Below are 288,358 nucleotides of genomic sequence, written 5' to 3' on the forward strand. Positions count from 1 at the left end.
GTGATAGAATATTTTTTTAATTCATGTTCTAATCGCGATTTTTTTTATCAACCTTTCCATTTAAAATATTAAAAAAATGTTAATCAAGATGATAAAAAATTAACTACGTTTATCATATCATTATTTTGCTCAACAATTCTCAATCATTGTTATGGATTTGATCTGAAATTTATTCAAGAACTCTGTTTCAAGTTTTTTTTAACCTATTCTTATTTTTATGTATTCTATTTCTGTGTTTCTGATTCTTATATTGGAAGCTTAAAGTTTTTGTTTTATTATAAATTTTAATTCATATTCTTTTTCTGTTGCTCCGAAAATAATGAAATAAAATTTGTCAACAAGACTGCTTCAAATTTATTTTCCAGCAAAATTCTAGTTCAGTATAAAAAACATTATTTATATTAGTTCATTAATGACTTACCAGAAAAAGCTTCGATTTGAAACTCTGATTCTGATTTTTTTTTCATCGTATCATTAAAATTTGTTTTTATTTCGAGTTTATGTATGATCTTTAGTAAGAAAATAGTTTCTTATTTTTTTATTTTTTCTGCATTTTAGGTATTGTTATTATTTCTAGCTTAATTCAATTTTTGAAAACAGGTCAAATTGACACTCCTGACTAAAACCACTATATTTGTGTTGTTTCTCATTCGATTTTTTCAAAAGATATAGTTTTGGAAAACTCTTAACGAACCTCAAATATGTTTTATCAGACAATGTTCACCTACAACACTCCAGTTTTCCGTTATTCTAAGTCTAAGAAAAAAATTCCCGAAAAAACCTGCTTTGGAATAAGGTTGTAGTTCAGCTCAGGAATGTTGAAAAAAATTCACTTAGTGTCCAAGATAGCTGAAGTTAAAAGCTATTCGTTGTACATAAGTATATGATATTTTTTTAAAGGTTTTCAAGATCATGACCGCAAATAATTTAAAAAAGAGGTGTGAACCGTCAAAGTTGTTTAAAACACAATAGATGAATTTCGAAAAGAGGATTGAAAAATTAACGTTATTTGGCACATTTTCACATTTGTTGATTTTCAAAATACGGAACACAGAAATTTTGACGAATTTTCAACGGTAGCAAGGTTTCGCACTTATTGTACGTTTGCATTTTTTCAGATTTTTCAACACTAAAATTCAACTTTGCACTGGACTTTAAGTAAACAAACGCAAGATTTCTGATAAGGTAGTTTTTTTTTTGCTCAGCTTTTAAAGTGCGTCTATAAAAAAGTAACGAAGCAAAACTAAAGATTTCATTAAGGGTCGCAGAAGAATTTTTTTAATTTGGATGCATACGAATAAAATTATAAGTCGCACATACTTCCAATATTATTAAATTGACACTCAAGAGCGCATTAAGGTTAACATACATTTTTTTCAATAGTTGTGAACCGCTCAAGATCCGAAAAAAAAAGAATTTATAAAGCATTTCTTGTAAGGAATGAAATTTTTAAATTTTGTTGGTATAAACGAATAATGTCTTAACGCGTTCGTCGCCCAAAAAAAAACGGAGTGTAAAAGTAAAGCTAGCGTGCTCCAGATTTCCAACGCGTGGTGAAACTGAGCGACTATCTTGAGTAAGAGACGATGAACGTGTTAAAGTTAGTATTAAGAAGCTTGACAGAATGTTCTCAGATTGTACGGTTTTATCCGGGTTTGCCCGGATATTCAATACAAAATTTTAGAAAAGTCCGGTCCGGTTCAGTTGCGCGAAGTTCATTGAAAAAAGCCCTGATTTATTCACTTTCATTGCCAAATCAAACAAAAAAAAACGGTGTTGAATTTTATTTTTTGAGTTATGCGTCTATCGGAAAATTTGTTGTGCAAGTTTCATAGGAATCATCATGAAATGTTTTTTGGAAGCTTAATAGACGATTTCAAATCATCTGATGGGTTTGGATAAAAAATTTTTTTAACTTTTTTTTCTTGATTTTTGTTGAGTAATTTTTAGGTATTGATCATGTTTTCCCGGATATTGCCCTGATTTATGGTCAACAATTTTTAAATCAAATGCTCGAATTTTTCCAATTTTGGCAACCTTAGTATCAAATACAAATCATCGATAAATCACATGGCCAAGAAACACAGATTAAGCCAAATTGTATTTAAATGTTTTATTCCAGTTTATTATGGAATTTTTGGTGCATTGTATGACTGTTTTATTAGAATCATCATGAGAAATCCATGAATTCTAGATTGAACCGGGGCACAGTGGTTAAAAATGCAAAAAACGTGATTGTTGGTTATAACTTTTCAGTTTTACTTTTTATTTTCAAGGTGTAACAGAAAAATTAGCACTTTTAGAAATTGTAATGATTTTCTGATCATTTTCTCTTTTAAGTGTGATAAAATTTCTAAACAATTGACCAACCCACTTCGCAATGTTTGACAAACTTGTTCAAATAACAAGTTAATGAAGCTTTGTTATGAACGTCGGGCTATTGAAACATTCATCATATAAGTTATAGTGTAAAATACGAAATAAAAACTGTTTAAAATTATTTTTATATTACCACTTTTTTGTGGTAATTTTTATATTTCCGAAAAATTCTACAAAGTTTTTTACGAAACGAATATTTTGGTGAAACGGTATAAAGCCTTTAAAATGTAAGCTCTTAGAACTATATTGTGAAATTGCATTAAAAAAATGCTATTTCAGCCTCATTTTCACGAATAATCGGCAACTTTCGGCAGCTTGCACTGTATGCAAATTCACCATTAAGGCTTATAAAACACTGTTAAAATCGTTTGTAACTAAAATTCTCATGAAAAAAAACAAAAATGAAAGTTTTTTTATGAAAAATAATTCTGATGTCCTTATGACATTTCACTGATCGTAATTTATTTGGGATTGCAAGCGCTCAAAGTTTTGATTTTTTTCCCTTAAAAATCACCGAATAGGGACCAAAGGAAATTTGGAAACTTGAAATTTCAATTTTGATAGCAAATTACTCTAAAATGCATAGAAATTAACCATGCATGGTGTTGTTTAAAGAAAAATATTTTGAATCACACAACTAAAATCAGTTTTCCATATTTAATGTTCCATATTTTTAAAGACATTATTCCATTGTCCAGATTAAATTTTTACAATCTTATAATTTAAAATTAATTCTTTTTTCAGAGTTTCGTCTGCCCATTAGCGTGTTACTTTTAGGATTAATCCTGCTTGTCAACGGAGGTCCAACTGAAACTAGGAGGACTTTTAAAGCAAGATCAAGAGATTTGACAACAGTCGAACCGGAGGAACCAGCAGAGAGAATCGAATCTAATCAGAGCCTAGATACAGATACACCAAGTTCCCTTGAAGGTGATCAAAATCCAGTCCCTGCCGAAAAGTTGAGTCCCATAGTTAGTCCTACATCTGAAAATGATCAACCGATTATTCCTCAGAGAACCATCTCTAGATCTTCTAAGAAAGCTCAGAAGATTGTAGAAGATGTTGAAACTGAAAACAATCAGGACGAAGAAGAGGTAAGAGTGGATGATCGAAAACAAGTTTCAGATCTTGTTGAAGACGACACTGATCAGGAACCTGAAGTGAAAGTGTTGGAAAAAGTAGAGAACGAATCTTCTCAAAAAGAGGTTGAGGAAAAATCTGAAATCGATGTTAAAACTTCCAATCCAGAAGCACCTACGAAAAACAAGCCACGTTCAGGATTCGTTTCTTACAAGGAAAGAATTAATTTGGATAGTGAATCAGAGAGTGACGAGAAGGAGCCGGAAGATAATTCAGAAGGGAAGGATTTGAAAGCAGATATACGAGAGTCCGCAAGCAAACAGAACAATGATGATGAAACACATACAAATGATGAAGATAATCCGGAAATACCTTCTGAAGAAGTCGATGTTGTTTATATCAATTCTCAAAGGAATGTAAAAAAACCAAACAAACCTAAACTGTCCGATGATAATTCAGAAGAAAAATCTTTCGAAGAAGATGTTAAAGAAACAAATCCAGAAAATGATGATGATATTGTTGAAAAAGATTCTCCAGAAGATCGAAGTGACAAAACTCCCAAAGAACCCATCAACAAAAGCGCTGTCGAAGAACCAATTCAACCTGATGAAAAAGAAAATGATGCTGAACATGCATTATCAGTTACGAATGTCACTGAAAAATCGAATGAGGTGAAAAGAACGTCAAATATTGGGAAAGTAGCGGGGCGTGGTGAGCGCGTAGACTACGAGCAGTTGAAGGAAAAAATCACCGAACTTCTTCGGGATCTGGAACAGTATCGCGACCAACTAGAGTGATACAGCTGATGTTCTATTTCAATTATTGTATTTATTGTCTATAAATAATTTAAGCCAATCCATGTATAATAAATATAATTAAAATTGACCAGTTCCAAAAGAACAAACACGCGATCAAATAAAAATACTAATAGATGAAAGCAATAAATATTAGCAGCTTCTGTTGTTGTGTGTCGAACTTATGCATTAAAAATATGTTTTAAAAGGTGTTTTACTAAAAACTGATTCTGTTATTTTCCAAACTCTGCGTCAAAAAGCATCCTTTTAGTTCATAACTCATCTATAATTTTTCGCATACTTTGGAGGTATCGTTTTCATTATAGATGAGCAGCTCGCCGCCCTCAAAATTCCATTGTGCGGCCCGAGAAGTCTTTCTGAATTGATTTATTTTCTCGAAATTTGCATGCGTTAGATCTTTAGTTATCATGAAATACCATTCAATAAACCGGAAAAAGTTGATATGGCGATGACTTGTTTGAATATAAAATACACGTGTTTTTGTTTGGATTTGTGGACTTTTTTCCAGAAATATTAACATTCAATGTGTTTTTCAAAGGAATAAGTGCAGTTGTCAGGAACGAAATATTTGAAATTTTTCTAATTTGAAATAAAAATTTCCATTTTTCTTGAACGCTTTTACATTCAAAATCAAAAACTATGAAATGGTAAGTCGACAAAGGCCAATAATAAAAATCGGAAGAATATTGTTTAACACATGATGATTTTTTTATATTATTGTCAAAGATTAAGTTGTATAAAAAATTAACTCAGCACTCATTTTTTGAAAAATATTATTATTTTTCCAAATATGGGTTAAACGCTTATTTTTTTGGTAATTGAATTAAAACTTAGCATTAAAGCTGCCAAAAAAATATGTTCTTGACAAACCCATATTCAATTTGGTATTTGAACCAAACAATCTGTGAAAATTTTCTCTTATATAATACCATTTTTTTTTATTTTCACTAAATAAAAATTCATATTAATAACGAAAAGATACATTCTTAATCTATCAGAAGGACTAAAATGTAATATTTAAATTCTGTTTAAAAATGTTTGATAAAAAATTACAAGAAAGAAAAACTCGTTTTTGATAAAGTTTGCTTGCGAATCTGTGAAATTTTGTCATTCACAGGATTTTTGCAAATAAAAATATTTTTTCACCAATCGCATGAAAAAATCAGCGTGAGAGCAAAATTTACCTGTGGAAAGATTTTTTGTAAATACGTACAGAAAACCGAAATGTTGATCAGTGCATTTGAACCACAAAAATAAAAAAATACACATCTTGTTTATCAGTTCCTGCTGTGATATACATATCTCCAGAAGACTTATTAATGAAAGTAATCAGTAGCTACAGCCACGCGCCGTTTAATATAAAGAAAGATCTTTATGTGGCAACAAGTTTAATGTTTTTGTGCATCATAGAAGATCTAAAAAAATCAGTTTTCAGGGAAAAATAAGATGCAAATGATGTCTATGTTTGGAAGAAAGAATGTTTCCGAAGAACAAAAAGTTAATTGAAAAAATTAAATGTTTTCCAACAAACCTTGACTTTGATTTAATGACGTACACAATCTTTAACGCGTGATGTTTAAAAAAATGATTTTTTTTAAAGATTTGAAATGCATTACTTTGATCTTTAAAACATAATCGCTAAAAATTTGCATTTATTACGATAGAACTTTTTTTTACTAAGCGAATATTTTTTTATTATCTATATTTTGTTTTATTATTGCAGAAAAAATTGTGATACTCAAATATAAAAGTTAAAAATATAATCATATAAAGTCTTATTTTAAATTTTCATAAAATCATGGATGAGTGTTGGATCAGAACGAAAAAGAAACCTATTTACAGTGCCGGATTCAGGAAGGGGCAAATTTCCCAGGGTCCTCGACAGAAGAGACCTCCTGGGAAAAATAAAAATTAAAGTTTTTCTCAAAACAGTTTTTAAAACTAGGAAAAAAATCAAGGTTTTTTAATTTGAAACTAAGTCGAAGCTCTCCTCAAAATATGATTTTTTTTAAGAATTTATAAGCCCGGATAGTAGAGTAGGAAAACTTGTTTCCAAAAATAGCTAGTTTTTCGACAAACTTTTCGTATTTGACAGGTGTTATCAAGCTTAGCTAAGCTTAGCTAAACTTTTTGTATTTGACAAGCTTTGTGCTTTGTATTTTGTATCCCTTATATTTTTATTTTGCTCTGTTAACAACCCATCTATAAAGCAAACAAAATATTTAAATACTGTCAATCAAAACAAGAAAACAATTATCAAAAAATATTGATGAGCGCTTTAGATAAAATATAAAAGATTTCAGAACATTTATGAATTTCATTTTTTTTTTCAAATAAATGAGCTCAACTTTTTATTTATCTTTAATCGAAGGAGCAAAAATTTGCCTGTCAAATACTGAAGCTTTTGGTGTGGAAAATTGAATATCGAAAACTAAATCATCGAGAAGATTAAATTAAAAATCGATAAAAAATTTAGTTACGACTTTTGACCGTTCAAAACGGTTGAAATTGAAACAAAAAGCTTGATTCATATGATAACTTGAATTTCAAAGAGTTTATTGAAATGATTTTACAAGAAATCAAGCGATAACTATAAATATAAATTTCAGAATTTTCAGTTCTAAGCTTGCTCCAACAGACTGAGTCGTCTTGGAGTCATTTTTGAATTTCTCAAACCCCTGGGTCCTGAAAAGCTTCGTTTTGGTTCAAAATGTGTTTCTTATTTTTCTGGATTGATCCAAAAACTGACTGATGTAAAATTTCAGCATAATTATATCGATCTACATAAAGATGTAACATAAAAGCGTTCAAAGATCCCATTTGCAATTTTAACAATTTTTGTTATTTTTTAATGTTATTTCAATTTTACCACTTTCGTAATTTTTCTTATGATTGATGAATATTATCAGTTTTGTTATCTTTTTATTTTTACATCTTTGTAATTTTTGAAATATATTGTTATTTATGTCATACATAATTTTGGTTATTTCTTTCATTTTTGTCATTTCTGCTATTTTAATCATTTTTGTTATTTTATCGAATAAGTCGAATTATTCGATTTTGTCATTTTTGTCATTTTTGTCATTTTTGTCATTTTTGTCATTTTTGTCATTTTTGTCATTTTTGTCATTTTTGTCATTTTTGTCATTTTTGTCATTTTTGTCATTTTTGTCATTTTTGTCATTTTTGTCATTTTTTGTTATTTTTGTCATTTTTGTCATTTTTGTCATTTTTGTCATTATTGTCATTTTTGTCATTTTTGTCATTTTTGTCATTTTTGTCATTTTTGTCATTTTTGTCATTTTTGTCATTTTTGTCATTTTTGTCATTTTTGTCATTTTTGTCATTTTTGTCATTTTTGTCATTTTTGTCATTTTTGTCATTTTTGTCATTTTTGTCATTTTTGTCATTTTTGTCATTTTTGTCATTTTTGTCATTTTTGTCATTTTTGTCATTTTTGTCATTTTTGTCATTTTTGTCATTTTTGTCATTTTTGTCATTTTTGTCATTTTTGTCATTTTTGTCATTTTTGTCATTATTGTCATTTTTGTCATTTTTATCATGTTTGTCTTTTTTTTTGTCATTTTTGTATCTTAAATTGTTTGTTTTTTAATGATTTTTTTCTGACATCTACCAGAAAATGATTTAGGCAGAGATATATCTTTTTTGCAGATAATAAATTACGTAAGATTTGAATAAACTGCTGAAGATATAAATTAGAGCCTTCCTAAAACCATTCCCTCGGACCGCCGAAGACTTAATGCGACCCTGTCTTTTGTTTTCGGTTTTGAATCATCGAGGATTCATAATTTAAATTTCTGCTGATTTAGAAGTCGCTAAATGAGACTTAACATGTTTTTAGAGTAAGCCATATTTTTTTCAGGTGAATGCTATTTGAAGACAATGAAAAGTTAAAATTTTAGAAAAATCCAAACCACAAGCATCAAACAAGTTTTCTTAACAAAATGAAAATAAAAATTGTTTGAAATCATTAAATAAGAATTCACAAAAAAACCCTCGACGAGAAAATCTCAGGCTAATCCGCTATCATTCTTATTTGAAATTTATAAAAAAGTGGAGCTTATGTAGTGTTTAATACGAAATGAAATGATTATACTTTTCTCGAATATTTTTAAAAATAATTAAAATTTCTTTCTGAGAATTGTGACAGTTATCTTACCAGAGTTGATCGAAATAGGAGTAATAGAGAATAAAATTTTATTTTAAGTTTAAAATCACCCAACAGTGCTTTTACTTCAAAGCGTATGTTGTGATTTTTTTTAAATATGGAAAGTCATCGATCAAGACAACTTAAAATCAGTTTTCTCGAAATTCATTTTTATGCACTTATACCTTTTGGGCTTCGAAGACCTCAAATTCAATAAAAATGTTCTGAGTTGAAAAAAGTGTTGAGTGAAAAAAAATATCTGGAAAAAATTTGAAGATAAAAATAAGCATCAGAAGTTTTTATAAATAAATCATATTTTTTCATATGTGCTTACAATCAAAATTTATTTAGTTAAAAAGACACACATAAATGTACAGGACTGAACGTCTTCAACGACTTGAAGCATCGTTATGTCATTTTTTATACTTTCATATCACTTTCACTCTTCCGGTTTGGAACCGAAAGCTTGCTTCAATATTTCCAGAATTTGTTCCACCTCCGAAATCAGTCCGTCGAAGCGAGCTTGAATTTCGTTCAAAGTGTTAAGCTTATCTTCACTGTACAGGATCACTTCTTGCGGATCTTCCGGTTCGTCTTCTTTAACAGCTGGTTTCGGTGAATCGGAAGAGCTTGGATTCTTTCGAATAAAAGCCACTCTGGGACTGGGAGCTGGATCAGCGTCCTCCTCGGGAACTACTCCATCGATGGCTTCTTTCACATCGGAATCACCTTCGGGCTCTGGAACTTCTACTTCAGAAATCTCCTCTACAACTTCCGCTGGCTTCGACTCTGATTCCTCAACATTTACTGACTCCAGTTCTGAAGCTGGAGCTACTTCTGGTTCTGGTTCTAACTCTGGAACAGGTTCCGGTTCAATGTACTCTTCGATGGTAATAATCCGCGATTTGGTGGGCCGTGGTCCAGCATAGGCGGATGCCACCAAAACCAGAATGATCAAAAGCTGTCGCATTTTGCTCTAAATAAACCTCAAAATTTAATGAAAATCACTTGAACTATAAACAGTATAAATCGGGCCAACCTCTTCAAGAACGTTTGAATCGCAACCGTAAACAACAGAAACTAGGCCGTTTGCGTTGGTGATTTGCATTTATAAAGTGCTGGCAGAGAAGGATAGTTTAGAACAAAAATTTGGCAGCACTCGTTAAGAGTCACGTTCTGGAGATAAGGCGGTTTTTGTCGTTATAAAAGCGTCTCCTTCGAAATAAAATTCACTCTGTTGTCCAAAAAAAATTTCACTAGTGGACATTGAAAAGTGACCGATTCAACTCGTATTCATCTAAAAAATCTGATTGTAAACGAAATAAAAATTTTGTGGATACATTTGAGTATGCATAGAAATTCAATTAGAAAAAAAATTCTGATCGTTTTGATAAGCAAAATTTGAACTATTCTCCAATCGACAAGATAAATTGTAAGCTGTAAAAATTATTGCATGCTTGGAATAAGCGCCCCCAAATTATTCGAATCAGCGATTTTTCAAAAGTTGACTTTTCATAACAGCTTTTATTTGATTTTTCACATATTCTAATATAATCCTACTGTTGACAAAAAAGCAAACAGAGATAGTGAACGAAACAGATAGAAATTCAGATTTAAAATTCGTCAATTTAATTCTAATGCAGTTTTCAATCATAAAAAAGTTTTCCTCAAAATGAAAATCAGAATCAGATTCATCTTAAAAAATTCATTTTCATTTACATTTACAAGTAGCACTTATCATAAATTACTGATATAATGAATTCAGATTTAAACCTAAATCAACATAATTTTCTGATTGATTCGTCATTGAAGGCTCAGTAATAAAATTTACTATAGAATTTCAAGTTGGAATTAATATTCAAATTTCAGATTCAGATTCGGCTCTTTTATGAGTGAAAACTGGATAATAATATCAAGATGACTATTTTGTGGAAGAACTCAAACCGAAGGAGACCACAAATTTTTTTTGTGAATTCTGTTTGAAATTTCAGTTCAGTTTGTATACACGTGTATTACACAATCCAGCTGAAAATCAGAAATATTTCGTAAAATTTAAATTAGTTTTATAAGTGAAAAAAAATTATTTGTATTTAAAAAAATTATCCATCTGATTTTAATTATGGAATGCGGTTTCATCAAATAAAATTGCAAAAATAGTGACATGTAAATTCATCGTAAAATATCTTCGAGAAAAGAAAAGTTGGAGTTTTCTCATGATTTAAAAAAAATCATTAATGTTACAAATTTTATGCTGATATGAAATATTTTCGAAGAAAACGATTTTATCCTTAATTTTATGTTGTGATCATTGCTCGTTTCAATTCTCAACTTCACATTCAAAATGGTTTGACAAATAATTTTTCAAAATATTTTTTAGTAATTTCAGAAAACCTTGTAATAATGCATTGGATTATTGCATTTTTCTATTGTACCTAAGGCTTGGCCAAAGTCTCCTTGGAAGCCAATAGAGCAAAACTTTTGAATGAAAAAACGCAGTTTGAACCTTTTGTATTCTAATTGATGGCGACAAAATACGCAGAGCTTAAAATTTCAAACTACGCAATATGCGCTTTAAAATTTTGATCGTTTGACCTAGTTTAATTTTTTCGAATAATCTTTTTTTAACGATCATTTTATAGATTAGTTGAAAATTCATTTATCTTTAAAAAAGTACGAGAAATGTTTCGAAGAATCCACTTTAAAGCTAAATATTAATGCGCACATTACATTTTTCTATGAATTCCTCCAAAGAGGTAGTGTCTAGTGTTGGCATTCAAGCCAGGTTTGGCAGCTTCCTGGATTTCGAGAAAAATCCATTTATCCACAATTAAAGCGAAATCAAAATTCATGATTTTTTAGTCCAGTTACAAATTTTTTTGAGCTGTCTTCGTCGAATTGAACTTGTAATTATTTTTTTTGGAATTTATTTATTTATTTATTTCTGAAGTCTTTGACTATTGTCATACAGACTGATTGCTTAAGACTAGCTTATAATTAAATTACATAGCAATTAAGTTAGGTGACGTCACGGATTGCACATTTAAACTTAGATTTAGTAACATGATAGTCAAACAAGTGAGAAACAGCATTGAAAACTTCACAACATCGAAAGAGGGGGTGATTCTGTCCGAACACTGTCCTGCTTCTTGGCAGCCAAAACATGGTTTGATTACGCAGTGGCGTGCTGGAACGTATATGTTCAATCTCTGGAGCAATTGCGGGCAGTCAACGACATTAGTCAAGATGTCGTAGACGAAGGTGCGCTGTAGAAAAGTTCTTCTTTGGCTCAAAGACGTCATTGATAGCAAGGCACACCTCTCAGAATAGGGTGGTAACCGTACGGGATCTTGCCATGGCAATCGACGCAGTGCGTAGCGAAGGAATTTTTTCTGAATCCTTTCGAGCCTTTCGCTGTGGACAGAGTGGTAGGGTGCCCAGACTGGTACCGCGTATTCCAGAACACTGCGTACCAATGAGCAGAAAACTGTTTTCAGAGCATACGGGTCCTCAAAGCTGAGTGTATTCCGCCGCAGGAAGCCGAGCAAAGCAAAGGCTTTGGCTGCAGTAGTCGCGGTGTGTTGAACAAATGAGAGCTTTTGGTCAAACGTTATTCCGAGGTCTTTAATATAGGTTACTCTTTCGAGAGAGGTGGCACTCAAAGCGTAGTCGTAGACAACAGAGGCTCTGGTCCTAAAAAAGCTTATGCACTTACATTTTTTAGCGTTAACTTCCATACCGTGTAATCCACACCATACTAATAATCGATCGACGTCCTCCTGAAGCGCAACACAATCCAATATCGAATCAATGGTCCGGTAGATTTTAAGATCATCTGCGAATAGCAGTTTCGGCGACTGAAGGAATGTAGCCAGGTCGTTAATAAAAATCACGAAGATGAGCGGTCCAAGATGACTACCCTGCGGAACATCAGACGGCATGTCGAACAAGGAGGAGTGTATCCCACGAATGTTTATATAGCCTTGACGGTTCAGCAGATACGAGTACAGCCATTTGGTTGCCCACTCAGGAAATCCATATCGATCAAGTTTATCGATCAGCTCTTACGATTCTGTGAGGTACTTTGTCGAAGGCCTTGGCAAAATCTACGTAAATTGAATCCACTTGCAGTTTTTTACCTGTTGCAGAATGCAAATCGCTGGCATAGATCATTAGGTTTGTCAAGGTTGATCGTTTCTTGATAAACCCGTGCTGGACATCGGTGAGTATTGGAGTGGCTGCTGAATAGATTCTCTCGTATATCAGGACTTCTAGCACTTTGAAAAAGCAGCAAAGAATCGATATTGGCCTGTAATTCTCCACACGATGAGCATTTCCTGACTTATGGATCGGTGAAATTGATGCGATTTTCCAAGGAGTAGGAAAAGTACCTTCCGAGATCGATCGATTGAAAATCATGCACAGCGGTGTGACAAGCGAAGCAGCTATTTTTACAACAAGCGATGTTGGAATCCCATCAGGCCCAGATCCTTTCGAGGGATCAAGTGAATTTAGCACTTTTAGAACTTCTTGTTCACTGAAAACGGGTTGCGGTAGACTGATGTCGTAGCTAGGAAGTGTATCAAAGTATACATTATTACAATCAGGAGTGACTGGGCTATACACGCTGCTAAAAAAATCAGCAAACAAGTCAGCTGACTCTTTGATGCTTTCCGATGTTCGTCCTTGAAGCGTCACAGACGATGGGATACAGTTAGTAAGGCGGCGGCTATTGATGTATTTCCAGAATGTCGAAGGATCTTGTTTTACGTTGCGTTCGATGTTAGAAATATATTGGTTGAAGACAGCGTTGCGAAGAGTCGAATATTCAATCTCTAGCCTTGAGAGCATTGACTTGTTTTGGTCCGTTCGGTCACGAAGGTAGCGTTTGCGGGCCTTGCGAACTAAGTTGCGGCTTCTCCGTAAAGCAGAATTCCACCAAGGGAGCTTGTAAGGCTGGTGTCGGTGTAATCGTTTAGGCGGCGTGTGAATGCGTAAAGCGTCCCAGAGATGATCATAGAAGGTTGATACAGCAACATCGATGTTCAGACCCTCGAAAAGTATTTGCCAATTTGTGTCCAGTAACATTTCCATAACACGATCGATATCACAGCGCATAAAATCTAGATTTAGTCTATGCGGGCTAACGGGATCCGTAAGCTCATCAGAAAAATAGTCGAGCAGTAAAACAGTAGGATAATGATGTCGATCGGTATTTAAAATTGCGTTTGGAGGATGTAAAATATCAGCTAAATCGGGTCTATTCACAAACAGAAGGTCTAGTATTCTACCATTGGCGTTCGGAAGCGAACACATCTGAGACAACCCGCAGGCTATCGTCGATTCGATGACCGCAAGCTCCTGCTCGGTGGAGGCGTTCGCTGGTAAAAATCCGTCTGCATCCTCGTCGAAGGTCCAAAGCAAATTCGGTAGGTTGTAATCCCCAGCTACGACGATTATATCATTATTACTAACCATATTTATCAGGAATTCGAGAGCAGACATGTGAGACGCATACATGGCAGTTTCGCTGTTTGGCCTAAAATAGGCACAGCAGAAATAGACATTGCGACACCGATCTTTGATTCGCACAACAACTTGCTCTAGGTGGTCACAGCCTGGTATCGCCACCGAAGTTACGTCTATACCGTGTCGAACTGCAATTAACACACCTCCTCCGCGTCTTAAATGGCTTGTATTGGCATTTCTATCGTTACGGTAGATCTTATAGTTAGAGGCTAGTTCACTGTTGCCGATGTCGTTCTTTAGCCGAGTCTCTGTTATCATGATGACATCATAGTCACATGAAGACAGTGCTAACAAAAACTCATTGGTTTTGGTACGCATACCACCGGTGTTCTGGTAATACACCATTAGCTGGGCGTTTGAGTTCATTGTGGCGGAATGAGCGGGAACTGATGTGTTGAATGAAGCGGGAGTTGGCGTAGAAGGAGCAGCAGTGGCGGGTTGAGTTTCTAGGTACGGTAGATTATCGAAGTTGGTCGCCTCGCTCAAATTGGAGTCGCGAAAGGTGTCATTTGGTTCGGTTTGAATTCCAAACGGGGCTTCTTCGGGTTGGGAAAAAAACGTTCGGAGGTATTCTCTACAAATTGGCGAAAACGAATTCCAGCGGGCCAGGTTTCTGATGACAAAGCTTTCTCTTTCAGGTCGAGAGAAATTCCAACTTTGTAAGAGACAAATGACAAGGTGCTAACTTCTCTGCCCAGGGGAACCAGTTTTTTTAGTTGGACTTCATCGGTACCTAATTGTGAACGCACAAACCGCAGAATGTTTTCTTCAGGCGCATTAGGAGCAATACCAGAAAGATAAAGCCAGAAAGAGGGAGATGCCGTAAACAAATGGTTTTGAATCGTGATTTCGTTGTTAGCCGCACCGGTACCCACGGCGCACATTAAGTTTGGTTGACGTGCACTGATGTTCTCGATGACAAGTGGTTTATCACGACGACGTTTAAGATGAGCAGAAGTAGGTGCAGCGGATCCCATGGAAGAGCCAGCTCTTGGTTTGAGAGTAGGAGTGGCACAAACGTTTTTAGGAGGAGGGTTAGAGCGTAGTTCATTCCTGACTTCTTGTAGAATGCTCTCGCGGATCTCAGTTTTAAGTGAATCCTTCAAGGAGTCAATTAGAGCATTGTTTGCAACGTTGGTTGATATCAAAGCATTTGAAAAACGAGCTTTGGATATCATCAACTTGCAACTGTTGCACATCCATACAAGGTGTGTATTTTTGTGAAGATCCGCGCAAGAGTTTTCATGCAGACCCGAGCACTTGAGGCAAACAACAATCGAGCAAAAAACTCCACATTTGACAAATTCCCCATCAAAAGTACTAGCGCACTTTTCACATAAATTCGACATTGTGAAAACGTATATCCTGATAAAATGTTACTGAAGTTGACGTTCAGGTGGCGCTTCTGTGTAAGTTGTCAAATGGGCTTCAGCTGTCAGCCGACACTAAAATTTTTTTGAACCCGGGCTCCCGGTCTAAAATTTTGAGGTTACCTTGGATCCTCTAAGCTGGAGCGAGATGGAAAATGCTGCTGTTAACTTTTTGTAGCTCGGCAAATCATCAGCGGAGTAAGCAGGATGGAGCGTGTTTGTTTTGATTGGAGTATCGGGATCCGTAAATAAAAACAGCAGGAGCAGCAGTTGTTCTTTATTGGGCCGTATGCAATACAGGTTTTAAGGAATTGCACTTATCGGACTGTATTCGGTGGAGTTCCGGAACGGTAGTGGGTTTAGTTCGGCGATAAGGGTGGTAAGTATATTGGTGGAGCAGAGCGGTTTAGGCAGCGGAAGGCGGGGCGAGGTGGGAGAGCAATGGTGGACGGGCGCGCTCAATCAACCGTACTCGAGCCACTGTGCGATTATCAGATAATCCTACCTTTCCGTGCGAGTTGGAGCTGGACAATACCTGTGCGGGTGCGGGCGAAGTTGATTTGCCAATGCGAGCGGGAATCGGTATGGGTGCTTATGAATTTCAGCGAAATATTTGATGAATTTCGGAGCAGCTTAAACAGGTCAGTAAACAATGTAACAGAGTTGCCAGTTGTTAAATAAAAATAAATAAATAAATCTTATATTCTTAGTTCAATTGAATTTTACAAAAAAAAAAAAACTACTTGATTTATACATTTTGTACAGGGCCGGATTAAGCCTTCGGGTGGACCAGAGCAAATTTTTCTTGTAGGTTCCTATGATTCTATTGTTTCTTTCATGTGAAAATTGCGTAAATGGCAGTTTTTATTCTTATAGAGGGCGACAAAATATGCAGAGCTTAAAATTTCAAACTACGTAACATGTGCTTTGAAATTTTGATTATTTAACCTAGTTTTATATTTTCGAATAATCTTTTTTTTAACGATCATTTCATGGAATTATTGGAAATTCTTAAATCTTTAAAAAATTTCGAGATATGTTTTGAGGAATCCACTTTAAAGCTAAATATTAATGCGCAATTAAAACCTTATTTGTGATTTTTTTGTACACCCAGTATTGACATTAAAAAAATATTAGTTTTTTTTCATTAATTTTTAATTTTATCATTTTTTTTTATTCAATTCTCTTTGGATATTTTTTTTTTCATTCAAAAATTCACATTAAGAATTGTGATGACATATTTTTTTTTTCAAATTCAAGATAAAACCGTAGTTTTTGGCTTCTATTTCAAACTCGCCAAAGACTGCTCCGCGAATCTTCCTTGTCGGTATGTTCAGAGAGAATAAACCTTTATCTCATCTTAAATCATCTTAAATGAGTGTTTATAATAATTCATTTGCAGTGTGTTATGCATTTATCGGGACATGACAGTAAATAACCAAATATTTGACTTAAATATTCCCAGTTTTTCAACTCATTATCTTGGATACTGAACGCACCACAGACATCAGACTTTGAAATATTCATATGATGAAGGAAAAAAAAATTAAATCACAACATTTATAGGGAAAACATTTTTTCCTAAAATTTAAAGTACACCATATAAAAGCTAATATATATTTAAAGCTATCATTTAAACCATTCAAAAATTTTACATACCAAATTGATCTATGATAAAAATAAGTAAATAAATATTTTTTTTAAAGTCAAAAACTTTAGCCTTGTTAAAAAAAGCCTCGCATTTCCGCATACTCTTTTCACAATCAAGATCTAGTTCAAGGTTCTAAAATGAATACAATGAAAAAGATTCCAGGCACCCCAAACACCGTGTTTTGAGTTTTAACCAAATAAAGCTGAAAATATCGTGCAAATGGGTAATTTTTACCCATTTATTAGTATGAATTCAACAACGTTGATGTTGGTTAGTCAAAAAATGTTGCTTATGATTGATCAATCATTTCACACATTATTCTCTTGAGTTTCAAGAAATGTCTCGATGATAGTTATCATTTAATGATTAGTCCAAAACACGGCTTTCAAAAGAAATAAAAACTAGGGTCAAAAATAACACCAAGCATGCTACTTTATAAGTTGTACATAAACAATTTTTCAATGCATTTATTTTAAGTAAGTGAAAATAGTAATTTTCATAAAAAAAATTACAAAAGAGTCCAACATACCTAATCATACTTTTTGCCACCTCATTGTATGGAACTGCCCTATAATGCAAATGTAAATATAAATATGACTCAGCAAACGAAATCGCAGTTCAAGTTGCCGAGTGTGAACGAGGCTTAAATCGTCTAGCGTGCAAAAATTTCAAGTAAATACAAAATTCATTAACAGTTGAATTAACTTTACGAAGGATTAATCACCGTAACTTATATTTATACATCACCGTAACAATCACCGTAACTTATATTTATACAATCCCTTTTCACCGCTAGGCCGATAAAATCAATCTACAGTTGAATTAACATTAAAATAAATGGTGAATGAAATTCCAAAGTTTCTTGTTGAAACTGAATTGATTTCTACTCAGCTTCTGTTATTGACTTTGAAAGTATCGATAACAACAATTTTCAGCTGAGTAGAATTCTATACATCCAAAAAACAAAGCTGAAAAAGCTTTCAAGACTCTGTCCTTTGGATCTTTTGTGTACTTGAGTAAGTTTATTCTTAAATAAATTGAAGACTGGATTTTTTTTTCTCAATTAGGATAATGGGTTTGATTATAGATCTTTTACGGTTCTAGGAATAATATTTTTTTAAAAAGACTATCACACATTGATTATTGGATTTTTTTTTAAATATCTATTTTCACTAAGTTCGTATTCTTAGTTTCCAATTAATTGATTTCCATAAAATTTTTAAGTGATTTTAGGCATATTATGAGGCAATGTTATCCATTAGCCACATGTTTGTGGTCGGTGCTAAACCTCAGCCCAGATCAGTCCATAGGGTAAGATAGCACATTTTAAATCTTCTAATGCTTGAAAATTCAATTTTGCTTGTAAATATCCTTTATATTGAGTTTTATTCTGGTATCCGACTTTTTTTTCCAAAAATTGGAAAAATCATAAAAATTGAACAATAATCGTAGCCAATCTGAAACTGGATCGAGGAATGATTCAGAATCAACTTTTGTTTCTACTTTGAGTATGTTTTTTCGTTCTTCAAACCTCACATGTTTTTAACGCAATCGAGGGTAGTGCACTTGATTTGAATAGCAGAAACCTGAATCTGATGACACACTCTTAAAAAATTTTGCTGCCCTTTGTCATTTCAAAATTGAAATTGAAATGATCTTATTATATCAAAGGGGTTTATTTTTATTATCTGAAAAGTTGCACCGGGGGCTTTAGATCTTCTTCAAAATTGAAAATTGTGTTCATTTTTACGACTTTAAAAACACATGTTTTTTTACAGACTTCTAACATTCTTGTTTTTCGAGTTAGACTTGGTTAGATTTTTTTGCAAATAAAAAAAAACCATCTTACAAAGCTACATTACTCTGTTATTTTGCACCGAAAATCATAAAATAGCACATCAAAACGCATTGAAATTTTACCAACTTTTCAAGTTAAAAAAAATTAAGTAATGACTTTTAACATGAAAAATTGTAAATAAGCATTAAATGATGTCTAAAAGAACCGCCTTCATCACCGAATATTCTGCGAATTATACCATTGTATAGCCCTATTTATGTTGCAACTTTCATTCGAAGACATCAAAGTGGGCCAATACCTCATGAAAGAAATGATGACAATGAACTCGTTTTTTGCATCGAAAACAAACAATGGTCGAACAACTGCACTCACATAAAAAGGGAGCGCGCGCTTCTTAAAACATGGTAACAGAAGTATTTATCACTGACTTATGTTTCAAATGACAAAAAATACATGTGGTTTAAAGTCGTAAAAATAAACCCAATTTTCAAATTTGGGGAAGATCTGAAGACCCCCGGCGCAAACCCTTCAGATAATATAAAATTCCCCTAATGTTAAAGAAATATAACAAAAAAAATCATCACAATAAACTTTTAATATTCAAATTCAGAAATCCGAGATATTTAAAAGGAACCATGTTTACTAAGGTCTTTTTACGCGGTTTTATATTGCTCAGTTTTTTTAACACGGCTTCTTTTTACGTGGTTTTTTGCTATGGATATGATTCTTCTAGACGGCTCTCGCGAATCAATACGTTTTTTGAGCGAAAATATTTCAAGTCCTATACGTTAACGACGGAATTTATACCGCGTAATAAAAAACCTTAGTATTTTCAGATCGTGTGAAAAATCTATTAAAAATACTCCAGAATTACAATATTTTTATAACTAAAACACAATTATCCATACGTTTAATCGTACTGTGCATAAATTAAAAATATGCAACTCTGAAAGGGCCTGAACGATCAAACTATACCCAAAGATTATGAGGGGAAATGTGTCCATCCAATAAAATCCTTTTCCGCATGCTAATATAAATCATTTCGGTACTCTTCGAAGCACATAGGCGTTCTTCAAGCATATACTAAGCAAAAAAAAATCGCCACAACATAAAGACCGAAAAACGTGATCACCAAAACAAAACAAAAAACAGTAGCACACATCCGTCGAAAGAAGAAAAGAAAGCACATCCCTCACGGGATAAGAGAAGGAACACTGCCAAAAAATCTTCAAAATTAGCCATGTTGCAGCAACAAACAACATTCTCCTTTCCCCGTCAAGCAACAGCAGCGATATCAGTCGTGGAATCAAACAAGTTCAGCTACATAACAACATATAGAGAAAGGAGGAAAAAAGCGGAACATAAAAGAATAGAACATCCGAAAAACATCATCAGCGAAGAAAGGAAGAAGAGACAAGGTGGCACCACATCGCATCACCCGAGCAAGCCGTCGTCATCCGAAAACCATAACCAGATGACTCGGCACTGCTCCTATCATATAGGGAACCCTACTGTTGGTGGTTCCACCCGAGAGAACCATAAACCATATCACAAGCGAATGGAAGAAGAAGTAGAACGAGAACAACACCAGCTGAGCTAAAGCAGCAACAACAACAACAGCATCATCAACGAAACGCTAGCGTAACCAGCAGCAGAGTTGAATGACGTGCGACGCGTGCCTTCCACCGCCGCCAGAATCGACTTGTGTTCCTTTCTACCCGAGGAGGAGTTCCGTTCATGGTTTTATTTGCGTGCCTTCCTTCCTACTACCTTTTTGGCAGAGAGATTCCGTCAGTGTCCGAGAGAGAATCAAGAGAGAATGAAAAATCACTGAAGCATAAAGCATAAACCACCCTTCGGGTGGGCTATGCTGACGGGAACAACCAAAAGCAGGTCCTCCTAGCATAATGTTGCTCAATTGATGTAAGCTCAGCATAAAAGTCTCTTCAGCAACCTATTGACTGAGAGAGAGAGAGAGAGCTTAAGGACATTCGGAGAACATTTAATTTCGGGAAAAGAGACATATTGGCCGAACCTGGCCGAAGGTGGTTGTTGCGCTTTCGAAGGAGTTGTTCGGCTTCGGGCAGTATATCATTGATGTTGTGGAGGGGGAATTTTGGCAGTTTGTTGCTTGCTTCCCCTTTTAGTGGCGGTGGGCTATTCTGTAGGGTTCTGGGTTCGATATGAGGTTCTGCCGGCAGCAACACATTCTAGTGAGGTGGATGGGATAAAATACACCATCCTATCGGTTTGAAAATATTCTACGCGAAAATCATCGTTGAATGTTCCTTCGAACCGGATCGAGTACCCAGTCCATGTTCGAATTGAAGCAGAAAAATTAAATAGTTATTCCAACTGTTTTTATTCAACTATCATTTCTTCAACATCTGTTTAGCATTTTACCATTATTTTTACATTTATATTTTCTTTTTCTAAATAATTAAATAAAATTATGGTTAGGTATGAGGGTAATATGCTGTTTATTCTAAACAAATGGTGCAGCAGCTCCAGCCGTTTAACTTTTCGATTTTTTACTCTCATGTTTGAAACTTTTGGAACTAGTCTTGCATTACAGATCATTGCATAATACAATTTGAACCATTTACATTTGCTTTAACCGCCCGAGTCAGAAACCAGAATGGCCAAAGTTAGTGTGTTTGTCGGTTCAAGATGGTAATATGCGGTAATACAGTCCACTAAACAGTTTGCAATGTTTTAAAGAACGAGTGTGTTTTATTTAACCCAAGAAAGGTCTGATGCTATCGATCTATGTCATCAGAGGCGAACTTGAACAGATTTGTCTCAATGAAAAGTGTTTCGGAGAGATCTGTTCGTTTTTTGGATTTTACGGTGCCGTAAACTCAACCAACAGTGAATATATTAGATTCAACTGCAGTAGTATAATTGATTCAACTGTAAATATTACTATTGTATGCTCGATTTTAGGCATTCAACTATAAATATAATAGATTAAAGTACAAACTTTTCCAACTTGATGTATTTAAAAAAAAAACTTTTTTGAGTATGATTATTTAAGGTTTAATAAATTTTCAGTTTAATATAAAACAACAATTTACAGCAGTTTTTCTTCAATTGATAATTAAAATGTATTCTTTCAACAACCAATAAAATCAATGGTGAGGATGTTCAAGAAATCACCTTGAAGTAAAAGCATATTTCATTTGCTCACTTTTTACAACTAATATAATGAATCAAACTTAGTTTGATTATACTCACGTTAGATTTAATATCTGGTAATTATTTTAACTCAAATAACAAGGCATTGATGTTAAGAACACATTTGTGATCAATATTCATCAAAATAAAGTCGTTGGCGTTTTACCCCACAAGGGAATTTTGGAGAGCTCATTTTGATTCGATCTTGTTTGGGTTTTCAAAATAAAATTTTCGTTTTAAAAGAACAAATTGAATTTTTTAGGATGCTAACTTTCTACCGTAACACTCTTGTCTCTTGTTTCTCGTTTCTCGTTTCTCGTCTCTCGTCTCTCGTCTCTCGTCTCTCGTCTTTCGTCTTTCGTCTCTCGTCTCTCGTCTTTCGTCTCTCGTCTCTCGTCTCTCGTCTCTCGTCTCTCGTCTCTCGCCTTTCGTCTCTCATCTCTCGTCTCTCTGTGTGCCATTTTGTCTTGTTTATAATGATATTTATTGAAAAATGTTTTTTTCAAACATTTTTGATTTTCTTTTTTTCCATAGGAATTACCTATTATATCATTTAAAATTCCTTACTTTTGAAATTTAACATAGCGCATTGATTTTGAGATACTATTTCACACACATTCCACCTAAAATCTTGATTGGCAGAAAAGATGTTCATAATATGGTTAAAACTATAAATTTTACAAGATCACATCTCAATCATGCATAATCATCATTCATCAACAATCACGGTTGCTAGAAAAAGATAAAAACACTCGGAGAACTCACGGAATCGAAAAAAAAACTAAAAGCTTTGGTGTTCAAAATTTAACAGCATAATGATTTTATCAAAAATAGGTTTTATGCACGGTCTTCACAATTACAGGGTTTTTTTTTTGGAATTTCATAGGGTTTCTAAAATTGACTGGGTTATTTCCACGGTACGAATACTCATGTGAAAACTCCTTTAATCCCTTCAAGTAGTTTAAGTTGAAAAAAACTTGAATATTTGATCTCAAGCTATAAAACATGACAGAAAAGTGGACCTTAAAATTGCTTCCAAAATACGACTACTGCTCGAACCAACAAGAAAAATTTGCTCTTGGCAAATAGCAGTTTGAAAAGTGGGATACATAATACCCAAAAAGAAGGGGGAGGGGGGGGGGGGGGTAGAATCACATAGCTGTCCATATCTAAATAGCGTGTGAGACAAAAAGTGTGAAATACATTTTTCCCGCTACTAATGACTCAGGAGTTATTTCAAGTCTTCCAGAAGCAGTGTTACTTTTATGGTGATTATAAAGCTATCAGTTCATTTCATTTTGCGATTTCTAAGATTCGTTAATTCATAAAAAAAATCAGGGGAAAAAATGAATCGTTCCAATGGTTAAAAATCCCGGAATATATTCAATAAATCCATCAAGAATTAAAAATGTAAGTTAATTTTTTTTCTCGACTTTCTATCTATAAATGTACAAGTGTAATGGTTTACATTGAGCTTACCGGTTTTCCCGGTTTTATCATGGATTGCCCGGATATTTGATACAACATTTTGGAGAAATCTGGACCGGCCCGTTGCCCGGATTTTACTCGGATTTATTCACTTTATTCGCCAACACCAACCTAAAAAAAGAATCTGTGTTGTTATTTCTATTTAATTTATGCGTCAAATACGAAATTTTTTGGCAAGGATCATAAAAATTATCACTAAAGGTTTTTGAAAGCCTAAACTGCGGGGGTTCTGATAAAAAAATATTTTTTTTCAAGTTTTTTCCTTAATTTTTATTGAGGAATTCATGGGTTTCGATCAAAATTGCTCGGATATCACCAAGATTTTTGGAAACTTTAAATCATAAGGCCCCTATTCTGCCTAGTTTTTATACTAAATAGCTTGATTTTGTCCGGCCCGGATACATGTGGAAAAATTCTGGCAACCTTAGAATTAAAAGACCTCATCCGGTGAAATTTTGTTCAATGCAATGTTCGGAGAATCGCTCAAGAAAAGCTATCAGGATTCGTTTCAAGCTAGAATACTTTTGCCTCCGAGTGCTGTGATAGGCACGTGGTGAACGTATCCGTTGAATGTTTGTCGAACATCAACACTAACTAGATACATAAAAATATACCATGCCCCATCGGGGGCTAACGTTGCTTTTCGTCACGTGGCAAATCAACGGTGATCGACGTACTTGATGATACAATTTGAACGTCGTTCTCACAATCATTCGCTAACACCTGTACTTCAATCATTGTTGATAATGAAAGACGATCATGAATCTCTCAGAAGGAAAATCTGAAGAAATACCAGGACCACATGTTGAAAAAAGCCATAGCACATGCAGAACAGTTTATTGCGATTAGGGGAGGAGCGGGCTATATGCGCCTATTAAGCAGAACACTGATTTAATCAAATATCACATCGAATATGTGTACAAAAACTATATACACGTGTGCAGGCATCTGTTTTCTATACATTGGAGTAATTTTGATGTTAAAATTTTCATCTGTTTCCAAGAAAACGATTTTATTATAAGTGTTGTCTAAAATGCCGAACCTCAAACCGTGCAGGCTAAATGCGCCTATTTTTGTTTTGAACAAAATTCCTGTTTTTTGGGCAATTTTTCCGTATTATTTCATTGAAACTGCTAGAAAGTAATAATTTCCGTACAATAATGCTGAAGTTTTATAAAAATCTATGTATATTATAATTTTATGGAATAAAACAAAAGTTAGGGTTGCCATACTATGGAGGCAGTTCATCCATGAGAAAAACTTTATCAAATCTGTTTTTGGATCTTCAATTCTCTCTTAAGATGTTATTCGGAGCTCAGATTTGGAGGTTCAATGTTTAAAATGATGTATTTAATCTATTTAACCTGCTATTTCAGGGTGGAGGCATTTTACAAACATGATGGGGGCATACAAAAACACTCTACTATTCCACTATATAATCATTATTAAACCTCCACAAAAGCTGAAATATGTTAAATTTCTTAAGTTCATTTGAGTAAGAAACAAAAACCATCCTAGTTTTTGTTTTAAGCTTCTATACGTATAATTTTTAAAAGTCGAAATATTACATAAAAATGTATCAAAACCTTGTTTGATGTTTAAAAATTTTTTGAGTTTGTAAATTCATAAAATTCTTTCTTTCCTTATGTTCTAAGCGTATCACCCTCAAAATGCATTGGTCAGATAAGCTGTCTAGTCAGCCATTTCATCAAACAGCCGTAGGGTCATTTAACCCGATAGGCCCATTTTGGAAACCTTTCCCCTACTTAGCAATGATTTTGTTCTTCTACGCAAAGCGAAAAACTAAAAATCACATTGTAACCTTTACACATCTCTCAGAACTGATACATATCAGTTGTGATCCTAGAAGGTTAAAAACCATCAAGGAAGGCAATCACCATCGAGACGTTCGTTGCTGATAGTCTGCGTCCTTCTTTACCGCATCATGTTTTGCGGGAATGTTTCAAATAGGGGAAAAGTTCATATAACGCCCCATGTGGCCAATACGCGCCACCCTTGTTTTGAAGAATCTGAAACATTTTAAGCCTGCAAAATATTACCAATTTGTTCTAAATGCTGTGATCGGTCATGGCAAGTATGAATTTTTCCTTAAAATGCTCCTGTGTCGTGATAATTTCACAATTTAGGTTTTTCTTCATTTCGATCTAAATTTTAAAACACTTTCAATAAGGTGTCACCAAGCAGAGAAAAACGAATAAGACAATATTTTCTGACACATCGATAGAGGAGAATCTAAACTATGATTTAATGCAAAAAAATAATACCGAACTCGCTAAGGTATGCTTTTTATGGGTATGTTCTATCACGGCCTATGCGCTCGTTATAACGCGCCAGCCGTAGTAGGCTGAAAATAGCATTAATTTTTCAAAAACGCCAATTTTCATTGAAAATGAACAAAAAGTCTAAAACCTTATTTTAAGCGTTAATTCAGCCCAAAAAATCTACTTTTATTATTTTTTTAAATTTTGATTAGTCCATTTTGATTTTGTTTTCAGTCAAAGTGCCTGTAAGTATTGGTGTGTTTTCGGTCTTCGGCTGCTTTCGGGTGTGTTCGGCTGCTAGGCGCGTATTGAATACACAGCGGCGCGTATTTGCAACACAGTTTTGTTCTGTGGCTTTGAATAAGGTTTTTAAAAATCAAGTTTTTGAAGCAACTATAGCAATTTGAGTAGAAAAAAATCATAGGGATTTGTAGAAAACAATTTTCTTCAACGATTGCACTCATTTTTAACACAATTTGTACGTGGAATACATAGAAAATCAGCGATTCGCTTAGGTGGCGCATAACAGGGCATGTTCCCCTACAGCAGCGTCGTTGTCATGCATGATTGTTTATATGATTTGGGTGCAGAGGAAAAATTAACTGCTTCGATTTTTTGGCTCTGAATGCAGTAAAGCATGGCTGATGGAAAATGATTGATTTTCGGAACATTGGTTCAATGTTTATCTTTTTGCTACGGTCCTGTGAGCTAATACTCTGTAGTAGTGGATTTCGAATTATTTTTACACACCGTCCCCTTTTGCTGTTTTTTTTTCGAGTTCAAAGCCCCCTTGAGTGAATTAAATTAAAACACATAAAAAATACACACAAAAATACAGATTCAAGTAGGCTTTGACTCGCGCGAACGTTAAAAATTTGCGCTCTGTGGAATAGTTTTTTCATTTGAGGAAGAAAAAAGTTAAAATAAGGAAGAATCAGTACTTAATTCAATTGAAAATAACCACATAAGTGTACAAAATTGTGAAGAAAAACAAAGACGCCATAGAATGTGGGAAAAAACAAATAAGCTTCAGAAACTTCGATTTCAGTAGGTTCTGATATCAAAACAGCATCAGCCAAGCTCCTGCAAACTTAAAATGTATGGTTCCAAATCAGCGTGGAATGTGCTTTGTCGACGGAAACCTGTTTGGTGAGATCCAACCTTTTTTATGATTTTTGATTTTTGCATTGTATGATTTTAATTTGAAGTTATTGCATATCATGTGTTTGGTAGGGAACTTCACGTTTTATTTCTCCTTTTTTTCAGTATATTTTTCAATATTTACCATTTGGTTGGCCTGGCCATAGTTATTTCAACATTGAAATTAACAGAGGTTGCGTTGAAAAGAAAAATTAAGTACGCATGTCTTTCATTGTCCAGGATGCTTACATATTTTGACCATATTGGTAAAAGAAGATTATACTTATAACAAATTAGTTCAGTTTCCTTTGGAAACTAGAATGGAATATATTCTAACTGGTGCAAAGTTCCTTTGTTTCTTTTCATTTTTATCTGATGCACAACAAATATTGAATAGATTCGAAAATTTGTTTTGGTTTAATAAAACAAACTTTGCATTAATGTGTTCCTTACTAGAGTGTCCTACCCGGGATTTCCCGGTCGGGAATTCCCGGGAATTATAAAAATTCGGGAATTCCCGAATCCCGGGAAACGCTTAAAAATCCCGGGAATTCCTGAAGCCAATAAAAAGTGCTAAATTACTGAGAATTTACACGATCTAAGTTGGAAAAATGAATTAGATTGAGCAAGGAAAATGATTGTTCTACCTTGATGACTTAGTCTTAAATATTATTTTTTCTTAAATCTTGTTAATACATTGAATTTGATAAAACATGTTTTTCCGATCGAAAACTTAGTATACAATGTGAAAAGTGACAAAGAATCTAAAAAATCAAACATTTCCAATAATGAAACGCTACGGAAGAATCTGAATGCTCTATTTTGCAACATTTATCATTTAGAATCGAACTTTCGTTTCGGATACTGTTGATAGTAGCAAAATCATTAGCAAAGAAATTAAATGTTGTGAAACAAATGGATAGTTATCTGAAAATTTACGATATTTGATGAATAATCTGAAGTCTAGCTAATTAACTTCTATCGATAGTCTTTCTCGATCTTTCTCAATTATTTCAAATTTTTTCAGCTATAATAAGACCAGTTTGTCAGTTAAAGTACTTAGTTTTTGGGTCTTGGGTTTGCTTATTGAATTTTGAAGGCATTAAAAAAGTTTGAAAAGTTTTGCAATTTCACTACCTAAAATTCAAAAATACCATATCGTTAAGGATTCGTACGCAGTAGATGGTAAAGATCTTAATGCTGCAAGCTTCATTTTAAATTTTTCCCGGGATCCCGGCAATTCCCGGGAAAAGGATCGTCAGATTTCCCAATTCCCGGGAACGCTTAAATGGCCGGGAAATGGACACTCTATTCCTTACACTCTTCAAACGAAAACCTGGATGAATAAGAAACCTCCTTAAGCTAATATAGAAATTAAATCCCTTGGACCTTCGCTTAAACAGGTTGGACTGTATTACTTTCATTCTGAAACCTTAAAACCCATTAAAAGAAACCTTAAAACTGAATTTGAATCATCTTCGAAGTTAAACAGCATTCATAGGATTGAAACTTCAACATATATTCTAATTACTAATTTCCGGCAACTTAGCGGTAACTGAGTAGTTAAGAAGTTTGTCTTTGGCAAATGGCCTATTTAATTTTTTGGAATCGATTGAATTAAAGATAAAAAAAATCAGAACTTGAAATATAGTTCAAAAGGCTAAATAGTCAGAATTTTGTTATTTTTCCTTTTCAGAATTTCAATGACTGAATCCTAGATGACGTTTTGTTACAAAAATGCTTTTCAAATTTACCTATCCCAAATCGATTAAAGAAAAAGCCAAATAAACTAACAAAACTAGATAAAAATAGATGTGGACCGTAGAATAAACTGATGACAAAATCTGCTAGTGATTGAGGTACAAATACAAAACTTTCTTCGCAGCTCTGCAAAATTATAGATATCTGAGTCACTGGAGGGTTCAGTTATGTAATGTTATTTCATTGTTGTACATCGAACTAACTAACTGCCGAGAAAAAAAAATCTGACTTTCTGTGATTTAATCAAGACATTATGTGATGGTTTTCTGCGATGCAAAAAGCCTTAATTCGATTAAAAAATAATGACAAATTGGGTCTTTTTAACATTTCACTTGAGAAAAATCAATTAAGATAAACAATCTCATCATTATTTTTCAAAACAAAAAAAAAACCCACAGTTTAAGTTGACAAAAAAAGATAATTTTTTGAAAACGTGAAAAATTAAAAAAAAACTGTAAAATCTTTTAATATTTTTAAAATTCTGTGTCCTGTGACACAGATTTTGAGATGAAAATTTGCTGCAACTTTGGCTGACAGTTCAAATCTATGTTGTTTCGTAATTTGTGAAAATAGTAATTTTTATATGACCTTACCGCTCCCTAAGCCTTTTCAATGCCCCCGAAATTTAAAAGTTGAGCTTATCGCCCCTCTGGAAGCTTTCAACGCTCCTCAGGGAGCTTTAGAGAGCGGCTTGGAAACCAGTGCTTTATAGACTTAGCTACCCAAGTTACCATAAGCACTAAAACATAGCCCTTTATTAACACTATATTCCTATATATAACTCTGAATTAATGCTTGTATTGCACTATATGCGCATATAATGCAGATGTAATGCTTAAAAGCTGAAATAGCGGGCTGAATAAATGCTATCACAACATAGCCTTTAATTTATCTACAACACCAATCAACCTGCTTAATGAAGGGTTCTATGAAATGAGAAGTGATTATAATTGAATTACGAATTACCTTTGATGAATCTCGAACCGAGGATCCCGCAGCATCCTTTATCTTTTCTTGCGGCTTTACCATTTCGACCACTTTCGACCAAAAACCCGTACTTCAAGTACCGTTTGGATCACACCATTTTTTATTGCTTCTATGCATTAATAATGCTGATTTAAAACTAAAAAGCATTATGTTGATATAATGCCAACTAGCATTAGAAATGTTTATTTAATCCTGATTAAGGGTTATGGCTGAATGCTTATGGTTACTTGGATTTAGTGCTACAATCTTAATGCTTGTTAACTTTATATAGATGCTCTTTATGTGCTTATAGTGCTATCATTAGTGCTAATTTTTTATTGCTTCTATGCATGAAAAATGCTTATATAAAACCTAAAAGCATTATGGATGTAGATATAATGCTAACTTGCTTCAGAAATGTTGATTTAATGCTGATTAAGGGTTATGGCTTAATGCTTATGGTTACTTGGGTATTATCATAAAAAATTCTCTTTAAGTAAAAAGAATAAATTGAAGGACAGAAAATATGGCTATGACGGATAAATGAAAACAACCAAGAATTTAATAAAATGAATTTAGAGAGCTCAAATCATTTTTTCAAAAGATTTTGTACTCAATCGTAAAAGGTAATTTTCAATTGATGAGTAATGGGTATATACCTCCAAGTTTGTTGTTCTTATATTATTTTTCAAATTATACCAATTGCTCTAAAATAAAGCAAATAAATCGGCATCCTTGCCGGCCTCCCATCGAACAGGAGTTGCATCAACACGTTGTTAGAAGGCTTCCCTTCGCAACCCACTCGCTTAGAGGGGAAATCAGCAACGCGCCGCCAACAGATATCCTTTGAATGGAATCAAAGTTTTTTTTCCTATGTTGCTCATATCCTGTGTTGCTGTTCGGTTCGCCCATCGACGGGGAAGTTCGGCTTCGTGTGCCTCGGGTTTCGAATCGGTCGGTCGGTCGGTCGGTCGGGCCGAAACTTTTTAAAAGGGACCGCACCGCGCCCGACAGGACTCAAAAGCCTTTCACGGTTCCAACAGTGCGGTTCGTGTCGTGCTACACACACACACTTACTTACACACACCATTTTTTCTCTTGTCTGTCGTGTTTCACTCTCTTACTGTGTGTATCATCTCTCTGTATGTAATATTTTTTCTGGATTCGGTTATTTATTGTATCTACCCAGTATGAACTTTCGGAATCGATTTCCCTAACTATACTGTTGCTTGCTGCAAGTTGTTCCTCGTGTTGTTGCTGTCATCTTTCTCCTTTACAAACGTTTATTAACTTGTAACCGGGAAAAAAAACAACGGAACGGAAAATAGTTACGTATAGTGCAACTGTAAGCGGTTTGTTGTGTGTAAACATACTAGTCGAATCATCGGTTACAAAAAAAACGGAATCTGCAGCCTGTCAAATCTTATCCATCTCTAGTCGTGTTTAGTTCCGATACCGCCCTTTTAACTACCAAATTATAAGTTTTCATTCGCGAAAGTGTCGCAATTTTGTCGCGTGTGATTTTGTTGAAACCGAAAAAAAAGGATTGTGCAACTTTGGATTACGCCTCAACGCATGAATTCCAGAAGGATCCTCGCCTAGAAGTTCAGTTTCCGGTTCGATGTTCATCAACTACGAGACAGAAGTGACGGAACCCGGATCCGGGATCCGGGTCATGCAGCAAATGTGGTACCGTGGCTAAAGTCATCATAGTGTAAACTCTCTGTCAACTCTCGTGGTCCAACCAATGTTTCCATTTCCGGTGTTTTTTCGGTTCCATTTCCGGGATGAGTGAATGTATGTGCAAATGCTACCCCAAATGATATACCTACCTATATATGGATCTGTCTCAGTTCAGCGTTCAGTTTTTGGGGACCACGAGAAGAAGCTTTTGCTGGTATCTTAACGACTGCAACTTTTACTCGTAACAACTATTCTATACTGTACTGTGCGTGTGCTACTCTCTCAAACTCTTGGATACTGTACGTGTGCATCGCTAAAACTGGAAGGAGGATTGTGCTGCAAAACGATGGATTGCCCCCATTGAAGATTTCCCCCCTCGAAAGTCCCAGCTCTGGTACAAGTTCAGAAACGACCGGCCTCGACATCTCCCAGCGGGAGTTTACAGAGAAGAATAGGAAAAAAAAGTGCAAAGTTTTTTGGTATCTGTGTCACGTTCGGATATAAAATTTATTCCATCCAAAAAACCGGCGTACATCGGGTCAAGAATCTCTCGCCGTCCCAAAAAGAGCACAAAACCTCCCCCCGAAAAGCGAGAAAAACTATCGATTTTCACTTCCGCGGCCAGCTCAAACCCTCCAGGGCAACTTTCTCAAAGCAAAATCCTACCCTTTTCCTACCCCACAAAACTCCCTCGAAGCAGAAAACAAAATAAAATAGTCAGTGTCTGTGCTTTGCCAAGAGAAGAAAAACGTTACTTTTCGGTCAACATGCATTGACCTGCCTCGGTTCCGTTACCCTTAAACTAAAAAAAAATCTAACAAGAAAAAACCCAAAACACACACACGAAACAACCAAAGTACCTGACCTCTAACTCCTAACAACTCGAAACAAAATAACCCGCTAAACAAAATGCCCCGGTGTCTGATGGCCAAAAAGTGGAAGGCCTATCCGTGGCCGGATCGTGCCGAGGAACTCCAAAGTCCACCCCCGCGGAGTTCCTCCAGCAGCAACAGTGGATCCTCATCTCCGGGACTAGATCATCAACACCACCCGATCACACATCCCCAGGTGATCGTGGAAGTTGTTGAGGAAGATGAAGAAATCGACGTCGTAGGTGATAACACCGGCACCACAAGTGGTTCCGGTTCCGGCAGTAACGGAGGTGCTCCAGTGGCTGCAGCAGCCACCTGTTGGGGACCGTCCTCGCCGACTGCCGGTGCTACAGCACCCAGTCCGCCGCCACATTCGCCGGAAGCGGCCACTCGGGACAATAACGCCACAACCGGAACGACGACGCTTCCAGCGTCTTCGACGATTCTTTATAATGGTAAGTGTTTTGGGCGCCCCATAAGCTAGGGACAAAATGAAGGGTTCGGTGCTGACTGGAATATCAATTTCCTCCGGAAATTTTGACATGGGTTGAATCAGGTGCCAACCGTTTAGCCTATACTGGGGGATTGGGCTGTTGTAAATCTCGAAAAATGGAAGTGTTTGTAACAAGAAATACGTTAAAAATTATTATCATCAAACGTCCCGACATGCAAAAGCGAATTGGGTGCAACATTTGTTTTCCACAACACTTATTCAAGTTCTTTTTTAATGTAATGTAACAGTGTTATCATTTGATGATAACAAAATTTTGATGACAAAGTTTCTCACATAATGTGATAGTTTTTAAAGTTTTTGACTCTCATAGATGACGGATTGGCTTTGGATACCAACAAACTTAAAATTGTTTTGTTATCCTTTAGCAAAGTATTTTTCATACAGTCACTAATTTTTTTAAATAAATATTTTGATAATTCAGTTACCAGTTACCAGGCTAAAATGCACCAAAATGCACATAAAAAATTTACCTTTTAAATTTCGTTATCATATGCTGGAATATGATTGTTTTGCAACACACGTTTGTTTATTTCAAAATTTCATCCATCCAAACATTAATTTTTATAATTTCAGCAAGCAGATTTTTTTGAAGTATTTTTTTTCCCCTAAATGTATTCAGCACCCTTATGCTTTTTCTGTAAAAACCTTTTTGACAGAAAAAATGTAAAATTTAATTCGAACAAAACCCAAAATTACTGCAATCAGTGTTTATGCGTTATTACATCACAAATATATCAAAAACTACGAATTTTCAAATGTTTTCATTTGATTTTTCATTAACAACAAAGTTTATTCCAGTTTACTCCTTTTTCTTAGTATAGTAAAAATCGCATGTTTTTGTAAATTTAAAAATAACTGATGAAACCTATAGTTTTTCTGACTAAGTCAATTTGCTATCTCATTGACCTTAAAACTTTTGGTGTAAAAGCGGTATCATTATCTGTGAAAATTAAGCTTTAAGGAACCATTGGAGTTGAATCTTCAGATATGTATTGATGTTTTTTCCTTTGTTTGATTGCCGGAAATTTAGTATTGAAATGTAGCACAGAGATATTTTTGGGTTTGTTATAAGATAAGTCTGAAATCACTGCAAGATACAGAACTTATCCTGGATCAAAAACTTACCTTTAGCACCGAGTTTGTACACAGAAAGTGCACAAATGATCTTGTATAAATAGAACTTTCGAGATATTTGCATGTTGAACGTGAAAAAAAAATTCCAGTGAAAATTAGGGGAGAATGAGGATACTTGATCCCTGGGGATACTTGATTCCTTAGCTATATCTCGAATCTGGAATGTCTTACAAAGATCAAATGTTCTAGAAAAATGTGCCAATATGAGCAAAATAACAATGCTTGTAGTTTAAAAAATTTCAACAAAATAATTGTTTGAGTAATTGAACTTTGTTTGAAAAATTTCACTAAATGTAACTTGAAGATCTTTTTTCATCACTTTAAAATGTTCCTTACATGGGAAAATTATGAAAAAAATATATGTTTCAATGTATCAATCGTTCGAGCGTAAAATGAACTTCATAATGCCATATTTTCAAAGCAATGGAAAACTCTCAACTTTTTTCAGAAAAAGTTTTCTAAAATGTTGATTATGGGTGCAATTGATCCCCTAGAGTTGGGTACAAATGATCCCCCTTCCAAACGGCATATTCTTCTTCTGAATGGATCGTTATGATTGCTGATAACGAAATTACTAATATTTATCCAAAAACTAATATTTATCAAACAATTGTCTGAAGAAAAGAGCAAAAATAATTAATTTTCTCTTAATTATAAAAAATAGCGCCTTTAAGTATGCAATGTTTAAGCGTTGAGACAAAGTTATAGAATTTTCTTCTTATTCTGCTATAAATTGTGAAATGAGAACAAACATGACCAAAATAGTCAATTAACATTCTATCTTGGGGTTTTGTTTGATTTTTATACAAGGATTAGGGCTTCCTGAATAAAAGATCAAGTTTCCTTCAATAGGGGATCAAGTCTCCCCTAACTTCAGAAAAATCGTAATTTTTTTACTCCCACGAAAATGCTTCTAGTTCATCAACGGGTTCAAGTATCGTTCTAATTTTTGGAGCATAAAAACTTGAAGTTACAAGCTATCAGAAAATGTCTAAGACGGCGAGTGGCTAAATTTTCCCAAAAAGATATGGTGAAAATAAGAAAAGGGGATCAAGTTTCCCCACTTTCCCCTAATGATTTCTGGCATTGAATGCAGCTCTCGATTTCATTCTGTTATTTAACGTTCGAAATGAGTTATAATAAATTATGAAATGTTTATTTTGATAACAGTTATCGGAATAACATAAACATTTAAAAAAAATGAAATTGTTAAGTTATTTATTCGTTGATTGATTCTGCAGAAGATTTTTGAAATGATAGAAACCAAAAATCGTTTTCATTACCAAAATGCGCTCTCTATTCATTGGCATAAACTCAGTGAAATTAGTTTGTTAATTTTTAATTTGACATAAAAATTGTTAATTCTATGATTTTTTCTTAGTTTTAGATATTGAAAGATAATTTTCTGAACTTTTGATTGATGAACCAAAACTTTGTTTCAAAAATATAAAGAATTTTCCTCCTCTCTGAAATAATTATTTCATGTAATTTTTATCCTATTTTCAGGGAGTTAGAACGTTCGGAGTCCATTTTGATTTATTAGGAAATGTTTATTCTGATAATAAATGTCTAATGTTAGAAGCATAGTTAGTCAAAACGAAAGGAAGTTATCAGAATAACTTAAAAAATAAATAGGATAAATAATTTAAATTTTACGCGAAAGTCGCCAAGAAAAAAAAGGAAATATAAAAACCGCAAAGTTATATATTCGTTTATTTAATCTGCAGAAGACTTTTGAAGTTTTTAAAATTGAACTCATAAATAGTTTTCCTTATCAAAATGCGCTCTCTATTTATTGACATATAACTTTTTATAATTAAATTGCTTTTTTTGAAATCTTACATGAAATTTGTTTAATCATTGATATTTTCATAAGTTTTGATATTGGAAGATAATTTCCTATACTTTCGATTAACTTTTTTTCTACAACATGAATTATTTCCTTCCACTCTGAAATAATTATTTCATGAAATTTTGACCTTTCTTTCTGGGAGTTGAATACAGAGTTGGTCCTTTTTTTCAAATTATACTAAATTGCATCAGCAAAAAAAAAATGGAACGACAAAACTTCTTATCAAGCTTAACAATTGAAGCTTTTTCAATAAGCAACGATATAAATTTTTAATTCCGTTCCTAATATTTTCATAAAAATGCTCTATTTTCATTGAAAAACACTTTTTTCCTAATGAAATGGTTTATCATGCTTAGATCCAAAAGAACAAAATAAAACATTTGTATCTTATAAAACAAGAATAAATAAATTAATATTAAAAATATATCATCCATCGGATGAAATGTTTTTGAAAGTTATTTTGTCAATACCTTAGAAAATCGGATCAATAATTTGTTAATTCACAAACAGATTGAATTTTATTTCCTTCTATCAAAACATAATCGGATCAAAAATTTTCCTTTTGTAAATTTCTTCATCGTTATAAAAATCGAAACAAAAAAAAAGTTTTTTGAAGGTATTGAAGTTGAAAAAGGAAGCATGATGCCCCGGTTGACGATATTAATCATGTGTCGTTTCTCTTGAATTTGGTATAAATAATCTGAGATTTTCAATACTGTTGAAAAATTCTCCTATTTGTTTTGGATTGGATGATAATTTCTCTTAAAAAAGTAGTTATTAGATTTTCCAAGTTAACTAAACTTTGTATCTACGCTTACGAACTCATGAATCTAAAAAAAAAATGAAAAACAAGGAATTGGTGAAAATCTTCGCCACTAGTAAAGATGACATTTTTTGTATGCAGTTGACAAACTAATCATCTTAAATATTGTAACCTTCTTATTCGTATTCAAAATCATTTCGCTTGTAGCTCATCTTTTTTAATTAGAACTCATATGAGCCATATAAGGATTTGTAATCAAAATAATATGAATATTTTGTACAAAGGTTACCAAAAAATTTTTCAGCACGTATCCGGGCATGTTCATAAATAAACCTAGTAAAATCCAGGCATTTGATTAAAAAAAATCGGGCAATTTCTGGCCAATTAAGTCAAAACCCAGAAGATATTACACAAAACCTATGAAAAAATTTAGAAAAAAATTAATTTTCATCCAAACTGATCGACAGATTTTAAACCGTAGGTATTTTAGACTTTAAAAAAACCTTTCATGATTATTTTTAAAAAATTTGATCAAAAAATTAATTATAGGCAAAAATAACATCACAAATTTTTTTGATTTTTCAAATAAAGTGAATAATCCGAGCAAAAACCGGGCAACCGTCTGGCTGGATCAACTGTTCCCAAATTTTGTATTAAATATCTGGGCAAACCCGTTTCAAGCCGTGCAATCTGGTAAGCTTATTTTACATCCTTGTAACAAAAAGAGAAAATTTATTAGTTGTAACCTTCAAAAGTATTTTTCTTCACTCTCTACTAGGGATGTACCGAATGTTCTGCGCCGAATATCACCCAAAAATCGTTAAGCCGAATTTTCGGCTCATCAAAAAGTTGAGCTAGGCGTTCGATCAAATAGGCCAATTTGGCTGAATATTTATTTTTAAACTTCAGACAAAACAGATTTGTGATTTTTTTGTGATGTAGAACAAGGCCGTGTGAATCCCCCTCCCAAAAAGATTTTTCCAAGGTTATAAGCCCAAAGTGCCCAAGTGTTAACAAACATGTCAGAAAATTGGCTTGCCTCCGGCGGAATTGAAAATTACCCAATTAAGCATTCCAGACTGCACGATTTTACCCAGACTTGCCTGGACATTTAGTGAAAGTTTCAAAACAACTTGGCCCGGATGCCCGGTTTTTGTGTAAAACTGCCTGGATATTACCCGGATTTTTAATTTTTTATGCAAAACTAAGCAAGAAACTTAAATTAAGTGATGGCAAGTTTTGATTTTTGGTTTCACAAATGAAATTTTAAGAGTTATTAACACATTACGGATAGCCAAGAAATCTAAGCCGAAAAACATCCAAATTCAGAATACATTATCTCAAAGGTCACTGGAACAAATTTTTTCAAATTTAGTTTATTTGAGTTGTCGAACGTGTTGTGCTCAATTTAGTAGAAAAGAGTTGTATCATAAAATTTATATCATTTGAGTTATGCTTATAAGAGAAGCATACGAGTTTTCTCGCAAAATATTAACATCAAAATAATATAAAAAAAGAATTATGTAAAATAAACTGAAAGCTTAGCTGATGTGCTTCGACAAAAAAATGAAAATCCAAATGATTTTCTTGATTCTTTCTCATTACAATTTCAAATTGCTTCAGATTTGCTCGGATATCGCTTGGTTTTTGGATTGCAAAATTTGAAAGCAAATACGGGATACATAAGATTTTTCAATGGGCTTGTGATATAGCTCAGTTGGCAAGTCTGTTGTCTTCTGAGCCGATGTCCATGAGTTCGAGCCCAAGAGTAAACATCGAACACAGTTGTACCGGATAAGTTTTTCAATAACGATCCGCCAACTGCAACGTTGATATAAGTCGCGAATGCCATAAAGATGGTAAAACGACTATAATCGAAACAACAAAAAAATAAGATTTTTCAAAAAAAAATTTCCCGGTATAGTTCGACCCGGATAAGTGCAAAATAAAATTTCATTACGTTCACGACACTACATTACGTTCACAGATTGAACCTAGTTTTTGATTGTAAATATCAAACTGCAATTCCACAAACCTCTTGTCTTGAACCTCAAATCTTTACGATCAAAAAACTTTACTCGTCTTCAGAAAGTTTTTTTTTTTTGAGTGCAGCTTATCCTGTTCAGAAATTGAAATTTACCATTTTAATTTCAAAATTCAATCCTAAATCACTAATTCAACACATAAACAAGCTGCTAGTTATGTGACAGGAGTTTGCTACTCAAGATTCTCAACAGAATTAGCAAGTTCTGAACGTTTTCTAAGGAGGCCACTGGAGCTAAAAGGGTATAAGTGCATAAAAACTTATTTCGAGAAAACATGCTTTTAAACTGTTGTGATTAACCATTTTCCATGTATTTGAGAAGATATTGTATTTTTCTTTCGAATGTTTAAGTATTTAAATAAAATTTTGAAAATTAAAAAATTCATCAAATATAGTTTAAAATATGATTAATCGTTTGGCATTATTAACTCAAAAACGAGTATTTCGTCACCTATACCCCTTAAGCTCTGATGGTCTCAATTTTAAAACAAAGGCATTAAGAATCATATTCTCTTGAGTTTTAAATGAAATTTTTTTCTTAAAATTTTTTTTTTACATTTAAATTTAATTTTTTTCTAAAAAGTTTTTTTTTTCATTTTCATTTTTTTTTTATTATTTTCAATCAAAACAAAAATCAGGCAATCAAAATAAACAATTCGAATCTTATCATTCAAATAGAAAAAAAAATAATGCAATTTATTTCGTTAAAATAAAGTAGAAGAAGAAGTTGCTGCAAAATTTATTAATTTTGTGAACTCAAAAAAAAAAAAAAAAAAAAAATTTGAGCATCATTCTATGTAGCGATCAACATCGACGAATTTTCTGTATGATTTTGGTTTCCGTGGCATGTAGTTTTTAGCTTTTTTATGTGTTTATTTAAACATTTTTTTGGTTGATAAGGCCGGAACGAATTTATAATCCTTCTTTTGTCACATGAAGTTGGAACAAAGGAGGGGGTGGGTAGTAAAAAAATAATGCAAAAACTATTCGTTTTTTGCTCTTGAAATTGTTTAAATTTTCGATTTGTTTATCGAAATCTTCATAAAAAATCAAACTTTATTTATTTCCCCCCTTCAGATTTTTGGAAAATTTAAGTTCCGGCCTAATGATGTAGAAGAAATAAAATTTGAAAAAATAATTATTCAGATTACACGCTCTTCCCACTAATTTCTCATAATAGAGTTAAGCAAGGTTGCCGAAATAAATTCTGTGTTTTTGCGAAGAAATATTATGATTTCCTGTGATTTTAACTTTAAATTTGAAAACGGTTTTATATAAGGGAAATATCATTTATTTCATTTAAATGCTTTGAAAATTTGTGTTTTTTTTCATAATTTACATGAGAAAAATCAATCAACATTTCCAATCTTTTTATATTTTTCCAAGATAAAGGAAGAAATAAAAAAAAATTTAAAGAAAATATATTTTGATAGAAATGCGTACAAACAAAAAATCTGTGAAATCTGTGAAAATTTCCAAAATTCTGTGTTCTGTGATACAGAATATGTGATGAAAATTTACTCAAAATTCTGTGGAATCAAAGATTTTCTGTGGTGTCGGGAATCTTGGAGTTGAGTTTTTATAACAAAAATCCAAACAGTTTTAGTCATTTTTACCATATTGAAATCCACAATTCCCTTTAACGATTCTTACCTCAACACCTCTATTATGAAAGGATACTTTTTATAGTACCACTAAAGACTTCAGGAGTTTTTAAGCGACCCACCAATCAATGTGTTTCAGACCTAGCTTTAAATTTCTAATGCCACCTGCAAGAAGCCATCCAGCATAATTCACTCAAAGGCTACATTCATGTGAATTTCCAATGTACATAATGAATAAAGTCAATGAAATCTAAGTCGAAAAATAAAATAAAATAAATAAAATATAAGAGCAAACATTCGTGGCGATAAATCCAAACACAATAATGAAAAATTTATAAAATAACAAAGCAGGCCTGGAATACAGTTTCTCCTAGTAGCTTTTTCAAAATTTATTCAAAACATTCTTGTCGAGTCAGCTTCAACCCATAAGAACAACATTTATCTATGAAATCTTTCTCTAGTAATTATTAAACAAAATTTGAGCACACATTCCTGGAACCTCATCGAGCACATCTTAAACAGTTTTTTTTTTCTCAGCCTTCCTCGTTACATAACCCCAACCAGGGAAAATCAGTTAAAATGGAGATTATTGCCCACAACACCTTTAAAAAAATATCTTCACCTTCACTCAATTGAGAAACTTTATTCTCTACTTATAAAGACGTTTTCCCGTTGGTACGGATGCTAATTACAACACTTCGGACATAATTATCACACTTCACAACCGACTGTTCTTTCAAAGTCCATCATTATTCTTCAGTGGATCTTTGAATTAAATCAAAACCTGAATAAGATTGAGGTATTATCTACAAAATGTTGAAGGGTGGAAAAAACACGTGCGTTTCAAAATGGATCAACGCCTACTTCTCAAAAAATGTCAACTGTGAAGTAATATTTTTTTTTCTATGATAGGATTTGAAACTAAATGGTTTATTCATCCCCAATTCTGTGCAATAATCGTTTAAAAAATATTTATTCAGTTGATGAAGCTATGGGAGCAGCGTTGTCAGATTGCAAACCGCTCAAGTCCGTATGTTTGAAGAAAATCGAAAAATGTACTGATTTTGACAAAATGAAACTTGATGACCTTTTTTTTGGTCATCACGTAGACATTAAGTACATCCGCAGAATCCCGGTAATTTTTCGATAATCCGTAGAAAATCCGTAGGGAATGCTGAAATTCAGTAGATTTTGAGCATCGATCCGTAGCTCCGTAGAAATGCCTAAAATCCGTAGATCTACGGAGAAATCAACATCAATGGTAAAAAAATTGGACCGAAGGAGACATATTTTGTGAACTAAGGGTCAATCAATTTGATAAAAAAGTAATTTAAAATGAAGAATTAATGCAAATAGACCCTTCAACACGACGAATAGTTTGTTTGATAGATAGTACTGAATATTTTTAAAAATTATTTCATTTATGTGCTCCGGCTTTATCTTAAAAAAAGTTTGAAAAAAAGAATCCAAACCTAGTGAGAACCTTAAACAAAGTAAAGTGTACACATTTACAAACAATTCTGTATTCTTGTCTGTGCTAAAATCGTATTTTAGCCTGTTTAACGCTCTTTTTTAAGTTACAAACTTTCAAAAAACTTTTAAAACTTGATTCAACCAAATCAACAGTTTGAAACCGCTTTTCCAACAAGTTTTTCGTTCCAAGTCCCATCGAGCGGGGATCTAGCGTCCGGGTGCAAAAACAACCGCGCTCAGGGAAGCGTGACAACCGGGCTGCCGGCGATAGCTACGGAGCGCAAATCCTGCAATCCCGCCATCCGTCGGTAGTCCAATTGTTAGTCGAACCACGACCCAGGAAGACCAACCCTAATTCATTCCACCCAACCCACTTCATCCCCCCGACCCATTCTGTTCCTTCACCGATTCTACCATACAATTCATTCAGGTTCTGTGTTAGTCAAGCCTGGATTGAGAAGCGCGTGGGCGGAGGATTTGAGCCCAGGCAGAGCAGGACAGGACTGGAAAAAACACCCAGCGAGAAAGTCTGACAAGATAATTTATGCTATAAATAATTCCGCAATCGGTAAATCTTTTTTGTCCTACGTTGCCACCATTCTTCAATTTCTACTACTTCCCCAGTCAGGAGCCCTGAATTGTTGCTGGAAACAAGCTTTTTTCCCGTTCGGTTCTATTTTAACTTTTTTTTTTTGTGAGTTATTTGACTTCAACTGGTTGCTGATTTTGTTGTGCTGGTGAATGAATGGTGCGCTTTTCCATTGTCCGGTTGTACTTTTTTCCGTCCCTCGATTCCTCCCCCAAACGGGGGTGGATTTGTGATAACTCAACTTTTATTCTCGCTAGCTGACCTCCCATCCCGACCGTTTTTAATCTGCTGAAGTTAACATTCGATCGGATTCGAAACGGAAAAGAAGCTGGGGTTCCGTTATCCCCCGAAAAACCTATCGGGCGCCGGACCATATCCGATTTGCAATTTTGTGGAATGGCGGAACCGATCGGTAAAGTTTTTTGGAGATAAAGATTCTTTTTTTCGTTAATCTACTTGCAAAAACATCGAATTTTGTTCACCAAATCAGAAGTTTTGAATTAAAATTCCTAATTCTGGATTTTTTAAAGTTTTTTTTATTCAAGAAAAACAACAGATTCTAGCAGAAAAATTATTCTTTCCATAATTTTATAATAATCCCAAGGATAATCCTCGAAGAGGGAAACGAATCCATTTGGATAATAAACCAAACAGAAAAAACGAAAAACGTAAAAGTTTCACTGAGTCAGAAAGCGATTTTTCCCCACTTTCTCCTCAGAGGGGGATTAGATGGAATGCAACTTTCATCGGGTACAATTTAGATTTTTTTTACTCTATTCTCTTTCCGGAATAAAAAAAAACACCGAGAAAATCGTAGATGATGCAAGGCAGTCTAGCAGAGGCAGAAGTTAAGCAATTATTGTGTGCCATTTGCCGGAATCTCGTTTCGGAGATGGAAAACAAAACTCCGAAGCACAAGTCCTACCGGATGGCTGTTATAACATTGATTTCGGTTGTCAAACAGCATGTTTTCTCTCTGGCTGTTGGGGAAAGTTTTTCTTCCGAGCGGGGCTTTGGGGAATTCCGAATGGTAGCTGTGTTTAGATATGGATTGTTTTACGGGTTATTATGGAAAAAGGTGAAGGTTAAAGCGTTTTTAGGCTGCGGACATCTTTTGTAAATGTTTATAACTATACCTACAATAACATTAAAATATACCTTAACAGTTAAAATTACGACAAATGAGAATTTTCCAAATTGCAGATAAATAATTTTGATCTGGAAGTTTCAATAACAATTTTTTAGTATCTACACTGGCAGCCAAAGTTTGGGATCACCCCCTCAAAAACATGAAAAATTTCAATCAGCCATATCTCAGCCATCTTATGACATTTTGGAATTCTTTTGATCTCATTCAAGAGACCGTGAGCAAAACCTTCTTTTTACGTTTTTGACAAAATGTTTATATTGGGTTTTTTTTGACTTAAATTTACTTTAAAGTTGAGACATTTTCCAGAAACTTATATTGAGCTTCAAACCCGATCATGAAAATCATCTGAAAACGATCAACCTGTAGCTAAAGGTTTGATGATGTTAGTCTTCAAAAATATTTCAACTAAATATCCATTATGCAAGTTCAACTCATTAGCTTCCAAACCAGCTCAGCAGACAAACAATACGTTATTTTATAACAGAGATACGCGTGAAATAAAAATGCATGTTTTAGAAAACTGATTCCAAACTTTTGTCCGGCAGTGTAGAAACAAAGAATAGATTCAAAATAGAACAAATTAACTCCATTGACAATGTTTTATTCCAACGGTTGAACAAAAAAAGGGAATAAGAAAATGTTAATAGTAAGTTGGTTCAAGTGTTTTTAAAGATTTGTGTGTTTTAAAAGAATTATTTTTTTTAATTTGTAATTAGGCTGCGTGAAACAGCTTAGCGAATTCCGAGAGCTCACTTAGCTGTTTAACGCAGCCTTAATACAAATTTAGAATGATGTTCGAATGAATTTGCGAAAAATAAAAATTTGGTCCTATTGTATTTGTTGATTGAGATCCACGAAAAATGAAATATATTGTGAATGACTTACCTTCTCTCACAGTTTCGTTTAACTAAGATGTCTTTGAAATCTTGTTTCCGAATAATAGCAAACTTTTGATCAAACAGAATAGTTCGAAAAAATTCAATAATTCGTCAAAAAATAATTACCGAAAATGGTAGTAAAATCATCGAAAATACCAAATAAAAAAAAATATTACACTTTCAGATAGGTTGCTTGAAAACCAAGAAACGATCACTTGAAATTTAAAAAAGCCAGATACTGCATTCAAATGCCTTTTAAGTATTTAATGTTTGTTTTAAAGTTATTGAGAAGATTAGTTGGACAAAAAAATTCAAGCCCAAAAAATTTATCCATGGCCGTTTTTAAATTTGAAAAGAGAGAAAGAATTCGATCATATTCGACTTTTCGAGTTAAACTTCTCCAAATGCGAGTTAAGCTTTTGAAGGTAAAAATAGTTGAGTTGAGCACAATCCCTACATAACAACAAAATTTTGTACTCAATTAAACTTTCAGAAAAATAAAACAAAAAATTAAAATCATCAGCAAGAAAGTAAGAGAAAAAATATTTAAAAAATTCTGAAATTTTTAGTTCAAAATTACTAAAAAAATTATTTTATTCTGAGATAAATGTTGAAACAAAATCAGCTATCTCATTGATTGGCGAAAACAAAAAATCAAAAGTTTTTTCAAAACGTGCAGTTTCATTCTTCGAAGCTTTTGCTTTTTCAGGATGATCAATTTTCTTTGCATGAAACTTTTTCAGATTACCCATTCGTTGAAATCAATTATTTAAAAAAACATTTTCCTGCTAGTTTTGATTTCTATCTTGTTCAATTTTTTTCTTGTAATCTATCCAACAACTGTAATAGAGATACGATTCCGACGATAGAAGATGTTTATAGCGGCTTTTTGTTAATTTTGTTGATTTTTTTTTTCATTTGAAACTACAATGTCGAGTTGATGTGCATCTTTTACAATTGCAAATTTTTCGTTAACTAGCTGGCTCTTGACGAAAAACTCTGCAAAGAAGCAATCCTCTCATTAGAAGCAATCAGTTAGGAAAAGATACGACGGTTTAAAATGAAGAAAAATCAGTATTTTTACAAAAAAAAACTAAAATTTTGTCGTAAAACCCTACCTGGGGTAAATGAGGACGGCTTTATACAGACATGATACACATTTTTTCAATTTTCTCTTCCTCATCCAATACTATTAAGCTATATTTAGTGTAGAAAATTTAAAAAAAATCCTAACTGAATATATTCAGTTCTTTCAAATCTTCAATCATATTATTTTTGTCTTAAATAGTTTAGATTTGGTTTTTTTTTGTCGAGAACGGACAAAAATTTAAAAATGTTATTGAGTAAGCATACTAGCAATAAATGTAAAAACAATGTTGAATTTTGAAGCTGTTTTGAAAAAGTATGATTAAAACGGGCAAAAAAAAGCAATTCTGCACAAACGATGTGCGTAGAAGTACTTATTCCATAAATGGGTTTAAATTTCGAATGATGTGGAGTTTTCTGTGTTAAAAATAATAAAGGGATTTGAATAAATTTGTTTTCTAGAATATCTTCAAGAACTCCCACATGAATATCTACCATAATCTGGATTAAAAAGGCCAGAAAACGGAAATAAATAGGAAGCTGTCACTCGCTTCTCAATTCTAGAAAAGCAAGTTTCAAAGAAATTGCCGAAAGAAAATGCTTCGTAGACAATATACCAAAAATATTTTTAAAAAATTTAGCTTAATATAAAATGTCCTTCACAGAAACAATGCAAAAGTTGGTTTTATTTCTAAACAATCACAATTAAACATTGATCGAGCTAGTTCTTAAAAAAAATGTGAGAAAAAAATAGTGGAGGACAAGGGCGATTAAACTTCTACCGAATTTGTCACGAGTTGGCATTATAGTTTGCGATTTTTTTACTTTTTGTTACTTGAAATAGGACATTCCTGATCAAGGTTGCCGAAATCATAGAAAAATCTATAATTTCACAGAATTTTGAGCCAATTTTCGTCACAGAATACAGAATTTTAGGAATATTCACAGATTTCACAGAATTTTAAAATATTGGACGCATTTTGCCAAAATTCAATTTTTAATGTAAACAGAAATTTTTGGTAATTATCTTTGAGTTGGAAATATATGATAATTGATAAGTTGATTGATTTTTCTTAAGTAAAATTTAAAAAAGATGCTATCTGACATGATTTTTGAATAAAATTAAAAAAAAAAACATCAAAGAAAACCGTCACAGAATGTTTTGGTAAGATCACAGAAAGTCAGAATTTTTTATCGACAAAACACAGATTTTTTTTCCGGCAACCTTGTTCCTGATGACCCATTATGCATTTGATAAAAAAATATAAATATAAGTGTGAATGTGAAACCCAAATTGATTTTACGGCCTGAAGCGCTCGGCATTGTTTACATTGTTCATAATGAATTAAGAAACTTACTGTAAAAAAAATATTTAAAATTTTCATTCTGATTCTTTTTTGTTAACTGAGGAATCTGTTACTGCGTTTTCCCGACTTGTGATCTTATCACTTTACCACTTATAGCGTTTATTGGCTGAACCTAGAAATAGTAAATTTTATCAAGAAATAAAATTAACCAAAATGTCTCAAAATGCGACATATTAACCCCCCCCCATGAAAATTTTTCCCAAGTAAAATTTTCACCGAAGTATAGCAAAATGACTTGATATTTAATAAGTGTTAACAAGCAAGTCAAAAATTTTGCTCGCCTCCGGCGGAATTTTATCTTAAGTCACCCTTGGCTTCAGACATTTCATTCTACTTCACTTCATGACGTTCACGATTTGAAACTAATTTTTCATTGTAAATTTTGATTTGCAATTCAATTATCCTTTTGTATTGAAACTCTTAACTTGACATACAAAAACCCAAAACTTAGAATGGATTTTTAATGAGGAATTGAAACCAAACAAGAACAGAGTTCGAAACGAACCATTTTAACTTTAAAATTAATTTATCGAATACTAATTTTATACATCGTAAGTTGGAAACCATGCAACAGGCACAATGATCAACCGAATTAGCAAAAAAAACACACTAAAATTCAATACCCTTACCTTATTACTTAAATTTTGATTTAATAAAATCGTTTATGTGATTTAAAATGTTGGGCTGATAAGAAATATTCTTCAAGAAACCAATTTCAGTCTTAATTACATTTTGTATTTCTTGTTCTTGCTCAACATCAGATTTGAAAAGGTTTTGATAAATAACACAAGACCACAAAATCTACATTTTCCCAAGGTAAATGAATTTAAAAAAGTAATTTTGTCTAACTTGAGTGCCTTGAATCTAAATATGCAATCTTTCTATCAGTGATCAGCTGTTATGGAAATAACTTTTCAAAATAGGTTAAAATCTTTTAAGGAAGTTCTGGACTTATTTTTGACAAAACTTGAAAACAACAAAAAAACATTTTGAAATAAAAATGTTAAATGGTTAAACAATTTTCTTAAAACTTTAAGTAATTAAGAGTTCTATTTGTTTACTTTTCTCATTTAACGAGTTTTTACAGAAGTTTGAACCAATTTTTTAAAGCTTTATGCAGCAATGTCTAAAATACTTCTAATGATATCTTTCTACATTTTTAAAAACTTTCGAATTTTACTTTTTAAAATCATGCATCATCATCATCATCATCATCATCATCATCGTCTTCAAAATATTATTCCTTAATTGAATGAAGTATTATTAAAGATTTTTTTCTTAAATGTAGGTTTAATAGTTAATCAGTTATCAATGATTGATTTCACTTAAAACTGACACATTTTAAAACAAAATGTGATAGTTCAAATTTAACAAAAAATTCGAGTTCAGGGCGCTTAAATCTACCAAATTAATCATTTTAATATAAGCACCAAAATGCTTCTCCCTTGAGTTATCAATTAAATTTCTTAAATAAGTTTTATAATGATAAGATGTATTTATTGAAATAAAATTCTTTTTGAACTTATCTTTTTAATCTTAATATTTTGTTTCAATTTTCATATGAGTTTACCGAATTCCATAGTACAATTTTTTCCCAATTTTTAAATAAATTTACCGAATTTTAAAGTCAAGCTTATGAAATTTTTAAAAAGTTTGTCTATGTTTTTCAATTCTGAATTTTAGTATTTTAAAACATAAACCTTAATTTTTTTTTCTTTATAAAAAATCCACATTTCTAACCGTGATTAATTTTTATTCACATTCAAAATACATCAACTCTTGAGTTGAAAATGAAGAAAAGAAATGTAAATTAAGATGAGTAATAAACATCAATTATTATCATTTTCCTAACAGTCAATCATGGTTAATTTTTTTTTCCTGATCTGACATTTATTTATTGGACATTAATCGAATTAAGATTTATTTCTGAATCTGTGTTTTGGAAATATTTACATATTTCAAATTTGAAAACTAGACTGCTAAGAAATTATTTTGATGGCAATTTCAAGTTCAGAGTAAGGAACATCATTTTGAAAAAAATTTCAATGACTGAGCGAAAACATAATTGATTTAAAACTTTCATTGTGATTTGTTTTTAAAAGATTGAATCATTTCAAAACTAAAATTTATTATTTTTTGAGATCGTATAAAAATAATGAGTAAGGAAATGATGTTAGAAATCAATTTTCTTCTTTATTGTGTTATTTGGCATTGTTATTATTTTTAGTTGAATTTGAATTTCGAAAACCCCCTCCATGGACGAGTCCTTCGCACGGGCCTGACATTAGCGATAGATATTTGTCACTTTCTACTTCTCATATTCCCTAACCGGGAAAGTACTCATTTCTTAATGGGTACTTTGATATTTTTACCCAGAATATATGGCAAAAATGTTGTGTTACCACAAACCCAATTTGTGTAGTCTCGCTTAACCGTGTAATGATGTAAACATTTGTAACGCGTTTATCATCATCACCTGTTATCAGCAATCATTGATCTATTGTTCTCGATTGCGAAATGGACATAGCAAGAGAAACCAAAACAAACTATGTTTTGATTCTGCTCGTGGCAGCAAAAATCGTTTGCTGCTGTTCCAGATGCCGTTAGAAAACCGTAAATTTCAACAGAAACTAAACACACGTCAAGAGTGGCGTGGGATAATATTTCTGGTAACACTCCTGTAAAAAATATGGAAAGGAAAAACTTCTGTGTGGCTCGTCACGGTAAGAAAAGAAGCAGAAAATGGTAGAAAAAATTGTGGCAAAAGATTTCGAAAGTAATGTAAATAATTAAAAATCCAAAGATATGAATTCGTAGTTTCAGGTTTCAGTGAGTTTAGATTTCAGATTTCAGATTTCAGATTTCAGATTTCAGATTTAAGATTTCAGATTTCAGATTTCAGATTTCAGATTTCAGATTTCAGATTTCAGATTTCAGATTTCAGATTTCAGATTTCAGATTTCAGATTTCAGATTTCAGATTTCAGATTTCAGATTTCAGATTTCAGATTTCCGATTTCAGATTTCAGATTTCAGATTTCAGATTTCAGATTTCAGATTTCAGATTTCAGATTTCAGATTTCAGATTTCAGATTTCAGATTTCAGATTTCAGATTTCAGATTTCAGATTTCAGATTTCAGATTTCAGATTTCATATTTTAGATTTCAGATTTCAGATTTCAGATTTCAGATTTCAGATTTCAGATTTCAGATTTCAGATTTCAGATTTCAGATTTCAGATTTCAGATTTCAGATTTCAGATTTCAGATTTCAGATTTCAGATTTCAGATTTCAGATTTCAGATTTCAGATTTCAGATTTCAGATTTCAGATTTCAGATTTCAGATTTCAGATTTCAGATTTCAGAGACCTACAATGGTTGACAATCTACTCCGCTTGAAAACCGTAAATTTCAACAGAAACTAAAGACGCGTCAAAAGTGGCTTGGGATATTATTTCTGGTTACGGAACATCTCCTGTAAAAAAATACGGAAAGGAAAAGCTTCTATGTGGCTCGTCACGATTAGAAAAGAAATAGACCATGGGAGAAAAAATGGTGGCTACAGATTTCGAATTTAATGTAAAAAATTCAAAATCCTAAAATACGAATTTGTGGTTTCAGATTTCAGAAAAGGATTTCAAGTTCAGATTTCAGATTTCAGATTTCAGATTTCAGATTTCAGATTTCAGATTTCAGATTTCAGATTTCAGATTTCAGATTTCAGATTTCAGATTTCAGATTTCAGATTTCAGATTTCAGATTTCAGATTTCAGATTTCAGATTTCAGATTTCAGATTTCAGATTTCAGATTTCAGATTTCAGATTTCAGATTTCAGATTTCAGATTTCAGATTTCAGATTTCAGATTTCAGATTTCAGATTTCAGATTTCAGATTTCAGATTTCAGATTTCAGATTTCAGATTTCAGATTTCAGATTTCAGATTTCAGATTTCAGATTTCAGATTTCAGATTTCAGATTTCAGATTTCAGATTTCAGATTTCAGATTTCAGATTTCAGATTTCATATTTTAGATTTCAGATTTCAGATTTCAGATTTCAGATTTCAGATTTCAGATTTCAGATTTCAGATTTCAGATTTCAGATTTCAGATTTCAGATTTCAGATTTCAGATTTCAGATTTCAGATTTCAGATTTCAGATTTCAGATTTCAGATTTCAGATTTCAGATTTCAGATTTCAGATTTCAGATTTCAGATTTCAGATTTCAGATTTCAGATTTCAGATTTCAGATTTCAGATTTCAGATTTCAGATTTCAGATTTCAGATTTCAGATTTCAGATTTCAGATTTCAGATTTCAGATTTCAGAGTTCAGATTTCAGATTTCAGAGACCTACAATGGTTGACAATCTACTCCGCTTGAAAACCGTAAATTTCAACAGAAACTAAAGACGCGTCAAAAGTGGCTTGGGATATTATTTCTGGTTACGGAACATCTCCTGTAAAAAAATACGGAAAGGAAAAGCTTCTATGTGGCTCGTCACGATTAGAAACGAAATAGACCATGGGAGAAAAAATGGTGGCTACAGATTTCGAATTTAATGTAAAAAATTCAAAATCCTAAAATACGAATTTGTGGTTTCAGATTTCAGAAAAGGATTTCAAGTTCAGATTTCAGATTTCAGATTTCAGATTTCAGATTTCAGATTTCAGATTTCAGATTTCAGATTTTAGATTTCAGATTTCAGATTTCAGATTTCAGATTTCAGATTTCAGATTTCAGATTTCAGATTTCAGATTTCAGATTTCAGATTTCAGATTTCAGATTTCAGATTTCAGATTTCAGATTTCAGATTTCAGATTTCAGATTTCAGATTTCAGATTTCAGATTTCAGATTTCAGATTTCAGATTTCAGATTTCAGATTTCAGATTTCAGATTTCAGATTTCAGATTTCAGATTTCAGATTTCAGATTTCAGATTTCAGATTTCAGATTTCAGATTTCAGATTTCAGATTTCAGATTTCAGATTTCAGATTTCAGATTTCAGATTTCAGATTTCAGATTTCAGATTTCAGATTTCAGATTTCAGATTTCAGATTTCAGATTTCAGATTTCAGATTTCAGATTTCAGATTTCAGATTTCAGATTTCAGATTTCAAATTTCAGATTTCAGATTTCAGATTTCAGATTTCAGATTTCAGATTTCAGATTTCAGATTTCAGATTTCAGATTTCAGATTTCAGATTTCAGATTTCAGATTTCAGATTTCAGATTTCAGATTTCAGATTTCAGATTTCAGATTTCAGATTTCAGATTTCAGATTTCAGATTTCAGATTTCAGATTTCAGATTTCAGAGACCTACAATGGTTGACAATCTACTCCGCTTGCAGTAGTATTTTGAGCAAATTTATAAAAAAATTGAAGGATGTTTTTGGAAGCCGATTTTTTGTCTGTTGAAGAGTTTTGATGAATATTTTATCTTCATGATTTTTTGTTAAGTTCTTGGTTTTGAACCAAATTTGCCCGGATATAGCCCAGATTTTTAGTCGTCAATTTTGAAATCAACTGCCCGGGTTTTACCAGGTTTTGTCAATTTTTTCCTGATAAGTCCGGTCCGGATACGTGCTGAAAAATTTCTGGTAAACTTAATCTAATATCATTTTGATGTCATTTTATTTATTTTTTACTTCGAAGCCAGTTTTGAGTCATTTAAGAAACCAATTCTTGAATTTGGAATATTGAGCCCCCGTTTGTAACTTGTACTTGTAACTTGTAAAGTAACCAGAAGTCGATTCTTGTCAAAATATCTTTTCCAACCAGAAGTCAATTCTCGTCAAAATATTTTTTCCAACATCAAACATTATCACAACTCTTTACAAATCTTTAGGTCATTGGGCATTAAAAATACTCGATATTTCCAATTTCATGTACAATCAAAGATTGTAGATAGACTGTTTCAAAATCAAAAAGAAGTACTGTTATTTTTCAATTATCATATATTTTTTGTTATTATTCCACGTTCAACTATACAAGAAGAAAATTTAAAAAAATTACTTTAAATGATCGGAAAAGATTCGACAACGAGGGAGATGATGATCGAAGACAAATCCCTGCCATCCTAAGAACTTCGACACTCGACCAGTATAGCTTTCACACACCAAGTTGTCTCATGTCGTAGAAAGTTAACACATAAGAACCCCGAAAAGGTGCAAGATGTGAATTCAAGTCCTACTGGGAAACAAGACGGAAGTTTTAAACATTTATTTTCTTAATAGTTATTCTCGAAAATCTCAAATTACACTGATGTATTAATTTCTCCACAAACAATTTCGCCAACTGAATGTTCATCGAGTCGCATTTAAAAATGTATCAATAATTTTAATGTATTTTTTCAAATAACAAAAACAATCGCTATTTAAACTTTCTAATATGGGATTTTCTAATTGACCTGTTATATGGCGACCGTCAAACACCTTAATCAAATCGGGAAAATTGTATATAGGGTTAGTCGCCCTACTTTGGATTCTTTAAGCGGTGGTTTATATGAACCCATGTATTCCTCACACATGGATGGGTGTTTTGTGGTTTTTAGAAAACCCATTCATAGTTGATGGTCTTATCTGCAAGTTTCAATGAAAATTTTCATCCTTGGTTTTGCCGTTTTTGATAGATTTACAAAGATATGAATGATCAAAAATTCCTACTTTGAACCTACTGTTCCTGTGTTGGTACTAGACTTGTACCTTTTATTGGACCTTGATCTAAAATACCAGTAAAAGGTAAGATTTCTCGAAAAAATTTCAAAAATCTAATTAAATATTCAATTTTTGTAAAAAAAAAAAAAGAAATAATATTAAGGGTTTTTAACGATTAAAAATAAACCCATGAGTCCCTGTTATGAATATCTCAAACTTTTACCTCATAAGCACATTTCTCAGCAGCTTACCAGTACGAAGGTTTTTTGTGTTTACTTGTAGCTTATTTTCATAAAATTGACAAAAAATGTTGAAAATGCTCAATAAAGGTTCTCAATTTTGCCCTTATGAAAATGTAAACCATAATTGATTGGTTAGTATTGAAAATCTTGATGTTAGGTCTAAAAATAAAACATCATGGTCGAATGTGTCCCATATTTGGATCCTGCACCTATTTTCCGGATTTTTCCAAGATTTTCTATTATTTAAAAAAATTGATAGTATATTTTATATTAATCACAGCAATGGTAGTTTTCCTTTAAAATAAGCCTTGGCTTGTTAAATAGTGTAATTTATTCTTAATCTCTCTGATTTCTCTAAAGGCTTTTCATTAATTGAGCTGTCTGTTTTACCCCTAAAGAGAAAGTACTTATTACAAAACGTTAAAAATGTTTTAGAATAACTTTATATGGCAAAAATCCGTAGGTAGGATAAAGGACGAATAAAAGTTCATTATTTGCATAGGAATGTCTCGATTCTTTGCAAACGAAATGAATCATTTCCAATTTTCGACATTTTAGGACTAAAGTTGGCTCTAGGTCCAAAGTAGGAACATTTACCCTAAGTAACTTAGGGTTAGTTGCCCTTCTTTGGACCTATTAAGCGGTGGTTTTTAAATAATAATGTTTTTCTCCTGAATGGATGGGAGGTTTATATCTATCAGGAAATTTATTTATAGTTCATGATCTTATCCGCAAGTTTCAATAAAAATTTTCAACATAGGTTTCGCGTTATTGAAAGATTTGCAAAGATATAGTTGATCAAAATTTCCATCTTTGAACCTATTGTTCCTATTTTGATAGTGAACTGGTGCCTTTCATTGGACCTAGAACAAAAATTCCCATCAAAAGTATGATTTTCCGAAAATATATAACTACATTCATTAAAAATGCTATCTTCAATCAAATATTATCATACAAAAGTATTTATCGATTAAAACACATAAATTCCTGTTAAGAATATCTCAAACACTTTCACTACCCGTCAGCTCTATCAGCAGAACAAAAGCTGAAACTTTTTTCTGTTTACTTACTTGTAGTTTATTTGCGTAAAACTGACACAAATGTTAGAAATGTTCAACATAGGTTCTGAATTATGTCCCAATTAATAATTGGCACTTTTGTTGAATTGTTGGTAAAGAAACAAAGTTTTGGTGATGTCAGGTCTAAAAATGGAACATCAAACTCAAAAATCCCCTCTTTTTGGACCCATTGCAAATTTTCCCGGTTTTCCATTGATTTTCATTTATTTTAGGAGAAATAGGTAGTATGGTTCATATTCTTCACAGTGAAAGTTATTTCCCTTTTTTTTTGCTTTGACAGTAAGAAAACGTGATTTTTCCTTATTCATTCTAATCTCTCAAAACACGCCTCACTAATTGAGCTGTCTGATTTATCACTGATGAGGAGGCACATTTTTAAAACGTTGAAAATTCTATGAGAAAGATTTTTTTTTTGGCAATAAGCGGTATGATAGGATTCAGAAAGAATTAGAGTTCATTGTGTGCATAAGAGTATCTTTATCCTTTGCCAGCAAAATGAATTATTTACAATTTTCGGTATTTTAGGACTAAAGTAGGCTCTAGGTCCAAAGTAGGAGCACTCGCCCTATCTGGAAATGATTATCCCAAATTATAATAAAAATCAAACTTTTTATATTTTAATGGTTTTTTTTTTTTATTTTGTGAGTATTAGGTTTTTGGTGACACTTAAAACCTGGGACTCGAAAATTTGAATATGAATTTTCTTCGTCTGTTTCTTTTACTAATAATTTTTTTTTATGATTTACGTTAAAAATCAAAACAAAACGATCCATAGCAATATAAGCCAAAACTGTTTTGATTAGCCTCCCGGAACGATATATATCCTCATGACTAGAAAAGGAAAAAAAACCCATTCCTGATATGACAAGGCACGGCGCGACGCGACGTCGTTTCGACGTCAGTGACAGCACAGTTGACAGTTGAGGGTCGTCCATATGACAGATGGCTATATTGGATATTCCGCGCGGCGGCAGGAGCTCTGATATGACTATGATAGTCCTGGCTCGGCGTCGATGTTAGTAGAAGTGGAACTAGCAGAAGAAAGTGGAAGTAGATCGACAGCCACCTGCTAGTCTAGGCTAGGCGGAATTGGCTTGAAGTATTGCACGGTTCAATAATTGAACAAGAATCAGCAGCTCCTGGCTCTTGTAGCCTGCAGCGGGAAACGGAACTGAAGAATAGAAAAAAAAAATCTACCCCCCACATCCCCCTTCAGGCGATAACGACTACGCGTCACGGAGACGTCAAGAATGGGGACAACCGCCTGCCTGCGCCTGATGTCGCAAATTCTGTTTGCTAATCCGGCTAACGCTGGGGGTCCCTCGTCCTTCTCCAACTTCTTCCGTCGGCGTTTTACTGATATCGGGTGATCGATTTGACGGGACTGATTTCGAAGCACTTCCGAGGGACAGGACTTAGGGGGGAAACGAGAGGCCTCGATTGAATACAAACAGCGACAGCGGCAAAATGAATTCCGAATCCGAAATCAGAGTGAATCGAACTCATAAATAATTTCCGCCTTTCCTTCCGCTGCTGGCCGTGCGTCTCGGCGCCCTCGATGAATAATATATGGCGGAAGCGCTGAGCCGGATCCAGGCAGTCGAACGAGCGAATTGTTGCGCGCGGCCTCCGGTAATTGTGGGTGTGTTTGCGTATGTATGTATGTGTGTGTGGCAGTGCGGCCATGCGTATGCAACCGACGGGGGGGTATGTTTAATGTTTATGTATTGAACGTGGATTCGATTTGCATGAAGTTCGTTTACGCCATCCTGTTGATACGAAACGAGCCTAAAACGGTGGAAAGCGACTCTGCACGAGGTGACATTTGATAGAGAAATACTAGTATTTCGCCGAAAAAAAAACAATCGGCATTCGAACGAATGTCCACGCGTATTCCGGTAGGAGCCTCCGAGAGAGTCACCCACCGTGAAATAAAACGACGATGGCGACGCGCCGCTACCACTTGCTGATGGTGTCGGTCACGAGGCTACAGCTAGCCCGCAGCCAGCCATTTAACCAGCGAACCGGAAGTACTTGTGTAGAGAGCCATAATCGTTAATTATTGTTTTTGTTATCGCCTCGCGTCGCGTCGCGACGCAAACCCTTCTTCCTTCCACTTTCCAAAAACCACTTTCGATAGTTTAGAACTTTGAACCGGCTTACTAGGGCCCATTTCGGGGAAGGCGTTCAGCAAAAGCCGAAGGATTGTTTGCTCAACTACCTACCTTGCTACTTGTCACTGCTTTTTTTACTGGGCCGTTTTGCAGCGCGCCGTCCCCCATGCAAAATAGCGCATTCATAAATTATGATTCATTATTCAACTAACTACACCTGGGCGACATCCTACCCTACACCACCCTTTTGGACTAGAAACATGGGGTTGCATTTCGGGAAAAACAAATAATGATATTTTATATGACAGAAAATGCAAAAAATAAAAAAAAATTGTGATTTACAGTTTGACTTCCTGTAAACACTTTTTTTTCTTCCATCTCGACATTTGAACTCATATGTAAATCCTTCAGAATCAAAGTGAAAATTCGATCAATTTTAAGCTTATAACGCCCAACGGGCGGGGTTGAGGGTTAAACCCCCCTCATAGGGTCTCACAGTGTCAAGTAAAATATTCTTCTCCAAACTTCAAATTTTAAATTCTTTATCAAATTTTGATGAACGACTAGAGTCAGTCGAGAGTAACAATCTCGACACAGAACTAAATCCCATCTCAGATCCACAGTTCTACTACAGTTTTTCGAAAATGTTCTCATTTGTTGCTAGATATTCAAAGACTGTACACCAAGGTTTTTTTTACGCGGTTTTTTTACACGGTTTTTTACACGCTTTAAGGGAATTAACACGCTTTTTGAGAGAAAATAAATCCTTTTCAAAGGAAAACACTTAGAATCTTATTGAAATTGGGAAAATCTTAGTTCTGAGACTAAGAACATGAGACCAAGGTCCTGATACTTGAGACCACAGACCTGTGACATTAGACCTAAGACATTAGACCTAAGACATTAGATCTGTGACATAAGACTTGAGACCTGAGACCTGAGACTTTAGACAAGAGATATGAGGCTTGAGATGTGAGACATGAGATATGACACATAAGACATGAGACCTGAGGCATAAGACAAGAGCTATTAAACATGAGACCTGAGACCTGAGACATGAGACTTTAGACCTGAGACCTGAGACCAGAGACATGAGACCTGAGACCTGAGACCTGAGAACTGAGATCTGAGACCTTAGACCTGAGGCATAACGCATAAGACATGAGACCTGAGGCATGAAACAAGAGCCTTGAAACATGAGATCTGAGGCATGAGACTTTAGACCTGAGACCTGAGACAAGTTACTAGTGTTAGTGACGCGAAAAATAAGTTTAACTCCGATTTCAACTTGCGACCCCTCTAGTGAAAGGGTTTTAAGAAAAAAGTGACGCGGGTTCGCTAGTACAAGACTAGTGTTAGTACCGCGAGAAATTAGTTTAGCTCCGAATTCAACTTTTGACCGGTCAAGAGAAAGTTCACTTACAAGTTTGACTAGAGGGGTCGCATATTGAAATCTGAGCTAAACTAATTTCTCGCGGTACTAACACTAGTAGCTTGTCTCAGGTCTCAGGTCTAAAATCTCATGTCTCAGGTCACAGGTCTATCGTTTTATGTCTCAAGTCTCAGGTCTCATGTCTACTCTCAGGTCTCATGTCTCAGGTCTAATGTCCCACGTCTTAGGTCTCATGTCTCAGGACTCTGGACTCAGGTCTCAGGTGGCAGGTCTAAAGTCTCAACTCTCAGGTATCAGATCGCAGGTCTCAGGTCTCAGGTGTCATGTCGAAAGTCTCAGGTCTCAGGTCTCAAGTCCCATGCCTCAGGTCTAGATATCAGTTGTCTCAATTGTCAGGTCTCAAGTCTCAGGTACCAGTTCGCAGTCTAAGATCTCATGTCTCTAGAGTCAAGTCTCAGGTCTCAAGTCTCAAGTCTCCGATCTCAGGTATCAGGTCTCAGGTCTTAAGTCTCAAGTTACATGTCTTATCGTTTCAAGTTTCAGAGCTGCTGATTTTTAATGGTCTTTTTTACGCGGATTTCCGCACTTAGCACGGTTTTTTACACGGTTTTCGGGAATTAACACGGTTCTTTACACGGTTTTTTTACGCGGTACTTATATCAGTGTAAAAAACCTTACTGTACTTGAAAAACGCTTGCAAAGGTTTTTCACAAAAGACGTTGGTGCATGAATTTTGGTGCATGAATCAAAAATTTCGATAGGACTCACTAAGAATGAAAAATTACCCGGATTTTGCCCGAATATTTTCACTTTATTTGCTAAATCAAAGAAAATAAAAATTGCGTGATCACAATTCTATGTATTTTGCGTCCAAAACAATTTTTTGAGTAAATTTCATCCAAATAAACTGGCTGTGTTTCAATGAATTCAAAAAACTGTTTCGAGTTTTTGTCTTCTTGATTTCAATTGAACAATACCCAAATTTGACTAGATATTGTCTAGATTTTGGATTGTAAATTTTGAAACCGAATGCTCGGATTTTAAAAGGGATTAAAACGATATAGCCCGGATTTGCCTGCCCGGATAAGTGCGGAAGAATGTCTGGTAAGGTTAGGTTTAAATGATTTCCGATGTTCTGATTCCAATTTTTTTTTTAAAGAAAACTAAATTTATTGACTGTGATCGAATTTCGGAATCTTAACCCAGTTTATTATTCTTGATTTTAAGTTCGGTTGATCTTTGGAAAAAATCCTGATTCGAATCTTGGTTTTGCATTTGAAACTAAAATTAGGTTAATTTTTCATTCACGAGATTATCATTCCGGAATATTGGATGAAAACATTCAAAATAACAATCCATTTTTAAGATTTGGATATTAATTTTTACTCTTAAATCTAATGTTAAATTGAAGCCTAAAAAAGTTCCTTTATGGTGATGCACAATTGAAATATTAAAATTTATAATTTCTGGGGATTGAAACGGCTTCGTCAGTCAATTGTGGGAATAAAAACGGGGATAAAGTTATTTTTATTATTGTCAAATAATAATTATTGGACAAAAATGAAAAAAAAAATCGTTTTATTCCCACAATTGACTGACGAAGCCGTTTCAATCCCCAATATATAAAAATTATCTAGTTTAAAAAAATTATCGAGAATAAAATTTATATCATTTGGAATTCTTATTCAGATTCACGGGTTTAATAACAAATAAATAAAATTCATAAAGAAAATCAAAATTCATCATTCAAAAAAGAGATTTCATCTTGTTAAAGATTCTGTTTTAAAATGCCCTTTTTGATTAAAAATTATTGAAGGTATCGTTTGGAACTTGGATTCATGAATCGATGTCAAATGAGGAATTCAGAATTTTTATTCAAGTTCAAAATGCAGCATTAAGATTTGGAATTAAAATTCAAAATTACTCAAAAAAAATAAACACAAAACAGGTGGGATCCACTATTATAAAAAAAAAAAAGATTCATTTTCAAGATTGCGTTCCGTGAAAAATATAATTTTTTGTATATTTTTTTTACATGATTTTAAAAATGAAATAAATTATTGATGATGTTAAAATAATTCAGCCGAAAATATATTTTACTCTAAGGTTGCCAGATTATCCGATTTTATCCGAGTTTGCCAAATATTTAATACAAGATTTCATTTTAAAAAAGCCCAGATTTTGCCCTGATTTGTTCACATTATTTGCCAAATGAACCAATAAAAAATCTTACTGTGATGTTCAAAATTTTTTTTTATGCGTAAAAAACGAAATTTTTTAAAGTAAGTTCTACAAAACTAGTCATTAAAGGTTTTTTTGAAGCCTAAAATACGATTAAAAATCTGCGGAAAAATTTTGATGAACAAAATTTATTTTTAATTTTTTCATGATTTTTGTTGAGTAATTTCTGGGTTTTGACCAAATTTGCCTGGATTTTTGGTCGTCAATTTTGCCAGGATTTTTTATAAAATTGCCGAGATTTGCTCGGCTCGGCTACATGCTGAAAAAATTCTTTCAACCTTATTTTACTTGTTTATTGTTTAACATTATTTATATTGATGATTATTCAAAACCAAAGATTTAAACTTAAATCTGAATGCAGCGAGTTTACAACAGTTAAAAATCAATCTGATTTGAACCCCAAACCAATTTTTTTCTTTGATCCCTGTATATTTCATGCATTTTCGCAAAAGTATTTGTTTCAAGTGAAGCCTTCAAGATTCCTTATTTATTTTTTAAAGCTTTAAAAACACAGGAAACTTTTAGGACTTATTTTCAAAAGTAGTGATTTTCAATAAATAAATTTAAATACACTTAACACGAATAATGAGATACTCTAAGTATCACATACTTTTCAACTATCTTTTATGTATACATTTCAAATGTTTTAAGAAAAAAATTATCACCAAACTGCCCCCTCCATCCCTGAGGCAGTTATTCTTACGACCCTGTCCTAGAGTAAGATTGCAAGATTGCCAGGTTTTATCCGAGTTCTCCCGGATATTTTATACAAAAATTGAGATCAGTCCGGTCCAGTCTGGTTGCCTGGATTTCATTGAAAAAAGCCCGAAGGTACCTGGATTTATTTAGTTTAGCAGATCAAACAAGAAAAAAACAGATTGTGTTGAAAATTTGAAAGTAAGTTTTAAAATAAATAATCATGATAGGAAGCCAAACGAACAAATAAAAATCTGCAAATTAGTTTTGATGACGTTTTCTTTTCTTGATTTTTGTTGAGTAATTCCTGGGTTTGACCAAATTTGCTTAGAGATTGCACGGATTTTTTGTCAACGATTTTGAATTCAAGGGCTTGGATTTAGCCAATTTTATTATAATAAGAAAGCTGGAATTTGTCCGATCCGAATACATACTGGAAAAATCTAGCAACCTTATTGTAGAATCAGAGTCGTAGGAAGAAAAATCCTTTACTTTAATAGTTTTTCGTGTTTCATTTCATAGTTTTTTTTTCCAAAAATCTTTAAAAATATAAGCACGATTTTTATGAGGAATCCTTTAGTAATAAAATAGGAAACTTACTGCCATCGATGGTTGAAATCTTTGGATTTGCTTAAAAATCTTGTGAATTTGGCTTATTTGAAATAGATTTTTTTCAAAAACCCTTTAATTTCTTAACCAATTTAATTCGATACTCAAATCAAATAAGCTAAATCTTTCAAGCTTTTGAGATTTAATTGTTTGATTAATAAAATTTTCAAATGTAAAAGATTTCATTATTGTGATTCAAATCTTATTCTTGCAAATTCGAGACAAACTTATGATTTAAATTTATAAACTTAAATATTCCTTTTGATTCGTGTAGATGATTGTTTAAACAACATTCAGTTTTTTTTTAATTTAACAAAACTTGCAAAATAAACCTAAATTCTTCTTTATTTTTTCAACATAAAATCCTCGACGAAATAGTTCTATTGGTAATTTTAACACCTTCGGACCAAATACAAGGTTTTTTTTCATTATGAGCAGGCAAAAGCTCGCGGGAATGGAACTTCTTCTTCCATTTTCCAAATACTCTTCATCATTTTAATTTTTATTTAATTTTTATTATTCGATTTTACAATGTGTTATGCACATTTTTTCATAAAAACTAGAATTTTTCAAATCACTTAATTTTGGTGATGATGCGGAATTGAGAAGATAAAATATTTTTATCTGGTTTTATTTCTTACGCAAATCTGTTACAATCAAAAGCATAGCTCAAATGTGAGAAATTTATAAATGGAACGAAAATTCAACACACAAGTTTTGGTAATTCAGAGGTACTAAGTTTTTAGAATTTGATTCTGGTTTCCTGAGATAAAGAATGGTGTTTCAGTGTTTTTTGGCTTAAATTTTCCTGTTGTCTTCAATGTGTAAATTTGATTGAGACACTCATTTACAAGCTGAATCTGAATATGAATTCTGAATATGAATCCGAAACATGAAGTCTGAGCCTGTATTCAAAATTTCAATTTTGGGTATTTTTTCGAATTTCAAAACGATTTCTTAAATGTACAAAAAACTATTGCGGAATTATGATTCAAGATCAGAATTTAAAATATTAGCCAAGATTTTATATTTGTTTAAGCGATCAGTCGAGAATCTTTGATTTATATCTGACTCCATATTTCCAAATATCTATGTTCAATTCGTTTAGCGAATCAAAATTTTAAAATTGATTTCGAATAAGAAACCTGATTTTGAATGTTTCTATCTGAGTACATTTTGAAACTATGTTATCCTTGAATTCTTCACAAGAATTAAGTATAAGAACTTTTAATGGTTTCTTTTTTTTCTTACATCCATGAAAAATATTATCGAAATATTGAAAACCTAAGAACTTCCACCCCTTAGTTGATTTTTGAGGGTGAAAAACCAAAACTATGAGCGCTTTTAGAGAGATAAATCAAATCCATATGAGCTCAAATATTGCCCAGATCAATAATTCATAAGATCAGTTTGATCATTAATTTTTTTTTTTGGAATACATTGATTCCTTAAGGTATAGTTTATTCTTTTTGGTACAAGCTGAAATGAGAACTTTTCGCTTCATTATAAAAGATCAACTTTTAACCTCTTGTATCAATTTCAATTCCAAACTACATTGCAATTCATGATCATCACACTATCACAGAAGCCAACAAGTTGTTATGAAACAGTAATCTATTGGTGTTTTTAGATGTTTTTTTTGTATCCATACATCGGCCACTCTTTTGCTCCTTCTTTCCTTTTAAGGAAGTTAAGTTCTAAATACATGTTAACCCAACTGAACAACCGATTTCGATTCAACTCTATTCTCCAAAAAGATTGTTAAAAGCTCGGGTCCAAAACTTAACACCACTCAGCTCGATTCGGTTTGTATCACATTTTATACCACTAACAATTTCATCTCTCTCTAAAATGGAATAAACTTTGAAAATGTTTTGCGATGTCTGTCTCATCTAAAAATTCCTATGCTCTGCTTAAAGGCAAGACGTCAGACGCTCTTAAAATTCGAAGGAAATTATTTGAAATTGAAAACTATTCAAACCCATCGGAGGAAGATAACGTGTGGACGTGTCCCGAGTTGCATCCCAAAAAAATCGTCACGTAAGATTTCAAAATTCCTTCACAGCTTCTAAAATCATCCCCCCTTACCACCACCATTAGTAAACTGCACGATAGGAATGTTTTCAGAGATTTGGCTACCACAGCAACAACATCACGTAGGGCTACCCCAGATTCACGTTCTTCGATCATAACTGCCCCCGAAAACAGTAGTGGCTTGGACCGGATGGGAGCAAATGAATAAACAGCGGCATGGACAAAATCTCACCATAAAATCAGCAAACGGCGTGATAACGCGAAATTCCCATTTTGTTCTTCTACATGTCGTTTGGTTTTGGGTTTGGGCCCGGTTTTTTTCGACACTTTCCAATCCTTGGTGCTATTTGTTGACTGCTGCCTGGTGGCGATGGAATCAAATCGAAAAAGTCAATTTCTTCTAGGACCTTTTTTTCTGGAATTCCACTTTCATTTCCCACCCTCCCTGGGATTGACTTTCCTTTTTCGTTCGGTTTAGAGTTTGGCTCTCCCCCCATACACAGTAAAGATGATAGCTATGATGATGATGATGTCGATGGCGCATTCCACTAATGGACAACGGCTGCGGGGCTTCAAATTTCACCGTTTTTTTCTCACTCTCAGAATGGGGGGATGAATGAGTCGATCCCACAGCAGTCCAGCGTGAGTGGGGAGCGGATGAGTGGGTCATAAAATGTGAATATATGTGTAGTCAATTTGACGTTCACTGGGCTGGCTTCGAGGGTCCGGGGATGTGTGTGACCATCATCCAGATGACGCAGCATGGATGGACGTTTTTGTAATTGGATATCTCTATGCCATATTTGGAGTGCTTCCCCATTTAGTGGTTTTCCGAAGGTTTTTTGTTCTCTCCCTTTTAATTCTATGGTAGTTTTTGCCTTTCAGCTCAGGGAAGCTTTTATGGCCGTGTGGGACGTTGATTACAATTATCTAGCATATGTTTTCGTTCAGATTCCATCAACGGAATCAACCGATTAAAGCTTTTATGGCAAATCTGTTTCGAATCACATACCAATCCTTCATTAAAACGAAAGCGAAGCTACACCCGAAGAAATTAACAAAAATTAAAAAAAAAACCAAAACAAACTTCAACTCAATCATAACCGGGCTACAAATATTGAAACAGTACAGAACCTTCAACCTTACGCAATTTGGGGCAACCAGCCAGTTATGCAAAAGTGTGGTATAAAAAGTGCACAAACAAATACAAACAACCGATTCATATTTTAAGCTGGAAGGGGGTCTGTTTTCATTTGCACTAGCTCGAAAGTCTTCTGGCTGCCATCGTCATTAGCACACCATTTTTCGGAGCAAGGCAGCCCAGCAAGTAAACAAACCCAAAAGTAAACAAACAAACCGACCACTTTTGTATGGTGGTGGGCTTTCGTTTCGGTTTCTTTTGGTTGAATAGATGGCTCTCGAAAAATCAGCAACACACCATCAGCTGAGCAATCAAAGAAAATGAGAGATTTAATTTTGATTAAAAATTTTAATAATTTTTTTTTGAAAGTCCTATGTTCTATCTCAAACAACAATGTTGAAATTTTACTTAATATTCATGATAAGAATTTAAAAAAATATCTGTCCACATCCTAAACCACAAAATGCACCAATTCTAGGCCAGTTTGATTCACTTCCGCTCAGTTGAAGCGGCGACTGCAAACAAAATCAAACCACCGAACAAGCGATTAATATTTCATGACCCCTTAGAACAAATTGTCAATGGCTTGTCAAATCAGGTTCCCATTGTAACAAGCCCACGCTCTTCCTTCCTCACTTGATCCTACTCCTGGAAACAGCATAATCACCACCCACAATCCTTTTTCACCCTTTTTTCATGTTATTTAGTTGAGGCTAGAAATAGAAATAAAAAAAACTCCAGCCCCGGAGGTCAATCGGCAGCGACCGGGTATGCAAACAAAAGCCATCGCCTGAATGCACAATCAATTTGTCTCAATTGGGACTGCCGTGCTGGTCAATCGGACCCCCTCCCACCCCATTTACCCCTTACAAGTACAGCCACCCACCCATCAATAGTGGAAATCATGCGACCCAGCCCCGGAACCTATGAATGCCTGCGGCATCAATGATTCATGACCAGTAATCTACACCCCAAATCCCATTGCGCGGAGTAAATCAACTATTTAGCATTCATGTAGCTACCAACCTATTTCTATTGGTGGCGTAGTGCAACTGTAGATTTCTGACTATTTTCCGGATTTTACAACCAACAGGGTATTTAGTTTTCCATTTTGTGTATATTTTTCAGAGGTAGATATATAAGTAATTTTTTCTACAAGAAATGTGATGGTCAGCATTAATTTTGTACTGTGTACTCGTGTTCGCATTATTGTTATACCATTAAAAAAAATCAAAGTTTCTTATCAGAATTACTGGACCTACTTATAGAACAACTCTTACTCAAATCATAAGCGGAGTTACCAATCTGCCTGATCGGAGGCCCAGGATAACCTGATAACCCTCAGTTTTTTCCTGAACTTTGAAATAAGTTCTGATTTTGTAATTTTAACGGAAATTTAAGAAGAATGATGTACACAATAAAATGAAATATCTGTAAGTAGCTTAAAATAGAAAAAACACCTGATTGACTCAGTAATTCTCGTGCTAACGGCAAGTTTTGTGAATATCAGTTAGTAGAAAGCTCACTCGTGAACCAAAATAAATTTGTTTCACTCGACTGCTACTAAAGTTTTTTTCGCTCAGGCATTTCTGCCACTCACTGAGTATTCGGTCAGTGAATGCAGCTTAAGCATCCAATTATTGTCAACGAAAGTTGCTTATAATTTTAGTAGCCATTTGTTTTTGCCGTTTTTGCATATTGTGATTTGGGATTCGAAAAGAAAAAGCCACTTGAAAACCGCTAAGACTCTACAATTGATCAGAGAAGAAACGGGAGGTTATGGAAAATTTATATAAATTTGTTAAATATTGAATTTATGGCAATTGATAATGACAAAAATATTAAAAATGTGGTAAAAACAATTACGAAAATCTAAAAAATATGACAAATGTGGAAAAAAAATTAAAAAATTATGAAACAATATGACCAATATCTAAATAATATGGCAAAATCAGGCATAAATATCAAAAATGTGATCAAAAACTGACAAAATTTTGTAAAAATTTGAAAAATGTTGTGAAAATATGACAAGATTATGACAATAGTATGATAACAATCTGGAAAATAAGACGAAAATTTGGAAATAAAAAAACAACAATCTGATAAATATGACATATGACAAAATTATGGAATACAAATGGAAACTAAATTGACATAAATCAGACAAATTTGACAAATATGATAAAATACGACAAAATTATGATTAAAACATGACTTTTTATACGGTCATATTTTTATCATAATTTTGTCGAATTTTTATCATATTTGACAAAATCATAGCATAAGTATGACAAAAATTGACAAAACAATGACAAGACATGGCAAAAAAAATACAAATTAAAACCACAATCTCACTAATATGACAAAAATATGTCTAAATTATGATAAAAATTTGACAGAGATTAAACAAAAAAAATACGAGAAACCGTGTTAAAAAATTTAAAAAAAAGGCAAAAAAACAAATTTTAACCTAAGTCTGTCAAGGAAAACAAAATTGTAACAATAATTCACCATAAAATAACAAAACATGACAAATTGCCAAATCTATTGTCAATTTTATGTCATAATTTTTTCATGTTTACTCATTTTATCATCAATATTTTATCATAATAATATCACCATGATCGATACTTGAAGCTTTTTATATGTAGGATAGAAAAAACCCAGTTTAAGTTATTTGTTTAAACATGATTATTTCTGATTTTCAAATGCAAGCTTTTCTTTTTTTGGAAAATAATCAAACAATTCAAAATTGAATTCTTTATATGATTTTTTGAAAATGATTTCAGAAAATGATCTATTCTTTAAAACCAGATTTTTAACCTAACAACTGAATGTTTCATTTGTGCTTTGATTTTCAGTCTGAAATTCAAAATCAGAGTTTAACTTTTATGCTGTGTCAGAATCATTTAAAAAAACTGAAGTTGTATAGTTTTTTAGAAAAAAAATATTTTCAGACCATTTTTGATCCATAAAAATGTAGCAACTGGACTATAAGACTCTAAAGTATGTAAATTCTATGGAAATGAGTCTAGAACATAGTAGAAAATCTTTACTTTTTCAAACTCTATGGAAAAATAAAGTGAAAAAACTGACTTGCGAAAATAAAAAAAGATTTAATGATAATGAAAAATAGAAAAATAGAAACAGAAAGTAACAGAATAATATTTGATAAAATAATTTTTTTTATTTGAATAAGAAAAAAGTCATAAACACAATAAAAATTAAAAAGAATATGTAATAAAATTTAATAGTGAATATAAAAAAATGATGTTTAAAAATCTGAAAATTTGAATACATTTAACAAAAAATCGAGTTTAAATTAGCAAAAAATAAATGAAAAAAATTAGAAAAAAATGCATGAAAATTTACGAATTAGAAGAGAAAGTAAATAAAAAACAAAATAAAAAACCAGAATAAGTAGAAGAAAAACATATCTATATAAAAAATCTAAAAAATTATAAAACGTTTATAAAAGGGTTCAATTAAAAGCTATAGAAATTCATAAAAAATTTAAAAAAAATGTAATTGAAACATAAGAAAAATAGAGGATAATTGAAACGAGACAAAATGGAACCAAAGAATGAAAAATTAGCGAATTGTAAGTGAACTATAGACTTCTGCAAGCTTTGTATTAAAATTTCAAATTGATACATTTTTACACCTCCGTAACTATTTTTGGTTGATTTTTTTTGCCACAAATAACAAATTTTAAGAGATAGCAAAATTTGCCATTCACAAATCGTCAAAGAAGAACTGAATACCCGTAAGATAAAAAAAAATCTTGGAATTTTTAATTTTCTTGATTCTTGCAGTAAATTTCATGGAAACAAACCTCAAATATATCATAAACCCGTAGAAAAGATATTCGATGTTGTGCCAAAAAAATATTAAATTATATTATTTAAATTGTAGCATTTTAACCATAGCATGAAATTTAAAAATTCCATAAAGCATGTTTTTTTACCTCGACAAAAACATTTCCTAAAATTTTTGAAAGCTCTTGCCAGCAAAATCTACTATTTAAAAATTATTATTTATTATTTTTTTTATTTTGAAATGAGGCATAAAACTAAGGCAAGAATACAATAAATTAAGATTTAGAAATCAAATAAAATTTTAAATTTAAAATGATCGGGATACAACCAGACCAAACTAAACTTCCTAAACATGAATCGAGTTTAAGTTTACATCCCTACCAATTGATACCATTTCATAATATATCTCATTTAATCATTTTACCATCACATCTTATCATCTCTTATTAAGTCGTCGAGGATATACAAATCGATTAATGATTACACAATTACCTGAAAACTAAGTTTAAAAGCCATATGTTTGCACCCAGTTCACTCTGGTCAAACCAAAATGTTTAAAAAATTGCCAAGCCCTTTCATTCGACTGGGCAATTTGTGTTTAACGTAGGAGCCTACTTATAGGCGCTTCATGAGCAAAACCCAACAAGTATGGTTGATGCTTGAAAAACACTTTTCAAATGCGGAATATCTTTGTTTCTTACTTACCGGTTGCGTTCAGAACGATAATAAGCAATAAAATAAAGCATCTTTTATCGTTAATTGTTAAAAATACTAACATTCCCTTAAGTAAATTAGAAAACAAAATTTAAGGGATTCGATTCAATCTGGCTGAACGACATTTTAACAAATGCTAACAATCCGCAACATGAAGTTTTTAGCCACGGGAACCTTTTTCATCATTCAATTTATCAAATATTAGTTCTTGATGTGCCGAAGAACTGTTTAAAATCGAAAAAACCAGCACACATAAGATTACTTCGCACAAAATCAGTTTTCATGACCAAAACATGCTTTTCATCTTTACCTCCAAGGTGGCTCTCAGTTCACTTTGGTGCAACGCAATTTTGCCATTTCTATTGTCTGCGACATTGAAACTTTCTAATAACATCTGAAAAAATAGGAATAAATTTCTGATTTTCATTGGATAGGTTAAGGTTGCCAGAATTTTTTTCACTACCATCCGGGCCTAGCAATTCCGGGCATTTTTTCAAATAAACCTGGCAAAATCCGGGCATGGATTTCAATTTTGCAAAACCAAAAACCGGGCAAAATTTAGGTATGATTATATATAAAAGCAAAGAAAAAATGCAAACAAAATCGAAATTAATATTTTATTAATGTTATTGCAGACTTCCAACAATTTTTGGAACACTTAAATATTTAAAGGTTTATAAAAGTAAATCAGCGAAATAATTTGAAACAACCGTTGAAAATTTCCACACCAATAATCGATTTTGCTGAAACGTACTCAAAAACTTTGATTTTTTTTGGTTTCTTTGTGAAAATTGTTAAAAAATCCGGGCAATATCCGGACTTTTTTCACGATATCCGGGCAACCGGGCCGGACCGGACTTTCTCGAAATTTTGCATCAAATATCCGGGCAAACCCGGATAAAACCGGGCAATCTGGCAAGCTGAGGATAAGTAATTTATGTTCGGCATCCGCTGCAATTGATGACTCATTTTTTTTTTTCAAACTGATTGAATCCCGGTAAAATTTGCAAATTTTAGCGTTTGAATTGCAGCCTACGATTCCACATCCAGGGACATCTGATCGTTCTTGTCGCCTCTGCACCTGGAGGCATGCTTTAGCCATTTTTAAAATGATCATCAACTCAGAGCTTCTGCATAGAACTTCGTCCTCAAAATAAGATGAAGGAAAATGATCATATATTCTTCAGGAATCTAGCACCAGCAAATTTCACGGTTTTACCCAAACCTGCCGGATGTTTGATTTTGAATTTAGTTCTTGATCATAACAATGTTTCAAGTGTTTTTTTATCTAGATTTCAATAGAATAATTCCTGAGTTTTGCCCAATTTTTCAGATATTACCCGGATCTTGGAATGAAAATTTGGAAATCAAATGTTCTGATTTTTTTAAATGAAATATCCTAAATTTGCTCAGCCCAAATATTTTTGTGAAAATGTTTGGCATGTCCATCATAAGTTCAATTTGAAGATGATATAATTTCTCCATTGATTAACACATTGTTTTCCATCAAATACTCTGAACTGCATTTTTTTTTTAAATTAAAATCCTCTAAAGGAATGTTCAGATTCATCTACAGCTCAAAATTGAAGTCTCACACAGAGATTCAAATCGAGATCATCACGTAAAAGCTGCTGCCAAGAACTCTCTTTCAAGGAAATGAAAAAAAAAACTTATGGAAAATTCAAATTCAAAGAACTTGGCAGACAGATATTTGCTTCTACTCTGCTTGCCAACCACACCTTCTTTTCGTATTTCAAACCAAAGAGAAAAACTGTATATTCCCGGCAATTGTGCACTAAACGAAATCCCATTCTTGAGCAAATGTGTGTTCCACCACATGCGGAAGGATTTTCTGTAGCTCTTGCTCTCTGAATGAAGGCAGCCACCACCTGTTTGCTGAGAAAGATGGTAAAACCACCGAGTGAATATTTGTGTGTGCACTTTTTTTTCCTTTTGCCGATGTTTGCATGCCGATGGTGTTCCTCTTTTGCCGGAAGCTTCAATGTTTATGTGCTTTTTCTTCCCAAGGATTAAGGTAACGTTCACAGGATTGTAAATTTGTGGCGATTGTGTTTGATTCTTTCAACAGTAGAATTTCAAATAACTTCACATTGAAATTTTTAGGTTACGATCATCTAGAAATCAAGTGTAAGAATCAGTTCCCAATAACTGAATCCTGATCCGAAATTTGATTAAAATAACGACTCAAGCTAAAAATTAAAAAAAAAAAACGGACAGTCTTAGTTCAAGTTCAAAACAAACGGCAGCCTTCCGCCAGCTCATTTGGAAAATCTCGGCTCGAAAATCCCGAAAAGCGGAATTGACGAGCAGTTTACGGAGTTTTCCGATTTTTCAGATTTCACAAAGTAGCGCCTCGATGGCGGCTACTCAATTAGAAAAAAAAGGGAACGGGGCAAACGAAAACATACAGCTGAGCTAACGAAACAAGAAGTAAGGGGAAAAAAGAATAACATCCCAGCTAAACTAAACTTTGCAGCAGCCAACCAAGAATTTCAACCATCTCTTCTCGCCGGGCTTGGAAAAACCTTTTTCACGTAGTAGGTACTTGAAGTTTTTTTTGGTCCCCCAACTTTCTCTCTTCCCCTTTCGAGTGAGGCTGGGCACTGGCCACCAGACTTCAACCGGCAGACGAGGGAAATTTGAAACCCTTCCAGGGACCTCCTCGGTCGGCAGTGGTTTGTCACTTCTAAAAAAGAATACATATAATAAAATGGTGGCCATTCAAGAGGTTTCCTGGAGAAAAAAATGGCGGTAACGAGAAGGGAAATTCGCCATTGTGTGGTGTCTGGTCTACCATGCCAGTCTGCCGCTACCTCTTCTCGGTGTCCCGTGGAAAATGGGCTGTTGTTGTGAAAATGGTCCAAACGAGGTAGGAAAAAATGGCCAGATTCACATGGTCGGTTTCCCAATTTGCAGTGTCTGAGTGCGGTAAAGCAGAACGAAAAATTATGAAACACATGCAAAAATCGGAAGTTTTTCACGGGTTCGGTCTGGAGGTTTGAGGATTTTTTTTATTCAGTTTGGGTTAAGGGGATGAGGTCAATTCCATTTTTACCGATGGCAGGGCCCTTGCCAAGGTTTGTTGTTTTGTGGTCGTTCTGTGGTTGAAGGTATGGTCCAGTCTGCATATCTGTGGCGCTTGACTGTTGCTTTTGCCTGGTTGTTGAATAGATGGAAAAATTGTTCCTTTTTAGCATACCTTCAGAAAGCCAAAGGAAGTTGGAATGCGATCTGTTTTACTATATGGCGCCAATCTTCCGTTGAATTGCTTCTTTTGTGTTCGGGATTGAAACTAGTTTACTAAAAAAAATGAAAGAGAACCGCTCATTCTATCATTGTATTAAAAATTAGAATAACATGGCGACCGTGAAAATTGAAAAACGAATTAATTTGAATATTTTCGAAAGTATGTCAAAATTGTCAAAATTGTCAAAATTGTCAAAATTGTCAAAATTGTCAAAATTGTCAAAATTGTCAAAATTGTCAAAATTGTCAAAATTGTCAAAATTGTCAAAATTGTCAAAATTGTCAAAATTGTCAAAATTGTCAAAATTGTCAAAATTGTCAAAATTGTCAAAATTGTCAAAATTGTCAAAATTGTCAAAATTGTCAAAATTGTCAAAATTGTCAAAATTGTCAAAATTGTCAAAATTGTCAAAATTGTCAAAATTGTCAAAATTGTCAAAATTGTCAAAATTGTCAAAATTGTCAAAATTGTCAAAATTGTCAAAATTGTCAAAATTGTCAAAATTGTCAAAATTGTCAAAATTGTCAAAATTGTCAAAATTGTCAAAATTGTCAAAATTGTCAAAATTGTCAAAATTGTCAAAATTGTCAAAATTGTCAAAATTGTCAAAATTGTCAAAATTGTCAAAATTGTCAAAATTGTCAAAATTGTCAAAATTGTCAAAATTGTCAAAATTGTCAAAATTGTCAAAATTGTCAAAATTGTCAAAATTGTCAAAATTGTCAAAATTGTCAAAATTGTCAAAATTGTCAAAATTGTCAAAATTGTCAAAATTGTCACAATTGTCAAAATTGTCAAAATTGTCAAAATTGTCAAAATTGTCAAAATTGTCAAAATTGTCAAAATTGTCAAAATTGTCAAAATTATTCTGAAAATATTTCGAAATTATTCTGAAATCATTCTTAAAATATTCTGAAATAATTTTTTTATTTTGAAATTATTCTGAAAATATTCTGAAATTATTCTGAAATTATTCTGAATTTATCTTTAAATTATTCTTAAATTATTCTAAAATGATTCTGAAAGGATTCTAATATTATTTCGAAATTATTTTGAGATTGATCTGAAATTATTCTGAAATTATTTCGAAATTGTTCTGAAATTATTCTTAAATTATTCTGAAATTATTCTGAAATTATTCTGAAATGATTCTGAAATGATTCTGAAATGATTCTGTAGTTATTCTGAAATTATTTTGAAATTATTATGAAATTATTCTGAAATTTTTATGCAATAATTTTGAAATGTTTCTGAAATTATTCTGAAAGCTTTACAAAGTTTACACAGATATACTTCAAAAGTGTCACAAAAATGTAACAAAACTGTGCCAGCAAAATCGAAAATGTGTCTCAAAAATGTGTAATTTTAATTCAATTATGACGAATATTTCCATGGTGGATAACGAGAACAAAATTCAATCGTTTTAAAGAGTTTTTTACGAATTGAATTTTCTTATAACAAAATTTAACCTGTTTAAGCTTGATTGTAGAAAAAACCAATATTTTTTTTTATTAAAGACAATCCCCATCATCAATTAATTTAAAATTTCAACTGAAAATGACATTCAATCGAGCGATATCGATAAAACTTTCCCCGGCTCGAAAGACGACATCGATGTTAAAAAGTAAAACAGCAAAAAAAAAATCCACAACATAAAACTTTTCCTGTCTCACCTCTCTTAATTGACGACCGCAGCAATTTATCTTCATTGGCCATAAATTGCCATGTCCAGAGCCAGACTTGGTGTTGGGAACGACGATCTTTTTCAGCTGGACGACGACGGAAATGGTCAACTTTGAGCCGGACCGGAAAATCGATACCCTGTTACGGAATACTACTCATCCGTCTTCGGTGTGGCCTCTAGAAGGTGTGAATATCGAGAGCTGTAGCTCAGCAGAAAAAAAAACGATGGAAGAAAGTCCCCCCGATTAGTGTTGAAACTTTAGACACGTTTCATCATCTGTGTGGCAAGAAAGTTTTTTTTCACAACTTTAAAAAAATACTAAAAAAAAAAGAATCTTCACACGCTTCGATGAGGATGGTTTATTTTCTTCCATTGAAGGAATTTTACAGAATTTTCATGGAAGGTGAGAAAAATTTCTTCACACCTTCACCCAGAAAACCGAAACGAGGGATCCGGAAAAGACTAAATGTGGAGGGTGGAGAAAAGGGAAAGGTGTTTGGGTACAAAAGTGATAATGAGCACTTCGTAGTTTCCTTTTCATTTTCACCTGTTTGAGAAAAAAGGAAGAAAAAATCGAGTAAAATATTAAAAGCAAAGAACACAAGCAGAAAAAAAAATGATGACGGTAAAACGAAGCGAAACAGGAAAATCACTCGGAATTAAATTAAATATTCTCCGCCGCTGACTTTTCCCTTCGTTTGGCACACCATCGGCGGAAAAATCCTCCGAAAAAAAACGGTGACGAGCATCTTGAGGAGGAGAGTTGTGAAACAACGACGAGGAAAGGTTCGACATTTCTCACTTTTTTATACTTTCAAATTTAGCAAGGAAGGAAAGAATCTTTGGTTAGCGCGAACAGGTTAGGTATCCTACAAGGAGCAAAATGTTGCAAAAAACGGAAAAGAATCGGAAACGTTACCCTTCCGTTGGTTGGTTTGTTGGAGGTAGGAAAATGTGAGGAAAATTTTACGGGAACGAGTGAAACCGGAGGAAAAATTAATTCCAACAGTTGGTTTTGCTAGTTGATGCTTTTCTTGAGCCGTCTTGGGAATTGTCTTCCTGTTCTGTTCGTTTCAAAGGTGTCTCCATTTCAAACAAACCTTAAGGGAGATTTCCTTTAAAGAAGAAGATTGAGAAGTCCCTCCTCAAAAGTAAAAAATAAAATGTTAAAATTCATATTTTCAATATTTTGTTTTTTAATTCAATTGATCCAAAACAACTCAGATGAAGCACCAAAATTGCACATTTATGCAAAGCTTTGTCCCTTTTTTTGTAACATTTTAATTAAGCAAATAAGGTTTTAAATACTTTGAGAATATTTACTTGACACGCACTTTTGTAACACTATTGGAACACTTTAGTGCCAATTATGGCAACTTTGTGACACTTTTTGATACCTTTGTGACATTATTTTTGACATTTTCAAGCATATTTGTAACATTTTTGTTACACCTTTGTGATACTTCTGTGATAGTTTTGAAACATTCTGGCATATTTTTAAATTTTTTTTGACATTTTTTACATTTTTCACATTTTTGACAATTTTGACATTTATGACATTTTTGACATTTTTGACATTTATGACATTTTTGACATTTTTGACATGTTTGACATTTTCGACATTTTTAACATTTTTAACATTTTTGACATTTTTGTTATTTTCAATAGTTTTGACTTTTATGACATTTTCAACCTTTTTGACATCTTTGACATTTTAAACATTTAAAATATTTTTGACTTTTTTTTTAAATTTTTGACATTGTTGACAGCTTTGAAAATTTTGACATTTTTGAAGTTTTTGACATTAACGACATTTTTGACAGTTTTTGAAATTTTTTGACATTTTTGACATTTTTGACATTACTGACATTTTTGACATTTTTGACATTTTTGACATTTTCAACATTTTTAACATTTTTAACATTTTTAACATTTTTAACATTTTTAACATTTTTAACATTTTTAACATTTTTAACATTTTTAACATTTTTAACATTTTTAACATTTTTAACATTTTTAACATTTTTAACATTTTTAACATTTTTAACATTTTTAACATTTTTAACATTCTTAACATTTTTAAAATTTTTGACATTTTTGACATTTTTGACATTTTTGACATTTTTGACATTTTTGACATTTTTGACATTTTTGACATTTTTGACATTTTTGACATTTTTGACATTTTTGACTTTTTTGACATTTTTGACATTTTTGACAATTTTGACATTCTTGACCTTTTTGACCTTTTTGACATTTTTGACATTTTTGACATTTTTTACAATTTTGACAGTTTTGACAATTTTGACAATTTTGACAATTTTGACAATTTTGACAATTTTGACATTTTTGACATTTTTGACATTTCTGACATTTTTGACATTTTTGACATTTTTGACATTTTTGACATTTTTGACATTTTTGACATTTTTGACATTTTTGACATTTTTGACATTTTTGATTATTTTTGATTATTTTAAGCTTTTGATTTTTTTTTTACCTTTGTACCTTCTGTCTTAAATTTGTTTTGATTGTTGAGGAATTTAATTTAAGAAGTCAATTTTTCATTAAATTTTTTGAGTTTTTTTTATTCAAATCCTCCATCCTGAAAATATCCAAAATTCTTCAACAGTCATTCGGAAAAAATGAACAAAGTGGATAGGATTTTCTAAAAAAAAGGGTTGAAAGATAGGGCTTCCGAGTTACGAGCCGTAAAATATTCCTACTGCTGGTGCTCCTTGTAAATTTTCACTTATCCCACCCTCCCTTTTCTGACCATTTTTTGTCAAATCACACGGTTGACAGGGAACTCGTGTCTCCATTTGACTTTCCCGGGTTTCGTCTCTCTCTCTAGATGGGGTAAAAATCTCCCAAAAAAGGGTTCATGTGTGTGGGGTGGTAGTTTTACGCTCACCGAAAAACTACATACACAGAGCGAAGAGGGAAGAAAGATTCGGAAGTTTATTGACACTTTTAATTGGATAAGTGGAAAGGCCCGGGCCAAATGCTTTCTAGTTTATTGAAGTTTTAATGTTTGACTATATGACGTAATTTGGTTTTGAAGATTGATCCTAGTCTGGTAGAAGTGGAAGAAGTGCGTTGTTGTTAGATAGGGCCCGTTTGATGGTAGTTTTTGAAGAAGAGAATTTTAGGAAAGACATTAGGCGTGTCGCCCAAAGGTCGGGTTGAGTAATCAAATTGCAAAGTTGATGGCTTTGTGCGTAGTGAATTTCTGGAAACGGGGGTGATCTTTCTGATTGCTAACTGTTGATAGAATGTAATCTTCAACCCTTTGAAAATTTATGGCAGTCTCTCGTTTGAACTGCCTTTAAATGATGATGTGGTGATTGGACTGACAATTTTGAATGAATTTCAAATTTTGAATGAAGAATTTTAATGGTTTTTAAATCGAGAAGATAAAATTTCAAAGATGAAATCGGGAAATTTCAATCCAAATAAACAACCTCTTAAAAATAGTTCATTCTCAATTTATAAACTCTAAAATAGACCGATTTCAAAATACTTCAGTTTGACTTGAGAGACCTTTTCCCCCCTAGTTGAACAAAGGTGTTTACCAACCAAAGAATGGCGGCAAAAATTGCCGGGCTCCCATAGGGAGTTGAGGCTTAAATTTTGTCAACCCCCTGGGGAGTTCAAAAAGGGTAGCAACTCGGCCAACCAGAGAAGGTTTTCCTCCTTTTTATTTGTTTGGTTTTCTGCCTTTCCCACCTTCCCGGAATCTCTTTATCGGTGGACGACACTTGGGCAAAACCTACACAAACCAAGCTTAGGATAACAAACCACCAATCGGAGACTCTAATCCTTGTGAATACATTCCTGGAAATCTACACTGGAATGACGACGACAAGAGGATTGATCCGGGCGGAGAAAAGGTGGACAGGAATTTTGCAAACCAGTAAGTTACGGTCTGTGGCTGACTGAATTTTTTGGTAGTTGAAAAAAAAAAATTCAATAAAAACGGATCAGTTGCACCCTTGAAATGAGTCAAACAATTTCTTTTTTTTGTAAACAAATTGCAAATTTTGGTCTCATTCTTATGACTCAATGACAATTATATGAAAAGTTAATTGATTTTATTTATATTTTTTAACTTTTAATCAGAATAATTTTGGAAACGCATAAAATTACTCATTCGTTTCAAGTTTAAAGTTTTCCTCACTGGTTGAAAAATAGCCAATCCTCCTTACAAACACCCATCATTTTCACCTCTCTCTTTCCTCAAAATATACATTGAATCGAAATGAAAGCAAACGAAAATTCCTCGAAATTGCTCAATTGAGTTTCACCCTGAGGTCCACTTTAAAGAGGAATGAGCAAACTACACTCGAGCAAATACTAGATGGAAAGGGGGGATGATTTAAAAGAAGGAAGGGAAAGCTAGCCTGGCACACCGTTTGGAAACATATACCATTGAATAATTTAAGCTTCTTAGTGGGATAAATTATATCATCCAATCCATGGCCGTTGAAATGGGGGGAAGAGGAGATTTTGGGGATTCAACCAACTTCCCTCTTTCCATGAGGGTCTATTTAAAGTTAGCAAGGTATTCTGCTCTAACTTAAAATTTGTTATTTTTAAACAAATTTTGATGACAGAGTAAGTTATTATTAAGTTTAATTAGTGGCACTTTACCATCTTCGTAGCATTTGTGTCATAATACAGAGTAAGGTTATTCGATATAAAAAAAACTTGACTCAGGACTGATTTCAAAACCCTGAAATCGTCGTTTAAATTTGGTTTAACTTTTCCTTCAAAATTTTATTCATGATTCTCGAAACACATACGCATGTTTTAACATTACGTTTCTATTTTTCCGAATGGGAAAAAAACCTAAAAATCATATTGAATTTTTGTCCTATTTTCAGATTCGAAGTTCGTGAACTTTATTCTTGATCAAATTTTAAACATAACAAAGCTTCAAAATGGCGATATAGTTTAATCATTCGATTTGAAAGTCGGATTACAAATACATAATTGAAATAAAGAATATACATTGAATGCCGATTCATGCGAATTGTAATTACGGATTCATGATTGAGGACTCTGAAACTTATTTCAACATATGGCTAATATTTCTTAATTCGGAAATCGATTTCATGTTCATTTCAGAAAACGTGTTGAAATTCCGAACAGATTTAAAATTCAAATTTTGAATTTAGATTTAAAATTCAGATTCAAATTCAGCTCGTAAATGAGTTCTAATCAAAATAAAATTATCAAGATGGCTATTTTGGTAAAAAATTTAAATTGCAATAGATCGATGGCTTAGAATTGTGAATGTTTATTCTTTTTTTAAATAAACCAAAATCAGTTAGTTTGTACAATTCAGCTACAAATAACAAGAATTGAGTAAAATTTGAGTTCGTTTTGCAACTTTTGTCTTATGAAAAACTTATTTAAAAAACACAATCCACAGAAATTGATTTTTATTGAAAAGTGATTGTGAAATATGTATATTTTCTTTAAGAAATTGCATAACTTTATTTTATTTCTTTAGGGGTTTTTGTTTTATAATTGAATATTTTTTTAACGAAACAACTTAAAGTAGGTTCAAATAAAATAAGAAAAATGATGAAGGCCAAATTACCCAGACTTTCCCGAATAATAGTTTTAAGACATTGGAAAAGGTTTAGCTAGGCCTGGTTACTCAAATTCTGTTGAAAATTTCCTGTCATTTTCTGGATTCATTCACATCATCAACGAAAAAATTAAAATTGCATCACATAATTTTAATTTTGTTGAAATTGTGTTGAAAGATTTGAAGCTAGTTTATTAAAATAAACATAGCGATTATATTTTCAGCCTTAAATACGATTATAAATATGGTTATGTTTTTTTGATGATAAAATAATGATCCACATGTTTGATTTCTAAATTTTTGTTGAATAGTTCCTGGATTTATGTAAAATTTTTCCGGATATTTCTCGGATTTTTGTTTCAAAACTTGGAAAAAAATGCAGGTAATAAAGTTAAGTTCATAAGATGTCAAAATTGTCAAAATTGACAAAATTGTCAAAATTGTCAAAATTGTCAAAATTGTCTAAATTGTCAAAATTGTCAAAATTGTCAAAAATGTCAAAATTGTCAAAATTGTCAAAATTGTCAAAATTGTCAAAATTGTCAAAATTGTCAAAATTGTCAAAATTGTCAAAATTGTCAAAATTGTCAAAATTGTCAAAATTGTCAAAATTGTCAAAATTGTCAAAATTGTCAAAATTGTCTAAATTGTCAAAATTGTCAAAATTGTCAAAATTGTCAAAATTGTCAAAATTGTCAAAATTGTCAAAATTGTCAAAATTGTCAAAATTGTCAAAATTGTCAAAATTGTCAAAATTGTCAAAATTGTCAAAATTGTCAAAATTGTCAAAATTGTCAAAATTGTCAAAATTGTCAAAATTGTCAAAATTGTCAAAATTGTCAAAATTGTCAAAATTGTCAAAATTGTCAAATTGTCAAAATTGTCAAAATTGTCAAAATTGTCAAAATTGTCAAAATTGTCAAAATTGTCGAAATTGTCAAAATTGTCAAAATTGTCTAAATTGTCTAAATTGTCTAAATTGTCAAAATTGTCAAAATTGTCAAAATTGTCAAAATTGTCAAAATTGTCAAAATTGTCAAAATTGTCAAAATTGTCAAAATTGTCAAAATTGTCAAAATTGTCAAAATTGTCAAAATTGTCAAAATTGTCAAAATTGTCAAAATTGTCAAAATTGTCAAAATTGTCAAAATTGTCAAAATTGTCAAAATTGTCAAAATTGTCAAAATTGTCAAAATTGTCAAAATTGTCAAAATTGTCAAAATTGTCAAAATTGTCAAAATTGTCAAAATTGTCAAAATTGTCAAAATTGTCAAAATTGTCAAAATTGTCAAAATTGTCAAAATTGTCAAAATTGTCAAAATTGTCAAAATTGTCAAAATTGTCAAAATTGTCAAAATTGTCAAAATTGTCAAAATTGTCAAAATTGTCAAAACTGTCAAAATTGTCAAAATTGTTAAAATTGTCAAAATTTTCAAAATATTCAAAATTGTCAAAATTGTCAAAATTGTCAAAATTGTCAAAATTGTCAAAATTGTCAAAATTGTCAAAATTGTCAAAATTGTCAAAATTGTCAAAATTGTCAAAATTGTCAAAATTGTCAAAATTGTCAAAATTGTCAAAATTGTCAAAATTGTCAAAATTGTCAAAATTGTCAAAATTGTCAAAATTGTCAAAATTGTCAAAACTGTCAAAATTGTCAAAATTGTTAAAATTGTCAAAATTTTCAAAATATTCAAAATATTCAAAATTGTCAAAATTGTCAAAATTGTCAAAATTGTCAAAATTGTCAAAATTGTCAAAATTGTCAAAATTGTCAAAATTGTCAAAATTGTCAAAATTGTCAAAATTGTCAAAATTGTCAACACACTTCCACTTCCACTTCCAATTGTCAAAATTGTCAAAATTGTCAAAATTGTCAAAATTGTCAAAATTGTCAAAATTGTCAAAATTGTCAAAATTGTCAAAATTGTCAAAATTGTCAAAATTGTCAAAATTGTCAAAATTGTCAAAATTGTCAAAATTGTCAAAATTGTCAAAATTGTCAAAATTGTCAAAATTGTCAAAATTTTCAAAATTGTCAAAATTGTCAAAATTGTCAAAATTGTCGAAATTGTCAAAATTGTCAAAATTGTCAAAATTGTCAAAATTGTCGAAATTGTCAAAATTGTCAAAATTGTCAAATTAGTCAAAATTGTCGAAATTTGCAAAATTGTCTTAATTGTCTAAATTTGTTTCTCCCTGCGTTTTCCAACTGCTTTTTTTACTCCAAAAAAAAAAACAGAGAGCTTTAAAACGCAACCATACCGAGGGTTATTTGATTAAAAATTCTTCCAAAAGGCAAAAATTCATCCCTCCCAGTTCAAAGTCAGAGTCCTTCAAAGAGATAGCAACAGCAACACTATCGGATCGGAGCCTTCCGTTCCGGAAAAGGAATGGGTAGAAACCGGGAGGGATCCATGGAGAAAAATTCAGTGGATCTCCCACCGAAAAATTTCTCGCACTTGGTAGGCATTTTTACGAGCATCGGGAAAGTTGTAAATTCGGCAGAGGTTCTGTGCGTTGTCTTTTTTTCAACTTGTTTCTGCCCTGGCTTCTTCTTTTCGAAAAGTTTTGTGAGGAAAACTGGGTAGTGGAAGGAATGTGTTGTTGTCTGCTTGTCGAAAGGTTTTCGGAGAAAGCCCTCCCTGTAAATGTTAAGTTAGAACCTACCTTGGAATTTGCAAACATTTGTTTTGCAAAAACGGCTCTTGATGTTTTGAATTAAATATTTTTGTCGGAAATTTATTCCATGTTTTTGGCATTTAAATTATTGAGACCCCTATAATAGTCGGCCCTTCATTAGAAACATCTAATGGAAAAGTATTATCTAAGGTGATTTTATATGAGTTTTTTTTTATCAAAATTAACAGAGTTCTTTATTTCTATTTTCAGGTATGTTCACTGGAAATTATCCAAGAGAAATCGTTAGGCTTTTCACTTTAAAGGTAAACCATCTTGAACATTCGGCATTATAATCAGAAAACTGTCTTCAACGGTTCGAGACCTACTAAATCAACTAACTTGATTTGGAAAAGTATTTTCACACTAAAAATCAACAAACAAAAACTAATGTTTTAAAATGTTCTTTCGACATTAGAAGAATCAGAACCAAAACCGAAAATTCAAAACTGAGTCAGTAATTTTAAGACAAATATTCACGCTTTAACAAAAAAAAAAAAATCAAGGCCAAAATCTTACCTGCTTTTTGAAAAAATCATCAACGTTGTAGTTTCCTCAATAAACCCTGCTCTTTATAAGTTCCTCTAAATAACTCTTGTTTCAATTAAGAATCCACCTCGAATCCAGAGCCTAAACCCCTCTCCATTCCCGGGTAGAGGTAAGCCAAATTTAATTTTCCTTAAATTGTACTTCAACCCGTTTCCCCTTCAGAACCCCGTCTAAAACCTCCCCCTATCAATTCGACTCATTGGAATCAGAATTGGTGTGATTTCCACACCGATGCCAGGACGCCTCCTCGGCATTTCCGCAAAACTTTTGCGCAACCCCCCCTCTAAACGGGAAAAATAATATCTATTAGAAAAGGCATGCCTCGCATGTTCTCGCTCATCTTGTACCATTTTAACCGTCAGAACTCAGGAAGGGGAATTTCTGTTGATTTTGCTGGTTTGCTGCAAGTTGATTCACGCTGATGAAAGGAGAATCGCTTGACTCCGAGCGTCGTCGTCTCCTGTCTCATGTAATCAGCATCCGCGAGAACAGGTTCCAGGAAAAACGATTGAAGAACGACGACTAATTCCCCGAGTGTGTTTCGTAACTTGACATGGCAATGGTTTTCAATTTGAATCATTAACACTTAGTTGTCTTTTACGTCAGGTTGAAATCAATTTTGTCTGTTTTTCACGGTCGCCATATATTTGAAACAGTTTTTTTAAATTCATGACTGACATGTTTCTTCCAAATTAAGATTGATTTTCTTCAAACTTCCTTTTACACATCAGTAAAGCTGATGAAAGCCTTATAGGACATTCTTTCCCATTCTAAAATAATCAGTCGCATTTCGCAAAGCAAAAAGAGGGCCGGAAGGCTTCAAATTCAACACCGTTTTCAAAGAGAAAAACTCCCCGGCCCCGGTACATATCGGTGATTACTTTCTCCGATTTCACATTCACCCGGGATGTGAATGTTTTTGCGCCAATTCCAAGTAGAGCAGACGAGCAGAAGAGCAGAACACCCAGGGGTAAAGGATTGTCGATCTATTAACAGATTGTTTTTCGATACCATTCCTTGCCATGTGTGTCAGCATGAAGTGGAAAAAATCCCGGAACGAGGGCGTCGGAAATGCCTAAATTATTAACGCGGATGATAGATCAAAGGTTTCTGTCCGACTATCTCCGGGATTTGGTTGTTGTGACTGTTGGTTTGTGATGCTGTGCATTTCGAGGGGTTGAAATTTTCACTGAAGGGAATTCGAACTTTTGCCAAATTAAAGCCTTCGATTTTGACAAATTGAATAAAATTCTGAAGAATTATTTGAAATTTTAAAGTAAGTGATACAGTTTTTCACCAAATTGCAAAAAATGTGAAACAATTTTGACAATTTTAAAATATTTTTTTAACAATTTAAAGGCAGTTTTGACAAAAACAATTCTGACAATGTTTACAATTTTAACAATTTTGACAATTTTGACAATTTTGACAATTTTGACAATTTTGACAATTTTGAAAATTTTGACAATTTTGACAATTTTGACAATTTTAACAATTTTGACAATTTTGACAATTTTGACAATTTTGACAATTTTGACAATTTTGACAATTTTGACAATTTTGACAATTTTGACAATTTTGACAATTTTGACAATTTTGACAATTTTGACAATTTTGACAATTTTGACAATTTTGACAATTTTGACAATTTTGACAATTTTGACAATTTTGACAATTTTGACAATTTTGACAATTTTGACAATTTTGACAATTTTGACAATTTTGACAATTTTGACAATTTTGACAATTTTGACAATTTTGACAATTTTGACAATTTTGACAATTTTGACAATTTTGACAATTTTGACAATTTTGACAATTTTGACAATTTTGACAATTTTGACAATTTTGACAATTTTGACAATTTTGACAATTTTGACAATTTTGACAATTTTGACAATTTTGACAATTTTGACAATTTTGACAATTTTGACAATTTTGACAATTTTGACAATTTTGACAATTTTGACAATTTTGAGAATTTTGACAATTTTGACAATTTTGACAATTTTGACAATTTTGACAATTTTGACAATTTTGACAATTTTGACAATTTTGACAATTTTGACAATTTTGACAATTTTGACAATTTTGACAATTTTGACAATTTTGACAATTTTGACAATTTTGACAATTTTGACAATTTTGACAATTTTGACAATTTTGACAATTTTGACAATTTTGACAATTTTGACAATTTTGACAATTTTGACAATTTTGACAATTTTGACAATTTTGACAATTTTGACAATTTTGACAATTTTGACAATTTTGACAATTTTGACAATTTTGACAATTTTGACAATTTTGACAATTTTGACAATTTTGACAATTTTGACAATTTTGACAATTTTGACAATTTTGACAATTTTGAGAATTTTGACAATTTTGACAATTTTGACAATTTTGACAATTTTGACAATTTTGACAATTTTGACAATTTTGACAATTTTGACAATTTTGACAATTTTGACAATTTTGACAATTTTGACAATTTTGACAATTTTGACAATTTTGACAATTTTGACAATTTTGACAATTTTGACAATTTTGACAATTTTGACAATTTTGACAATTTTGACAATTTTGACAATTTTGACAATTTTGACAATTTTGACAATTTTGACAATTTTGACAATTTTGACAATTTTGACAATTTTGACAATTTTGACAACTTTGACAATTTTGACAATTTTGACAATTTTGACAATTTTGACAATTTTGACAATTTTGACAATTTTGACAATTTTGACAATTTTGACAATTTTGACAATTTTGACAATTTTGACAATTTTGACAATTTTGACAATTTTGACAATTTTGACAATTTTGACAATTTTGACAATTTTGACAATTTTGACAATTTTGACAATTTTGACAATTTTGACAATTTTGACAATTTTGACAATTTTGACAATTTTGACAATTTTGACAATTTTGACAATTTTGACAATTTTGACAATTTTGATAATTTTGACAATTTTGACAATTTTGACAATTTTGAAAATTTTGACAATTTTGACAATTTTGACAATTTTGACAATTTTGACAATTTGGACAATTTTGACAATTTCGACAATTTCGACAATTTTGACAATTTTGACAATTTAGAGAATTTTGATCATGTTGACAAATCTTACAATATTGTTTATTTTTAAGCAATTTTCCTCATCATAATAAAAGGATTTTAATTCCTTGTCGCATTTTTTTTTTCATTCTTCCTAAGCGTTTTCTATTGAAATGAATTGTTAGGATTGAAATTTCTTCTTAAAATATTGAATTAAAATTTTCAACCCTTCAATCCTTAGAAATCATTTTCAATTCAGCTCGCCTGTCACTGAAGCAATTTCGCCACTCCAGAGCAGCGCAAATTTCTCAACTCTCATTCAAAATTATTCGTTCGAGTTTTTAATTCGATTGGGATTATTTTTCCTTCCTTCCTCTCCGGGGGAAAAACTAGCTCGCATCAATAACTTCCAAAAAGGAAAACCGGGTGGGTTCCTTCTGAATTGACAATTTCCACGATCCGAGCGACAGCTTCCTTCCCAGGTCGCTTGCATCCGACAGCAGCTGCGTTTCCGGGTTTCTTCCATCCGAATCCCATCCCGGGGAAGAACCCGGGAAAACGTTCGAGTGTCATTCTAATGCCACATCGTGCTGCTGCAACTGGAAGAATTTGAATCCTTTGCGTCCGTCCGTCTTTCTTTTGCTCTTGATGGTTCTGCTGCAAATGGTATGTAGTAAGGGGGGATGCAACTAATGGAAAGGGGAGATGATTTCTGGAAATTTCAATTTTCAACAAGTTGGTTTGGAAACATATTCCTCCACCGTGTCTCGTCTTCCTCAAAATCCTCGTCGTCATCGAGTTTCGGGATTTTTCGAATGGTAGCTTCCTTATTGAGAATAGGAAACTTTCCCTCGCTCACTCGCTCGTCAACATCAGAGTTGCTTCGACAAAAGAATGTCGACTTTGTGTGGGTGGTAAGTTGGTTTGAGGATGTTGCAGATTGGGAAAAGGAAAACTGGGAAAACGTGGAATTTCCCGGCGAAAAGCAACAGGAGTTTTACGTTTTTGGCTGCCACACACTCTTTTGGGAGGGTAGAAGTTCTTCCATTCTAGTTCCTGCTGCAGGAACTTGCCGTATTTTCTTTCCTCTTCTGTGTGTGACGGACGCGAAGTGCCAGCAGCAGTGGAATGGATTCAAGTCCCAAACTGGGGAATTTCGTCGTCACTTTACCCGGAGGACACAAACGTACGAAAAAAAAATACGGCACTCCAGCAGGTGGGTGAATTGAACCCGCATTCAGAAAACTCTTCTCGTCGTCATCCCCTCTTACTGCACCCACTTCATACTGCGCCAAATTGGAAATGAGCGAAAAAAGAAGTAAAAATAATTTGAATTTTTCACCGGGTTCCGTCGTCGAAGGTGCGGGGATTTCTCATGTGAAGGAACGCCAGAGGAAACTGTACTGAAATTCTCAATTTTCCTAATGTCGCAGAATGAAAATTCAAAATTGCACCCAAGCAGGAACTGTATGTAGATTTTTCGATAGAAAAACTTGAAGCGTTTCTATTTTTCCCGAAAGCTGTTTATCCGATCATTTTTCAGACAGAAGAAAACAAAATATTCGAATTTGATTTGAATTGGATTAAATACTGAAAAAACTAATTTCCAAAAAACTGATTTAGAATACTAAAAATATAAAATGAACATTTTTTAAATCAGGTTACTAAGACGAAATAAATCTTTCGAAAAGTCTTCTGAAGGGTCTTCTGAAGGGTCTTCTGAAGGGTCTTCTGAAGGGTCTTCTGAAGGGTCTTCTGAAGGGTCTTCTGAAGGGTCTTCTGAAGGGTCTTCTGAAGGGTCTTCTGAAGGGTCTTCTGAAGGGTCTTCTGAAGGGTCTTCTGAAGGGTCTTCTGAAGGGTCTTCTGAAGGGTCTTCTGAAGGGTCTTCTGAAGGGTCTTCTGAAGGGTCTTCTGAAGGGTCTTCTGAAGGGTCTTCTGAAGGGTCTTCTGAAGGGTCTTCTGAAGGGTCTTCTGAAGGGTCTTCTGAAGGGTCTTCTGAAGGGTCTTCTGAAGGGTCTTCTGAAGGGTCTTCTGAAGGGTCTTCTGAAGGGTCTTCTGAAGGGTCTTCTGAAGGGTCTTCTGAAGGGTCTTCTGAAGGGTCTTCTGAAGGGTCTTCTGAAGGGTCTTCTGAAGGGTCTTCTGAAGGGTCTTCTGAAGGGTCTTCTGAAGGGTCTTCTGAAGGGTCTTCTGAAGGGTCTTCTGAAGGGTCTTCTGAAGGGTCTTCTGAAGGGTCTTCTGAAGGGTCTTCTGAAGGGTCTTCTGAAGGGTCTTCTGAAGGGTCTTCTGAAGGGTCTTCTGAAGGGTCTTCTGAAGGGTCTTCTGAAGGGTCTTCTGAAGGGTCTTCTGAAGGGTCTTCTGAAGGGTCTTCTGAAGGGTCTTCTGAAGGGTCTTCTGAAGGGTCTTCTGAAGGGTCTTCTGAAGGGTCTTCTGAAGGGTCTTCTGAAGGGTCTTCTGAAGGGTCTTCTGAAGGGTCTTCTGAAGGGTCTTCTGAAGGGTCTTCTGAAGGGTCTTCTGAAGGGTCTTCTGAAGGGTCTTCTGAAGGGTCTTCTGAAGGGTCTTCTGAAGGGTCTTCTGAAGGGTCTTCTGAAGGGTCTTCTGAAGGGTCTTCTGAAGGGTCTTCTGAAGGGTCTTCTGAAGGGTCTTCTGAAGGGTCTTCTGAAGGGTCTTCTGAAGGGTCTTCTGAAGGGTCTTCTGAAGGGTCTTCTGAAGGGTCTTCTGAAGGGTCTTCTGAAGGGTCTTCTGAAGGGTCTTCTGAAGGGTCTTCTGAAGGGTCTTCTGAAGGGTCTTCTGAAGGGTCTTCTGAAGGGTCTTCTGAAGGGTCTTCTGAAGGGTCTTCTGAAGGGTCTTCTGAAGGGTCTTCTGAAGGGTCTTCTGAAGGGTCTTCTGGAGGGTCTTCTGGAGGGTCTTCTGAAGGAATTTTTCAAATAAAGTTAAGTTTTGTCAAATTTCGGATAAAAAGAGCTCCGAAAAATGAGTCTATCCTCCAACATTCATTCCAAAATTCGGTCGGGTGGAATGAGAACGAGCAACAGTTTTGTGTGAAACTGTGAAAAAACACAAACTCTGGAGGATGACGACTTGAGTGAACCTTGATGAAATGGAAGGGGGGATGAAATTTTTCTTCCTCTTAGAGCAGGTACTGTATTACAGAGGAACGTACCACAGACCAAAGCTTCTGCAAAGCAACAGCTGTTGTCGCCAAGAAAAGCACCGTTCTCCTCCACCAGTCAGTATTTCACCATCATCCCCCCTTTCAGCAGCATATTTCTGAATGGTACGCGTCTCGCGTACCTTTCTTGATTCCAGTTGAAGCTCGCTGCCTGGCAAATGTTGGCGGTGGCATATCTCACATACACGCGCTCGTGTCGCATTCATTCTTCCGGATGTGGGACTCCGAGGAAAAGTGAAATACATGAGCAAAAAAAATACCACCAGTTTCCTCTCAAGTACCACCTACAGATCGGGGAGGAGGAGGACCAAGGAATGCCACTTGAGCAACGTGTCCTCATCCCCCACCCTCAATCCACTTCCAGGAATCGAAACGCAGGGGAGCAAGTCTCGTTTATGCATGCAGAATGCTGGAATTTTTAAAGTGGAAAACTTTCCACAATTTATGGATTCGATTTAAGCGGAGCGACAGTATTTGAACTGAGCAAAGAACGAAAGGGAGTTGTTTGAGAGGAATAACATTTGCTGATAGTACAAGTTTTTGTTTGGGAAATTTGTGTAAATTTCGTTTGGGGATGTGTTTGATCGTTTATAATAAAATGCAAATACTTCAATTCAAACACAAAGACAACAACAAAATATTTTAACCATATTTGATTTTTTCGATGGAAATTACTCAAAGTCAGCTTTTAAACTTCATGCATGATGAAAAAATATCTAAAATAAACAATTTTCTCTCCTTTCAACCTTTTATCATTCTCGAGAATGAAATCCAATTTAAAATACAATACCAAACACAAAGGTGTAATTCACGCTAATTCAACCGCTGATTTTCGTATTTTTTTTCTCTACTAGACTCACCTTCTGTCATCCAACAGGCAGTAGCTTGAACTTCAATGCGTGAGCTGTCGCGTTTTTTCTAGGTTCTCCAACAGTTGGATTTTTTATCCTCAACAAAATCTAGCCTCAAGGTTCTGTTGCTTCCAATGAGGATTTTTTCCCTCAACAGCCAGGGAATGGAAACTCAGAATGCTGGAGGCAACACAACCGGATCCTCCTCTCTAGGTTGGAGGGCTTGATGTTCTAGTTTTTTTTTCGGTGAAAGTGAGGGTGGTGATGCCTGCCTGATTGCTAATGAATGGTAATTTACGCTTACTACGCGCGAAATTTCAACCTCCTGCGAATGAACCCAGTCCATGACGCCACTGATTTGGAGGAACGGAACCAAAACAAAAAACCAAGTCAGCAACCCCTCAAGCAATTTAGCAGAGCCCCAAATTCGAACAGAGGCGCGAAGGATGGTGCTAAGGGTTGAGTTTGTTGAAACCGGAAAAATCTTAAAGTCGAACCTATCGAACGCGGAGCAGAACTGTTTTTTTTTGGAAATATTCCATCCGAAGCTAATGAATGGAACCGAAAGAGTGGTTTCATGCAACTGGAGAGAAAATATTATTACTAATACTAATACTAATACTAATACTAATACTAATACTAATACTAATACTAATACTAATACTAATACTAATACTAATACTAAAACCAATACTAATACTAATACTAATACTAATACTAATACTAATACTAATACTAATACTAATACTAATACTAATACTAATACTAATACTAATACTAATACTAATACTAATACTAATACTAATACTAATACTAATACTAATACTAATACTAATACTAATACTAATACTAATACTAATACTAATACTAATACTAATACTAATACTAATACTAATACTAATACTAATACTAATACTAATACTAATACTAATACTAATACTAATACTAATACTAATACTAATACTAATACTAATACTAATACTAATACTAATACTAATACTAATACTAATACTAATACTAATACTAATACTAATACTAATACTAATACTAATACTAATACTAATACTAATACTAATACTAATACTAATACTAATACTAATACTAATACTAATACTAATACTAATACTAATACTAATACTAATACTAATACTAATACTAATACTAATACTAATACTAATACTAATACTAATACTAATACTAATACTAATACTAATATTAATACTAAAACTAATACTAATACTAATATTAAATATCAAACCCCCACCAAAAGGGTAAAAAAAATACTTGGCATAAGTTTCTTCTTTTAACTCAAAATTTTAAATTCCTTATCAAATTTTTATGAACAATCAAAATGATTTAAGAGAAACAATCTCGATTCAGAACTTTAGCCATAATCTCGATGTTTTATCCCCGGTCCACAATTCTACTATAGTTTTTTTTCCTTACTTTTTGAAATTTTGTCCCGAATATCGGATTAAGATAATATTAGAATAAGTTCGTCATATTTCCCAGAATTTGCCCAATTTTTTCAACTTTTTTGCAAAATAAAAAAAATGTTAAATTTTCAATCTCATTTTAAAATATTGCAAAAATAACATAATTTTAAAAATGCTTTCAGAAAGCCCAAAATCTTAGGCCTTTGTATTTGCTTTCTTTTGACTGAAATGCCAACTATTATTAAAAAAAATGAGTCATTAAGTATTTGGCGTCCAAACTTGTTAAGAAATTTTTATCCAAATTATCATAAACGATTTTTTGGCAGTTTGGAATGTGATTGACTGATGTGTTTTAAAAAAAAGCAATATTTTGATTGTTTTTTTATACATATTTATCGAATAATTTCCAAATTTTTAATAAATATTAAAACTCGATGTCTGTGATCAGATTTCGGATTTAGAATCCAATTTATTGATTTTGAATTTTAGTTTGAATCATCATTCGGACCAAATCTTGTTTTGAATTCTGATTTTGCTTTTCAGACTTAAATTAAATGTATATTCCATATTCGATACTCATAATTTTGGAATATGAAAAGTAATACATTAAATTGAAAAAAAAAAACATTTTTAATATTTGGATTTTAAACTTTAATTATAAATTTTAATGCTGAATCAGAACTTCAAAAGTTTCTGGCGTGCAATTTCAGTGAGTTTCACAAGTCCAATTTCGAATTAATAACTGTTGAACAAAATCAGATTGAATGCCAAAAATTCAGAATTCAAATAAGAGATTTCTGGTTGAGAGTTCTGATACAAATTTTGCTTTTTGTATCACAATCAATGGGAGTTATTATCTGGAACATAAATTCAATCATCGTTTTCAAATCAGAGTTCAAATATTGAACTCGAAAAAAAAATCAATGTAAGAATTTCAAAAAAGATTCAAATTGCAGAAGATCTCAGTTTCAGAATTTTGTTTTTCCATATTTTAAATTTAAAATTCTATCAGAGTCAATTTGGAAAGACAAAACAGAAAAAATCACAAATATGTTTAAAAAAATAGAACTCATTTTGAGGATTTCGTTTTTTGAAAAATATAGATTCAAAAAAAAAATTCACAGAATTCTTTTTATGAATTAAATCATGAGTGATGAATGCTGAATGAATGATGAATGCTGAAAATGATTATGCTTGTGGTTAAAAAGAGTTTGCTTATTGCTTACTATTTTAAGGAAGTTTTAAAAGTTTCTTCAAAATGAAATTTAAATGAACTCAATTAATTTTTGAAAATTTCATTACCAAGTTGCGAACTTTAAGGATTTATTTCCGAAAGTTGAAATTTCAATTAAATTCTTACTATGAATAACTCTATTCTGATGTATTGTTCGAGCAAAAATGTTTTAAGAATGATTTTGTCACTAAGACCCAAAGTAAAAAAAAATATAGTTATTGAAAAAGTTTGTGGTTTTATGCAGCTTAACATCGATAGTTTTTGACGGTCGCCATGCAAGTTTAATCAAATTTCCATCGATTAACTTTAAGAAAAATTACATCTCAGAAATAATTCAAAGCATTTTGCAGCATGCAGATAATAAGTTAAAAATTTCGCAGGGAACTATCAATATATATTTCTAGAAATTGGGGATAAGATATTGAAGTTGATCATGAAAAACATTTCTTATTTCAGAAACAGGGTAATTACTCTTTCGAAATCATTTTCTGTGTACAACACCTTTCTTTATTAATATTTAAAATCACAGGAAAAAACCGATAATATTTCCAGTAGATTTGTTTCACAATCTCGCAAATAAGTTACTTTTTGCTTCTTCGAATAATGTTTACTAATGTAAGATGTTTGGGAAAATGAAAGTTTGAACATGGTCCATTTATCGAAAATCCGTCGGTCTTAAAATTTTATCCTTCATTAAAATAAAGATCAGAAAAAATTATCAAATATTTTCTTCTCGAATTATATACCTACATGTTTAAAACATACAGTTTTGCTACAAATTTGGATATTATAGTAAATTCAACCCAAAAAGTGAAGTTTTTTACTTCATCTGTAAAAAAGGATGTTTATTTCATATCGATACACAAGTTTGTTGAAGATATGAATACATTCTAAAGTTTTTTTTATTCGTGAATTCAATAATTCTGAATAAAACTGAAGTTAGCCTGTTTGTTTTTCAAAAAGTTGGAACAAAGAATAATAAAATGGTTCAAATTCAGCTTTTGGTTTTCATATAGTTTTCTGGGTTTATCAATGATTGATATTTTCCAAAATTGACCAATTTTTATAATTTCCACACGCAATATCACTAAAACTAGAGGTGATCTGACAAATATTTTGAATTCTAGCACTTAGTAACTGACTTACAGCCTTTTTCCGCAGTAAGTTTAAAAAAAAACTTCGACATAAAATAATTTTAAAATCTATGGTGGTTGGTAACTCAAAATTGTTTAAGAAATAATTTGAGTCACATTACAAGCTTTTAAAAACTTAAGCTTTTGCAAAAACCGGTTGAGAATCAAGAGAGTTTTAGCGGAAAATGTGTAAGGGGACATTTGACCCCGGCCTTATAAAAAGGTTTATCATATACTTTTGTCCAAATCTACAAAATTAAAGAAAATTATAATAATGAAAAAATATTTACATTTTAAAAAGCAAAATAGTCATGTAGAAAAATTTGCCAAAACACTAATATAATAGGCATTATAGTCAATTGAAGTTAAAAAAAATGTCACTATAATTCGGGTCGTTTAGTATTAAATAGAAAGAAAAAAATGTCAATGAGTCTGAATTTCACGTCAAATAAATCTTGAGGTGTGGAGAATGAGCCTCAATTCACTTGAGGCCTGTAGACGCTTATTCTATCATAAAAGCAAAAACGGAACAGATTAAATCCGTATCTTATACATATTCTAATCAAATCAGTTTAATTATTGGTTTACAAAATAATGCGCCAGAAAACTGTTTTTCCATATTTTTCATTACTCTAAGAACATTAAACTTTCTTCCAAAAACGAAACTGAAGTTGAATAGTTTATGCGTTTTTTCCAAGCTAAAAAAACTGATCATGTCCAACGTCAATTCGATGTGTGTTTAGTTTTATTTTCATTTTTTTAATGTGGAAAATTTATCTCCATGAATTGTGAGTGGGTAGATAAACACTGAACAGCCTCGAAGCCTACCAATCGGACAAGTTCTAGAATGAATGAAAGCTGGTCCACGCAATGGATGTTTCAAAGAATAGAGCACCTGTTTCGAGAAAATAAAATCCAATGGTAGACGTCCTTGATAAACTTTACTGATACTTTGCTTTTAACTGGAAAAAGGGTTATGATTCTCGATTTTTTACCGTTTTCTGAAGGACAGTTCCCTTGTTAATAGAGATTTGAAAAGCTCCGATTATAATTTTTTGATTTTAACTTAAATAAGCAATTGTTGTAGATTTTAAAAAAACTGACAAATTATTTTGTCTTAAGGAATCGGTCTTCTCCAGATGATAAAATATTTCATTGCCCATTAAATTTTGCATTTCCCAAAAAGCCCAAAGCAAGAAGCAATCAGCTCGGTCGTCATCTTATAGAACGTTGGCTCGTTTTCAAATGTTTATTTCGGAATCGTATTTTGATTAACAAGGATCCGCTGCTGTCGCATTTCCCTTTGCCATTGGTGGAGCAGCCCAAAAACTGTGTAAATAATACACGCCGCAATTTGACGTCTGCAAAAACGACATATAGAATGGACCTACCGAAGGTAGGTCAGGCAAATTGGTGTGGAATGGAACTGGGAAAAAATTGTTTGAAATACACTTAAGCTCATTCAACGAGGTCTCTTTTTTCAGTCGAAATTGCTTCCAGTCGAAGTCACTTTTGCAAAAGCATCTGTTTTACACAAAATAGAGGAAATGTTTTTGCTTTTCCATTTGAGTTTTTATTCATTTCCCCTTGAAAAAAAGGATGAGGTGCTCCAAAAAGGGGTGGGGAAAATTGGTGACAATAACGCTTTGGTGCAACACGATGCGGATGTTTTCCGGTCGATCAAACCTGGCCGTAAAAATTGCCGTTTATCGGCCTGGGAAGTGATTTTTCAAAAGACCTAAAGTGCATAAACGACGACGGGGTAAAGTCGGGGAAACGAGGCGACGGAGTAGAAAGTAGAAAACAACAATCAACCGGAAGCCGGATTTGCCAGTTTGTTTATGTGGTGGCTGGTTTTCGAAGTTGGCGCGAATCGGCTGAGCTTTTTGGCTGTTGCTGTTTCGTTTTCTTTTTGTTCGACTGGGCTCAATATTTTCACCCAGACATGTTTGTTTACCGACTGACAAGCTGAACAAGCAAGGGCCGTTTTTGGCTAAGGGATGAACTTATCGATTTGCAACGCACACACTCACAGGAAGCAGCACGAGGAACAGATTATGCATTTGGAGATATTAAAAACGACTCTTGGACCCGGTTCAAATGGTCTTGTTTGTGTGCTTCGTTTGACAGATTGAAGAATCTTTTCATTGTAAGTTTATTCGACGAAAAACATACACTTTGCCAAAACAGTGTTTGTTTGTGGCAATAAAGATCCTAGATACACCCATAAATATAGGAACTTATCATTTGTGCAACCGTTGATTGGATAGAATAACTACTTGGCGACCGTCATAATTTTATTGAATTTTGTCAGAGCATACTTTATTTAAAAAAAAAACTATGCATAAGTGCAAGCATTGATTACAAATAATAAATACATGGCGACCGTCATAATTTTATTGAATTCTGACAAAGCATACTTAATTTAAAAAAAAATCGACACTTTTGAACTTTCGTTAGTTTGACTAACTTAAAGATATGAATATGTTTTAGCATGTGTCAGAACTGTTCTTAGACAAATATTCAATTTAAGCTCATGCACATTTCTTTAAATTTGAGAATAATCGTAGAAAACGAAAAGAAAAATATATAGACAAAATAATTTATATTCGTTCCGTTTTCTTCGATGAAAAAACACGAGCACAGCCTTCAACTATTGATAGAGAACGAAGTTTTCCACCGGGACAAACGATGGGCTCCATTTTTCGCTGGAAAAGTTTCTTTCTCTCTTTTTTTTTCTATTTTGGTTAAAAAAAAACCAGGCGTCATGTGAGCGATCCACAAGTTTCGGCTTTCTTTTTTCCTCAGTTTCCCTCCCAAGTTGGAAACGAGAAAAAAAATCTAATTGTTCCATTTCGCTAGTGACTTTCTTTTTCGAGCTCGCTAGTTTTCTGACGGTCGCCATATCTCCTTCTCGTCGTCGTCGTCGTCGTCGTCCATCGTCCTCCTGGTGGAACGAAAATTAAATTGAAATCCATATATTTTGGCAAACGGGAACTTCGGGACGAGAATCAAGCTCAAAATGTCTGCCTGAACTTTAAAAACTTGAGGAAAGAACTAGCCAGGTTAGGGAGGAAAATGGGAAGTCCTGTCCCAAAAGCTGCGTCTCATTTATCGTGTAACGGGACAATCTCTGGTAGGCAGCAGGCCTTAAAGATTTAAGGTCCTCGGCTTCCGTTTTCACGGGGAAACGAGAAAGTGGCAGTCCAGGGACTCGCCGGGACACACAGGCACCCAAAATGTATGGCCTTCGCGTCAGTAGACGTTTTTCAGAGGTTGAAGAATTTCCTTCCTCTTTTCATTCCTCGAAAGGACGGATGTTGGTTGAGTGACTGGAAATTCGTTCACAGTGATGCAAATTTCGACCGGCTCTTTGCCTTTGTCGGTCCGCTTTTGCTTATCGGGTAACTTTTATGGCGAAGACGGGAGGATTTCTTCGGCACCATCTTCAAACTAAACCCCCCCGAGTGAGTGAGTGCTTCTGCTTGCTGTAAACTGCCGGTTGCCATTCTTGAAAGAACCACTTCACAGAGCTTCAAGTCGCCAGCCATCGGTTTCAATCTTCCCGAATAACGGAGGACATCTTTCTGACCCGGCTTGGCTGCTGCTCCCTGGAAGTGAGTGAGGCTTTCGTCGGGCAGATGGCTTTCGACGTTTAATTTATCGATTTCGAACATCAACGAACTTTGACGGTCTTTAAAATTGACTTTTCTCCAGAACTCCTCGTTTCTCAGTTCTTAGAAAGGACAAAAATGGGGAAAGACCCCGTCAGATTCGGGGTTCTGTACATATTTTTTGCCCTTACTTTTATACCGAACGATGTATCGTTCAATCGAATAGTAAATTGACTTTTGCTTTTCAGGGGGGCAACCTTTTCAACAGACTTTGACGTTAACCCTTTTTTAGTTCGTTCAATGAAGAAACGAAGGCGACTTTCTTCGAGGAAATTTTCTCTGGCATTAAGTCTGTTTACTCAAACCGTATCGAGTCAGATCAAAGGTTGGGTCCTACAATTGGGAAGTAAATTTGATCACCTTTTGATACTGGGGAAAACGATTAAGATGGGACCGGTTAAAGTTTTACGCTTAAAGTTGAACAGTTTTTTTTTAAATTTTGCCAAGATTTAAAAAGTTTTTTTTAATTTATTTTTTCATTAATCTATTGATCACCGCATTTATTTATGAATCCATCGGATTTTAAGTACATGTCTTTTTGATTTTGTCTGACTAAATGTCTATCCACCCATCTTTCAAATTATTTCCTAATCCTTCAAGCTATTTTTAATATTCAGTTTCAGACTACAAAAGAACAAACCTCATTTAAATTTTGATTAAGGAATATTGTATCGAAAATCTAAAAATGTTTAAAACAAACTCTGCTTCACATTCTAAGGAAAGTTAGACCACAAAAATATAAAAGTTTGGTTAACAAATTCTCCAGTTTAACATGGCGACCGTCAAAATATGATTTGGAAAGTTTTCGATTTTATCCGACATATTGAGGTAAAAATATACATAATTGGTGTCTCATCTCGAATTCAGCTCAATAAAATGATCAAATCATCCACCCACAAACATTTCCCGAAAGATGACAAAAGCTGCTTTTTTTAAGTGCAAAATAAATTGAACATGTCAGAGACCTTAGTTGATGTCAAAATATCTCCACTATCGAATGGAAAATTGTCAGTTTCTTATTATCGATTTTCTCTGACCAATTTGGTTTAACGGTTTGTCTCTATTGCTTTTAGTTTATTGTATTTGATAATGACGGTAGCTTTATGATGGTTCTATCTTAACAAATAGATTTTTTTTAAGATTAACGTTACGAGATTGCCCACTTTTTCCGGGTTTGCCCAAATATTTAGTACACAATTTGGAAACCATCCTGCCCGGCCCCATTGCTCGGTTTTCATTGAAATAGTCCGGAAGAATTCATTTTATTTGGCAAATAAATTTAAAAAAAAAACATTAAGTCTTCAAAACAAAATCTTATGGGAAAGTTTTATAAAAATAATCATGAATGGTTTTTTGGAAACCTTTTATGCGATTGAAAATCTGCCATGATTTTCGATGGAAAAATTTCATTTAATTTTTCTTTGGATTTTTGTTGAGAAATTTTGGGTTTTGACCAAATTTGCCCAGATATTGCCTGAATTTTTGGTCGTTAATTTTTAACTCAAATGCCCGGATTTCATCAGGTTTTTATAGAAAATTACACAGGCTTTGATAGAAAATTTACAGTCCGCTATCATTGAGAAAAAAAATTAAAACAACTCTGTTCTAGATATACTTACTATAGGGGAGAATGAGGATACTTGATCCCTGGGGATACTTGATTCCTTAGCTATATCTCGAAACTGGAATGTCTTACAAAGATCAAATGTTCTAGAAAAATGTTCCAAAATGAGCAAAACAACAATGCTTGTAGTTTAAAAAATGTTAACAGAATATTTGTTTGAGTTATTGAACTTTGTTTGAAAAAGTTCACAAAATGTAACTTGAAGATCTTTTTTCATCACTTTAAAATGTTCCTTACATGGGAAAATTATGAAAAAAATATTTGTTCCAATGTATCAATCGATCGAGCATAAAATGAACTTCATAATGCCATATTTTCAAAGCAATGGAAAACTCTCAACTTTTTTCAGAAAAAGTTTTCTAAAATGTTGATTATGGGTACAATTGATCCCCTAGAGTTGGGTACAATTGATCCCCCTTCCAAGCGGCATATTCTTCTTCTGAATTGATCGTTATGATTGCTGATTACGAAATTACTAATATTTATCCAAAAACTAATATTTCTCAAATAATTGTCTGAAGAAAAAAGCAAAAATTATTAATTTTCTCTTAATTATAAAAAAATAGCGCCTTTAAGTATGCAATATTATTAGCGTTGAGACAAAGTTATAGAATTTTCTTGTTATGTCTGCTATAAATTGTGAAATGAGAACAAACATGACCAAAATAGTCAATTAACATTCTATCTTGGGGTTTTGTTTGATTTTTATACAAGGATTAAGGCTTCCTGAATAAAAGATCAAGTCTCCTTCAATAGGGGATCAAGTCTCCCCTAACTTCCGAAAAATCGCAATTTTTTTACTCCCACAAAAATGCTTCTAGTTCATCAACGGGTTCAAGTACCGATCTAATTTTTGGAACATAGCAAATTGAAGTTACAAGCTGTCAGAAAATGTCAAAGATGACGACTTGCTAACTTTTTCCAAAAAGATATGATGAAAATAAGAAAAGGGGATCAAGTATCCCCACTCTCCCCTATCGATTTCATGATTTGACCAAAATTTGCAACTTGGAATGCTCTTTTATATTTGATCATGATTCTAATGATTTTGAGTTGAGATGAGTTCTAAAATTCTATTATTCTATATTGTGACATTTTGGCATCTTTAGATTTATAAAACACGAAATACAAAATTTTCGATGACTTTTCAAAAGTAGCTGTTTTTAGAAATAATGATCAATCTGCATTTTTTTTTTGACTATTCTAACATGATTTCGGCCACTTTTTTTTATTCTTTTGCACAGTTTTCGATCAAATCTGAAGGCTCCCAAGTTTGCTCGAAGAAAATATAGCGGTTTCTTCGGTACGATCAGGGCTTTTTTTAGATTTATAACAAACCATCATATGTTTTGATAAGTGATCTGATGCCAAATCCATATATTTGCGCTTATTTGTATATTCTTTTGAATGTTCAAGTACGTAAAAAAAATAAAAAATCTGAAAAACCAAAAAAAAAAGGTTGGAAAGATGATAATTGTTATTTATTTTTGCACTTTTACCCCTTTGGCTCTGAGGGCTACGAATATTGATAAAAAATGAGAGTTCAAAGTTTCTGTCAACGCCGAGATTTGATTATAAATACCGAAAAATGGTTTCATGTTGCAGTAAAAAATTTAAAATCATGAAATATTGACATTTTGAAATTTCTAAAGTTTAAATATGTAAAGTTTATAAATTGACTGTAAATTACTGAAAAAGATTAATCGATATAAATACACAAAATTTCGTTTTATTTAAAGAGTTCTAAAATTATTTGTAACTCACTTCAAATATTTTTTTCACATGAACACTTTATTCTTACTTTTTGAGTTCAAACAGAGAAATATGTTTTTTTTATTTAGGTTTATTAAAAAAATCAAATTAAGATGCTAAAGGTTCGTTATTGGATTTTTCAACATTTGTTCTACATAATTTTGTCATAAGATCGTTACCATAAATTATAAATTTCAGTTGAAAACAAATTGAAAGTTTTGCAAATTTTAATTTTCTTTTTAAATTTGTTTGTTAAGGACTTTTCAAATATTTGATCCAATTTTGGTATTTAAAACCGGTTAAAAAATTAGAAAAATTACACGGATGAAATTGCGATTTTTAATCAAGTATCCACGGTCCGTTAAAATGGAATCGTGATTCTGTTTAAATCACGTTTTAAAAAATTTGAAAATTTACTAAATTTTGATCGCAATTTCAATAAGTTTTTTTTTTCATTTCAATTCAAAAGTGACGATATAATTTTTATTGTTGTTTTTATCATTAAGGAAAAAAGAATTTAAGTTAGAAGTAAGAGTTTAATAAAATCATTTGAAATCAAAACTTTTAATCAAAATTTTTGATTTTAAACCGTTTTCCAGGTTTTGACTTTGATTCCTTGATTCAATACTCATTTCATTTTGTAATTCATCATTTTTTGAAATGTCATGTTTTAAAACAAGTTGTCTAGAATTTTTCTTTGAATTTTTACTCATTTTTCTTTTGGAACTATCACAAATTTCAATTAAGATTGTTCGAAAATGAACACGAACTCTTAAGAGCAAACAAATGAAAATAGTGCTTGAAATGTACTAATGAAATATTTAATTAAACACTTGATCATTTTGATTTCATAAGAAAATAATAACAAAAATGACTCCAAACAAGTCATTGAACTATCTTAAAGAGTCAAAAAGTTGCCTCTAATACAGAAATATTTATGGAAAAAATTACTCAAAATTGGTTTAAAATTCCATGAAAATGTAACATTAAAATTTCGAATCGCAAAACGTCAAAAAGTGACCCCAAACTAACTCAAATTGAGAAAAAAAACCGAGCACAGTTAAAAAAATTATATATTTAAACTCAAAAGCTTATCAAATATGACTTAAAATTTTGTTGTTTTTTAGCGTCAAAAAAAAAATTTAAAAAAAATTAATACTTCTATTTCATAAGTCATCAGTTGCAAATAAGCTCCTATCGTAAATAAAAAGGCAATCAATCTTATGAGATTGACTGAAGAGTATCACAAAATTCAACAGTTAGTTCAAAAATATCCCATAATATCACAAAACTACCAAAAATTAGGCATTCAAATGTTACAAATTTTTTTTAAGAATTATCTCAAAATTATAATCTCAAAATAAATGGTACACCCGATAAGCAAAAAAAAATAACTTACTTAAAAATAAATTTTAAGCAGTCCAATTGATTAGTTTTAAACCAATATTCCCAAAACGCCAGAAAACAAATACGAATAAAAATATCCAATAAATACAGAAAGTTGATAAAAAAATCCGTGCTATTATCTTAAATTTGAAAAAATAATCAAAATTTAAAATGTGAATTTTTTTATGCAGAAAAAAATTGAAACTTAAAATTATTTAATCAAGAAATTAATATCAATAAAGATGAAAATAAAAAAAAAATCTTTTTTTTTTAACATAAATATCGATTGTTTTAAGCAAACACGAACTAAGCGAAAATTGCGATTTTCGAACTTTATTAGATTAATTGAAAAATCATGATCGTTGTCAAACGTTAATACAATCCAAGCATATGTTTAATTGTTTGAAATTTCAAACTCTGATTATTTGGAAGTCGGTTTATAAAAATAAAAAAGATTCAATGTATATTCATTTCAAATTTAGATCAATTGGCTTCAAAAAGAAAATTTAATTTTCAATACAAAATATTATTTGAAAATAAATACAAAATTTCAAAACGCAAAAAACTTTTTATGTTTACATATTCGATGGAAGACTTAAATTTTTTATCAGGTTTTGTTTATCACTTGAAGTTTTGATGATATTATGTTTAAAATCCAAAAAATTAATGAGTTTTAAATGAAATCAATCATATATAACTGAAGAACTTACAAACCTACATTATGGAGAAAAAATGATTTTGAATTTTTCATTTTGCTGGATTCAATCAAGGAAACTCGGAATTATTTTAGCCGTAGATACCATAGAAAAATACAATGATCTTAAAAAATAAAATTCTACAGTTTTCAATTATAAGAAATTTATCATACAATATTTTAAACATCACAAAAAAATGCTTTTAAGAAGTTTTAAGGTATTTGTTGAACCATGAATAACTTTTCTATGTTTGCTTTAAAAGTTTTTTTTCAGATATTATTTGTTTTTTTTTTTCGTTCAATTCCCGCGGGTCATAGAAAATATTCAGGAAAAGTAAACAAAAAGAAATCTTCCGAAATAAGGTCATAAACTGAGCTGAACTAACTTTATCTTAAAAAAATATTTGTTTTTCATCAGTTTTGTCAAAAAAAAATTCAGACATTTTAAAAACGATTTTTACTTATTTTCAAAAGTAAATTCAAAAAAATCCTGTTAGAGAATAACTTATGGCATGTTTAAATCATTTCGGGCTGATGTATTAATTCAATGTCATTTTTGTCATTTTTTTCATTTTTTTCATTTTTGTCATTTTTGTCATTTTTGTCATTTTTGTCATTTTTGTCATTTTTGTCATTTTTGTCATTTTTGTCATTTTTGTCATTTTTGTCATTTTTGTCATTTTTGTCATTTTTGTCATTTTTGTCATTTTTGTCATTTTTGTCATTTTTGTCATTTTTGTCATTTTTGTAATTTTTGTCATTTTTGTCATTTTTGTCATTTTTGTCATTTTTGTCATTTTTGTCATTTTTGTCATTTTTGTCATTTTTGTCTTTTTTGTCATTTTTGTCATTTTTGTCATTTTTGTCATTTTTGTCATTTTTGTCATTTTTGTCATTTTTGTCATTTTTGTCATTTTTGTCATTTTTGTCATTTTTGTCATTTTTGTCATTTTTGTCATTTTTGTCATTTTTGTCATTTTTGTCATTTTTGTCATTTTTGTCATTTTTGTCATTTTTGTCATTTTTGTCATTTTTGTCATTTTTGTCATTTTTGTCATTTTTGTCATTTTTGTCATTTTTGTCATTTTTGTCATTTTTGTCATTTTTGTCATTTTTGTCATTTTTGTCATTTTTGTCATTTTTGTCATTTTTGTCATTTTTGTCATTTTTGTCATTTTTGTCATTTTTGTCATTTTTGTCATTTTTGTCATTTTTGTCATTTTTGTCATTTTTGTCATTTTTGTCATTTTTGTCATTTTTGTCATTTTTGTCATTTTTGTCATTTTTGTCATTTTTGTCATTTTTGTCATTTTTGTCATTTTTGTCATTTTTGTCATTTTTGTCATTTTTGTCATTTTTGTAATTTTTGTCATTTTTGTCATTTTTGTCATTTTTGTCACTTTTGTCATTTTTGTCATTTTTGTCATTTTTGTCATTTTTGTCATTTTTGTCATTTTTGTAATTTTTGTCATTTTTGTCATTTTTGTCATTTTTGTCATTTTTGTCATTTTTGTCATTTTTGTCATTTTTGTCATTTTTGTCAATTTTGTCATTTTCGTCATTTTTGTCATTTATGTCATTTTTGTCATTTTTGTCATTTTTGTCATTTTTGTAATTTTTGTCATTTTTGTCTTTTTTGTCATTTTTGTAAGGTTTTTGAGTTTGAAAATTTGAGGTTCACTACAAGAAGTTTATTGTAATTAAAATAGAAATTTTTCAATTAAAATGTTTGAATTACTGTGTTGTAAAATTAAATGTCTCAAAGCTAGAGTAATATTGCACTTAATTCCAAGCCAATTCCTTGACATGCTTATAAGGGAGGTGATGATTAGCTTAAAAAAGTTTCGAAAAATGTGAAGAAACACCTCAAAGAAGACATGATGAAACTAATATTGATTAAATTTTTTGAAAAAAAAAATTCATTATTTGCTGGAACGAAACAATTACACATATAATTGAATATTTGAACTCTCGGATGTAGTTAAAAACATATTTTTCGAGTTGCATGCATCTAAAGTTTAACAGGAAAAATATGCCACACAGTAAGATTTCCACTTCCCGCCTAATGTCGGTCCCATTTGCGGTCGCTTTACAATTCCACAATCGATGCTGTTCACCGCAACTAACAACAAATACCACATTCACTCGAAAGTTGGGAAGTTTCGTGGAAAAAATATCACATTTATTTCTAGCTCAAATTGAACCCAACTACCGGTCGGTTAAAACATTTTTGCAGTTGGCTCACCGGCTATTGGGAAATCGTTTTGCGGTTTTTCGTTCCGATATTCATTGGCGGACGACTGTAATTGTTGGTTGTCGTTCCCAGTGAACGCTTTTGGAACAGTTCGTTCAAGTTTCTCGTATGCCTTACTATGAATCGTTTTGCCAGTTGCGTACCGAGCAAATGTCCTGGCCAAGCCACACCGATTGGTTTGGTTTAGTTGTCGGATTGCCTGTTGGCGGTGGCTTCAGAGAGTTCCGGTCTAGTGACATCGGTTCCGTGGTTTTTTTTTGTTATATCCACAAATTCTTACCAGGATCAGAAATACCTGCTGCTGTAGCGTTTAGTTTCGATTCGAACTTTCTTGCTGTAACACAAACGAGTCAAAGGGGGGTCGTCGTCGTTGTCGGTGGGACAAAAAAGTTAAATACAAAAAAACATATGTTTGTACCGCTTGGACTGTTAAGGTCATGCTCAGCCGTCCAGTGACAGAGTTCATAAAAAGGCGCTACAGCAACAGTGGTCAGAACATGCGGTGCTGCGATGCGACCCATTCCAGTTGAAGTTCCCGAACCGAGTCTTTCAGGGCAGGATCCCCAGGACTAAGCTGCCAGTAGTGATACGAGCCGCCAGAAGGAGCCAAACTCACAGCAGGATCCGGGAACATTGTCCCGACCCGGGTTTTCCGCAAAAGGAAACGCAACGAACCCAACTTTTTCCGGCATTCGGTCGTCTGGTTCAGAAATGTAACTACGCGCGGATCACGTAGCCCCAGCAGGTGGTCTCAATCGACTCGACTGTCTGCATGTGCATCCAACTTTTAAACGGGAGAAAAACTCATATAAGAATGGAAAAAGGCAAAAAAACAACGGATTTCCATCGGGAACAGGAATGGTTCCATTCAGTGATCCGTTCCGAGAGTAAACTTTAAGGTCATCCAAAGCAGTGGAATCTAAATGGATCCTCGGTTTTCGCCATTGACATTGATAGCAGAAAATATGCTGTCCGGATGATAGCTCAGCACCAGGTGGGATAATCGATAACACTTTTATTCGATCAGACGAGCTTATCGGTCAGTTTTGTGCTTTGACCGAAGATTTACGTTAGTTTTTTTTTCGGATGTTTTGACGACAGCGTTAAACAGAATTAAGCACAGATTTGGGACAGTTTTCTCAAACCTTTTTTTAGATTTTTGTGTCATTTTTGTGACATTTCTAGAAAATTTAGAGAAATTTTCAGTCATTTCTGTGACTTTTTTGAAAAAAATTGTAACATTTTATGTCATTTTTGTGACGTTTTTGTGACAATTTGTAACAGTTTTTTGTTACTTTTAAGTCATTTTTGTAACCATTTTGTGGTATTTTTGAGTCATTTTGCTTTCATTTTTGTAACATTTTTAAATCATGTTTATGACAATTTTGAGCCATTTTCGAGACAAAGCTTGAATTTTTGTGACTATTTAGTGCCATTTTTGTGCTATAGTTGTTACATTTTTGTGACATTTTGTCTAATTTTTGCGACATTTTGTGACAATTATGAGACATTTGAGTGCCAAAGTTGAAACATTTTTGTGACATTTTTCAACATTTTTGAAATATTGTGACAATTTTTAGACAGTTTTTCGACAAAGTCAAAAAAAAAAAACTTTTGATACAGTTTTGTGTAATCATGCTGTCTTTTTTGACAACTTAAAAAAATTTATGACTTATTTGTAACATTTTTTATGACCTTTTGTAACAATTTGAGACATTTTAGTGTCAAAGTTGAAACATTTTGTGAAAAAGTTGTAACATTTTTGTGACATTTTGTTGACATTTTGTTACATTTTCGAGTCATTTCGTGTCACTTTTGTGACAATTTTGAGACATTTTTGTGAAATTTTGTGTCATATTTGAAATATTTTTGGGACATTTTTGTGTCATTTTTGTTACTTTTTTTTGTAGTTTCGTGTCATTTTTGTGACATTTTGTGACAATTTTGAGACATTTCAAAGTCATTTTTGTGAAAATTTTCTACAGTTTTGATGCATTCCAGTGCCAAAGTTGAAATATTTTTGTGACACTTGAAATCATTATTGTGAAAATCTTGTGACATAGCAACATTTTTGTGACATTTTTATGTCATTTTAGTAAAAGTTTTGGTACATTTTTCGGACATTTTCGAGACATTCTATGTTATTTTAAGACAATTTTGAGACATTGTTGTGGCATATTTATAAAATTTGTGTGACATATTTGTGACATAGTTGCAACATTTTTGTGCCATTTTTGTGACGTTTTTGTAAAATGTTTTGTGACATTTTTTGTGTTATTTTTTGTGACATTATCGAGTCATTTCTCGTAATTTTTGTGTCATTATGAGACAATTTTGTGGCATTTTTCAGTCATTTTTGTGAAAATTAAGTGTCATTTTTGTGCCAGTTTTATGTCATTCCGATGACATTTAAGTGGCATTTTTGTGCCGTTTTTTTTGACATTTTGGACCGTATTATGAAATTTTTGTGTCATTTTTGAGACTTTTTGCGACATTTTTATGTCATTTTTGAGACTTTTTGTTACATTTTTGTGGTATTTTTTGACATTTTTGTGACATTTTGTGAAAGTTTTGTGACATAGTTGCAACATTTTTTACGACTTTTGTGAGCCATTTTTAAGTCAATTAAGTGACAATTTTGTGACTTTTTTGTGACATTTTTGTGACAAAGTTATAGCATTTTTTGATATTTTTTGACATAACATTTTCGAGACATTTTGTGTTTTTTTGTGTGTCATTTTTGTGACATTTTGTGACTAAATTTGGGGACATTTTTGTGACAAAGTTTTTATATTATTCTGTCATTTTTGTGATGTTTTAGTGTCATTTTGTGACAATTTTTAATCATTCTTGTGACAGTTTTGTGACATTTGATTGACATTTAAGAGTCATTTTTGTATCATTTTTGTGACATTTTGGAGTTATTTTTATGAATTTTCTTTGACATTTTTATGACACTTTTGTAATATTTTAGTATCTTTTTTTGACATTGAGTGACAATTTTGAGTCATGTTTGGGACTTTTTATGATAATTTTAAGACATTTTTGTGTACATTTTTTAACATTTTTGAGAAGTTTTTTTGAATTTGTTGTGAGATATTTGTAAAATTGTTGTGTCATTTTTGTGACATTTTGTGACGTTTTGTGACATTTTTGAGTCATTATTATGGAATTTTTGTCTCATTTTTCGTGTCATATTTCTGTTAGTTTTGTGACATTTTTGTGAAATAATTATGATTTTTTTAATTTTTTGTGACATTTTTGTAACATTCTTGTGACATTTTGTGTAATTTATTTTGTCATTTTTGTGCCATTTTGTCAAAATTTTAAGACACTTTTGTGACAAAGTTGTTATATATGTGAGACATTTTTTAGTCAATGTTTTGTCATTTTTGTGAACATTTGAAAACAATTGTGACATTTTTGGTCATTTTTGTGAAAATTTCAAGACATTTTTATAACAAAATTGAAAAAATTTTGTGAAATTTTTGAGCTATTTTTGTGACATTTTTGTGAAGTTTTAGTTCCATTTTTGTGACGTTTTGTGACAGCTTTGTTACAGTTTTGTGACAGCAGCTATGGGACATTTATATGTCATTTTTGTGATAGTTTGTGACAATTTTGAAAAGTTTTGTGACAAAGTTGTAACATTTATGTTACAGTTTTGTGCCATTTTGATAAATTTTTGAGATATTTCTGTGACATTTTTCTCAAGATTTTTTACATTTCAATGACATTTTTTTGACATTCCAGTGGCATTTATGTAACCTTTTTGTAACATTTTCATGGTATTTTTGTGATATTACCAATTTTACAGTTACAGTTTTGACAGTTTTTACAATTTTGACAATTTTGACAATTTTGACAATTTTGACAATTTTGACAATTTTGACAATTTTGACAATTTTGACAATTTTGACAATTTTGACAATTTTGACAATTTTGACAATTTTGACAATTTTGACAATTTTGACAATTTTGACAATTTAGACAATTTAGACAATTTTGACAATTTTGACAATTTTGACAATTTTGACAATTTTGACAATTTTGACAATTTTGACAATTTTGACAGTTTTGACAATTTTGACAATTTTGACAATTTTGACAATTTTGACAATTTTGACAATTTTGACAATTTTGACAATTTTGACAATTTTGACAATTTTGACAATTTTGACAATTTTGACAATTTTGACAATTTTGACAATTTTGACAATTTTGACAATTTTGACAATTTTGACAATTTTGACAATTTTGACAATTTTGACAATTTTGACAATTTTGACAATTTTGACAATTTTGACAATTTTGACAATTTTGACAATTTTGACAATTTTGACAATTTTGACAATTTTGACAATTTTGACAATTTTGACAATTTTGACAATTTTGACAATTTTGACAATTTTGACAATTTTGACAATTTTGACAATTTTGACAATTTTGACAATTTTGACAATTTTGACAATTTTGACAATTTTGACAATTTTGACAATTTTGACAATTTTGACAATTTTGACAATTTTGACAATTTTGACAATTTTGACAATTTTGACAATTTTGACAATTTTGACAATTTTTACAATTTTGACAATTTTGACAATTTCGACAATTTTGACAATTTTGACAATTTTGACAATTTTGACAATTTTGACAATTTTGACAATTTTGACAATTTTGACAATTTTTATATTCTCAACATTAGCTAGCGGTAAGAAAATTGACGAAAATCCACCACTTTCACGTATGTACCTAGAATAATGTCCATCTCAAGGGAGCGGTTTGTGTTTTAGTCCACGAATTATTATCCCTATCCCTAGCAGGAACATTCAGTCGTCTCTTCTTTCTGAGTCATCAAAGCCAAAACCTCTGAATTCACGCAGAGTAGAGTCATAAAACGATATCCGAACAGATATCAGGAGGAAAATCGGAGAAGCGAAAAAAAAAATATGGGTGTGGGTAGGTAATGTCCCGCACTACGCCACAACAAACAGCGAATAAATATCGTTATCGCCTTCGACTTTCTCTTCTGCTGCTGCTGCTAAACGATTGATGAGCTACTGGTTGATGGTTCTTTTTCTTCCTTCCACCCACACCTCCTAACTGTAACACCCTAGCTCTCATCACCTCCGCAGGACATAATCCGAGCGAAGTGTAATCCTGCTTCTTCTTCTGACGATGGGCAAGACCGAGGACATCGTTGTTGGTGCTGTTGCCGCTGTATTTTTTTTTTATTTGATGGATATCCCACCGAGTAAGGGGGGATGATTGGAAGTTGCAAAGCACGTTAAGTGAGATTATGGTTTTTCGCACTCCACTAAAGAAAACGACTCATTTTTTTTCCTTGGTTCTTCCAAATGCTCCTAGATGGTAGTCTCGTTGGTGCTGTCGATGATCGAGAAATGGGCTTTCCTCCATTCGAAGTTTGGAGGAGCACATGTGGGCTTTATTTCGGGGGGAAGAGAAAAAAAAGGAAACCATATCCTTGTTCCTAGCAGTACAAAAGTTGGGAACACGCGAGGCTCCGGAGTCGTTAAGAAGATTTCGGGCAATAGGCCCCCTTCGGTTTGGAAGTGTTCTCGTCTTCCTCCCCAGGACGGTAATGATCGAATTAAATGCTATTTGAGCAGGTCGTAAACGCTTATGTTATATTCGTGAGGATTTTTTTTCTTCATCGGTTCATCGTCACATTCGCTGAATCCATTCCGTTGGACGCGGGGATGTTGGTGAAGTTCTTAGGTGGCTGAGCAAGTGGGAAAAGTGTGTAGGATACTTATCACTTCCGAAATCGTAGACTTAATGACAAATTCCCTGCCGTACTTTGGCCGCAGATAAAATTTGATTGCTATGTATATCGAACTGGAATATGATAGGAAAAAGTAGTCCCGCGTTGCTGATTATTTTCAAAATACTTTCTCTGCTGTTTCGATGATGTTCTTGGAAGAAAGTTTGTCCTCTTAATAAAGTCCAGTCAACAATCTCATGGAGAAGTTCGAAAATTTCTAACAATTCTGATATATTTTCATTGGCCGTCTTTTAAATTTGATAAATTTTGAGAGTCCAAACAAAATGTATTGCAACTCAACTCCACAAAATTGAGTTATCGTTCTGGAAAATGCAACCGCTTTTAAATCCTTTAGTTTAACTAGATCAACCTTGAAAACTGCAAGTAAATGGCAGAATTTTCCCCAAATTAACGAGACCAGGCGCACCTTTGCTAACAGGATGATACAAAAGATCCACTTGGAAATTCCTTCCCTAAAGCCAGGGCATCATCATCTTCTTCAGTCGATACTCGCGAGCTATACACAATCACAAAAGAAAAGAAAACAAAAATAAAGAACAACAACCAAATCTGGGAAGACCGAAGTAAATCCTTCCGGAGTCGATTGACTTGAAAACCAAACCCCCGAAAGGAGGAAGCCTTCATCAGCTTTAAGAACGTAATCCAATAATCAGATCGAGCTGGAGCTGTTCACTTTCAACCATCGTCATCGCCCGGAAACCTATATCGTCAGAAGGAGCATCATCATCAACGAAAGACGAAACGAAGGAAGTATTCTTAGCCAGAAGGAAACCACACAAAAATATGGATAGAGGTAGAGCTTCTCAAGGGTTTTCCTCAGGAAATCCGTTACCTTTTCGTTAACTTCCAGGGAGCAGGAAAAGTTCCTTACCAAGTGCAGCGAACGGATGAAGAAACAATCCCTGGCAAGAATGAGGATGATGATTCTGTAAAAAGAAGGTGAAACAACAACGGAAGTCTCATATTCATCCGTTACTGGCAGATAGTCGGTGAGCCACACACACAAAAGGGGTTTCTAACGAGAAGGATGGAATTTCGAGAGGAGATCTGTTTCCGGTAAGATGCATAGCTACATCATGAGACGTCAATTTTTGAGGTTAGCACTCCGGTTCCGATAATGTAATTACTGGCTCTGTACTGCACTGGCTCTTATTTAAGATAGCTAGTGGCGTTAGTTGACTTTCAAACATTTGAATTTATTGTAAACTATTTTTGACGGTCGCCATAGTAAACACAAGTTACCATTTGAAAATTTATCGATTATCAGGTTTCAAATTTAAATGTGGAAGAACTTAAACTGTTTTTTTTCGTAAATTGATTTGATCGTTTTGTTTTTATTTTGTTTCTTTTTGTAGCTCAGAAATATTTTAAAACTTGAAACACACTTGTAGTAAAATTAAAATTTAACTTTTAAAGACTTTTGTTTTTGACAATCAATTCCTGCAACAATCTGAAGACTGAAAACTGTCTGAATAAAATTAGAACTCCACACAATTCAGTCAACAAGGTGCTTCAGCAAGGTTGGTACCTTCTCTATCGTATCGTCAGCCCGGACAGGTGTCGATTGATTTTGCCTGCTCGCCTTCTGACTATGTTGTCGGTAAGTGACTACTGCAATGTAGTACGTAGTTACAAACAAGTTTATCTCTAGACCGATTTTGTTGCAAGCAGCTTGTATCCAATTATGATTATACGAGTGTTGTAGCTCATGGAGGGAAACAAGAAAAAAAGTTGCAGAAACTAAAAGTGAGTGTGGCAGCAACACATCTCCTCCTGGCTTCTGGTCTGTTCTAGTCTAGTCGTTCCAAGTTGGAGCCAACACGTCGTTTAGATTCTATTCCAGACCATTCTCCTTTCCATATATGTATGTAGTTTGTAGTATATCCGTGTATCTGGAGCCCCAACTTCCACACGAAGCACCATCATCATCCATTCAGTATGGCGGCAGCTTTCGGGATCTAACTCATAAAACAAGCTGCTGCTGCTGCTACCAGGAAAGTTACTGAAACTATACCCACTCTAGAATGAGTTTGAGGACTAAAGAGAGGGAAACGCCATACAGAACACAAACTGCCCTAACGTCAATGTCGAATCGCTTTTCGGGAAAAACCCAACACCCTTCTATGGTTGGTCGTCGTCAGCCTCGCCGTATGTGGACCTGGCCAAACAGCACCAAAACACAAACCCCGGAACGGGAAAAACTTTTTGACGCAACGAGTAATTCTCTAACTTTGCTCTAGAAAACTCCCCAAAAACTGCAATATATAGGCTGCTGCTGATATACCTCCTCCCTGTGCTTTCCGACTTCACGTTTTTATTTTGGTTGCTGGTTGCTTCCGGAATGAATAAAATTGAGAAGCAAGTGTGGTTTGATGTAGCCTTTTTGAAAAAAGACATCTCTACCTATGTTGAAAAGTCAGTAAAAAAATTAGGAAAAAAATTATACATAAGTGAGGTGCACTTGACAAATAAATTGTCAAAATTGTCAAAATTGTCAAAATTGTCAAAATTGTCAAAATTGTCAAAATTGTCAAAATTGTCAAAATTGTCAAAATTGTCAAAATTGTCAAAATTGTCAAAATTGTCAAAATTGTCAAAATTGTCAAAATTGTCAAAATTGTCAAAATTGTCAAAATTGTCAAAATTGTCGAAATTGTCAAAATTGTCAAAGTTGTCAAAATTGTCAAAATTGTCAAAATTGTCAAAATTGTCAAAATTGTCAAAATTGTCAAAATTGTCAAAATTGTCAAAATTGTCAAAATTGTCAAAATTGTCAAAATTGTCAAAATTGTCAAAATTGTCAAAATTGTCAAAATTGTCAAAATTTTCAAAATTGTCAAAATTGTCAAAATTGTCAAAATTGTCAAAATTGTCAAAATTGTCAAAATTGTCAAAATTGTCAAAATTGTCAAAATTGTCAAAATTGTCAAAATTGTCAAAATTGTCAAAATTGTCAAAATTGTCAAAATTGTCAAAATTGTCAAAATTGTCAAAATTGTCAAAATTGTCAAAATTGTCAAAATTGTCAAAATTGTCAAAATTGTCAAAATTGTCAAAATTGTCAAAATTGTCAAAATTGTCAAAATTGTCAAAATTGTCAAAATTGTCAAAATTGTCAAAATTGTCAAAATTGTCAAAATTGTCAAAATTGTCAAAATTGTCAAAATTGTCAAAATTGTCAAAATTGTCAAAATTGTCAAAATTGTCAAAATTGTCAAAATTGTCAAAATTGTCAAAATTGTCAAAATTGTCAAAATTGTCAGAATTGTCAAAATTGTCAAAATTGTCAAAATTGTCAAAATTGTCAAAATTGTCAAAATTGTCAAAATTGTCCAAATTGTCAAAATTGTCAAAATTGTCAAAATTGTCAAAATTGTCAAAATTGTCAAAATTGTCAAAATTGTCAAAATTATCAAAATTGTCAAAATTGTCAAAATTGTCAAAATTGTCAAAATTGTCAAAAATGTCAAAATTGTCAAAATTGTCAAAATTGTCAAAATTGTCAAAATTGTCAAAATTGTCAAAATTGTCAAAATTGTCAAAATTGTCAAAATTGTCAAAATTGTCAAAATTGTCAAAATTGTCAAAATTGTCAAAATTGTCAAAATTGTCAAAATTGTCAAAATGGTCAAAATTGTCAAAATTGTCAAAATTGTCAAAATTGTCAAAATTGTCAAAATTGTCAAAATTGTCAAAATTGTCAAAATTGTCAAAATTGTTAAAATTGTCAAAATTGTCAAAATTGTCAAAATTGTCAAAATTGTCAAAATTGTCAAAATTGTCAAAATTGTCAAAATTGTCAAAATTGTCAAAATTGTCAAAATTGTCAAAATTGTCAAAATTGTCAAAATTGTCAAAATTGTCAAAATTGTCAAAATTGTCAAAATTGTCAAAATTGTCAAAATTGTCAAAATTGTCAAAATTGTCAAAATTGTCAAAATTGTCAAAATTGTCAAAATTGTCAAAATTGTCAAAATTGTCAAAATTGTCAAAATTGTCAAAATTGTCAGAATTGTCAAAATTTTCAAAATTGTCAAAATTGTCAAAATTGTCAAAATTGTCAAAATTGTTGTTAAAATCTTCAAATTGTGAAAACAAAACCTACAAAAATTACGGAAATTGACGAGAATTAATAAACATAGACAAAAAAGACAAAAATCGTTAAAATTGAAGAAAAATCGACGAAAATTGACAAAAAAAAACGACTGAAGTCGGCAAAAATCGAAAGGAATAGACAAAAATCGAAAAAATCGACAAGAATAGTCAAAAATCATCAAAAAACGAAGAAAAATCGACAAAAATCTGCAAAAAATGGCAAAAAATCGACTGAAAAAAACAAAAATTGACAAAATAAACAAAATTGACACAATAAACAAAATTGACAAAAATCGACAAAAATCGACAAAAACTGACAAAAATTGACAAAAATCGACAAAAATTGACAAAAATCGCCAGAAATTGACAAAAATCGACAAAAATCGACAAAAATCGACAAAAATGACAAAAAACGACAAAAATGACAAAAATGACAAAAATGACAAAAATGACAAAAATGACAAAAATGACAAAAATGACAAAAATGACAAAAATGACAAAAATGACAAAAATGACAAAAATGACAAAAATGACAAAAATGACAAAAATGACAAAAATGACAAAAATGACAAAAATGACAAAAATGACAAAAATGACAAAAATGACAAAAATGACAAAAATGACAAAAATGACAAAAATGACAAAAATGACAAAAATGACAAAAATGACAAAAATGACAAAAATGACAAAAATGACAAAAATGACAAAAATGACAAAAATGACAAAAATGACAAAAATGACAAAAATGACAAAAATGACAAAAATGACAAAAATGACAAAAATGACAAAAATGACAAAAATGACAAAAATGACAAAAATGACAAAAATGACATAAATGACAAAAATGACAAAAATGACAAAAATGACAAAAATGACAAAAATGACAAAAATGACAAAAATGACAAAAATGACAAAAATGACAAAAATGACAAAAATGACAAAAATGACAAAAATGACAAAAATGACAAAAATGACAAAAATGACAAAAATGACAAAAATGACAAAAATGACAAAAATGACAAAAATGACAAAAATGACAAAAATGACAAAAATGACAAAAATGACAAAAATGACAAAAATGACAAAAATGACAAAAATGACAAAAATGACAAGAATGACAAAAATGACAAAAATGACAAAAATGACAAAAATGACAAAAATGACAAAAATGACAAAAATGACAAAAATGACAAAAATGACAAAAATGACAAAAATGACAAAAATGACAAAAATGACAAAAATGACAAAAATGACAAAAATGACAAAAATGACAAAAATGACAAAAATGACAAAAATGACAAAAATGACAAAAATGACAAAAATGACAAAAATGACAAAAATGACAAAAATGACAAAAATGACAAAAATGACAAAAATGACAAAAATGACAAAAATGACAAAAATGACAAAAATGACAAAAATGACAAAAATGACAAAAATGACAAAAATGACAAAAATGACAAAAATGACAAAAATGACAAAAATGACAAAAATGACAAAAATGACAAAAATGACAAAAATGACAAAAATGACAAAAATGACAAAAATGACAAAAATGACAAAAATGACAAAAATGACAAAAATGACAAAAATGACAAAAATGACAAAAATGACAAAAATGACAAAAATGACAAAAATGACAAAAATGACAAAAATGACAAAAATGACAAAAATGACAAAAATGACAAAAATGACAAAAATGACAAAAATGACAAAAATGACAAAAATGACAAAAATGACAAAAATGACAAAAATGACAAAAATGACAAAAATGACAAAAATGACAAAAATGACAGAAAGGACAAAAATGACAAAAATGACAAAAATGACAAAAATGACAAAAATGACAAAAATGACAAAAATGACAAAAATGACAAAAATGACAAAAATGACAAAAATGACAAAAATGACAAAAATGACAAAAATGACAAAAATGACAAAAATGACAAAAATGACAAAAATGACAAAAATGACAAAAATGACAAAAATGACAAAAATGACAAAAATGACAAAAATGACAAAAATGACAAAAATGACAAAAATGACAAAAATGACAAAAATGACAAAAATGACAAAAATGACAAAAATGACAAAAATGACAAAAATTACTAGATTTGACTAGATTTGACTAGATTTGACTAGACTTGACTAGACTTGACTAGACTTGACTAGACTTGACTAGACTTGACTAGACTTGACTAGACTTGACTAGACTTGACTAGACTTGACTAGACTTGACTAGACTTGACTAGACTTGACTAGACTTGACTAGACTTGACTAGACTTGACTAGACTTGACTAGACTTGACTAGACTTGACTAGACTTGACTAGACTTGACTAGACTTGACTAGACTTGACTAGACTTGAATAGACTTGACTAGACTTGACTAGACTTGACTAGACTTGACTAGACTTGACTAGACTTGACTAGACTTGACTAGACTTGACTAGACTTGACTAGACTTGAATAGACTTGACTAGACTTGACTAGACTTGACTAGACTTGACTAGACTTCACTAGACTTGACTAGACTTGACTAGACTTGACTAGACTTCACTAAAACTTGAATAGATTTGATTGGGTTTCAGAATGAAGAGTTCAATGGCGACCGTGAGAATACAAGTGAAGTTTCAGGGCGACCGTAAAAAAAAATATGATAAAATTCTTATTTCCGCGTATTACCAGATTCTATCTTCAAATTTCTTTCAGATTTTTCTTTCTTATGTTATGTCCTCGTAGATTTATATTAAAATTCTGTTTCTCGAAAAGAAATTGGCAGACCAATCACTCTTAATTATTCACACGACTCACCGAGGAAGACCATCTGTCGGACAAATGCGGCATCGACATTGTTCGAAAGATCCAACACTTTCGAGAGGACCAAGCAAAAGTGGGGGAAGGTGAAAATTCGAGCAAGCTTCGAGGGAAGTTGGGTTTTAGTATCCTCTTCGATGACTCTCACAGCTGACGCCTGTTGGAAGGACCCTGTCGAATGTTAAAGGGATTCGGGGTAGTTTCCCGGAAGCGCCTGGAAGCTATTGCTTCTGTACTATTTCCGAAAGCGCAACAGCTCCAGCATTTTTTTGTGTTGTGTATGTTCATTTTACTCCACCCCTAAACAAACTACAGCTACTGCTAACGTTTTCCAACGTTCGCCATAACTGTTGTTGCAAACTCATTAGGGAGACAACTTCGGAACCGTTTTTCGGATGCCAAACTTTTCCTTTGCTCGCTCTAGGTTCCGGTTTTCTACTACGTTGAAGGTTCCACGTCGCACGCGAAATAATGCACAAATACGCACCGGAAGTCTGACTTTTGGAGTTTTGGGTTGGTCCGAGGCGGAAATTTGCTGCAGGTGTGATGAGGACGAGGTGCCGTTGATGGTGCATCGTTAAAAATTATTTTCGTTGGAGTAATTTAAAACTTTTGCTGACGAACCATTAATCAGCGTGGAGCGAATTTCTCTCCTAGTGTGGCGTTATTTTTTTGTGTTCTATTCTAACTTTGGCAGCCGATGATGGCTCAAGACAGAATTTTCCCTGGAGTGGAAGTTTTTCCTTCCGACATTCGACATCGACTCGAGCAAGTGTATCGTTTTACCGAATGTGTGGTGGGAAATTTGCTGCAACTGGCACTGGTTTGGGGCTCGAAAATACCTGAAAATCATTGACTTTTGCCGGGACTGAAAAGCTTTAAAAGTGAGACAAGAGGAGGTCTCCCGATAAGAAGCTTAATCTGGAAGCTCAAATCCTTTGCAATGCATTTTAGGCTAAGATAAGAGTAGATTTGGATATATTTTTCTTGATCACGTGGATTTTTTGTATATTCATACTATAATATTGAATTTACAATCTTATGAAATTGTTTTGAACAATATCTAAGAGGTATTAATTCAATTTTCGTTATACTAATATTTTCTTTTTTCTTCTTTTTACAGGTGAGGTTTTGAATCATGAATATTTTTTAAAATTACAAATGGAATCGTGAGTACATTGTTATTTTTTGCATTTAAATTATAATTGATTATTTTGCAAAATTTTTTGAATTTTTTTCTTAATTCGACAAAACATAGCAAAAACAGTATAAATTGCATCATTCAGGATTTTAGGAAGAAAACTTTATTATGACAAAAAGACCAAAAAATTGCATTTTGTCATTCATGTTTCAAATTTATCCTGAATTTTTTAAATCCTCATGCCAGTTTAAAAAAAAAATCTTGAAATTCCTAAATATTTTTTTTAAATAACCGTCGTGATTTTCTAGAAATGAATGTAAAACTTGCTGAATAAATAACTATTTAAATGAAAATAAAATTGATCAATTTAGCCCTTAAATTTTGATAAACTTTGTGTGGAAATTCATGGATTGATAATGTAAATTCAAACAAATTTTAGATTTCCTATTCAAATTCCATGCTGAATTAGCTAAAACAAAATCCACAGACTCAAGATCGAAGAAAAAAATCGACCACCATCCCAACTACTTCCCGAAACAATTTCTTTGATGAAAGTCGGGAAAGCTCGCTTTTATCGGCTATGCAAATCTATGTAGATATACAATTCGCCCCAATGGAATTCAAATCTTTAAAGCCGCTCTCGGTTTTGCTAAATTTACTTACCCTCCCCCGTCCGGAAAGCTACACCATCTTTGTTTCCGCAGTGCCGAAATATCGCGGCTTCTAACTTGGCCACAAGAAGATGAAAACTTCGACTTTGAATCCAATGACTGACTTCAGGGGAAGAAGACGTTGGGAAGAAAAAAAGATCCCGGGAAACAACATAAAAGGAAAAACCCAAATCTACACAACAATAAACCAATATACCGAAACGAGATTGATTGATTCGTTTTCCTAATATTTTTTTTCGCTCCTAGCCGCCTATTCTTTAAGGATTCTCGGAAGAAAAAATATAAAAAAACGAAAAGAAAAATCATCCCCCCATTCCCGGAGTCATTCGATTTGCCATCTCAAGTCGAGGAGGCTTTCCACGCATCGAGCGCACAATGTCATTGTTTTCATCATCGCGGGGTTTTCCCTTCGTCACTTTCATAGGGAAAACGAGAGGATTGAAGATGAAGAAAAAAAATGTGGAAAAAGCGTTCCCTCGACACTCTTTGTTAGTGACTTTAACGCGCGAGGTTTTTTCCTACCAATCCCATTTGTTACCCCGAGAAACTTGAAGAAAATCCATTGTGTAAGCTTATCATGCCACCCTCGACTAACGAAATCTTCCTTCTTCTTCCTCATCTACTTGGTTGGGAAAAATTTTGAGGAATCGGGAGCAGTTGACTACCGGTTGTTACTGATTACTCGAATAAAATTTAACAACAAAAAATAAAAGAAAAAAAATCAAGGTTTTAAGAAATTAAAAAAGTTCATAAATTCTACACGATGTATAGCATTTAATGAAAAAAAAATTCAATATCTAAAGCATATTTACTATCTTTCTAATCATGACTCAGAACTTAATTAAACCTAAAGTCAACTATCTGGAATTGCATTTAAAAGGTTTATTTGTAAGTAGTTTTCTAAAGTTGCATGGGATAAACCATATGTGGTGTCAAATATTCAGTTGTCTCAAATATGTTTTTCGCGATAAAAAAAAGTTCAAGGCTTTTTTTGCTACACAAATGCATCAAAGAACAAATATAGCTTAGAATCAAACCAAAAGCAAATGGCTTAATTATTATGAAGAAAACCAGAAGAAAAATCGTACGAAATTTTTATTAAAGAAGATATGCAAATTTTTACTAAGCGATCAGTTTTTTTTTAATTTTGCAGTTACTCAGAATGAAGGGTTGGTATAATTCTGAAGAAAATAACAGCGCCTTGAGAAAAATAAAAAAAAATGATTATGAAGTTATTACTACTATTAAAGATGTAGATTTTCGATAGTATTCACTGAATTTGAGCATATTTTAAAGATATTTTCAATTTAAGAACTCATCTTTAATTCTGATTTTAAACCTGAGAGGAACATTGAATTGGTTACGATCTCGGATCAAGAATAGACTTGGAATTTCATAAATTAGAAACATAAGATTTAATTATTAATTCCTGCAGTTTGTTTTAAAGAACGAAAAAGTAGTTCCTAGAACATTGTTTAATCATATTTTTACGTTGCATTGGTTTTATTTTATCCATTCAATTATAAGATGATTTCTTTATTTTATCCTTGATGCATGTTTATGGATTTTTTTTTAAAAATCAACAGAATTTTTCGAACTCAGCTCTTTCACAAATCGCATTTTTTTTTTTCAACTGAAATGATAATTTTCCCTTAAATTGGAATTTTTTTCTGTTTTGAATTTCAGTTTTGTTTTAAGGCCCTCAAATCAAGCATTTATAGTAAGGGGTATAAGTGCATAGAACTAATGTCGAGGAAATACACTTTTTATTAGTTTTGTTTTGCAAATTTTCATACATTTTTCGAAAGCATTTATACTTTTCATCTTCAAGGGCCTAATATGTTATTCGATATCTGTATTTAAACTATGAGGTATGAAAATAAAGTTGTTTTGAATTCAAAATGTGAGCTTTTGTACTTCAACGGAATAGAACTAATAAATGCTTGAAATAATTACTACATTTGGGATGGGATTTCTTTCCGAAGGTCTAGACCTAAGCAAGGTTACCGAAAAAAAATCTGTGTTTTTGAGAAGAAAAAATCTGATTTTTTTATGATTATGCCCAAAAATTCTGTGATAGTTTCCTGTTATGCTATTTTTTTTTTATTTTAATTGAAATTTCATGGTAAATTGGGTTTTTTTTACATTCGTGCTGGGAAAAATCAATTATTTTTACCAATCTTTTCATATTTTTCAAATTCAAAATAAGAAATCAAGACTATATATTGGCAAAAAAATTATGATTTTGGAAATCATTTCAAAATTCAATAATATTGTGAAATCTGTGATTTTTTAAAAATTCTGTGTTCTGTGGCATAGAATCAGTGATGATTTTTTTTTTCAAAATTCTTTGAAATTACAGTTTTTTCTGTGATTTCAGCAACCATGAACCAAGGTTGCCGAAAAAAATTCTGTGTTTTGACGAAAAAAAAAATCTTATTTTCTGTGATTTAACCCAAAAATTCTGTGACGGTTTTCTGTGGTGCTTTTTCCATACATTTCATTCAAAAGTCATGTCAACATCCGTCTTTTTTAACTTTTTACTTAAGAATAATCGATTAACATCACCATTTTAATCATATTTTTCCAATTCAAAGATAAATATACAAAATTTATATTTACACGAAAAATTAAATTTTGTAAAAAACGTCCACAATTTCTAAATTCTGTGAAATCTGTGAATATTCTAAAAATTCTGTGTTCTGTGACACAGAATCTGTGACAAAAATTGGCTCAAAATTCTGTAAAATAACAGTTTTTTTTGCGATTTCGGTAACCTTGGACCTGAGTTGTGATTATTTAACTGGATATTAAATGCTTTTCCTAATTGAAGATCAGTACTCCAAAGAAGGACTATGAATAAAACTAAACAAATCTAGAAATTTATCTGAATTACAAGAAAATTCCTACTCCTCCCTTCAGTTTCTAAATCAGGCAAATTGCTTTTTATTTAAAATTGAAACTTTTCATCTGTGTTCATCAAAACTTTAAATTTGAAATTTGATAATAAGCTTTTTAAAACCTGCGATTAGATTTCATAACAGGCTTCAAGAAGTACAGAAAAGTAAAGCTAATGAAAGAGTTCATTATTTTAATAGATCCAGATTGTTCCAGAAAATTTGCTTAAATACTTTCCATGAAGAAGAGTGCATATAAGAGTTTTGAATTTTCATCTCTCAATTGAAGCCCTTCGAGCCAAAGGGGCTTAAAGTGCAGGAAAGCTCATTTCGAGAAAACACGCTTTAAAGTTTACTTGTTTGGCCGTTTTCCATATATTTTTCGAGATTTTGTTTTCTTCTATCGAATGTAAAAGTATGTAAATAAAATTCTAAAAATCCAAAAAAAAAATTATCATATGTAGTTTGAAATGTGAAGAATCGTTTTGCATCATTAATTCAAAATCGACAATTTTGCTACTTATACCCCTTTGGCTCTGAGAGCTTCAATTTTTTTTAAGACGAAAACTACAGAATGGAAATAAATACTAGCCTTTAGAGTTTCAGTTTTGAAACAAAATTCCAAAATCGATTCCCATGGATTACGAAACCATATTTATATTTGAAATATGAATCGATATTTCAGTTAAAAAAATTGAAAAAAAATATGAATTTGCGTCGATTCATGAATTGACTGATCATTTAAGTGAATATCTGATAGTGGTTTTATTGAAATATTTAAGTGAAAATATTGTATGGACAGTTTTATTATCTGTTTATATATTGTTTAAAATCTCAATGAATAGAACTTTCAACTGCAAAAAAATGAAATTAAATAGCTCAACTTAAAAGAAGGTGTATGATTTTTTTTCAAATTGGTTTCATGAAAATTTGCATTTCAAATTTCCAAAATAACGTTCAAATTCAGAAGAAATTTTAACGTTTGAGCTTAATTGAAGTCCTACGTTGGTAATAGATGATTTATTTATTTATTTATTTCGTCAAACATTGTTGGCTACATATGTGGACTGAAACCTAGGATTTAGTCAAGATTTCACCTGGTTTTCGGTAAATATCCCTACAAAATCGTAAACAAATCAAAAATCAACATAAATTTAATCGATTTCTAAGCTGGCCAAATTATTTCAAAGTTCTCGTCAAATACAAAACAAATTCAATTATTTGTAGTTATCAAGATTGGTCATTGGTTAACCAATCTTCAATCATTCATTCACTGTTTTAAGTAAAGTTCTGCATGATTTTTTGAGACACAATAGATGAATCGATTTAGAATTTAAAATGTTTTTTAGTTTTCTTAAGCTATGAGCAGTTTAAATAAATAAATTTGAAAAAAACCATTAATAGAGATAATCTACTCATTTTCGCATCTCAGTTAAGGCTGTTTTTTTTATTCAATTCTAGATTGATATTGAACTTTTATCTGGAAAACTTAACTGATTTCTGTTCTATAGATTTTTATTTAAAACTCTGAATAATTCAATTCTGATTTCAAATTTTATCTTTCAATTAATTTCTTATATGGATTTTGAGGAATAGTTAACAATAGATATAAATGTGTCCTTTAAATGATTCTTTCATATCGAAATTGTGACTCTACGCTCTGATACAGAATCTTGTCAAAGAAAATGAATGCCATTTTATGATACTTTATCAGATTTTGAACCTTTATCAGAACTAATTTGCAGTTTCAGTTCCAGAATATTAAAACAGATTTTCTCTTCCACATTTGAAAGCCCAAGCTTTATCTTATTTAAGTCTTTACAATATTTTTAAAATTTGAATCCGTAGTTTCATTTCTGTGGTTCTCATGTATATTTCTCATAAAAAATTTTGATTGTCAGTTTTGACTTTGACTGTTTCAACAGAAATTTCACTGTGATGCTGAACAATTAATCAGCATGAATCAATTAATTGTTTCTCAAGTCTTAATGAGCGATCGGGTGTTTTAATTCTGAATCTCAAATGTTTCCTTCGAGATTTTTTTATGTGGAATTTGTCTAGAATCGTATATTTGATCTGTGATTTTGATCTTATGAAGGAGAATCTGAGTTAGTTTCTGGATTTAGTGTTGAATATAGAAGTGGTGGGTTTGCTTTAATTTTATTTTAGCTGAATATTCATTTTGCTTGTCCTATGTGTTCATGAAATAATCGAAATATATGACTTTTTCTTTCTTCTTTCGAGAAAAAATGATATTTTAAATGAAGTTTGAACTTTTTTGGGCAGCTATGCGAAAACATTGTCGGCAGAAATATGGCTCATTTAACAATACAGAATAAGAAAAAAAAAACGTATATCACCAATATACTAGCCAAGGTTGCCGAAATAACAGAAAAATATTAAATTTTACAGAATTTTGAGCTGATTTTTGCCACAGAATCTGTGTCACAGAACACAGAATTTTGGAAACATTCACAGTTACTGATTTTAACATTTTTGAACGTATCTCCAAAACTATAAATGTTTAAACATAAATTTTAGATTTTCAACTCTGTTTTGGGAAAACATGCTAAGATTGGTAATGTCTATTGATTTTTCTTAAGTGAAAGGTTAAAAAATCTCATTCTTTAAATACTTTTTTAAGAGATTGATGCAGTTTCCATCACAGAAAACCCTCACAGAAGTTCTGGAAACAATCACAGAATGTCAGAATTTTTTTTTCGCAAAAACACAGAATTATTTTCGGCAACCTTGATACAAGCCCCCTCGAAGGCTTGATTTGGCCTTGTCAAATTTAATGAAAACCTGAACAGTAGTGCTGGTTTTGATTATAAAATATGCAAAAATTGAAAAAAGAATTATTATGAACTGTTTTAGGTAAAAAATGGTATCTCAAAAGCCCAAAAACAAATTATGAACCATTAGACTGAGTCAATTTGAGGTCATTTCTAAATTTCTCTCACCCTAGGGTTTTTAATGCTTCTTTTTGGTTCAAAGCTTATCCATTATTTTCAAAGCTTATTTATTATTTTGAATTTTAAAATAACGTTTACATGTGTAAATTTGTTTTTTTTTGGTTTGTATGGGAAAATTGAATGTTTTGTACTGAAAAATCAAAATCATTTATATTTCTTCTGTGTAGCCGATCCTGCTAAAGGTTTTAAGGAAAATTTATAAATTTCTCAGAGGAAATTTTCCTATTTAAAACTTTGTCGGAGACCGTAAATTCGTATCTCAATAGACATAAAAGTTATTAGTTGTTAAATGGGGGCATGTCTTTTGGCATTTCAAAACAATAAATTTAATTGACATTACTTCTGGGTTCCTAGCGAAGTATTGAATGACTACTTTTCACGCCTTACTTCGCGAGGCATCAGCAGTGATGTCAATTGAATTTAATTTTTTTCAATGTCAAAAGACATATCCTTGTTATACAGCTTACAGCTTTTTGGCCTTATAAGAAACGAAGTTACGGTCTCGGACAAAGTTGTCCAGCAGAAAATTTCCTTTAGAGAATTTATTTTTATAAATTGGCACATAAACTATAGCTGGCTTTGTTCCGCAGAAAAAACAGAAATATTGTTGATTTCTCAGTAAAAAATATTTGATTTTACCATACAAACCTAACAGTTCAAATTTACTCATGTAAACGTTGCATAAAAATTCTGCAAAAAATCATGGATGAGTTTCGATCCAACACAAAGCTTTTTAGAACCCAGGGTCAGAGCAATTCAAAAATGACTCGAAACTGACTCAGTCTATTAGATCAACTCAAATCTTGGCTCAACTGGTGGATTTTTCTGGTTTTTTTTTTTCAGAGATAAAACTTTATTGAGAAACGTGTCTGTAAACGTATTCGAATAAACTTATGATTTTGAAAATAAAAAATATTATAGCTTTTTTTGCTGTGTTCACATGTTTCAAATCATATAATCCATATTTCGTCAAGTAAAGAGGAACAAACAATAGAAAAATATCTGTTATTTAAAAAGACATACACCGTCTTAGCCGATTTAGGCTTTACAGACTGAATAAATGACGTAGATAACTTAAGATTAACATTTAACACCCAGTACCGAGATGGGAATCGAACCCATGCCATCAGTGGACCTGCGATTACCTTACCACGCTAACCACTTGACCACCGAGACGTACGAATTTGACCGAAACCGAGACGAATATTTGTTCAAATTTATTTGATGATAATTATTTTTGCTGTTTTTGAAATATAAATCTAAGCAGAATTGTCATCGCCTCACAACCAGCACAAAAATCTTCAGCAGAAAGGAAAAAAAAAAATCTTTCTAATTCTTATTTTTTTTTCTTTATTTGAAGATTTTATGTCCGAAATTCTGATTTTTTCGAAAGAAGTCTTTTCGAATCTTTTTGAACCTCAACTTTGTTAACTTTTTGGATCGCAATGAAAACAATAATCGCTATTTTTCAGATTTTTTAAAATTAACTAAGCGTAGGTTTTGTTATAAGTAATTTTTATAAATGACAGCTAACTCAGAAGAACTGTCTTATTTGTAATTTTATCATTACCTTCCAGTTTTTCTGCTGTCACTTGCCACGATTCAGCTGACACAAACTTAAACCATCCCTCAGCTCTACGGGGGTGTGAGTTGTTTTCCCACTTTTCGCTCCAATGAGTAAACCTTCTTCCACTGGAGGTTGCTGCACCAACCCTGATGATTTTTCCGCACCCACAGGAGCAAAGAAAAATAAACTAGAGAAAAACCAGTCGTCATAGTTGTGAGAAAAAAACCAGGAGAAAAAAGTAACACGAATGCACCCAACGAATTATTACGCCCGAGTAGAATTGGGCCAGGGGATTTTCGTTTTTTAAATATTTTGTTTTCCTCTCTTGCTCTTCCTCTGCTTCAACTGGTTGAGTTGGTTTCTTGGTTCGTTTGTCGGGTTGGAATTTCGACGGGGGTGGTTTTTCATTGGAATGGATTTTCCCTTTTTTTTCTTCCCCGAAGGAAAATTGAAGGTGGTTTGGGTCCGGATTGTTGGCTGGCAAAGGTGAAATGGCACAGAAAGAGAGATGAATTTATGATCCATTCCGCTGCCTCTGCGCCATCAGGCAGGAAAACTTCACCTGGGCGGACGATCCGATCCAATTCTTCCGCTTTTTGCCGCAAAGAAGCACTTTTGACTGACTAACTGTTTCCGGAAGTCGGCGGAAGGAGTGGCCAGCAGACCAACTAAATAGAAGAAGTCGAAGCTGAGTAGAAGAAAACAGCGAAGCGAAACTTTTCAGTCGTATTTAAATTGCTTTATTATCCCACATTATTATAAACATTGAGGTTTTATGACCTATTCCATCATTTTGCGGGCGTAATCATCTTTCCGGCTTTGGCTTTCGCCGTTGCTGCCGATGGTGGCGTGGCTTTGCTTGACTTGGCTGCTTCGAGGTTTTCCCCGGATTTGTTGGCTTGTTTGTTTGCTTGTTTGTTGGCGGTATTCTGTGTGGACTTTTCTCCGGGCCGGAAGTTGGAAAACCTTTCGGCGGAATTTTCCTCCCACTTACACCGGAACCGGTCGATGTTAGACAGGATCGTTTTATTGTTGTCATGTTTGCACCTCGAGTTCTGTGTCCAAAGCTTTTGGGACTTCCAATTTGTTTTACGGTTCCTTTAAACTTAATATGCAATGTTCAAAACAAATTATTTATTTCCCATTGAAATCAAAACTCCGTTGAAATGTTGAACCTAGTGTTTAAGAACTACACAAAATTTATATAATTTTATATAAACATACTTACATATATCATAAAATTTCATTTGAATTTTGTATCACAGTTTGACATTCTCTGTTATGAGTTCGTGAGCTACCCTGCTCATACTTTAACATTTCACTAGGGGTGCGAAAAAAAAATTAACTTATTTTCATTATCTAACAGTAAAAAAGTTTACATCATCACACGGTAAAGTGAGAGTGCTGGGTCGTGGTAAACCAGCAGTGTTACCAGATATTCTGAGTGGTGAGCTCAGGATATCACACAGAATTGAGTATATTTCTGGGTAATGAATATAAACAGTGACAAACAAGTAGCTTAGATATGACGTGATAAACAATATTAATATGAACAAAGATAACACTATTCCAACACTGAAACCTTTGTTATTACTAAGGTTCGACAGAAATTTATTAAAAATTCAAAACTGTTAATACTTTATATTATAGAACGAGCTGAACTCCGTTTCCGTTTCCGATTTTGTTTTTTTTAAAGTTATTGTATTGAGATGCCTTTTCAAGACAATAATGCATAAAATATAAAGAAATATTTATGAACGATCCATTTGCTTGTCTCGAAATGAACATAAGTGTACGAATTTTCATCTTGTTCGGAAGCATTATAACGAATATATCGAAAAAAATATCAACAGTTAACATGAACCTTCTTTCCATGTCGACTGATATTAGATTTGAAATCAGTAATAGACCGTCCGTCCTGTACAACTCCCGTGTATGACCTTTCGTCTCGATCCGTTGTAAAGTAACAAAATTATTGTAAAAACATTAAAAAGTAACATGGACGACCCCTTTTTCTATCGTCTGATGCAAAATTTTAATCAAGGAATCGATATTCACATTTTTTTTAACTCCTGTGTATATATTGTCGTCTCCATCCGATTAAAAAAAAACAATTATTTCTTCAACATTTAACAGTTCATGTGAACAACCCCTTTTCTGTCGCCTGTATCAAAGTTTGAAATAAGAAATCGATTTTTCGTCCTGCAAAACATGTTGTATGAATTTTCGTCTTAATCCTATGCATCAAAACTTAATTATTGTAACAGCATTGAATAAATAGTATGGATCACCTCTTTTTCCGATTCTTTGTCCAACCTTTAACACCTGAAATCAATTGCTCATGCTGTAAAACTCTCATGAGCAAATTTTTAATAAAAGGCGATGCATAGTTGCAATATTATCGCAAAAACAGTGAACATTTAGTAGCTATGGAGGCCCCTTTTTTCCTACCTCCGATCCAAAATATGACATCTCATGTCAATGATCTGTCTCTCAAAAATCTGGTGGAGAAAATATCATCTCAATTCAATGAATAATAACGTGAATATCGAAAAAGCAGCGAACAATTTTATGGAAGACCCTTTTCGCCGACCCCTGACCTAAAATTTGACTCTGCAAATAATTGCCCGCTCCTTAAAACTCCCGTGTGCAAATTTTCATTTCAATCCAATGTTTTTTTAGAGTCAATATCGCAAAAACTGTGAAAAATTTAACAAAGACAACCCCTTTTTTTCAAACTTATAAAAACATTAAAACGTGAAATCGATTGAATAAACAAATGTATTAACATTTCCATCTTGGTTCGATGTATCGTCAATGTCGCTAAAATATTATTTGTGTCTTATGGACGACCCCTTTGGCCGCTGTCTGACTCAAAATTTAACTCATGGAGTCGGTTGCTCAAGCCTCAAAACTTTCATGTACAAATTTTCATCTTAATCTAATGATTAACGACGTCAATATTACAAAAAACAGTAACAAGTTCATATGGACGACCCCTTTTGCCGACACCCAAACTCGAAATATAAAACCTGAAATCAATTGGTCATCTCTCAAAACCCTCATTGGCAATTTTTCATCACAACCCGACGAAAAATAACGTCAATATCGTTAAGCAATATTTGCCTAGTAAGGATTACTCCATTCAGAAGGTGTCATCCAAAAATATGAAAACATTTTTCATCATTCCTGGTCCTGATTTTCCTTATTTCCAAAAAAACGGTCTATTAAAAGAAAATATTTGGTGGAAAAACGTTCTCACTGCGAGATCGGAGGGAGAGTTCTCAGATGAGAGGAATTTACTCAATATCTATAATTATGTCGATATTTTTTTAAACAACTTACACATCTTTATATAAATCGATCTGTGAATTTAAAATTTTCACAGCGAGAAAATTTTAACAAATAGATAATTTTAGTAATTTTCATGCTTGGTAGTTAATAAATCATAACTTTATTAACTTTTTGAAGTATCTTACTTATGAAAATAATGCACCTAAGAGGAGAAAATGTAGGAAAAAAATTCCAATTTTAGACCCATTTACAAATCTCGTGAAAATGATTGTGGAAAATCTTATTTGGCCAATAAATAAACTGAGTGACCAAACTAAGTTTTGTAGCATGGAGGAATCGATGAGGAATTGTTCTTTTCCAATTTTTAGATAGTTGAATAATTCTGACATCAAAAGAAGGATGTTTTTCAGTTAAGTATTTGAATGAAGATTTCAATCTATTCAACAATTGTGATGAAGCCTTCAAAGCGTTTTGATTCAAGTTTAAAAATATCCAAGATAAATTTCAGCTCAAAGTATATCAAAATTCCCATGATGAGGAAAAATAACATAATAAATTAAAACTTTTGGAACTTTACCCAGAAGTCAATTTTACTCGAGGTCTTCGGGAAAATGATTACAAAGTTAAAACCTATACTTACTAAAGTGCACAATATTTCTGATGAATTTTATCCTTTTTTAAAAGCTATAGCTTAAACAAGAGCTAAAATTAAAAATTCGGAATCAGCGCCCCTAAATAAATAAGTCAAAACTATTTTTTAATTTATGCCTATTAAAAATGTAAATTTTTTTCCTGGTGTTATCGGGTCCGAAATTAAAGTTTTATTATAGTATTTTCACTTTGATTTGGTATTCATGATTCGATTTCGAAAAAATATTTAATAACAAAAATTCTCAAAGGGAAACCTTCTAATCCCCAAATCTTCAATGCGACATTAACATTTAATGTTGGAGGATGTTGTCTACTACCGGACCCTTAAGGTTTATTAGCATTAACTTTAAAAATATATTTTTGTGAATATTGGTTTCCTCACTGAATAAAGAATTTGATTTTTCGATCACAAATTAATAAAAAAAATTATCAACAACTAGTTTATTACAGGCCAGAAAATGTCACAAAAACGTAAGGAAATTATTCAAATTACTAGCACAAGTCTTGAGGGTCCAGATCAAAATAATTTCGAGTTGGATTCCTTATCTCCTGCTACCTATTTGAGGGTGCTATAGAAATGAACAAAATGAATATTTCAAGTTGAAATCATGTTTAATATTGAATATTTGCTTGTCCGGTTAAAGGCAAGATATGGTGTCTGGTCGTAGACAAATCACAATTTTTTTTTAAATGTTTTAATATTTAATTTGGGTTTCCATTTTTTCAACCTAAATGCATTTAAATGTAGTTGAAAAATAACCAAACAATGATAACGTTTAAATGTAATTCACCTTTTTTAATCCGAATTTTATGATATAATAATATGATCATATTTCAAGTTCAAAGTTGAGACGATCATCTCCGACCTTCTAGGGAAAAGCATTCGATGGCTGTTTTTTTACCTTTACATATTGAATAACCATAATTCAAACACAATATCAGGCTGCTATTTATCCTATTTTCACGGTGTCTAAACATTATTAGGATGATAAGTTTTCCAAAACTCAATGTTATTCGGCCATAGAAAGTGTCCGGTCAAAGACAAGTTCCCCCTTAAACTACGATTGAAACTTTATTGTGAAATCTCATAATTTTAACCCCAATGTGGACTCAGAACAATTTTTGCGTTACTTTTTCTTTCTCATTAATCAGGATTTCATAAGCTTTTTTTTTTGATTGAGCAATGGAAATTTCTGTTAAAAATTATAATTTATAATTAAAATTATTTGATTGTGATAACGGCTCGAAATAGTACCTTCTTCGTGGATATAACAAACAAAGCTCATTTTCGTTTTAGAACGTGCCAATATAAACATATTAACAAGAAAATTTGTTTAGTTTTTGTGTGTAAGAGGAAAAAGAATCTTTAATTAGTTGTTGAGAGCAGAACATATTGGATCTGAGCTTGTTTTGAATCTCTACAGATCGAATGCTTGAATTTTTTTATAATGTCTGGAATTTAAATGTATATTCTTCATTGAAATCATGTAGTAAGTTTCGCTATCATCAAAAAAGAAAAAAGATTGGGGTTTCAGCTTGCATTCTGCAAAAATAGGATTTGGCAATAAAAATGAACCAAGAAATTTTAGATTGAAGATTATTCACAAATTTACAAATTTAAAACCTACATTTAAAAGTTTTTAATTTATCTATTTAAATAATTTTCAACAGAAAATGATATACACTATCGAAAAAGAATTGTTCCACATCTGTTGGGGATTTGTTACTAAACCCTTCGTTTCTTAAAGTAACAAATTTGGAACAATTAATATATAGAAAAACTGAAAAATCGTATTTTTTTTTTTGATTTTTTTTCTTGATTTACTCTTTATTTCCAACTGTTTTAAATGATTTTAAAGAAAAAACCAAAAATCATGAAATGAAAGGTTAATGAAAAAAAATCAGAAGTCAAAATATATAAACATTAAATAATGATTGCAATGTTTAAAAGGCAGATAAGAAAGTATGAATGCAATTCATATACTTTTGAGGTGCCTACTGAAAAACTTATCCATCCATTGTAAAATTCCATTTTCACAGGGTAGAAAGTTTTTAAAATTGAAAAAAAAAACAAATCACATGATTCCTTACACACATATATAGGTAGTTTACGGAAATCTTCTTGTATTCTTCTATGTTAACGAATTAAAAAAATGTTGCATAATGGCAATATATGTATGCCGTCACCATTGAAACATATAAAAGTTTTTCCGTCTTATAACCATATTTACTTCCATGTTCATGAGGGAAAATGAGGGACATTTATTTCAAGTTGCCTCTACATTTCAGTAGGTAGCTCAAATGTATAGTAGATAAATTGTCAGTTTATTCGAAATCAACACTCTAAATAACTTAACGAAAATTATTTGGTGCAGTTTGGTCCAGGAAATTACAAGTTACATCTGTTTGAATTTTGCGGACCGACTTTTTCAATCTTATGCATTATTAAGACTCCCTCGGAGGGAAAAATTTTGTGAATTTTAAAATTCTAAACTTTTAAACAAATTCTAGCGTTTGCGGGTATTTTGATACGGTTTTAATCCTTTTAGGACATCCATTAGCATGCGGCTGAAAACAGTTACAGAATAGTTTGCGGGTATTTTCTGTAATTTCTTTAAAAGTTTAGAACTTTTCCTATTTGATAGATCTAGGACTGCGCATGCCTGGACATAAGGGTCTTCAGAAGAGACTTCACTTTTCTGAAGACCCTTATGTTTTGATTCCTTCAAAATTATGAATAAGCAATAAAAAAAACACAAAGTGTCAATTCTATTGAGCTTCAAAACAGAACAAATTTCACTAGTTCCAGGGCTCAAAAGCTGTATAGCCGATTCCGAGGCAACGCGTCAGATGAGTTCTAGATATAACAAAACTTTTGAAAAATTCAGTTTCAAACAAATTCCATTGAATTGAATCCTGTAACGTTCCTATTGGTGGTAAGGTCGCTAGCTTATTCAATCATGGCCGTAAGAACAGTGAACAAGTGAACAAGTGAAATATTCTTCTCTAAATTCAAAATTCCAAATTCCTTATCAAATTTTGATGAAAGACCAAAATGATTCAAGAGTAACAATCTCGACTCAGAACTAAAGCTAAAACCTCAAAATCTTATCCCGGGTCCATAATTATACTACAATTTTTTTTAGTTTTCATACTTGTTGAAATTAAGTCCGCAACAACGAATTTCAAAAAGATTAGAATTAGCTTGTCAGATTGCCCAGATTTTGCCAGATGTTTTTCCACTTTACCTGCTAAATTTGCACCTTTAAATTTTCTTCTGATCTTCTGTCCGTCTTTAACGTCAATTCTCTCACTCTCACCGATAAAACCGCAAAATACTTTTAAAAGCAAATTAACGGTGATTTCTTTTCCTAAAATAATTTAAGATATCCTTTAAGGAAAGACAAGATCAGAGGCTGAATGTCGGGCAAATTGTAATTTTTTTATTTGAATACTTTTGACTGCAATGCAAATTAAAAATTAACAAAATGTTCCTTCAAAATTATGTGTTTGACGTCCAAATTTGTTGTGAATTTTTTTCAACGTTATTTGGCAGTTTGAAATATGATTTAAAATTGACTGGTGATTTTGGATAACAAAAAACAATTTGGATATTGGCGGATAAATATTGGGTAAAATAGCCCAGATTCGCACGGCTCGGATACTTGCGGAAAAACATCTGGTAAGCTTAGGTCAGAATCGTTCCAGATTTTGTGGTTCCAGTTTTTTTTTTTGTAAACAATAAAATTCGATGTCTCTGATTAGATTTCGGGTTCTGTATCAAGTTTATTGTTCTTGAATTTCAGATTGAAACATCATTAGAAAAAAATTCTAATTCGAATCTTGGTTTTACACTTCAAACTTAAACTAGATGCATGTCCCATGTGAATTATAAACTTATCATTTTGGAATATGAAAAGTTAATATTAACCAGTTAATTTAAGGTGTGGATTTGAAATCGGAACTTAACAGATTAAGGACTGGAAAAAATCAACCCAATGGACGCTGCGTAGATGTTAATCGTTTACGTTTTTTTTTTTTTTTCAAATCACCAACTCACTTTTCCACTGTATTGTGTTTAAAATAGCAATCTCATTTCCACACACTTTCCCTCCGTGATTCGATTCACGGCTGAATAAATGAGCTATTCAAACTTGAAATGTATCAAAACAAAAGGAATCAGGTGCCATCGCAAAAAAAAAACATCAAAAGTCGCGAATAACAACGGTTGTTGTCGTTGCCGTGTCGGAATAAAGTTTTGGCGTTTTTCCCCACAACTGACGACATGATCGCTTTATGACAAAAAAAAACGAAGCGAAACGAAACGAAACACGTGGAAAAAAAAAGAACAAAATAACCGGCCCGGCACACAAAATAGTTTTGCGGTGAAATTTTGTCGTTAAAATATTTTCGCCCTTTCATAATTATTATTATTGTTATAACATAATCGTAAATGGCACTGCAGCAGCAGTCATCCTCCTGCTCGATGTTATAGGTCGGCCGTTTTTTTTTTCAGCCTGACTTTCGGAATGTGTTGTACGACCACGTTGTTTTGTTGTTGCTATTTCTCCGATGGGTTCCTTTCCATTCATGAGCGAATTTCTGACGGTGTGGTCGTTTTAGCTCTCGGTTTGGTCCTCGGCTGGTTGTTTGGCACCGATTTTTATGCCTTGTCCTGGTAGTCACACCACATAAAAGCGGTTCTATATGCCGAGATAGGTATGGGTACCTGAAATGCGAGTAACGATTTCCTGGCTCAAACAGGTCCTTCTGACTGGTTGAAACCATTGTTGTTGTGAATGAGAAGTGGAAAAGGAAGGTGGAGGAAAAAACCTCCGGAACGCTGTTGCTTTTTATTGTCACTCTCTGGAGCCACCAGCCGGTGTGTACTGTCGCACGAAATTACACAGATACGGGGAAACGTACGACGACCATACGCACTTCTCCGAAGTGTCCGGAATTGTTCCGGGTAATGCGGGTTCCGGAATGAACAAAACAAAAGTTATTGCCATGGCCGGAACATGAAGTTGATGATGATGACGATGATGGTGCCCCGCGCCGTTCCGTGTGATAATGGAAGTATTTTTTTCCCTTTACTTTTCTTATATCATTCTCAAATTCGGGGCTTGGAATTCAGCTCAGTTGGCAAATCAGATGCCTTCTGAGCCATTGTCCGTGAGTTTGAGGCCAATAGTAAACATCGAACACAGTTGTACCGGATAAGTTTTTCGATTATAATCGAAAAAAAAACTGCTTTTAAAAAACGAGCGAAGTGATGTTAACTTTTCGTACCCATTACAAGATTTTCTTGATTTCATGAAATTTTGATCTTTCTTTTCAATTTCGGTATTATTTTGGAAACAAAAACTTCCTTCTATGTGAATGAAGCTTCTATACACACTTTCGAACAAAAAATAGGTGGTGGCTCCAGAGAGCTACCGGCACAAGAACCGACACACAAAAAATCATAAATAAAGCAAAACAACAGGTTCCTCCAGCGCTTCTTCTCTTGCTCTCTCGGCAGCTCCCATTATCGCGTCCTAATGACTTCGGTGTCGATGAAGGGGTTTTAATGTCTTCCAGACTCTTTTCCTGGTGTGGTGTGATACAAGTTGTAATTCCTTGAGGAATCGCAATTTATGGCTGCTGCTGTTGATGACTTGGCGCGGGGTGGCTTCCGATGCCAGAATTCCTAATGCGCCGAAAGAAACTGGAGGCAACTCCCGAGGGCCGTTCCAGACCGGTTCCGGTAAACTTTCGGAAACCGGGGAGGGCAGAGGGTCGTAAGATGGCTTTGATTTATCACTCATTCGGTGCCGGATTTTTGCTGGTTATTAGTAGGTACTTCCACCTACCTCTTCTACACACAGCTTGAATCATGAGTCGTATGAGTGCGTGTTCCCATGTGTTTGTATGTTTATTTGGGTGTGTATAAGAAAATCTGGAAGTTTGTGGAGGTAATCGAAACCGGCAATTAGGGCATAGTATAAATTTTACGATCTCGGTGTTGTTGCTTGCCGCTGTCGGTTGATGCTCGTTATTAGTTACCATGCGGGTTTTATTTGCGAGTAATAAACATCCTACTACCAACCTCTTACCTGAATCAGTGTGTAAAATCACAGTTTTTACGGGGCTGGTCTGCTTGACGAATGAGTGAGTTAGTGGCTTACCCCGGAAAAAAGTTTTTACGACAGCCCTTAAGATGGGCATTACCGAGAGAACGATTAGTGGGTCCATTATGGGGAGCACGCATTATCGTGAGAGCTGATAAATGGGAGATTGCACAAAATTCAAATTCCATTATTCTAGTGAAATAATGAATATCACGTACTGTTGTACATTCTTTAAAATCTTTTCTGTATAAAACGGAGGAATTTGAAATCAACTTTATTCCTTTACTAATTCGACAATGTTTTTTTGCAAAAGATTTTAAGACCTCCAAAAAGAAAAAGAAAGAAGAATCATACAACTCCAAGTTCTTGAAATCAGGGATGAGGAATCGAAACTGGAAAATTGAAATTAAATCTTTTAATATAACAGTGATGGGGAACCCCTTCAAATTATATTTAGAATAGTTTACCTCTAATATCTGTTAAGAAGCCCCCCTAGAGCCAATATTGCAAAAACAAAATTCAAGCATTTTTCGTATTCGGATGTTTTCAATGCCTGGGCATTTTTTCTAAATTTTTCAATACAAAATATCTGAAGGGAATATAGTGACTTTTAAGGTGGCTTTGGCTTAGTCATGAATTGAGTAAATTACAGTTTAATTTTCTGTATTGTTTGTAAGGAATTTTATAAATATGGCATTAATGAATGAGTTCACGATTACTTTATTTAACTAAGAACTTTAACCTTCCCATGCCGTTCGCAAAATATCCGTTTCGGGGAAATTTGAGTTGTAGTTTGATTTCGTTCTCCTGGCTGTAAATGTTAACCGATTTTGATGATATTATATTCATTGTGTAGGTAATTTATTCTTATTACTCAAAATTTAAAAATAAAGTCGATATGTATTACCAAGATATCAGAAACTGGTTCAGAAAGTAAAAAGTCCGAAAAATCAATTTTATTTTTAAAATGCTCATCACTTTTGGCAGCTTTTTTGTATTTAAGTGTTTCATTGATGTTTGAAATTGTCAAGAATCCATCTATCCGACAGTGTATAGATATGTTGGGGTCCAATGAAAGTTTTGACCGCTATCTCAGATCTTCCGGTAGAAAAAAATCTAACTTTAAAAAAACGATATCCAATTTTTGCTTTGCTTAGCTGTATTTCATTTCCCAATGAACCGATTTTCAAAACTCAAATTTTAGTTTTTTGACGTTAATTTGATCATTATTTTCATAGAACATACTTGGTCTGTCAAAATTACAAGTTCTTCAGTATATTGGAATGATGTTAAAGAGATTTGAAATGTGCGCTTCGGGTCATATTGACCCGAACGGCATGGGAAGGTTAATAAACATTTCTGTATATAATCCAGTAAATATCCGGGTTAATGTCGAGTTTTATCGAAACTAAAAAAACTATTGACGAAAGTGAAAAAAAAAACATTAAAAATCAATACTAACGTTATTGAAAAAAAAAATAAAATAAAAAATCAAAATCAGAATTTTCAGTATTCGCGAGCATTGCTAGGAGTAAAATTTAAAAAAACCAGCAACCTGAAATGCAAAAATGATGCAAAATAAATATTGGCTTTTGGTTCTTCATTAAAGTCTGCGTTGGTTTCTTTACTCGAAACCTTTTTTCCTCTTTTTTATGAAAAAAAATCTAAAATTCAAAAAAAAGCCTGTAGCTGCTTCAATTAGACAGGCTGACAACTTCCAATTTTAATCTTAATATTGAAATTCAGGTCTAAACATTTTCCTTTTTTTTATGATCCAAATGAGAAGATTGATTTGACAAAATTTTCTTTTATTTTATCAGATGAAAATCATTTTCTTTTTTCAAAATAAAATATATTTACAGCTCAATTTCCAGTTGAAAATAAAGTACAAGTTCTTTGACCAATGAAAATTTATTTATTTAATAATCCTGTAAATATTTATCTAAAATAAAAACCTATATTTTTCAAACAACGAAATCATTAAAATTAATTCAAATTTTATTTTAAATTTGTGGATTCTGCTGGTTTATGTTTCCAAAAAAACAATAGTTTTTCAACAAGGGAGAAAGTTTTTGAAAAACTATAGTAGAATAGTGGACCTTGGATAAGATTTTTAGGATTCGGCTTTGATCAAATATCATATTTACTTTGAAACTACGATCTCCTGCAATCCTAAATAAAATTTTCACCTTGATATGTTTATCTTGATTAAAAAACTTAAGTTTCAGCTGAACTTAAATTTGAGTTTTTTATTCAAATTTCAGATCTGAACTCTGCCGTTTAAACCTGCGCTCAAAATCTGAATTCCGAATCTGACTACGAGTTTTTAATCTAAGTTCCAGATAATAATTTCTTAAAATTATGAACCAACAAGGGAAATTTGAATCAAAACCCTCAATCAGAAATCCCTTTTTTGAATTCTGGATTTTCGCGTTTCAATATGAACTATTTCTTCATTAATTCATTTGAAATTCATTTTGTAAATTTAAATAAAAATTGCGAAACTGTTTCCAATTTTTGAATTCCGGATCACTATTCTAAAACTTAGTTAAGTTCCAATTCTTCAAAAGAGTTAAAAGTCAAAATGTTGTACTGATAGTGATTTTAAATTTTTTTATTCATTTCGAAATGACGAGTTTAGAATTAGGAAAAAAGTATCTAGTTTGAGTTTCAAATGCAAAACCAAGATTCGAATCAGGGTTTTTCCCCAATGATCAAAACTAGATTTCAACAACAACAAAAACTGAATAAAGAATCAGAAATCTGATCACAAACATTGAATGTTTATTAGCAAATTTAGATAAAAAATCCAGATTTATCGGGATATTTTTCCCAAGATCTACCTATATCATAATTGTTTAGTAAAAACCATGAAGAAAAGTGTTAAAAACCTTTTTTGTTATTCCAAAACACATCAGTCAATATTCAGTTAACGTTTAAAAAATCAATGACAAAAAAATAACAAAATTATGAGAAAATATGAGAAAAATACGACATTAAATTGATAAAAATAACAATAAAATGACAATGCCATGACCGAAATATGAAAAAAAAAAGACAAATGGCAGAAATTTTACAAATAAAATTCAAAAAACTGACAAAACTATAAAAAAAATGACACAAAGATTATAATAATGACAGAACTCGAAAAATAGCTTTGACAAAAATATTACTTATGTGACAAAAAAAGTCAAATAAAATGATTTAAAAAAATAACAAATTTGGCAAAATATTTCATATATCTGAAAACACAACAAAAAAATACAAATGAGATAAAAAATTGCCAAATGTGTCTATGATATGACAAAATTATATCAAAAATATGACAAAACCATGACAAAAAAAAATTAATATCACAGATTTGACAAAATTTTGTTTTAGTTCTGCAATTATTTCGTCATATTTTTTTCATTGTAAGACTTTTCTCATATGATTTCCAAAAAAAAAACAAGTAAATTTTGTCTTATTTGGACAAAAATGAACATCGTCCCAGGAGGCAACTGACTGACTGACAGTCCTATTTCGTCATTATTTTGTCATATTTATATCACATTTGTCAAATTTTTGTTAAACGATTTTAATTTTTTTTGCTAGATTTTTGTCATATTTTTGATAAGTAGTTGTCATTTAACTGTCGTATTTTTCATTTTATTTGACATATTTTTGTCGGAGTTCCATTCTCCATAATTCTGTCAGATTTTTGTCAAAACTGTGTCATATTTTAGCACATATGTTTGTCATAAACTTGAGATTTTAAAGTCAAACTTATGCCTTATTTTTACAAACTTTATCATTGTTTTTTATTTGTAGTTTAATCATATGCTTGTGATTTCAATGAACATTTTTTTACGTTATATTCGTATTGTTTTGTCTACTATTTGTCCTTATTTTAAATCTTATTTACTACAAAAAAAAACGGATATGATAGAAAATTGGCAAAAATGGCTAAAATATGACAAAAAATAACAAAAATTAAATTGAAAAATATGACAAAACTGTGACAAAAAAAAATTAAGTCAAAAAATTGACAAAATTTTGTTATAGTGCTGACTGTATTTTTTGGGGTTTTATTGTAAGTTTTTTATCCTAATTTTTATTCATTTTATCATTTGTCGTATTTTTGTTTAAAGTATGTAAGATTTTGTCATATGATTTTTTTTTTAAAAAAAAAGGTTAGTATTGTTTTTTTTTGTTAGTCGTTCCAACATCGTCATGTTATTGACGACTGATATCAATCATGTATTATTTATCGTAAAATTACTGAAAACTTATCCAGTTCAACTGTTTTTGATAGTTTGTATTGCGGATTTGAACAAATGGGTTTTAGGAGCTAACTGACTGACTGACTGTTATATTTAGTCATTTTTGGTCATATTGTTATCACATTTGTCAAATTTTTGTTAAATATTTTTTTTCCTGAATTTTTGTTATATTTTTGTTAAATATTAGTCATTTTACTGTCGTATTTTTCATTTTTTTGACATATTTTTGTCAAAATTTGGTTATATTTTTATTCAATTCTTCATAATGTTGTCAACATTTTGTCATTATTTTGTCAGAACTATGTCATATTCTTGCACATTTGTCATAGATTTTTCATTTTTATGTCAACCTTTGCCATATTTTTACCAATTTTGTCATAGTTTTTTTTTGTGGTTTTATCATACTTTTGTAATTTTATTGTACAATTTTCATTATTTTTATGTCATATTTGTAAATTTTTTTTCAAATATTTGTCCTCACTTTAGACCTGCTAGGTTTTTGCAAATTTTGTCGTGTGTTTCATCACATTTTTCTTACCTTAGTAGTTTTTGTCAATTTTCCTTCAAATATTTTTTATAATTTTGGAGTCTTATTTTTGGCCTAATTTTCAACTTGGTCGTTAAATTTCTGTCATTTGTCACATTTCCGTTGTCATTTTTTTTTGTAATACTTCTTTCAGATTTTTGACATTTGCTTGTATAATTTTGGTCATAGATTTTTGATAGTTTTGCCACATTTTTGTCATATTTATGTCATTATTTTGTTTTATTTTTATAACATTTTGGTAATATTTTTGTAGGGGAGAGTGGGGTAACGTGGGTCACTCTGATTATCTCAGATGTGTGTTACTCTTATGATCTTAGTTTTGTCATGTTTTTTTTTAACGTGGAAAAGGAATTTTTGATGAAACTTTAATAAGTCACACAAACGAAACCAATTTGAAAATCATAACTTGCGAGGAATCGTGGGCCACATTTTTAAGGATATCTTGGGCCACGTATATTTTCATGTTTTTATACACATTCAGAACTCAAAATACGATTTACCTATCTGTAAAGTTTTCTAGTGCCTAGTGAAGAGTTATGAAAAATATTTTGTCCATCCTTGATAAGGAATATTGCCGAAACTTTCGAAAGCCAAGTTCAAGGAATTATTCGATCAAACACAATCCTCTTTTTATATCGTCATCTGAAATTGCCTTAAAATAAAGAAATGAATTATGAAAATTCAGTTGTGGGTCAACTCATAAGCTTTACTCGTTATTTAGTCAATTTTGATTTGGTGGCCCACGATTTCCCACCATTTTTCAATATCCAAAAAAATGTTGCTTTTTTTTTCAAACAAGCAGAATACGGGAAAATAATTTATTGAAAATTCACAAAACATTTCTAATGATTTGTTCAAAATTTAGAAAACTATTCAATTTTTTTTCATTTTATCTTTTATAATAAAGAAGTTATAGAGCATAGATAAAGTGGCTCATGATTCTTCACTCTCTCATATATATTTTTCAGTTTTTTTTTAGGTTTTTGACATTTTTTGTTAATTTTTTTTTAAAATTTTTCATGTACTTTTCTTATAATACTGCAGGAAGTTCAAGCGATTTTCAGTTATTTACAGCATTTTGTAGTTAAGTGGTAGCCACCATATTGGATTTCAAGATGGCGTCGGACAAGGAATTTCAACTTTTATCCATTCAGCCTTGTGGTATTTTTCACCCAGATTTTCCCGTCGCAACTCGAACTGCGAGTGATGTCCAACAGCTTCATCCTAAAACGTCGCTCGTAAAACTGATCTTATATGCGCAACGCAACGTTTGGTTGCTGTTCAATCAAGTTCTACTCTCTCATTCTGATGCTCTCACTTTTTCTTTTCCGATCCGATCAGAATCCGACCAGAACCAGTGTATGTGTGTGTAACTTCCGAATCGCTCTTCTCTGAATTCAAATCGAACCCACCAAGAAATGTTTCCATTATTTCTATTCAATGCACTGGAACAAATCCTCATAGCAAACTCATTTATTTTTTCTTTCATCTTATTCTCTACAAGCCTCTTCACTCTATAGACATATTGTGGCAGTTCCATTCCAATGGTCATTTATTGTCATTTCCAATTTGTTTCCATTAAAAAAGACTAGCACCGCATTTTAAGCGAAAATCCGTGCTAAAAAAAAATCGCATTTTTCATAACAGTCACAGAAACGGTGATATAAACTGAATAAACAAACTTTTGAAAAAGATTTTTTGAGAAATTATCATTTGCGACTAAAAATACCCGATAAAGAATTTTCCAGTGTATGTCCGGACGAACTTTGGTTGAATTCACGCGATCGAGCCGGTTCTTCGTGGGAAAAATGGCTTCACTGTTGCCGGTCGATGCCGCTTTAAGGGAACTCCAAAGTGTGATTCAGATCCACGACCAACAAATCCAGCATCTGAACAACAAATTTCCAACATGATCAAGAGGAAATCTAGCAACTGTCTCGAATTTTAAAAGGTTTCATAACAGTTTTGAACATCTATTGCTGATAAAATTGAGATAATTTGTCGAAAAAATTGTAAAAAAATATCTCATGGGAAAATGCGTAAGTAAGGCAAGCTCGAAGATTTGAAAACAAATAAAATTCCCACGTTTTGGCTACTCAGGTTTTAAAAATACCTCGTATGTAAAATTTGTAACATGATTAATTTTTCTAAAATTCCATACATTTTCAACGAATGATTGAAAAAAAAAATGGATCACTCACGAATTCAAACCCGACTGCCGCATTACTCCACGGTTCGGAAATTCTCATTTTTCTTCGATTTATGAAAAATGCCTTGTACCTGCTGTCAGATTGACGTTTCCACCTATCCTTCCCCAGGATTCCTCCCCGTTTTTTTCCCTGAAAAAACATCTCCAGAAACCAATAAAAACTGACTGACTGACTGACAGACACCAGGAAGGGAAGAGGCTGGAATGGGCAGAACCTGCCCCGGAGTCAATCGAGCAACATTGTGTTATTCGTGTTATATAAATAAAACGAAAGCACGTGCTTTGCTTTCTCATCGTCGTCGTCGTCGTCGTTGGCAAAATCGATATCGAGCGCTGCCGTCAGAATATTCCGACACCATCGGCAGAACTCGACCTGTCCATCCTGTGTCAAGTCATCCTTAGCATGGCTCTGGCTAGCGAAAGAAAAGGAGGAGTAAGAGAAGAGACCGTCCGGGGTCATAAAAATCCGGGAGCCACACTTTTTTTCCTTTACTTTTTGGGGAGGCCGGAAGCGAAGAAAGGAACCAAGTGTTGACAGCTCTCCAATATACTCCCCACCAAACGAGGGATGGACTGACTTCTTCTTCCTGTAGTTTGAGGGTAGAAACGAGGGACAGGAAGTACTATGAAAGACAGACGACCACTTGTGTGAACGATCGGAAAAGAGTCAGGGGGAATCCGACAAAATCCGCAGTCCGAAACCGGCTGCTGGTGCTGCAGTGTTTGTGAAAATGAATGAATTCCGGTCCGGTGGATTTCCGGCTCCCGGTCTCGTTTGTACCCCGGACTACAACAGGAAGGAGAAACACCCACAAGAATAATATTTCATAAATACGTTTTAATATTGGATGGAGCAAAGCAGGGCTGCATAAAGCAACTCCATTTGAGCCATTAATAATGGAGAAATTATCGGCTTCGGCTGGTTTTCCCCCAAACCCGAGGCAGGAATTTCCTCCCGTGTTAAGAGACCAGAAACGAGAGAAGCTTTTCCTCATTTAGACTCCTAATAAGACAGTCATTGTCGGTCGAGAGGGCACAAATTTAGGACCGGCTTAGGAACCGAAATTGGGCCAAATCCTGGGCCCACGGCTTCCTTACTTTTACTTTAAGGAACATCGAGAAAAAGCCCCCGAAATTATGCAAATTTGAGCCGGTCGTCCGTCCGCCGCCATAAATTTTCCATTTTCTTCCCCGTACTTCCTCCGAAAAAGGCACGTGTGTTGCCGAAATTTTCCCGGTGACGGTCACAAGTCACACCCCAAAACCCAAAGAAGGAAGGAAGGAACAGGAAAGGCAAACGGTTTTCTATCAGTCTCGGGGCATGAGTTGTTTCTTGTCTCTTCTCTCTAGTCTCCTGCTCCTATACTCTAAGGCTAAGCCACATCGGATTATAATGCCCCCGTCATAAATTGCTGTAAATTGATGTTGCAGTAAAAGTTTCCTCAACGGTGTTTTTTTTCTGTTGCTCAGCTTGTTTGATTCATATTTTTCTTCCTACTTATTTTTTTTTTTGGTTCTACTTTGCTAGAGGAAAGCAAAAGAGGAACTCAAACGAGCACTGGCTGACTTGCACCTGTTTTCTTCCGTTAGACCGAATGGGGACTGCCGATGGAAATGGATAGGACTTTAAATAACTTCCGGGAAAGGTCCGGATTTATGACCTTATCTAGTTTTTGGTTCGAACAGTTTTGATGTATATTTTCCCTAATTTGAATCTCAACTTATTAAGCTGCCCCCACTTTTTAATGTTTGAATCGGAGAGGCAAAGAGATTGTAAATTACTTATACATATTTATCTGTATGAAAACTAAAATAAATAGTAGCTTATGGAGATAAATAAAATAGGATAAAAAGGAGTTGAGAAAAATTGAAAGGTTGACTTTAAAAAGAAAATATTGATTTTCTAGTATCAATTGAGTTTTGACACTTGATCTTAGTTTGTAGGTGGCCAACATTTTCAGCCGACAGGAAAATTCAATAAATGAGATTGGCCTGCGGGCCAAAAAAATATTGTTTTTTTTTCATTTAATTTTTTATAATTATTTTTCTAAACATTTTAATAACTTAAAATTATTTAAAAAAAAATTGAAAATATTTTAAATGGACTGATGGTATTTCTGTTACATTCTTTCAGAGAAGATATGCAGAAAAATTTATAAATTAAAAAATCTCTTTTTTCTGAAAAATTATGTTTTTGAAATTGCTATAATTTAAGTTTATATTTTTTCACTAGTATTGAAAAAAGTAACCAATTTCAAACATTATGTTTCAACTTTGATTCAAACTTGCTAATGTCAACTCGATTTGAAAGTCGAATATCTCCGCCATTTTTCAGGCGATTTTGACCTTAAAACGCCATTTCGAAACGTCATTTGATGCCATTTAAGCTATAAGTCGATACAGACCAAAAGAACGCGCTGGAATTCTAGTACCTACTTTTCATCAAATACGACTGTTTAGTTGTGAAAGCTGTGCGTGCTTACCGTTGAAATTAATGTCTTGAAAATAATTATTTTAACTATCTTACTCGTTCTCAGAATTTTACGGTTTACTTTTTTGCTTATTGTGAACATATTTCAAAATAAAAATTTACGCCAGCACACTAAAACTATTGACGAGCTTCAAGCTAGTATGCGATCTAAAATAACCACAATAAAACCCGAAATTCTGGCCGATAGTATGGCGAATGCCTGCGAAACAGTTATTTAACATTGAAACCGGAAACATCTTGATTGCACATTCTGCATGTTTTATAAAAAAATTCTAGAGCTGCTCTTCTTAAACCTGATGACATTTTCCATCGACCTTCAAAATTCTACCCCGCGGAGTTGACTTAAATCGGCATTAAACCAAACCCATTTTTTTTTTGTTGGACTAACTGTTTGCGTGAAAAGTTTCAAATTATGCTGAGATAACAATTCATATAACTTAAAATTGTTTCACAAGCAGTTTTCTAAAAGTACCGCTGAAAAATCTTTAAAACATGAGAAAACTGGAATAGAACTATTTAAATAAAAAATTAGGTAGCATTAGAAATTATTGGTCCATGTTTTTTTACGATTTAAAAAAATATTTAAAAAATGATTTCATTCGTAAAACAGAATTAGCATTTTGGATTGCTTTTTTCAAAAAAAAAAAATTGATCCTAAGTAAGGAAAAAAAACCGCAACCAAAACCTCGCAAATAGGCGAGGTTGGAAATTGAAAAAAATTGAATTGTTTAAGTTGTTTGAGTCAAAGTTTAATTTGTTTTGTATTTATTTTTACAAAATTTAAATAAATTAAGCTGTAGGTCAGTCGTAATGTGTTTTTAAAATTCACGGAAAATTTGCTGCTTTGTGAAATAACAAAACCGAAGAAGTACAGAAATAGTTTTTAAGCCCCTGTGGCTATGCACTTTATTAAAAAATTGTCTAAAAAAATGTCTAAAATCATCTATGAAGTTATTTGTAAAACGAAAGTATCAATTCGTAAGATGGTCTTAATTTATTTGCGCAAAAAAAGCTTGGCTTCCAGAGAGTTGACTGTGTATCAACGCTCATTTCAAATGCTCCAATGGTTATCATCCTTCCAAAAAGTTAACGTTATCGGAAAAAGGTGGTGTGAGATATATAACAAAATGCGGACGATGCTTCCCAAAATCTTGAAACTCAATATAAACCCAACTTGTTTATCATTTCAGTTATATCCGACTTTTGTGATAAATTGTTGAACAAATTTAAACGTTGAATAGTTCCCACGAATTTTTAGGACCAATGAAGCGATTTTTTACAATCTCCAAAGTAATGAATCATTATTAGTTCCAAAACTCGAAGAGCTAAATTTTTGAAAAGATTCACAGAATCTTGTTTTAAATTTGCGATTTTATAAAAAGTTCACAAATATGTTGACCTTGCTCAATTTTGTGAATATAATTTTTATTTTATAAAATCCAAAGCAACCAAAAGTCCCTTAAAATAGGTACAGAAAAGCTTATTCAGCCCAATCAAAGATAAAAAGCACGTTTCTTGCTGCTAAAAATTCACGTTCTTATAAATGCTTTACAGTTCCATAACACAAAACAAATCTTAATGACTTCCTATTCCGCTTCCTATGGCCTTTTGATTAAGCTTTCAAAAAAAGTAAAATTCCAATAAAATGCTTTTTAAATTGTCAAAATTGTCAAAATTGTCAATACTGTCAAAATTTTCAAAATTGTCAAAATTGTCAAATTGTCAAAATTGTCAAAATTGTCAAAATTGTCAAAATTGTCAAAATTGTCAAAATTGTCAAAATTGTCAAAATTGTCAAAATTGTCAAAATTGTCAAAATTGTCAAAATTGTCAAAATTGTCAAACTTGTCAAAATTGTCAAAATTGTCAAAATTGTCAAAATTGTCAAAATTGTCAAAATTGTCAAAATTGTCAAAATTGTCAAAATTGTCAAAATTGTCAAAATTGTCAAAATTGTCAAAATTGTCAAAATTGTCAAAATTGTCAAAATTGTCAAAATTGTCAAAATTGTCAAAATTGTCAAAATTGTCAAAATAGTCAAAATAGTCAAAATAGTCAAAATAGTAAAAATTGTCAAAATTGTCAAAATTGTCAAAATTGAAAAAATTGTCAAAATTGTCAAATTGTCAAATTGTCAAAATTGTCAAAATTGTCAAAATTGTCAAAATTGTCAAAATTGTCAAAATTGTCAAAATTGTCAAAATTGTCAAAATTGTCAAAATTATCAAAATTGTGAAAATTGGCAAAATTGTCAAAATTGTCAAATTTGTCAAATTGGTCAAAATTGTCAAAATTGTCAAATTTGTCAAAATTGTCAAATTGTCAAAATTGTCAAAATTGTCAAAATTGTCAAAATTGTCAAAATTGTCAAAATTGTCAAAATTGTCAAAATTGTCAAAATTGTCAAAATTGTCAAAATTGTCAAAATTGTCAAAATTGTCAAAATTGTCAAAATTGTCAAAATTGTCAAAATTGTCAAAATTGTCAAAATTGTCAAAATTGTCAAAATTGTCAAAATTGTCAAAATTGTCAAAATTGTCAAAATTGTCAAAATTGTCAAAATTGTCAAAATTGTCAAAATTGTCAAAATTGTCAAAATTGTCAAAATTGTCAAAATTGTCAAAATTGTCAAAATTGTCAAAATTGTCAAAATTGTCAAAATTGTCAAAATTGTCAAAATTGTCAAAATTGTCAAAATTGTCAAAATTGTCAAAATTGTCAAAATTGTCAAAATTGTCAAAATTGTCAAAATTGTCAAAATTGTCAAAATTTACATTGAATAAAGAAATCATCACGAATAAGGTTTTCTCTGGCAAACAGCATTTAAAATTGTATAAAATTGTATAACTTTTTATCTTCAGAGTGATTCATCTATGTAGATCTATAGTGCTTCTGCGCATATTTATGTAAGATTCGTAATTTCTTCTGTCATCAAATTCTCTGCTTCTCTCCGAAAGTTCATGATCCATGGTAAAGGCTTTTTCTGGCCATTTAATGTTTTTGTTGAAGCGAAAAAACATTTTTGAAATTTCTGGCATTTTAAAACTAATTAAACAAAAAAAAACTTCCTTCTTACTTCAGAAATATTTATCCAACTAATTTCTTTTTAAAAATCAAAAACGGATACAGAATATCGTTTAAATTTAATATACTCTGTCTTGGTAGATTTTTTTTTTCAATGTTGAAAATTCACCTCTCTTCAGATTTTAACTGTAAATTAAAATGTTCAGGATTTTTTACATAGCTTAACTAAACTAAACATGAACATTCATCTCATGTTTGAAATTATAACCTTTGGAAGTTTTTCGAAATTGTTACCATTTTACAGTCCTGGTAAAGTTCTTCCCAATTAGTTCAATGCCTGGTCCTGTAACGACGTCCTTTCTTAGTTGCTCGTCTTGTTTCCATCTGAGGCTGACAAAAATCAGAACCTGCAACACTTGCTGCGAATAAAGGATTAAAAATGGAAGCTGTTATTTTTTCCCGTCCATTAAACCAATCTTCTGGAGCACCATTCAAAGAGCCGAGGGTCTGAAGAGGGAGCTTGGCCGAAAAACTGCAGCATAAATTGCAGATTTCTTACTCGTTTTTGTGTGCCTCCACCGAGAATTCGATGACTTGGAAATGGAAAAACAACATCAATCCACCAGATGATGGCAGCTGCAATCGGACGAAAGCACACAAAAAATATGATAATTTTCCTGCAGCGACAAATTTTGATTTGCAGCCCGTTCCTGGAGAAGGGGCAGGGGGAGGGTCCAAGGAAGGGGGATGTGGAAATTAAAATCCATCTGCAAATGAAACTGTTTTCCTTCTGATTTTATTTTCCCGGGGAACTGCAAGAAGTTGCCGCTCTGCCAGTTGAATGATAATTGTCCGTTCGATGCTTTGTCAAAATTATTTATGAAAAAAAAAACGGGAAAAGATGGATCCCGGAAAATGGGTGTTTTCGTAGTTGTTTTTCTCCATCTCTGGACGCGAAACGGTCGTTAAGCATTGCAGATCATCGAGCCGTGGCTAATTGTCGGTGATTTTGCTGCCTGAAGTTTTTGTAAGATTTTTCAGAGTGGACCTCAAGATTTGGATGGGTAAAATGGGCAAAAAATGATTTAAAGAAAGAAACGATTTTAAAGACTTACAGGATGAAAGGAATCAATGAATGGAATCAAAATTTTTAGATTTCGAATTAAATACTAAACCTTATGTCTAGAACTAGAAATATCTTTTTTTTAATTAAAAAAAAACTCCTAAATGTAGGTATAAGAATAAAATCTAGGATATCTTACAAAATTTGAATTTCCTCTCTTCCAGGCTACACCCGGGACATCTCGCACCACTTCACCGCCTATCTTCCGAAGCTGGAACACGATGCCTATCAGCAAACGACGCCAACAAATCCGACGACTCACTACGCCCTTCCGCCAACGCCGACGTCACCTCCAAGATCACCGCACAGCGAAGATAACCATCGGCACAGTCCTTCCTCCCTAGATGGCAGCAGTAGTAGTCCAACGTCGGTGGCAGCAGCTGCCGCCGCAAAACAGCGACTTCTCTTCACCAGCAGTTCCGGAACGGCTTTATCGTTGCCACCCAAGAAGAAGGACATCTACCGACCCTATTCGCTGGACGACAGGCCCCGGAACTATGAAATTCGGATACCGGCCGAAGAAGACCTTCACGCGGCTCACGCCATCTTGGATCTTAGTGCTTCGACGGCGTTTCTTCCTCCGCCGGCACCGCATCAGTTGTTGCAGCAACAGCAGCTTCATCATCACCATCAGTTGATGGTTCAGGATGACCAGCGAGGTCCTCAGATGGTCCCGAGTTCCTTGGGATCTCCAGAACAGAACGAGAACTTGAACAGCACAAACACCCTGGAGGACTCGAAGTCCTGCAAAACGGTGGCTTATACCTATGAGGCATTTTTCGTTAGCGATGGACGGTCGAAGAAGAAGATCGCGGATCCGAAGACGGTCCTGGAGACCAAGGCCAAGTATACCTGTACCGAGTGTGGGAAGCAGTACGCTACCTCGAGTAATCTTTCGAGGCATAAGCAGACGCATCGGAGTTTGGACTCGCAGTCGGCGAAGAAGTGTCACACCTGTGGGAAGGCTTACGTATCAATGCCGGCCTTAGCTATGCACCTGTTGACGCACAAGTTGTCGCACAGCTGCGGAGTTTGCGGGAAGCTGTTTTCGAGGCCTTGGCTGTTGCAGGGTCATCTGAGGTCCCACACTGGGGAGAAACCTTATGGATGTGCCCATTGTGGAAAGGCCTTCGCCGATCGATCTAACCTGAGGGCGCACATGCAGACCCATTCGGTGGACAAGAACTACCAGTGCCAGCGGTGTCACAAGACGTTCGCACTGAAATCGTACCTCAACAAGCATCTGGAGTCGGCCTGCTTCAAGGATGATTCCTGTATGAGTCCGGTGATGGGTATGCGAGGGTCAATGGACGGAATGGACGATGATGAACTGTCGAATCCGGGGCCGCTAATGGGGGAAAAGTTTGGAGATCGGATGGTCATGGTGAAGAAGGAGGCCTCCGATGAAGCACTAAATCAAAACTTCGCGACCCTGGCGGCGGCTGCTGCGGCAAGTGGTGCTGGAACCGGAAATATTTTGGTGATGAAAAATGTGGCCGGAAGTCTAAACGGGTTGGTGACTAGCGGCGGTTCTCCGGCGGCGGCAATCTTGACGACGGCGGCTAACCATCCAACGGCGGCTGTTTTAGGCACGGTGAACGGAGCGACGGCCATCCTGACGACCTCGAGTAGCGGCCATCCGACGACGGCCGTCCACATCAATGTCAACTTCAGCGGGTAACCGATGGTGGACGCGGCCAATCACCAACACCACCAATTGGCCGCCGCCAAGGCTTATCGAATTATTTTAAACTAAACCTTGGTTGACGCCCCTGTACAGAGACCGGCTTCACCCTTTTCAACGATTCCCAGCTGTGCAATTGCTTCAAGGTAGTAGTTTTCGAGATTTATCTTTAAAGCATTTCTGAGGTCAGTTGAGGGCTACCCTCGATAACCCCTAATAGGAAACAGCTGTAAGTAGCATTCCGTTTTCCACTTAAAGGAAACGCCACCTAGAGTCCTTTCCTCATTTTTCAAAGCGTTACTTGATTCCTACTTCTCCTTAAAAAACTATTCTAGCCGAACCCTAAAGCCCTTTAAAATGGGCCCAGCATTAAACCTAGAACTATACACTCTTTAAAAAAATTATTGCAAAGGCAAGTATTTACACGAAAAACTGCAATTATACAATTTTACCCAAAGGTCAAAACTAAGTCAAAGCATTACGCAAGCAAACAAAAGAGCAATTCCCCATTTCAATTAGAACATCATTTAGTGCGATTTTTATCGATGCAATTAGTGAGCCCGTGAACCCGATTTTCGAACGGAAGGGAACGTCCAAAACTTCGTCGTTGAGGCCGGTGGATGGCTTCCGCTTCCTGTTTTTTCCGCCTCACTTCCACCGACCCTCAACCATCAAGACGTTCCCAGAGATCAATTATATCTAACTACTCACACCATATGCCTACCTTTCTTATAGACTCAAACAAAAAAGTCACACTCAATCATTCACTCACTCACTCACCTTAAACCACACGCATACATATTTAAAAAAAAAAACTATGTATTAACCTCAATTAGAATTCCTCCTTAGAAGTTACAGTCAGTGACAAAACAACAACAAAAAAAAAGCGAAAAAAAACGGAAATGTATCGAAAAAAAAAAAGAAATCAAATTCCAAAGTACCAGAAAAAAAAACCAAAAAACCAATTTCCTAGTTTTAAGGTTATGTTCCGTTTGTTGAAAACCAAGGAAAACAAGTAGTTTTAATTACGTTCTGTAGAAAAGTATGAAGCAATGTAAAACCCACGTCACCTCCAAATGGAAAGCAGGAAACAGGAAACGCGCTTATCACACCCCGAGAATCGACCCTGCCTGTTCCTTTTTTTTTAACGGCGACAACTTTCAAAAAGGTTATCTCACTCCTTGTCTGAAAAAAAGCAACAACAAAACTACTGGGGACAAGAAAGAAGTAAAACAACTGTCAAACTCATAATTTGGGTCCCCACCCTTCAGCCAAAACCGATATCTCGGGGGTTCTCGTCGTTATCGGGGCAAAAGTCACCCTTCATTCACACACAAATAAAATGAAGCAATAAATACATACCGTGGGGTCTGCTCCCATGTTTCTTTTTTTATTTCGGTGCCTCGTTTGGAAAAATGATTGCTGGAAAACTGTTTTTCAGCCATCCGCCCACCATTTTTTTATTCTCAAAAGGAAACTGGCGGTGGAGAACCTTGCTGATAGCAGCAGTTCCATGTTCGGGACCGAAACCCAAACCCTGATCGAAGTCACGCCACTTGTGTGACTTTTAAACGGTGTGACCCTACTGCTGCCTGCTATCCGGTGACAGCCAGTCATTTCTGATTATGTTGTACGAACCGATTGGAGCTGGAGCAGCGTTCTTGTTGACACATTTGTAGAGGAAGGTTCCACTTTGCCCCGAAAGTAATGAGTGACGTGAAAGAAGTTTTCCGAGGCATGTTGAAAAGTTTTAGTTTTGGGAAAAAAGATTGTTTAAGAAAATTGTGGAGCAAATTAACATTATTAAAATCAGTGGGTACCTTTTGGCGTACAGTAATACAGTAACCTTTCAAGAACCCATTAAATTCTCCGAGATCATTCGTTCTATATGTTTAATTCTTGTTGTCTACTTGTCAAAACCCAAGCAACTTATTTTTTTTCCCTACGAATACCGTTTGACACTTAAAAAGATCCAACTAGTTTTCAGCGGGTGATAGCTTATTCTTTCGGGTGTCGATTAATTTTTTCCCGCCCTATGATTTCGTGAAAGAACTGGCTCATTTTCTGAAGATATTCTTTTTGTTTATTACCGAAAATGACTGACTGAGTTCTGTTTAAGTGGATTCCCCTACTTATTACTTCTTTCCGTGAAATAATGTTATGAGTTCCATTTGGAGCGAAAAATGATCCAAACATATTTCAGAGAATTATGTCTCATTAGAGATTTTTTTTTAAATTTATACCCTGTCCTATTATCGAACCAAGAAATACAAACTGAAACACTATTCAGTAAATTTTGGATCTTCATATAAACCGAAGCAAATTTTCGAAGTGAAAAAAAAGAATTGGCAAAACATTATAATCCATTTTGGCACGAAAAATATGTCAGACACTTTCCAGCTAATGATGGCGAACCCTTCAAATGTTGAAATATGTTTTTTATTTTCTTCCAATCCTAGAGGAGATTCTAAAAATGATCATACCGACTCAAATTTCAGAAATCATGTGATACCACAAACAATTCTACCAAATTTAAGTCCAAACATTCCGTTAATTTAAAAAATTTCAATAAAACAATACAAGTGCCGTTTGGTACGAAAAATGATCCAAACAATTTTCAGCGAGTGATGGCACACTCTTTAATTTTGAAATATTTTAATATTTCCATACAAGCCTAGAAAGCATTTTAAAAATTATCACACACACTCAAAACAAGGAAATCATGAAACACAACAAACGAGTTGATTGAATTTATGACCAAACATTGAATTTTAAATTAATTTTAAAATTTTTAGTAAAACCAATGCGAATGTCTTTTGGTACGAAAAATGATCCAGACTATGTTTAGCGAGTGATGGCTTGTTTTATCGAATGATCAAACTTTTATTTCCATATTCTGATATAGAGTGAAGGAGCTCAATATCTTCCCGGTAAAAAGAAATCCTACAGAGGATTCCACCAAATAATGGACGAGGAAATCGAATGTTCTCTTTTTGAAAAACTTTAATGAAACCTGCGAATTTCGATTGGCACGAAAAATGATTCAAATATTGTTCAGCGAATGATGATTAATTTGCTCACATCTCATTTAGTTTCTCTCCTATTTTGGGTAACCGATGAATTGTTTTTTCGATCAATTTCCGACTTGTAGTTTTCCAAAAAATGTGAGATAACCTTAGAAAAGGTCCCGTTTATAAAAATACTCCAAATTAGAGAAAACCTGTCGTTTGAAAAAATTTCAGTTTTTTTCAGAAAAAAGAAGGAAAATGTTCAACCTAATTGTAATTTCGATAAAGAATTCTTGGAAAATCAGGTATCTTTAGTAACATTCCTCAGTAGATTCCAAACAAAAAAACCAGTAAACTTTTCACTAGCACCTAAGGCTCACGTGTTCCTTCTTTTGAAGAGGGAAAAAGCATTGTCACTTGAAGCAGTTTTTGAAGGAAAAGAAAAAACGTTACAGTGGTAAAACAAAAAGCATTGAATGATTGAGGTAGAAAATGGCAAAAGACCGCATGTTAGTGAAAAGATAATAACATTAGCGTTAGAGATATGAATATATTAAAAAACTAATCAATCAAACGAAAATATCTAGTCTTCACCTAGTCTGTTTCAAGTGTGGCAAGAGAAAAGATAGATTTTTGATAAAATTTCACAATTTGTATCAAAAATGTGAAAATTTAACCTGAAATTTATCTTTGAATGTCACTGATCTTGGAAAAAAACTTTCCAACTTTGTCTAGTCTGTGAACTGTCGAATTCTAACATTTTCATTTTTCCACAAGCTTTTATTTCCCTGTCACTTTTTTACGTTCATTCTAAAGAAAATCTTTCGAAGGATTGTGAATTTAAAAGAAAAAAAACTGGCAACACATCGAATTTATTAGGGATATGCATTTCAACTTAGTTTAAACAATTTTTACTCAAAAAGTAAAACAACCATACGGCAACGAAAAAAGAAGACCATGATTTGTTTGAAATCAACGAATGAGACAGTTCCCTTTTTGGAGCAAAAGCAAAGGAAAATTATGGTCTTACTATTTTGAAAACAAAAAAAAACATTTAATTAAGATAAAGAACTCAAATCAAGCAACGAAAGTTCTGAACGAAAAGCAACGTTTCTGAAACAACGAATTAGGGTATAAGCAAAAGCAACGAAAAAAAGCAATTGTAAACGAATTAAGTTTTTCCTCAAGTTGAATATCTTCAAATCGAGTTAAAGTCCTAAGAAAAAAAAGCTCGAACCTTCTTTCTGTAAATAGTGTTCTCTAAATTTCAGCAACTCTTCGGTATTCCACGTGAGCGTTTTCTCTCGTTTTTGTGAGGTTTTCTTGAGCCAAGTAAAGAAAGGAAAACAAAACAGTTAAATTAATTTTAGGATATTTCAGTTAAAAAACTAATCCCCCGGAAGTTCTTCGACTTTTTAAAGAGTTCACTGAAAAAAAAAACAACAACTTAAAAATTGTTTAAGAAGAAATAAGGGGGACGCTGCAAAATAATGAAGCGCTTTTTTAGATGTTGATTAAGTAATCCTCCCAAGTATGATGGTTCCAAAGCTGCAAATAGTAGTACGTAAGGTGGTTCTAGCAAAAAAAAAAAAAAGCGACAAAAAACAAGAAGAGATTCTAGATCTCGTAGCCTTAGATTTTATAACCGGAAGACATGAATGAGAGAAGTAAAAGATAGAAGAAGAAAAAAACTCAAAGCCCCTCAGATTGTAAATAGCTGTCACTCATTCGTTCGGTTTAGTTTTTTTGCGTTGATAATTTTGGAGAGAATTAATACCTCCAATCAATCATCTAAGAGTGGTCTAACCCTTGCCGGTTCGCTCGAGGAAATTTCGATAATGAGCCACCCTTCTTAGTGAAGGAAAGAGACACCCGATGACTGACAGGTGTCAAAGTTGCGAGGAAAATTGATAATCAGCTATGGTTTTCTTGAAAATCTTCGAGTTTGAACCCGGTTTAAAGGGTTTTTATTTGTTTTGTGAAACCTAGAACATAGATTAAGGTTTTCTTCCTATCTTTTTGTCGAATTTAATTTTAAAACTTAACTTTTTTCCTCTTAAAGCAATCGGACTAGATTACGAGCTGATGGTGGAGGATGTGGGAAAATACGTGCAATAGGATTTGAAATTCTTCGGGGTTTTGGAGGCTTGAAGATGGATTCTTAAAAAAAACATCTTTCAGTTCAACCGACCCCAAGAAAAAAAAGTTTGAACCAGTGTGATGGATGTGGATTTGCAGTGTTGTGTAGAGGTAAAAGATTGAAGAGGAAGAAAACAAAATAAGCAAAGAGAAAGACAGTACCTTGATTGAGTCGATGAAGTGATTAGTTGAAGAGAGAGAAAGCGAGAGTTTGAAGAGTTTGTAAATCTAGTAGCAGCAGGTCTAAGTATTGTAAAGTCAATTTCGTTTCTTCGGATTCGGGAGATCCCTACTGCATCTTGTGGTTAGCTTTTCGAGGATTTGAACTCTAAAATCAGTCCTCGAGGAAAACCGCAGGTGTTTGTCAATTCTAATTTTAAAACGTAACGTATCCTATCTTACGCAAATGGCAAGATCAATTAGTTATCCATCCATCCAAAAAAAAAACAAACGAAAAATCGAACACAAAACAGAGAGCTTTAGTCCATGGTTAAGCGGTAGGCAACTCTAAACTCTAAACTTTAACCTCAACCGAGTCACAAGCGGACACATTTGTATCTTCGTACATTATATTATATTGTATTAAATTATAAACACAATTATTCTAACAAACCAATCACTATAACCTTCGGTAAGTCCCCCTGTTAATTATTACCCAAACTTTCTCAGCAGTAGAGTTAACTCAAAAGGAAGCAGCCGGGCTGGAGCTGGTGGCTTCTTGGAGATGGTTTTGGAATAACTGAAATCGTATGGCAGCTTCGCGAAGTTGAAGATAAAAAAAAATGCATAAGAAGTACTTTAAAGGAAAATTCATGCAAGTTGAACTGTCTAATGTTTTTAAGTGTATATTAGATTTCCTTGAATTTGTTTGATCTTTATAAATGTTCATTTTACCAAAACCGCTTTTTCGAGGTTTTAAAAATGACGTTTGGCACAAAGAATGCACCATCCAATTTTCAACGAGTGATGAATGTCAGGATTGCCAATTTTATGTAAATTTAACCCGTTGCTTTGTAATTTTGTGGCATATTTTGCTCAAAATATCAACTTATATTTCATTTTTTGGATCAAATACTCTTTTTGGACTAAAATTTTTGAAATCTAGGAATGGAAGTTCAACAAATCGAATTCATGCGGATACCTTTTGGCACAAGAATGGATCCATCCACGTTTCAACGAGTTTTGAATAGCAGAATCACCAAAGTAACAATAAGAAATGACAATTGCGTCGTTCATCACAAAAATGACGCTTTTAAGTATAAACCGCGTCAAAGTATGCTTTTTTTCAGAGCAATTGAAACGATAAGGTTAATGAAAGTAACATTCTGGACCGATAGAAATGGTGCAAATGTCGTTTGGTTTTAAAAATGATCCAAACTTTTATCAACGAGTGATGGATGTCAGGATCGCCAATGCAATGTGGATTCGATCTCGTGGCATATTTTGTCAACTTAGATAACATTTTTTGGATCAAATACTCTTTTCGGACAAAAAATGCTGAAATCTAGGAATGGAGGTTCGCCAAATCGAATTCATGCGGATACCTTTTGGCACAATAATGGATCCATCCATGTTTCAACGAGTTATGAAAAGCAGGATTGCCAAAATAGCCATAAGAAACGACAATCACGTCGTTCATCACCAAAATTACGCTTTCAAGTATAAACTGCGTTAAATTATGCTTTTTTCAGAGCATTTGAAATGATAAGGCTAACAAAAGTAACATTTTAGGCCGATCGAAAGAAAGCGTATGTCGTTTGGCTTAAAAAGTGATCCAAACATTTTCCAAGGAGTGATTTGACTGCATACGTTTTTACTATTTTCTTTTAATCAGTTATCAATTATATTTGAACTCGCATCATCATTTTGAAAATTTCTCAAAAAGTGATTTTCAAGAGTAAGCCACATATGTATTCCACTGTTTCAAAACCATCGAAAGAAGATCTTCTCCACGCTAAGCTTCAGCTGGCCTTCCAACCTCCCTTTCATTCAACCGATCCCTGATGCGGTGAGTAAAAAAAACAAAAATTGGCTTAAAACCGATTAAAAAGGAGTGTGTTCTAGTCAAAGACATATTGTATATTTAACTAAGGAAAACGAAAACTAAATCAAATTATAGAAGAAACCCATGCAATTCCATCGAGAAGCAATTTTTCTAGCGTTAAGCAGCAACTCTGAACATACACACACACACAGTCACTAAACGAAAAGGCTTTGAATTGATCTCATCCTAGTTGATAAGTAAAAGTTGAGCCGCCCTTTGAATAAAATGTTTATATAAAAAAAAGATAAACTATCTCCATCTCTCTTGCTCTCAGGATCGTTAGGGTTCTAAATCAGTCAGTGAGAAACACTAGCAACATGTACATATAGAAGAATGGTTTTCAAAAACCAAACCCAGAGGGAGCGGACCCATACAGTAGAGAAAAACCAAAAAGTAATAATAATGTAGAGGCAAACTTAGCCGAACTAAGCATTTAGCAAAACGGCAAAAATCTGCTCTTGAGGGTAGGAAAGCTACAATAATTAAAACTATGAGAAACATTATAAGCTAAGAGAGGTGAAATGAAAAAAAAAAACACAAGTAGAACTAGAAACTCTAGCTGATAGTGGATTTTATACTCCCCTCGATTTAGAAGAATCCAACCAAAACAAACTGACAAACTTTAAAGAAAAAGTTTCAACAAAAAAGTTTGGATGATTTAAACTTATAAAACAAATTGGTGCGTGAGTGGAAGTTCTGCCAAAATTTAAAAAAACAAGAACAGCTTCAAAAGTACGTTCCTTGGCAGAAGATTTTCGATTTTTTGTCCCCCACAAATACCTACATACACTTACTCTAGCTTAAGTAGACACGTTTTACAAACTATTTATTTATTTATTAATTTATTCAATCACAACTTCTTCCCTAAGGAGGAAACCAAAAGAAAGCAGAAGAAGCTAAGTCAAAAACAACTTAACCGTAGGCCAGTACTGATGCATATATTCTCCCGTTCTTTGGGAACGGTTTTACTTAACGACTTATATGAAACGGAAAGCAACAGATCAAAGCTTGAACAAACGGACACTGAAAAAAAATACACGAAAAAAACACACACGGACACAGACAAATAGAGAAAGAGCAATTGTACATAAGCAATATAGTATAGATTATATTGAAGCAGGAGTGGATCAGCAGAAAAGTGAAGTTTTAAACCAGTAAACTGAAGAGCAAAAATTATTACTTTTAGCAAGCAACCAATACTCAAACGAAGAAATAAAAACAAGCAAAACTTTGCAGTAGTGAGCAATATTATATTCTATATATATATTTAAAGAGAAAATTCAGAAGCAAAACAAACGAAAAAAACACTAACCCCCAAAAGAAAAAGACAAAAAAAAAACGAACAAACCGACAACACTGAAAGGTAATATTTTTATAGCATCCAACGGTGAACCAGACAACTAGTCACAACAATAACGAAAAAAAAGAAGTGAACAGAAGCATAAAAAAACAACCTTTGGCACAGTTTGAGACTCAATGAAACAGATGTAAACAAAACAAGACAACAAAAAAGGCAAAAGATCGCGCAAAGCCTTAGTCCAGGCAAAGCAAACAACTTGAAGGCGCAAGACAACAGTACTTATTCGATTCGATTGAATGATATTATACAATAACGAGAAACAAAAATAACAACAAAAAAACAACTATTTAAGATAATTGAAGGAAGCAAAAAAAAAACGAAAGAAAAAAAATCTTGGACAAATATGCAAAACATCCAGAAGACAAAAAAAACTATTATTATTATTATTATTATGATTATTATTATTATAAAATAATTATTATGATTATTATTGATAATGCAAGAAAAAGAATGAAATATAGAAAAAAAAACATTTGAAAAGTTTATGAAGCAAAACCGAGCGTTGTTTTTTTTTTTTTATTTCGTTTCAATTCAATTTTGTCACAATTTCTTTCGAACTGTCCCTGTCTGACTCTTGGTTCTCTGTCGTCTGTCTTCTCTGAATTTGATTTCCTCCTTGAAGTTTCTTTTGTTGATTTACCCTTCATCAAGGTGGTTGAAATTCCGCTCGCTGATTTTCGATTTAAAATTGAATGAAATACATTTTTTAGTAAGGTAAGTATTCTTTCCAAATTTTGTAACTAAAATGTAGATTAAGTGTAAAAAATTGTGTTTGTGTGGTGACCAAAAACGAGTTGAATTTCAATGCCACCGGTTTCTTATCTTTGTTTGGTTTTCTTCTTTCCTCTTGTCTGTTTTTTGAGGTTTCACTCCTTCTTCTAATTATTATTAATTTTTTGAAGCAACTGCAAATTAAGATGTTTTGCATTAGAAATAACATAAAATGTAAAGATTTATCCATAAACGTGTACAGAATAAAAGATAGAAGATAAGAAATCGAAGGGCAAATTCAACTATGTAGTCGTAGAACAGATGAAAATCTCACAAACCACGCACACAAACACAACACGATTATTATTTACTTAGTTTTTCTATTTTATCAAGGGATTTGTACTGCTACCGAGAAGATTCGCAAGTGTCAATTTGGCGGTGTATCTAATCCATGGTTTGACGTTGATACTTTGGTGATAAATTTCAATATATTATTGAGGTTACAAATTTGTTCACGACCGGTTTATTCAAAGCATTTTTTCTTTTTTGTTTCTTAAAAGAAGTTGTTAGCGACCGTCTTGAAAGGAATGTCATTCTGATCCATATATCCATTTACTGCAACATATACCATTTGGCTTGGAATCCCACTGGAAAATTTCAATAAATTATCGCGAGTTCCATTTGGAGCTAAATAGATCCGGTCATTTCACCGTGAGCTATGGCTTATTTGTTGGAATTGTTCAAAATTTCCTCCTTATTTTATCATCAAAAACTGACTCATGTTTTAGGGATTTCCTGATTCACGAACATAAACATCAAACTTTGAAAAAAGAGCAAAAATGTCTTATATTTTTCAATTTTGAATAGGACATAAGTATGTTTTAAACCAGGAGGAATTGGATCATTAGAATACAAATTGCCAGTAAAAATGATCCAGATAGTTTTCAGCGAATGTTGGTTCACTCCTTTGATTGCTGAATTATTTCATGTTTTATTTCAACTCAAGTCACAGTCATACTCAAACTAAAGCAAACATGGGTATTACAAGCAATTCTATCGAGTTAAATAACGTTTTTAAATTAATTTACGTTGATTTTAAGGATTTAAATAAATCTATACGAATTTTGTTTGGTACGATTAAAAAAAGTGGAACAAATGTAAGCGAATAATGTTCAATTAACATGACATCTGCATTACATCTATTGCAAGATAAATGTTAAAGCAACGCTTTACTAGTCACCAGCAAAGATGTCAGACTTACCGCTAAAAACCTTTTGCCTTTAAAGATACGATGTTACCGTCTTTGACAAAATTATGCTGAAGAAAATTTACCTTAAAAATTAAATAAATTTAAATAAAAACAATAAGAGAGACAGGGAGAGAAATTAGAAAGTGGATCAAATTTAATTGATCCTGAAAAAAGATGCTGGAAACGACGTATATCTGATATACTTAATGATTGAAACAATTTTTTTTCTTAAAGACTTGATGCCGAAATTTGTAAACTGAAATAACGAGCTTTAAAATGTAATTTTATATCAACTTTTGTAATTCACTTTGTGCAAAATGTTCAAGAACTTTCTTCTTATGTTTTGGTTAACTCAGAGGGGTCGTTTTAACAGCCCTCATGTTTTAATGAAATTGAACATAATTTGTTCCAGCTTAACTGCAAAATCCACTTTTTCAACTCTGAAAAAAAGAGACAAACACATTAGAGTGAGCGAGAACATTCAAATCTACTGAAGAAGTGAATTCCCATCTTCGTAAAAATCAATATCGCATTGTGTTGAGGTGAAGTCTGAGGGCTAACACAGTTTTTTTTTGGTATGTTAACGAGAAAAGACGCTCTCCGAACACTACCTTATGAGGTTAAAGGTGTCCTGATTTATCAAAAATGGCTTGGTTTTCCAGAGACCGTCCTACTTTTTTCCATAAGTCTTGATATTTTTTGATTTTTGAAGAATGATCTTCAAAATGTCCCGAATTGTCCTGATTTTCAACAAAACATCTCAATAATACTCTAAACTGTAGTCAAATGATCAAAACACAAATCTGTAATAAAATCGTTCAACCCCTTTAGCGGTGGTAATCTTGGGTTCATGCGATATTTAGTTTGTGTTTTACGATATTAACTGCTGGTCAGCCAGGAAAATGCTCGCTTTTGTTGCATAAACTAAGGCGTTTATAGCATCTGTGCCTTGACTATATTTATGAAATGTAAGCAGAGCTGCAATTGTTGCATTGAATATTATCATAAATCTAGTGGTATGCCGAAAACTCCATTTTGTTTTCTTCTCGATGCCCTGATTTTTGACGAAACCAGTTAGGACCTCTGGCTACCTTTGACTGGTATTTTCTCATGAAAAAAAAAACCAAAACAACAGTGGGCATGGTTGCCACATGTGAAGATTTATCTTAAAAATGTACAGATTTTTGCATAATTTTTTGACACATATTCTGTCCGCCCAGAAAAAAAGATTTTTTTGGATTTGGTTCAGATTTAGAACCACAAAATACATTTTGAATTAGGAGTTAAAAACCAAATCGTTTGAACAATTTATTTAGATTTATATGAAGGTAGTCAAAAATGAAAAAAAAAACAACTGAAAGAAGTTTCCGGACTTTAAATTCAAGCGTTTTGATTACCAGTATGTCTTTCGAAATTTTGAGAGCACAGAAATGATATCAACAGCCAAACAAAATAAAAAAAAAGATTTTTTTTAAACATTTCCCACGTAGACCTTTTTGGTTGTTGGTGCATATTTTGGAGCAGATTTTTGACATTTTGTTTTAACGATGAGAAAAAAAATTGAATGTGGCAACGCTGACAGCGAGGAACAAATGGATGTTATTTCTTGTACGTTGGGTAGTGGGAGTCAAAATACATCTATTCTTCGTTAACACTGAGGTGTATGATAGAATCACTAGGGCGCTCTTGGCTAGAATTTTCTTTCTCTCACTCAGATGCGAGAACTTCTACACTGCAGTGCACTGGTTGTGCGAGTCGTTTTCAGTTCATGTGAACTCGGTTAACGAGATGACCATGATCAGCGGAAGAAAATTGCACTTGGAAGCAGTGATGTCAACCTTCTAAATTATGTCTTCCAGACAAAAAATAATTAAAATTTAGGAATTACGAATGTAGAAGTATTTGAAACCATATTAATAATGTCAAATGCTTCGAAAATATATTTTAAATTAGGAGTCAGACAAAGCATATGACTGATAGTGACAGAAACAACGATTAATGGCTATCAGCTACATTGAGATCTGGCTACCAGAGTCACCACCTTCAAAACTTAGCTAGAGGTTTCCAGACATTTTTTATAAATTCTCCAGACTTTTTCGAAAAGTATTTGACAACCCTGATTTGAAGCCGAACTGAAAACCGTTCTACTTTTTCCCGACTCCCGAATGTCAATTTCGAGCAATTCACTTTTTTTTTAAAACGAACACACACGTATAGGATCCCAGTGAAACTTCATGTTTCTTTGAAGAGATCTAAGTTCTACTTAAGACTAAAGCGTACATCTTTCGAAGAAATAATGGCTATCATTTTACTCATGCTAACACCACCAACCCACAGAAAGAGTACTATGTATGCCGTGACCGAGACTCGATCTCATGACCTCTGGCTTAGAAGACTTGAACTCTAGGCCACAGTCAGCGGCTGTAAGGCATTTACACTTACGGCGGCAGTTCACTTTTATTGAATGAACGTGAATTCCTCAGTCTCACTACTCGCGTGGAACAAAGTTATTCAACAGTCATTGCACAATGGGGAAAAAAGTGTACAAACCGCGAAGAAATTCAATATCTTTCGTCCTACATGACCCATATCTATGAAATTATACTTTCCTTTTGTGAAAATTTCCGGAAAATCGATTGGACATAGTTTCCAACGCCGCACAAGCTTGAGAACGGAGATATAGTGCCTTTTAAACCCCTAATTCCCCAACATTTTGTAAACATTCCAGAAAAACACTGTTTCAAATCAAAGAATTTTGAACGAAAACAGACCTATCGTGTGTAGTTTTTTCTGAGGAATCAAATGAAAGCTGTTTTGGCCACCGCACGCTTCAGAAAATGGAGTTATGGCTGTTTTTACCCTAAATTCCCCTTCATTTTTCAATTATTTCTGAAAAAAGCTGGTTCGGACTTGAAAATTTTGAACCAAATGGGTTGTATTTTGTGTGGTTTTCTCCGAGCAATCGAATGAAGGCTGTTTGAGCCCCCGCACACTTCGAAAAGTGAAATTATGGCTGTTTTACCTTCAATTCCCCTCAATTTTTCAAATTGTTAAGAAAACGTATGTTCAGACTTGAACATTTTGAACCTTTTGAACCTTTTGAACCTTTTTTTTTTTGCATTCCTCGAAAAAAACACACATGATACGTTCCATTTGGTTTAAATTTTTCAAGTCCGGTCATGCGTTTTCTTAACAATTTGAAAAATGTAGGGAAATTGAGGGTTAAACAGTCATAACTTCTGTTTCCAAACCGTGCGGTGGCTCAAACAGGCTACGTTGGATTCCTTGGAAAAAATTACATAGGATACAACCCATTTGGTTCAAAATTTCCAAGTCCGAACATGCTTTTTTTCTGGAATCATTGAAAAATGTAGGGGAATTGAGGGTAAAAACAGCCATAACTCCATTTTCCAAAGCGTGCGGTGGCCAAAACGGCCTTCATTCGATTCCTCAAAAAAAAACTACACACGATAGGTCTGTTTCCGTTCAAAATTCTCTGGTTCGAATCAGTGTTTTCCTGGAATGTTTACAAAATATAGGGGAATTAGGGATTAAAAAGGCACTATATCTCCGTTCGCAAGCTTGTGCGGCGTTTGAAACTATGTCCAATCGATTTTCCGGAAATTTTCACAAAAGGAAAGTATAATTTCATAGATTTGGGTCATGAAGGACGAAAGATATTGAATTTCTTCGCGGTTTGTACTTTTTTTTCCCCATTGTGCATTGGTTCACGAGACTTTCAATGGAATCAAACAGAAATTAAAAGCACACATACACAGCTACGTACTGGATTTTGTTCACACCAGCAAACAATTGTTGGTGTACATTTTTGGTACCGCAATCTAATGATTCGTCTTAATCTCTTTTCTTTTTTGGAAGCCGAAAAATTGGCTCTTATTCTGCGCCGCGCGTGAGGTGGCGATAGTCGAGTCACCCAAGCCACTCGATTCGAGGAGTCACTTTAGGAACATCACATTGGATGAACTTTATGAGTTCTTACCCTATTCTCGTAGTGACGAAACTTCCTTAGACTACAGCTTGCTAGTCACGACACTAGTGTTTTATTTAATCTATTAGCAATTTTAGCCTCAGCTTAGTCGGTGCAGTAATTTCTGACTTGAGCCGCAATGCATCCGTACTAAGCAAATACGCACTTTTTTGCTATCCAATCGTACTATTACGTTTAAGTACTTCAGATACTATTTCTAGTAAATGTAATTGTAGTGTACAGTTCTAAATTCTTGTGTTTTTCAACTTTTCTAAAAGTCTGTTTTGGTCCAATAGCCGTCGATAAGAGCCCTTTCACAGAGAGACGCTATAAAATAGGAAACCATTTTTCAGAGAGTCGACAGTACTCGAAGGTGTAATTATCGTGCCAGCAATAAATTTTAATTCGGAAGTCCGGCCTACCGACTTCCGACAAAGGAAATAGAAGTACTAGATTGTCGGAAGTCTGTGTTAGTTGTCACTTAACCAGCAACGTTTCTTAAAATTTATTAAAATTGAAGCTGGCGCTTGTTGGCTCTGGCCCTCCAGTGTTGCTGATGTTAACAGAGACAAATGTTGTGTATTGAGGAAATGATGAAATGTTTACCAATTCCCGGAGGAACAAAATATTTAGCAACGACACTTGTTTACAGCACATTTGAACTAAGTAAACTGGAGATCTTTCTCAATCTGAAAACAGGCGCAGATTCTGAAAATTAAATTCAGAGAAATTTCAGCAGAACAGTTTTTGAGTTATGCTCTAAATATAAAATTTCGGAAAAGTAAAAAAAGTACTTGAATATCTCGGACTGTGTAACATAAATTTGAAATTTCTTTTTTGCATATTGAATGTGAATAAATTTGCTGTCGATCACCTGAACTTCATTTTTGCGTGTAATGAAGAGTATTATTTTTTTTTGTAATTTCTTTATTTGAAATGGCTCATACCTTTAGGTTTTAAGGTGGCAAACTCGTTTCGTATGATAACAATTTTTTCGTTAGGTTTAAATTGTCACCTTTTGAAGAGAAATTTTATGCTGTTCTATACATCCATTCGTATTCTTGAAATCTTTTACAAACTATTTTCTAATCTTTCTTTTACAAATTAGTTATATGAACTACAAAAACGAAGAAAGAAATGACGATGCCCATTTCCACTCTAAGACTAACCTAGATGGAGCTTGATTTGTTTTTTCTTCGATCGGAACCGTAGTATTTGTCTCCCCAAAATGCTTGGTGCTGGTGGCACGGTCATTGCTCTCTCATGTTTTTTTTCGGTTGATGAATTTTCAGATTCCGATGATTCCGAAGATTGTTGATATTAGTGAATGAAATATGACAAAAATGACAAATATGACAAAAATGGCAAAATGACAAAAATAACAAAAATGACAAAAATTACAAAAATTACAAAAATGACACTAATGACAAAAAAAATAAAATCATAAAATTGTTAAAAATGCAAAATTGAAGTAATTCGCATAATTGACTTTTTTACAAAATCATCTTATTTGACAGAATTGACAAAATTGATTGAATCGAAAAAGTTGGTAGAATTTACAAAACTGAGAAAATTCATAAAATCGCCATCACTGACAAAATTGGCAAAAAATATTAACATTTTGACATTTTTTTTTTATTTTGAAAAAAATTAAATTCAGCCAAAACTATCAATTTTGATTTTTGTCATATTTTGAAAAAAATTTTGTAATATTTAAATTATGTTTATATTGTTAAGTTTGGTTAATTTAGACACTTTTGTTATTTATGCCAATTGTGAAAATTGTGTCATTTTTGTCAATTTTGTCATATTGAAGCTTGTTGTATATTTCATTTTTGACGTTTATGTCATTTTCGCAGTTTTTCAATTTTGGTCATCTTTGTCGTTTTTGCCATTGTTGTTTCTTTTTTCATTTTGCTCCTTTGATGTTTTTTTTTTTTGTCTTTATTTGAGAAGTTTTCAGCCGCAGGCTGGTTCGCTTTTGTTAAAGTTGAACTATACTCTTAAGAATTACAGGTCATTATTCAAACTTGATTCTTTGAGAAATTCTAACAATTTTTCTTCATTCACTGGATCATTGGAGAGTGCGTTGCGGATACATTGGTCAATATCGTATGTTTCTCTGGTGCCATAGAAACCGGGACATTCGGAGATTTGATGTTTTTGTCAATGATGTTTTTTGTCAAATTTGTCATTTCAGTCAATTTTGTGTTTCGTCAAGTTTATCAATTGTGCTACTGTAGCCAATTTTGTCATTTCTGTCGTTTTGTCAGTTATGGAATGGTTGTCATGTATTTAATTTTTGATACTTGTATCCATTTTGTTAGTTTAGTCGTTTTAACAAATTAAACAAATTCACAAATTAAAAAAAAATGGACGAATTTGGCAAAGGTACAAACTGACATAAAAGACCATATCGACAGTCAAAAAATTCGCAAATTGGCAAAACATCTAGAATTATAAAATTGAAAACAAAATGCCAAAAATTCAGTTTGTTATATACAGTGAGGGGCAAAATAAAGTGTCCAAATTATTTTTTTTCAATTTCTTTTATTTTTCTAGTTAAAATTAAACGAAAACACATCGTAATCATTTTTAAAATATTGTTTATTATGTTCTTTTCAATTTTGGTTAATGTTGCGCTGATAAAAAAAAATGTTTTTCTGATAGAAAAAAAAACACTATATATATTCCAAAAAAAATGGGCAAAATAAAGTGTCCAACTCAAAAATCAATATAATTTCGATAAGTTTCCATCGCGAGGCCCCTCGAATTTGTTTGTTTTGTGAATTTGACGTTTCATAAACAACTGGCTTGGCTCTGGAGTATTCAAACAGGTGTCTACATTCGAATAAGTTGTAAGATATGGAGAACGGATATATTTCTGGTTCCATTCCGTTGTCCATCCGGAAACTGATTGTTCGTGATGTGAATAACGGTCAAACGCACCGGGAAGTGGCCAAGCTCTACAAAATCATCAAGACAGCGGTATTAAAAACCATGAAGAAGATGAAAACGTTCAAATCGGTGGGGGATCGCCCGGGAAGAGGACTGAAGCCCAAGACAGATGCCAGAACGGACAAGAAAATCATTCTTGAAGTGTATAAAAACGCAATAATAACGATCCGGCAGATACAGGAAGAGCTCCAATTTTCGGTATTGCGTCGTATTGTCCGTAGCCGCATCCATGCAAAGGAGTACCATAGCAAGATCGCAGTGAGAAGGCCTTTCATCAGCCAGGTAAACAAGGCTTAGCGGCTCAAGTTCGCCAAGGAACACGCCGATAAACGGCTCGAGTACTGGAAAACATTGTGGTGGGCCGACGAATCCAAATTCGAGCTATTCAACCGGAAGAAGCGGGATCATATGTGGCGCAAGTCGGGTGAGGAGCTCCAAGACCGCCATATCCAAGGAACAGTCAAGCACAGAGGAGGTAACGTGATGGTGTGGGGGTGCCTTTTTTGGGGTCGGGTGGGCAATTTGGTTGAAATTGACGGAATCATGACAGCTGAGTCATATTGCAATATCCTGCGGGAAAACCTCGAGGTATCCCTCATCAAGACGGGCCTCGAAGAGCGCTTCGTTTTACAGCAGGATAACGATCCGAAGCATACGGCGAATCTGACGAAGTCATTTTTCCGTTCCTGCCTCATCAAACCCTTTTAATGGCCCCCACAAAGTCCTGATCTGAACTCCAACGAAAATCTGTGGGCCATCCTCGATGCTCTGATTGATAAGACTGGTGTGACAAATAAAAATACTTATTTTGATGCCCTGGAGCATGCGTGGGAAGAACTCGACCCACAACACTTGCACAACCTTGTTGAAAGTATGCTGAAGCGCTTGCAGAAGGTGTTGAAGGCTGAAGGAGACCATACCCATTATTAAATCGTTATTGTTTGCCTTCAGTTTGAATTATTTGAAGTTGTACTGATCTGGACACTTTATTTTGCCCCTGTTTTTTTAGAATATGAACTGTTTTTTTTTTCTTTCAGAAAAACTTTCTTTTTTTAGCGGCGCAACATTAACAAAAATTGAAAAGAACATAATAAACAATATTTTAAAAATGATTACGATGTGTTTTCGATGAATTTTAACCAAAAAAATAAAAGAAATTGAAAACAAAATAATTTGGACACTTTATTTCGCCCCTCACTGTATTTGATCGATTGTTGGAGCCTATATTACTGCATCATATTCAACTACATATAATGATAGTAAGATCAGGGGTGAAATTATGAATCCTATTCGATTCGAGATACTCGTTTCGAGTAAAGAAAAATAATTTGATTTTTTTTTAAACTGGAACAACCTTCGACATGTCTCATACCTCATGTCTCCTGTCTCAGGTCTAAAGTCTCATGGCTTTTGTCTCAGGTCTCATTTCTCATGTCTCATGTTTCATGTCTCATGTCTCATGTCTCATGTCTCATGTCTCATGTCTCATCCCAAGTAACAATTTCAGCTTTATTATGGTCAGCAAAATATCGTTTGGACTATCGCATTAATCTTCATAAAAAGTTAAAGTGCATTCTATAACATCACCTGGGCTCTAATAAAGCCAAAATCAGGCTATTTGGCCCTACCCTAGAAACGTCATCAAGACGTATAATTGTTGGTCATCAATGTTGGTCAGCAAAGCTTTTAAAAAGCTATTATAAAACATGTTAGAGATTTTTGTTTTTTTCGGTTCTGTCAGTTCTCGGAGTTTTTTTTAAATTTTTTCCCGCAACCATAATGGTTGATGAATGATGATTGCATTATTCAGATATGATCTGGTAAAATTAAAAGCAAAAAAACCAATGTTTTAACCATATATTGAGCGTCTTTTCTACTGCCAGTCAAGATTCTAGGTAAAATGTATATGAAATAGTATCTTAAAATAAATGCGCCTCGTCAAATCTGATGGTCAATCATGATGGAATTGATGGAAAAAGGCCTGAAAAAAAAATTTCCAATGCTTGCATTGTGAATCCATCAACATGGCGTCATTTTGTGCCCTTCGATTTTGCAACCAACATGGCGTGAGTCAATTCATAGTTTTATTATGGTTTAATGATGACCCCAAAAAAAGCTACGATTTGACGTTTCTCTCGCGAGCCAACCAATTACACGCTAAGGTTGAGTTCCTCATTTCTGAGTTGTTAATCATTAGTACAGTAAATGAGGACAGACTTTTTGAATGAAAAGGGATTGGTTTTGAATGACCCGTGGAATAAATCATGAGTTGAAGTCAAATTTCGTTGTCTGACGCCATCTTGAAATCCAAGATGGCGGCTTACGCTGAACTTTAAAATGGTTTAAATGACTTGAAATCGCATGAAACCCCAACAAAATGGGTATCGGGTGAAAGGGCTAAACGAGTAGAAGTTGAATTTCGCTATTAGACGCCATCTTGAAATCCAAGATGGAGGCATCCGCTCAACTTTTAATGCTCAATGCTGACAAAAAGTCGCATTAAACCACCACTATACGGGTATTGAATGAAAAGGCTAAGGCTAGAAGATGTCGATTTTTTTCCACTGCGGCAGCTTCCACTGAATTTAAAATGCTGTTAATCAATGAAAATCACTGTACCACATCTTTTTTTCACGTAATACTACATTAAAACTTTTATTTTAAGACAATTTAGATCATTTTAAATCACTTTTATTATTTTTTCATTATGTTTCTAATGCATTTAGAACTTTTCTTGTTTTGTTTATAGTTTTTGATTTTTTTGCCTTTTATGTAATTCTATTATTCCTATCATGCTATTATGTCTAAATTGTATTGGTCTTATTCTAGCGAAAACTATAAGGTTATGTTGTTTCTGTTAACCGTCTGATTTAGGCACATGTGCCAAATTCGATGTTGCCAAAATCGAATGTTGCCAAAAACGAACGGGGTCTGTGTTGTGGTGGTTTTTGTGGGATTTTCAGTCACTTACAGATTTTCAGAGAAACGCGAAAAAAAATATTTGACTTCTATCATTTAGCCTTAGCACCCAATACAATATATTTGAGAGTTTCATGCTGTTTTCATTCATTTGCAGTATTTTTAAGTTCAGCTGAAGCCACCATCTTGGATTTCAAGATAGCGTCAGAATGCAAAAGTAAACTTTTTATAGCTTATCCCAATTGACAAACACCCATATTATGGAGGTTTCATGCGATATTCAATGATTTAGAGCATTTTTAAAGTTTATAGAAAGCTGCCATCTTGGATTTCAAGATGGCGTAAGATAGCAATATTCGACTTCTACTCGTTAAGCCCTTTCACCCACTACCAATTTGGGTTTCATGTCATTTTAAGTCATTCACTACATTTTAAAGTTTAGCGGAAGTCGCCATCTTGGATTTCAAGATGGAGTCAGATAGCGCAATTCAACTTCTACTGGTTGATTTCTTTCAACTTATACCCCTATAATATAGGTTTTATGCGATTTTCAGTCATTTACATTATTTTCAAGTTGAGTGGTAGCCGCCATCTTGGATTTAAGATGGCGACGGGCAACGAAATTTGACTTCTACTCGTTTATTACTTTCATCTAATAACCATATTGTGAAGGTTCCACGATATTTCCAGTAATTTACAGCTTTGAAAATAAAAGCGGAAGCCGCCATCTTGAATTAATGATGGCGTCAAGCAACAATTTTTTTCCTACTATTTGGGCCCTTTCACTCAATACTCATATTGTGAAGATATTCATACCACTTTCGGTGATTTCAAGTTTTCAAAGATGTATTTTTTTAATTTTAACTCAAAACCAACACGCATAACTTACAAAAAATGTGTAAAATTGGGAGTTCCAATTCAAATATGTGCTATCTAATCTGAGCGTGTCCTGTTTTGACATCTTGATCGAGAACTGTCACTAAGTTTTATGGCGGTTTAATAATCATGCACTGAGTGCTATTATAAAACATGCAAAAGAAAGCTTGGAGCAAACTTCTAAGTTTGTGTTTTATTATAGTTTAAAAAGAGCATTCATAACTCTTTCAAAATAACCAAAACAGTATGTTTAATAAAAGTTTTATTAGCGTTTTCAAAACCATCTAAAAACATATGGTCGAAAAAAAATTATAAGCATTCTGCATGACCACAATAAAACCGCCATAAAACGAGCTGCACAAAAAAATGCCATAATTAAACCATAATAAAACTTCCTAATGCTAGTTGGCTTAATCTGTGTTACTTGGGATGTCTCATGTTTCATGTCTCATGTCTCATGTCTCATGTCTCATGTCTTATGTCTCATGTCTCATGTCTCATGTCTCATGTCTCATGACTCATGTCTCATGTCTCATGTCTCATGTCTCATGTCTCATGTCTCATGTCTCATGTCTCATGTCTCATGTCTCATGTCTCATGTCTCATGTCTCATGTCTCATGTTTCATGTCTCATGTCTCATGTCTCATGTCTCATGTTTCATGTCTCATGTCTCACGTCTCATGTCTCATGTCTCATGACTCATGTCTCATGTCTCATGTCTCATGTCTCATGTCTCATGTCTCATGTCTAATGTCTCATGTCTCATGTCTCATGTCTCATGTTTCATGTCTCATGTCTCATGTCTCATGTCTCATGTCTCATGTCTCATGTCTCATGTCTCATGTCTCATGTCTCATGACTCATGTCTCATGTCTCATGTCTCATGTCTCATGTCTCATGTCTCATGTCTCATGTCTCCGGTCTCAAGTTTCAGGTCTCATGCCTCATGTCTCAAGTTTCAGGTCTCTAGTCATTTCCGCAATTAACACGTTATTTTTACGCGGTTTTCGGGAATAAACGCAGTTTTTACGCGGTTTTTTAAGCGGATTTTTTAAAGCTTATTTTCTTCTTTATCGAATCCATTGACGTAAAAACGCATTTGTAAAGAAAGAGGATTGATTAATTTTTCTGAGCAGATTTTTAAGTTGCGTTTTTTGGATTTTTTTTTCATACGGTGGGATTAATACCTATAAATTTATTCAATTTTCACTAAAGCTTTGAGATTAATACTTAAATAATATGAAATGATTTGATTACAGTGCCTCTTCAACTCGGAACCTGCAGATGGGTATGATTACTCTTATGTTTATTCTGCAAACGATTCATTTTACCAGAGCACTTAAACGTGCATCAATAGAAGTTTTCTTTTTACCTACTTCTGCACGTATTTGTATATACAATACATACTTACAAAACAGCATAATTCATTGTAAGTGCATAGTGCCAGGGAAAATAGTTTCACGAGTAATAATGGAACTGTCTAAAAATTCGGAATTTTAACCTCCTAAAACTATTTGGTTTATTCAACTGAATTTTGATTGCATTTTTTCCAAATTCCAGCTGGTTTCATGAATGAATCTTCTGCAAGATATTTGATTTAGGTCGTCATGTAACTTGAAAAATGCTAGTCAGAAACTGTTAGGTATGCATATTTAAGTCAGCTATGATATCAAATTCTTAACTGTTTTTTAAAAAATTGAAATAAGTTTATTTTCAAAGCTATTAATAAAAAAATCACATTATTTTTCAACGTTCATCTTCAAAAAAAATCTCTCTTTTGCTAAACATCTAAAAAAACAGCGACAAATTGCTATTGTTGCAAATAAAACTCCCCTCTAACCAAGCGTCGTTGTGAGTACTTGCAATGCAACACGAAAACAACAACAACAGCAACCGAACCGCCCCGCATAAAATTTGTCTAGATTAGAAGACAACAGATCCCGAAAACACCCTCTTCCGGTGCCATAAATCAAGATTCACCACTGCAAATCCGCTGCAAACTGCGTCAAATTTCCTCTCACTTATGTAGGTTCCTGGCAGCCGTAGAACGTTCATGCTCGACAGTATAATCATCGTCATCATCAGCAGAAGCAGCAAAGCAACAGAAGCAGCACTTCCACCAGACCTCGTAGACGTGAAAGAAAAGCGAGTTTGGGAAACAACGCAATTCCTCCCTCAACTCGCCCTCAATTGCCACTTCTTGTTTCTGGTGGTGGATCGCAATGGAACACATTCCTTCAATTAAAATTTCATACCGCAACCACCAATCACAATAAGGCTGCAGACATATCGCAAGAACAATTTAATCTCTACTAGCCGAGTGCACACCTTCGTCCTTCTTAGCTTTGGCTGTTGTTGTTGTTGCTGCAAGGCGTTCTTCTTCTATCTGGCGGCCACCGCCGATTTCCTCGGGATCGTTCCGCAACTTCCAGAAGGAAGTGGGTTTTCAGGTAGAAGGTGGAAAAAAGGCAAAACCTCAACTAAGGCAATCTAAGCTGATGCACTTTCTAGCTGTCTGTAGCCCCTCTTCTACGTTTGTGTTCCCTTATGAATGGGCCTAGGCTCGTTCGTTGTTACTGCAACTGCATATTGCAGCTCCTATACCGCAAACGGAGAGAGTAGCGTCGTAGTTAGAAATAATAGTCACCACCCCGGATACCCAAGTCATTTCGAATCTGCAGTAGTGCGAAGGAAGAAGGAAGGGGCTTGCTTCAGTTCCTACACCATAGAAAAGAGGCTGCATTTTCTCCGGCCAAGGCACGAAACAGCAATTCACATGTTGAGCAGTGTAGAGACGCGCCGCCATACGTCGATTTAACAGCCCCATACATATGTGAGTAAGCACGGGAAACTGAACTTAAAGACGTTTAATATTTTAATTGTGAGAATAAAATCATTTGAATTTTTTGCGGATTGAATTTTTTGACAAAGGTAAAGTGAGTAGGCAATTTATATGCAACCTGGGAAAACAATGAAAATATTCATCAATATTCGAAATAAAATGTGCAGAAACGAATTTACCTCCTCTCTATTTTGGCTAGTGGTGCAAAATAAGATTTTACTCGAGTTAAGAGCGCAAACTAGATTTTACAACAATTTTATGTTGTTCAATTTTTTGTACTCCATTTCCCCGAAAACGTTTGCCTAAAATGTGAAATCGTCAGATTTTGATTCACTTAAAAAAAATTACCAAATATTTTTTCTCCAGAATTAACTATTCCGCAGAAAATTCTTCCCTAAAATGATCCATTTCCTTGGATATTTTTCACCAGAATGGGCATTTTCCTTAAAAATTGCGCCTTAATTACCATTTCCAAGAAAATTTACTGTATTTATCTAAACTAAAGCGTATTTCTCTTAGAAATAGGACAGTTACGAATCCGTGTATCTCAAAAACTATTCGTTTGATCGAAATACTTTCTATGAAGTAAATGAAGGTATTCTTATGACAATTCATGATAAAATTTGAAAAAATTATTTATAGTCTTTTGTAAGAAAAAATATCTACTTTATACTTGGTATCTCCCATTCACCTGCGCACACTTTTTTCAGTCATGAAATTGATCAGTTTTTTTTTAACTTATACTTCGTCTAATCTATATAAGTGGCTGTGGAAGGAAGAGGATCCTTCAATTTCTGTTACTTTTCGGTCCAATACTTCCTTTTTAAAAGAAACGAAGGGCCATTTAGTGGATACAGCTGTTTCGAAATTTACAAATCTTAAATATTTTTAAGCCACTTAAAAGCGTTTTTAATGGAATGTCTGCTGACAAAATCTGACAATAACGAAGTAAAACCATCAGGAGATTGAATTTAAAGTATAATCAGTAAGTATAGATCGTAGCTTGGGGGGGGGGAGGGGGGGTACATACAAGGGTACATACAATATTACTCTTTTTAGGCTTTTGAAACAGCGAAAACCTAAGTTTAAGTTTTGAAAATTGTAGTTTTTCTCTCAACAAGAGCAGAATCTTGGCAAATAATTATATTTTTTACCAAACAACCAGCTATTACATACTTCAGTATGCTAGGGACCTTGCCATGAGCAAACATGTTATAGGATTCAAACGCTGGAAATTGTTTGAAATAGGGGTTTTCATAAGTTATGTCGTCCACCAGAAATCATGTGTCTCATAGCCTCAGTACCGGCTATACAACTTACGATCTCTTCAACTAGCAAACATTTGTTGTTTGAGGCTAGGTTTGAATGATTCATTACATGGCAACACTTTCAGCTTATCGGAGAAAAGCTTTTTGGACATTTCAACTATCTACACTTAGTTTATCGTTTATTTAAAATTAAAAATTATGGTATGAGACTTGATTTTCTTGATAACCTTTAGCCGTAGTTGCTGATCATGTGCTTCACTCCAATGTTTGATTTGAACTTTGTGGACATTTTTGACAGTGTTTGCATACTTTTCCACCACTTACACACAGTAATTCTTTGAATATTCAACGGTTTTGCAAGCTATCGATTTGATTATCATGGATTTTGAAGGAAACTGTGCAAAATTATTGTTTTTTTTTTCTCTTGGATCATAAATATCTCAAAAACGCGTTAGTTTAAAAATTGAAAAAAAATAGGGCGGATGAATCTTTTTACAGGCAGCAAAATGCTGTCAAAATTTTGAATGTGCGATTACTAGTAAATAAACTATCAGCAATAGAAAGTGTCCCATTTCTTAAAGAATTATGCTTTAGAATTCAAATTAGAACTTTAAATAAATATTTTGTTTCACAAAAACTGGATTCTCAAAATATTATTCTTTTGCGGCAAAGCCAAACTAACAAGGAATATATGGAAGTGGAATTCCGGAACATGGGAGACATAATTTTTTGGCCAATAAAAAGAACATGTTTTCGAAGTAAAGCTTTGCTTTGGTAAGTAAAACATTCAGCGCCGGATTAATGGGCTAGAAGTCAAGGGAAACAAAACTAGAAAATTGGAATTATACCCAAGGAATATTTAAAGAAGGTAGTGCCAAGGCAGCCCTGCTTTAGTATTGGTACAGGCTCAGACGTCACAATCACGAAAAATCTGTTAATTAACTAGGAAACTTTTCTTTTTCGATGATAATTCGAAGAATCTGCTGGCAATTTTCCACTATGAAAACATGTTACTGTAGAAGGATTCTTGCTCTTCAAGATGAGTGCAAAAAAAGTTGCATTTCCCATTTTTTTGAAGACCATCGAAGTTCGAATAAATTGTGAATTTTCACCCCTGAAATTTGCAAAACTATAAAATTAGTTCGAAGACTTCCATGAAAATGTTCAAGTCAGTGCAGTTTAAGCTCCTCATTACAATAAAGTGATCAAAACACAATTTTTTATACAAAACCACAAACTTTTATTGCTATTTTAGTAAATTGAATCAACAATCATAAATTGATGTTAACTGTTCTACATAAGAATTGTATCTATTTGTTAAACCGGTTGGATTAAAATCATTACAATCAGTTGAACACTCAATATCTACCAGCTAGACCTTTTCGAAGCTGATATTTTCTTCATTTTTGCACGTTTAAATCAAGGTGACATTGCATTCATTAATAAATTAAGAAATAAAAAAATTATGCAATATTCAAAGGACCCGAAAACTTCATAAAATAGTGAAATAGAGGCCTTACAACAAAATCAAAATGAAATAGGAATTCGAATTCGTTCTAAAACATGTTTTTCTTTGAAATTCCTACTATTCTCACATAAATTTTCAATACTATCGTTTTTGTGACGTCACAAAAAAATCCGATATGGCTCTCGACACTACCTTTTTTAAATATTCCTTGAATTATACCACCAAAAGGGGCCCCTGAAACAATATCTAGAATAGTTTTACTGAAACATAAGTTAAGGGAGACCCCTGGAATAAACATGGCAGAATTTTTTTCGCATTTAAGAGGGATGATCAAATCAGGACATTTTTTTAAATTAAAATCTGGACATTTGATCTCGAATTTTTCAACAAAAGTTCAGTGATTATTGGAAGAATATTCAAGAAGAAAGTGAAAAACAACCTTGAGTTTTCAGTTTTTCATAAAACACGACAGTAGCTTTTGGATCGTTTTTCAAGATCCCGGGAACGCTAATTTAGCTAAAGATTAGATACCGACACTTAAAACACGACATAAAATGGATATTTTTTTTAACAATATTCCGGCAACCGTTGATTACTTTACTTGTCCACTTTATTTATTTTATATTTTATTTATTGTTCACGGTCTACGATAACTCAATATCACACAGACTTATTCTCTCTTGATCTATGCTTAAAACTATCCTTACTTATATTAAAGTCGAAACATGAATTCATTTTACTTGGAAACCCTTAGCATGTCCAAAAAAATCCGGGGAATCTGGAATGCTTACCATACAATAAATAACACATAGCTTTCTCGCAATTAATGAATCAGTAACATATTTTAAGAGGTTCCAGCTTATCAAACATAATGTTAAATTTTGATATATTTTCTTAACATTAAAAACAATTTTTTTACGAATTCTGCGGTGGTTGGAATTTTCTTCTTTTCTGTGTGGAATTTTCTTAGCTGTGTCGAAATTTAAATTGATTACAGTAATTGTAAGTTGTTGATAAGAGATGTTGTAGAATTTAAAAAACGTTTCACACTTTCATTTATTTATGTTAAATTACAAGATAACTGAAAACTTGCGTTATTTGTGAGAAACTTCAGAAATATGCAATTTATAGAAAGCTTCGTGTTTACTTAAATTGAATAATAGGCTTATTTATAAACACTACAGGTTTTTAACCGGCCAATATCCGAGAATATTCATGTATCGTTGAAATTAAAAAAAATAAAAGCAGATTGAAATTAATTAAAAAAAAGCAAGCAAAAAAACATTAAAAACCATCCGAAATTTCCTAGATCTTTTTTGGAAATAATGTAAAAAAGGGCAATCTTAAATGCAAACTCCAAAAGGATAAGCAGAAGTATTAATAATGCAAAATTAATGTATGCACCCTCACGATAAAAACGGAAAAAACTATTGTTGTTGCTTAAATTAATGCAATCAAATACTGAGTTTCTCCATTGAATTCTTATTCCATATCCTGTATAAGTTTTGAAATTCGAATAGCAAGTTTTCCAGCTGATAGAAGCAAAGTCTTTTACTGAGGTACTTCTATTTTATAATTATCTTCGCTGAAGTAAATATTCTGAATTCAGCATATCATTTTTCAATTGATCGTTTATTCTCAAATGATGTTCATCATATAAAACATTCTCGAAGTTAAATTGCGAATGAGTCATTCTTTTAAAATATTTTTCTTGTATCTGGTCTATTCTAGATTTAAAGAAATACATAGATTAAATTTATTGAGATTTGAGATTTTCAAGTCTTGTGTTGTTCTTCCAGTTTTATGATTTTTCTGAGTATTGAGAACTCGGGATGCTTTTCGAAGTTACTTACCTTATTTGGATTCCTTGTCCGATTTTTAATTACTGAATCGTGTTTTAAACATCAAAATAATCACCACTAAGAATTTACATCTTTTGTCACATTGGGAAGAACTTCTTCATAAAAGTTTCTGTTTTAAATATTTGATCTTTTTTTAATTGAATTTTGTAATTGACATTACATTAAACAAATTTTTGGCACATTAGATCAACACGTTATCTGTGTTTTGAATAAAATAAAAATTTATATAAAATTTTATTAAGAATTATTCAATTTGCAAGTCTTGTATTGGCTTTGATTGAAATTTTGATTCTCAATTGGGTATTACAATTTTATTTGTTACTTATCTGAAATCTTGATTATATTTTTTTTTTATTAAATAAAATTCATCATCCTTGTAGCATTCGTGTCAGAATTCGATTTGAATTATGATTTGAATTTGGGACGCTGAAATGTGGTCCAGTTTAAAATCCTTTCACTTTTACAAAGTTTAAATGTGCCGAGTAGATCTATAATTTTAACATTTAACTATCTAAGTAAGTAGGGGAGGGGCCGTCATAGTCGCAAAAATCTGATTTAAGGTTTTGAATTTTTCTCTTGAACTTTTATACTCCATGGAATATAAGTTGAAATTTTTGGATAAATATTTTTAAATTTTGGATTCATCTGAAATGTTAAAAAAAAATAAAGTTTGAGTTTTTTACATTCAAAGTGAAAAATTTATTCAAATTTTCGAAAACAAGTTCTAGAAGTTGCTGATTTGCCAAGAAGATAAAAAAAATAGGGATTTAAAGATTCATCTCAAAGAAAAACTTTTTATATTTACTTAAATTAGAAAGTAGTAAGCTAATTCTTTTCAAGCAAGATCATTTGAGGCATTGGTAAAAAATTATCAAATATTTATGTATTTAGAAATAAAAGTAAGAGAATAAGTTTGCGGTTCAAATCAGATTTAATTTCTTCTTGATTAAAATTAAAAATTTTAAGTTTGAACCTTTTTTAAGAAGAATCTGCAATTTAAATAATATAAAACAAAAAACCTGTAAAATATGTTTTCAGTTGAATTTTAACTTGAAAATTAAAATACAAGTTTTTTGGTCTCATAAAATTACCATTGATAATATATTTCGTGATTATAATCCTGTGAAATAAAAAATCCAAATATTGTATTTTAAATTTGTGATATCTTCTGGTTTGTTTTCCAAATTGACTCTGATTTAAAATAAAATTTTTATTTTGAATCCAGAATCAAAATTTTACACTGGGATCGCCTGTAATTTGAATCCTCAATGAAATGCTCACATTAATATTTAAATTATGCTCTTAAAACATAACTTCGAGTTGAATCTGAGTTCTTAATTTTGATTCCGAATCTGAGTACTGCCTTTTAAACATGAGTTCGAAATCTTGTTTGCGAATTTGAAAACGGTTTTTGGAATTTAAGCTCTAGTTAATAATTTTCACCAATTATGATCCAAAAAGCGAAATTTTGTTCAGAATTTTCAACCAGATTTTTTTTTAATTCTTAATTTTTGACTCTAAATGTGAATTCTTTCTTTAGTTATTTATTCGAAATTGCCCTTGTGAATCTGAATGAAAATTGCGAATGATGAAACTGTTTAAGATTTTTCAATTCTGGATCAACATTATGAAACTTTCTTTAGTTTGAATTCTGTATAAGAAATAAAGTAAAAATTTCAAATCTCAAAAATGGTTTGTAATTCTAAATACTTTCTCTTAATATTCCGAAATAATGAGTTTCGAATATAGAAGTATGGAATCCAAAATCGAGTTTCGAATCAGGATTTTTGCGCAACGGTGATCCAAACTGAAGTTCAGTAACAATAAACCGGATACAGAATCCGAACTCTCCTCACAGACATTGAGTTTTTATTTAAATTATTTTTCCACTAGTATCCAAGCAGTGCAAATCCGGGATATTTTTGCCAATATCCACCAATATCAAAATTTTCAATCAGAGATCATGAAGAAAAACACTTAACTTTTGTTTATTGAAATACATCAGTCAATTTCAAATCACATATTGAGCTTTCAAAAAACGTTCATATCATTTTGTTAAAATTTACTCAAAAACGTAAGATGCAAAATACATCATTTTCGTGATTTATTTTTAATTTATTGTTTTATTTTGCAAATCAAGTGTGAAAAATCGGGCGAAATCTGAGTAATTTGGCCAGTTTAGTCTCATCCCATTTGAATAGAATATTCGGGATGAAATTTCTATCAACAAGTAAGAAATATTTAGAAAAACTGAAGTAGAATGATTGACCTGGGATAACACTTTTAGGTTTTGTCTTTATTTCTGAAAACATATTATTACTCGTGTATAATTTTAGTCGATCATCAAAATTTAATTGGGAATTCGTAATTTTGAGTATAGAGAAGAACATATTGCTTGGCATTTTTGGACCCTCATTGGGGGGGGGGGGCGGTTAACCCCCAAACCTCCCCCCCCTTCCGTTCCTTCGGCCATGCTTCAATATCATTTTTTAAAATTCCAGCTTTCAAACTTTCTCTCTGAAAAGTCATATAAAATGCCTATAAATTTGGAATTAATTCAATTATTTTTCATTGAGATAACTCATAACAGTTTATCAAATTTTGATTTTCGAGATATAAAGTATGGATTTGTTTGTTATCTATTTATGATACTCGATGAATGCAGAAATTTGACTAAAAATTAAAACGCTTAGATTAGATTATTCATTTAAATACTTAATTCATTTAATTAAATCTGGTTGTAAATTCTTTTCTGGATGACTGTACCAAATTTTTAATACAAGATTTTCATTTGAAACTTATAATTTTGAATTTTTTTCTTTTGATCTGATAATTTTATCCTTCAACAGAGTTTTGATTTGAATTTTTTTTTTGAATTCATGTGCTATATTCCAATGTTAATTTTAGGTGTCAATAAAAAAAAAGTAAAAATTTTGTATGTTTGTAGAATTTTGGAATAATTTATCGATTTCTTAGCATAAATTTTAATTTGATTTGAAATTTGTTTATTTAGAAGGGAACGAATTTCAACCCAAAATCAAATTCATTCAAAGAAACTCATGAATTTTACAAAAGTCAACGAACCATACAGATTTTTATTATGAATGAAAGTATTAAATTTAAATTTTAATCAATCTTTTAAATAAAAGGATTTTGCATTTCAATTTTTTTTTAAAGAATACTGAAAATATTTGAGATAAAGAATCTTTATCGAGCATTATGCTCAATAACTGCTGAGACATTTAGGATCGCTACTAAATCTAAGCCCGAACACACACAAAAAGTTGGTAATCTCTATCTCAGAAACTATTGGACCGAATACTGAAAATTTTGAATCTTAAAGTTATCGAAACTGTAGTATAAAATTTGGCAGAAAGCAGTTTCTTTTTTAAATGTAGCACATTTGGGTTGTGCTTCTCAGTGAAGCGAACACGAGCGAAAGAACAAAATATCTCGTATTTGGTCCTTAATTCTACAAGAAAAACTTGTCATGTAGAAGTGTAATTTGTTTTCAAAACTAGTTAGAAAAGTTTTAAACAGATTTCTACAACTAGGTTTACCATTAATGGAAATAAATGAAAAAAATAGGGGCTCCCCTGGAAATATTGCCAAACCCCCGAAACCCGGCCCTGCTTTCGGTAAAGAAGGCCGACACTGAATAAGACTAAGGACCCGTTGTGTATTTCAATTACGTCAAAGTCCAAGATTTGCAAGTTTAGCCTTCTTTTGCGGTTGAAAAAAGCCAGTTGGGGTAATAAAGACCCGGATTATTATTTTGTCTGTATCTTCAAAACAACAGAACCGATATTCATAATTATACCATTTTGAAATCGTCTACATGTTCACTATTTATTGATGAAGAATAAAATTATTTTAATTTTGTTTGTGTCTGAAAATTGAACCGAAAAACAAAACGGTCAATAAAGATGGCACGTTTGAACATCGATCATGATCATCCCCCCAGTTGAAATAATGTCAGCTATCTATATTTAGGCTGATTTAAAGATTCATTTAAAGTTAAAAAAGTTTTTGTTTTCAATGTCATATATAATGAATGGAAACATAAAAATAAACATTTCCAATCAATCATCATCATTTTCTTCTTGAAAACCATTGTTTTTTCATTGAATAATTGACTTAAATTTATTAAACTGAGGCAATAAATTACTTAATTTATCGAAGCATGGAAACCAATGGAAACTAGGTAATTTTTTTTGATAATGAAGATTAATTTTTTTTCAAAACTTCTTGACCCTCATTCTTCTTTTTCTTCTTCTTCTTCTTCTTCATCTTCTTCTTCTTCTTCTTCTTCTTCTTCTTCTTCTTCTTATTCTTCTTCTAACACCAACATGGCCAAAACTTGTATGCATCCTGGAAAATGAAAAACGTGCGTTTCTCATTTTTCTTTTCAACATAGTACACATAGAACATGCATTGCAGATACTATTACGGCCAGGCCAACCATGTGATGAAAACGCAAAAGATACAGGAATAGGAAGAGATGAAGTTTGGAGTTCCCTGCCAAACGCTTCTTATGATTATGTAGGATCAGGGTATAAAGTGATAATGTTTAAAATGTACAGTTGAAATCAGAAATAAAAACAAAAAAAAAATGGATTGATCTCACCAGAAACTTCTTAAGTTGACGCTTATCCAGGCAGGTCTGGGACGCTGATGTCTTCCATCGGTATTTTTGAACCGGTGAATCCTGATCTCCTGCTCTGGTAAAATCCCATTCGTCACTTTGCACTTCGTACCCCAAATTTGTTCCCGAGTTCATCGCAAAAATCAACGTTCCTGGAAATGTATTTTTCCTTGAGCTTTTTTTATGATTCATCGATCGTTATGTGTAGACACTCGATGCTCTCAGTACAAGGTTTTTCATCATTTCCAATCAGCTCTGGCACCGGCTCCAGCTGTTGCAGCGGCCAGTAGACATCATCCACCAATATTACAAGTAAATAATGCTTGTACTCCTCAAAACATCAACTTATCAAGAATCAACACGATGCAAACTCAAAGCATCAATCTTCCAACCATTTTCAACACAAAACTAAACAATTTTTAAGAACATATATTTATCCAGGAATTAAAATTAGCAGCAAAACAATACACAACTTTCGTTCACAGACGCAGCCTACTCTTCCAAAAGCTACTTGACCCTCATTGAGAACTTTTTTTATTATTAACTTTTCAAATAACCAGCGGTGGTATGTAAAACCAATCACTATTTCTACTTCAATATGAGCTCTCGATCTGCCAAAATTCAAATCAATCAAAAGTTTTTCAATACGTCTTCAAAAAAAAATGAGTTATCTTTGATGCAAAACACCCATTTTTAAAGACTTTTAGGTCGTTTTCTGAAGATCATAAAAATCAAATTTCAAATTTTCAAGAATCATCTAATAGCAGATATTTAGACAATTTCAAATTGATACATTTTATGACAACCAGTTCAGTAGTTTTGATTTTATATCCAAAACAAAAATGCCTAACCGGCAAATTGTTCTTTTTCACTGGGTGACTCTGACAACCCTTTTCAAAAACCTAGAAATAAGAAATTGTTGAGCTCGTCATTTTAGGAAAATCAGAAATTTTCATGTACCTCACTTTTACCGTTCCTGAGGTATCGCTTCGAGAAAGTACAGTTCATAAACACAAAAGAAGGTTAAAAAAAACACTCTAACCAATCACTTAAAAAAAATTAATTGTAAGAATTTAAGATTAGAAAATGTTTACTTTTTTACTTGTTTTGTTGTTTTTACTACTATTTTCGGATATTAAAACTGGTAAAGATGATTTCAACAATTTTCAGTATCCAGTGCCTCCAAGGCCAATATCAGAGAAACGGTAAGGGGGGATGATTTGCGATGCCGACCCAGTTCGAAAGGGAAACTCTACTATTCCGTACGAGGCACGGTCCCGACTCCGGAATATATGGTCAAACTAGCCTAGCCAACAACAGAACTAGGACTGGTGGCAACATACCCGGACTCCGTCCGAACCACAAGAATCAACAAGAGAATATGCCAAGCCGACCATCAGCTCCAGCCTACGTTTTTGTAGAATGATGCCTTTAAGAACCTACACATGGGATGGAAATCGGAGTATCCCATGCAAAATTAATCATTTCTTAATTGTTAAAGGGTCTTATTTGGAAATTTGGGCCCACTATCAAAATATTTTTGTGAGAGAGAATTTCTTATGTTAAATAAGTTTGTAAGATTATTAGATTTGGGTGCACTTGAAGCACTCATTCTAGTTAAAAAAAAAAATCTTAGCGGAAGTACAGGTGTTGTTTACCTGCGTGCGTTCGCGATCTTTCCACCATTTATAAGAAGGCACTTAAACAGTGTGGGGCACAAGTAGAGCCCTGAAACGCGAAAACCACACAGTTAGGATTTGAAACGGAAGTTCTCACCAGCTGCTTACTCAACGCCCAATCCGGTGCTCAACCATCCGGTGCAATGATAATAATTAAAGGAACCAGGTTCCAGGAGGGTTCAATTGCTCTGCACCACTTTGAGAAACTGGGAAAATATTGCCACATCATGTGGTTTTTCAGAAGGTATCCCTTTCCCGGAATCATCGTCTCGCTTTTCAATCCCAGGTTTACACACTCCGAACAACGACTTATTAGGGGCCAATACGATCCCCGGGAAAGCATTTTGCTCGAATAGTTTTGCGGTTTTGCTTGGCGTACGCAATTTTCCGCATTTCCCATCGCCAGGTTCTGTTGCTGCAAAGCTGCTCGGCCAAAGGTCGATTGACCTCTTCCGTCCATAGGCTGTGTCCAGTTGCCCGCTTGAGGGTCTCTTTCTGACTCGCTCTTTCCGAGTGTGTGGGCGGACTACCATCGTAATTTATTGAATCTTTAACCGATTTATCACGGAAATTTATCAAACGGGAGTCGGCTTGCTTTCCCACTCGTCGCGACTCCCACTTCTGCAAAACTTCCGGAGGACCCCCGCCCGGGAACTGCTTGGAAGTTCAAAAGCAAAACCGGCAACCGGCAGGCTTGACCACCCGCATCATCATCAACATCAATTGCAGCAATTGCGATTCATGCGGCGGAGGTAAAAAGGGTCCTGCTGCGAAAGCAATTGCACTTTGGCAAATATCACTCTGGCGGCGATTGGCTGGGCTGGCCAGCAAATGGTGATCCAAGTGCGACGCACTACCACGGCCTACAAATATCGGATTAATTTGCATATCACTAACACGAGTCGTTTTCCCGAGGGTGGGTGGTTTGAGACTTCCATTTGCTGTGTTGCTGCCGTATTCAATGGTTGGCTGATGTTTAATTGATAGTTTGATTCGAGGAGATTCCGTCGTCGTCGTCGTTCTACGTAAAGAATCTAAGCGATGCATGGTGGGAGGCATTTCGATTTTGATTAGGAAACTTAATTTTCATAGTGAACTGAATGTTGGAAGGTAGAAAACTATAAAATTTGAGGTTAGTGGACAATTATAATGCTGTCAGAGTGATATATAAAAAGCAATATCCGTTTGTTTGTATTTATAATATTCTCCAGTAGGCTCAGTGGTGTTTAGATCTTGGGAGCAAAAATTTAGGCATGGATGGACCAGAAAGGGTAAACAAATATTTTCAGATTTGAAGATGACGACGAGGGGATCGTCCAAACAAAGCATAAAGGCTAAAGTTGCCAGAATGCACGATTTTATCCGGGTTTGCCCGGATGTTTAATACAAAATTTAGCAAAAGTTCAGTAATGTTGACCGGATATCATTGAAAAATGCCCGGATCTATTCACTGGCAAATCAATCAAAATGAAAACAAATTGTGTTGTAAAATTTATTTTTGCACCCATAACAAAATTTTTTGAGCAAGTTTTATTAAAATAATTATGAAAAGTTTTATGAAGGCCTCAAATACTATTTAAAACCTGTAGATGAGTTTTGATGAAAGATTTTTTTTAAAGTTTTTTTCTGATTTTTGTTGAGAAATTTTTTGATTTTGATAACATTTTTCCAGTTTATCCCAGGATTTTTGGTAGACAACTTTATCTCCATATTTTGCCAGGTGTTAATTAAAACTGACTAGATTTTTCCGCCTCAGATACGTGCTGAAAAAATTCTGACAACCTTAATCAGGGGTCAAGTGGAGTAGTTATGGACTGGCACTGGTATCACTGCAAAAGGCAATGGAGAAACGAAATAATTTGTGACAGTTTATCTTAATAATTCATTTGAAAATAACAAATAAATTGCCAATTATATTACATTAAAAGTGCTATTTAAGTCTTAAATGTCTCTTAAAATAAAAATTGTTCTGAGGTTCAACCTTCAAATATGTGAATCACATTTATAAAAGATGCTAAATCAGATCAGATATGATTTTTTGTCAAAGTTCATTTAACTAAAGGCTTTCGAAATCAGTGAAAACAGGCATTATCACTAAAGAAGCAGATTCGTACCAATCAGGGCCGTAGGAAGAACTTCTTAATGAGGGGGTTGGTGACAAAATTTTTCACATAACATGTTTGCCTGAGAATGCATATATAAGGAATAATTAAAAAAATGTGATCATTTCTTTCGAAAATAATTCCTCAAAGTGTTCAGTTTTTTAGAAGCTTTGAAAAATAAATGAGGAATCCTGAAAGCTTCATTAGGAAGGTTTTTTTTGAGGGGTTCAAATCAGATTTATTTTCAACTCTTGAAAACTCGATACATTCTGATTGTAGTATGGATCTTTGTTTTTGAAGAATCTACAATATTAATAATGATGAACATCAAACCAATAAAATATATTTCCAGCTGAATTTTTCTTAACCTGATGTACAAGTTATTTTATCGGCAATAAATTACTATTGAGAATTTCTTCCATTATTAAAATCCTGTATGAAAAAATTAAATAAAAATATAGATTTTTAAAAGAACGCAATCTTCAAAATAATTTCAAATCATATTTTACAATAGTGGTATTCGCCTGTTTGGTTTTGGGCATTTTGAATTTAATTCCGTATCCAAATATTGCATTTTGATCCTGAATAAAAATTCTGAATTCCTAAATTCTAAACAAAAATTCCAAATAATTGTGAACCTTAACTGACATTTTATATCTAAATCTTCAACCAGAAATCTATCTTTAATTGTTTTTCGAAATTCAACTAGTAAATATGAATGAAAATTTCGAATGATAAAACTCTGATATTTAAATTCTGGATCACCATTATGGAACTTTTTTATGTTTCAAGTCTACATAATAATTAGGACTAAAAATTTCAAAATTCAAAAAATTTTGTTATTTCAAATATTTTCTTTTAATATTCCGGAATGATAAGTTTCGAACACGGAAACTGATTCAAATTCTAGTTTTCAATGCAAAACCAAGATTCGATTCAAGATTTTGTCCCAATGATGAACCGAACTGAAAAACAAGAACAATATATTGGATATAGATTTCACAATCCGGTCGCACACAACAAATTTGAATTTCTATTTAAAAAAATGGAACTAGAACATCGAAAACGATAAGGCCTTAGCTCACCAGAATTTGCCGTAGCTATCCGACCAAAAAGCCTTGCAAAACCGGATATTTGATTTCAAAATTTGGGCAATATCCATGCAAAGTTGGGAAGTGTTCATATAAAAATTAAAAAGAAAAAAACTCGAAAAGTTGTTTTTTGTCTTAAAACATCAGCCAGTTTATTTGTATAAACTTTTCTTAAAAAAGTGTATTGGAAGTCAAATACATAATTGTTATAAAAAAATTTGAATTTTTCTTTTTTTGTGCAAATAAAGTAAAAACATTCGGGCAAAATCCAAATAATCAGGTTACCTTAGTGAGCTAATCTTATTCAAAAATCGATATTGGGGACCAAGACTGTACCAAAAATTTATGCACAAACTTCTTTTAGTGAATAATTTTAAATAGCGTTTTTCAAGTACAGTCTATAAATGTCTATCAACGAGTGAGAAAATGTTTGAAAACCTGTAGAAAAACTGTGGACCTGGGATAAGATTTCGAGGTTTTGGTCTTAGTTCTGAGTCTTGATTGTTACTCTGGATTAGCTTAAGTCATTCATATAAGTTTAAATCAGTATTTGAGTTTGTATTTAGAGTTTGGAGAAGAGCATTCTGTTAGACATTTTTTTGCCCTCATCTAGGGGTCAAGTCTTTTTTGCCCAAAATAGTAAGAAAACTGAGTTACTTGACAACTTGACACTACTGTTTTTGTGATATTGACGTCAAAATGCTTTGGATTATGATGGACAGTAAGTCAATTCCAGATTTTATATTTTGTTATAACACGGCAGGGCAAATATGGTTTATCACATTAACAGTACCTATTTTTGCGATATTGACGTTACTTTCAATCGGATTGCGAAGAAAAATTGCTCATTGAAGTTTCAAGGAAAGAGCAGTTTATTTTGGATATCAAATTTTTTTAAAGGTGCTGCCAAAAGAGATCGTTCATATTTACAGTTAACTGGTTTTGGTAAATTGACTTTATTCTGAATAGGATTTTTTTTAAATTGCACACCGGAGTTTTATGGGACTAAAAATTATTTGCAGATATCGAACATAGTGTCCAGGATCGGCAAATGGCAATATAGGAAGTCTCAATATGTTTAAGCACGATTTTGATACAACCCTGCTCATTCCGGAAGACGTTTAAACAGGTGATTTTCACTGTGTGTTGTTGTTTACAGTTAAACTTAAAACTCTGTGCATCGGGACTACCAGTTTTCATGATTTTTGTGAACATGAGAAGCTTTTCCCTGGAAAAGCGCAAAAATATCGTGCACAAGTAGTGAGAAGCTTATTCATTTAGGAATGGGATACATTGTTTTGTTAATTACTAAGTTCTTTGTAACAGGATATACAAAATTTTTGCAGCACTGTGCTGCCTGAAGAAAGTACTTTCTAACTTTTTTGGTTAAATTTACTACTTACGAACTTCCAAGATAGTTACGATGCAATAGATAAAAAAGCCCTTTAAAGTCCTTCATTATCAAATTGAAATCTGTTTAAAACCGTTGTTTGTATCAAAAATTATTATGCATAAGTGGTTAAATTGTATGAAAACACTGTAAAGAATATCTACAAAGTTCCTATCAAATTTAGGAGGGAGGCACATGATCGACAACTACGGTAAACGATCATCAGGGAAGCCAAGACGAATTTTATTTCATTTGTTGAATAGATTTGTCAATTTTTGCAGTTGTCAGTTGAGAACCAAATAACGAAGTATCAAATTAATAATGGTTGTAGTCCAGTCATCAATTGTTTTGACTTAAAAAATATGTGTGTGGTAATAAGAATAAAAAGAATTTTTTTTAGTTCTTTGAAAAAAAACTACTTGCTGTAAAAAGACATTTCATGACTTGAAATCATTATTTTCTAAAAAATTGAAAAATTAACAATGTGTTCAGAGAAAAAAATATTCCAGTTTACATCTCTAGATTTTTTTTTGAATGAGCTGAAGAGCTGACTCATTGAAATAATTATATTTAAATTCAATTTACCCTTATCCGTCCCAAAAATGTTTACCCTTTAGAATTACTGAAGTGTCAATTTGACTCTCATGACTAAAACCGCTATTTCTCTGTTGTTTTTCAACCGAATTTAAAAAAATATATAGTTTTGGAAAATGATGCGAAAATATGCCGAAAAACGTTCACTTTCCCATTCTCCTTCAAAATTTATCTGGAAACTTAAACAAATTTGACGATTGATTGATTGAAAAGTAAGGTTTTTGCAACACTTTTTTAAAACATTTAAGTGGTTATAATCTTAAAAAAATTCAAAACTGTATATCATTATATGCAACACATAGCATCTAACTATTGCTGTCAGTAGGTGAATTTTTTTCTGAACATTTCTTAGTTGGTCTAGTCGTTTTTACGAAGCAAGTCTATTTTGGATTTTTATTCTCTTAGACTTTAAATAATGGAAATCTGAAGAGTTGTAGCTGAATATTGTATGAAAAATATTTTTGATTTTTATTATAAGGTTTCCTAAACTATAATTTCTAAACATCGGTTAAGAAACAAGCATTGCAATTCTAATCGAGAAGTTTCAGATTCATACTTGAAGACTAATTGGGGCGAAAGATTTGAATATAATTCAAAGACGCTTTAAATTGACTAAAGAAAAACAAATAAAGATAACTTGTGATATTTTCCCTTTTATGATAACGCCTCAACAGCTTTGCCTTTGAGGGCCTATTTTAATCAGATTTGTTTTGGAGTCCCTTATCCATGGACCATGACCATGGACTACAATTTAATTCAAGGATTCTAAAAATTGTTCTGTAAAACACTGTTTCCCATTTTCGAGACGCATCTACACGACGAATATTGAAGAGTTTTATTTCATATCAAAAGCGTATCCTCGATTTTCGATGCACAGTGGAAAATTTTGGACTAAAAATCTCAGAAACAAATTTAACCCGCTCGCCGGAGAGCTAAAATACTACCGTCAACTGGGGTTACATGCAACACATGGCTTCTGAAAAAGTTATATATATAAATAGACATACAAAATAAAATAAAATAATAAGAAAGACATACAGCTAGTGCAACCAAAGTTTTAAGGTTTAATTTCAACCTACTCCGAAAAAGGGGAAGCTTGTAACAAATTTTATTTTTAATGAAAAATCTAATGAAAACGTATGGAAATTCATAGCGTTCAATAAATGCGTGGTACTATTGAGGCCATACGCCAACTGACTTCATTTTTTGGTTTTGTTCGAATAAAATTTTGATTTTTTTTCGGACAATATTACATTTAGAGGTGAAAATAAACTTTTGAAAGTTCAACAAGTCAAACCAAAAAATAAATTATCGGATGGAAGAAATTTTCATTCTTACAAACGCATAAGGCAAAACAATCATGTTCCAACATATAGAAACAAGATTTATGAGGTGTCACTTCGATTTGCACTTGGTTGCATTTTACCCCAGACAGGTAACTGAATCATTAAATTATTATTCTTAAAAAATTTGGGGATTGTTCGAATAATATTTTAACATCAACAGTTTCCGTATAGCATAATGGAACAAATACAAAGTTTGTAAGTAATATCTATAAGATAACCCGTATACTGGACCAAATTTTTTACGGTATCGAAAAATTCCAAAATTTGTACAACTATTGCTCAATTAGTGAAAATTCCTATGAAAATCAAAATCTTTCATAAACAAGCTTCAGATATCGAAAACTATGCCATCATCATTTTGTTATCATGAAGAGATAGCTCAATTACACTGCGATATACAAATGTTGCATCTTACCCTGCTGTTGCATGATGCCCCATTTGACGGTACCGTAAACGGGGTAACATTGATCAACAAGAAATTTTTCCAGATAATCATCATTAATTAAGTCTTAAGTTTAAATACGTTAAAAAACCTAAAAGTGGGGATTTAAAATTGGAAAAAACTGGGTTTGTTTTAGAAAATTTCAATGAAAGTAAAATGAAAGAAAAGCGTTTAGAAGCAAACATGTTACTTTTTGTGAGGGTTCAACTTTTTTCCTTAGTAAATATGTAGTTTTGGTTTTGGTTTTGTTGTAGTTTGAGGTAAACTTTTGATATTTAATAAATAGGTACATTTTCCAAAAGTAAGCCAGTCTAGGACAAAAGCCTAGAAACCCTATAAAATGGTAAAGTTTGAAGAAAAAATATAAGAGGAATAGTGCGAGAGCCTAGAAAATTATATGAAGGCAAAACTTAATTTGTTTTTGCAGTTCAAATTATATAAGAAATGTTTAAAAATTAAGCCCCTTAATTTATGCAGGATCGTTTTTCGATTTCAATTGTTGTTCACATGAAGGATCGCAAAACAGAGTCCGATCAAGCAACAAATTCTAAACTGAGGCTAAATCGATTTTTAAATCAAATTCAAAGTAGTCTAACAAATTTCTGACCATGTTTTTCGATCACAGGAGTCCAGTACTGATTTTAAAAATATGAAACTTGCCACATTCAAGTTAATAGAAAAACTAATCGAAAAATATATACAGTACCGTTCATAATTGTATAGAAATTGGAAGCACGCGCACTGTCACTTCGACTTTGAACTTCCATAACTTTTGACTCTGATGATATTTTTTGATCAAATTTTCTGCATTAGATAGATCAACTATCACACTATTATATCACAAAATTTGAGCTTTCTAAAGTTTGTGTGGCCTGAGATACAGTAATTCTACGAAAATTTGACTTTTTGGACTTTTCTCATTCATACTGCAATATCTCAGGAACTACACTACATTTTTTGTTGAAATTTTGCAGAGTGATTGTTGAAATATAAAGTAACCATGTCTGAAGTTTTTGGGAAGTTTTATTGATGGGATCAAAAGTTACGAGAGGAACAATTTTTCAGGCATGAACCTAAAAATGCGATTTCTATAGAATTTTGGACGATTCAAGAAAACATAATCGTTTCCATCCACAAATCAGTCAAAAAATGTCTGGGAAAACCAATGATGAAATGAAAAAATGAAATTAAAGATCAATTAGTGTTTTGAAATCAGAATCTCGCAATATTGTTTTGATTTTTTGGTTGAAATAGATTTACTGGTTGTTAAACATAAAAAAAGGAGTTTCCTATGAAAACAATCGTCCAAAATTTTATAGAAATCGCATTTTTAGGTTCATGCCTGAAAAATTGTACCTCCCGTAACTTTTGATCCCATCGATAAAACTTTTCAAAAACTTCAGACATGATAGCTTTACATTTCAACAATCACTCTGCAAAATTTCAATAAAAAATGTAGCGTAGTTTCTGAGATATTACAATTTGAATGAAAAAAGTCCAAAAAGTCCGATTTTCGTAGAATGACTGTATCTCAGGCCACACAAACTTCAAAAAGCTCAAATTTTGTGATATAATAGTGTGATAGTTGATCTATCTAACGCAGAAAATTTGATCAAAAAATATCATCAGAGTCAAAAGTTACGGAAGTTCAAAGTCGAAGTGACAGTGCGCGTGCTTCCCATTTCTATACAATTATGAACGGTACTGTATATAAAAAAAAGTGAACAATGTTACCCTGGAATACGTTTATTATCTTATGTGATTTTTTCCGAAATTAAAATATGCCATCGGGTTCGACCGAAGACATCCAAGCGAAGTGTTATATGGGCTTTATCACCAAGACAAAAAATAGTCATAACTTCGTGAAACTGAATTTGATTCAAAAAATTTTTCAGATGCGATGTTGTTGGGAAACACTTCAATGTAATGTAAAATTTTATGAATATTTATGAAATGCTACATTAGTTACATTCATTACAAATAATCACACTTTCATGAAAAAATATTTTAATCAATTACCTTTTTGAAAAGATGAACTGTCATAAAGAAACTGCATTTATTCAACATAAATCAGTCAAACAATCTGAAACTTTGAGCATTTTTGAGTGCATTCTTACCCGATCAGAAGAGAAAATCAAAAATAAATCATGATAAGATTTTTTGAAATTTAATTTTTTTTCCAATCAAAATTAGATATAATTTAGTACTTGTAAGATGTTGAAAAGGTTAAAAAGCATGAAAGCTTTTCTGCAGTTTATGTCGTCTACTCAAGTGCTTGTACGCAAGCTCATTACTGTCAAATAAAACTCCAAAAATATGGCTCCAGTCAAATCCGAAAGCAGATTTGAATTTCTGAGAAAATTTTACCAAAAATAAAAACCTAATATTCCAGGCACTCAAATCGACGGCTTCGATTTTTTTTGTAAGATTTTGAGAAAATATTTTTCCATTGTGCATTGGACGGTTAATATGGACGATCCCCTTCAAAAGTGGACGTCCTCAAATTGGATTGCATTTGAACTAGAAGTTCTCATATAAAGCTACCGTACCGAATCTAAGCTCCCTTGACCTAAGAATTAAGAAGAATTTCAAGATGTTCAATAATTTGAAAAAAAATCGGACAACATTGGGCACCACATAAAATTTGCCTGTGCAACAATAGGGCACAGACAACCTGTTTTCAATGATTTTTTGTTAATTTTTATTTCAATATTTAAAAAAAACTTGAGCTTTAGGATCTTGTTGACTTATCCTGTATGAGTACAATGGACAAAAAAAATCGAGCGAATTTGGTTGAAATGGCTAAAACACTGCATAAAAATCAAGTGCTACGCTTGGTAAGTCATCCTTTGTGAATAATTCATTGAATAAAGCCTTTTTTGACAAGTCTCTGTTTTGATTTCTAAATTTGAATTAGAGAGAAATTCGTTCTTAATAAATAAAAATTTTATTTCAGAAATTGATATCGAATAATATACATAGAAAACTGCATCTTTAATCTTTTTGATGAGTTTCATTTTCAAATAAAAAATAAATATATGTGTTAAATAAGTTCCACCCTATGCACTCTTTTGACCCCAAACCCAGTTCAGAAATCAATCGGAGTCCAAACCACAGAAAATGCATTCATTCAACTCCTTCTTCGACCGCGGTGGTCTGAATTAATGGCATCAGCCCAAACAGCTGAGTTGAGACACTAAGCAACAGCACATCAGAAGTTGTACCTCAAAACCGAAACACAAGCACTTCGCCAACGTTGAAACACGCAGCCCCAAAAAGCATGGTGGTAAGCTACTCAATTTTCACCCCAGGAAGCTTCTCCTCAAATTCAAGTTCCAGCGCAGTGACAGGAACAGAATCAGCCAAAGCAACAAGAACAACAAGCCCATGCCATGATCCGTAATCCGCATTTCTGCACAACGTTTGGCCGGAAATTGTTTGTAATTAATATGGCTGATTTATGGCGATTTGCGTTCTCTGAGGTGGGAGGTGGGTTTAGGGTAGCTGAAAATTGGAAAGATCAATCGTTTTGCAGTGAAGTGTTTGATGCAGTCGCCTCCCTACCTTCCTTCCCACAATCGGATGAGACTTTTCGTGTTTTTCATTCATCCCCCCTTTCCCACCGGTTTTCCCGTTGTCGATTGTTTTGATTGGCCAAGGTATTTGGACTGCCGCCGTCGAAGTTCGCCGGAATGTATCGATTTCAGACTGAGATTTGGTGCCATTGGTTGGTGTCATTTGAAATTGGCGGGGCACCTGCTGCTTTTTCCCCACCATCATCGAAGCGAAATGGAGTTTCAAATTTCCACTGATGGATTTCGTGGGTGGTTTTTGCACCCCAAATGCCGCCATCAGCCGATGCCAATGCCAGAGCAATGGAATGTCGATTACGGGGCGGCCGGAATGCAGTGATTGATTTATGAACTGGAATTTTTGGTGTCACTTGCTGTCGGTTATGCATTTGTCAGCTGAATTTGGAGTTGATCGATTCTTCAAACATTGCGGATGAGTCGGAGAGGTTAAATGGTTTAATTATTATTGAACCATGGGATGAATTTTACGGAAAATCGACATGGATATCGGGTCTGTGTTGTTGTGGTCAGCTATTTATGTAGAAAATAATTACAAAAATAAATATTTCAATAAATTTCAGAAATTGTTTATTTGATTAAGAAAAAAAAACGATTTTTTTAAATAATGAAGTTTAAGTAATACTAATTTAATTTCAACCGCGACTTGAAATCGCTTTTCCGCACTTTTCTGAATTGTTTAATTCTAACAATCAACCAATTTACATAAAAATATAAATAAATCTAGCAATCGATCGCTAGTTAAATTTCCTTAAAAATGAATATACCTAATTTGGTCATTAAAAATTATAAGTTGTTTGTATTGTGATCAATTACTTTTTCAGTACATACCACTTTGATTTCCTGTTCTATTTATGGAAAAAGGATTTCGGTTTTTTTCAAAAACAATTACCTACAATTCGATGTCCCAGTTCCTTCTCAGCCTTTGGCAAGATCGGTCGCGTTTTTTCGTATTCGATTCTCTCCTAAAAGGCTAACGACCCCCAAATTTGGATGTGTGCTGAAGTTTAACGCGAATTAGTCATGAGTCCGTCTCCCGGAGACCATCCGGATCGGACATTACCCGAATGGTTGGACCCGCAGAACCTGCACGGACGCCTCTACTACCTATTTTTAACAGCAAAGCAAGGACACAAACTACCTAACCCATTTGTCGTTGGAAAATCAATCGAAAAGCAGTCAGGAAAAGTTGAAGGCGCGTTTTTTGATCATGTACGGAAATGGTACGTGATCAAACTACGGAACAAAGACCAAGCAAGACATTTGGCACAGCTGAATCAACTGCTGGACGGAACACCGATAGAAATAGGAAGACACCCAAATCTGAACCAACGCAAGTTTGTGGTAAGATGTCAAGAAGCTAGTGACATGACTGAAAAGGAATTACTTGTTGAACTAGCATCCCAAAAAATCACGGAGGTACGACGCATAACAAAGAAAACAGCAACAGGCATAAGCGGAACACCAACTCTGGTGTTAACAATAAACAGCACCGTTATCCCAGAGTATGTGAACTTTGGACTCTTGCGAGTCCGTACACGAGTGTATATTCCTCAACCCTTACTGTGTGGACTTTGTTTCACATACGGTCATCCGAAAAAACGTTGCCCAAACGAACGCAGATGTCGAATTTGCAGCAGCTCAAAACATGACAGCAGCGAATGTCCCGGTACGAAATTCTGTCACACATGTAAAGCCTCCGATCACTCGCCATCCGAACGAACTTGCCCCAAATGGATAGAGGAATCTGCTGCTCTTCGTATAAGTGTTGAGCAAAATATTCCCGTCACTGCAGCCCGTCAGCAAATCAAAACTACCAACAACCCACAGAGCTACGCTAGAATCACCCGATCTGGAAACGTTCAACAAACAATACATCAATCTCCACTAACTAACCACCAGCAGCAAACACAAGAAAGAACAACACATCAACAGCAGCAAAAACGAGATCACCTTACTTCAGCATCTGGACAACCAGCCATCCATCTGACCATCGCTTCTCCACCCCGGAAAAAGACATCCCCTCAACGCCTCCCTTCAGACTCCTCAAGTGGAGCAGGAGTTGGAAATAGTTCGTCTGAGAAACCATCCTCTGCCGCTGTTCGGCAAAGTGAAACCACTCATAAACCTAACCTTCCCAAACCCTCTCCTTCATCCTCAAACCCTTTCCAACCCCCTAGCAATAAGACTATTGTGAAAAAGACCCTCGGCTCATAGAAACTTGTAAAAGTGAATTGGCCTAATAAATATTTATCGAATTAAAAAAAAAAAAAAATTCGATGTGCAAAGCTTCTGAAATGAACAACAACGAACAGAGTAATGCCTGTTTAAAGTTGTGACGTGAGTTCAGTTTAAACAGATCAGGATAGTGAACTGAATTCACGTCACGAAATTTTAAGTTATTCTGAACCAAATCTTTAGGGCCTTCAAATTTTATATAAACTTTTAAAAGTAATATTATGTTATTTCGATTTGTACAATCATAAAGTTTCAGTTTCTTTCCCTAACTTTTTTCTTATTTTGACTTGAAGAGCAACATATTGAGGAATCATACGTTAAAAATATTAGTGTTTCTCACAGTCTAAATTTGAAGATTCACTATAATTTTTTTTTTTAATTTTTAATTAAATATTTTTGTTTTTTTTTTCGTTTAAAAATAATGAATTTTAAAAATAAGGAACGAATTTTAAATCAACTAAATTATGATCGATTAGTGAAAATTAGACCATATTGAGGGTCAAAACAGCTTTCAGAACATATTTTCCTTAGAAAATTTAGCAAAAAATCAAATTTTGTGATGAGATTTCACTCATTCGCGCTGTTGTAACTTAGATGGATTTCAACCGATTTGTATAATGTTTAGTGTTTTAGAATGGTCTCGTGAGTTTCTAAAAAGATCTTTTATTTAATAAAAAATGTCGAAGGTTTCTCGTATAATTAAAAAAATCCCTTTTTGCGATTGTTTTTGTTCAATTTTCAAATCAACCCCATTTGAAAATTGTTTTTGCTACAAAATTAAGCAGGAAAAATTTCTGTTTGGAAAAAAATAAAGAAGATTCCTGCAATAAATTTTTTTTTTAAATTGATATTGAAACATATCAATTATTTTTTCAGAAGAGTAATTGGGAGTTTTAATGATCACAAATATTTGTCTACAAAATCTCTTTCATAAAATTACCAGCTTTAACAATGATTTTTTAACTTTGATAAGTGATAACTTTCATAAACTCAAAATAACTCGAACCTGTTCAGTAGAGTGGCAGCCAAATGGGTCTTGTCGAATTTCGGAAACCGACAATATATATTTTGCAGATTGGCTGGAAAAACTCTGACGGATTTAATCCCAAATCATTGATAGCCTTAAAAATTTTATTTTATGACGCTGGATGACCTTTCCACATTGATACTTAATTTTAATTGAAAGTTTCGGTTTGCAATTCAATAAACCTTCTGTATTGAAACTCAAATCTAGACAAAAAAAAAACGTACATCGTCTATAGAATGGGTCTTTAATGGGGAGTGTAACCAAACAAGTTCAGAATATGAAGCCAGCCTTTATCTACGATAAATTTCAAATTTCCATCTCCATTTTTTTTTTCTAATATAAAATATTCTTCAAGAATCCAATTTCAGTCTCAATTATATTTTGTGCTTAATTTCAGTAAATTGGGTGGCCTGAATCTAAATAAGTAATAAGTTTTTGTTTCTTTCAGCTTTTGTTTTTTTAAACTAAGTAAAATTCCTTTTTGAAAATTCGATTCTTCTTGACAAAATTTTACCATTACAAAAAAATTTAAAAACACAAGTTTTCAATAAATTATCAACTTTTACTTAGACCGTAAGTAATGTTTTATTTGTTTTTTTTTTCCCATTATGAAAAATAAGGGAATTTCAACGGTTTTTAAAGAAATTTCATCCCAAAATGAAATTTCGATATTTTTAAAAACAAATATCAATTCATTACAGGATTCAACAATTACTTTAAATTAAATAAAACCTTTTCTTAATTTTTCTCCAGGTTTCCAATTTTCAAAAACTGTTGAAATTAATGTTTTAGATCATCATGATCAAAATATTTCTTCTTAATTAATAAAATATAGTAAACAAACGCATAAGCAGTTTTTTCCTTCCTGTAGATTTGTTAGTTCATCAATTATTGAATTGTTGACAATTTGTGTAAAGATTCGTGTTAAGGACGCCAAAATTCACCAAATAACCAAACGCAACAAAAGGCTGTTTTCTTGAGTTATGAATCAAAATTCAAAAAAAAAAAGGATAAAAAATTATGAAAAGTTTTTATTCAAAAATAAACATGTTTAAATACGTATGTTTATTATATGCATATTTTGTTTGCATTTTCTTTTAATTAATAGAAAAGCTATTACAAATTTATAGAAAAGTTTTTTGATATTTTCAAATAAAAGGACCGTATTTTATAGTAAACTTTCATTTTTGAAATATTTTTTAAAAAGTTTGTCTTTGTTTTTTAATTTTGAATTTTTGTTTTCTGGAATCATTATCTGTTTTAAATTTTAGTAAGATAAACATAGCATCTACCATTTGTCCTTGTCAGGACAAAATATTTCAATTGACGTTGAAGGAAAATTCAGAGCATTTTTTAAACTTAATCATATGCATTTGAAAATTTATGAACGATTTACTTATTTATATTAAAAAAAATCTTTTTTCTATCGATCATGATTTTTTATTTTAACACTGAACAATTCCAAAAAATAATAACAAGTTTTAAGCAAGTTTAAATTTCAACGTTTTCAAAGGGCTCTTTCAATGTTAACAACAAAAATTGGAATTCCTTTTTTTTCTATTTCAATCAGTTTCTTATTGATCATTTGAGAAATCGCCCATTTACAAACCTGAACTTTGTCACTTTAAAGATTCAATGGTGAAATGAACATTTTAATTAATTGATATATGAAATTATTATTGTGAAGTTCAAAAATCAACTTTCATAATGTTGGAGGATGAACCACCCTAATCGCAGAATGCAGCCATCTGCGGCTACCAATGAAAACTGGTGAACAGTGATGTCGGACTTCAGGGCACAAGCGTTAAACGGATCATCAAAGCGCGGGAATTTCAACAGTGGAGAAGGTCACCCATCGATCTTGCTCTCCCGAGACTACTGCGTAGTCAGTCGCGATCGGATAACCGAACATAGAAGGTTACGGGGAACCTCCGCAAAACCCCATAATTTTGTACTTAGGACTTAAGAAAAAAATTAATGTAGTATAGTCTATCGGGATACCTGCGAGGACGTTGTGGACAGAACCTGCGCCAAAACAGGGTTCCTCAGGTAAAGTAGAACCTTACTTCGTATATGTTCTGTCGAAGCGTCCAATATTTCAACCCACTAACACCGATTTTCGACCATCGGCTATTGTGATCCATCGGTTCCTGTCTGGAGGAACATTGACCAAAGGTTGGCCAATAACATCCGGAACAACGTTACGGGACGTCCGTACTTCAAGCGACAACTATAACGCATGTGCATGGTGGCCTTTTCCACAAAGGCTGGACGGCCATTTTGAAGATCGGTACCGGTTCCAAATTGCATGCATCTGGTCCCGGATTCGGAGGCGAGCGGTCGACAAGGGCATCGCGGAACGTTATTTCCTTCTAGGTAAATACACAAAATAATAGATATGTCCTGTCGAAGCTAGTTCCTTTGGATCCTACACTAAATAAAAAATCATCCCTTCCACGAATTGTGTTGTACACATCAACTTTGCGAGCATTCCCTGGATCTCCACCCACGCATTACTCTGGTTCTGTTGGTTTATTTGCGGCATCAAAAGGTCTCAAAGGTGAGAGCTTGGTATATGTCCTGTCGAAGCAGGACTCTGTCGGATATTACATCCTGGTTTATACTCCCAATCCCACTGGCTAAACAATTTGCGAGAATTCTACGTTTCGGCTTTGGCAATTTGCAATACTTGGGTCACTTCGGCATGCTGCGGATCTGTTAGTTTTCCTAGGTAAATAAAACTAGACAGATATTTATTGTATATGTTCACCGAAGCGGACCTGTATACGTGAAACTACATCATTGCCCTTCCTTTCTTTCGGAATCATCTTACGTTTGCTGAGCGCCATCTGACGAGCTGTTTCCCGAAGCACCTGATAACTTTTTGTTGGGTTTGATTGACTGGGTCAATCACAATGCCATCATCTTCAGCATCAGCTTCGGCCAAGAAGCAGCCTTCTTTGAAGGTTCTTCAAACCAAACTAAAAGGATTGCAAACATCGTTCAACAATATTGAGCACTACGTCCAAAACTTCCCAGAGTCGGTCTCCGTCCATCAGATTTTGGTCCGTCTTGAGAAACTGGAGGAATTATGGGATAAAGTTTCAGAAACATCTTGCGAGATTGAGAGCCACGACGAATTCTTGAGTTATGTAGAGGTCTTTACGAAAGAACGGTCAGATTTTGAAAATCGTTTTTTTGAAGTCAAAGCTTTTCTAATCGAAAGGCAAAGGGAGCAGTTTAACTCAACAGTCGACGAAATCTCCATGCGACATTCAGATTCGGCATTACCTGCAGCAGGTGAACACGTTCGTTTGCCTCAAATAAAGCTGCAAACCTTCAACGGGAACGTGGACGATTGGCTGAGTTTTAGGGATCTCTTCACTTCATTGATCCACTTGAAGCACGATTTACCGGAGGTTGAAAAACTACATTATTTGAAAGGATGCCTGGAAGGAGAGGCTAAATCGTTAATAGATCCTCTCAAGGTTACAAAGGCTAACTATCAGATAGCCTGGGATTTATTGAACAAACACTATAACAACAGTAAGGTTCTTCGAAAGCGTCAGGTACATGCTCTCTTGAAATTACCTTCTCTATCTAAGGAATCAGCTACTGAGCTACATGGACTACTCGAGAATTTCGAACGCATTGTTTACACCTTAGATCAACTTCTTCAACCCGTTGATTATAAGGATCTTTTGTTGGTGGAAATTTTCGGCTCTTGTTTAGATCCCCACACGAGGCGTGGATGGGAAGAATACTCTGAATCTCACGAGCAGGACACAGTCAAATCTCTCACCGAATTTGTCCAGAGAAGAATCAGGGTATTGGAGTCTTTGCCTGGAAGAGCGGTTCTAGACAATAGACAAGATTCGCAGAACACTATTAGGAAAAGGCAACCACTAACGCGTACTAGCTACAACGTAACTCAAAACTCGTTCCCGAAATGTCCGGCTTGCTCTGAAAATCATTGGCTTCATCTCTGCTCAGCTTTCCAACGAATGTCAGTTGCTAACAGGGAGTCTTTGGTCCGAAACAACAATCTGTGTCGCAATTGCTTTCGCCAAGGTCATCGTGCGAATGAATGCTCTTCGAAATATTCGTGCAGGAAATGTAAGGCTAGGCACCACACTATGGTGTGTTTTAAATCGGAAAACCTGAATGAAATCAACAAGGGCAAACAACAAGTCGAACGTCATCAATCTGAAAACTCGTCAAGGCTCGCCGAAGTACCAGGAACTTCTTCTAGAACCACTATTTCCAACGTTGCTGCATCTGAACCTGCATCTGGAGCAGTTACTTCTGGCGCGATTGAAAAAAGGTCCACTAAGGTTTTATTGGCAACAGCGGTGATTATGATGGAGGATAATTTGAGAATTCGTTATCCAGCCCGTGCACTACTGGATACAGGATCTGAATGCAATTTCGCAACTGAACGTTTAGCTCAACGGATGAATGTAGCAAGGGAGCGGCACAATATTTCGGTTCTTGGTATTGGCGATTCTTCCACCAAGGTCAAACACAAGTTTCGAGCTACAGTCCACTCGAGAGTTTCTGGCTACAATCAAATTTCGGAATTTTTGGTACTCCCGAAAGTAACAGCAAATCTCCCGTCTCAATCCGTAAACATATCGAACTGGAATATTCCACCCGAAATTCAGTTGGCTTACCCGACCTTCTTTAAATCGAATGGAATCGACGTTGTCTTGGGAATCCCTGCATTCTTCAGCTTTTTTGCGTCTGGGAACAAAATGCCCATAGGAGATGGGCTACCGATGTTGACTGAATCTGTGTTCGGATGGGTGGTGTCAGGCGAAGTGGAATCTACTGGGAGTTTGAGTTACTTACAATATCAAAGAATCTGGATGAACTTTTAGAGCGGTTTTGGTCCTGCGAGGAAGTAGGAGCCTCTCACAACTATTCTCCGGAGGAAGCGCTTTGTGAGGCACATTTTGAGCGCACCGTCCGTCGTGGTTCAGACGGACGCTACACGGTAACACTTCCCAAGAACGAGCACACTTTCTCCCAACTTGGGGATTCAAGGAAGATCGCTCTGAAAAGGTTTCAAAGTCTCGAGAGACGATTATTGAGGGATAGAGATACTCGACAACAATATACCGACTTCATGCACGAATACGAAAATTGCGGACACATGAGGAAGGTTGAGGCAGGTGGTTTAGATCACAATCGGTGCTATCTACCACATCATCCTGTGGTGAAAGAGGCCAGCACAACGACGAAGCTGAGGGTCGTTTTCGACGCTTCATGTGCGACAACATCGGGAAGGTCCCTAAATGACGCTCTACTGGTAGGGCCCGTTATTCAGCAGGATTTAAGGGCAATTGTCATGCGTTGCCGAATTTGACCGGTCATGATAGTGGCGGACATCGAAAAGATGTTTCGCCAGATTTGGATGGACCCCAGCGACTCACCACTCCAAAGCATTCTTTGGAGATCTACTCCTGAGCACGAGATTGAAATCTTCGAGCTTGGTACTGTAACGTACGGAACGAAACCGGCACCATTCCTTGCCACGCGGGTGCTGAAACAACTTTGTTGTGACGAGGGTCGCAATTTTCCATTGGCAGCAGAGGCAATCGAGAATGACACATACATGGATGATGTCATTTCCGGGGCTGAGGATATCCAAACGGCTAAGGCAAAGGTTAATCAACTTATTTCTATGACGGCTAGAGGAGGTTTCAAATTGCGAAAATTTGCTTCAAATCAACCACAAATTTTGGAAGGGTTACCGGAGGAAGATTTGGCGGTATCTGAAATCACTTGGGATCAAGATCCGGCAATCAAGGCACTCGGGCTCACTTGGCTGCCTAACTCAGACTGTTTTAGGTTTCAATTCGACATTCCAATGCTCCCCAAAGATGGACTCACGAAACGGAAGGTTCTCTCGATCATCGCTACTCTTTTTGACCCCCTCGGACTTTTGGGTGCCACGATTACCACGGCAAAAATATTCATGCAGCGCTTGTGGACGCTGCGCGACACTGAAGGGGAACGGTTGGATTGGGATGTCTTACTTCCCCCCAGAGTGATCGAAGAATGGGCTCAATATCATCGACATCTGCCTGCATTAAATGAGATACGAGTTCCACGATGCGTTGTCACTCTGAAAGCTGCCCGAACGGAGCTCCATTGCTTCTCCGATGCCTCCGAGAAGGCCTATGGCGGCTGTTTATACTTACGGAATACGGATAGGGATGGAAATGTAACGGTCAATCTTCTATCATCAAAATCGAAAGTGGCGCCTTTGAAGACCCAATCTTTACCTCGGCTGGAATTGTGTGGAGCATTAATTACAGCAGAGTTAGCAAAAAAGGTCCTCGAAGCAATAGGGAAGGTCGATAACGTTCACTTCTGGTCAGATTCTACGTGCACTCTTCGATGGCTCGAAACTCCCCCAGCAACATGGACAACATTTGTAGCAAATCGTGTGGCAAAAATTCAGGGAATTTCGGATGGTTACATTTGGAAGCATGTTCCAGGAAAACAAAACCCTGCTGACTTAATTTCCCGGGGAATCAATCCTGACAATCTACTTTCAAATAAATTATGGTGGGAAGGCCCAGAGTGGCTTAAATTAACCCCAGAGCATTGGCCAAAACTAGAATCCACTAAACTTCCTGAGAAGCCTGGGGAATTACGGAACGTTCATGTTTCTACGGAAAATCATTCATTTATCAACGACTTTATTTCAAAATATTCGACCTATTCGAAACTTATTCGTGCAACAGCCTACTGGCTACGACTAATTGAATCATGTTGTCAACCGAAGGAGAACATGCAACGGGGATTTCTTTCAGTTCAAGAGCTACAGGATGCAGAAATGAGTATTATTAAAAAGATCCAGAATGAATCATTCCACGAAGAGCTGAAGCAGTTACGACTATTGAAACCGGTCCCTCGAAGCTCTCCATTGCGGTGGTTTAATCCCAAGGTCACTCCCGACGGAATTCTTCGAATTGGCGGCAGGTTATCACACTCGGACGAGTCCTTTGACGCGATGCATCCTATGGTTCTCCCGGCTAAACACCCCTTCACGGAAATGTTGTTTGCACATCATCACGAAGCCTTATTGCATGCAGGCTCACAACTTCTACTGAGCACTATTCGCCAACGGTATTGGCCACTTGGTGGAAGGCATGTTGTCAGGAAGGTAGTCCACAAATGTCAGCGTTGTTTCCGAGCTAGGCCTCAAATTCTCCAGCAGCAGATGGGAGATCTCCCGAGGTCCAGAGTTATCGTTTCAAGACCTTTCACAAAATGCGGCGTGGATTATTTTGGTCCGGTATTCCTAAAGGCTGGACGTCGAAATGCAGCTATCAAAACTTACGTCGCAGTCTTTGTATGTATGACCACAAAGGCGGTCCATCTCGAACTGGTCGGTGATCTCTCAACTGAGAGATTTCTACAAGCGTTGCGGCGAATGACAGGCAGGCGAGGCAAGGTTTTGGATATGTACTCCGACAATGGTACGAATTTTGTTGGGGCGAGAAACCAGTTACGAGAACTATTTGCCCAGCTGAAAAATATGCAACACAACGAGACGGTTTCGAAGGTATTGGCAGCGGATGGAGTGCAATGGCATTTTAACCCTCCAAGTGCCCTACATTTTGGCGGTTTGTGGGAGGCCGCGGTTCGTTCTGCGAAGTATCATATTTTGCGAGTGGTAGGTGGAAATGCGATAGACCGAGAGGATTTTGAAACTTTATTGATACAAGTAGAAGCATGTTTGAATTCTCGGCCTTTAACTGCCATGTCAGATGATCCAACGGAACTAGAGCCTTTAACACCGGGACATTTTATAGCCGGCGGTTCACTTACTGCACTTCCAGAACCTGATTACGGACAGGTGCAATTGAACAGATTGAGTAGGTGGCAATTGATACAACGGAGAGTTCAAGATATTTGGAAACGATGGAGGTTGGAATACTTGTCACAGCTGCAGAGTAGAACGAAGAATTGGAGTTCACCAGAAAAAATAATCGTTGGAAAATTGGTCATAGTGGTTGACGAAAATCAGCCACCGATGCGCTGGAAAATGGCTAGGATAGAGGAGTTACACCCAGGAGATGATGGCGTGGTGCGAGTTGTAACCGTCAAAACAGCAAATGGATCCTTGAAGCGACCGGTTGCAAAATTGTGCCTATTGCCATCGCCAGAAGAAGCAGATGCGGAATTAGTCGAGAACCAAGAGTCTCGCCTATAAGATCCAGTTCGTCGAAAGGGAGTTTCTTTTATCTCTTTTCAGAAGTCTCCAGCAACTTCAGGGTGGGCGAGGATGTTGGAGGATGAACCACCCTAATCGCAGAATGCAGCCATCTGCGGCTACCAATGAAAACTGGTGAACAGTGATGTCGGACTTCAGGGCACAAGCGTTAAACGGATCATCAAAGCGCGGGAATTTCAACAGTGGAGAAGATCACCCATCGATCTTGCTCTCCCGAGACTACTGCGTAGTCAGTCGCGATCGGATAACCGAACATAGAAGGTTACGGGGAACCTCCACAAAACCCCATAATTTTGTACTTAGGACTTAAGAAATAAATTAATGTAGTATAGTTTAATGAAATGTGTTTAGCTTAAAAATAAATGTGTCGTGTAGTAATAAACGTGTTATAATTCTACGATCGGTGTTAGTTTATTGCTCGGAACTAAGTGCTGAGCCAAACGGTTCCCAAAAGCCACATTGAACCCCACATCAATCCACACTTCTGAAGGCAGAAGGGGAAGAGCGGCTACACTACAGGACCCAGGAGCGGTCCGAGGTCATCTGAGGTCAGTCTACAGCCAAACGGGTACGTCAACCCCCCAACACATAAGAAGAATTTTAATATTACATATGATATTATCTTTGACTTTCATCACTGGCCTTCTTGAAACAATTTTTAAGTTTTTCAAATCAAATTAATATCAATCATCAGCAATAAATGTGTTTTGAATAAATTCTTTCAAGCTAAAAATGGGTTCTATTCCTCAAAAATTTACATTACAAAACAAGATTTAATGTTTTTTTCAAATTCTAGAAACTACATTGAAATTTTTCAATTAATCCTTAAATTAAAAATAAGTTTATTAAGACGAATAAAAATTAACAAATATCATAATTTCACCAAACCGATTTGAATCATGGGAATTTTTTGATCTGAACAGAAATTGATTTTAGGATTCGGATTTAAAATCTTTCAAAATCGGTGTTATTTTTCTGTTTTCTATTTCTATGCATTTCAAAGTAATTTGGCATGAAAATTTTAATTTTAATTTTGATGAATCCAGACGATAAATCAAGTCCGATTGAGCTGATGATTTGCACATTTCAGATTTTTAGGCCAATACACTTTTGAAAATTTGGTGGATTGAAACTTTATTCGGATGCATTTAAATAAAATAGACTCTTTGGGAACCCTTCATAAATTTTTGAAGTATTTAATTTTGCATCATTATTTTTTTATGAACCCAACTTAAAAGGCCCGGAAAAAAACTCCCTACTCTCTCTTGTTTCTCAACCGATTTCTACATAATTGATATTTTAGGAAAGCTCATATTGTAGCTCATATATTCAGCTCAAACACTCAAGTTTTTCGTTGTTCAAAATATAAGAAAAAAAAACTAACTACGGAATTCTCAAAAAAACATCACTTGGGAGAGAAGCAGACTTTATGCGCCTATTAAGCAGAATACTAATTGAATGAAATATTTTATCGAATATGTTTAAAAAATTGTAGATTTACACATTAGTTTCCATCTGTTTTCTATACATTGGAAGGTTTTTTATGGTGAATCTCCTTCAGTTTTCGAGAAAATGATTTGATTATAACTGTTGTCCAAAATTCCGAATTTTAAATATTTATTTATTTTAGTGCATAATTTATGTTTTTCTGGCAATTTTTCCGAATAATTTAATTGAAAATGCTAGAAAATGATAACTTTCATACGAAAAAGCTGAAGTTTTATGAAAATCTATGTATTTTGAAATTTTCTGGAATAAAACAAAAGTTAAGGTTGCCATATTATGGAGGCAGTTCTCCACCAAAAAAACTTTATCAAATCAGATTTGAGATCTTCATTTCTCTCTTAAGATGTTAACTAGAGCTTAGAATCGAAGTTCAATATATTTATTGTTTTTAACCTGTTATTTTAGGATAGAGGCATTTTACAAACATGATTGGGGCATACAAAAACACTCTCTTTTTTCAACTTTCTTATCATTGTGAAACCTTCATAAAGGCTTAAATTTGTTTTACTTTTCAAGTACTTTTGAATAAGAAACAAAAACCACCCAATATTTTGTTTTGAGCTTCTTTTCGTATAATTTTTAAAAGTCAAATAATTACAATAAATGGTAAAAAAAACCTTGTACGAATTTTTAAAGTTTTTTTTAGAAGAAAAATTCTTAAAATTCATTCTTGCCTTATGCTGCTTGCATATCACTCCAAAATGCATTGATAACATATGTTGTCTTGTCAGCCATTTTGACGAACGGCCGTAGGCGCATTTAGGAACATTTCCACTAATGCCCAAGAAAGCTCAAGTTATAAACTATACGTTGCACATAAGGATATATTTTGTTAAGAAATTTTGAAGATCATGACAACAAAAAATATAAAAAAAGTGTCCTATTCAATTAATGAACCGTCAAATTTTTTTATGTCACACAAGGTTAATTTTGAAAAGAGGATTTGCCACATTTTCGCATCATTTTCCAAAACTATGAATTTTGTAAAATTCGGTTGGGAAACAAAAAAGATGTATTGGTTTTAGTCAGAAATGTCATTGAAGTGACTGTAAAGAGGAAAATTCTGGAAAGGATGAGTGTTGAAATAGAAGCTTTGAAAAATTTACTGACATATCAATATTTAAAGTTTTGTTAAGTTGGAACCTGCGCTCATATAAAAATATCGTTTCTTTTGAGTGATTTTTTGAGAAAAATCTAAAATTAATGATGATATACTTATTGGTTTGTTAGAAGACGTTTGGATTAATGCTTTAACAAAAAATTAAGTCATCAATTTTTATTAATCTTTTTTCTCGTTCAGACTAATGGAAAAAAACCCCTCATTCCAATTAACTTTTCCTTTGAAATGGATTTGATTTCCAACTACGAACCAATTTGGCCGTTGGTCGTTTCATCGAAAGGCAAATTACCTTGACCAACTGGAACGTCAGCTAGAGAGTTTTGCATATCATTCCACATGCCTACGTTCATTGAAGAACCGGAAAGAAATGTCAATCGAAGACTTGTGTCGGATGCCGAAAAGGCACCACTTTACTTGTTTGCTCAAGTCAATCACCTTCACCACAAACTTAAGCTTTTTGAAAGATAGCTTTGGATAAAATGAGGAAACAGGTTGAGGTACGTTTCCCAGCAATTCAACCCTAAATTGATTGGGAGACAGGATTTTTTCCCGTTTTTTTTTTTCAACTAAGTTTCATCCTAAGCTTTGGCTTTCCTTTTCAAGAAACGTAAACGTTAGGGAAAAAAATCGAACCCTCCACATAAAGAAACCTCATTCTGTCGAAATCAATCTCCATCCAGCGTTTTTTTTACTACCCTCTGTTGGAGCCACAAAATTTCAAGTAAATCCCACTAATTCATCGTCAACTACCGGATCATCGTAAAATGGGGTGAGGAAAGTGGAGACGACTTAAAACCTGGAGCTCGAGACCACTTTTCTTTGGAATCCAGTTGAAAGTACTTGAATGAGGTGGGTGCGGGTTTCCCAAATCCGACCGGTGTGGAGGAGAGTTCAGTAGGAAGAAACCGGAAGCCCGGTGAAAATGAATGAGCGTATCACCAAATGAACCGGTAATTTTGCTGAATTATTGATGACCCAAACATTTATCTAAAGCCGCTGCTGTGGCTAAGCTGTGTAGGTCTGGCTCTTAAGTTGGGCTTCCCAGGACAAATAGTCTTCAACCTAAATTGAAGATGAACTTCCGGAGGTACTTTGAGCTGATGTTTGTGTGTGGCCCCCCGTGTGTGTGACAACTTCTTGTGGGGTTCTTTCTAGAATGAGTCGAGTCGAGACTGAGAGCAAAGAACCTGGTTGTTTGTTGTCGAAGCAAGTGGTGCTCGTAAAATTCGCTAAATCATTAATCCATCTTGTTCACCGGTAGAAGAAGATGTGAGTTCCTTTTCACATTTCTTCGTTTGGTTGAGCTTCCATTTTGAAACGGAGGAAAGGGAGAAGATGTGGTTTTCTCAACCCTTCCGGTGAGGATGTGAGGACTTACCTGAATCTGGTTGTTTAATGTCGGTGGAAATCCCTTTAACAGAAGACCATTAAACTTTATTATGTTTAAGCTAGTATGTTCATCAAAAAGTTCTTTCTTTTTTTCAGGAGAGAAACAAGTGATGGAGGTAACATGGAATATTTTTGTAGATATGTAAAGTAGTGTAAGTTTTAAATTTTGTTCATAAAGATATATATTGGTGAGTGGATATTTATTCATGAAACTTCCATACAACTATATAAACTTATACACTCTCATAAATCAGTTTCGAATATTTTGCGGACACTAGGAAAAGAAAAACAGCTATTTTATTAAAAGTAGGAAAAATAGAGAGCCTCACAGAATAAACCATTATTTTCAATATTTTACGTATGCATCTCAAAATTTGGAAAGATTCGGTAAAAAAATACATACTAGTATGTGGCCAAATTTGATCAAAATAAATCAAATTGATCAAAAGTTGAAACGGTTTGAATATAAGATCGCATGATCTTGAGGTAGATTTTGATAAAATTTGGCCACATACAAGAATGTACTTTTTCACATAATCTCCACGAATTTTTGAAATAAAAACGTAAAATTTACAGCTTATTTTGTGAGGTAATCTCAATTTTAGTTTTTTGTACGCTTTATTCAAAAAGAGATTAACCGAATGCTTACACCCTTCTCAAATTTCACTACTTTTACTACAACAGCTAAATTTCTTTTCCTAGTGCCCGCAAAATGTTTTAAATTAATTGAATGAAGAGTTTCTAAGTTTATCACAGGGGAGGAAGACTGAAATTTGCTGGGTCGTTTTTGTACCGTTTTTTACTGTTTGGAAAAAAGTCAGTAGTTTTCGAAAAGATTTGTGTAGCGAGCCATGTAACTTAGTTGTTTTGGTGCTAAAATTAAGTCTTCAGAGTTTTTTTTTTTTTTGTTTCGATTATAGTCGTTTTACCATCATTATGGCATTCGCGACTAGTCTTCAGAGTCGATTGCAGCACTTTCTTAAGGAAACATCGAAATCAAATACACCAGCTAGATTATTCAATGCCAGTCTGCCAACTATGTCGGAAATATAAATTATGAACTACAGCTGCCAGTTCTGTCTTTGAAAGGAAAATCCAATAAAAAATGATAACGTCAGTTTTGTGGAGTGTTTGTTGGATAATTGAACTATATTTTGTGAAAAATTTCATGGAAAAACATCAACCCAGTCAGAAATTGCAGCTGGTCAAAGTTGAAAGCGAGTGCGTGGCCTCACTCGATTTCTTTCTTTTTTGAACGCAATTGTATAAAAAATGTTGTTCGGTCCATGGTTACTACCAGAAATCATATTCTATTATGTATTTTTATAATTTTAGCTACTTTTAGAACAACCATTAATCGAACAATAATTGTTTATGAGCTTCAAAAACTTAAACGCTTTGTTTTTATGGGATGAATAACACCAAAGAGGCTTAAAATCCCAAAAAAAAAACAACAAAACAACAAACAACAAACGCATTATGAGCGAATTGACTTGCAAGAATTAGCAACAATTGACTTGAAAATTTATTAAATGCAAAAAAGTGCTTTTTAGCTCCAAAAAAAGGTTTTATTGAAAATCACTCAATAAGAAAGTAAAATTTGAACCTTCGCATTGGTCGGTAGATTGATGAGAGAAATATTACGTTTGAACTGTGAGAGAAAAAGCATTCTGTCAAAGTTGGATGTGATTTTGTTCTTTTCCAAACGCGATTGTATCTAATCTAATATAAGTATAAAGATGAGTTGGACTATATATGTTTGTTTGTATGCACCTTATACAAATCCACACCGCTTAACCGATCAGCCTGAAATTTGGTACAGAGATGTAGTTGGACCATGGTAAGGTTTTAGTAATAGTTTTGAGCCCCTCCCACCTGAGAAAAGGGACCCTCCCATACAACTTTCGTTTTTATTCACACGAACCAAAAGTCATGGCACCCATTTTGCCGACCGATTTTCGTTTCCCTTGGCGGGTTTGTTTTCACCATCACCAAAGGATGGGCATTAGAAACGCAAACGACCATCCAGAGTTCACGTGTACTGGATAGCTAATCAAAGCCTGCTGATGATAGAAAAAATCATTGCGAAATTTTTGGCGGGCTTTTTTCTTTCTACTGTTCGTAGCACGGGTCACAAGCACGTGGTTCTTGGATGAAATAAAGAGCCTACATTATGGATGAAAAAATACCACTCGCATGTTACGAATATATTGATGAAAACAGTGGTTTTCAAAGTGGTGCTTACTGCTCCTGGAGGGTATTGAGAGTCTACAAGAATACGCAGTATGTAATGTCAATGCAATGATTCATCTTCATAATGAATTGACTTCTTCTGCTGAATAGCTATTTGAACGGAATGCTGGAAACTAATGACCGTATTTTATAAATTACAGCTTCTTAAAACCAACCATTTTCATATTATTGGAAATCCTCATAGAGAAATAAAAAGTTTTCGAATTCAGAGTTATAAGCTGAAGATTGCGAATTCATAGCTTTGATAGCCGTCAAGGAATGTAAATGGGGGGTAAAAAATTGTACATGCATTATCTGAAAAAAAAAAAACAAATCCAACGCATGAAACTTTATGTAATAAAATATGAGGATTTAGATTTATACCGTTCAATTTCATTGGTAAAAATTCATTAAAAAAAACCTAAATCGAATGATACCTAAGATATGTTAAATTGACAACTCTTCAAGTCTTTTAAATAATGAATGGGATAATTGTGTCCAAGAATAGACAAATTGAAATAGATCTCAGATTTTTCATACCATTATAAAATGAAATCTTATGTTTTGAATTTGTCTTGGTACATCTTCATACCTGAACATGATCACATTTTCAAAGGTAATGGGAAGTATTAGAGAAACATGAAGTGTGGACATGCGGAAATTGCGAATTCAAGTTCTTTACGGTGAGCCGTTTTGTTTTTCGAGAAATTTATTATATTTACGGCTTACGTTCTTACTTTCTTTGATATCTCATGTTTCCCTAATATTTCCCATCACCTTTGAAAGTTATAAAATGAACGATTTTGGTTCCTAGATGATTTGTGTTTGATAACTTCAAAAAACTTTTAGTGGATCTTTCAATATTCAGGAAAAAGTATCATAAAACAGTATGAAATTAAACTGCGAAAAAAGGACACATACAATTGGAGACATTCAAAGTGAGTTTTCAACAAGGTTCAGAAGTCTATTTAGAAATTTCTAAGTAATTCAAACGTGAATATACTATTGTACGGGGAGATCATCTATCTTGAAATGAAGTATAAACTCCAGTAGAGATTTTCATTAGATGGGAAAGGGGAAAGATAAAAAATAACAGTTTTAATATTTGAAGATAAAAAATAAGGCCAAATCTATTAAATCTCCATAAAAAAGGGTGGGTTAACATGTTTTTCGTGATAGGATGAATAAGCATACATAGGAAATTGTCACCTCATAACTATGAGTTCTTCAATATTATGAAAACGATAAACGCAGTTAATAATCTCAATCAAAGCTTTAAAAAGATTTACAAAATTTACAAAGTTAACTTGACCAAACATGGGTCAAATTTTTTTATTATTATGAAAACGAAGCTTCTATAATTTCTAGAAGTCAACGACTCATTTTGATTTATATTTTAAATGAACCCGAGCAAGGCCGAGTAAAATCAGCTAGTAGGCTTATAAATGTAGGAACAAAATAGTTTGTTTGGAGAGATAGATAAAATATATTCTTGAAAATTAATAAACGTTCTCAAGATACGGTGTTTTTTGCAAACGTTTTTAATTGAAGACAATCGTGTCACTTAATTTTCCCAACTTGTTGCGGGATTAACTGATTTTTCTTCAATGCCAAACAACGTTATTTTGATTTTTTAAAAATTTGCAACCTTCATTTTTGAATTCCCAGAAATCAAAATGTAGACCTAAATTTTGAAAAAACTAATAAAGTATTAATCGTTACGATCAGTTCAAAATAAAAAATAACGTATTAATACTCGTCGTATTTCAAAATTTTTCTCAGTGTTTGCAATTTTCTTAATTCTTGATGAAACAATCGATTTTATTTATTTCAAACTTGAAATTGTTTACGGTACGGTACGGTACGGTACGTATACCAGTGTAAACTTAAAAGTTCACTTTCATTCTCTTATTAGGAAATTCAATATTATTTAGAATTTTCAAAGCTTTGTTTATCGCTTTAAGATTTTTTTATATTTTTAACTTGGAATTATTTACGTTTATTTTAGTTTGAAAAAAAAATGGATGATTTGGATGGAATATTGATGTTTATGTTTACAAAAATGGGTCCCACTGTCCAAGCTTATAATTTCTTTTTTATATATTGTTAATAGCTTTTTTATTGTTTTTCATAAATTATATAAACTGTTGTAGAAAAATTCAGTCAAAAATTAAAATATAACTATTTGCATTGTTTCAGAGCATGATTGACTCCCGCAATCTAAGCTCTCATTTTAAATGAGATTTAAGTTCAATAGAAAAATTTTCAAAAACTATATACCTAATTAAATTCTAACACTATAATTAAAATGTGTTTTTACCAAAGAGTCTGATGAGTTCTTATTATGCATGTTTGTTCTTTTTCTTTGATTTTTCACATTTATTGTTCACTAATGGAATTAAGCTCTGTGAATCACAAACCTTTTGCATGCTTAAATTGGAGAACGGTTGCTATGAACCGAGTGAATTTTAGGAATTATGTTCGTCAAGTTATGTCGTGAGACGGAATACTATGTAAATAAATGAAATTGCATGCTCAAACTTGAAATTGTTTACGTTCAATCTATTTTTTTTAATGGATAAATTGGATAGAACATTGATTTTCATGTTTACAAACCTGAGCTGATGGACCTGAGACATGAGACGTGAAACGTAAGACGTGAAACGTAAGACGTGAGACGTGAAACGTGAGACGTGAGACGTGAGACGTGAGACGTGAGACGTGAGACGTGAGACGTGAGACGCTTCTCTCACTCACTTCTATCTTCTCACAACTCACTTCTCACGGCTCATTTCTCATTTCTTACGTCTCAAGGCTCACATCTCTCTTCTCACGTCTCATTTCTCACGTCTAACTTCTCACTTCTCACGATTCAGGACTCAGTCAGGTCTCAGGTCTCAGGTCTAAGGTCTTGGATATTAGGACTCAGGTCACAGGCCTCAGGTCTCAGTTCTCAGTTCTCAGTTCTCAGTTCTCATTTTTCAGTTCTCAGGTCTCAGTTCTCAGTTCACAGTTCTCAGTTCTCAGTTCACAGTTCTCAGGACTAAGTTCTCGGTTTTCAGTTTTCAGTTTTCAGTTCTCAGTTCTCAGTTCACAGTTCTCAGTTATTAGTCCTCAGTTATCAGTTCTCAGTTATTAGTCCTCAGTTCTCAGTTCTCAGTTCTCAGTTCTCAGTTCTCAGAACTCAGTTCTCAGTTTTCAGTTCTCAGTTTTCAGTTCTCAGTTTTCAGTTCTCAGTTTTCAGTTCTCAGTTTTCAGTTCTCAGTTTTAAGTTCTTAGTTCTCAGTTCTCAGTTCGCAGTTCTCAATTCCCAGTTCTCAGGTCTCAGCTCTCAGGTCTCAGTTCTTAGTTTTCAGTTCTCAGCTCTCAGTTTCAATTTCTCAGTTCTCAGTTATTAGTTCTCAGTTGTGAGTTCTCAGTTCTCAGTACTCAAGTCTCAGGTCTCAGTTTTCAGTTGTCAGTTTGCAGTTCTCAGTTCTCAATCCTCAGGTCTCAGGTTTCAGTTCTAAGTTCTCAGTTCTCAGTTCTCAGTTCTCAGTTCTCAGTTCTCAGTTCTCAGTTCTCAGCTTTCAGCTCTCAGCTTTCAGTTTTCAGTTCTCAGTTTACAGTTCTCAGTTCTCAGTTCTATGTTCTCAGGTCTCAGTTCCCAGTTCTCAGTTCTCAGTTCTTAGTTCTCAGTTTTCAGTTCTCAGTTCTCAGTTCTCAGTTTTTAGTTCTCAGTTTTTAGTTCTCAGTTCTCAGGTCTCAGGTCTCAGGTCTCAGGTCTCAGGTCTCAGAAATTAGGTTTCAGGTCCCATGTTCTCAGTTATCAGTTCTCAGTTCTCAATTCTCAGTTCTCAGTTCTCAGTTCTCAGTTCTCAGTTCTCAGTTCTCACTTCTCAGTTCCCAGTTCTCACTTCTCAGTTCGTTTCGCACTTCATTTCGCACTTATCACAGCTTATTTCACTTCTCTCTTCTCACGGCTCACATCTCACTTCTTACAACTCACTACTCACTTCTTACTTCTCACTTCTCACTTCTCACGACTCACGACTCACTTCTATCGTCTCACATCTTACTTCTCATGGCTCATTTCTCACTTCTTACGTCTCAAGGCTCACATCTCTCTTCTCACGTTTAAGTTCTCATGGCTAACTTCTCACTTCTCACGTCTCATTTATCACTTCTCACGCATCAGGTCTCAGGTCTTGGTTTTTAGGACTCAGGTTACAGATCTCAGTTCTCTGTTCTCAGTTCTCAGTTCTCAATTCTCAGTTCTCTGTTCTCAGTTCTCAGTTCTCAGTTCTCAGTTCTCAGTTCTCAGTTCTCAGTTCTCAGTTCTCAGTTCTCAGTTCTCAGTTCTCAGTTCTCAGTTCTCAGTTCTCAGTTCTCAGTTCTCAGTTCTCAGTTCTCAGTTCTCAGTTCTCAGTTCTCAGTTATCAGTTCTCAGTTCTCAGTTCCCAGTTCTCAGGTCTCAGTTCTCAGTTCTCAGTTCTCAGGTCTCAGGTCTCAGGTCTCAGATCTCAGGTCTCAGAAATCAGGTTTTAGGTCCCATGTTCTCAGTTATCAGTTCTCAGTTTTCAGTTCTCAATTCTCAGTTCTCAATTCTCAGTTCTCAGTTCTCAGTTCTCAGTTCTCAGTTTTTAGGACTCAGGTTACAGATCTCAGGTCTCAGTTCTCAGTTCTCAGTTCTCAGTTCTCAGTTCTCAGTTCTAAGTTTTCAGATCCCAGTTCTCAGTTTTCAGTTCTCAGTTTACAGTTTTCAGTTCTCAGTTCTCAGGTTTCAGTTCTCAGTTCTCAGTTTTTAGTTATTAGCTCTCAGTTTTCAGTTCTCAGTTCTCAGTTATTAGTTCTCAGTTCTCAGTTCTCAGTCCTCAGTTCTCAGTTCTCGGTTTTCAGTACTTAGTTCTCAGTTATCAATTCTCAGGTTTCAGTTCTCAGGTCTCAGTTCTCAGGTCTCAGTTCTCAGGTCTCAGTTCTCAGGTCTCAGGCCTCATGTTTCAGGTCTCATGTCTCGTGCCACAGGTTTCATGTCTTATAATCTCAACTTTCGGAGACCCAACTACAAATGTTTTTTTACACGTGTTTCGGGAAATAACATGGATTTTTTGCACGGTACGATTTTTTAACGGTACGTATACCAGTGTAAACTTAAAAGTTCACTTTCATTCTCTTATTAGGTAATTCAATATTATTTAGAATTTTCAAAGCTTTGTTTATCGCTATAAGATTTTTTTATATTTTTAACTTGGAATTATTTACGTTTATTTTAGTTTGAAAAAAAAATGGATGATTTGGATGGAATATTGATGTTTATGTTTACAAAAATGGGTCCCACTGTCCAAGCTTATAATTTCTTTTTTATATATTGTTAATAGCTTTTTTATTGTTTTTCATAAATTATATAAACTGTTGTAGAAAAATTCAGTCAAAAATTAAAATATAACTATTTGCATTGTTTCAGAGCATGATTGACTCCCGCAATCTAAGCTCTCATTTTAAATGAGATTTAAGTTCAATAGAAAAATTTTCAAAAACTATATACCTAATTAAATTCTAACACTATAATTAAAATGTGTTTTTACCAAAGAGTCTGATGAGTTCTTATTATGCATGTTTGTTCTTTTTCTTTGACTTTTCACATTTATTGTTCACTAATGGAATTAAGCTCTGTGAATCACAAACCTTTTGCATGCTTAAATTGGAGAACGGTTGCTATGAACCGAGTGAATTTTAGGAATTATGTTCGTCAAGTTATGTCGTGAGACGGAATACTATGTAAATAAATGAAATTGCATGCTTAATAAAAATTTAAACATTTTTATTGTGTCGCTTTCCAATATCTGAATTCTGAAATGTTCAAAATTTCTTGTTCTCTTTCCTGGAATTGTACAAACTTTAATTTTATCCTGATAAAGAGTGATAACAAAAAAAACCAATTGCTTTTATAAGTTTTCTCTTTCAAAGATCATGTTAAAAAAATTGTTCTTTCTACTTTTTTTTTTAAATGCATTTAAAATTAATCCAATTTTTCTGTTTCCAAACCACCAATTTCTTTCAAAATGAGCCGCAACCCGTGGCGTAGAAGATAGCCTTCAAGTCTTCTAAGCCAGTGGGCATGAGATCGAATCCCGGTCACGGAATTCAAAAGTACACTTTCTGTGGATTGGTGGTTTTAGCATTTGTGAAATGCTAGCCATCATATCCTCGAAAAATGTACGCTTAGAGTTAACAAAAAGGAATCTCTTCGAGGAAACATCAAGTTTCATTGAGATCCTTAACCTATGTTTTTGTGTTCGTTTAAAAAAAAATGAGTTAATGAGAAATAATTTTCTGAAAAAAATTGTTCTCCATCTAGATTTCATTGTTTTGGAACCTTGAATATAAATAATAATAATAATATTTATTAATGACCCTTTAACTTTTTGAATATAAAGTTTTACTAAAATTTGTTAATCATTGAATAAGGAAAGGCCGTTCGAAAGGGTGAGGTTTTAGGGGTTTATACCCCTAAAGCCTCACCCCCCAATGGAGGTTTTTTCAAATCCAATTTTAATAGTTATGAAAAATTATTGGATCTAGAAAAGTGTTTAAAAATAAGTGATTTCACACATGTCAGAAAATTCGATCACCTCTGGCGGGAATAAATCCATTACCAAATTTGATATTAATAAATCGTAACCAAGTTTTTATGATAAATTTAGAATTTCATTTAAATTTAACTTCAGTACTCAAACTTAATACATAACACTAAAAAACACTTAAAAACTCGACTTTAAAAGAGGTATTTCTTAAGAAGGTTTTTGCGAGATTTAAATTCTAATCCAACCGTTACAAGTTCACAAATTCATTCATAAAATTTTTATTAACACATAGACTAGATGGTAGCCATGTTAAAAATATGTACAACTCGCGACAGTTAACCGATTTAACTTTCTGCGGGTACAAAATATTTTTCAAGAAACCAATTTTAGCCACAACATTTTCGGGGTTTTTGTTCTGCATAGTGCTCTATTTGACATTTAAAAGACTCAGATGGATTACCAATGATTTAAAACTGTATAATGTTTTCAATTTAAATTTGTCTTCGAAAATAATGAATAACTTTTTTTCATTTTTATATACAGATTTGATTTTCAAAACAATTTACCAAATTCTTGAGTCCCATTATTCAAATCTCTGGAATGTTATTTAAAAGTATTACTCTGCTTTTTCATTTAATATAATCTTGATAAATCAGAGAAGCATATTATGCGTACATAAGTCAACAACATATAGAAAAATATGCATATGCCAAGCGACGACGATAACTGTAGGATTTAGATTTTTATGTCAACACACATCTGAGATAATCAGAGTGGCCCACGTTTCCCCAGTCTATCCTACACAAATATTATAAGCCAAAAACAAGCTGCTATTATCAAAAAAAGATCGAGAAGTTTCTTTACACTATGAACCGAATTTCCGTGATAAACAGTGGACTGCAATTAAGTTGGAAAAATTTACATGCTTAGTCAACTTTTGACGGTCGCCATATGGAAGGAATCAAAATGTTTTCACAGCTTCCAGGAGCTTTTAAAGTTTAATGTAAAATTTCCTTTCCACTACATTTATTTGAAATTGAAGTTCAAGAAAGATCTTGTTGCTCATTAATTCCCGATTATTTTCATTTAATATTGGAAAACGTCCATACAATTCTAACAGAGTTTACTGGCCTTACCCTGCTTTGTGGAACTGAAGTCTAGTTTTTTTCCCATTGCTACACGATGCCAAACTGTTTTTTCGCGGTATGAATAACATGTAACGTAAAGGACATGGAATATTTTCGCTCAAAAAACTTGTTGATTCGCGAGAGCCGTGTAGAAGAACCGTACCAATGACAGAAACCATATTAATAGTCGTCGTGTTAGAAAAACTGAGCAAAATCAAACCGCGTGAAAAAATCTTATGAATCATACTTTATAGTTTATTTATTTTTTGTTCTTGAAGGAATAAATATTCAAATAATTTAAGCAAGAAAGTTTGTATACTTATGAAAGTAAAATTTTCACAACTGATAAAGTATGTATTTTTTCTTAATTTAAAACAAGTATTGTCATCTAGAATTTCCTTAAGTGATGCCTACGAATAATGTCCAAACCAGCCATTTGTGTCCAATCCTATAGAATTTGCTTACCAATCGCTAAACCCATTAGCTGCCAGTTTTGATCAGTGTTTGAGTCGATTTAGTTTTTTTTTTTTTTTTTTTGCAATGCAATCTGCTCCGATGATGATGGCCCAAACGCAAAGAAATGATTGAACGAGCAAAAAAAAAACTTCCTCATCAACCGATTCTGCCTCATTCATCAGATGAAGGAGCTAGAAACTAGAACCAAAACCATGTCTCCCCATTAGTGGCTATTGATTTCCACCGAAGCGTGAGAGATGTTATCCGTCATGTCATCAGGCTGTGGAGGTCGATTGCGGTGGGTTGAACTTTTCGCTTCGGATGGTTTTTTTTCTTCTTCTGGTTTTGCTTCCTTTCAACCTAACCACATCACAAAATGGAGCCCACCCCCAATGATAGCCTGTGGAGCCATCACAGTCGAAGGAAACGCATCAACAACGGAAGATGTGTGAAAATCACGAATCTAATCTGTCTTCTCCCACTTCCGGGAAATATTCCTCACCTTTCTGATGGGCCTTTAGCTTAGAAGAGGTAGAGCTCATCTGAAAGAAGGATGTGATTTGATGGTGCTTTGGCAAAGAGAGGGGAAAGAGTGGCACCTCAGATAAAGAGGAAATATCTTTCTCTTCCCCTACCCCGAAAAGCAGAATTGATTAGAAAAGAAGGAGAATTTGATTTCTTTTGAAATCACCTAAAGATAGGCTAGGCCTAGGCCCAAAAAGAGCGGCATCAACTTTTGGTACGAGTTTCTGATTGATCCAGGAAAAGCCAGAAGTGACCACTAAACAGGGCAAAAGTTCTGCGGTACGTGATTTGAAATGAAGGAAGCTTATTGCTTTCAAAGAAAAAAGTGATTGGAGTACGGATCATGTTAATTGCTTCTCAGAATTCTGACTTTGTGGCATAAGGTGGAAGTTTTTAAAAGATTCCGACTTTATGATGAATTTTCTTTTGTATAGTCAACAGTTTTTTTTATATTTTCTCTTACATCAGGTGGCATACAGAAGATTCAAAGGACAACTCCATTGAACTGATTGTTGGCGTTCCAGATACAAGTGTAGTTGATTGTATCTACAGACCACTACCCATTTTTTGTCGAATAAAATCCGAAAACAACCACCCGATTTGTAGGCTGAAATTGGACATCTACTTGTTGTCTATTTGTCTTGATTTTTTTTTCATCTTCTCCCATCCCCCCATAGGAATCCACCTTCCTTTGACTGGAACCAGCATCTCAAAGAGCATTCGTTTGCCATCTTCTTGTGTTTGCTTTCTCGACGCCAATTTTCCCAACGTCCAAACAATCCAACCAAGAAACCAGCAAACTGCCCAGTGAGAAAACCATGCGCCCATAATCAGATAATTTTATCACATTTTGATTACGATATACGTTTTGACAGATAAGAGCGATTCAATTTGTTCGCTCTGACCTTTACTGGATACTACTTAAGTGGTTGGTGCTTTGTTTTCGTTTTGTTGTGTTTAACTCGACAGGAATTGCGCATTCCAGAAGGATGAATGGTTGGGTGAAAAAAATAGAATGAATAAAGTCTCATGACATTGGAAGCGGAACGTGATTGGCCTTGCCACTATAATAAACACAATCTCCATAAGAAACGATCTTGAACAGTGGAACGTACCGAAGGGGGTAAAATCATTTTTTTAACACTGTTTTTTTTCGGAATTTTTCTTCATGACTCTTTTTATATTTGAAATGCACGTATTTTTTAATCAAATTTTTTTCAAGTTTTAAGATTTTGATAAACGTATGTGCTATAGATGAACCTATCTAAACCACCGGGGTCAAATGACTCCAAACAATTTTTCCACTAAAACCATCTTGTTTCTCAACCAACTTTTACGAAATCTATAGTTTTGGAAACCTTGTAAAGTGACTCAAACATATTTTTTTTTATAAAATTCAGCTTCAATAATTTCATTCAAAACTATTCAAAGTCGAAGAATGAAAAAAACTTCGGGAAAATGTTATAAGTCAGCTATTAAAGGCTCGAAAACAGTTCACATAGTCCCTGAGAAAGCTGATGTTAAATACTATATGTAGCACATATGGTTTTTTTAAACTTCTTAAGATCATGACCACAAAAACTGTACAAAGGCGGTGTAAAACCCTTACTTTCCAAACAATCCACCGCCAAAGCTGTTCCAGTCACAATAGAAAACTTTTGAAAAGTGAATTGGAAAGTTAATGTGATGTGTTACATTTTGGAATCTTTAGATTAATTTAACACGAAACACCAAATTTTTGACGAACATTTGAAGAAGCTTGCACTTTGCACAGGATTTTGGGCAACTTTTGTCAATTTTCAATTTTTTTTAGAAATAGGGACCTATTTTGAAGAAAATGTTCAAATTAGCACATAAGTCTTTCTAGCTTTTAAAATAACTGGCAACATTGTAGAAAATTCACAAAAATACTGTAGAAAAGATGTTTTTTTCATGATCATTTCTATTGAAGACAAAATGCAGTAATGAGTTCAGGGAAGAAAGAAACAATTTAATCATTCATCATTACATTGTTTCTTTCTCAACATTCATTTGCATTGGGTGTGGTTAAAATTTAAAAATTCTAAACACCAAAAATTCGATTATTTTTTAATGTTTTTTTTTCTTTTAGCAGTGTTTAGTTGAAAAAAAAAACTTTTAAATGGAAGGAGGATGTTATTTTGATGCGTTTCCTTAAAGATTGTTTCCTTTTTACATCGAGTTTCCGATTATTTTTTTTTAATATTTTAAGCATATTATTCATAGAAATCATTGGAAGTTTTCATATAATGTTTTCACTTTTTTCTATATGATTTTCAAATTTTAATAACATTTGATCGTTCCGAGGCGAATTTTTTTCTGGAAATCTGTCTATACGCTCAATTCAAATTAGCAAGAAGGAAGTGAGAATAAGATAACACTCATTAGTGTTAATTTAAAAAAAAACTATTTGCCAGAGGCTGTAGAGGCTCGTCATATTTCTAAAAACTATGGAATTCGAGTAAGAAATTCGATATTCGTGCTTTTCCAATGTATAGCCAATCAAATGCTTCAAGGTTAAATTTTACCTCTCTCCTCTCAATATAAAAACTGCATTGTGTCTTTGATAGAAATATTTATGAAAAAACACTTAAAACACGGATTTTTTTTTTAAATTTTAAATATGGTTTTGTACCGTGTTCTCAGTTATTTTAACAAATTTTTCATACAAATTTTTTTAGCTGTTATTAACTTTGAAATAAATTTTGATACATATATGTTTGTAAAGAAACATAAGAAATTATAATGAACAATTGTTAGTAAAAATTTAAGAAATTTTGCATACACATTTTATTCCCTTAAATTCAGCAATAAAAATTGATAATGATCCTACGCTCGATGTTTAATCTGAAAAATGTCAAAAATGACAAAAATGACAAAAACGACAAAAATGACAAAAATGACAAAAATGACAAAAATGACAAAAATGACAAAAATGACAAAAATGACAAAAATGACAAAAATGACAAAAATGACAAAAATGACAAAAATGACAAAAATGACAAAAATGACAAAAATGACAAAAATGACAAAAATGACAAAAATGACAAAAATGACAAAAATGACAAAAATGACAAAAATGACAAAAATGACAAAAATGACAAAAATGACAAAAATGACAAAAATGACAAAAATGACAAAAATGACAAAAATGACAAAAATGACAAAAATGACAAAAATGACAAAAATGACAAAAATGACAAAAATGACAAAAATGACAAAAATGACAAAAATGACAAAAATGACAAAAATGACAAAAATGACAAAAATGACAAAAATGACAAAAATGACAAAAATAACAAAAATGACAAAAATGACAAAAATGACAAAAATGACAAAAATGACAAAAATGACAAAAATGACAAAAATGACAAAAATGACAAAAATGACAAAAATGACAAAAATGACAAAAATGACAAAAATGACAAAAATGACAAAAATGACAAAAATGACAAAAATGACAAAAATGACAAAAATGACAAAAATGACAAAAATGACAAAAATGACAAAAATGACAAAAATGACAAAAATGACAAAAATGACAAAAATGACAAAAATGACAAAAATGACAAAAATGACAAAAATGACAAAATTGACAAAAATGACAAAAATGACAAAAATGACAAAAATGACAAAAATGACAAAAATGACAAAAATGACAAAAATGACAAAAATGACAAAAATGACAAAAATGACAAAAATGACAAAAATGACAAAAATGACAAAAATGACAAAAATCATTTTTGTCATTTTTGTCATTTTTGTCATTTTTGTCATTTTTGTCATTTTTGTCATTTTTGTCATGACAAAAATCATTTTTGTCATTTTTGTCATTTTTGTCATTTTTGTCATTTTTGTCATTTTTGTCATTTTTGTCATTTTTGTCATTTTTGTCATTTTTGTCATTTTTGTCATTTTTTCCATTTTTGTCATTTTTGTCATTTTTGTCGAAGGATTTTGAACAATTTTTATTTTTAAAGATTTGTAAGCAAATTATGAATGTTATGTTTTAAAAATTTCACTTCCTGAAAACTTCCAATTTACAAAAATGACAAAAATGACTATAATGACAAAAACGACAAAAATGACAAAAATTAAAAATTCACAAAAAAATGACAAGAATTACAAAAATGACAAAAACGACAAAAATGACAAAAATGACAAAAATTGAAAAAAACTGCAAAAATTGCAAGAATTAGAAAAACGACAAATATTACAAAAATTACCAAATTAACAAAAAATAACAAAAAAGACAGAAGTAATAAATATTACAAATGTTACGAAAATGACAAAAATTACAAATATTTCAAAAATTACAAAAAATACAAAACTACAAAAATTACAAAAATTACAAAAATTACAAAAATTACAAAAATGACGATAATGAAAAAAATTACTAAAATGAAAAAAAATACTTAAATTTCTAAAATGACTTAAATTGATATTCGTTATGGATACATACTTTTTCACCAAAAGTTTTGGTTGAAATCATTTTTGGAGTTATTATCTATTTTTGAAGGGAATTTATCACATTTAAGCTTCAAAATGGAAAAAATTAGATTAATAACACAAGTTACAGCATTTTTTAACTAAATAAACTGAAGATCACGTATTATGGAAAATCGTTCGCCAAATCACAATATGAAACTCCAAAAAATCTTAATAGAACAGTTTTTTTGAGTTATGTTCCAAATATGATATTTTGGAAAAATTAAAAAAGTTCTTGTACTTTCATTCAAAATCTCGGACTGCAAAATATTAATTTGAAATCTCTTTTTTGTAAATTGAAGGCTAATAAATTTTCTGTCAATCACTAAACTTCATTTTTGCGTAAGATCAACAGTTTTTTTTTATATAAGTGAAGTTGAGTAGAAAATAGTAATTTATCTTGTGCAAAATACCTTAAAATCCAATTCATTACCCCAAAATGCAAGTATTACTGTTTTAGTAAAATAACCATAACTTCCTCAATTTTTAACCGATTTGAATGAATAACCACTGGAAACTTTGCCTCAAATTGACTTTTACGGTACATATGGAATCATATTTTATAAATGTTACCATCGAGTCTAAAACTTTCAATAAAACCAATTTAAAAAAAAAATGTATTTTATTTAACAACTTCACTAATATCAACAATATTGTTGATCATACGCAAAATCGATTGGATGATCGATAGCAATTTTTTTTTACCTTCAATATACAAAAAGAGAATATAAAATGGTCAGGAATGGACCAGACTGAACTGATCGCCAGCGGCATTTTTTCGAGTCACTTGTGTTTGATGTACAAATATTTTCTACTATAGACAACTTCCATAAAACTTAACGACCAAAATTAACAGTTTTTAATCCTAGAAACACGACACAGTGAATTATTTTAATTTTTTCGGGCTCGCATTTAATTGACATGAGTTTCAAAATCTGCAGTTTAATGTTTTTCTCATGGCATTCAGTTCGGTTTGGTCGAAACCCGGCCAATTAATGTTGTGCAGTCCGAAGTATTTGAATATTAGTAAAAGTATTCTTTTATTTTTTTTTTCAAAATTTCATATTTGGAGTATAACTGAGGTTTTTTAATTTTATTTTCTGATTCAGCGCCCGAATTTAATTTAAAAATTTAGGTAATCGATGACGTTCACTATTATTTTTTTAAATTTAGTGTTATTAGTGAGATATTTAAAAATTTACTTATGCATTTTGTTCGCGAATCTTAAAAAAAGGTTGTGTTATACCTCCAGAGGGTTTTTCTATCTGAATAGCGCAATGGATAGGGGAAAATCTTCTCTATAATGAAAGACAACTTCTGTGATTTTTTTATTCACAGAAGTCGAAATAACTTGCGGTTTTCGGGAAGGTTTATCATTGAATTTAAACAACAAAGGCTTAAAATATGATTATATCTCTCGCTGATCAGTTTCAAAACCATTTTGTGGCATTTTCACTTCCATATTGCAAATTCACTTAAGCGCAGCTCAACATTATAAAATTGTCAAATACTGGTTAATCAAATATAAAATATCGAATTCATAGTTTGATTTGAAAGAAAGATCCTACTTTCTGGAACCTTCTGCTGGGACCTTTTTATGGAACCTTAACACGAATGATGAATCTTTATGGAGAGTTTAAATTTTACGTGTAGATTAAAGTAATGACTTCCGTATGGAGTTTTGTATTCGTTTCATGAATTGAGAAAAACGATTTTTTCCTAGCTTATGAGCATCTTTCAAAATAAATTTGCATTTGAATCCAATTTTGTTGACGTTTTCAATTTTTTGAAAAAAGGGAGTGAAAAGTAAAATTACTTTTTTTACTTAATCCCAACCAGCCATAAGATATGAATTTCAAGTCTTAAGCTTAAAGAAGATTAGGATTGCGGAAAAAATTGAATTCGAACTTAAAACTTTCGAAAGAGATTTGGATTTCAGTTTTAAACATTCCCAATTTGAACTTTACCCATTAATGTTACAGATATTTCAAATAAAATATAGTACCATCTTATACCTAACTTGCTGACCTGGTAAACATCGTTTTATCTTTACTTAATAAATAGTTGGAAAATGTTAATCTACAGGTCTTTAACTTCTTGGTGCTTGTGAATCAATTTTCATGAAAATCGTCATAAAACTGGTCGAGTTGTGTCCCATTACAAGTGCATTTTGTATAGGACCCTACCTTTCATATAAAGTGAGATTCTCGAAACTATTATTCAAACCATCCCTTTCGCAATAATCCTTTTACATCAAATTTAACTTTTTTCTGATCGCCCGTTTATATTTGATGGTGTTACAAAGAAAACGCCTCCATTTTTATTTGAAAGATGTTAGCTTACAATTCCGGAGAATATATTTGATTCCACTATCGCTTTTGAACACGTTGCAAGACTCTGCCTTCCAAAAAGTTAACTTTCTTCAATTGAAATAAAATTTGAAGTTCAAACTGTTGAGTTTGATTCAGAATTGAATACTTTCAACAAAACGTAGCACACTTCGTCTGATATTCATGAATCTTCGTGGTTTAAAAAAAACAAAACTTGGTTAATCTTCATAGGCTCATTTATTCAACAACTCTTAATTCTATATCTATCAATGCAATAACCAAACATTTCTCACAGCGATAACTCATCATTCAACACTTTTCATATAGAAAGATTGCAGGGCACTTAAGCTAGACTTGATCAACTTGAGCTGATCGATGACTAGCTCCAGCATTTTTTCCGCTTTGCTAGCTTCTTCGGCAGGAGAAATTACCGCCAGTTCCTCATTTTCATCTTCCTTCTCCAATGGAACAATCTGCTCATCTTGGTTATCGAGGACCTTTTCTAGTTCCACTACATCATCAGCAGCGGAACTGTCAGCTGCTGCCTCGGGTATTTCGAAACCAGCTATTCTTGGTTTTGGTTCCACTTCGGCCTCACTGTCTATTTCCGGTTCAGCTTGATCGACTTCCCCTACTTCTTGATCTTGTTGCTCTTCTTCATCGGCAGCAGGTGCTTCCGTTTCATCTTCCGATTCTTCAGCGAGTTCAGCTTCTTCTACGTTGCCACTTTCGGATTGTTCGACATCTTTGACTTTCTTTTCTACTCTGTAGAGATCTGCTCCGGAATCATTGGCAGATTCGTCCTTAGATTCATACGAGCTAACTTCTTTCACTTCTGCGGAAGGTTCCAAGTAGCTGGACGCCGGAGCTTCGGCAGGATCTTCAACAGGTGCCACCACTTCTGACTCCTCAACGACTTCAGCCACTTCCGAGTCGACGGGAACTATCGGGTAGACTTCCTCTGGACTTTCTTCCGGCATCACCGGACTCGGCTTAGCCATCAACTGACCCTGATATCGGCCTTTAGGTCGGTTTGGAATGCCATGAGCGAGTGCCACCAGGGCCAGCACTACTGCTAGTTTGCACAAACCTGAATGAAGAGAAAAACCTTTAATCAGTTTTTTTCATTCAAAAATGCAATTAAAATTTACGATACATACCTCCCATGATGATGAGCAATGAGAAACTGGATCGAGTTCTAGATGTTACATGAGAAGACAATCCAACCAATCCCAGCTTTTAAAGGGTTCAGCTATCTGAGTCAGTACGTGCTTTTCAATCAATAAGCCTCGACATGTCGAAGACGGTTGATTCACGTGCGATCTCTAAGCTTTACGCTATTTCATTTTTCTGCTATTTGTCACCACATCATTCCTCTCCCATTAACCGATGCCACATTCTTTGTGCTCATACACATTTTGTGGCTTTGCTGGACATGCCAAATGGGCAGCTGCAACATTTTGCCATTTGAAAAATTTAGCAGAAAAAAAGAGGCGTTTAAATGGCGCTGTTTCGGTGTTTGTTTGTTTGTTTGTTTTTTTTTTTCGCGCTGCCCTAAAGTGGGTTATCAAAACTTACTTGGAACCACCCCGGAATCAGTCAACCCAAACAGCATTCTTCCTGTCACTTCCGACTAATTGTTTTGCCTTTTTCTAGACAACAACAATAACAGGTGTGTTGTTCGACAAATGTTACGTTAGAATTCGCCTCTACGATTGGCAGAACAAAATTATTCTCTACTCGATTTGAGAATGAATTTTCATATTGATATTGTACTGATTGATTATGTATTGAAAAAAGTTCAAGCAAAATTTAAAAAAAATCATTTGAACCTGGATAAGCGAGATTCCAGGAGACTGAACTTTATTTTATTCGCTTAAACAGTTTTCTCACTAATCCAGGTTTTCTTCCAAAGAGGGCTTCGAGCACACAAATGCTAATGTTGTTTATAAATAATGACAGAATTCAAAAAATTCAATATTTACTTGTATTTATATATTTAAAAATGGATTTATGTCTGACTGTTTGTTCGCTATGTACTTGGAAACTTCTGAACCGATTTACTAGAAATTTGGCAGATGGGTGCTTTTGAGGCCTGGAAATTTTCCTATAATGGTTTGAAACCCCTTCCTCTCACTGGAATGAATGAGGGGTCTCTCAAAGAAAAGACAAATGTTTGCAATGCAAATAAAACCAATTTTGGCACGATTAATATTTGGTACCTTTCCCACTTTCCAGTGGGTGGCTATCTTACAATTTTTAACATAACTCGAAAATCAATGAAGCTCATGCAAATAAATTTGTCATGGAAGGGTATTGGAATACAAGAATTTATTTTATGATTATGTCTAACCGAACCCCTTCGCCCCCGCCTTCTAAAAGTAGGGATATAGAAAAGGAGTAGGTGGTCTAAATACCTTTAGACCCCCTACTCTAATAACTTGATAACAATTTGAGCAAAGAACCATATTTTGCTTGACTGGGTGTTCGGGTACGAGAAATGGTTCTATGAATATTTTTGCCACTGTCTTCTTGCAGTGGGGAGGTACGAAGAAGGGGAAGAGGCTCCTTTAGAATTTCCATCATAACTGGTAAACTAATCAAGCAAATGGAACCATATTTGGTATTGGAAGGAATTTGGATACAAAAAATGTTACTATGATCTTTTGAGAACCCTCTGTTCTTCCAGTGGAAAAACTTTTAAGGAGAGAGGATGCTCCTTTACAATACTCGAGAACTTATCCAGCGAGTTGAAACAAATTAAGCTTGGGAGGGTATTTTAGTACAAGAAATGTTTTAATGAATAATTAATACTACTGCCTCCTTCCAGTTGGTGTGATAGGAAGGATAGAGGAGTTTTTCGCATAGCTTTTGAGCTTATCGAGGAAATGGAATCAAATTTGACAATGGAGGGAATTTGGATACTAGAAAATGTTATATGCTTACTTGAAACTCCTTTCTCGATCAACTGGTTTAATCCCCAGTTAGGGAGAAGGAAAGTTCCCATTCAATTATAACTTTTCTGTTCGTTTTTTGACAAATTTTTAGTTGTCCTTTGTACCAAGATGTCATAGTTCTACCAAACTTGAATACACATTTTGTGGCTTTGCTGGACATGCCAAATGGGCAGCTGCAACATTTTACCATTTGAAAAATTTAGCAGAAAGAAGAGGCGTTAAATGGCGCTGTTTCGGTGTTTGTTTTTTTGTTTTTTTTTTCCCGCGCTGCCCTAAAGTGGGTTATCAAAACTTACTTGAAACCACCCCGGAATCAGTCAACCCCAACAAGATTCTTCCAGTCACTTCCGACTAATTGTTTTCCTTATTTTCTAGACAACAACAATAACAGGTGTGTGTTGTTCGACAAATGTTACGTTAGAATTCTACGATTGGCAGAACAAAATTATTCTCTACTCGGTTTGAGAATGATTTTTCATATTGATACTGTACTGTATCAATCAATTATTGATTATGTATTGAAAAAAGTTCAAGCAAAATTTAAAAAAAAATCATTTGAACCTGGATAAGCAAGATTCCAGGAAACTGAACTTTTTTTTATTCGCTTAAGGAGGGGGGGGGGGGGGTAGGGTCTAACGGATAAAAAAAACACCACTTTTGCGAATTTTTTCTAGAGCTATTGTTCAAACAAATGAATTCAAATTTTTTGCATTATACAAAGCATTGTTAAAAGAACATTTAGTAATTTTTTCGTAGAAAAATATTGAAAAATGAGCCGGTGACGGAGCACTTTCGAGGATGCCTTTTAGAAAACAGGATTTGCGGTGGACACTGTATCTCAGCACAGAATCATCTGAAGTCAAAAAATCAGAGCAAAATATTTTTAATAGATGTTTTTCTGGACCCCAACGTTTTTATTCAACTTGAAAAAAATTTTATGAAATTTTTGTGGCTTTTTGAATTAAAACAACGATTTTTCACGAAAAAATCCGCCTTTTTTTATCTGTAAAATCTCCCCAAAGTAAAAAAAAGGGAAACGTTGGGGTCTGGTATTTTATATATAGAAAATATGTTCCAAATTTGAAAAGAATCGGATAAGTAGTTTTCAAATGACGATGTCCACGGACTTTAAAAATGTGCTTTCGAGAAAAACGCGTTTGAAGTTTCTGCTCTTGCTTTGTTGCAGTATTAGATAGGAGGAGATAAAGGCCTATAATTTCTACAGTTTTGCTTCAATAGACTTGAAAATTTGACACAACATTCTTGAAATGTTTTACAATAAGAAAATAAAAAAAACATAAAATCGATTTTTTGAAAGTGTTACCCCCCCCTTAAACAGTTTTCTCACTAATCCAGGTTTCCTTCCAAAGAGGGCTTCAAGCACACAAATGCTAATGTTGTTTATAAAAAATGACGGATACAAAAAATTCAATATTTATTTGTATATGTATATTTAAAAATGGATTTATGTCTATGAAACTTCTGAACCGATTTACTAGAAATTTGGCAGATGGGTGCTTTTGAGGCCTGGAAAGTTTCCTATAATGGTTTGATACCCCTCCCTCTCACTGGAATGGAGGAGGGGTCTCTCAAAGAAAAGACAAATGTTTGCAATGCAAATAAAACCAGTTTTGGCACGATGAATATTTGGTACCCCTCCCACTTTCCAGTGGGTGGCTTTCTTACAATTTTTAACATAACTCGAGAATGAATGAAGCTCATGGAAATAAATTTGTCATGGAAGGGTATTGGAATACAAGAATTGATTTTATGATTATGTCTAACCGGAATGTTTTAATGAATAATTAGTACTACTGCCTCCTTCCAGTTGGTGTGATATGAAGGATAGAGGAATTTTTCGCATAGCTTTTGAGCTTATCGAGGAAATGGAATCAAATTTCGCAAGGGAGAGAATTTGGATACTAGAAAAAGGTTCATGCTTACTTGAAACTCCTTTCTCCGTCAACTAGGGATTAAGTTAAGGAAAAGGAAAGCTCCTATTCAATTATAATTTTTCTGTTCGTTTTTTGACAAATTTTTAGTTGTCCTTTGTACCAAGATGTCGTAGTTCAACCAAAACTTGAATTTAAAATTAATTTTATTATTAGTATCTTCTATCGGTCGGTGCTCACTTTTTCAGTTATTGTATTGATCAGTTTTTTCAGTAATACTTCGTCAAATCTGTATTTAAGGTAACCGCATCCTTCATCTCCGATTTCTGCAACTTTAATGACCAATGATTAATTATTATTTGACACAAACTAGAGCCAATTTATCAAGAAATGATTGTTAAAGTGCCACTAAACACGATTTTACAGGTATGTCGTCTAGCGAAATGTTAAGGGATGTTTAGAGGTATAAGCCTTATGGAGATTTTTTCCAAGAGACATTTTCAGTTTAGAAATGAATTTAGCGAACTAACCTTTATTTAAAAACAAGTGTTAACAAATCCTATCACTCTAGAGCATGGTTGGCCAACATTTTTCAATAGGCGGGCCATATTGTAATATAAAATTCGCTCACAGGCCAAACAAGTAAACTTTCTTAAATTTTTTAGGAAAAAAAACAGAATACGCTTTTATAACTTAAAATTTCTATGCTCGCTTCAAGTATAAATTCTTCTTAGTAAGCAAATTTTGTTCCATGCATTTTTTACGAATTCTTTCAAACGATTTCAAGCGATTCAACAATAATTTTTAATTCCATAAATGTAAAATTACCGCCCATTTCCAATATTTTTAAGTTTACCGGTCCTCTTGACAAATTTTGTAGGTGTTTCGAATTAAAATGAAAGCATTACATTGAATGAAATTGTAGAAACGTTGTATGGTTCATAAGCTTTCGAAATTTTAAAGATAATTTACTAAAAGTACTTATAAGAACGGTCCTCCTGAACTTTTTTGAGTTGAATCTCAAACTTTCCCCTTTTTTGCACATAGAAAAAAAACTAGATTTCAGTGGAATTTTTGATAATTTCATAGTTTGATTTGATATGTGCATCGGGAAAGTCATTCATAAACATTAAAAAAATTATTTTTAATTGTTAAGACCACGTTACCAATACTGAGTTAATTCAATTTGGTTGATTTTTCATAACTACTGAAGTTGTGCAAAACAAGTATTAACTTACATAACATAGTTTCAATTTGATTGATAATCGATTCTCCTAGAACATTTTTTTTTTAATTCAATTTTGGTTATGATGTATATGTGGTTCGGAGAATTTTTAAAGTTTGATATTATCTGTTTTTTGAAGCCCTCCAAACTCCTCAAAATTAAAGGAATAGTCCGTTAGAAAGCTCACAACGCTCAAACAACTGTGGAAACCACTTTTAAAACCAATAGTATTTTTTTTGTTTCGATTTTAGTCGTTTTACCATTTTTATGGCATTCGCGACTTTATCAACGTTGCAGTTGGCGGATCGTTATTGAAAAACTTATCCGGTACAACTGTGTTCGATGTTTACTGTTGGGCTCGAACTCGTGGATATCGGCTCAGGAGACAACAGACTTGCCAACTGAGCTATATCACAAGTCTTAGTCAGAAGTTGAAAATATGTATGTATATTGCATCCACTTTGGTAGGTAAATGCTATTTTTCCCGAGTATCATACGATCATTTTTAATGTATATGAGCGTATAATAAAGTTGTAGAGAAATATACATACAAAAATGCTTGCTGGGTTGTAAATGTGTCGGAAAAATTTTTAGTTATAAACAATCAAGAAAATGACTGTAAATAGTTTACTTACACTGCCGGCCAAAAGTTGGGAATCACCCGCCCAAAAACATGCAAATTTTGATCGTTCATATTTCAGCCGTCTTAGGACATATTGCAAATCTTTTGATGTCATTTGAATGATAAAGAGCAATAGCTATTTCGAAAGTATTATGCCCAGGAATTGTGTTTTAGTTTTGTACCTTAAACTTAACCTAAAGTTAGAACATTTACAAACAATCGCACTCAATATTCAATGCCGTTCATCTCGGGATAGGGTGGACGAAATTTCAAAATTTGAGTTGCATCAGAATCCTTATTATTTTCTTCTCAAAACAAAATAATACAGTTTGTTTTAAAATTTAAAAATGTAACTAACAAAATATACACTTAAGTCATCGGCCAAAAGTTTGGGATCATTCTTTTGAAAACATACAAATTTATCTCATTCATATCTTTCTCATCTAACATCGTATTGCAGATCTGAAGGGTTCATTTGGAAGCTTAGGAATTGTTGTTTTTTCATAAATTTATTCAAAAATTATATTATAAAGTGATAATCACAAAAAAATCAGAATCATAAGTGTGAAATTTCATAAAAAAAAGTAAATTTCAGGTAATTTTTTTTATCATTTTCACTTTAAAATATAATTTTTGAATGAATATATGAAATAAAAACAACAATTCATAAGCTTCTAAATTCACCCTTCTGATCTGCAATACGATGTTAGATGAGAAAGATATGAATGAGATAAATTTGTATGTTTTTAAAGAATGATCCCAAACTTTTGGCCGATACACCATACTAAGGGGTGATCCCAAACTTTTGGACGATAACTTAAGGGCAGGAACATTCAATCGATTCCAGTCAGCAAAAGGGGTCGTCCATATTAACTGTCATATCTTTTTGCGATACTGACGTTATTTTACTTCGAATCTAGATGCGAATTGGGTCATAAGTGTTGAAAGGGATGGGTAATTGATTTCAATTGATTCTTCCAAAGGCGTTGTCCATATTTATTATTTGGAGCGGTCGTCCATAGTATTTTTATCACGATATTGCCGTGATTATGCTTCAAATTAAGATATATATTTGCACATGGGAAATTTAATATCAAATTTCAGGTCACAGGTCGGAAAAGGGATCGTCGTTATTAGCACATTTGTGAAATATTGACGTTATTTAGCCTCGGATTGAGTTGCGAAATTTCACATCAGAATCATTAATAGAAAAAAAATAAAATTTATGATGAAAAGCTCCTGCAAACATTCATTTCCAAATTTGGAGCAATATTGGCGAAAATTTTATAAAATTCTCGTCTAACTTAAAATTTCTATATTGACTTGAAGAGTGAATATAGTCAATGAAACATTTGTGAAATATTGACGTTATTTAGCCTCGGATAGACTTGCGAAATTTCACATCAGGAATATTAAGAGCAGGCACGAACTTTTGTGTGAGAGTTCGGCAAAAGGGCTCGTCCATATTATTAGTGCGCTGTTTTTGCTATATTGGCATAACCATGCATCGGATTGACATTCAATTTTGCACATCGGGGTTTTATGGTACGGAAAATCGATTTCAGGTATCAAGTTTACAATTGAAGATCGGCAAAACGGATCGTCCATATAAACTGTTAACTATTTTTTAGATACTGTTGAACAATTGATATTTGCACACTGGGGTTTTAAAGGACGATCAATCATTCTCTAGTGTTGAAATATTACTTTAAAGTTTTGGAAAAGGTATACCCCATATTAACTGTTACAGCTTTTGCAAAAATTACGCTGTTATTCATAGGATCGATATGAAAATTTAAGCACGAAATATAGTGAGATGGACAATATGATTTAGATTTTTGAATTTTGGATAACCGTACAACAAATAGCAATAAATATCTAGAATCATCCTCCGTTTTTGCGACATTTTCGGGAACACTAAACGGGTCTACGTTCGAATTGATGGATTCTTATCTTCTGAGTAAAAATTCTCTCAAAGCGAAGATTTTTTTTTCAGTGTTGTCTTGATTTTTTTCCGAAAAAAAAATTGATTTTTTTGTTCAAACGATACCATCTTACATTTGTTAGAACGTTTTGTTGATAGCAAAACGAAGTTGTAAATAATAAAACGAAAATGAATTTTTTTTTTGCAATAATTTTTATCATTTTGAAAGCCATATTAAACTCATAACCCAATGAAAATTTGCTGTTTTGAACGAAATCGATTTATTTTTCACTGGAAACTTTTTAAGAAACATAAATTGTTTTAAAAGGTTTTTTTTTAATTTTACTTGAGATTTAAAACAAAAATTCACAAAACTCCTGTCGAATTTCAGATTTTCACATTTCTGGACTACATCAAATTTCTAATTTGGCTGTCTTTTTGCCATTTTTAAAGAATGGTTCGAAAGTTTTTTTTTCTTTTTCTAGGGTTTTAACTCTCTCGAGTTATTCATCCTCATTTCTCCGTTTCTAGTGTTGTATTTTTGTTTTCGACTAAATGCGGCTTATTATTTAGTATGCATTTTTGGTAAAAATCCAGAATTTTCTTTTCTTCCGTCGAACAGTTGGAAAGACCGGCAAGCCCACTTTCAAATTGAGCTTGTTGGTACTGAAGACAGTTCAGGGTGATGTGTTTAACACTCAACGGGATCTTGCCGGCAATAGGGGAGAATGAGGATACTTGATCCCTGGGGATACTTGATTCCATAGCTATATCTCGAAACTGGAATGTCGTACAAAGATCAAATGTTCTAGAAAAATGTGCCAACTGGAACAAAACAGCAATGGCAACAGCTCAAAAAATTTTAACAAACTAAGTTTTTGGGTTATTGAACTTTGTTTGAAAAATTCACAAAACGTGACTTGAAGATCTTTTTTCATCATTTTAAAATGTTACTAACATGGAAATATTATAACAAAAATATTTATTCCAATACATCAATCTTTCGAGTGTAAAATGGACTTCAAAATACAATATTCTCAAAGCGATGGAAAACTCCCAAGTTTTTTCAGAAAATGTTTTCTAAAATGTTGATTTTGGGTACAATTGATCCCTAATATATAGGTACAAATGATCCCGGTATATTCTTCTTCTCAATGGATCGTTGTCATCTCTGATTACGAGATTACTAATATTTATCTAATAGCTAATATTCATCCATCAATTATTTGAAGAAAAGGGCTAAAAAAATTGATTTTCTCTTGTTTGCGCCCGTAAGTATGCAATGTCATAAGGGTTGAGAATAGGCTATAAAATTTTTTTCTGACTATTATAGATTGTGAAATGAGAACAAACATGACCAAAATAGTCAATTAACATTCTATCTTGGGGTTTTGTTTGATTTTTTCCATGGATTAGGGCTTCCTGAATAAAGGATCAAGTCTCCCCTAACTTCAAAAATATCGCAATTCTTTTACTCCCACGAAAATGCTTCTAGTTCATCTACGAGTTCAAGTATCGTTCTAATTTTAGGAGCATTGAAACTTGAAGTTACACGCTGTCGGAAAATGTAAAAGAGTGTGAGTTGCTAAATTTTTCCAAAAAGATATGGTGAAAATAAGAAAGAGGGATCAAGTATCCCCACTCTCCCCTACAGTTAGGGATATCTTCCATTTCCATCAGGTACGGTTTCGAAGAGGGAAAAAACTTTGTTCTCCAAATTTGACTTCTAAACAAAAACATCTTTCGGATTACGAACCGGATCGATGTGTGATTTGATTTTCAAGTTTTCTCTGAAATACATGTTAAAATATCTGTATTATAATTTGAAGCAATACCAATATAATTTTTTTCTTTTTTATCAGAAATAGCTCCCAAAACATGGCTTCGCGGATTCTAAAATATTATTCTAAATAATAACCAAATCAAAGAACCTCGCAAAATTTTTAAATGTATAATCAAAATTTATGAATACCAATGGAATCTTCAAAAACAATTAGGAACTTTAATAGAAATATATTAAAAATATGAAATATGAAAAAAATTGGTTAAATTTTGGAAGAAAATAAAAAGAATTTTCAGCAGGATTAGCATTGAAATTAAGAGTTTATATTAAAAACAACGATTTATAGAAAAAAAAAAGATTTAGGGAAAAAGCTCCTTCATACCTGCATTTCCATATCCTGATCAATATTTGCAATTTTTTTTATAAATTTCTAGTCTTACATGAAATTTCTATATTGACTTGTAAGGGTAAATACAGTCAATAAAATATTCGAAAAATTTTAAACACCAGATCTTAAAACTATGTCAATCTGTTTTGTTTAATTTTATTTGTGATAAATTTGAGGTGATTTTATCGTCGAAGAACTTTTCTTAGGCATGAGACATTTGGTAGCAAGCTGTTAGAAAGTTTCAACACTAGAAACCACTTACTAAGCTATTTTTTTTTCAAGTTCTGACAGTAAAATTATATTTCTTGTAAAATATAAAAAAAAAATATTTTTTTTCAGTGAATTTATGAATATTGAACCATTTAAGTATATTTCAAAGCAAAAAATAGTGAAAACATACCTATTTTTTGCCAGATTTTTTGAGAATTGGACCACTGTGCGGCACTGACTATACAGCTAACGAGCCTTTGAACTAGCTAAAAATCAGTTATTTGAGGTTAAGTTTACATGACTGATGGCTGAGCAACACCTCTAGTCTGTCAGTAACAAATTTGCTGTACATTTCAGCGATCTGCACGAAGTTTTCGTTTATTCACAATTTAAAAAGCTGGTATAAGCTCTGACTTCCCTGATGATATTAAACCGTAGTTTCAGATCATGTGCTTCAATCAACCATTTGGTTTGAAGTTTTTGGACATTCTTGATAGGGTTTACATTATTTTTCACTTATATCGCATAATAATTCTCTTGACTGATAATGATGTATTTTGAAGAAAATTGTGCACAATTTATTTAATCTGTTTTTTCTTGCATTTTTAATATTTCAGTAATGCTTTAGATTTAAATTTTGAAAAAGAAATTAACAAGTAAGTGCTGAATCAAAGCAATCGAAAGAATCATTCAACCAAGTAGGCTCACAACACAACAAAGTTAGTGCTTTTTAACACACAACGCTGTCAGAATTTTGAATGTCCGATCACAATAAACTTGCAATCACCTACAGAAAGTGTCCCATTTCGAAATGAACTAAACTTTAACCACGAATAAACACTGCAAAATACTCTTATTTCCTTTTATTCAAAACATATTCATAACCATAAAAGCTGTGATTGGAAACCCATCTGCACCCAAATGAGACTCGAAAAAAAAAATCTCTTCATGGCTCGCAAAAAATATCATCTTTTAGCAAATGAGCGATCCCCAACAGATGGTTCCAATTTTTCCAAATGGGAATCAGTTTCCTTCCTATCCGACTCACAAATAGTCGGAATCCTAATTCAATCATATTGCCACCAGTAGTAGTACGTCTCGTTCATTGAACTTCAGAACAGGTAGCGGTTTTAAGAAGAGAAAAAAAACCTCAATTCGAAAAACCATGAGAAAAGATGGAAAATCTATCCGAAATCGAAGCATTCTGAATGGCTTCCTTTTCCTTCCTGCTTCTTCGCATTCCTCCCGAGTTTGAATAAACGAAAAGTACGCACCACCACAGCAGGACATGAGGCATAACTCAATTATTATCCTCCAGCGTTTCCTCATTACTCATCATAAGTCCTGTGATAAGCAAAAGGAAAAAGGGGGGTGTCGAGAAGGAGATGGTTTTCCGTAGTTTTTTTCCGATTTTCACTCCGGTATCAAACGATGGCGCAGCCCTTCATTCAATTTCCATAAGTTATCGCATCATACGCTGGTTTCGATATTTGACGACGAAGACGATGATGACGAGGAGGACGAAGTAGATGATGATGAGTGATATCGAGGAATCATTTCTTCCGAAAGTATCCGGAGATCGATGACTTGTGGCTCCCCTGATTTTCCCAATACAACACTCAGTACCTGCTGCAGGTTCCCTTTCCCCCTTTTGGCCTTCACTCTGGACCGAGGCAGATGAAGCAGAAAAATCATGATGGTAACAAGTCCACAAGGCTCAAGTGGACCTCCCCCCACCTGTGAGCAAAACAGAGGATCTCCCTCACTTTCTCAAGAAGTGCCTAGGATGCTGGATGCAAAGAGACGACGACAAACTGAACGAGAATGAGACGCGTGTCCCTGAATACAAATGGGAGCAGACATGTTCCATATCATCGGATTCATATCTCTCGTTGTCATCGTCCATCATTTCGGGGTCGCTTTCATCTCTGGCTAGCTGACTCTAGTCACTGAACCTATTAGAGTATGGTTCTGGTACATGAACCGATACCGCAGAGCGTAATGAAGGCGTACTTCAAGGGGGACGCAATGAGAGTACTATGGGAAGGTGGAACAGTGGAGAACGAAGAAAACTTCTTGACACAGATTCACCTTTGCGCTACTTCTTCTTGAGGCTTGCGGTTGAGGTGATGACAGCTCAGAATCCCCCTCGATGAGGACAGGTGGAGTTTGGGAATGATAACGATATTAACGTTACAAATGAGCACCGGAGTTCAATGTCCTTCATCGAATTACCAAATCGATACATTATGAATAATGATAAAATTTTCTTTTCAGAATTTGTAATTTCTTTAGGCTTTTGTTTTTTGTCTACCAGTGTGCTGAAAAGTCAATAAAACTACCAAAAATTCACAGTTTATGAATATTTTCAAGATATTTTAGATATCGACTTACTATTAAAATGATTAAAATCGAGGTTATTGAAAGCAATGTCTAAATTAATTGTCACAAATCTGCATGGGAATGTACGTTAGGCCGATAGGATGCTAGGAAAAATAAGGCAAAAGATCGAATGAACGTTAAGCTGAATGGACGATAGGCCAATTGGATGCTGGACCGAATGGACATCAGGTAGTGGTTCTAGCTAGAAGGTTTATAATCATCAACCCAGCTAACATGAAATCGTAATAGAAATGATAATCCAAATCGAATATTAAGACTATTTCAATAACCATCGTAATCAAGTTGGTATTGAGTGATTTTCTACCATTAATTTTCGACAAGCTTTTCCCAAAAAAAGTTGACTAATGGATGACTATTATCCGGTATCTCCCTTTCTTCCTGTGACCGGTTTTTTTATCCAAAAATTTCTTTATTTCTCGTGCATCTTAAAACTAAATTACACTATTTAACATTATTCTCTAGTTTCTTCGCAATTCTATCCTCTCTAACATACATTTATACATGTGTTGAAATTTTGTTTGCATAATTCCCTGTTGTTCCATCGGAATTCTCTTATATGTTTTTAAAATACGTATAAACAAGAGTATTTATAATTAAACATGTTATAATTAATAGCTTCTGCTACAAGCCATAAAGCTGTTTTTTCATTGTGTTTTGTATCATCAATGTCTTAACATAAAATATCTTCTGGATCATCAACTCGTATCTTCAATTTTCAACGAATTAATTTAGATATCCAGTTCCATATGAGATGAGAATCATTCGCCTGAGTGGAGCTAGCAACATTCCAACAAATTGCTGTTAACAAAAAATTACAATCTTGTTTAATTTCTTTCGTTTCCGCCACCCACCGCCACACCGCCCACCACCACCCACCGCAACCGCCCACCGCCCACCACAACCGCCCACCGACATCACCCGCCGCCACCACCTGCTGAACCACCAACACTCACCGCAACACCACTATCGCCACCATCGACCACCGCTGGTCATGCATCAATAATGAAAATCATCATTTTTAAAATTCTGAGTGTTAAACCCAATGAAATGAAAGTGTGGTATTATAAAAACGAATGAATGTACAATATTGTGAAATCAAATGAAAACACGAAAAAACAGTAATAAAGAATGATGAGGAGGTTTTGCGCCCACTGGAGAAGGACTTGAAATAAAGTACACTCCCGCGGGCTTTTCCCTGCTCATGAAAAAAAAAAAAAAATTTGCACAAAATTTGAATCTATGAGAATTTGAATCATCTTCTTGACATATTTCACATAAGTAGTGGGAAACATTTGCTACGTTAAAATTATACATTTTGATTCTATTCGGAAAAACATTATTGAATATTTCGTATCATGTGGACCTTGCTTTTGTTGTCAAATAATTTTTTCCTATGTTCCTCCAAATGTTACTCCATCTTAAACCAGAAAACTTCTGCTCGATTTTTACGTGTATTTCCAATACTAATGATTTCCAAAACTTTGGAAAATTCAAGATCATTCCGTATGATTATTGTCAAATCATCTGCATAGCCGAAAACTTTCATGAACACATCGTCAACAAGAACTCCCATAATGTTTTCATTAATCTGTATTTTTTAATGGTTCAATAAACATAAAGAACAGTAACATAGAAAGCGGGCATCCTTGTCTAACAGATCTTGAAATTTTAAATGAATTTGTTAGATAACCATTGAAGATCACTCGAGAAGAGGCGTGACGGTACAAGTTCTGTAAACATTCGACGATTGCTGGTGGAAATCCGTATTTTGTCAAAACCTCCCACAGTCGTTTGTGACTGACACAGTCAAATGCTTTCTCCAAATCTACACTTAACTAAGCGATCTTAAAATTCTTAGACTGGTTTGCTCTAACAATCAAAGTTCTTATTGCGTCAAGTATGTCAATACAAGATCCTTCAGGTCTACATGCCGTTTGCTCTTTCCCCATTATTGACTCGATACACGTTCTCACCTATAGAGCAATAGCGTGTATCATATCAATTGATGATTTGGCATCGTGGTAAGATATCGGACAACAAACTCGGAGGATTGGAGTTCAAATCTCGGTCGGGAATTTTTTGTTTTCGCTTTACTCAAATTACTTAAAAATTTTTATTTTGCTTTTTGTGGGGAAATCGAATCGTTGGAATCTTGTCGTTGAAGATATAAAGCCTCCACTTGTGTAGCTATATGCTATTTTTGGTAAGTTTAATACAATCTTTTCATCTGGTAAATTTGTTCGAATAATTCTGTTGTTCCTGCGATATACCCTCTTAAATGTTTGCAGCACTATCGATACGCTTGTCAGCTTCCTTCTTTACCACATTATGATTTTATCATGAAAATGAGTGATTCGACCTAACGATCAGCTGGCCTAATATCCTTTCGGCCTTCCGTTCATTTGGTCTTACAATCAAGCAGGTTGTTGTCAAAGAATGCCTAATCGGCCGGCCTAATTTGGTCCAGCTTCACGCCTATCGTTCATTTGGCTTACCGTGATTTCAGCCTCACGACTATTTGGCTTAAGATCCAACATGTCTAATATCTTTCTGGCCGAACAATATTCAGGTGGATGCTCTTCGGCCGTTTGACCCCGTTCGGCCTAATAATTTATTAGTCCGATATAAGAATAAATATAATGTTATATCATTCTAATGACCATTTGTCCTAACATCATAGCCTAGGACTAGCGTCTTTCTGGTTGAACAGTTTTTGGCCTGATAAGATTCGGACGTATGACCCAATCGGCATAGTGGTCAATTTGGCATGATAACCTCTCCGGCCAAACATCCATCTGCTTAACGACTTTTGGCTGAATGACCAATCTCAAAAAGCAAATCAAAAGCAAAGTGATTGGAAAATGGTCCAGCTCCAGCCAACAGAATTCAAACATTTTGTTTGGAAATGTCAAATTAATTTGGTATGAAACGGCTACTAATTTCATATTGCAAGTTTTACAAATTAATTGTTATCCCAAACTTCTTTTTAAAATTTAAAATTTTGATACTATCCCAAACAACTAAAACACGCATATCTACTAAAACGCGTGCCTTCAAAGTTCGAATTTCGTGAAACAAAGGTTCCAAAGGAAAATGGTACCGAATTTTCTTGAAAGCGATCATGAATGATACGAAATATTCCTCAAATAGGCTACAAATTACAAATATGGCATTTTTAAATCATTTTTTTGTAGTTAGAAAATTGTTGAAATGCATAATTTTTGATGAAATTTTAACTCAGAACCATAAATCTAACTCGCAAAGGATTTTTTGAGAAGATATTTTCACTTTTAAAAATTATGTCCAACTGTATTTACTCACCACGAATTTATCACACATTGATGTCAGTTTAAGCAATTCATGAATTAAATCTATATTTATGTACCTGTATTAAACTGAAGGGTGGTGTGCGTGTATGTTTGCTAGTTTTTTTTTTTTGGTAAAGGCATTTTAACGGCGTAATGGATTTGTAACAAATTACATACAGATTTTTAAAAATACATACTAAAATTTATAAATTGGTGAACTAGATTTGTATAATGAATACTTTTGCACTAAAATCTGGTCAATGTACATAGCTTATTTGATTTGAACAAAGAACAAGTTTAAAAAAAAAAAAAACTTTCGATTAGCTAAAAAATACTTATTTTATGCTCAAATCGAATAAGCGAAATTTACCTAACTCCCGATAAAATTTGAAAATTTTAACTATTTATCAACTATAAATATATTAAATTTTCAAAAATAAAATAATCGATTGAAGTTTTGCGGTTCAAACCTGATACTTGCGATCTTGATCCAAATTCAAGTTTTTGTTCGAAATGCGGCTCTTGATAAAACTGCAATAATAATATTAATTTATACGAAAATACTTTTCGTATGAATTCGTAATTCCTTTAGTAAAATCCCGTGGTTTTTTTTCTAAAATTAAAACTTACTGATTTTGACAATATGAAACTTTTAAATTAAAGCAATTACCGAAATTATAAGCCTGCGATCTCTTGCAAATTGTAATCTGAGTTTTGAATATTAATTGTGTATTTGAATTCTGAATTTGAATGAATTCAGGTTCAGAATTTAAAAGCAGCATTAATATTCAAAAGTCATATTTTTGCTCATAAATCAAGATTACTTAGAATAAAATTTGAATTTTTTTCGGATCTATATGATTTCTCAAATGTTGAAAAACAAACGATTTCTGAATCTAGATGAATCTTTTTATATTAGCCAAAAATAGAAATTCATTTCAGAGCCCTCAATCATCAAAATTAAATATCATATTTAATTATTTGGGCATTAATTTGAATTCATTAGGTTTTTTTTTAATTTTTATCTTAATTTAAATATCAATTTCGAATAATGAATTTTATTAGGACTTTTCAATACTGGATCGCTATTTTGAAGTTTTTAATTCTGCAAAAAAATGAAGTTTAATAACGGATTTGAATATCTGATATCTGATATCTAATCTCAGTTTGGTTTCTAAATCTAAGATCCTTTAGAGCTCGGCTATTTCATTTCAGTTACAACTTTATCCCTAGAGTTCGGATATGCAGCTAATTAGGCATCGTTGTGTTGGTAATAAAAAGTACTACCTTGATTATTTTTTTAGATGTCTAAGTTTTCGTGTTTTTGAGAAATTGACGATGAAAAGGGATATGGATAAAATTTTCTGCACAATCACCTCTATCTCCTATTGTCGAGTTGACAACTTCTGAACTGTTGATTTTTTTTCCGAAATTTAAGCTCCCATGATGGTCCATCAAAAGAAAGAAATATTCTACTTTACACTAAAAATTCGTTATTCTTAATCAAATTTTTATGATAATGTAAGGTTGTTCAATCATAACAATCTTGACTCAGAACTGATGTCAAAACCTCGAAAGCTAATCCCAGAATTTAGCTACAATTTTTCAAAATTGTCCCACTAATTGATTGGAATTCATTTAAAATGAAATTTAACTTATTTCAGAGGATCTGGTTCCATACCTTCAAAATCAAATTTATATTTGTGTATTCAATTTATGTATTCAGTTTAAGATTCTTGATTTTCGGTTCGAATCATCGTTAGAAATTGAAATAAATAGCTGTGTTTGAAATCGTTGTTCCAATTTAAAAATTTAACAATTGCTTCAAAATTAAATGCATGATTCTCGAAACTCATACGTATTTTTTAATTTTTGTTAATATTTTTCCAAATTTCCAAAAAAAACTTCGACATGATTCTGAGTTTTTGTTTCTTATTCATGAATGTTTCTTTTTCATGAACTTTATTCTTATGCAAAATTCAAACATAACAAAGCTTCCAAATGTATGTATGTATGTATGTATGTATCCACCTTGGGTTTGCAGCAACGCCGCGGTTATGGCCAAAAAAATAACCCACGCGTCCATCTTGGCTCCCACGCACCACAGTCATAACCACTCAATGAGACTTCTAAGGGGATGGAATCGTAAGCAGAGGCACTTACGGTATTCAGGGTTATAAGGGGAAAAGTCTCGAGTAGTTATAACCATGTTGTTGACTAACCAAAATGGCATGCAAGTTATAATCCCGCCCCCAAGGCTTCCGAAAAAAGAGTGCGTCCTTATTCTACAAAAAGTAATCAAATACTATATGTTACGCAACCATGCCACATTCCCTTGACATAAATTGCGGAACGTCCGGTATTCGAAACGGGAAACAAGTACATACTATAACCCGCTCCTTTTGCAAAACGAGGATACCCTGATGCCCCAACCAATGAAAATGATATAAAACAAATATAGTAATATAAATATGAAAAATAGAATATGATATGATAAAAATGATATAAAATGATGAAGAATAATGTAATAGGATTTCATATAAAATGTGTGTATAAAGCTATGCAGTACAGTGAAATAATATAGTTTTATAATATAATATAATATCAGGCCCTCAGAGGGGTGCAAGTCCAAAATCATCAATTTGGAGTTAAGAATACCTAACAGTTTTTTATGTTTTAATGTACCTCATCTGCAAAAATTTTAAATAACTTTTTAAAACACTTTTTCGATTGAATTCTGCTTGAATTCGAAAAATATATGAAAAATCGACCAACTTCACAACTTTGAAGTACGTTTTCTCGAAACAATCAGATAGACACTTGCGCCCCTCTGATCCCAATCGCCTCATATGAATTAAAATCTAATGTTAGAATGAACAACGTAATATGATCCAAATATATAAATAATCTATTGCGATGAAATGCTATGGATGATAAAAATATACCGTTTTCGAAAAAACATTTGTTAATATTTGTATATTGATATTTTAGCTGTCTTGTCTGACGATCTGCCAATCATTTTTTTGTGAAACTGTAAAGTAAATAAAGATTACTACCAGCTCTGTGATCTAAGATATATTTTTAACTATTAAACGATCAGCAGTGAAGGATAACAAAAAAATTCAAATGAAATAATAACATAATGCACAAATTAAAAATACATGTGGTTACTTGGGATAAATACCGCTAGAACGTTCAAACTCCCAAACAAAAAAGAAATAATTAAAATTTATATACATACATATGAGGTTATGAATTAAAAACAAAATTAGTTTAAAAATATTAAATATTTGCAGCTAACCAGACACCTGAAATAATTGATACATATGATATAATGATGTAGTTAGGTGAGTGTATATATTGTCAAGCAATTGAATTCTTCAAGTTATATTTGTAATGCCATGATGATCTCGAACTGCAATTTACCTGGAAATTTTTACTGAAATTTAGAATTCAGTGTTGAAGGTTATTTAGATAGGAGATAATTGAAAACTTAAGCTCGTATTTGGCCACTTGCATCTAAAAGCAGATTAAATAATAAACGGTTAGTGTGTTTATTCTAGACTCACCATTCAAATCATTATATTAACTGGACCTGGTGTGTGAGTGAACCAATTTATTTGAAATTTAAAAACATAGAAAAATTGAAAATAGCTGTGAAATTACTGTTTGTGATTGGCCGGAAAGCTATAACATTTAATTGTTAATTGTTTGATTTAGGGTGATATAATAACATACAATTGCATACAAAATGTTCAGAAAGTTGAGATAAAAAAAAATATCTGCGCTGAAAAGTTTTGATGAATCACAAGCTGGTAGCTGAAATCAAGATTATTTAATTTTTAAACAGTTGACATTTTTGTTAGATGTAAAATATTTAGTTGATGGCAATAATATAGAATAAGATATAATTAAGGGGAAATTGTTTCAACAGTTGGGCTGGAAATTAAAATCTGAAATAATGGTTGATGGTGATGAAAAATTTGATGAACAAGAGTATAATATACAAAGCATTAGTAATAAATACAGTCACCTATTTTTAACTTTAAGACTCAACATCAATTTTTAATAAGTTTTTGCAACATGATTGCATCAAACTGTCATCAACGAATTAAATCCAAACACGATCCACACAAAGAATCCTACCTGTCAATTAGTAGGCTATGAAGAAAATAAAGCGATTATGATTTTGCATGCATAGCATAGCATAGCATAGCATTGGGTGACTACACACATCTTGCATTGGCTGATACACTAGGTACAACTCATAATGAAAATCAACACAAGATGCCAAAATGAGTATCTGGATACAACACTCATTTCAAATATTGATTTTCAAGATAAGTGTGGTAACTTAATGCACACCGCGACAAGTCAATGTAATCATAATGGGGATATTCTGATACAACGAAATGAACTTTTCAGGTGCAGGGAACCCATGCGACCCAGGGTGTTGTATTCAGAAAGGAGGGGGAAGGAATTTTTTATGGGAAATCCTGTTTGGCAAATAGGATGAATAAACAAAAAAAAAATAAAACGAATATGATTTAGAAACAATTTTCTAAAAGAAACGATCTCACCAAACTCCAGTGATGAGGGATAGGTGGATGACTTCCAATTTTTCCTGGTTCCGGTGATCTTGAAATTTGTGGTTTTTCATACACTTCACATATTATATCTTCTTGAATAACTTAGACACGTAGACCACAAGATGGTGAAGTGTCTTAAATAAACCAGAATAAATGTTCTAGAATAAATATATTGTAATAACTCCTAATAATTTCCATAAACATCGACCGTTTCTTTATGCAGCTCACGAATGGCTACTGTGCATGTTTCACACGCGCAACTTTCTGAAACTTCACTTAATTCGCACATTTATATCAATCCCTAGTTGAATTAGTTTTCAAAATCCTCTAAATTATTAGGTTTTTCTTAAAATTTTAATAATTTTTTTCCGCACGAAAACAAAACACGTGCTGACGTTTCAGGACACGCCTACTCTTCCAAAAGCGATTATGATTTTGCATGCAATATACAAAATATAGGCAGGAGAACAAGTTAGAATGAAAAGATAGAGCCTGAAAAAAGGAATTCTCGAGCACGGTTAACAATTTTGTTGTTTTTGAACACACTAAGTAATTTCAATGGAATAAGGAGAAAGAGAAATAAAGAGAAAAGGGAAACAACTGGAAACTTCTCACCGGGTTTGTTCTCCCTCTCGAAAACGCAATGTCTCTCGCTGTCGCTGCCTATAACATGATGGGACATGTATCAACGTGTTCCTTTGAAAGAAATCCGTTCATTTTCCTTCTGTGCACCGCTCACTTCGGTGCCAAGCCAACTATGCAGCCATCATTTCAGCTAATTAATTTTCAGCCACTTCACTGTCATCACTATTCCAAAACGCCATCTCCTTTCACTCCCCCATACTTCGATATATCCGGCAGAAAAACACTCGTTTCGAAAATTTATCGCTTTCAAACAACATTCTTCTAAATTTCGGAGAACACGGTCTCGTGACTTTCGAATAGCCAACTTCAATTCCATCGATAATCCCGCTGGATTGTATCACTTAAATAGACCATCATTTATGTACTCTTTTTCACAAAAATAACATCCAATAGCACTATTTTTTAAATAAGCGATCCGAGGTTTACTTTTGTTACTCAACGAGACGGTACACCGGCGTCGGAAAAAAAACCACCCGCTCCCGGAGAGAGCACAATCGAGACTGTCTAACATAACAAAGCTTCCAAATGGCGATAAAGATTCATCATTCGAATTTTTTTTATTAAGATTTGCAGGTTAGAACAGAAATACTCAATTGAAATCAAGAATAATCATTGAAACCGAAACATCCGAATTATAATTGTATATTCCAGATTCAGTTCATTTGCATAATTCAGCTGAAAAGGACAAAAATGATGTAGAATTTGGGTATATTTTGCAAGTCTTGTCTTGCGAAAAACTTATTTAAAAAAATCATTCACAAGAATTGATTTTTAATTAACAGTTATTGTATCTTCTTTAAAAAAAAAGTTGCAGGGAATTCCATTTTTTTTTTTGGCCTATTATTCAACATTGTTAATAGTGCAGCTTTTTCAAGAACCAAAATCAAATCTTTAACTAGGATCAAGTTTGTATGAATCCGATTTGGACCGCAAAGTTTTAGTCTTTAACTTAAACTTTTGAAAATTGGATTAAATTTTAAAATTTTATTTTTCGAAATTGAAAACTTTAAAAAAACCTAATGCAAGTTCAAATAAAATAACAAAATTATGCTGGCCAGGTTTTTGTAAAATTTTCCCGGATATTGCCCAAATTTTGGTTCGAATTTTTTTTAAATAGAATGCCCGAATTTCGACAGGTTTTAGATAAAATAGCCCGGATACGTGCGGGAGAGCTTCTGGCAATCTAAAGTTAAGTTCACCAGACTTTGATACAAATTTTAAGATTTCAACCATCGATGAAATGAATTTCCTATTTTGTACCTAAAGGATTCTTTATACAAATCGTAATCATCTTTTGAAAGATATAAGGATGTATTTTCAAAAGTTTTTATTTAACACGAAAAATATTTTATGTACCTAAAAGAACTTAAAATAAATAATCAAATAGTATTTGAAAAAAATATTTTTAATTTTTTTATTCATGGATTGTTTGAACAAAAATGTCAGAAAAAAATAGTTCACCAAAAAACTAAACCCCCTCCCCTCCCATGATTGAATTCATCCTACGGTCCTGATAGGGGAGTCTGTCTGTTCAAAATTTAATTGAAAGTCATATTAAAAATACTATTTCAAGCTATTAAATTTTCCATTTAAAACCCAGATTTGAATCCCTGATTTTCATTTCAGATCAGGCTCTGTGATAATTTTTGTTTCCGATTAAAGTCATTTGCAACTTATTTTTCCAGTTGGCGGACTGGTGTCCAAAAAACGATCCAATAAAACTGAGTTCGAAATTTACTTTTAGGGCTTTAACTCTTAGCTCTTATATTATAAATGAAACCCAAATCAGACCAAGAAAATCTAAAAATCCAGTATTCCATTTTCTAATAACGGATGATCAAAACTGTATGACAAATCTACTGCTCGGCATCAGTTTATAAAAATTGCAAATTATGCAATAATTCAAATGTAGGCGACACTTGACATTTTGAAATTGAAACATTTTCTTCAACTGAGATGCTGAATCTTGATTGAATAAAACTTCAGAATTCCGAAATGGCTGGAGAAAATTTTTTGAATCAGGTAAAACAGATTTTTTCCTGGAGATATACACGTGTTTTCTGACCATACTTATTGATATGAAGATTCCAAATCATGTTTAACAAAATTCAGAATTTTCATTTAAAAATCACAACTCCAAGACAGTTGCGAGAGAAAATTTAAATTAATGTTTTCTAGAAAAAAAAAATTAGTGGTGAGATAAACATGAAATAATCATGACAAATCGGAACTCATCAAAGAATTCAATTTAACGGAAAATTTCAAATTTTTCATTTGACTTCAAAATTGTCGATCAAAAATTCGGCAATATTTTCGGAAATTTTTTTCAAAATTTAGAAATTACTCAACAAAAATCAAGAAAAAAAAGTTGAAAAAAATGTTTTTTCATCAAAATTTATTGACGGATTTGAAATCGTGATTTTAGCTAAAATCCGAGCATTTTTCAATGAAATACGATCAACCGGGCCGGCCAGACTGTTCCCAAATTTTGTATGAAATATCCGGGCAATCCTGTCATCCATTCTTAAGTTGAAGAATGTTGCTTGCACGGATATTTAAATAATTATACAATCTTTTATTAAGTTCATAATTTTATAGGTACCAAAAGACACCGGACAATTTTTCGAATCTATTTGAACAGTTTTATGACGGTCGCCAAGGCAGGATAAAATGTTCTTATGAATGCCTTCCAAATATTGATATGTTAGATTGAGTGCTCACCCGAACATCCACACCACAAATAAATAGATAAATTTAAAGCTGGAGTATTTTTTACTGAATGGAAAGATTAGTGCTGTTACGAAAAGTAAGATAAAAAAAGAAGGCCTGTCAATTTGAAGCTTCTTTGCACTTTGATCGATTTTTACTCACAATGATGGTAAGTAGCCGTCTAATCTCTATGATTATGAGACTTAGAAGTATCCTTCGAAACTTCAAGTTTTGAAGAGCCCCTCTTACTGAACTTTAAGTTACTTGACGGTGTTCTATATGCTTCCCGAAAACCTTCCAAACATGTAACCTTACAGCCAAAATCAACACTCGATAAATGATTCAATTTACTGCTGCCGCTGTTCCAATCGAAGAAAACTGTTGGATAAACTTTGAACCAAAAACAATAGGAAAAAATCTAAAAAAAACATCCGATTTCCCATCAAGTGGATTCGAATCGCCAGCCAGCCAGGAAATGGCTCCGACACGCCATCCATCAAATAATAAACGCGTTAAATCAAATTTTATTTTTATTTTCAATGTTTTCTACAGCGCCGAAGGCGCAAAGTTGGAAGAATCGTTTTCCAATTTCTAATCAAATCTTGTTTCGTTTTCGGGTTTTGGGTAGGATTCGGATTTTGGCTTTTCGTTCGTTTTCGCTGCCGAGATTTTTTATTTATTTTATATCCTCCCAGCCAAAAGGGCAGTTCCGATATCGATTGGAATCGGAAATGTGGATCTTAGTTCTTAAGGAGGTAGGGCAGTGTTTGTTTTGTGCTGTTGCTTGATTTCTTGTAAGTGTTTTGATTTTTCCTTCAAGAGCCAGTCCAGTCCAGCTGCTGAGGAGAGTATCCGGTGTAGTGTTGTGTTGTTCTTTTTTAACGATTTTTCCGCCGGCCTTTTCCAGATAACAAACTGACTTTTGGTAGGGAGCGCAACCTTCATAAATAACCAATTTTCACCGGTAATAAAGTCGATTTATTTTCTTTTCGAAAATGATTCCATTACACGGCAGCTTACACGATAAAGTTGCTCGAGGGTCAAGTCGGACTTGCGTTAGGTTTGTTTTATTTTTTATTGAACGGTGGCTTTCGTATTTGTAAGGATTTTCAAATTCATATTTTTTAATATCTGTTTCTTAAACTGAAAATCATAAAAACAGCTCGCCACAAATCAGTGTGATGCTCATCGATCAGAGAAATTTTCCACCTCGAAGATGGTTAGTATAAATCTAGGTGGATTCATTCATTAAAAACGCCTAAATTTATACTTTCCAATTTAACACCGCCATAAAAAGGTAATCAAACAACCAAAACAATACATCAAATTATCCCGGGAGCTTCACCTAAAAATGAAGTTATAAATTTGCATAATCCATCGCCAAAATCTTGAATGGTGAGAAATTTTTCAACTCAATTAAGGGTAAAATCGCTGCTGGGCTCCGAAGGGATGATGTTGATGATGACGTGACAAATCGAAAGGATGACATTTCAACTTATCGAATCCGTCATTGTGTGCGTCATGGACAAAATCTCCCCGTTCCTCCTCCTTTTTGGAATTTTAACCTTTGAAGTAGGTATCCCTAGAAAGTTGTTGCTGTCGTTGTTATTCGAATAATTTTATTAGCAGGAAAAAATAGGTGAAAACTCGTCAGTTTTTGGGGTTGGAAAAATATCCCAATCGTCGTCGTAGACGGAAGAAGGCTAGGACATCAGGCTGATAGGAAATCAAGGCAAAAAAAACTTATAGGAAGGAAGGAATCGATAATCAATCACTTTACACACCGAGAAAGCTTTCTGGCTTTTTCAGAGAGAGGCCTGGACACTTTTTTTTTTCGGAGAAGGGGTTCTCCTTTGTGTCACAATCGTTTTTCCTTGTCGTTGTTGTTGTTGTCCTTACTTGTTATTGATGTCCTCTGCTGAGCGATGATGCGTCGTCGTTGCCTACTTTCAGGCGAAAAAACCGAGTTTTGGGGAAGGGAAGGCGAGTCTGAATTTGGCAGAAAATGGGTGATAATTTAGGCTTTTGAGAAAATTTATTGCCGAAATTGTGAGCCAAAATTGGTGCGCTGGTGTGGTCGTTATCTGATTTCAGGGCGAGAGGCCTTTTTATTCCTTATTATTAGGTTTTCCACTCCACTTAAGGGAGCCCGGCGGAAAATTTGTGACAAAAGCGATTGGGTTGGAAGGTGCGAGCGAGGCCATCCGTGAGTTTTTGGCTCGTGTTATTGTTAGCAATTTTATATTTTTCACTTAATTTTTTTACAATAACACATCTAACACTAACACACATCCATTTCATTAGAAAACATCACAAACTGTGATCAGTAAATACAGCATCGAGTTATAGAGAAACTTTTAATGAAATAAGAAAAAAAATGAATCAACGAATACAAGAGTGCTAAACATAGAAAATTCTACTAAAAAAATCAACTACAGTTCTTTCTCATCAATTAGTGATAGAAAAAGCAATGTAAACATAAACATGCACTTTGCAATTATAATCTTCCAAATAGAATAAGTCATAAAGCAAATGTAAAAAGTAAACCGAAGAAGCAATTTATTCAACGAACAGATAAACAGTAGTGATAATCCAAAAAGCAATTATCTATAGGCATAAACTAACAATTGTCTTCATCGAATAGGACGAGCAATATTTTATAATTTTGGATTAAGATATTATGTTAACAAAAAAAAAGCAATTTATCGACATGTCAAAAAACCAATCTTCAAAACATGGGCACGTATCGTCACACGAAAACTGGAGGCGAAAACTAAAATCTTCTGACTGTGGAATTCAGTTGATCATGAAAAGGTAAGGAAAATTTACTGAAAATAAGAAAAATATTAAAAAATTATAAATATACTACAGTGTCAATGAATCAATGAAAAATTCTTATGAAACTACAAAAATATCAAAAAAGTATCTAAAAAGTCATTATTGCCAAAATTGTCCATATAATCAAATTTGTCAAAATTGTCAAAATTGTCAAAATTGTCAAAATTGTCAAAATTGTCAAAATTGTCAAAATTGTCAAAATTGTCAAAATTGTCAAAATTGTCAAAATTGTCAAAATTGTCAAAATTGTCAAAATTGTCAAAATTGTCAAAATTGTCAAAATTGTCAAAATTGTCAAAATTGTCAAAATTGTCAATATTGTCAAAATTGTCAAAATTGTCAAAATTGTCAAAATTTTCTAAATAGTCAAAATTGTCAAAATTGTTAAAATTGTTAAAATTGTTAAAATTGTCAAAATTGTCAAAATTGTCAAAATTGTCAAAATTGTCAAAATTGTCAAAATTGTCAAAATTGTCAAAATTGTCAAAATTGTCAAAATTGTCAAAATTGTCAAAATTGTCAAAATTGTCAAAATTGTCAAAATTGTCAAAATTGTCAAAATTGTCAAAATTGTCAAAATTGTCAAAATTGTCAAAATTGTCAAAATTGTCATAATTGTCAAAATTGTCAAAATTGTCAAAATTGTCAAAATTGTCAAAATTGTCAAAATTGTCAAAATTGTCAAAATTGTCAAAATTGTCAAAATTGTCAAAATTGTCAAAATTGTCAAAATTGTCAAAATTGTCAAAATTGTCAAAATTGTCAAAATTGTCAAAATTGTCAAAATTGTCAAAATTGTCAAAATTGTCAAAATTGTCAAAATTGTCAAAATTGTCAAAATTGTCAAAATTGTCAAAATTGTCAAAATTGTCAAAATTGTCAAAATTGTCAAAATTGTCAAAATTGTCAAAATTGTCAAAATTGTCAAAATTGTCAAAATTGTCAAAATTGTCAAAATTGTCAAAATTGTCAAAATTGTCAAAATTGTCAAAATTGTCAAAATTGTCAAAATTGTCAAAATTGTCAAAATTGTCAAAATTGTCAAAATTGTCAAAATTGTCAAAATTGTCAAAATTGTCAAAATTGTCAAAATTGTCAAAATTGTCAAAATTGTCAAAATTGTCAAAATTGTCAAAATTGTCAAAATTGTCAAAATTGTCAAAATTGTCAAAATTGTCAAAATTGTCAAAATTGTCAAAATTGTCAAAATTGTCAAAATTGTCAAAATTGTCAAAATTTTCAAAATTGTCAAAATTGTCAAAATTGTCAAATTGTCAAAATTTTCAAAATTTTCAAAATTGTCAAAATTTTCAAAATTTTCAAAATTGTCAAAATTGTCAAAATTGTCAAAATTGTCAAAATTGTCAAAATTGTCAAAATTGTCAAAATTGTCAAAATTGTCAAAATTGTCAAAATTGTCAAAATTGTCAAAATTGTCAAAATTGTCAAAATTGTCAAAATTGTCAAAATTGTCAAAATTGTCAAAATTGTCAAAATTGTCAAAATTGTCAAAATTGTCAAAATTGTCAAAATTGTCAAAATTGTCAAAATTGTCAAAATTGTCAAAATTGTCAAAATTGTCAAAATTGTCAAAATTGTCAAAATTGTCAAAATTATCAAAATTGTCAAAATTGTCAAAATTGTCAAAATTGTCAAAATTGTCAAAATTGTCAAAATTGTCAAAATTGTCAAAATTGTCAAAATTGTCAAAATTGTCAAAATTGTCAAAATTGTCAAAATTTTCAAAATTGTCAAAATTGTCAAAATTGTCAAAATTGTCAAAATTGTCAAAATTGTCAAAATTGTCAAAATTGTCAAAATTGTCAAAATTGTCAAAATTGTCAAAATTGTCAAAATTGTCAAAATTGTCAAAATTGTCAAAATTGTCAAAATTGTCAAAATTGTCAAAATTGTCAAAATTGTCAAAATTGTCAAAATTGTCAAAATTGTCAAAATTGTCAAAATTTTCAAAATTGTCAAAATTGTCAAAATTGTCAAATTGTCAAAATTTTCAAAATTTTCAAAATTGTCAAAATTTTCAAAATTGTCAAAATTGTCAAAATTGTCAAAATTGTCAAAATTGTCAAAATTGTCAAAATTGTCAAAATTGTCAAAATTGTCAAAATTGTCAAAATTGTCAAAATTGTCAAAATTTTCTAAATAGTCAAAATTGTCAAAATTGTTAAAATTGTTAAAATTGTTAAAATTGTCAAAATTGTCAAAATTGTCAAAATTGTCAAAATTGTCAAAATTGTCAAAATTGTCAAAATTGTCAAAATTGTCAAAATTGTCAAAATTGTCAAAATTGTCAAAATTGTCAAAATTGTCAAAATTGTCAAAATTGTCAAAATTGTCAAAATTGTCAAAATTGTCAAAATTGTCATAATTGTCAAAATTGTCAAAATTGTCAAAATTGTCAAAATTGTCAAAATTGTCAAAATTGTCAAAATTGTCAAAATTGTCAAAATTGTCAAAATTGTCAAAATTGTCAAAATTGTCAAAATTGTCAAAATTGTCAAAATTGTCAAAATTGTCAAAATTGTCAAAATTGTCAAAACTGTCAAAATTGTCAAAATTGTCAAAATTGTCAAAATTGTCAAAATTGTCAAAATTGTCAAAATTGTCAAAATTGTCAAAATTGTCAAAATTGTCAAAATTGTCAAAATTGTCAAAATTGTCAAAATTGTCAAAATTGTCAAAATTGTCAAAATTGTCAAAATTGTCAAAATTGTCAAAATTGTCAAAATTGTCAAAATTGTCAAAATTGTCAAAATTGTCAAAATTGTCAAAATTGTCAAAATTGTCAAAATTGTCAAAATTGTCAAAATTGTCAAAATTGTCAAATTGTCAAAATTTTCAAAATTTTCAAAATTGTCAAAATTGTCAAAATTGTCAAAATTGTCAAAATTGTCAAAATTGTCAAAATTGTCAAAATTTTCAAAATTGTCAAAATTGTCAAAATTGTCAAATTGTCAAAATTTTCAAAATTTTCAAAATTGTCAAAATTTTCAAAATTTTCAAAATTGTCAAAATTGTCAAAATTGTCAAAATTGTCAAAATTGTCAAAATTGTCAAAATTGTCAAAATTGTCAAAATTGTCAAAATTGTCAAAATTGTCAAAATTGTCAAAATTGTCAAAATTGTCAAAATTGTCAAAATTGTCAAAATTGTCAAAATTGTCAAAATTGTCAAAATTGTCAAAATTGTCAAAATTGTCAAAATTGTCAAAATTGTCAAAATTGTCAAAATTGTCAAAATTGTCAAAATTGTCAAAATTGTCAAAATTGTCAAAATTGTCAAAATTGTCAAAATTGTCAAAATTGTCAAAATTGTCAAAATTGTCAAAATTGTCAAAATTGTCAAAATTTTGAAAATTTACAAAATTTTTAAAATTGCCATAATTTTCATAATTTTCAAAATTGTCATAGTTGTCAAAATTGTCGAAATTTTCGAAATAGTCAAAATTGTTTAAAAATATCAAAATTTTCAAAGCTTAATCAACAATAAGTATTGTTGAACCGGTGGAAAAATTGCTGCATTGATTTACATTTTTTTTTTTTGCAATCGCATCAATCACTAACTTAGAACCTAATTATTGGCTTTGAGGGTAAATGGACAATGACTTCCAGGGAAAGAAGTCCGGTAAGTTGCGAAATGAATTTTTAATGTTCGCATCATTGCCATATTTATGTGCCGGCAAGCGGTCTTTTACAGCTCTATTCGTGGGAATTGTCTTCTACTCGGTTAAGAGAGTCGGGTAAGGGAGTAAAAATGTGTAGAAATTGTGTTCAACGTCTTCCTGGGAAAGAAGTAAAGAAACAGTATTTTCTACCCTTACAATTTTTTTTTCTTCGGAGCCTTCACCCAAAAGGGGAGTGGGTATAATGGGAAAATTGCCCTATCGAACGCCAGGCGACAGCAAAATAACTTGTTGGTTGGCTTGGCCCCGACCAGTAAGTGTTCCTGCATTTATTCTGAGAATTCAATCAAATCTAAACTATTTTCTGCACCCGGGTCTGGCTTGGCCAAAGGCAAAGGTGAATACAAAATTGATTCCCGCTGACCAATTAGCGATTCTGGTTCCATTTCCGGTGTTTCCAATCGTCGAAGCAGTAGAAGGCTATTTTTTGCTTCCTCAGTGAGTGTTTTCCCTCGTTTATTCCCTTTGACATTGTCGGGTAGGAATAATTGATGATGTTTTGTCCCTCCCGCCGAGGAACTCCCCTGACTATAAGACTCGGGCATCCCGAGTGCAAGACTGTTGCTTGTTCCTGTCAGGAAGCATCCGAATTGACGTTCCATCCAAGCTTTGGAAGAAATGTACGTGTTTCCTGGAAAATTCAACTTGACATGTTCAGTTGAGTTACATGTTTTCGAAACAACCGGTTAAGCTGGGGCTGGAAAAAACAAATTATTTTCAGGTAATACACTTCATTAAAGATTGATTAGCATTCATTGTTGTTTGCTTTTCCAACGACCGGTGAAGTTAAGCGCTTTGCTACTGCACAAACTACCAACGACAACTCTGGCATGCATCTTTTATTTGTTAAATCAAACAGTCTTTCGGAACAAAATTGCTCCGGAGCAATCACGGTATTTTGATGTGATTTAAATAGATGATTTGAGCAGAAGGTACGGCACAACCTTTGAATGACGGTTTTTGCAGCAACAAAAAAAACATATTCACAAATTTGAACAAACAAAAATACTACAAACTTTTCGGGATTCGAAAAAACTATGACATAGCAATGAGATGATCTCATATGTAATAGAAAAGAACTTATTGACTGAAAAATTTAAAAAACTTAAACAAGCGCACACTAAATGAGTAATAAATATCTTATTCCATTGATGTGCTTGTCAAGGTAATCCATAGAGATATAGCGAAGATGTATCGATAGCTATTGGCACTTCATGTGGCTTACCCTTAAACTTCGGAAGCCCTCTACTATCAACTTGTTTTCCTTTGAGTGACCAGTTTGAAATCACGTCAAGTTGCAGAATTTCAATATCATTTCTGCACCAAAACATCTTGGCTCCGTTAAGAACCCGGCTAAGCGTTAAGAACCCTATCAATATATTTATTAACATAGTATTCCGTCTCACGACATAACTTGACTCCACTTGGTCTAACCACCTCGCTCGTTGCACCCCTGCTCATCTTGTTCCTACCGGATTCGCAGCAAACACCTGTTTTGCAGGACAGTCGTCCGGCATTCTCGCAACATGCCCCGCCCAGCGTATCCGGCCAGCCTTAACCACTTTCTGGATACTGGGTTCGCCGTAGAGTCGCGCGAGCTCGTGGTTCATCCTTCGCCTCCACACTCCGTTCTCCTGTACGCCGCCAAAGATGGTTCTTAACACTCGTCGCTCGAATACTCTGAGTGTACGCAGGTCCTCCTCAAGCAATATCCATGTCTCGTGCCCGTAGAGAACAACCGGTCTAATGAGCGTCATATACAGGTTACACTTCGTGCGAGGGCTAAGTCTACTCGACCTCGGTTTCTTGAAGAGTTCATATTTATTACGCATGACTTCCGATGATCATTTGCCGCCGGACCTCATGGCTGGTGTTATTGTCTGCGGTCAGCAGTAAGCCGAGATAGACAAAGTCTTCGACTATCTCCAGGTCGTTGATCGTGACCTTGCTATTACTAGAAAGGAGAGTGCTCGGTTGGTCTTGGACCCGCAATCCATCATATATTTCGTCTTAGACGTATTAATCATCAACCTTATCCTTCCTGCTTCGCTTTCAGATTGCGGTAGATTTCCTCCACCGCTGCAAATGATCTGCCGACTTTGTCGTCGGCAAAGCAAAAAAATTTACTATGGAAAAATGCCCCCTGCGCTTTTCGGATGAACTCGACAATTTATCCGAAATCCACATACAGCTCTGCCCTCTATCCATCGTAGCCTTGGTCAGTTTGGTTAGCTTCCTGGAAAAAATTCGAAGATCTTGGTTTCTAAGTCCACAAGGTCGCACACTTAGAGGAATGGCTTCCAATAGCGTGGGGCAGTCGATTAGTGATAGCAAAAGGTCAGCGACGAAGGAGGCTCGGCAGGTTGCGTTTCTGCGGGCATGAAGAATATCCATGTCTATGAGACGGAATCGATGTTCATTGCTTGGCAAGTGGAACGGGTTTTGCAAAGGCAGGTATCTAAGGGCGAATTGCAAGAGCCTAAAACTATTGTACAGCATTAACGGCCAGGAAGATATTGATTTCCTACAAAATCAATTTAACTTCTTTGCATACTGGTGTCAGGGTTGGTAAAACACGCCCGTCACGCTTGACCCGACTAGTTTTGTTTCATCAAACGACCGGCACCGTACTCAATTGACAGATCCTCACTACTCGCATGACGGATAAAGCACGACAACAATCAACATTTCTCCATCATGCGACTGGCGAAGCTCCTACACATGGTCAAATTTCCCCTGAGAGTGACTGACAAAGCTCTTCACACTTCGATCGGCTGCAGACGGCAGGTACAACTAATTTGTAACCGTCGTTACAAAGTCCTTAGGTAATTTTTCTATTTTTGTTTTAATTGTTGTTTCGAACTGTTGTTTTTCTATTTGTTAATTTAGTTAGGATTAGGCAAATTTTAAATAAATGTTTAGAAGATAGGTTTTAACAAATACAATAATTGTTAGTTTTAAGTTGGGCGTGTGGCATCTTGGTCAACAAGTCTGCAACCAAGACTGGTTGCAAGGTCGAATGCATGTAGGTTGCATGCAAGGTGCAATAACTCGCCTAATATATTTTGGAAAGGAGAAGGTGGAGGAAAGGAGTGAAGTATCGCGCCAAAAAGGGTCTTTGACTCTGGGCTTTTTTCTTCCGGCGTTCGTGCGAGTCAGGTGTGTTCCCCAACAGCCAAGAAATTTGGAAAACCAGTGTGTTTTGTTCTTGTGCCATCCCGTTTTGTGTTGAGGAATCCCGTCGTACGATTCGGCCTAGATTACCTGACGGTAGTCTACGTCGTACCGTAAAAGACTTCGGCCTCTGGTTCAGGTAAGAACCATAATCGTAAAGGAGGCCTATCTCTCGGGACTTCGAGAAATCCTCGGAGTCTCTAATTCCCAAGGAGAGCCCTTCTCAGCGCGGCCAATACGGCCTTGCCGTGGTCCGCTGATTCCCGTCAACGAAGGAAGACGCCGTATCCTGCCCGTTCGTCAACGCCAGACGAACTGCCACCATTTTGGTAAATTGATCAGGACACAAGTTCCCGTCCCTGATCCGCCATTGTCGAACCCAACACCCCGGTAAAGGTAACCAGTGAGCGCTCACCAACGCAGTCATCGAGCATCCGGTACGTACCGCAACGGTCATCGACCACCGTCCAACCCACACCCTACACAAACACACCACACAGTAGCGTGCTTAATAAAGCTTTAAATTAAAGAACCAAAGTTAGAAGTAGTTTTTCTCGTTATTTTAATAAAAGTAATTTTCCCGTTCAAAGTTTTAATTTGTTGATTGTTTTTGATTGTAGAAAACCCACAGTTTGTTCCGTAAATTTTGTCCGCGTTCCCCTCCGATTACCCAGCCGTAGGCCGACCCTGAGATTAGTCAAAGGGTCTTTTGCGACTGAGCTATAATTATCCGGGAGTTGCTGGCCAAAAGTCTCAAATTGAACGACTTGCTGGCAGAGAGCAACAATAGCAATAAAAAACTGAAAACGGGCTTGCTGGCAGGAGCAACAATAATAATAAATGCGTTTCTTTTTCGTCTTCGGCTCGGTTTTTTAGTTTCAAGCGACTGGGGGTTGAGTGACTGGAGAACGAAGTGACTGGCGTATAAGGAACAGTCAATTGAGTTTGACGGACCAAGAGGCTCAACAGTCACAGTCATTTGACTAATGACGATGACTGATGCCAACTCTGCTGGTGTTACAATAACTACGCAGTAAATGTGCAGTCATCTGTTTTTCAAGAACGCGGCAACCTTCTTTCGATGAGTACTTCCTCGGAGATAAGCTTATCGCACGCGTGGAACACATCAATAATCTGGGCGTAATTCTAGACCGGAAACTGAAATTCTGGACCCACACAATCTCTACATTGTCGATCAAGCCTCCTGAAGCCGTGGATTCTTATTTCGATTGTCCGAGATCTTCAAGGATGTGCATTGCCTCAAAAGATTGTATTGCAATATTGCGCTCTATCCTGGAATATTCTTGGTGTCCCAACTACCAGAATGGAGCCCAATGGCTTCTTGCGATTCGTCCTTAGATACCTGCCTTTGCAAGTACCGTTTCACTTGCCAAGCAATGAACATCGATTCCGTCTCATAGACATGCATGTCCATGGACGTTCTTCATGCCCGCAGAAATGCAGCCCGAGGCCCGAGCCTCCTTTAAGGTCGTCAACATAGCATAGCTAGGGTCCGTCGAAAAGTGAGAGCGCATCGTTGAAAAATATTAAGAAGACAATCGGTCTTAAATGGCTTCACTGAGGCACACCACAAGATACAGAGAATTGTCTGGAGAATGAGTTTCCCGTGTGAACTGTTTATTTACGTCCAGATAGGTAGCTGCGGAACTAGCCAAGCAGAGTTCCACAGATACCCAGGTTGATTTTGTTGAATCGACAAATCGGTGTAAATAAGTTCAATTTGAGACTTTGCAGCAAAACTTTTGTGCACGTAAAGTATATGTCAGAAAGCTAGTTGTCGTGGAGCGTTAGGTATGAGTCCGTGTTGATCGTCGAAAAAAATATTTTTACAGGAAAAGAGAATAGGATCAAGACCACCATTTCGAATAGTTTGGCTACTGTACACAGCGGTGTTTAAACTCGCCTCGGAAAGAATCATTCGGCTGATTTTTTCCGAGTTTAACTTGTTGTGTGCAGATTGATTTTATCTTCGTTCCAATCATGACGTGATTGCACACAAAACGAAGAGAACAGTTTCGAGTTGATGTTTTCCCCTCCTCACAGGAATAAAATCACACCAATGAAACAACAGAACGAAGCTTACCGTACACGAATGCTCACGAGCGATCGTTGCTCGACGGACCGAGTTAACATTCCTCGCACCCTTCTCTCGCTCGTTTCCCGTTCCCTTGTATCTATCACTTTTAGCCTCGCCCCCATGCGTTGTCCGATTGATGTGTTCGGCTGCCGAACGAAAACTATTTTTTCTTGAATTCGCTGAACTGTTCGTTTGCTTCGCTGATGTTTCTCCCCCGATTGCTGTTTACTCCTGCCGAGTTTACCCGAAGCTTACTTCCTGATGCTTTCCGAGTTGAACTTAAGATAGCATCATTGCAGATTGAGTTTAACGAAATAAAATCGTTCTGCAAAGAAGGGCAAAGTGCGAGTATGTAGACTCGCGATTTTAACATCTCTGACTGTACATAAAGCCGAGATTCCCCGATGGTTGTTGACATCTCTCCGGTTACCTAAAAACACCGGGAGCATGTAAGCCTCCTTCCACATTGCAGTGAAGGGGAGGTTGCTCTGTCTAGCGAAGCTTGGAAAATTATCCCAACAGTAGTCAGCAAAACAGGTATAAAACGTTTAATAAAAGTAGCAGATATTCCGTCCGGACCAGTAGAGAGAAAGAATTATTGAGCTTAGCTGCTGACTGCATCCTCAACTGCTATGTTGTTTTTAGAAAAGCCTTGTGGCGCAATGTTCCTGACAGCACTATCCAAATGCTCAGGGGATGTTGAAGCTGTTTTATAGATTGAGGAGAATTTTTCGGCAAAGAGATCACAGATTCCGCGATCAGTGTTCACCGTATTGTCAACCAGAGACGTTTGGGTCGGCAGACCAGGTTCATTTCGCTAACTTTTAAAATGATTCCAAAACGATTTTGGTCTGGATTTGAGATCACGTTGAACTCGAACTAGATAGCTTTGGTGACAACGTTTGCTGACTTGTTTGTAAACAGAATTTGTCTACGATAAATGTCCTTAGTGTAGGAGGATCTTGACTTATTATAACTTCAAAGGGCACAAACCTTCGAAGTTCTGTCCTGATGCAAAGAGTTCGTATATTCTCTTCAGTAGTGTGTTTTGATAAGTGGCGATCGATAACGTAATTCAAGATGTGCGAGAAGGTTTCGGCCGCAGCGTTGGGATCAGATATGTTGAGCTCGGATTTTCTGTCGATGGTAACCAGCATGGATGGTCGAGCCAGGGGGAAAACAACACTGTTTTCAGTTCGGCTTCCGAGTGTCATCCTCTTTTGCTGATCGTGCTTCACTCGTTACCCGAGGTCACACGATCTCTACTTGACTCGGACGGCAAGTGTGAGAGCTTTCGCATCTGAGTGGCAGAAAGAAAATTCTAAACAAAGAGCGCCCTAGTGTTTCAGTCATACACCTCAGTGTAATAGAAAATGAAAAAATTATTCGCTGGCAACGGTTCGCATGCGTTGAGAGAAAAAACTTGTGCTCTCTTGCATTCTTTCAGTATGTCCAAATCGTATGCTCTTATCGCTTTAGCAGTAGCATTTGAAAATATGTATGTCTAATGCCTCCACTTTGGTAGGTAAATGCTGTTTTTTCGAGTTTCATATGGTCATTCTATAATGAATATGAAACGTATAACAAAGTTGTTGAGAAACATACCTACAAAAATGTTAGCTGGGTAAGCTTTCTCAACGTACTTTCTAAGGTTTTTGAACGCATATTGATTGATTTTTGTAAGGCATATGACCGGGTTTCTCATGTCAAACTCCTCACAAAGCTTCCGATCAAATTCATGTTTATTTATTAGAATCTTACCTAAAACACCCGTACACAGTTTGTCAGTAGTGAAAATAAACCATCGAGTCTTTTGCCGGTAATCTCAGGGTTTCCTCAAGGATCAATTTTTAGGACCAATACTCTTTTACATGTTAATCAACGAACTTCCGACGGTGTGCAGAAATTGCAAAATTAATATGTTTGCTGACGGTGTCCAAGTTTATATTTCTTCGACTGCTAGGCTATTCTCATCATCCTACAACTACTCAAATCTACTTTCTCTTGAAATGGAAAGCGACATTATTTCTTACGTTCAAAATGCTACCAATTGGTGATGAAATTCATAATAATTTTTAATGGACTTCGTTTATTAACGCTCAGTGCTCCAAAACATATGGTACGTTGTGCATGCTAAGATTAACCTCATACTTCTTATTAGTCCATACACAGCTAATGTTGGTTGAAGCACTAATATAAGGTTGCCGGCATTTTTTTCAGCACGTATCCGGGCCGGATAAATTAGGGCTTTTTTATCTCCCAATACCTGGCAAATTCCGGGAATTTGTTTTAAAATTTTCGACCAAAATCCGGGCAATATTCAGGAAAATTTGGTCAAAACCTGGAAATTACTCATGAAAAAATTAAGAAAACACACTCGAAACAAAACAAATTGTTCTTTAGTTTGATTTAAACATGAGAATGAGAAATAACCCGGGGAAAATCCGGGCAACCCGGCCGGACTGGACTTTTCCCAAATTTATATAAAATATCCGGGCAAATCCGAATAAAACCAGGCAATCTGGCAACCTTATTCTAAGACCTCAGTCTTTGAAAAATAAAAAAAAAAACTGATCCTTAACAATTTTAGATATTCTTTTGTTTATTTTCTTGATGTATTGTTAAAAATTGAATCTGAAATCTGTTCTGATCAAAGAATTTTATTTTTTGATACTCAAAACATGAAATCATCGGAGATTTTTCGGTTTTTTCCAAAACTGTCAACAAATTTCTGCCCTTCAGATTTTTCCTCATTATAAACAAAATTCGGTACGCTATGAAAAAAGTCAAGAATCGAATCTAAAATAAAAAATTCAGTTGAAATCAGCTTCAAACAAAAACTTTTTTTTGTTCTATCTATGAACAATTTTAAATCGATCCTAACAAAATTGGTTAGAAAAAACCACAACAAAACCCGATGAATTTATTACTGAAAAAGTTTTCATTGTTTAGAGAAAGAAAAATTAGGATTCTTGATCCCCGGGGATTTTTAATTCCTTCGCTGTATTTGAACATTAATGCTGTTCTATCAACAAATTTTGAAAATTAGATTTTTTGAATCCTTGAACTTTAAAAATATGGCATTACGAAGTTTATATTTTACTCTAACAATTGCCATATTGGAATTAATATTTTGAAAATAAATTTTTCATGTGGGAAACATTTTTAAGATCTTCAAGTCACATTGAATAGTTTTACATAATGTGACTTGAAGATAGTCAATGAACCTTTTAGCTTTCGTATTTGCATGATTTTGGCCAAAACTCTAGGCTCCTAAAACAAAGGATAAAGCTTCCTTGAGTAAAACATCAAGTCTTCTTAAAAAATATCACAATTTTTTACGTCTCTCGAAAATGCTTCTAGTTTATCTATGGGCTCAAGTTTCTTTCTAGAGCATAAAAATTTGAAATTACAAGCTGTCAGAAAATGCAAAAGACGGTGAGTTGAAAATATTTCAATGATTCATTACAAAGTTATTCCAAGTCGAAGAATTTTTTTTAACATTCCTCGGGAAAAAGACTGTTGTTCAATTATTAAGTGCTCGAAAAAAAACTCACTTAGTGCCTGAGGCAGCTGAAGTTTGAAGCTATGCGTTGCGAATATGAAAAGATTTTTTTTTTATGATGGCCAAAAGTGATGAAAAAAAGTAGTGCAAAACCTTACTTTTTAAGGAATCAATCGTCAAAGTTGCTCCAGTCACAGCAGAAAATTTTAGAAAAATGATATGGAAAGTTGACGTATTTTGTGACACTTTGCCATCTAAAGATTTAAAATACACGGAACACAAAATTTTTGACGACTATTCAAAGGTAGTTGTTTTTGAGAAATTTTTATCAATCTGCATTTTCTGAGACTATTCTAACATCTACATTCGGCTTTGCTCTGGATTTTGAGTTTGTTAACGCAAGATTTTGGCAATAAAACGCCGCAGCGCGTGGCGTAGAGAACAGCCTTCAAGTCTTCTAAGCCAGCGGGCTCGAGATCGAATCCCATTCACGGCATACATAATACAGTATCTGTGGGTTGGTGGTTTTTGCATTTGTAAGATGCTAGCCATCATATCCTCGAAAGATGTACGCTTAGAGTTAAGTAAAAAGGAATCTCTTCGAGGAAACATCGAGTTTCATTGAGATCCTGTATGTGTTTGTGTTCGTTTATGCCTACTTGAAAGCCAATTTCATATCGGCTCTGGTGATTTGATTATATTGGTAGTGCAATGATAGACAAAAATATGGAACAGCTTTACAAGGTTTTCAAAACCATAAATTATATAAAAATCGGTTGAGAAACAAAACAGTTTTTCCTAAAAAAGTGTTAGGGGTAATTTGACGCCCGGCCATATAAATTACCAATATCCTCATAAACGTTTTGCGAAATCTACAAACTTTGAAAAAAACTGTTATGAAGAAATACGTGCATTTTGAAAATAAAAATAGTCATGTAGAAAATTTGAGAAAAAACTATTACATAGTCATTTGAAGTTAAAAAATGAACGCCTTCGGTACGTTTAGTGTAAAACCCGTTTTTAATTAAATAATTGTAAAAAATTCTTTTCAAAGTCTTCAAAATTAGACAAACTATCCGATTGATCAAAAACAAAGTTAAATAAATAGTTGAAATTTTCAACGAGCAGTTTAAAGCTTGCCACATGTGCTGCTCTCATTGAATCGTCACAAAAAAGGTAGAGTCAACATCAATTTTGCATCATAATTAACATCGGAAAGCAACAAGTCAACAAATGGGAGTGCATTCTAAGCCAAAACAATCGTGACATCACACAACATCTGTTTGCAAACAAACAGAACAGCGAAAAATGCAAACACGATGTGTTATTGCATGATTGAATGTGGTCAGTAGTAGATAAAATGAATGAATCAATTTGATGGTTTCCAATGACAATTCTATCTCGTTCGTTTGAAAAATGATATAATTTTTATTTTAACCAAAAACCTTGCTTTAGTACCTACAATTAAACAGAAAATAAAGTCAATTTAAACAGCAATAGTAAAACATGAAAACTAACAAAATTGACATCAATAATTCTGATCCAGAAATAATCCAGAATGGGCGCCTCCAGCAGCGTTTTTCGTGTGACGATAGTTGACGACGTGCCCTGCCAATGATGAAACATGAATAAAACAATGTCGAAGTATCGAAAAGCAATAAAACCTAGTCAGTAAGGCAAACGCTCCGGAACCCATGACTGATTGGGTGATGGCAGCAGAAAAAAAGCAAATAAAATCTACTAGCATATAAGACAACCTATAGAAGTAAGTAAGTAAGTAACGGTGCATTAAGCCATTTTTCTAGAGTATATTACATAGAGCATACAGTAGTTTACAATGTGATGAGAAACAAGAGGAAAAAAACCAAAATGTTGCCATTCGTGAATCCTGATGAAAAACGGCAATGTGAGGGGTGTGGGAAGTTTATGAGCGATCGTGTTATTGTGTTTTATTTTCGCGAAATCGCGATTATAGAGACAGAGCTGTAAATTATCGAATCAGGATTGAGATGTTACCCGAGCGAATGAACGAAAATATACGAAAGAGAGAATCTGCCCCCCGAATCGGTTTGGATCGTAAATCGGACGATTGGCTTTCCGGGCGAGGCGTGTGCAAAAATTTATCATTTCGATTAAAGTTAGAGGGTTGCGCGGAATTGTGGGTGGATGAGTGTAATTTTGCGGGTAACGTAATTTCGCCTTTTATACACATGAACAACAATAAAGTTAAGTGGAAATTAGTACTTACTTGCCAGCCGAGGGCAAGCGGATTCTGATTGGTTCATTTACCACCGAAATATGGAAACCCGAATGAATAGGGACTGGGGGGGTATGTATTGGAAAATCCGTGAATTATTGTGCTTGAATTTCGTGACGACGAATTACGACGAGGTTTTCTCAATTTGGCAGTTTCCACTCTGAGGAATAAATAGGCATGAGGACGTGACGGAATGATTAGAAAAAGCTTTCTCAAGCAAAAAAAAACAAAGAGGGGTGCTCGTTAAGAACAGAAACACAGTTGAACAAATAAACTTCTTGTTTTCCTTGAAAAATAACCAATTCATCTTATTGATGAAAAAAATAAAAACCTAGTTGGTTGAAAAAAGTTTTGGTGAATATGTATCAAAAATTGAACAAGATATTTCCTTAAGTTTTTAAGTAAAAAAAGCATAAAAAATAGAAAAATTGAAAAGCAAACATTTGTTGAGTTTTTGTTAGGTGAAAATTTGAGAAAAAAGTTCCTGATGAATGGTTTGAAGTCCGGTAAGTACCTTCAAGAAATGTTTCTTAATATGAATTAACAATGATTCAATTCGAATTTATCACATTGAAACAATTTGTAGTTTTTGAGCAGCACTTTCTTAGTTAAACTTAAGTATAAGATCAAAATAAAAAAAATCATAATCCGAAGAATTTAAAAATAACTTTAACATCTCGATCTCAGTATTTCAATTTTTGGATTAACAACGAGGCCCAATGTAAGATTTAAATTAAAAATTCATGATTCTTTGTGTAATTACAATCAGCTTATGACTTTTTAAAGTATTGATATCAAAAGGCGGTGGTGGTAGACGTACAACAATGATTTTACAATTACAGTGAGCATTCTTTATAAGCAACCTTTACACAAGCAACATTCTATTGAAGCAACCTCTGCATTAGCAACTTTTTTATTCCAAAATTTCTGTACAAGCAACCATGGTTTTATTTTTCAATTTGATATTCATTCTTCCGTAAAAATTGTTAAGAAAGGCAGAGTATCAATTTCTTTGAAAACAAAACTATTAATTTTAAATGAACTCCAAGTTGGCAAGACACCGACACTTAAACATCTGTTTTCATCGATCGACGCAATAGAATTTAATATATACTGAGGTTTTTTTACGCGGGGATTTCGTACCGCGTAAAAAACCGCGTTAATTCGAAAATTCGCGTTAATTCAAAAATCCGCGTAAAAAAAGCGTGAATTCGAAAATCCACGTAAAAAACGCGTAATTAAAAAATCCACGTAAAAAATCCATGTCAATAAAAAAATCCAGCAAAAAAGTACGTTACTAAAAAAACGCGTAAGAACCATGATTATTTAAAAATTTGCGTACAATGATAGTTTATTTTTAAGATAAAAAACAAAAAAGATATATAGAATAGTAGAATAGAGTGAGGCTTATTTGACAGTGTGGAATTCAGATCGTCTCATGTCTCAGGTCTCATGTCTCATGTCTCAGGTCTCATGTCTAATGTCTCAGGTCTCATGTCTCAGGTCTCATGTCTCATGTCTCATGTCTCATGTCTCATGTCTCATGTCTCATGTCTCATGTCTCATGTCTCATGTCTCAGGTCTCAGGTCTCAGGTCTCATGTCTAATGTCTCACGTCTCATATCTCACGTCCCATGTATCAGGTCTCATGTCTCAGGTCTCATGTCCCATGTCTCACGTCTCATGTCTCATGTCTCAAGCCTCAGGTCTCATGTCTCATGTCTCACGTCTCATATCTCACGTCTCATGTCTCAGGTCTCATGTCTCATGTCTCAGGTCTCATGTCCCATCTCTCAGGTCTCATGTCTAATGTCTAAAGTCTCAGGTCTCAAGTCTCAGCTCTCAAGTCTCATGTCTCATGTCTGATGTCATGTCAAATGACGAGAGCATCGCGAACGGAGAGGATCATATGGAAGAAGAGAGCAGAATCAGCATCGATAATGTGATAGATTCCTTCAACAGCGCGGTAGAATGGGCAAAGTAAAATAACCTTACAAGCAATGAGATCTTGTTTTTGCGACGAATTCGAGAAAAAGCAGTTCTTAAAAGACTTAATTAATATTATTTTAACTATGTAATAAAATATTAAACTGCTTATTTATCTATAAATCATAAAACGGATTTTTCTTAAAATTTATACTACTTTTTTCTATATAAGCAACTTTTTCTACATAAGAAACTTTTTTGAAAAAATTGGTTCAGATTAGTTGCTTATATAGAATGCTCACTGTATTTTGAAAAATTTTTGTATCCAAAATTCAAAATAGTTCCAAATTTTTATTAAAAAATATCATTTTAAGAGAAAACAATGACGATTAAAATGTATCAGCATTACTCCAGTAACTCAAGTAGCAGAAAGAAAGAAAGAAATAAAACATGTTCAATGATACTCTTAGTTGAAAAAAATACAGTACGATTTCTTCAAGAATTTAACAGATGTATGTCAGTTGTCAAAACTTCACAATGGAATTTTTAAATTACTGATTTGGATTTACCCTCATCCGTCCCTGAATTTTACCCGTTACAGTCCTTGGAGTGTCAATTTGACACTCCTGGCTAAATCCAATATTTCTCTTGCTTTTAAACTGATTTTACAAAAGTTATAGTTTTGGAAACCTCGTAATGTAACTCATATGATTTTCCAGACAATACTTATCTACAACACTTCAGTTTCCCGATATTCAAATTCTTAGAAAAAAAAAGTCCGAAAAAAAAACAAGCTTCGGCACAAAGACCGTAGATCTACTACAAAATGCTCAATAGAAACTACACTTGGTTTCCAAAAAAGCTGTAGTTAGAAGCTAAGCGTTGCACATAAGGATAAATTTTTTTGATTTTTTTTTAAGATCATGAACACAAAAAATGTAGGAAATAGTGGTGAAAAAACGCATTTTTCAATCAATGAACCGTAAAACTTTGTTGAAGTCATAAAAGATAAATTTAGAATATATTATTGGAAAGTTGACGTAATTTGAAAAATTCGCATCTTTAGATTTTCGAATTACGATACACTGATTTTTTTCAAAATTTTAGCTGTTTTTTTTAACTTTTATCATTTTGCTATTTCTCTGGATTTTGAGTATAATCAAGCATGATTTTTGCAATTAATTTAAATTCATTGAAGAGCAAAATTCATACCAATCCTAGTGGTGTAACTACAAAAGCGCTGCAATACTTGCAAAAATGTGATAAATAGAAAAATGACGTACTTGAAAATCACAAATTAATACATTGCTTGAAATACGAATATCAAAGACGACCGAAACAGCCCAAGTACAATTTAAGCTTTATTATGGTCAGCAAAACTTCGTTAGAACTAGAGATATACCGAATAGTGGTATTCGGCAATTGGCCGAATACCGAATATTGCCCTTTTTAACTATTCGGCCAAACGAATATTCGGCCGAATATTCGGTCGAATATTCTATTGAGTTTTCAATAAAGAAAAATTTAAGCGATTTTTTTCAATGCTTTCTATTTCATCCATATTATTACCCCTCATGCTTTTGGGTCGACAATTTTCAATCCGATGATATTATCGGATAATGTATTACAAGATATTTTTTAAGTAGGGGTCTTTCAGATTTTTAAAATATCACCAATAACTGAAAAGACATCAGATGGCTCATCGCTTCTAGGGCGTTTATCACCAAAGAAATTGCGTTCCTGTGAAATCTGGGATAAAACGTGTCGAAACAGGTGCCAAGCTTTTTGAAATTGCTTCTCTGATATCGAATTAGATGAAGGTCGAATTTGAGCAAAATATCTTCAGAATAGTTGTTGAAAAAATAAATGATCTTTAACGTTAAGCATACCATAACTTCAACCACATGTATCCACACGGTCAGGCATTCAGGACGATTTTTGAAAAATAAAAATTAAAAAGGGCAAAACTGAAATTGGCAAAATTTACAAGTCCGGCCAAATTTTACAAGTTAGGCCGACCGAATATTCGGTACATCTCTAGTTAGAACTATAGCATTAATCTTCAAAAAAAAAGCTAAAGCCAGAACTCTCATAAAGCTAAAATCTGGCTAATTTGTACTATCCTAGAAACGTTATAATGGCCAATTTTTTAAACTTCGATAAAGAAATTATGGTTTAAAATTTTGATCACGAAAGCTTTTACTTCCTCATTTCTGAGTTGTTAAACATAATTACAGTAAATGAGGGCAGACTTTTTGAACGAAAAGGGATTGGTTGTGAATGACCTGAGTTGAAGTCGAACTTCGTTGTCTGACGCCATCGTGAAATCCAAGATGGCGGCTTCCTCTGAACTTTAAAATGCTGCAGATGACTTAACATCACATAGAATCTCCACAATATGGGTACTGAGAAAAGGGCTAAACAAAGAAAAACCAAGTTTCGCTATTAAACGGCATTTTGAAACACAAGATGGCTGCTTTCGCATAACTTTAAAATGCTGTTTATCACTGAAAAGCCCTACAATATTAGTATTTGGTGAATGGGGCCCGCGGCTGCCTTTTTGTGGCCCGCGAAGCTTTTTCCAGAACGACAACATTTTAGAGTGGAAGTTTTTTCTTGGTTTCTGTACCAATTGTAGTTGAAATTAATCAAAATCTGTATCAATCACTCAAGAATTCGAGACAAAAGATGGAGATAATTCTGTATAATTATTAATTTCCAAATATTTGATACTTGAACTGTACTTTGAAAAAAAAAAACAGATTTGTATTGCGCTAAACTTTTCTTATTTAATTACTTCTCACCATTATTCTTAAAGCAATGAGCGTTCCTGAAGGGATGCATGACACTATTTTGAATTTTGACTGCTGAATCAAAGCAATCGAAAGATTCCTTTTAATTCAACCACGGTAAATGAAAAGTTCATATACCAGTATTTCGATAGCAACTTACTACCTTCTTCAGTGAATGTTTTCGATTACAACTAAAACATTCACTGAAGAAGGTAGTAAGTTGCTATCGAAATACTGGTATATGAACTTTTCATTTACCGTGGTTGAATTAAAAGGAATCTTTCGATTGCTTTGATTCAGTTGAATCATTCAACCAAGTAGGCTCATACCACAACAGAATTTTGACTGATTTTTAAAGGCTTCATGGAGAGAGTATTTATTATAATATTATTAAAAAAAAACTTCTGTAAAATTAAGTACCGTAATCCGGGGTAATATTGATCACTTTTTTCAATAGTTTTCGGTTATTTTTCCTGTAAAGAGAAATGTGGCATGTTTCATATTTTAAAAACCAGTACTGGACTCCTATGAACATAAAACATGGTTCCAGAAATTTTTCGGACTACTTTAAATTTGATTAAAAAATCGATTACATCGCTGTTCAGGAATTGATGCTTTGGGGTTACATTGATCAGTCTCCATTTTGACGGATTTAACGAAATTTATTGATCATGAAGGATGTAATACACCTTTATAATTGTTTACAAATTCTTATTTCATCCTGTTTAATATGGTCTACGATTTTTCTTGTGTGCCTTTTTTCTTTCCTGTTTTATTTTCAATCATCGAGTTTTGTCATGCTATATCTTGTTTAAGTTTTTTTTTATATTGGAGATGTTTCATCATGATCTTCATCAAGTTTTATGTACCGTAAAACGGGGTAACGTTGATCACTGAGGTAAATTGAATCAACATGAAATTTTTCCCCATAATCTTCAATAACTAAGTCTAAAGTTTGAATATCTCAAAACTTCTTTCTACGCTTTAAAACCTATAAGTTGAGCTTCAAACAGGGAAAACTTGGTTTGTTTTGAAATTTTCAAATGTAAATAAAAACGTTATTTAAAAATCTTGAAATATTTATTTTTTCGAAGGCTTGCAAACAAACACCCTGCCTGATGAAATCAAAGCGTTTTGAAGCAGAATGTTGATTTATGTGAGAGTTCAACTTTTTTCCTTAGTAAATGTATAGTTGTGTTGTTGTTTTTGTTGTATTTCGAGGTAAATTTTAGAAATTTAAAAAATAGGGACATTTTCCAAGAGTAAGCCAATCTTGGACAAAAGTCTAGAAACCCAATCGAATGGTAAAGTTTAAAGGAAGAAAATAAAGGGGAATAAAAAAACTTTAACCAAGAAAACCGAAATTACGCCTAGTATATCTCAGAATTCACTGGACCAAAAGTTACAAATTAAGTATCTTTGGGCCACTGAAAGTGTTGTGTTCAATTTTTTAGAGTTTCATGAATCATTTTATATCATTTGAGTTTGTTCAGAACTGCCTTGGCAATCGATAAACTAGTATTTGTAAATATTATTAAGGCGTTTTGTATCCATTATGATCAAGAAAACTCGTTAAAACCGTCAAAATAGAGATTGATCAAAGTTGCCCCTTGGCATCAAATTCTAAACAAAGAAGAATTAAATCAAACTTAAAGTAGTCTAATAAATAAGTTCAACCATGTTTTACGTTCATAACAGTCTAGTACTGGTTTAAGAAATATGAAACATGCCACATTCCCCTTTGCAGAAAAAAATCAATAAATATTTAAAAAAGTGATCAATCTTACCCAGGACTACGGTACTCCGATTCGAAATCAAAATCAAAAACTCAGATTTAGCTCAAAGCTAAAATTAAGAATCAAGATGAAAATATCTATGTGACAATTTTATTGAGGATTCAAATAATAGGCGATCGCAATTTCAAAATTTTGATTCTGGATTCAAAATTAAAATTTGTTTTGAATTAAAGTTAATTTGAACCACAAACCAGAAGGAATAACAGTTCCGAAAAACAATTTTTAGGATTTTTTTTCTACAGAATTATTATCATGGAATAAATTGTTTATGATAATTTTTTGAGGCAAAGGAACTTATGTTTTATTTGGTGGCGAGAAGAGAAGAAGTGTTTGCACAGGAATTAGTTTGGCTTTTATACAACTTTTGTTATTTAGAGTGATGAGAATTCAGGTATTTTATGCGTTCCCAGCGAGAAGTTTCTCTTTAAAGGGAACGCTGACAGGCTACCCGAAACCGGACTGTTGGTTTAGTTCATAGCATGAACGTTTCCAAAATGGATCTCATGTGTTGCTTGATCAGGGCTTTGAATTTGATGATGTTCCTTTCAGAACGTACGTTTACAGGTAGTCGGTTGTAACAAACCTTACCATAGTAAGTGAAAGCTTTCTTAGCGAATGGTTTCAGTGGTAGGTTGACTTACATACAGGCTACCTTGATTTCTCAATATCTGTGATTCGTGTTCTGTGTTCGTAATTTTGATTGTGATGTGAAAGTGGGTTTTGCAGGTGGTTGTGGATCATAGATGCTACTTGTAGTTCCCTCAGTGCGTTGATTGGCAAAGTAGATTCGACTGCTTCGGCATACAGGTTCATAGTAGGATACAATCTAGATCGCTTGTATACGGCTTTCAATCAACGGTTTTGAGCTGTCTGTAGAGGTTTGAGTCTTGAACGGGTAGCAGCTCCTCAGATGAATATTAGATATTTGAGCTTGGATTGGACAAACGCATGGTACATAATGGAAAGTTGTTTTACAGGTATAAAGCTGTTGATTTTCCAAAACAGACCACTTCCCGAGGTACCATCACTTTTCAATTGTTGTATTTGGTTTGTCCATTATAGCGCTGAATCGATGGTCAGTCCAAGATAAGTGAATTCAACTACTCGTTCAATCTTCTCGGAATCGACAATTAGATCTCATTCTCCTGTATCAACTATTCGGAAAGATGATAAAACCATGTGTTTCGTTTTAGATAGATTTAGAGACAACATGTTCTCGCTTAAGTATTCCTGAAGTAGTCCCATGTCTTCAGCTTTGTGCTGGATCATTACATCTAGATTTTCTCCAGTGTAAAAAAGACAGGCATCATCCGCGAATAACAGTGGTTTCCCATGAAGATTTAAGTTTGGCAGATCATTAACGTAGATAAGGAACAACAAGGGACTCAAATTACTACCTTGAGGCACTCCTACTTTGAGAGGACGGAGATCACTTTTAAAGCCGTTCAGCTTTACGTTTTGGTTTCTATTTGACAGAAAGCTTTTTATAAGGTCATGCGCAGGGCCACATATTCCATAGTATTTTAGCGTTTTCAGAAAAATCGCGTGGTCAATAGTGTCAAATGCCTTTTTGAGGTCCAGAAAAAGGAGGCCATTTTTCTTTTTGGCCTCAATTGCGTGATAAATCTCAGCAAATTAATCTGAAATTGCGGTTGTAGTGCTTGATCCTAAGCGAAATCCATATTGAAACTCATAGAATGTACTATTTTTTCGGAAGAAATCGGTTATACGAGAGACCAACATTTTTTCGAGAAGTTCACTCAAAACTGGCAGAAATGATATCGGACGATAGTTGTTGGAATCTGTTTTTGACCCTTGTTTATGAACCGGTACAACTCTGGCAGATTTTAGGCAATCTGGAAATCTTCCGTTTGAAAGGCTTTCGTTAAAGACGTCTCTCATAAAATTCGAGAGAATACGGAAATGTCGCTTGATTAAATGGACCGGAATTCCATCGTCTCCCACACTTTTACTGGAATCGAGATCCTTTAATAAGCAAAATGATTCCTTGTGTACTCGCGGGTCGGAGAAATATTGAGTTTTGTAGAGGGGTTAAAGTCTCCCAGACAACCATTTGGTGGGTATTTCGAATTTGCAACGCAAATATACGTGTAAACATATCGTATATAATGTAGCAAAACCAGTATATATGTATCATTTTGGAGGCCATATAGGTACATTAGCAAACATATTCTTGATTTGGATTGTATTAAATTACGATTTGCGCGACTTGTCATGCGCATCATTTACGACTACCCTGATTCTTTTTGGAATATACTATGACAATTTACATCATCATATAGATGATTGAGGTTGTAATATACGACATTTTTCGTAACAATATGGAAAGTTTGGCGACTTATTTGGTCGTCTTTTGCGACTTGAGTGCAGAGCTCTCATTTTTCGTCAGTTGAATAAAAATAAGATTTTTTTTTTGTACTTTAATTATTTTATTTTTTTTTTATTCACATAGTATTCCGTCTCACGACATATCTTGACGAACATAATTCCTAAAATTCACTCGGTTCATAGCAACCGTTCTCCAATTTCTCGGGCACCCCACGTTCGCCAGATCAGGCTCCACTTGGTCTAACCACCTCGCTCGTTGCGCCCCCGCTCGTCTTGTTCCTACCGGATTCGTATCGAACACCTGTTTTGCAGGACAGTCGTCCGGCATTCTCGCAACATGTCCCGCCCAGCGTATCCGGCCAGCCTTCACCACCTTCTGGATACTGGGTTCGCCGTAGAGTCGCGCGAGCTCGTGGTTCATCCTTCGCCTCCACACTCCGTTCTCCTGTACGCCACCAAAGATGTTTCTTAACACTCGTCGCTCGAATACTCCAAGTGTGCGCAGGTCCTCCTCGAGCAATATCCATGTCTCGTGCCCGTAGAGAACAACCGGTCTAATGAGCGTCGTATACAGGTTACACTTCGTGCGAGGGCTAAGTCTTCTCGACCGCAGTTGCTTGTGGAGTCCATAGTAGGCACGACTTCCGCTGATAATTCGCCTCCGGATCTCAAGGCTGGTGTCATTGTCTGCGGTCTGCGGTTTGTACTTTAAATCAATTGGTTTATTCATCCCCAAAAATAATAAAAATAAGATTATTTCAAATAGATTCGTTTGTTGCTGTCAAATTCAAGTTTTTATCGTACAAATTTATTATTTGCCTGATTGCTGATTTATTTCAACGTTCATGAAGTTATTGTTAGTACCTGGACTTGATCCCCTGACGATAAGATCTGCAGCTCATGATGGTTCCTCGACGCTATCTGGAATATATAAATTCAAGAGGATTTGCTTCAAAGGCATTAAACCAAAAGTATATCGTATATTTCTATAACTAAAATCTTTTAAATCGTAGAACACGTCATCGATGATCTAAAAATAGATCAGCATTTTGAAGCCTCCTTAAATACGAGTCTAATCATCGATGTCGTATTATCATAAACGATTTTATTGAACTTATTTGTATTCTTTTACGATAGCAAGCAAATACGTTTTACGAAAATCAGATATGCGAATTAATTTGCATAGGTATACGATTGCATGCACATTATAACGAATCAATGCAGTTATAAACGATTTTATAGCATATATCTCCAAGTGGCAAGCAAAGTTGCGAGCTTATTTTCTTTCTGCTAAGATCTAACACCTGGTTCTTATGACAATATAATTCGTATTTCATGTTAAAAAAATCTTAATTTCGAATAATTTTATACATAGCACGACAAAATCTGTCAATCATGGCTGATCATCGTCCCAGACAACCATTTGGTGGGTATTTCGAATTTGCAACACAAATATACGTGTAAACATATCGTATATAATGCAGCAAAGCCAGTATATACGTATTATTTTGGAGTCCATATAGGTACATTAGCACACAATTTCTTGATTTGGATTGTATTGTCGTAATAAAATCATGCAAAGTTTTCAAATACGATAAAGAATATGCATGGGCCACACATTGTAGGTGCAGATCTACGAAAACGAGTTTAAATTACATTGTATATGATATAATCCGTAAAATAAAATACGTCTTCTGGTTGTCTGGGGTATATCGGTCGTTTCAAAGATGTTTTGCGAATTGTCGTACACAAAGGTCGAGTTCATATGTACATAAATACGAGTCTCTCTTCTTGTCGTAATAAAATCATGCAATGCACCTAAATACGATAAAGAATATGCATGCAAACAACATTCTATACGATATAATCTGTAAAATAAAATACGACTTCTGGTTGTCTGGGCAGGAATCTATAAACATCACCACGACTTGTAATAGTTGCAGCAAGCTTGGGTCCAATGTTTGCAATCATTAGTTGATCCTCAATTAGATTGCCGCCAACATTCAGCTTAATTTCTTTATTCATGATTTTTGATGTTCCTGCAAGTGTGTTGAGGCATTTCCACATATTTTTGTAAATTTAAGTAAATGTAAATTTTTGTAATTTAAATAAACATAAACAGTTTTTCTTTGAAATGAGTCTTGAAGATTCGTTATTTAAATTTTAAAACTTCTTGTCAAATCCGCATTTTCTAGAACTTATTTTCGAAAATAAGAAATAAAAACCTTACTTTTAATGTTAAATATCTCAAACCTGAATAATTGTTTGGAACTAACAGTTTTTAATATATTCTTTATGTACGTATTCTTCAACAAAATATTAGATGAATTTCGTCACCAAAACCTCCCCAAATGAGCCGGTTCTTCCTACGGCCCTTACCTGAGATGATTTTTTGAAGCTTTTATTTTGGTACAGAATCAATATATTTACTCTGGAATCACAAATTTTGATAAAAAGAAAACCATCTCGTAAGAAGTTCATGAACCTTCTGCGAGGGGGTTTCTTTGTCATATTTAACAATTACTTTTTCAAATTTTCATTTATATGATTGTACTTTTTCTACATTTAGGAACGTAAAAACGTACCTACATATTTATGGTATTTGTTTAAATTGAATTGGACCTGTTACAGCGAAAACTATGCAGCTAATGTCGTTCCAATAGATTTTTCGACGTTGGCACATGTGCCAAAATCGAAGGTTGCCAAAAACGGTGGGTTCTGTATTTTCAACCATGTTCTGAAATTCAGAAGAAAAAATAATATCTCCAAATCTAAATCCAAATACAGATTCAGTTCATTTTTGAGGATTTAAATCAAGATTAAAATTTTGAGGAAGTTGAGGAATTGAAATCGCAAAAGATCGCAGACTACATTTTTAATTGCTACTTTAATTCTCAGTTTTAGCTGGAATTCTCAAATATAATGTAGAATTTGAGATCATCTAGCTTTTTTTGTTTTATACAAAGCCTGTTTTTTTCAATATAAAATGAAATCATCAATAGATTTTTTTAATGAAATATATTTGCTGATAAAGAAACAAACAATCTTCAAGTAACTGATGAAAATTCCATATTTTTTCAGTGTACTGTTTAACACTTTTAGTATTGCAGTCAAGTTCCAAACTTGAATCTCAATTTTGGATCGAGTTTACAAGAATCACATTTGGAATGGTGACATAATCTTTTTAACCCCTAATTCCCCTTTATTTTGTAAAAAATCCAAAAGACACTGATTTGGGCTTGAAAATTTAAAAAAAATATCTTGTGTGATTTTTGGCGAAGAGTCAAGTAATGCCAAGTAAGAGCCACCGCACGCATCGTAAAATGGAGCCTAAGTATTTGAATAATGTAATGGAATTAGGGTAAAAATGGCCATAGCTCTATTCTCTGATGCTTGCGGTGGCTCAAAAGCCTTCATTCTATTCCTCGAAAAAAAAATTCACATAAGATTCGATTTTTCGGAAAAAAAAAATCACTCAGGATAATTCTCATTTGGTTTTAATTTTTCAAGTCCGAACATGCATTTCTCTGAAATATTTGAAATCTGTTGGGAATCGAGGGTAAAACAGCAATAACTCCATTTTCCGATGCGTACTATGGCTAAAATAGCCATTTATTCCAAAATTACCCTGTGCGAGAAAGCTTTTTTCTGAACTAATGGAATTTAAATGGCAAATTAAAGATTAAACAGACATAACTCCAGTTGGCGATGCGTGCGGTGGCTGAACAAGCCTGCGTTCGATTTCTCGAAAAATAACACACACACACACACAATATAATTGCGGTAGCACATATAGCCTCCATTCGATTCCTCGGAAAAAATCACTCAAGATAGGTCTCATTTGGTTCAAAATTTTCAAGTCCGAACATGCAATTGAAAAATTTAGAGAAATTGAGGGTAAACACAGTCGGAACTCCATTTTACGAAGCGTACGGAGGCTCAAACAGTCTACATTCGATTTACAGAAAAAAAAAAAAAACGCATAAAATGAGTTTCATCAGGTTTACAATTTTCAAGTCCGAACATATTATTTGATAAATGTAGGGGATATGAAGGTAAAAAAATCATTTATCCATTTTCCAATGCCTGCGGTGGCTCAAACAGCCTTCATTCGATATCTCGAAAAAAGTCACACAAGACAGGCCTATTTTTGCTCAAATCAGTTTTTTTTAGATTGTTTACAAAAAACAATGAAATTAGGGGTTAAAAGGCACTATATCTCCGTTTATAAGCTCATGAGGCAACTGAAACTAAGTCCAATCGATTTTCCGGACATTTTCACTATAGAAAATTATATTTTCATAGATTTAGTTCATGTAGGACGGAAGATATTTATTTATATTTTATTTTTATTTATTTATTTATTTATAAATAATTTTTTTTTGAAAAGCTTTTTAATTTTTTTTTAATTTTACCCTTTTTACTGTTTAAACGAAAGTTGAAATTATAACTCTTCAACATTTTCCGAGCACCCCTAGCCATCAATAAACTCGCACACACGTTCGCTCGTTCAACTTCCCGGGCTAATAGAATAACACAAATTTTTGATGATTAGCGCCAAAATATTAGAACAACCCATAAACCAGTGGATTAAATTACTCACCGCGCTTTGCCACCAGCAGCAGTCGATTTCTGCTAACTCAGTAGAAACAGAGCATATCGGCAAAAGCCACTTCGAAATTGTAAGTGTTTTGTTGCGACAAAACGCCATTCGTTCTCTGGCTCCGCAGAGAGTTACTGCTTTCCACGGAATTGGGCCCCCGGCTTTAACCAGAACAGAAGCCCCCAAATGAGTCGAAATCGTATAAACCGAATTGGCGTGATTCGGTTATTATTATGATGGCGAAGATGAGTGCCGCGCCGGTTTGTTTCTTGCTGAATTTAGCCATTTCATTTGATTTTATGATTCCATCCATCCACTGTGGGGCTTTTTTTTGCTCTCTCTCTCTGCTGCTGTTACCATTTTGGTTGTTGCGGTTTACCCACCAATGACACATTTCAGGCTTATGTTTTCGTTTATTTTGTTTTCATTTTTTTTTCTCTCTGGTTTTGTTGCCACCGCGAGCCTGGTGACATTCGGTTTTGGCGGGTTTCGGTTTTATGTCGTGCGTTGCCGCATAAAACTCTTCAATCATTGTAATAAACACACATTCGCTAATTTAATGAATCTCTCGATTGAGAGGCTTTCGCGCGAAATTGGCGGAGCGATTCACCTTGAAGGGGGAAATGGAGTTAAAAAGTTCACTTAAAAGAACTCTTAATGCATTTCAAGTTTCTAAATTTAGTTAACTTTTGATTGAAATTTACTTAACAACTTCCTTTGAAATATATTGTCTATACCACTTGTTAATTATTTCCTAGAACCGCTAGTAAAATTAAGCAATCCACCACATTGCCGCAAGATATAGGTCTGGAAAATTCTCCAAACAGGATAGAACCAAAAACCAAAACGTGGGTTTCCATGAGGTCTTTTCGCGGCAAAAATTCTTTCAACAATCAGGAACGAGACTGATGTCATATTCTTTTGGCGCGTTTTTTTTTTGCTTCCTTCGATGTGACCATTTTATTTTTCTGGTGTGCCAAAGTTGTGTGGAGTTTTTCCTTTCCTAATTCTCAAGCTCCCTACCCCCCTGCTGACAAAAAATGCGTCACCCAAGT

At 33.4% G+C, this 288,358-nt stretch overlaps 5 protein-coding genes across 5 annotated transcripts; 3 read left to right on the forward strand and 2 right to left on the reverse strand.

Moving 5' to 3' along the window:
* Positions 1-11,760: 11,760 nt before the first annotated feature.
* Positions 11,761-15,167, reverse strand: LOC129752171 (uncharacterized). Its single transcript, XM_055747962.1, has 5 exons — positions 14,702-15,167; positions 12,831-14,507; positions 12,508-12,716; positions 11,913-12,359; positions 11,761-11,853 (listed from the first exon to the last, which is right to left on the reverse strand). Exons 1-5 carry the CDS (start codon positions 15,165-15,167, stop codon positions 11,761-11,763), a joined length of 2,892 nt encoding a protein of 963 aa, XP_055603937.1.
* Positions 15,168-30,633: 15,466 nt separating this feature from the next.
* Positions 30,634-161,818, forward strand: LOC129751684 (B-cell lymphoma 6 protein homolog). The gene is made up of 2 exons (XM_055747339.1): positions 30,634-32,611; positions 151,249-161,818. The coding sequence occupies exons 1-2, from the start codon at positions 32,194-32,196 to the stop codon at positions 152,763-152,765; spliced, it is 1,935 nt and encodes a 644-aa protein (XP_055603314.1). The 5' UTR covers positions 30,634-32,193; the 3' UTR covers positions 152,766-161,818.
* A 41,567-nt stretch (positions 161,819-203,385) lies between these two features.
* On the forward strand, positions 203,386-206,973 carry LOC129752172 (uncharacterized). The gene is made up of 4 exons (XM_055747963.1): positions 203,386-203,556; positions 203,645-203,981; positions 204,885-206,441; positions 206,486-206,973. Exons 1-4 carry the CDS (start codon positions 203,386-203,388, stop codon positions 206,971-206,973), a joined length of 2,553 nt encoding a protein of 850 aa, XP_055603938.1.
* A 6-nt stretch (positions 206,974-206,979) lies between these two features.
* On the forward strand, positions 206,980-209,835 carry LOC129752173 (uncharacterized). The gene has a single exon (XM_055747964.1). The coding sequence runs from the start codon at positions 206,980-206,982 to the stop codon at positions 209,833-209,835; it is 2,856 nt and encodes a 951-aa protein (XP_055603939.1).
* Positions 209,836-231,915: 22,080 nt separating this feature from the next.
* On the reverse strand, positions 231,916-233,225 carry LOC129752174 (submandibular gland secretory Glx-rich protein CA-like). The gene is made up of 2 exons (XM_055747965.1): positions 233,189-233,225; positions 231,916-232,700 (listed from the first exon to the last, which is right to left on the reverse strand). Exons 1-2 carry the CDS (start codon positions 233,223-233,225, stop codon positions 231,916-231,918), a joined length of 822 nt encoding a protein of 273 aa, XP_055603940.1.
* Positions 233,226-288,358: the final 55,133 nt, after the last annotated feature.

The sequence above is a fragment of the Uranotaenia lowii genome, chromosome 3 (assembly GCF_029784155.1).
Source record: "Uranotaenia lowii strain MFRU-FL chromosome 3, ASM2978415v1, whole genome shotgun sequence".
Lineage (NCBI taxonomy): Eukaryota > Metazoa > Arthropoda > Insecta > Diptera > Culicidae > Uranotaenia > Uranotaenia lowii.

Bases quoted from the DNA above. Each gene is read 5' to 3' on its own strand.
- LOC129752174 (XM_055747965.1), bottom strand. From the start codon at position 233,225: ATGCTGTTTGGGTTGACTGATTCCGGGGTGGTTCCAA. The intron at 232,701-233,188 runs GTAAGTTTTGAT...CTCTTCATTCAG, and splicing joins TGATTCCGGGGTGGTTCCAA to GTTTGTGCAAACTAGCAGTA.
- LOC129751684 (XM_055747339.1), top strand. From the start codon at position 32,194: ATGCCCCGGTGTCTGATGGCCAAAAAGTGGAAGGCCTATCCGTGGCCG. The intron at 32,612-151,248 runs GTAAGTGTTTTG...CCTCTCTTCCAG, and splicing joins TTCGACGATTCTTTATAATG to GCTACACCCGGGACATCTCG.
- LOC129752172 (XM_055747963.1), top strand. From the start codon at position 203,386: ATGTCGGACTTCAGGGCACAAGCGTTAAACGGATCATCAAAGCGCGGG. The intron at 203,557-203,644 runs GTACTTAGGACT...GCGCCAAAACAG, and splicing joins CCGCAAAACCCCATAATTTT to GGTTCCTCAGGTAAAGTAGA. The intron at 206,442-206,485 runs GTTTGAGTTACT...ATGAACTTTTAG, and splicing joins CGAAGTGGAATCTACTGGGA to AGCGGTTTTGGTCCTGCGAG.
- LOC129752171 (XM_055747962.1), bottom strand. From the start codon at position 15,167: ATGTGCAACAGTTGCAAGTTGATGATATCCAAAGCTCGTTTTTCAAAT. The intron at 12,717-12,830 runs GTACTTTTCCTA...GCTTTTTCAAAG, and splicing joins CAATCGATCGATCTCGGAAG to TGCTAGAAGTCCTGATATAC. The intron at 11,854-11,912 runs GTACGCAGTGTT...CTCTGTCCACAG, and splicing joins AAACAGTTTTCTGCTCATTG to CGAAAGGCTCGAAAGGATTC.
- LOC129752173 (XM_055747964.1), top strand. From the start codon at position 206,980: ATGATAGTGGCGGACATCGAAAAGATGTTTCGCCAGATTTGGATGGAC.